The sequence below is a fragment of the Carassius carassius genome, chromosome 1, assembly GCF_963082965.1.
Source record: "Carassius carassius chromosome 1, fCarCar2.1, whole genome shotgun sequence".
Classification (NCBI taxonomy): Eukaryota; Metazoa; Chordata; class Actinopteri; order Cypriniformes; family Cyprinidae; genus Carassius; species Carassius carassius.
This window is the reverse complement of record NC_081755.1, coordinates 42,004,939-42,266,437: the sequence shown is the minus strand read 5'-3', so window position 1 is coordinate 42,266,437 and position 261,499 is coordinate 42,004,939. Positions and strand designations below refer to the sequence as shown.

The 261,499-nt window shown below is 37.0% G+C and overlaps 3 protein-coding genes and 3 long non-coding RNA genes across 17 annotated transcripts; 5 read left to right on the top strand and 1 right to left on the bottom strand.

The window, feature by feature from the left end:
- Positions 1 to 43,229: 43,229 nt before the first annotated feature.
- LOC132151543 (uncharacterized) lies at positions 43,230 to 48,161 on the top strand. 2 transcript variants are annotated; one of them, XR_009436423.1, is made up of 5 exons: positions 43,230 to 43,639; positions 44,002 to 44,601; positions 44,705 to 44,789; positions 45,337 to 45,577; positions 46,794 to 48,161. It is a non-coding gene; the product is annotated as an uncharacterized LOC132151543 (long non-coding RNA). The 2 variants fall into 2 exon arrangements; XR_009436420.1 differs by having other exon boundaries at positions 44,002 to 44,789.
- A 36,092-nt stretch (positions 48,162 to 84,253) lies between these two features.
- ttyh2l (tweety homolog 2, like) lies at positions 84,254 to 119,655 on the top strand. 2 transcript variants are annotated; one of them, XM_059559720.1, is made up of 15 exons: positions 84,255 to 84,676; positions 87,032 to 87,204; positions 99,402 to 99,513; positions 102,637 to 102,857; positions 106,523 to 106,618; positions 110,004 to 110,076; positions 112,146 to 112,215; positions 112,969 to 113,024; positions 113,604 to 113,696; positions 113,783 to 113,875; positions 114,854 to 114,996; positions 115,082 to 115,258; positions 115,381 to 115,459; positions 116,991 to 117,015; positions 118,521 to 119,655. In XM_059559720.1, exons 1-15 carry the CDS (start codon positions 84,548 to 84,550, stop codon positions 118,559 to 118,561), a joined length of 1,581 nt encoding a protein of 526 aa, XP_059415703.1. In that variant the 5' UTR covers positions 84,255 to 84,547; the 3' UTR covers positions 118,562 to 119,655. The 2 variants fall into 2 exon arrangements, with proteins under 2 accessions (XP_059415694.1, XP_059415703.1); XM_059559711.1 differs by lacking the exon at positions 116,991 to 117,015 and having other exon boundaries at positions 84,254 to 84,676.
- Positions 119,656 to 120,477: 822 nt separating this feature from the next.
- Positions 120,478 to 123,461, top strand: LOC132123849 (uncharacterized). The gene is made up of 3 exons (XR_009426696.1): positions 120,478 to 120,614; positions 120,690 to 120,742; positions 123,354 to 123,461. It is a non-coding gene; the product is annotated as an uncharacterized LOC132123849 (long non-coding RNA).
- Positions 123,462 to 123,608: 147 nt separating this feature from the next.
- Positions 123,609 to 125,373, top strand: LOC132123805 (uncharacterized). Its single transcript, XR_009426690.1, has 3 exons — positions 123,609 to 124,244; positions 124,966 to 125,031; positions 125,164 to 125,373. It is a non-coding gene; the product is annotated as an uncharacterized LOC132123805 (long non-coding RNA).
- A 4,547-nt stretch (positions 125,374 to 129,920) lies between these two features.
- LOC132151500 (brain-specific angiogenesis inhibitor 1-associated protein 2-like) lies at positions 129,921 to 213,805 on the top strand. Of its 9 annotated transcripts, XR_009436416.1 has the most exons (15): positions 129,932 to 130,182; positions 149,981 to 150,056; positions 156,542 to 156,628; positions 182,127 to 182,188; positions 183,125 to 183,196; positions 186,306 to 186,443; positions 199,825 to 199,977; positions 202,597 to 202,842; positions 204,102 to 204,318; positions 204,473 to 204,674; positions 205,442 to 205,510; positions 206,144 to 206,297; positions 206,829 to 206,866; positions 208,700 to 209,772; positions 209,897 to 209,963. XR_009436416.1 is itself a non-coding variant. In XM_059559650.1 (14 exons), exons 1-14 carry the CDS (start codon positions 130,111 to 130,113, stop codon positions 213,477 to 213,479), a joined length of 1,656 nt encoding a protein of 551 aa, XP_059415633.1. In that variant the 5' UTR covers positions 129,930 to 130,110; the 3' UTR covers positions 213,480 to 213,805. The 9 variants fall into 9 exon arrangements, 7 of the variants coding, with proteins under 7 accessions (XP_059415624.1, XP_059415633.1, XP_059415653.1 ...); XR_009436414.1 differs by lacking the exon at positions 206,829 to 206,866 and having other exon boundaries at positions 129,921 to 130,182; positions 208,496 to 209,772; XM_059559650.1 differs by lacking the exons at positions 208,700 to 209,772; positions 209,897 to 209,963 and adding an exon at positions 213,410 to 213,805 and having other exon boundaries at positions 129,930 to 130,182.
- Positions 213,806 to 214,966: 1,161 nt separating this feature from the next.
- Positions 214,967 to 259,495, bottom strand: LOC132151488 (serine/threonine-protein kinase LMTK1-like). 2 transcript variants are annotated; one of them, XM_059559615.1, is made up of 14 exons: positions 259,001 to 259,495; positions 238,714 to 238,847; positions 231,545 to 231,701; positions 226,697 to 226,776; positions 226,312 to 226,430; positions 225,994 to 226,081; positions 224,839 to 224,972; positions 224,444 to 224,528; positions 224,207 to 224,328; positions 223,484 to 223,633; positions 219,009 to 222,318; positions 218,732 to 218,876; positions 218,457 to 218,657; positions 214,967 to 217,447 (listed from the first exon to the last, which is right to left on the bottom strand). In XM_059559615.1, the coding sequence occupies exons 1-14, from the start codon at positions 259,089 to 259,091 to the stop codon at positions 217,419 to 217,421; spliced, it is 4,845 nt and encodes a 1,614-aa protein (XP_059415598.1). In that variant the 5' UTR covers positions 259,092 to 259,495; the 3' UTR covers positions 214,967 to 217,418. The 2 variants fall into 2 exon arrangements, with proteins under 2 accessions (XP_059415598.1, XP_059415607.1); XM_059559624.1 differs by having other exon boundaries at positions 231,560 to 231,701.
- Between the last annotated feature and the right edge of the window lie 2,004 nt (positions 259,496 to 261,499).

Here is a 261,499-nt window from a genome sequence, read left to right as displayed (position 1 = left end):
GGTAAACATGACAGTGTTGATGATGTTGGTGTGATAACGATGTTATTGTTGGTGCTGATAATAGTTATGTTGGTTATGATATTATTGGTGGTGATGATGATGATGATGATGGTGGGGTGGTAATGATGATAGTGACTGAATATGTTGATGGTAGTAGTGATAGTATTGGTGATGATGGCAATGACGATATGTTGATTGTGAAAATGATAATGGTGGTGATTATGGTGGTAAACATGACAGTGTTGATGATGTTAGTGTGGTAATGATGTTATTGTTGGTGCTGATAATAGTTATGTTGGTTATGATAGTATTGGTGATGATGATGATGATGATGATGATGATGGTGGGGTGGTAATGATGATAGTGACTGAATATGTTGATGGTGGTAGTGATAGTATTGGTGATGATGATGGTAATGATGATATGTTGGTTATGATAGTATTGGTGGTGATGATGATGATGATGATGGTGGGGTGGTAATGATGATAGTGACTGAATATGTTGATGGTAGTAGTGATAGTATTGGTGATGATGATGGCAATGATGATATGTTGATTGTGAAAATGATAATGGTGGTGATTATGGTGGTAAACATGACAGTGTTGATGATGTTAGTGTGGTAATGATGTTATTGTTGGTGCTGATAATAGTTATGTTGGTTATGATAGGATTGGTGGTGATGATGATTATGGTGGGGTGGTAATGATGATAGTGACTGAATATGTTGATGGTGGTAGTGATAGTATTGGTGATGATGATGATGGTAATGATGATATGTTGATTGTGAAAATGATGGTGGTGATTATGGTGGTAAACATGACAGTGTTGATGATGTTAGTGTGGTAATGATGTTATTGTTGGTGCTGATAATAGTTATTTTGGTTATGATAGTATTGGTGGTGATGATGATGATGGTGGGTGGTAATGATGGTAGCGACTGAATATGTTGATGGTGGTAGTGATAGTATTGGTGGTAATGAAGATACTGCCGGTTATTATACATGTGATGGTTGTAATCATGAGATTGTTGATGATGCTGATGTGGTAATGATAGTGGTAAAGACAATCCTGATGGTTATGATAGTAGCTGTACTGATTATTGTAGCATTAACAATGATGATGATGATGATGGCAATACAGATAGTGACTGATTATGTTGATGGTGATAATTATAGTGGTTGTGGCAATGAAGATACTGCCAGTGATGATAGATGTGATGGTAAACATTACAGTGTTGATGTTGTATTTATAGTGATCATGACAGTACTGTTGGTTATGATATTTACTGTGTTGATTATGATAGCATTGGTGGTGATGGTGATGATGATAGTAGTGGTGGTATGAAGATACTGCTGGTGATGATAGATATGATAGTGGTAATGGAGATAGTAATGGAGATACTGTTGGTGTTGATGATAGTTGTGATGATGTTGATGGTAATGATAGTACAGATGCAAATGATGGTTGTGTTAGTGACAGGGCTTAAAAACTATTTTGAATATTGGCGAGCAAGCCTGGAGGTGTGTCATTTACATATTTTATTAAACATTTTTAAACACTGTTTTTGTAGTTGCAACATAAAGTTTTACTTTTGTGAGGATGGTAGGGTGGCAGAGAGAGCTCAAAACGCTGCAACTTAAGAAAACACGTGCAAATAAAAAATAAAATAACACCAGCAAATGAAGAAAACATCTTCATCAGTTTGATAACACAAGTGTTGCAAATCCTCACAACACATGCAAATTAAGAAATGTGCTGCAAATCCTCACAACACAAGCAAATTATGAAACAATTAATTATGCATTGCAAATTTATTTTCATTAACCTTAAAATTATAGTTAGTTGAGGATATTAAAGTTAGCCATCTTATATAGTAACGTTTCATAGTTAATCGTGTAATTATTCAGCTTATTTAGGCTAAAAATATCCAAAAGACAAAGGAAACATCCAAAAAGGGTGTTAAAAAAACTACCTTTCAGTTTACCAACAACTCCACTGACCAGTAGCCACTGCACAATAAGCAAATCCCAGCTGGGTCCGACACTTTTTTGGTTACCCTTAAAACATTTCTATTGTGGTCAGCGCTATTCGCAGCGCATTTCTTATTTTGCATGTGTTGTGAGGATTTGCAGCGGGCTTATTAATTTGCATGCGTTGTGAAGATTTGCAGTGCGTTTCTTAATTTGCATGTGTTGTGAGGATTTGCAACACTAGTTTTGATGAAGATGTTTCTTCATTTGCTGGTGTTTTTTAAATTTGCATGAGTTTTCTTAAGTTATAACGTGTTGAGCTCTCTCAGTCATCGCAGGATGGTGATGACAGTGAAGACTGAGATGAGGGCGGTAGTGACTATGATGGTCATGATGCATGTTGATTATCTAGTACAGAGAATAACTGGCCCCCCGACTGAGCCTTGTTTCTCCCAAGGTTTTTTCTCCATTCTGTCACAAAAGGAGTTTTGGTTCCTTGCCGCTGTCACTTCTGGCTTGCTTAGTTGGGTACACTTAATTTCCAGCGATACCATCGACTTGATTGCACAGATACTATTTAAACTGAACTGAGCTTGATGATGACATCACTGAATTCCATGATGAACTGCCTTTAACCAAAAAATGAGTGTTTACTGTTGTCATTTTGCATTATTGACACACTATTTTCCTAATTAATGATGTACAGTTGCTTTGACACAATCTGTATTGTTAAAAGTGCTATAGAAATAAAGGTTACTTGCCTTGACTTGACTATTCTAATGAATAAAGCTGATTGTGATCCATTAAAACATGGAATATAAATTTATTCTTCAGCCCTCAGGGGATCCACCTCTGAGTAAACGTTTTTATGTTCAACAGATTGCCTATGGTTTTTAATTAAGCAACATTCACTGCTTAATATGATTAACATATGGGCTGGGCAGAAGGAGAACAGTAACCAAATAAACCTCATGAGTGATACTGTCTGGGCCTTGAACTGTTGACTGCGAAGGTGGATGAGGCAGAAGTGAACCATATTGATTAACACACACAATGCTGCTCTGCAGCTTTCAAGAAAGCATTTCTCCATTAATGAAGCAACAGAGAGCTCACGGCATGTGGGACTGCTCCGCACACCATGCTGTCGTGCTCTCCTGACGTCTCGTCAGAACCGCATCGCCTCAGCAGCAGGGTTCCCATGCTTGCTGGAGCCACGTCGAGCTGCGTTTCTCATGGCTGTTTTAATGATGCTCAGATGATGAGACTCGCAGGCTGGGTGGCAGCTTTCTGCTCCCAGTCTGATGCAGACGCAAATTGCGCCTGTCTTGCCGTTATTATCCCGCTGTGCACTGCACCCAGGTAGACATGGCAGGTGGAAAGAAACACTAGTTAACTGGTGAGGGAATAGGTCCTGCACCATGTCTTACTGTTTGTGTTCTGTTTGACTTAAAATAGTACAGATTTAAAATGGATGAATAAATTCCTACAGTAATGGGGTAGGTGCTATGACCAAAATCTTACATCATTGCTATGAGTCATCTTACATCACTGCCTTTTTTTTCCGGACATTCAACGAAAAATGGTGTGTATATGGAAAAACAGTGTATATGTAATAAGCATTTTGGCCTTTGTTCTTCTATTCTGGATAAACTCTTCAATTAAACATATCATGAATGAAAGATACATCCTTTCATTTTGATTATTCTCCAAATAATATTGTCAACCATTATGTTCACTACTATGAATGGGAGACTATTATGTTCATTACTATAAATGGTAATTAATGCAAAGTGCAATATGGCAATATGTAAGACTGGACTAACCTGCAGTATAAGCCTTTTAACACTATTAAAGCACAACAAACAACTTTAATGGGACATTTAACATAGTTTAACTGAATTAGACAAAGACGCAGAGAACCCAAGCACAATTTAATTACAACAGTGATGATCCAAAAACATAAATAATGAACTTAATCCAAATAAAACAAAATACTGTATAACCATGAACTATGCTTGACTTGACAATGAACAATGACCTGGAACATGGACCAGTGTAAAGGACTTAAGTACAAAACTAGGAAAGATGGCAAACAATACAACTTAAATACAAGACTTTGGTTTCAAAAAAGAACTACTAAACAAGACATCAAGACAATGACTGTTAACTAATGAGAAGTTAGAATAAATAAAAAGATAATACAATGTACCAATGAGAACATGACAAGAAAAATTTCTAAGGTACATTTAGACAACAACAAGTTTTTCCATTTTACAATTTAAAATGTAGTATTATGCATGTCAGGCCAGTAGTTGGTGATGTCACTTTGTAAAGAAACATGTAAGAAAAAGAAAGAAACATCAAGTGAACATGTAATGCGCATGATCCCTCTGGACGGCGCCATGCTTATGAATGACTCTCATTTTACTTTGTTGTCATACAACGATCAATCAGAGTAACACAAACAACCAAATGCCTGGTTATTTTAGGCAATTTTAGGCATAAACCATAGTTATGTATAGGTAGATTCCTTATTAGCATCTGTTTTTATGGGCCACAATTCGTAAGCCTATTTCTCCAAAAATTTAAATGTAGTTTTTTCCGGTGACGACACATGACCGTTCCAAGATGACAGGAGCAATCAACATGTCTGGGTGGGCTGTCTAATGTGGCATCTACTTATACATATCTATGGTGCAACTTAGAACCCTAAATGTGAAAAACTCCAGACAGACGTGACAGGACAATTCATGTCAGATTTTATGCTGAAATATGCTATTGAAATGTGTGTTTTTGAAAATTCTGTATTATTAGTTGGTCTGGCTGAAAAAGCTGCCCACAAGTATTTTTCCTTGAATATGACTTGAAACACACACACACGTTTGTTTTTGTGAAAAGTGGGGACATCCCATAGGTGTAATGGTTTTTATACTGTACAAACTGTATATTCTATCACCCTACACCAACACTAAATGTAGCCCTCACAGGAAACTTTGTCCTATTTCAGATTTTCAATACACTCCATTCTGTGTGATTAATATGTGTTTTGAAAAGTGGGGACATGGGGTAATGTCCTGAAAAGTCACCCTCTCCTTTGTCATGCCCTTTTCATTATACAAATATGTGTCCTGATATGTCACACACACACAAAAGCTAAATCTCTTCCATGTTGACACATTTCTGCCACTGCATGGAGTACAGTCATTGCATCCAGTCATAATCCATACTTTGTTTGGATGTTTACATTTAATTGTGGCTTGGTTCGATGTAGTCATAGTGCATCACACAACATTGCTCATTGTGTTTGGCCTAGTTCTCAGTTGATCACACACACTAGTCATTAATCACTAGGGATTATGTGTCACATGTGTCATAAGGTGCTTCAAATAAAGAAATATTCGAAATGGCGCGCAGGATCATTTTTCAACAATGCAGACTCTCTTTCGGTTTATCACTGGAACACATGTCACATTTTTCATTCTGAATTTGAGGCAGACCCTTCTCCCTGTTTAATATTTCCCATGGAACTAAAGCCTAGAGGAAAACGCATAGCCATGAGCCTGCGTCTAGTGACAGCTCTATACGGCACGTCAAGCAAAGTTTCAGGAATGCCAATCGGACCTGCCCATTAACCTCAGAGCGAGAATACAATTCAAGCCACATAATATAACCCACTTGCCTACATGCTATTTCTCAGCTTCGTCTCAATCTTTCGCCTGTCAAACCATAGCACTGTCATTCCATCCTGAGGAAAACCGCATTTCTTACACTCCTCCTCTGCACAAGATTGAACGAACAGAAATGGAATAGCTTAATTTCATTCATCTTTGAATCGCAGACTGGCTCAGTCTGGGAAATTGGGGATACAATACGGTGGCTTGTGCATTGAGTCTGATTGGCAGTGTTTGGTGTTCGACAGGATCCCATAGGCTTTTGTGATGCTTTGGATTGGAGGCTCATTAGAGCTGGGGCTCTGTGGTTTGACTCCCACCATGGCTACTATCCTAATTTGACATACGTTCCTTTTGATAAGCCCCTTCTCCTGAGAATGTCTTCACCACATGTCCACTGGCACACATACACACACACATGTACACAATTATATGATATCACAGCATTACTCTTACTAAGCTTCTGTTAAACAGGATGTCTAGCTGGGAAAATCTGATTTCCCCTTGGAGAGAAATCATCCTTCACAGACAAAGCCCCGTCCCTGAAATGCTTGTAAAGCCAAGCAGATTGAAACGTGAAAAATGCTACCTCTCTGGGATAAAACATCCTCAAGTGCAGCTCAGACCATGAAATATGCATCGTCCAGATACATATTTCTCCTTCTCAGTTGAGTCAACAACAGTGTCCGGTTCTGCCCTGGACTCATTCCCAAATCTGTATTAAATCTAAAATCTAGATACCATTTTCACCCCTGTACCTACAACACCTATCCTCAAAAGTTTTCTTCCTTTCTTCCATATTGTGATGTACATCAGTGCGAAAGGGTGTAGTAGAGTGGGGACTTTGGTGTGAATGTGATCTTTGTCTGAAGGAAGATTTGAATATGATCATAGCATAGCATGACAAACAGATTACATATCTCGATAGCTTAGTTTATACACCACGCATTTGCTCTTACCCTACATGTATTCACAGTATTATTTCATGTAATTACTTGTTAAATTAAGTTTAAGGGCCCTATCATACACCCGGCGCAATGCGACGCAAGGCGCAGCACAAGTGTGTTTGCTAGCTTCAGTCCGGCACCGTTTGCATTTTCCCATCCCGTTTTTACATTGTTAAAATAGCAAAATTGGATTTGGACACACCCTGAGTGCACCTGCGCTGTGCGCTTTACACTTAACGTTTAGATCGTTAAAATAGGGCACTAAATGTCCATGTATTTTAGTTATTATGAGATTCATGCAATGATTAATTGATATAATTTGTGTGTACTTGGTATACTGTAACTATTATTTGGATACTGTAAGTATTATTTGGAGACCTGAATTCGAGGGAGAAGCTGTGATTTGCCACAACTTCCGGAAGTCTGTGATTTCAACTAAAGTTTTCAGGTGTGAAAGTTTAACCTAAGAAATTTAACTTCTAAGTCTAAAATTGTGGATGTTTTGAAGTGCCATGATGACAGTACAGAAAATGATAAATTTTCTTATTTTTGGGGTGAACTATTCTTTGAAAAGTACATTACTGAAGCTTGTCACACTGTGCACATTTAGTATGTTAATTACAAGATCATTCCTCTACTTTTCTGTAAATACACCTCAAAAAAAAAAAAAGAACCTGTGAATAAAGCAAAGATTATTCAAGAACATTTTGAAAGAAAATACAATTTCAGTGTTTCTACTTCAAATTTTCACATTTAATTCAATGTCCATTTTTGAATGAAATCTGTTTCTACACCTGTATTTTACACTGTCCATTAAGACATAGAAATTCATTCCCATAAACTTGTGTACATATTAATGTGGGTGTTGATTTTTGATGATTTTTTCAAACAACAGCAGTCCTAGCATTTACCACTAGTTAAGCCTAGAATGGAAGAGAATCAACAACAGCATGGCTGGGATCTGAGGTTTTGGTGCTCAAAAGGGTGGCAAGCATCAGGCTTGTTGTGAGCATTTGGCTTTCAGAGCTGGAAAGGATCCTAGAAAGGGCATCTGATAGTTTGATGTCTAAAGAGTGGAGACAAATTATCAGTAAGACAGCAAGAAGGGTTCTTGTGCATCTGCCATCAGAGGGCATTCAGATAGATGTGGAAAACTAAAAAGGGCACATGTCAAGTCCTTGAATAAATTAACATTCAACTCAGAGATTTAAATGAACCACAACAACAATTTTGTATTATCCCATTCGGCGGTGCTGGAACACATTGTCACCCCGCAAGCAGCCTAACGTCTGGAAAAGCAACTTATTCACTAAGAGATACGAGAAAGCAAAGAGGGTTTGAATGTATGGTGATAAAACTGTCTCTCTGTGTTATGGTTGGATGGAGACCTTTAGTTTCAAATGCATTCTCTGAAATCTCATGTCTATAAATGGGACACTGGCTGGCATAGTTTGGCTATTTCATCATAAGTGTACCAGAATGTTCTTAAACTCAGCATGAAATCAAAATTGACCCTGTTTACTTTCCTTATGTGCATTTCTTGTCTTATCGTGCATGATTCATTGGTGCAAGTCATTCCAAAGAAAACATTAAAAAGGCTGTCTTTATAGTCTTTTATCAAAATGTAGCTTGCCAAGCCACTGAAATTACTTTGCTTTTTGGTTGATGTCACAAACCCCTTACTTTTTCAACCCCAAAAGCCTGACAGCATTCTGATATGTAACCATCATATTTCACCACCCAATCAGTTCACTATGGATAATATCAAGTTCTTCGTGACTTTTTTTTTTTGGAATGACCTGTTTCGCTTGGGAAGAAATTAGATTACGGAAATAAAATGTGTCATACTGACTGTGGATATATGTTTTTATGAAGAAGTGTATTGATTTATTTATTATTTATTAGCATATTTAACAGAAGTGTTTAAAATGACATACTTTAAATTGAGATGAAGACTTCAACCATATCAGAATACAGTTGTTGTTTTCTTCATTAAGATGGTTTCCCCTCATGGTGGCTGGTATTTTGAGATCACATGACCAGCTTAATCCTTCTCCCGTACTATTATCAAACAAATTCACTTGGGAAATAAATTATTATTAGTATTTCAATCATGACAACGGGTGGATGCACAGACATGCTGTGGTGAGCATGTAAGATATGCTGCTGCTGCATGAATAGACAGGTGAAGCTGGGGGAGGTGTTGGGTTTCAGAGGACTCTGAACTCTAAAAACTGAAAGCATCCCCTTGGTAAAACCACTTTCCCCCCTTACCATCCCCTTTAGATTAATAATGTGTATTATGTCAAATTTATCATGCAAATTAAAAGTTACAAATCTCTACTTATGATAATTCACGAACTAAATAGTGGCGATTGGCCAATCAGAACTCATGTGCTATTCATTTTATTCAACAGTGGATAGCAACACAGTGTTTCATTCCTTGAATGAATCAGATTTTGAATGAATCAAGTGAGCCAGTGCGTCCCAATGTGTACACTATCCATCCTAAATTCTTTGTGATATTATTAATTTTCAATACTAATTAGGGCAGATAGGGTGGATAGTATGCACATTGGGATGCAGGGACTTGTGATGAATCAGCCGTTTTGAATGAATAGTTTGATTTGAATGATTCAATAAATCATTTATTAAAACATGGACTTGTTTCCGCATACTAGCGATTTTATTGTCATCATTATCCATTACAGGCCTAAACAAGACAAGGTGCCAGCACTACACAAAAATAATTTAGCAAAATATTGACCAACATTCCAAAGTTTCTGGCACCAGAAGGAAAAATTCTTATAAATAATAGTTCATTTAATAAGGCTAATTTTTCATTAAATAAAAACCTTTTTAAAAATTAAAAAAAAAATTAATCATTATGCAAAATTAGCTATAGGAACACCAAACCACACCCTTTGCTGTATCAGCCAGAGAAATGTGCACCTTAAAAAAATGAACTATGCAGGAGTATGTTTAAAAAGTTATGAACGCCAAGTGTTCGTTTTTGCTTGAAACTTTCAGTAGAAACTGAAGTCAACAGCATGTTCAATCATGATGCTCTGCCTCTAAAGGAAGACACATCCCTGTAATGATGTCAGATATATCCCTTCTTTATATTTTATTACTTTCACTATTCTCCATTCAAGCCTCCCCCGTCATCTCTCCCTCATTTCACCAGAATCAGTTGCAGGTGTATTGCCAAACACAAAGTGTCGGCTAGCAGGTTCACTGAAGGATACTGCAGATACGCCCTCAAGGGAGTCATTTCATTACCTTCAGCTATTTTCCATCCAGGGAAAGTGGTACCCAATATACTTTTTTTTGTTTTTGTTTTTCATAATATCTGTTTTCTGTTCTCTGCCATGTCATCCTCTCTCTTTCTCTGGCTCTCTGAGCCTCAGCTGTCGGCAGTGTTGCTGTTTGAAGTTCCTCTATTCTTGGTTGTTGATGCTGAAAGTGGGTATCCAGTGGGAGATGGAAAGGAGAAAGAACACAGCCTCCTTTATAACTCTTGTAGCTTTTTTATGTGTCCCTTGTCAAGATAAACAGCAGAAAATTAGAGGCTAGAGCCTCACGTAGCTTTTCAAAACATGTGCACCCTGTTGGAGGAAATTCGGGCTTTCCATTCAGAGTCTTCTCAGAATCTGTGCCTGTTTTGTTTGATTGCAGGGGAGAAAGCCGGTGTGCTTTCTTCTGAAATGTCACCTGTTTTATATGCTGCTTTATATGTCAAACGATTTTAAACACCTTCTTAGTTATTTCTGAAGAAAAGGTCTATAATAATTTTATTGCAGATGCCCCTTGGTTTGATATTGAGTTACATTTAGAAATCGATGCCATGTCAAATTAGTCTCAAGTGCCCAAACACCTTTCAAGTCCGCTGTATGTGTGTTTATTTTATTATTTCAAAACTCATTAGCAGTCCTTTCCAGAAAGCACCACAGCAGGACTTGAAATGATGTAGCAAACTGTCATGGCTATTTTAAATCCTGTATAATTAGCGTTGCTCCGGCTAGAGAGATTGCCGCTCAAAGAACAGCTTTGGATTTGCTTTTTTGACATGGTCAGATAACAGGTGTTAAACGAACCTGAGCGCTCTGTCAAAAATGTGGCCTCTGTGAGAAATCGAGTTTCAGTGTGTGACACTGATTTTCTCAACTCTATTCAGCCATCAGGATTTCATCACGACCCTGAAGTGAATGGGAAAAACATTAATAGACGAAAGAATCTGACTTGAACATTTTGCTCTATACTCTGCAGTCAAAATTAATCTTATAATTACAGAACAGTACTGATATTAAACAATATTTCCTTTCTGTCACCGATGGAGTTTCGGTTCCTTTTTGGAATTTGTCGCCTCTGGTTTGCTTAGTTGGGGACACTTAATATACAGTGATAACATTGATTTCGCAGATACGATATTTAAATTGAACTGAGCTGGATGATAACATCACTGAATTCAATGATGAACTGCCTTTGACTGAAAATTGAGTGTTTACTATTGTCATTTTGCATTATTGACACACTATTTTCCTATTTAATACTGTAAAGTGCTTTGAAACAATCTTTATTGTTTAAAGCGCTAAATAATTAAAGGGGTGACTTGACTTGACGTAATGCATGACAAAGTTTTGAAAATGTGTGTAAGCGGTTGAAAAAAAACTGTTAAGTTGAAGTACAATACATATATATATATATATATATATATATATATATATATATATACATATATATATATATATATATATATATACATATATATACATATATATATATACATATATATATATATATATATATATATATATATATATATATATATATATATATATATATATATATATAACATATTGAGTACAATACACACGATCAAAAAATATTATTTTCACTTCACAAAATAAGTGTTTCATCTGTGGTGTGTTTCATCAACTGCCTTTCATAAAGCTATTACTATTAAACTTTTCAAAACATTAGGCCATGATGTTTTAATTGAGCTTTAAATGGAACTGCTGAATTATGACCCTGTAGAATTTAAAACATTATTACTGCAGTATTATTCTGTAAAGCTGCTTTGATATGTATAGTTCAGAAAAACAGGGTTAAACGCACCATTTTGGGCTTCTCCAACAAAACAGAGAACGAACAGTGCTTACAGTTGTCTCTACAAATTAAAATTACACACAGCAGCTTTAAAATGACAAAATAAGGTACGAGGCACCATTATTTTGCTACCTACTGTTTCGAAACAGGCTTTGTGTCTGTAATACAGCCATGATGCCGTAAAACACGATTTTGAAACAGAACTATTGTATTTATTTAGCTGGTCTTATTTGATTCAGTTTTATCAAGTGAAGTTCTATTTTCCATCTCAAAGCATTAGTTCTGAGGAAAGGCTCTCACATTTTAGCAAAAATCACTAAACTCTATCCTACCACATGCTAGCTACTAAAATTTTAAAACTGAAGCAGCAGCACAAGTACAAACAATCAATACCTGGTTCAATTTAATGTAATGTTAGTTCCCATGGTGAAGCCGGTTCTGGCAATCTCTGTGTTAATTAAAAGCTCCAGGCTGGAGCTTGGTGTATTATGCTGTCTGCAGCCGGCATCAGAGACCTGAGGGAAGCCATCATCTGAGAAAACACGAACAGGTAAATCGAAAGATTTATAGCCTCCACAAACCAATGGCGACTGGCTTACAAACAACATATATTTGACTCAAGCAATTATGGATAAACTACATGTACCGTTTCTCTTTTGTTCTGTTTTTGTTTCTCCTCTTCATATTTTAGATAATTCAAAAGGCTCCTAATGAGACATTTATTCAGAATCCATGCGTATCCAGAAGACGCAGTGGACCAAGTTACGGATTTGATGCAATACATTGTAAAAACGGAGCAAGCTCGCTTTTGCAGGTCCTTTCCAAAAGAGTTAATGAACTCTGTACTTGGGAGAAACAATCAGAAGTACAATGTGTTCTTGGCCTAATGAAGTGGAGAGGGTCTGTTCTTTTATGTCCCTGATGAGCAGAACACATAATTAGCAGCATGGCTAAGCAAATCGCTTAAAACATGTAGTCAAAGTGCAACTGTTTTTGGTCTCTTGGTGGCAACCTGATGAACCAAATAAAGTGTGTGTGTGTGTGTGTGTGTGTGTGTGTGTGTGTGTGTGTGTGTGTGTGCGTGTGCGTGCGTGTGTGTGTGTGTGTGTGTGTGTGTGTGTGTGTGTGTGTGTTCAAAAAGGTGCACTGTGTTTTCAGTCCTGTGATTGTTGCTTGTCAGACTATTTGATGTGACCCCAGTGTAAAAGAGTGGGTGAGTGACGTTGAAGTCCATTTATGTCTGATTTTTATTTAAATTATTCATGAAAACGTATGTTATGGGGTTTTTGATTTCATCAATAATTATAAACACACACACACACACACACACACACACACAAAACTTTTTAATTGGCACAAGCTGAACAATGCATTAGCAATGGTTTTTTTTTTTTTTTTTAGGAAGAATGTGATTGTTTCAATTAATCCATCCCTAGTCAATAATGCCAGGGATTGACATGCTTGAAAGGCGCTGAAGCTGAACAGTGATTGAACACCGGTAAACTTTAAAAGCTAGAGGGGGTAATTAACTCCCCCATCCTATACACAGATGAGATTCATTAGATATAAACACAACATAAACATTACTTTACAACTTGCATCTGCATAACATAAAAAATCATGGAATGTGTTAAATGAGATACTTGGCCGGAATACGAAGTCGTCTGTTACCCCAGACACCGCAGTATAGACCACAGTAAATAATATGTCAAAGAGCGTTGAGCTTCCAGATAAGTTCAATAGTTTCTTTGCATCTATTGGTAAAAATTTGTCTCAACATATAAATTCATCAGGGGCTGAAAATTATAGTTTCTTTCTTAAAAATAGTTATCCCAGCTCATGCTTTTTTAAACTTCCTGTAAAATAGAAGTAACCAATATCATAAATAAAATGAAATGTTCCTATACAGCCGGTGCTGATGGAATCTGCAGTAAGATTCTCAAAGCCATAGTAGATGTAATAGCTGAGCCACTTGCCTATATAATAAATAAATCTCTACAGTATGGCATTGTACCAAAATTGACTAAAGTCGCAAAAATAATACCAATATATAAGTCTGGGGATAAAAATAATGTTCAAAATTACCGACCTATATCGATTTTACCAACCTTGTCTAAAGTTCTTGAAAGAGTGGTCTGTTCAAGATTGATGGAATATCTGGAAAAGCACAATATTTTGGTACCTTCACAATATGGCTTTCGGAAAAACAGTAGTACATATATGGCCATTTTAGATCTGGTTGAAAAAATGTATGATGCTTTTGATAGAGGAGAATTTAGTATTGGAGTATTTCTTGATCTCTCAAAGGCTTTTGACACAATCGATCATAAAATTTTACTTGGTAAGTTATGTCATTATGGTGTCAGGGGCATAGCACTTCATTGGTTCAAGGACTATGTTTATGGTAGACAACAATATGTGAACATAAATGGGTCAAACTCTGGAATTACAAATATAGACTGTGGGGTCCCTCAGGGATCAATTTTGGGCCCTCTTTTGTTTCTTGTGTATATTAATGATTTTGTGAATTGTTCAAGTGACATTCATAAGATACTTTTTGCTGATGACACAAGTTTGTTTTTTTCACATAAACGTATGGATCAGCTTGAAAAGCATTTAAATGAACAACTATCTAAAGTCAATTCTTGGTTTATATGTAACAAATTGTCCTTGAATATTACCAAAACCTGCTATATTGTCTTCTGTACAAATAGACATTTATGCAATGACCGTAATATAAACATAACCATAGATGGCAGATCAATCAATAAAGTTGATTACACTAAATTCCTGGGAATCTACATTGATAAATCTATGAATTTTTAGGAAGCATATTGATGAGTTGACAAAAAAATTATCTAAACTAGTGGGTCTACTTTTTAAATTAAGACATGTGCTTCCACTAGAAGCATTGTTATCATTATATAGATCACTGTTTGAGCCTCATTTGTGCTACTGTAACATTATCTGGAATAATACATTCCCAACTTATACTGAAAAATTACTTACATTACAAAAGAAAGCTATAAGAGCGATTTCTTGGTCTAAGCAAATTTCTCCCTCAAATCCTCTCTTTCACAGATATGGTCTGCTAAAGCTCCCTGAATATAATATTTATCAAAATGCATGTGTTTTGAATCTGGTTGTTTACAAGTTAAATACCCACTTATGTGAACTCATTCCATTATATTCATCCTCTCACCAACAAAACACGAGGAATAAATTGCTTCTAAAAGGAAAGTACAGGAAATTAAAATGTACTAGTTTTAGCATAGGTTTTAGAGGACCACAAATATGGAATGAGTTGGAAAACAACATGAAACAATCTATTACGTTGTCTATATTTAAAAGAAATTTAAAGCACTATTTACTGGGGAGTTATGTGTCCGATGGTTTAGAGGTTTGACATTTAAGGTTGAAACTTTTTACCTTTATAAGAGGGAGATGATGGGTATATGTATTGTTTAAGATTATATTAAATGTTTGTATTGTATTGTATTTGCTGAATTGAAGGATTTATGAACTATGACTGAGAGACGGAATTTTTGTTTTGCGCATGTAAACAGGGTTTTCTCCTTGTTTATGGATTAGAGGGAGGTCATGAGTATATATATCATTGTATCAAATTTGTTATTGAAGGTTCTATGGACTGTGAATGTGAGATGGGATCTTACTTTAGGTTTGCATAAATATAGCATTGTGTTAAGTCATGCTTTATGACGTGTGGTGGTGTCTAGGATCCCTTTTTATAAGCTTGTAGCTTCATAGGGAGTCCTTTTTTCACAATGTATTATTGTTATTATTTTTGGTAAATGACTTCTCAGTCTGTATGTAAAATTGTGAAAATCAAAATCAAAATCAAAAAATCAAACATGATGCAAATGTATAAAGGTATTTCAGCCATCTTACATGGTAATCAAAATGTATGTCACATTTAAACAAAATGTAAAATAAACACTGAAAATGCACAAATAAAAGCTAATTCCAAATATTAATAAAAGTAGATAATGCTAAAATAATGCAGATTATTACGATGAGTCCACTGTTTTATTAAGTATTGTATTACTACTGTATTGTTATTTTCATTAATTTTTCAGTTATTATGTGATGTGTTTTTGTCATCTTTATTACTTTATTTTAAAATGTCTGTTTAGTTTAAATTTAATTTATTTGTGTTTTGGTTGTAATAATTTAGTACTCCAGTACAACCTTGCCATGTCCAATTCTAAGTCCTCAACCAACTGAGTTTGAGTGGAGATATGTATTAATGCCTTTTTATCTTTTTCTTTTTCTTTATATAAAGAATATATATTTATATTTATTTATTTATTTATTTTATCTTTCATGTTTGAAATGCAAATTTACAAAATGCCAGAGTCAGTGTCTGAGATCATCAGTTTCAGTCACCACTGTCACCTCAGTCACCACAGTCATCAGCCCCAGTGCACACCAGATCCCAATCACCAGAATATTGATTGCCCGCACCTGTCTCAGCTCATTAGACTCCCTTTACCTCTGCAGTCTTCTCACTGCCTCTTCATCCGGTCTACAGTTTGCATTACCGTATTTAGTCTGACTACTTATCTCATGACTTACCTGTGTTTACTCAACCTTAGATGCTCCTTCGCTCCACCACTCTTCCAGGTCACCTACCTGAGACAATCATCTGTTAATCAGCTAAGTGACCTAAAACCTTGCCGTCTTACTATTACTCACCTGCTGATCATTGCTTCTCATTGCCATTGCCCGTCTGTCAATAAAACTGCTGTTTTGAAAAACTTACTTCTGTGTCTCTGGCTCGTTTGCTGACAGAAGATCAGACCAAAAACATTCACTAGACTGTGATTTCTCCCTGGCACCCAACACCACCCACTGTTGGAGCTTGTCAGCGCCATTCATGCTTCCATCAATCCTATCACAACCCCAATGAGGCCGTGTACCATCAAGGGTTGGATCCGTGCACTCATGTGCAGATGGTGATTTATGATGACACTATGGGAATGGAATGTTTCATGCAATGGGCTACAAGGATTTCCCCGCAACTCTCAGCTTGCATGCCCGATGAAACTGCTCAACTTCCAGCCTCACCAGCAGCCGGTCCTCCAGTACCAGAACCTATGGTGGATTCAGTGTGCCTCTCACACACGGACTGTGCTCATTGCCTCGTGGCTGGACTCTGCCTGTAGTGTGTGTCTGCCTGACTACTTACCTTGCTACTTACCTGTATTTATTCACCCTTAGATGCTCCTTCACTCCCCCGCTACCATTCTCCTCCACTCCTTCACTCCTCTGGATCACCTGCCTGAGACAATCATCTGTTATCATCAGCTAAGAGACCTGAACCCTTTACGTCTGCCTATTACTCATCTTTTGATCATTGCTTCTCATTGCTATAGCCCATCTGTCAATAAAACTGCTGTTTTGAGAACTTACCTCTGTGTCTCTGGCTCGTTTGCTGAAAAGTTCATACCCTATCTCTATATTGAAGCTTTTCATCCAATATTTTTACTCAAGACCAATTGTAATATTTTTAGCTTTATTTTACAATAACGACACTGGTAATAATGTTCCATGAGTTCAGGTTTTCACGTTAGCAGCTTTTTGTTAAATGCTGATACATATTTCAATGTACATATGAAATATTTTAATATTTGGTATGAATTCTCATCAATAAATATTAGTAATACTGGCTAGTAAGTCAATTTAATGACTAATAAAATCTAACCAGTAAAACTGACTTAATAATTAACATGACATGATTAAATATTGTATTTAGTGCATAAAAGGAAGACTTTTTATAAAAAAATAAAATAAAAAAAAACACTAAAGCAATGTGAAAAACATTGTATTGCATTACTACATCCTGACATCCTTATTGGCAAGATCTTGCACTAATGATTCATTTGGAAGCAGAAAAAAAATAAGCCGGGTTGTTTGGAGACTGTCATATCTGGGCGACAGAAGGAGTTTATGGACTGCTCATTCTTCAAAATGAATGCCACATAATTTGATAGCATGATTGTAACTAAAATATTGCTTATTAGTGAGATATTTATGTTGCACACAGTATCACATAGATGAGTTAATTTTAGCATTTTTCACTGAATATTACATTTAAAAAATGGCTAAAATAGTACAGTGTGAGTAGAGCTCAAGTACAAGTTTTTGGCGGCCAAAGAAGCAGGTCAGGATCACACCACTGAAGAAGTACTGAGACACATTAGCCACATTTACTAGATCATTTAACATGGGCCATTTGTCTCTTGAGGTGTCTAGTGTTGTTTTGCTGGTGTAAGAATGATAACTTTAGAGGGTAAGTTGTAAGAGCTCTTGACCCTATTTATGGATTTTGGGTTTTATAGGCCTCCAGGGATTGAGTGCAGAGCTTTTTTTCTTCTCCTGTGTGTCTTTTTCTCTTAGTTCTCTGAATAAAACAGCAAAGAGAACTGAGCCTAAGTAGATTAGCCTAAAGGTGGGCTTCTTATTTGTGTTTTGAAGATTTCTCTGAATGGGTTAGAAAGAAACAGAGTAACGGGAGGGCTGACATAATAACGCCTATTTAATTGCCTTTTTTAATGTGAACATGTCATGTTTGTTCTCAAAAGAGACTTTTAATCTTCCCACTGAGTTGGTTGGACGACGTTGTGAATGGAGACAAACAGTGTGCTGTTGTGTGATTGCGTTGGTGTGGTCTTGCTAATGACGCTTGTGTCACATCCTCCATATCATTAAGCCGTCTGCATATTTTTATTGAGGCAAGTAATGACGCAGTATCAATAACAGTGTTTTCTAAGGGGAGGCAGTGCCTTTTCAAAAAAATTTAGATGAGAAAAAAATTAGTACAAAAATAAAACAAACAAATATTATGAAGAACATAAGGTGGTGTAATGAGTTTTGTCTTCAGGGGAGACTGTCATCTTGCACCCTGTCACAGCTAATTCAACATTGTTCGACATAGACACTAGCAGAAAAGGGTTCAGAGGGAGCCAGCTTCTCTTTTGCCCCCCTTGAGCTCATTTTGTTTCCATCATGATCATAAAATGTGGCATGAATTTGAAAAGGGTAATACAAACAGGAGAAAAGAGACAGTGAGATTATATAAAGATAAGAAATGTCTACTTAAGTGTGAAATGAATGGAATGTTTCCAGACATTTAAATTCTATGTTAACTGCAATTTATTAAAATATTTTACAGTTTAAATTTATATGGAATCTAATTAATCGATAGCTTTTTTGACACACTTAAGTAAGGCATATGTACATATTTATATGTTATTTTGGAAATATGGTTAAATTGTTTATTTATATTCATTTAAAGTCACATGTCTCATGAGTTTCTATTTCAAATCTGAAGAAGATACCATGAAAAATGAGATTCCTGCAACCATTTTTCTGATACTATGTCTATGAAATTTAGACATCATATAAGTTATTTATTTGAGCACTAGAAAAATACAATAATAATAATTTTAGAAAGAAAAATAAATAAGAAAAATAAAAAAGATTTAACTATGTATGCCAATTACAGTACCTTGCTAGAAATGCAGCATTTGCAATGATTTCTGCTCATATTATCATGCGCTGACGTGCTGATGGCCAGTTATAGAGATTTTAATCATACAGATGCACCACAAAGTCAATAATCACACTCTATTCATATAGACCGCGTTCAAATTGATAGCTGTGATTACCAGTGTTGGGGAGTAACTAGTTACATGTAACGGCGTTACGTAATTTAATTACAAAATTATTGTAACTGTAATTAGTTACAGTTACTACGAAAAAATGAGTAATTAAATTACAGTTACTTATGAAATTTTTAACGATTACAAAGGGGATTACATTTGAATATTTACACACATCCACATACAGATAACTGATTTCTTTCCCAAATTGCACTGACTATTCTGAGACATACCGCCCTAATCATTTCCGGGATGAGGAAATACAGTCTGGTTCGTAGAATCCAGTCATAAAAACTAAACGCGGACGAATATGCCACATTTTGGATGACTAAATCAAAAGTAGGTCAGTACACTTGAATCAAAACATGACATCGACTAGTGTCTGTGAATATGGAGCCCCAAAATGCAATATATGACTTGCACATTTGATAATTAAATCTCTAATAAGTCATGAATTGTTATAAGTCATGACTCGCGCGCTCTCCGCGCCTCCGCCAAACGGTTTGGATCAGACTCCGAGTAATCAATGCGAGAGAGAGAGAGAGAGAGAGAGAGAGAGAGAGAGAGAGAGAGAGAATAGAGTGGACTGCTGGAGCAGAGAAGCAGAACTACTGTTCAGGGTTTCAGGTCAGTTTCATCTGTAAAGATGCTTTTTTGTCTTTGTTTTTTTATTTATTTAATCAAGCAGCAGCACGTTGCTCATCAGTCATCACTCAAAATACTATATAAAGGACATCATTATTATCAGTTGTAATGTTACAGTAGTAATTTATCTGAAAAAAAATCCGATTTCTTTATAGGTTTAGGGGGAGCTACGGACAGACAACAACACAACCCTTACGAAAATTTACATTTTAATATTTAACTATAAATCCACTTGGTTACTATTGTTTAAATGTGGTAACCAAAAATGTAAAATTATTTTACAAATGTATTTATTTAAAAATAAATACAAATCCATTTGCAAAAAAACAAAAACAAAACAAGGTTATTTGACTTTTATATAGGCTAATAGAAGCATGGTTAATTTTTGTAAGGGAAAAACATGACTCGTGTACAGTATTAGGATTTTTCTATAAAGATATTGTAGTATTGTAGAGTATTGTATTGTAAAGTATAGTTTTGTTCAATCTTGAGTATTAAAGTCATGAGAGAGATGGATAACAGGGCAAAATAAAGAGACTGAAGAGAAAAATGGAAGTGAAGGTGCAGTTCAGGAGAGAACTTTTAATTATTTTGCATGTCCCCAAATTAAAGATTAAAACCTTTTTTTATGTCGGGTCCATACAAAAAAATAGTTTTGTCCATGAATTTGTTTGTATGAGTTTGAATTTTTCAGAATTTTTTTCCCAGTCCGCCCCTCCTTTAAATTAATGGCAAAGACATGTTTTCATTTTCTACACATAGGCCTACATTTTACATTTACATTTATTCATTTAGCTGACGCTTTTATCCAAAGCGACTTACAATTGCTATATATGTCAGAGGTCGCACGCCTCTGGAGCAACTAGGGGTTAAGAGTCTTGCTCAGGGACACATTGGTGTCTCACAGTGGATTCGAACCCGGGTCACTCACACCAAGTGCAACCAAAACCCTACTGAACCTCGCAGTGTTTTAGACCTCTGCCATCTCAATATAGGAGTACACGAGCACATAAACATAATTTCTAGAACTGCTCTGTCACTTCATGTGCATTTTACTTATTTTGAGAAAACTATCATCATATACAAAGAGACAGCAGTTTAAAAAAACACCAATGTTTCAGGAGTTTATTACACAGAACATGTCACATGCTTATTAGATAACTGTATTGAAGTTGATGCATATGCTTTCATTTATTATTCTTTAATTTTCACAAATTTAGAAAAGTAATCAAAAAGTACTCAAAAGTAATTAGTTACATTACTTTAATAAAGTAATTGAAAAAGTTACACTACTATTACATTTTAAACAGGGTAACTTGTAATCTGTAACCTATTACATTTCCAAAGTAACCTTCCCAACACTGGTGATTACACAGTAATAGTGTACTGATTTGCGCTCAAACAGAGGGTAAGCATGCAGATGCAGTCACATTCAACATAAAACACACTCACACATATATGAAAAATGTCGAAAAAATTACGAAAAAGCCGATCGCTAAGTTATGTCTCCATCAAATGACAGGTGCGTCACAGCGTGCATCACGAGCCATCACGAGAGAGCGCCAGAATTCAAATTAACAATCTTCCGCCTATCTTTCACTTTTTTTTCTGTTTGTGACACTGTACACTACAAAACCATTCTGTTTTTTTACTACCAAGACGCAGTTTTCTGAGCGTGAGTTATTCCATGATGGACACAAACAGTTCTATCCCTGAAGAACTGAAACGTAAACAAAGGAATTATCATCCATATTACAATGTTATTGCTGCGTTGGACTAAAAGTGCGCTATGAGATGTCATTCAGTGGACCCTTACCTTTCTAACTAAACTGCGATTTACAGCTGTGGATGTGTTTATGACTCGCTGTTACGGCGAGTCTGGTATGTAATGCGTTTTGATTCTTCATGTTTTGATGTGTACTACTTAAATTTAGCAAATACATTCTTTATAATCTTTCCATTGTAAAACAGAGATCTGTGGTTGATGCTTGAGGCTTAGATCTTTATAAAAATCTGTAGTTTGTCAAGATTCATTTTATCCTGTTTCATTTAATCTATTCATAAACATTGACACGTGTAAATAGAGAGAGTTCAGTACACCCGCATCCAGGTGTGGGTTAACAGGTTTTAAACAGTTTGATTCATAAACTCATGACTCATGCAAATCTCATGCAAATATGTCCTTGAATAACTCATCAAATTGAACATATGACTGAACTGTTAGGTCCATGTCAATGCATCATTACTAGAACTCATACATTTGCTCTTGCTTAATGATTATGCCTCTAGGTGGGTCATAGCATGAAAAAGTTTTGGAACCCCAACCTAGATGTCTTAATACAAAACAAAAAACAAAAACTCTTGACTGGCTGAGCAGAAAGGCAGCACTCTTGGTTTTAGACGCAATCTTCTGTGACAGAGCACTGCCGTTCATGACCAATTTCCAATTAGGAAACTTGTATTTCTGATAATTCTGATAGCAAATGAGGACAGCATAAATATGCAAGAACAAGTAACTAAACATCTAGAAACTATCAAAAGAGGCATCAGACAGCAACAATAAAAATACCTCAAAGCTAGACATGACAAAACTTCAAAATAAAAGATTAGACTCAGATGATTAAAGTCTACGGGAATTATTAATTGATCCAATTATTGAATGTTTAACCTTAAAAATATAGCATAGAAGCTTTATAGTATGGTGGTTTTAATCTATAGATTTATTTTTATATAAATATTTCAGGAAGAAATATAAAGAAAGTTATTTTTAGAGTCTACAGAGCTGCAACCAGAAAGAACAAACCTTGTCTGTGTTTGTTTCTTGACAAGTGTCTCCCTTGTAACCAGTCTTTTGTTTGTATTGTATTTCCAGAGAAATGATCTTGTGGCAAACACTTTCTTTTCATCTGCCCCAGGAGGTTTCACAAGTGCGTGTTTGTGCCTCTCAGAGTTGATTATGTCATAGCTGAAATTAACTAGTGTTTAATGAGCAAAATATGCAGAGATATGAGTGGGTCTGAAGCACTACCACATCATCTTGTAAAAAAAAGGCACAGTCATTAACTCAGCAGGTTTGGTGTGATTGTTCCTACACAGCACTATACAGTTACACACATGCCATTTTACAGTATTACTTCAGCGTTATGACTCAGTGTAATGTCAAAAGCTAGACCTCGACAATATTATCCTACTCATGCAGACATTTTTAGATCTCACTGAGTTCCAAGGTAAAGATGAATTACATGCACAGATATTAAATTGTAGCACCCTGAAAGTGTTTAAAGAGGCTAGCCTGGGGTTCTTTGCCAGCTTGTTAGTTTTCTGTTTCAATATTTTTACCAGCCTAATCTCAATTTTATATACACTTTTATCCTGATTGTCTCCCTACACTTCTTATCCTAGGACTATCAAGAATCTCAATACATTTTTACATGCTAAAGTTATTTTTGTATCTGCCTGCAGAACAGACTATCTTAGAACAACATAAATTATGTGCCCCTGCAAAAACTTACAGACAAACCTTGAAAAGAAACAGTAAACCCCAAAATGAAAACTTGCTGACAAATGTAGTGACCTCTAGGCCAAGCAATATTTTATTTCTTTATGCTAACAGATTTCAAGAAATTCTCTATTACATCACTTGCTCACCAGTGGATCCTCTGGAGTGAATGGGTGCCGTCAGAATAAGAGCCCAAACAGCTGATAAAAACATCAGAATAATTTGGTGATTCACAAAAGTCCATAAATTAATGTCTTGTGAAGTGAAAAGCTGTGTGTTTTCTATTTGAAGACCATTGCTTCTGGCCAAAATACCAGTCCTCTATCCATAATATTGATTTTGTCCAGTGAAAAAAAAATGCTGTCTCATCTGGAGATGAGAGATACCTGTATGTGCAGGTCTAGCACCATTTACAAGCCAAAACAATATATGTGTGTGAATATTGATATGAGAGGAAAAAGGGGATGAGCTTTTTCACTGAAGAAAGCTTTATTTTTGGATTGTGGCATTTTGGCTAAAATCAAAGGTTTCTGTTTTCTGCATTAGCAAAAGGATGTATAGATGTTAATATAATTAGTAACTACAGAAATAAATTACAGATGCAATTACAGGAAAATATTTCCAAATATATCTGCAATGTAAAACATGTATATACACAATAAGTGTATATAGCACTCAAATGTGAAACAAATCACACCCGAAAGGTCTATTCACACCAAGGCAAAAGTCACAAGTCCCAATAACATTGGACCTCTACAGCTGCCAAAATGAAAGCATTATCACTTGGTAAAAACATGTCTAGTGTCATTAACTATTTTACATAATTTGTTTAGTTTTATTCTCCTCTGTGTGCACTGCCTGTGTATTGTGTACATGCCAAACACAGCTGAAATTCATATCCTTGGCAGGATAATATATTACAAGGCAGAGTATTTTAAATGCACATTAAGTAACATACTAATAAAAATAGCACATACAAATTAGTGTAAACACCACAGGTTCACAGTCTTGACAGCTTCCACAGACTACAAGTACTCTTCAAGCGGTCATAAATGGGGATTGAGGGATTCACTTTATATTAGTATCATATGAGTTATCAGCTAATATCAGTGTTTAGTTACTCATTATTGAACGATATTATATACTTAATTATACATTTACTAGTCCCTTATTTTTACACCTAGATGACTTTTGCTGTCATCTAACACTAAGAACTCAACCTAAGTGTTCTAAATAATTTCTTAAAAACACTAATTTTATAACACGTTTAAATGTAATCTTCATCAAATCTCAAAATTAATATACATTTTACTTAATGTATGGCCTACATTATAATAGAATTAACTTGTGAGATTTAAAATTTGATTTTATGTATTTATTTTTTTAGTTTTTTGTTTAATATCTGCCATTTATCAGTTATTGTTAATAATGCAAACATATATCATACTGATAGTTAGAACTGTTAAATAATCTACTTATCTGTCCAGAAATAGACAGATAGACACCCACAGTATGGTTGATATCCTCTATCCACCAGGCCGATCCATTTCATATTTCAGATTGCAGAAAGAACACTCACCTTGCAACTCTCAGTCTTAGAGCATAAATCAAGAATGATTCTGCACTTCCTGTGCAAGTGCTGTAAATCCCCCACTAACGGTGCATTCTCCCCTTTGATGGATGAGGCCAGGGGGTCTGTTGATTGCCAATGTAACCAGAGCTCGGTGGGAGACTTTGGAGAGCCAGGCAGCTGAGAGAGAGAGAGATAGAGGCATAATTTTAGCCCTCTTTTGAGAAACCTTATTTGCACACAGAGTGAGACCAGGAGGTACAAAAGGTTGAAAAATTCAAGCATCAGACATACAGAGCTGCTCATGATGAATACTGGGTTGAGCTAAATATGTTGACAAAGGTTAATGATCAGAATGCACTTCTCTGACAAGGTGAAACTGTTGTATTGTCATCTAGACTATTGATCAAATGCATAAAGCCTCAGATAAATGACGACCTGTCTTGTAGTCTTTTATCTACATAAGTCTTATTTCCTAAAATCTTGGCTTATAACCAAAAAGGCTGCAGGTTCAAAACACATTACGGGGCTGGACTAACACCATGGTGCCCCTGAGCAAGGCACTTAACCTCAGGTTACTCCAGGAGGTCTGTTTCTTTAAAGAGGTGTTCATGCTGACAACGATTTCCAACAACAAAACAATCAGTAGTCATTCAGTTTATTCGTGAGTATTTTATCAGACTTTTAGACCATATAAACCATATTTTTAACCCTTTCCCTAAAAGCACCTGGCAACATTTTGATAAAATTTTTTTACATTGAATATCATTTTACTCAGAAAATGTAAGTGCATTATAGAAATGCATTACAAAAGTGCAATGGTTTGTGAAGAGTCCCTGATGGAGATGTAGAGTTTGTTTCTTCATTGAAACATATTTGGAAAATTTTAGCATTACATCACTTGCTCAGCAGTGGATCATCTGCTGTGAATGGGTGCCATCAGAATGAAAGTTCACACAGTTGATAAAAACATCACAATAATCCACAAGTAATTTACACAATTCCAGTCTATCGATTAACATCTTATGAAGCGAAAAGCTCAGATCCATCATTAAACGTTTTTAACTTTACACTGTTACTTCCCACAAAAATCCTTTATCCATAAAGTCATCTCATCTAAATCAGTAAAGAAATATGCGCGGATAAAGCACCATTTACAAGTGAAACAGTCAAACGTGGATTTTGAGCCAATCAGACCAAAATCAACCAAAAAGAAATATATTTAATTTTTTTTAAGAAAATCATTTTCCGATTGTTTAAACTGATTCATTTGGTGAGTTTCCACTGTATCTTGTTTTTGTACTGTATACCGTATCTTGTATATTGCTTGTTATATTAAAAGAGCATCACTGAAAATTTTTTAAACATATCTTGGTAAGGGTTATTAGAATCTTACTTATGATGCTGTGAAGATACACAAGAAAAAAAATATATATATATATAAATGTATATATATATATATATATATATATATATATATATATATATATATATATATATATATATATATATATATATATATATATATATATATAATTCATTACATTTATATAGCGCTTTTCTAGGCACTCAAAGCGCTTTACATAGTCTGGGGGTATCTCCTCATCCACCACCAGTGTGCAGCATCCACCTGGATCATGCGACGGCAGCCATAGTGCGCCAGAACGCCCACCACACACCAGCTTACTGGTGGAGAGGAGACAGAGTGATGAAGCCAATCAGCAGATATGGGGATTGTTAGGAGGCCATGATGGTCAGAGGCCAAAGGGCGAATTTAGCCAGTTTGCCGAGGTCACACCTCTACTCTTTTCGAAAGACATCCTGGGATTTTTTTAATGACCACAGAGAGTCAGGACCTCGGTTTAACGTCTCATACGAAGGACGGTGCTTGTTGACAGTATAGTGTCCCCATCACTACACTGGGGTGCTAGGACCCACACAGACCACAGGGTGAGCACCTCCTGCTGGCCTCACTAGCACCTCTTCCAGCAGCAACCTAGTTTTCTCAGGAGGTCTCCCATCCAGGTACTGACCAGGCTCAGCCCTGCTTAGCTTCAGTGGGAGACCGGTCTTGGGCTCCAGGGTGAAATGGCTGCCGAAATGAAATGAAATGAAATGACTTTCATTTCACATATTTATATATATTTATATATATTTATATATATATATATTTGTGGTTAGCATTTTTAAGACATAATGCAAGCCTCTAAGAGAAAGATATAGGAGATATGGAATTTTTCGGAGCTGTCTTGTTCTCCAGGCTATTTTCATATTATTACCATCTTTCTAGTTTCTGTAATCTAATGACACTCAGTGAGAAGATGCAAGGTTGCAACAGAATGACCTTTGTGTCAGATGATCTGTTCAAGATGTCATGCAGAATACGAAGCAGTAAAAATGCCCACTGCTTTTCTTTTCTTTTCTTTTCTTTTTTTTGCATCAGTAATTATGTGAGTCTGCTGAACTCCACAATGTACATATGTATCTTGTTGACATTCAAGGGGGGATATATTAGGCCAGCTGCTTCACTGGTTTATGTTGTTCTGTCAGTGTTTTGCATACTGGAATTGCAGAGATGTCAATGCTACATTTAACAGTTTAACAGTCCAAGGTGAAAACTGTATAGGACTAAGGATATACCCATGAGGTACACCATTATAAAAAATCTGTCACAATTGCTCTGATCTGCAGTTTGTTCATTTAGTAATGCAGTGTCAAGTCCCTGATGGATCTGATGTATCATGAACACTTTATATGTATTGAAGCAGAGCTTCATTCAGTAAATAAAGCCTTGACATGCAATCATCCACTGTAGGAGCTAAGAAGTAATAGTGCGACTGATGATACCATGTCAACCAATGATCTATTTGAGGCATGTGCAAATTGCACTTTGAATCAAGTGGTGTGGGCACATTAAGTGAGTACTTAAAATATGAGCATGGTTTTGCACAGGTTTTGAGTGTTTGAGGTTGATATCATACAGTGCAGTTGTTATGCTATGACTGTACAAGTCAGGTGTGGTTTTAAAACAAACATTTTTGGCTGAGCTTTTATTCAAATGGCTGTACCAGAATAATTAAATTACAAAAGGCTTTAAGACATGTTCTAACCAACAGCCAATTATTTTGTTCCAGCTTTGAAGTAGCTTCCTCTTTTATTATGTAGGTTTTTGAACGTCTTATTCATATACTGTAAAAGTATAGATCACATACAAATTATGTCACACTGCATGAGAGCTGGTAGTTGATGGCACAATTTAGATTTGTTTTGTTTTAGTTTTTTTGTGTTTTTTTTTTTTTTGGGGGGGGGGGTCAACTAGTGTTTCAAATAAAAGCACATTAAATTATACAGAGTGCTTTTCTAATATCATGATTAATTTTGAACATGTGGAGTAGCTTTAATCTTCCTGACAGACTTTTAGAGCTTCACTGCCTTAATAGGATCTGAGGATCTGATCCATATATAAAATTCTTCTAAATAAAAACTTTCACTTACCTATTTTCTGCTTCTATTTTTAAATCTATATTTGTGAGTGTGCACTATTAAGATGAAAGTACTCAGAACACCACAATTTTTGTAGGACCCTCATGCTATAAAATGCACACATACACACCCACCAATTACCTACTACTTTTTGCTCTTTTGACAGATGTGAAGGAAAGACATTGAGTTCTGGAGCACAACCTGTGAGAACAGTGTAGTAAAATATGAGCATCTTGACAGCTTGTTGACAATCCAAATGAAATGCTAGAGCGGCTGGTTACACAGGACTCTCTGCAGTATTTCACCTCACGTTGTCATCCAACTGCTGGCAGCAGCATTAAATCTAACACACTTTTTTTACTAGATAAACTTTTACTCATAACCCGAGCACATTATGCATCCTGAATGTGGAATTACAGACTAGCTGAGAAAAAACAACTGAAATCTATTGTTTGTTTGGTTTTTTATCGACATAATACTTTTTAAATTCATGTGCTTCATTCCAGTCAGCTTTGATGTTATAGTTTGTACATGAACATGAATGCAGCTGTGTGTCATTTGAATAGGGAGACAAGTTGTCTCAATGCCCAAACAAAAAAACTAGCAATAAAAAAAATATATATATATGTCACGCTGTCTAGTCTCTGTTTCCCTGGGTGTCCACTAGTGGGCTCACTTCCCCTTAGGCACTTCACCGTAGGCACTAGAATTCCACTAGTCTCGTCCTTTCATCACAGTAATTGCACTCCTGCTAATTGCACCAGGTGCCTTAACCTAATTGTCATTAGCCTCCCTATATTTACTAGTCTTTTCATTTTGTCTGTATGGAGTCCTTACCTTTCATGATCCCAGTCTTCTTGTCCTCCGAGATTCCTCGTCTTCCTGTTCCCTTCCTGTTCTCTCCCTTTGTCTTACTGGATCGCGGTCGTCACAGAAGGACTCCATCATTAAAGATCCAGCGGTATGTCGTTTGATGTTTCCCGTTCCCCAGCCAATATGGTGGAGCGGAGAACTAAATATTTAAAATTAACCACCCTCCGCCAAGAGGGTGATGAGGTGGGTGCCATGGCACAGGTGTTCTGGTCCCTGGCCGAGGGCCTGGGATATAATAATGCAGCCCTAAAGGACTATTTTAATAGCGGGCTGGATGACCCGGTTCCTCAAAAGGAAATGGCTCATTTGGACACATTTGGGTTCTGGGAATTCGTGTGCTATTTGCAGCATCGGCTTCCGTGGGATGCCCCAGCCACTCCTGTCTCTTCCGGTGGGATGGCCGCCAGCCCAGCGCCACTGCACAAGAAGTCTGCCAGCCCAGCGTCACAGCACAAGGTGGTCGTCAGCCCAGCGCCACTGCCCAAGATGGCCGCCAGCCCAGTGCCACAGCACAAGGTGGTCGCCAGCCTAGTGCCACGATGCAAGATGGCCACTGGTTCAACGCCACTGCCCATGATGGCCGCAAGTCCAGCGCCACTGCACAAGATGGCCGCCAGCCCAGCGCCATGAGGCAAGATGGACGCCAGCCCAGCACCACAGCACAAGATGGCCGCTAGCCCAGCGCCAATGCCCAAGATGGCCACCGGTCCAGCGCCACGGCCCAAGATGGCCGCCGGTCCAGAGTCATGGCACAAGATGGCTGCTTGTCCAGCGCTGTTTCCTGTTGACCTTCCAGAGTTGAGTCAGGTTCCAGTTGACCCTCCAGAGTCGAGTCAGGTTCCGGTTGACCCTCCAGAGTCGAGTCAGGTTCCCGTTGACCCTCCAGAGTCGAGTCAGGTGCTCAGTGACCCTCCAGAGTCGAGTCAGGTGCTCAATGACCCTCCAGAGTCAGGGCTAGTCACCGTGGACCTTCCAGAGTCAGGGCTAGTCACCGTGGACCTTCCAGAGTCAGGGCTAGTCACCGTTGAACTTCCAGAGTCAGGGCTAGTCACCGTTGACCTTCCAGAGTCAGGGCTAGTCACCGCTGACCCTCCAGAGTCAGGGCTAGTCACCGTTGACCCTCCAGAGTCAGGGCCCAGAGTCAGGGCTAGTCACCATTGACCCTCCAGAGTCAGGGCTAGTCACCGTTGACCCTCCAGAGTCGAGTCAAGTCACTGGTGATCTTCAAAGACAGAGTCAAGTCACTGGTGATCTTCAAGGACAGAGTCAAGTCACCGGTGATCTTCAAGGACAGAGTCAAGTCACCGGTGTTCTTCATGGGAGAATTCAAGTCACCAGTGATCTTCATGAACAGAGGCAAGTCACCATTGATCTTCATGAACAAATACAAGTCACCAATGATCTTCATGAACAAATGCAAGTCACCAATGATCTTCATGAACAAAAACAAGTCACCAATAATTTTCATGAGCAGAGTCAAGTCAGCATTGATCTTCTGAAATCCAGTATAAACACCATGGGATTACCAGAGTCTCGTCACGTCTTCTGCTCCGCCGTGGGGGGTTTCCGTCCCAATCACATGGTTTTGGTGGTCTTCTGCTCCGCCCTGGGGGGTTGCTGCCTCGACCACATGGATGTGGTGGTCTTCTGCTCCGCCCTGGTGGGCGTCACGTTATGTCCTCCTGGACTTGTGTTTTTGTGGTTGTTTTGTTCTTTTGTCTGTTCTTCCATCTATGGACCTGGCCCTCCGTCCCTCCCCCTGATCCTCCGCCGGTCCACCTCCCTCCTGGGTTTCTTGTCTGTGTCTTTCTTTCTGTTTCCCTCTAAGGACCTGGCCCTCCGTCCCTCCCCTTGATCCTCCGCCAGTCCACCTCCCTCCTGGACTCCTTGTTTTGTGTTGCACTTCTTTTGTCTCTGTTTTCCCCATTTTAACTGGTCCTCTTGTCTCTGTTTCCCCATTTTACCTGGTCCTCTTGTCTCTGTTTTCCCCATTTGACCTGGCCCTCCGTCCCTCCCCCTGGTCCTCCGCTGCTCCACCTCCCTCCTGGTCTCTTTGTGTCTTTGGTCTTCCCTTGGGTTCGGGTGGAGCATCTGGCAGCTGCTCCGTGGAGGAGGGGGTAATGTCACGCTGTCTAGTTTCTGTTTCCCTGGGTGTCCACTAGTGGGCTCACTTCCCCTTAGGCACTTCACCGTAGGCACTAGAATTCCACTAGTCTTGTCCTTTCATCACAGTAATTGCACTCCTGCTAATTGCACCAGGTGCCTTCACTTAATTGTCATTAGCCTCCCTATATTTACCAGTCTTTTCATGTTGTCTGTATGGAGTCCTTACCTTTCGTGATCCCAGTCTTCTCGTCCTCCGAGATTCCTCGTCTTCCTGTTCCCTTCCTGTTCTCTCCCTGTGTCTTACTGGATCGCGGTCGTCACAATATATATATGACCGTGTCCCTTGTGAGCTGTGTGAGCACTGTGTGAGCTGTTAGACTGATGTCAAATAACTTGTCCTCAGTGTATTTCTAGCCACTGTCTCTGGTTTCTGTTTTTTTTTACATTGCAAGAAAAGAAAGCTAGGACGTCTTTCTTTTCCTCACATCAATAACCACACTAACTTGTTCCACAGAGAAACTGATGTAGCAAGTGAAAAGGAAACGAGGGGAAATGAATAAATTTTCCATTACTCATATTAATGGAATTAATGGTACACATCCATTCCATAATAATTATAATTTTCAAAGTTTTAAGTAATTATACTTAAGTAGTCTAAACCACAAAATAACCCAATCATGTATTTTTGACCTAATTTGTTAATAATACATATATTTCCATTCTCTGTATAAATTACTTAGTATGCAGTCATACAACATGTGGACTATTTTCAGAAAGTGGTACTTCAAAAAACACCATGGTATTGCCATGATGGATTTTCAGTTTTATTAATTAATTCATTTGTTTGTTTGTTTGTTTGTTTCAATTCCAATTAGCAAAGTCCCTTTAAGGCAATTCAGTTCTCTGAAATATTTCGTAATATTTCATATTAATTCTTTTCGTTACCAGATGGTTTACTAAACCTTTGTGACCTTTACAAATTAGTTTCACTAAAAGAAATTATACAGTACATAGTCATAATTTGTTTCTGTCTACAAAGCTAACTTCAAACCTAATCATAAGTTCATGAGAAAAGTAAATTCAACATAGCCTAAGTGTGTGCAAACATTTGATAGTTTAGAAGTCCAAACTTGTTATTTATTCCATGCGAGACTTTAAGAAATCTGGACGCTCCACATTTAAAGTCAACTGATGATGGCTGTGGACGGCGAGACTCCGCGGTAATTGTGAGCGCCGAAACAGCATCTTTAATCTCATCTCAATCTCAATGGAGAGCTGAAATAAATTGTTATCTACCCCTCTTCTCTCTCTCTCTCTTCCCTGTTTCACGCTCTGTGTCTCCTCTGTTTTTATTTCTGAGAAAGCGAATGGCTGGAGAAGTGTAATTATCAGCGCAGAAATCCATTCACTCCTCAGAGGTGGAGCAGGGCAGAGCGAAAGAGTGCATTACATAACTTTAATCACACCTGTGTCTCATGCAGGGCCGTCGCTAGTGGGGTGAAAGGTGGTGATGACTATAGGTGCCCACGGCTGGGGGGGGGGGGGGGGGGGCGATCTCAACCGGCTCAGCCAGCCTAAAAAGATGCTCAGGACAGTTGACCGGCCACTGCTGCGCGTCGTCACAAAGCTTATCATTTTCACGTGTTTTTAAATTACCACTTGTGCAGTGCTTTAAGTGGCCCAAAAGTATGGACGCATATGGGTAGCAATATTCAATTTGGGATGTAATATGCAAAATGACAATGCAATATGTAAAATGACAATGCATTTCTGTATTTACATTTACATTTTCCAATACATTTGTGCAACGTTTGGTGCAAAATGAAAATTAAATTACATAATTTTCATTTGCCATTTCATACACCAGTTTTAATATGTAAAATGAATACTAATTGTAACGCTTTATAAGTTGCAAAATTAAAATGAAAATGTATTACAGAAATGATTAGATATGTATAACATGTTCAAGCAAAAACTGTGGCAAAATGATCATTTAAATGCTATTTTTCTTAAATGCATTAACACTCACAGTCAAGACACTTACGATTGCATTTTCATTCAATGTCCCGCAATGAATGTAGCAAAATTCAATGTGCACATTGAAAATGCATTCCGAGCCGCCCCCTCCCGCCATGTCAATCACTGCGTGAACAAGGCGGGGCTTTCAGAAGGTCAAGACACTCAAATCTCAAGAAGAGGATTCAAGTGAGAGAACATGGACAAGACAGTTGGCCCGTGTACGTTTTGATCATTTCGGTTTATGGCTTCAATATTTCATTCGCACTTGTGGGCGGAGCTGAAATGCTGCTTTCATCTGATTGGTCGAATCGCTCCACCGTGCTGCTGAGACCTGCAAATTATTTCTAGGTTGTAGTATTGTAGGAATATTGTCCCACTGATAAATACAGTGCAAATAGTTCTCTCTCTTTGGATAAAAGTGAAGTGGAAATAAAAATCAATAATAGACTGAACAGTTCCATGTCTGTAACATTTACCACTCTCATATTTTAAGTCATAAGGCACTAGGTATGTGTGTGTGACATTAATAAATAATTTTAAAAATTTATATAGTTACATTTCTAAATAAAAATAGTAAAATTAGCTCTGTGCTGCTCAGTGCTCCTGTAGCCTACCTCAGAGCGCTTTCTCGCGGCTGTAGACGGTAATGTTTTCTCTTGGTTCTGAATAAATGCGACTTATAGTCCAGACTTATATATGTTTTTTTCCGCGTCATGACGTATTTTTGGACTGATGCAACTTATACCGAAAAATACGGGTAACATTATTATTATTATTTATTATGAGAGTAATTGACAAAGACTAGAACTTTAATGTTTCACCAATTTCAGCTCAGATCTTCAGACGGATTTTACATGGTTTATAAATTTAAGCGAACTGTGACATATTATACCCAAAGAATCTTCATACAGTGAACTACTAGTGAAATAGACAGATATACATTTTTCATCTCTCTATCTATATATAAAATTGGGACCAAAAATTATTCAGCACCTTATAAAGCACCATGCATTGTTAATGTGTTTTTTTTTTCTTCTGAATTGCTAATGCAACCTTTTCACACCACAGTCTGAACAAAATGAAGCATTGCTTGGTAATTGGTCAACAAAGTATTGATAGTTGTATGAATATTGTCATAATAACAGTTGTCTGTAGTTTTGGTTGATTGTAATCCATTAAATACATTTCTATCAAAGTTATGACATTATCAAGAAAAATTTGTTCTGACACAGTTTAACTATAAGTATTTGTCATAGTTTATAACCATTTTAGAAGCAATAGCAAATAAACTGTAATAATGTGAGAAATGTTGAAGATGTCTGAATAAATTGTGGTTTGATTGTATATTTCATTTTTACATTGAAGACTATCCAGTGCTATTTCACATTTAATTATTCGGTTTCTGTACCTGGACACCTACAAACTTGAAAAAAATTAAACATTGTGTAACATTGTAAACATTGTGTAAATAGCACAAATAAATAAAAATGAACAAACATACAAATTAAACAATTTCAAACAGGGCCCACTGGTACAACCTTCAGTGGGGCCCCGCAAACCCCAGCTATGGCCCTGGTCTCATGATTGATTATCCTTAAATACATTTCAGCTCCAGACAATGCAACATTAGCATAGGTTCACTGAGACATGCAGGCCTGCTCCTTAATTTTATATTCAGATTGTTTCACAACATTACCACGACAATAAAACCTTTGGACTCTGTTTGATCAATGGCCATCGGAGACCTGATTGGCTAGGTTACCATGTGTCCCAGGGAGACCGCAGAGAGTGTGATACTATGTATGCACCGGACGTAAGTGGTGTGACGCATCAAAACAAAATCATTTTCATTACAATCAATAAAGTAGTCTACACTGAAAGTGTCTAGTGCAGTGTGTCACATTTTCAGTTGATGGAAGCCTGGCTTCTATTTGTGACTCTCTGCAGGCTACTTTATTTTCTCTATCTGTCTGTAAAAAAAGATATGTATTTGTTATGTAATTTAATAACCTTGAGTCGTTGCATCAAATTCAGTTCATAATGTTCCTGTTCTCTGACTTAACCGATATCATCAGTGCATATAACTGTTTCTGTCTATAAAGAAATGAAGTTGCAGCGATTGTAATATATTATGGCTGAAAGGTCCTACACGGTATCCAGCTGTATTCTGGTAACTCCCCTTGTGAAAAAGAAGTGTTCGTAAAAAAAAAAAAAAAAACTTTTCTTAAGTGTAACTTCAAGAGACTGTTATTTAACAACTTAAGTACAATTTTGTAATAATGCCAAATTAAAAGTTCTATGTTAAATTTACATTGAATTAGGTTTTAATAGTATTTTGTCTTTATTCCATATTATAAATTAAAACACATTTAAATAGCTACATTTCACCTTTATCGTTACAAATGTGTAAAAATATATTTAATAAATAAAATATATTTACCCGACATACAAGGTTATATAGAAATGGCATTAAAGTATATTTTAATTTACTATAAATTCTTGACAGTACATTCAGCAGTACATCTTAACCATATTTCAAAGACAATAAAAGTAATCATGAAACGACATTGAAAAATTTACTTAAAGGCCGTGTTGCAGGGTTAATTTTTTAACGAATTTGTGCAATTTGCATGTTGGTAATAAACATTTAAACTGTTATCCATTGTATTTTATGTTGTTGGGTATCACAAGACGGAATATAATACGAAAAAGTAGGTACTATCTTACAGCGGTCTCCTTTCCCCCACAATGCATTGCATCACGTCACGTTGGGGAGAGAATCTACCAAAGCCCGCCTTGAGAGCATTGAGAGTGACTAGAGAGACGAGTAGTAGACGAGAGTATTCAGATAGCGCAGATTATAGATAAATAGATAAATACATAGATATAGATAGATAGATAGACTACATATATAGATAGATAGACAGACAGACAGACAGATAGATAGATAGATAGATAGATATCGACCAACAGCGACCCAAATGCACTCACTTCCCTACAGCACAAGCTTTTCAGCGCAGTTTCCATGGGACAGCACCGCCCACACAAGCACCTGCCAAACACAGCGACACACACGCGGCTACGTTTGCAACAACATTTTCACCGGAGGAAGAGATAAACGCTTAAAAATGCCCATATAGCTAGCATGATGCCTTCTATTTCTAGATGACAAAGACAACGTTTACCAGTTCTATGACACTATGACAAAGGTTACCGGTACTTATCTGAACTAACGTCATGATCACTGCCACTAGATATAAAGAAAACGTTGATTTTTCACTCGGTGCTACTCAATGACAGTAAAAAAAGTTAAAAAAAATAAAAATAATATATATGTGTGTGTGTGTGTGTGTGTCGTTATTGCGCACTGCTGCTCGTAGACTAGCTCCAGTGCTCATTGCTGAGATGCTAAATGATAGCAACTCACCAGGACACTTCACCAACTCTCCACTCATTCTCCTCGGACCATGCATTTAATTAGCTTGGAAGGACATCAGTTCTTGGCAATTCCTCATTTGCCCTCTCACGTCTGGCAGGTTCGAAATTACACAGCTGCAGGTCATCATACATGTTGGCTCTTGCCTCCTCTTCCTCATCCCAGTCAGTCGCTATAACGTTAGTTCTGATGCTGCGTTCCAGGCAGGTTTTTGAGCTCGTAATCACTATTTCATACCACGACTAACGACTTTGTATCGTTCCAGGCAAGATACGCCAAACTTTCTGAGCGCAAGGAATTGTAACTAGATTATTTATTTTATTGCAATGTTACATTGACCTAAAATCGTTTTTTCAATGTGTACCACTTGCATAAACACTGCATCCGTAGGCAGTATTATCTGTAGGGGCTGTCATTGTTGTTTCGCGTGCTGTGTGACCTCGGAACTCGGAGTACATCGATCTAGTACGAGACACGAGTTCACGGGTGGGAAGTCACAAGTTTGATTGCCGTTCCAGTGCACTTTCACGTGTTTAAGGTTGGAAAAACATGGGTTACGGGTTGCCTGGAACGCGGCATCATACTAGACTGAGGCTACCTTTCCTCGACTTCTCCCCAACGTGACGTCATCGCCGAGTTGCGTAAAAAAACCGTTAATACCAAAAACTTAAAAAATAGGTCTTTAAGACCATTTTTGAGACATTTTAAAAATGATATACATATCTTGAGTGATTTATGTACCCATTAATCGAAAGTGGTGGTTAACCTGCAACATGGCCTTTAAGTGGGTCAAAAAACACTTAAGTTCAACTAACTGCCTTTCATTTAAATGTAAAACTATATAAACTATTTCAACTATTTAACCAGGATTGAGTGTTAAAAACATTACATTCAGTATACTATATACAGTCGTGGCCAAAAGTTTTGAGAATTACATAAGTATTAGTTTTCAAAAAGTTTGCTGATAAACTGCTTTTAGATCTTTGTTTCAGTTGTTTCTGGGATGTACTGAAATATAACTACAAGCACTTCATATGTTTCAAAGGCTTTTATCAACAATTACATGACATTTATGCAAAGAGTCAGTATTTGCAGTGTTGGCCCTTCTTTTTCAGGACCTCTGCAATTCGACTGGGCATGTTCTCAATCATCTTCTGGGCCAAATCCTGACTGATAGCAACCCATTCTTTCATAATCACTTCTTGGAGTTTGTCAGAATTAGTGGGTTTTTGTTTGTCCACCCGCCTCTTGAGGATTGACCACAAGTTCTCAATGGGATTAAGATCTGGGGAGTTTCCAGGCCATGGACCCAAAATTTCAACATTCTGGTCCCCGAGCCACTTAGTTATCACTTTTGCCTTATGGAACGGTGCTCCATCTTGCTGGAAAATGTATTGTTCTTCACCAAACTGTTGTTGGATTGTTGGAAGAAGTTGCTGTTGGAGGGTGTTTTGGTACTATTCTTTATTCATGGCTGTGTTTTTGGGCAGAATTGTGAGTGAGCCCACTCCCTTGGATGAGAAGTAACCCCACACATGAATGGTGTCAGGATGCTTTTCCATTGGCATGACACAGGACTGATGGTAGCGCTCACCTTTTCTTCTCCGGACAAGCCTTTTTCCAGATGCCCCAAACAATCGGAAAGGGGCTTCATTGAAGAATATGACTTTGCCCCAGTCCTCAGCAGTCCGTTCACTATACTTTCTGCAGAAGATCAATCTGTCCTTGATGTTTTTTTTGGAGAGAAGTGGCTTCTTTGCTGCCCTTCTTGACACCAGGCCATCTTCCAAAAGTCTTCGCCTCACTGTGCGTGCAGATGCGCTCACACCTGCCTGCTGTCATTCCTGAGCAAGCTCTGCACTGGTGGCACTCCTATCCCGCAGCTGAATCCTCTTTAGGAGATGATCCTGGCGCTTGCTGGACTTTCTTGGACGCCCTGAAGCTGTTACATTAATGAACTTTTGTTTCCTTATTTGGTCATCTTCCTTTTCTTGTTTTGGTAATTGATTGATCCCCACCTGTCTCCTGTTCCCTGATTACCTCCTGTGTGTTTAAATACCCGTTCTGTTCAGTTCTTCCTGGTCCGTGATTGTCTATGTTAATGCTGTTATTTTTATGTTAACCAGATATTGTATTGTAAGTGTAGTATATTGTCTGTATTCTCCTTCTATTGTCAGTAAACTCCTCGTTTGATCCCGTTCCTCCTCAAGCTCTTTGTCTTTCGTTTAGCATACACACCCCACTTGTAACAGAAGCATTCTTTACAAGAATTGAACCTCTTTCCTTGAAGTTCTTGATGATCCTATAAATTGTTGATTTAGGTGCAATCTTAGTAGCCATAATATCCTTGCCTGTGAAGCCATTCTTATGCAATGCAATGATGGCTGCACGCGTTTCTTTGCTGGTCACCATGGTTAACAATGGAAGAACAATGATTTCAAGCATCACCCTCCTTTTAACATGTCAAGTCTGCCATTCTAACCCAATCAGCCTGACAGAATGATCTCCAGCCTTGTGCTCGTCAACATTCTCACCTGAGTTAACAAGACGATTACTGAAATGATCTCAGCAGGTCCTTTAATGACAGCAATGAAATGCAGTGGAAAGGTTTTTTTGGGATTAAGTTAATTTTCATGGCAAAGAAGGACTATGCAATTCATCTGAACACTCTTCATAACATTCTGGAGTATATGCAAATTGCTATTATAAAAACTTAAGCAGCAACTTTTCCAATTTCCAATATTTATGTAATTCTCAAAACTTTTGGCCATGACTGTATATGTGTGTGTGTGTTTAAATATAAGTAATTTTTTTAAAGATCATGCAAAATTCACTTTTACCTGTTGTTTGAACATAAATATTTGTTGGCAGTGTGTGTATACAACCACCGTATAATGAAAAACACCTGCCCGCTCCTTTATTTTTATCCCCATAAATCATTCAGTATCTCAGAACAAGCAGTTGGCAGAATCTTTGCACAGGCCCCACCCACGACTGTTGATTGACAGTCATATTTGTAGAGAGTGACTGCCCTGAGTGAGCCATACACAATCCACCATGTTTATCTTCATGCTAGAGCATTTAAAAACAGCTTTCAATTAAGAAATATCTTCTTATTGAAGCTATAGATGTTTTCAGGCCCCCAAAAACTGTTGTTGTGTAAAATAATGCCCAAAACATATGCAATTTTTTATTATTATTTTTAGATTAAAACGCTGTGGAATCACCCTAACTCCTTGTACCGAAATGGTATTTTTATTTTATTTTTCTTCTGTGGAACGCAAAATAAGGTATGGACCAAAACAGCTGAATCCTTCTTCAGTGTAAATCAATGGTGTCCAAACAGCACACTTACAGAGTCCTGCATCTAATGAACAAAAATAGAGCCTCTGGTATGTACATCCATCTAGGATGATCCGATCACAATTTGACGGCACTAATACAGCGGTCTATAACAATTGGAGAAGACCATCTTATCCAAAATGTAATGTTTGCCTTCAAACTAAATTAATTTGTATTAATTAATAAATGCCAAAAAATTTCAGAAGAGCACAAGACTCCGGAGAACTTTCCTGACTTCAATATGTAGTACTTGAGTACATCCAAAGTTTCGGGTGAAATAACAGTGAACACACTGCTGTAATAAATTAGGAATCAACAGGGTGTTGACCTTATGCATTTTGTCTCATGTACAACATGATGTATGTAGCCATGGAATCAGAGATCCGCCCCTTGGCACGTCGTTGTCCGTGTAGACACAGTGTAACGCTGTGAGAGAGCTGGATAAATGAGAGTCACCACTGGGTGCAGTTCCCTACAGCATGAATACGGTAATGAGACAAAGCCATGATTTATTCCCATGTCTGAGGCACAGTCATTTGTACAGGTGAGTCCACCGTAAATGCGAGGCTGCTATGCTGAGACCTGTCAGCTGGTCTCCATCATCTCCTGCATGCCCTCGTATCTCACAGATGTGTCATGTCATTCACTAATGGAAGCCCGGGGGCCCACAATAGCATACTACAGGCTTTTACAGCTCGCAATATGCTACCGGGGAAGTCAAGGTCACTTCGGCTTTATAGTGATTCACTTGTCATGTTCTTGTGTGTTGATTTGTGAACTGTGTGGAAAGACGGTTTGTGTATGTGTGTCTAAGACTGAGGTGTGTGGGAACGGTCACCTTTTGCTTTTCATGATGACTACCTAATTTTACACACGATTTTAAAGATTAAAAGGCTTTTAACATTCTCTGATTCTGTTTATCTTGTCATCACTGATTCACAGTATCAGTGCAGTTACAGATATCAAAGAAGCTAAACAGAGGACACCACACACAAAATGGCTATCATGGTAATGTCAGCACTCCACTAAAAGTCTTATCACCTGAGCTGGAGTCTTGATCTTGGGGTCACTGATGTCAAAATGTTATTGGATATGGTATGTGTCGTCACTAGACACAACTCAACAGTTTAAATAGTCTAGGTCTGGATTTGATCTTCTATGGTTATAATCTTTTAAAAATATATTAATGTTTTTGATTTAATAAAGCCAAAATCCATGAGATGACATGAGAAAACTACCCCTTCAGAGAGAGGGAAAAAAAAACAGTTCACTTAATTGTATGGAAAATACACTTATAGTAGTGTATTTCAGACCATAAAAAACTACTTACAACACTATAGAACATAAAAAGTGTTTGATTATGACTTTATGGAGTGTTATTTAATATTACATTGGTTGCACTTTATTTTACAGTACGTGTACTAACATGTACTTACAGTGTATTTATCTAAGAAGTTCTGGTAATACAAGGTAACTACATGGGTTAGGGTTAGGTTTAGGGGTAGGTTCAGGGTTAGTACCTAGTTATTACATAGTTATTGTAATTACTAGAATAAGTACATAGTATGTACATGAGGAACAGGACTGTAAAATAAAGTGCTACCATTACATTTGAAGTATATGTACAGTATATGTACAGTACTAAACTGAAACTTCATTATTACAAATGTGTAATTACACATATTCATGGCATACGTTTGAATAGAAATGATCATAAATTCATTCAGCAGTTCACATTAATCATATTTCAAAAACTGTAAAATAATTTTTGAAAGACTCAGTTAAGTAGGTCAAAAATAAACTCTTTTTATTTAATACCGATTTAAACTATAATACATTTTCATTTAATTAAGTGTGTGCCTGAAAACATGACATTCAGTTCACATTTTTTAAAATTATTTCCATAATAAATACAGTTTTTAAAAAGGTATGCTAAAAGTGTAGTTCTTTCTCAAGAGGCTATAGTTCTGATCTTGATGTTTCACAGTTATTATATTGTGTCAAAATACATTTATGTCTTTGATTTTATAGAACCAGAATCTACTGATGTGGGGCTGACGTGAGAATAACTGACTATATATATTCTAGCAAAGTCAACATCAAGGCATTGATTCTCAGTGGAAAGCATGAACTGACAAACATATATAAATTGAATGCAACGTAAAGCATCCTTCATCCTTTAATTAATTATTTGTTTATCATCTTTTACGAGTAGTAGATACTTGATTTTCAGTGTAAAATATTCTCCATATTTCTGTTCTAAATGTGCCAGCTGAATTTTTTATATGATAATTAAAAAAAAGTCAGACCTTCAGTCTGTAAGGAATGTGAATTAATTTAATAATTTAGAACCCGAATGAATGTATTTAGAAAGCTGGTCATTCAAAACCTTGGCAGACACAGAAAATTGTAGTACTTGAGGTTTTATTGTTATTTCAAAACAATGATTAACCCCAACCTAAAATGTATAAATGTGCAGTCAGGACTAGAAAATGTGTCCCGTTTGTTCTGTGCTTAAGGTGAATAAACGTCCCACAAGTTGTCATTGTCTCGGGCTTGCTTGTGATAAGATAAAGCGGCCCGTATTGACTGGTTCAAATGTGACGTCTCTTGTGGGTTATTATGCAAAATTTGCTAAAAGTTGGACATTTAGCGAAAGTATTTATGCGAGCACACATAACAGTTCCCAAGTGACTGTTTTGCAAGCCAATCCACAGTGGTCCTGAGGGGAAACAGACTCAACACTGTTCTCTGTTGAGCTGCTAATCATGGGACACTGTCTAATAATTGACTCAGCACAGAAGGAGGGGTGGCCCGGGCCACCCTGAGGCTTATAAGCTCACTGCTAACAAACACAGCCTGTCATCTCTTTCTTCAACGCATGTACAGTTAAAATGAGCAGAAAAATTGGCGTTTTCACGCAGTCCCTTAATGACGCACTCATGAACGCACTTATTATGTCACATTTGGGATTCTCTTTGGTCGGAGGGCTGCTGTGATCAGCAGAGACAGTTTAACTCAAGCAGATATGGGACAGAGCTGCAATGGAATGTCTGGCCCTCATCCTGAATGCAAGGAAAGCTGTGGGGACAACTGTCACCGGGACGAGCCCTGTGTGGACCGCTGCTGTAACCTGTGCTGTCAGTTCTGTCTGGACGGCTGCTGTCTCATCTGCCCAGATGACTGCAGCTACACACTGTGTTTCACATGCACCACGATTGCTGACTCCTGCGCTGCCATCCTGACCACTGAGCAGCCCAGATCTACACAGAAACCAAGAGAAGGTAGGTGGAGTATTAAATGAGTAGTGCACACGTGTTAGGTCCACCGTGAGTATATTAACTAGTACATTGCTGTGGCTCCAATGTTAGGCCTATTCCAGGCTATTAGTAAAACTTTACATTATTTGTATTTACGTTATTTATTTACATTATCACCTGTGTGTGAAGAAAAAATGCACTTTATTGTATTGAATGTGTACTTGAGCAAAAGTGACAGTAAACTTTTGTGTTACCAAAAGAGAGTGAGAGAGAGATGCCAAATAAATGTAGATCTCCACCAAAGAGTTGATTTTAAAAAAGCACAATGAGTAACTATATATAAGACTTATTCCGATTTTTTCTTTCTTCTATTTCTTTGCCTATAGGGTCTCATTTGGAAGAAGGGCAGGTGATTTAGATCATCTGATCAATGAAATGTTAACTAATGGACTGGATGAAGACCTGATTCCTACTTCATGATGCCATTCTCTGAATTGCAAGAGACTGAAAAACATGGAGGAAGTTCAATGAACGTGCATTTGTAGATCATTTGCAACCTCTGTAATGGAGCACATGCTATATTGTGTATACACTGTATTGTACACTACTGTATATATTTAAGTTCTAAATACAACTGATTCTGTGAACTACACAAGTGTCATCTGTGAAATGTATCTAGAGGATCTATTTAAAAGTAAAACCCCTTGTGCAATCATGCAAAATAACAAAAGCTTTGCTTGACGTGGTATGTGCCAGAATGACTGACTCTCAGAGGATTAGCAGGAAAAACTTGATTTGCACACCCTGTGGAACGTGCCGTCACAGAGGCACAGTATTTATATTTAGGAGTCCACCCAGGCGTGCGTCAGATCAGCCCTGTCAACATCACGAGAAAGACAACTTGGACACATTTGAAAGAACTTACAGAAATTGACTTTTTATGGTGACTTTTAAAAGGTGAAAAGAGGACAGGAGATACAAAAGAGGTAAACAAGATCATCTGAGAAGCAGAGAATGTCGTTTCTATGCTCTTTTCTCCTTTTGTGGCAGTGTAGTGATTGAGGATTTTAATTTCTTCTCAATTTCAAGAAAAAAAAACAGAAGTGGGACTGAAGAAGAGAGGAATATTAAAGAAAAAAAGAAGACTCGAAACGTCTGAAGGCACTTGACAAAGGTACATTGAATTGGAATGGAAGTTATCTGGTAATTTGAGTAATCTGAGACATATCCATTGCCTGCAGCCTTGTCATTGGGTAAATTATTTGATTGGAACTGATTTTTTGGTGTGAAAAGTTTAGTTCAGTAAAAGCGTCCTCTGTTCTACTTCTTTAGGAGCTTTAAGCTGTGAGTCTGTTAGAGAGGAAGAGATGACTATGAAGAACTCATTGTTTGTTTTGAATGGTTTTGCATTTCGCCCTTGAGCTCTACTAAAAAAGGGTTGAGCCTTATACCAACACATTCATTTCACAACTATGTTACTTGTTGCACCCATTTAAGTCATCATCATGCTAAAAACAATCGAGCACCATCATATTTTTAGCTAATTGTTCAGAACAACATTCTGGCTTTTGCATTCTCCATGTCAACAGAATTCAGATAAAGCTTATGCGATCCATCAGTTAATGACAATGAAAGGCTGTTCTCAGTTACTGGAGCATAATTACAATCGATTGATTCTCCGCAGTCGTGATTGACGGCATGGCTGTCTTGTCCTCCCTCAGGCCTGCAGAAGACCAGCCATGGAGGAAGATTTCAAGAGACCACCGCCATCCTATGACGACGTTATTACCGAGCAGCACACGAGCAACACTAGTCAGAGCCGCTCCGCAGATAACAAGCAGGGCTGCTGCTGCAGATGCTGCATTAGCACCAAGAACTGTCTGATGAGTCCGGAGTGTGGTCGAGCTCTTAACATCGCCAGCGTGGTTGCCATGTGTGGCATGTGTATTCGGATGTTTGTCTGTAAGTACTCAGAATGACTCATTTATATGTCTTTGCACTACCATTTAAAAGTTTGGGATTTTTGGGGGGGGCAATTATTCAGCAAGGGGCACATTAAAATGATTAAAAGTGACAGCAATGACATTTCCAAATTATCTGGATAACATCATTATTTTAAGGCATCCTTGTTACATATGTACTTACTATTATAATAATAAATTATGCATAATTACTTGCAACCATAAGCAAAACCATAATCCTAACACTAACCATACAGTAAGTACATGTAGTTAATCAATATTACTCATTTCTTAAATGTAGAATTAAACAAGGACACCTTAAAATAAAGCGTAACCCAGATTTTTTTGAATTCATTAAATAATCTTGTATAACATAATACAAATAATCTTGCATATTAATAAAAAGAAAGGTTTCTTGAGCAGCAAATGAGCATTTTAGAATGATTTCTGAAAGATCATGTGATGAGTAATGATGCTGAGAATATTACAGCATATTTTTGCTGTAATTTTGATCAAACAAATGTCTCAGTCAACAGAAAATACTTTTTTATTTCAAATAATTAAATAAATACAACCCCCTTTTGCATGATAAAGGCATTTGGCTGAAAAGACAAGACAGACAGTGGGTCCTCAAAATTAATCAAATAATAATAATTGAGTAAAAAAGTAAGTAAAAAGAAATGTTAGATGAGTCAAATCGGTACAAATTCTAATTACAAGGTTAAAAAAACTTTACTTTGGTGCTATCCTAATTAAAGTGAACTTCAAATGAATGTTTATCTTTATACTAAAAAATAAATGTGAGTTAGTGAGCCATCTGTCTGAATATATGGTAAACTATTATACAGATAATAACAGGAGAACTTAGACTTTGAATAAATAGTATCATTAAATAGTATGTTTATGTCTCAAGTGTAAGCTTGTGTGTGTGTGTGTGTGTGTGTGTGTGTGTGTGTGTGTGTGTGTGTGTGTGTGTGTGTGTGTGTGTGTGTGTGTACATAATTAACATAATTAAAGACAGAAGTGCAACAGGAATTTTTATTAGACTAAAAGTCTATTTCAAAAGCCCACCACGTATATCTTGTTAACATAGCAAACAGAGCACTTCTGTGCTCTGCTGTATTATTATTATTATACAGCTTCACTGTTATTTGAGATTACGTGAAGGTGACTTGCTGGAATTTGTCATCCACTTACTGTTTTTCTTTCTTTTTCAGAACGCAGTCTCCTCGTGGACCATCTATTCCAGATCTCTCATCCAGTGGTGGCCTTCTCACATTAAAAAGGAAACAAAGACACTTGCTCTGTTCCAAAACCTAGTGATCTGCAACATTTATAAGCTTTCCCCCAATACGAATCCCAAAGCTGTTCCAAATAGGATGCAGCACTGCATTTATCATTCACAGATAAGGTAATCCCAGAACAAACTGACTAAAATTTCCATTTCAAAAAGGAAACGTCATTTGCAAAGTATAACTTATAAACACAAAGTATATTTAATTCAGTACTGACAAATATCATTGAAAAACACTGCCATGTCATACAATCTAGTCTCTTATGTGATTTATGGGCCTCATTCATGAAAAAAGTAGCACAATAAATTCATAAATCTTTTGTAAAATCATTAAGTGTGGCATTTAATTAAATTGGCATGAGTGACCACTTAAGGTGCGGTCACATTTATCATTGTTATATGAACTAGACAAGTCATTTCAATAGGGATCCAAGTTGTAAGGAATTGTCTTGAGAGCAGATTTCCCCAGGCAGATTTCAGTTAAAGTTGGTAACGCAAATTCATCATGTTGACCAACAGAAAGCTGTTTGGTTTGAAAATTAATTCTGCATGAGCTGACAACAGGCAATGACAATTTTGTCTGCAAAATGTTGCTAATGTGACTGTACCTTCCCAGTATCTAATTCCATTTTGAAAGACAATAGTGTTAATATATTTGTACTAATATGTTCTCTACAATCCAAGACACCTTTGTTTATGTAGATCTTTAATACTAAACAGAAAAAAAAACAGAATCAGTGATGCAAACTTCAAAAAACATGAGGCAATCCAAATTTTGCTGTAAAGCATCTCTAACAAGACACTCCAGAACCTAAAATAGTTGCAGTCATTTGGAAATGTTAATTAAGCTCATCATTTTTTTTTTCTTTCATAAATTGGTGCCAGTCATGTAATTGGATGTGGCATCCACCTTAATTATTCATCAGGCTATCAAAACTTTGCATTTATCATTAACATTTCTGCTAAGACTTCTTGTGTGAAAATCTAATTTATAATACTTTATAATGTTTTAAATGATGTGCACTAGACAGACAAGCTAATAAATCACAATGCTTGATTATTTTCAGAATTGTGGTGAATTGTTTTGCTTTAAGACTATAAAATATTAAACCTGTTGACTGCTAATGTGTAAATAAGGATCTTCTGTGGATATAAAGCCATCTGTCTTATTGCGGTACATAAACAAAACCCCTTACAGCTGGAGCATTTTACCCTTAGGAGTAAATATTCATCCAGCTAACTCTGCACTCAAACATGTAAAATAATAAAGATATCTGACATTAGCAAATAATGATGAATAGGGAGTCTTAATTTTTTTTAATAGCATTTCCAGCATAATCAGATGATAATTGTCTCAGAGAGAGAAAAAGGTGTTTTTAATATTTTTTAATAATTGAGAGAGAATAATTTATGACGGCCATTTGGGATTAAGATGACATGCTTGCTGCACTGAAAATGTTTTATCGCCTAATTATACCCTGAATATTTGGTGTCTCAAGAATCAAAGGTCAAGCATTTCTCTGGGGCTTATAATTGTTTCGGTTTTCTCTGACTGCTCTCGCTCACTGTCCCATTTTTCAACGTTTGGGCAACAACACAAGATGTAATCAGTCTGAAGGATCCAAGTACAGTGTTTTAGTCCATGTTCCAAATCACAAACATAATACTGGAATCAGAATCCATCAGAGTAATGAAGGTAATCCAATACCATAATCAAAACACACAGGGAGATATTCAGTGAACAACGGAACAAATCACAGATACAAACCACTCCGAATGAAATACACATGAGTGCCTTGAACAAAAAGAGCAAGAACAAAACGAACAGATGGTTTTCTATATGCTGAACAAAGCAAGGCACATCTGTAGCAACACAATGGAGTGAAACACTAGCTTTTGCAGTGCTACTGACTGTAATATTTATAGGATCAGAAACATTTTAAACACTCATTACATGGCATGTTATGATAACAGCCAACAATGAAGCAGAGCAACATGTGTGAAACACCAATCTTTAAACACAAAGATTACAGTTTCTTAGCTTTATACGCTTATAAGAGAAGCAATGTTGGTAAATACATTTTATATTGTTTTGGATTTGTTATTTTCCAAGTCAGATATTGTCTAAGTTCTTTAAGGAATTCTTTAAATTCCCTCTCGGTGTGTGATTTTTGATTTTCTCTGTCCGGCAGAGGTGAGCGGAAGGTGATTCTTCTGCTGTTCAACACATTGTCATGAGCTGTCAATCACTGCATCTATTCACTATCAGGCAGCATTGGGCAACACTCTTGAGCTCTTTGGAAAGTGGAAGAAGTGCACACACAAGATTATTTTCTAAAAGTTGCTAATATATTATTACTCAGTTCCACAGCCGGTGGTGGGTATTGATTTCAAGATTGTGTCTCGGCAGATCAGTGCATATGAATGAAGTGTGACTACTGCTGAAGGTTGGATTGATAGTCTTCTATAAGCAGGGTCATGTTCATGAAGCCCTGGATGACACATCAAACAACTGCCCTTGTGATACATGCCCTCAAAAAGTATTTGGAAATTAAACTTAAGATGTATGAATGGCACTGATTTAAAACAGGGGCACGACTAGACCTGCCAACATTTCCAGGTTTATTTTACTGTGACCCAGCTAAATCATTCCATATAAATTAATAAAATCTGTTCTATTTGCTCAAAATAGGCTGGTACATTTGACTTTTTTTTTATTTTAATCATTATTTACCATTATGTATAGCAGATGCTCTTTTGGAGTTAATAAAGCATAAATACATTTTGTTTTATTAACTAATATTGGTGAAAAACAAAGGAAACATCAGAAACATTTACACTATATTATATGTTTTTGAAAGAAAGAAAGAAAGAAAGAAAGAAAAAGTCAAGTCAAGTCAAATCAAGTCACCTTTATTTATATAGCGCTTTAAACAAAACAGATTGTGTCAAAGCAACTGAACAACATTCATTAGGAAAACAGTGTGTCAATAATGCAAAATGATAGTTAAAGGCAGTTCATCATTGAATTCAGTGATGTCATCTCTGTTTAGTTAAAAAGAAAGAAAGCAAGAAAGAAAGAAAGAAAGACTCGCTGATCTTAGCTGTGAACATTAACAGGAAAGTTCTAGACAAAACAAAACAAAAATATTATAATGACCCATTTGAATTATAGAACTGCTTATCAGTTGCACTCATTAAATGCCTGTCTGTGTATAGCAATAGTTTTTAATGCATTTTTTTATTCCTTTTTGTCATAAATTGGCAGTAGTTAATGTGATCACTGTCTTTTTTTATTAACTAAATGAATGTACCTAATTATAACAGTTCTTCTGGTATGTGTGATTTCTAAAATGTTGCTATCCTCAGGACGAACTGAATGCAGTAAAGGATAGTTCACACGAAACTGTCATCATTTACTCATTCACTTTGTTCCCAAACTGTATGACTGTCTTTCATCTGCTGAACACAAACAAAGACGTTTGAAAAAATGTTGGTAACTAAACAGTTTTGGTTACCAGTGGCTTCCATTGTAGGCAAAAAAAAAAAAAGAACTTAAATTATTTCTATTTGCGCTCTACAGATGAAATAATGTTATATTTGTAATGTTACTGTTTGAGCATAAAAAATATCTACAATGTCGCAGCTCTGAAGGTTCAATGCAAACTGAGATATGATCTTTTACAATTCTGGCAGTTTAATGCCTACAAAAACGGCTGGTAAGGGGCTACAACGAGCTTCTTCTCGGGTCCGTAGGTCACAAACCCAGATAAACCCCGCCCCTGGGAACATGCAACGAAGTGGGTTATGCAATGCTGTGCTGCTTTAGAGAAGAAAAAGAGAAAACTAGGGGTGCATGTAAAAATCTCGAGGAGGTTTAGCGAATCACAACACACTGAGCCAGATGACCAATCTCAGCCCATCGTGTATTTCTGAGGGAAGGTCTTCATAATAAAAGGAAATAACCGAGGCATCTGTGAGAGAAGGGACAGATCGGTGTGGAATAAAGGTAAGTTATGTGAAAAATAATGCCCTTTTTTCAAAAACGAAGCATGAACACATGTTAGACTGCACCCCATAAACACATTCAAGCCTAGAAAAAACCCAGTAAACCACCCCTTTAAGACTGAACTTTTGAAAGGAAATAAATATTAAGGCTATAAAGAGCTGTTCAATTTATAGTCCTAAAACCTGAAAGAGAATTAGCATTTTCAAGCCATGGGTTCGGTCGGTGTACTTTTGCATCCATTCGTTTTTCCTTTTTTAACTCGTAATGGAAAAACGAATAACATGCTTTCTTCTTTATTCGTTTTTAGACTGGTGAAAAAAATATTCACATACAAACTTATTTCCCATAGCATATAAGCTAAAATGCTTATTTAATTGAGAAATCAAATAATTTAAACAACTTTTTTTTTTCCGTTCTACAAAAATATGAAATTTGATTTCTGCATTTTATTTGCGTTGACCCGCAACATTTAGATAATATGGAGCCCGCGAAGTGAAAAGCAAAAACAAATTAAAAAAAAACAATCCGTGGACGGTTTTGCATCCGTCCACTCAGTTTATAAACCGTAGGCTAGGCCTACTCACGAATTCTTAAACTGTTCCCACGATCGGTTTAACAAATCGTGCCCACACGGATTAATAAGACTAGCCACGATATTCTAATCCGCACTCTCAGATTTGTAAACCGTGCCTTCAGTTTTAGCAATTTGTAGCCCCCCCACAATTTCATAAACCGTGCCCACGCTTTCGCAATCCAGTCCCACGGGTTTGTAAACTGTAGTGTAGGCTATTCACGGATTTGTGGCCCCTACCCCAGTATGTGCCCTCTGATTCAACGAGACCACCTGTTTAGAAGCGTGATGCATTGCATTTTGTTTAAACTTACTTTTTTTAAAATGGATAATTTCTTGAATTTTCTAAAGAAACAACATTTAGCCCAGGCTACTTTTATCTTTAAAGTCATTTTTTTTTCGGAGGAAAAAGCTCAGTATAATAGAATAAGCAAATATTTCAATTACGGGTTAAAAAAGGAAAAACGAATGGACACAAAAACACACGGACCTTGTAGAATGGAAAAAAAGTTGTTTAAATTATTTGCTTTTCAATTAAATACGCATTTTAGCTTATATGCTATGGGAAATAAGTTTGTATGTGAATATTTTTTTTCACCAGTCTAAAAACGAATATAGAAGAAAGCATGTTATTCGTTTTTCCATTACGAGTTAAAAAAGGAAAAACGAATGGACGCAAAAGTACACGGACCGACCGGGTTCCCTCCGGAATTTTGTTTTGGGATTTTAAGCATATTGTTATTTCTTGATTTAGAACTAAAATACAGTCTGTGGTTACCATGACTTTGAGCCTATCATGGTTTGTTCTATGACAGACGTTACCCACAGTCATGCCTCAAACATACATTTTGAAGCAATTGCATGTTAAAAAAAAAAAAGAAAAAAGAAAAGAAGTTGTCAACAAATTGCTAAATAAGGATTGTGAACAGGAAAGATACAACTAATAACTAAAGCGTATTCAGTATGGTAACAGCCCACTTAAAGTGTAAGCTAAGTTTAGGGCTTCTATTCTATATATATATATATATGCCTTGTTAATGCAATTGGCAGTGTGATTTGAATTACTGCAATGCACACATAAAGAAGAAAAAAAAGAAGGAAGAAAAAGATCCCACAGATTTTTAAAAAATGCTAAAAATAAGATTGCTCTGGGGAAAAACATTGAGGTAGGGCCTAGCGACACTCCTGCATTATACAACAAAACATTAGACCAAGTAGCAATCATTTTAAAGACAGATGTTTTTAGGCACCATATTCCTGCAAATAATTTTAAGGGAATACAAATGATTTTGAATTATAAACCAGTGTATATATTGTTGAAAACTTATTGCGCTTTGGCCATTTACATGCTTCAGCTATATTTAGTTGTCAGTTTTAGAGCTTAAACCTGTTTTCTACACACAATTTACAGAAATTAAAAGCACATTCTTATTAAGTCGACAACCGCATTTACAATAATTCTACCTAGAGCATATGGAATTGAATTGAACCTGTAAACGAGTATCAGAGATCCTGCGCTCTTCTGTACGGGCAGTGCAAGAAAAACAGTGAACGAGTCACATAGCTTGAGTCATTCATTTGTGTTGGCGTAATTGCTAGAAAAAGGAAAATAAAATCCAAACAAACAAGGCAACAATAATCCTGAATAAATCAAATTTCTTTATATTGGAAACAGGACCAGAATATCATTATTATCCTCCAAAAATACCTATCCCTTTTAATTCCTGTCCCTATTAATCCATACACTGCATCGCTTTATGAGCCAAGCCAAAACAACAAGCCCAAAGACGTTTATAATGAGTGGACATGGCAACAAATCAAACAGCGCTCTGCTGCAGCAGCCGTCCAAGCATATAAACAAAGCAAGACGCCTCTGTCGACAGTGGCTTAGTTAAAATATAACAATCATCAACACACCAGTTGCTCTGAAAGTCTTGCAAAACATGGGTTATAACATTTAAGATTTTTCTAAGAAAATTGTAGAAGGCATATGTTTGCAGATGCCACTTGGTTTAATATTTTGCTATATTTAAGTAAATGTCATTCATACATTTTAAGCGTGGCTCAAGAACTTTTTTGGGCCGCCGTGGTACTCTTTCCTCATGATACACCGTGGTATTTACACAGTTCTTCAAAGAACACCATGATATTACCGTGATGGTTTTCCCATGTCATATTATATGGCAAACCCATGGTACTTTTCTGTAAAAAGGTCTTCTGCGGATATCAGAGGGCAGTTTTTAAGCCAGTTGTCGAGTTGCAGTGAGGCTCGGGGTGTGATTACATTCCCCTCGGATGAGCCGTGTGTGATTAGAGCTCATACCTGACAGCGTCGCAGTAATTTGCTGTCATTTGAGGGGATGATAGGTCTGATTCACTGATAGGTAATGTCATCTGACCAGGATGGACAGAGCACTCTTAATCCATCCTTTCTATACACATCAGACAGGCTTCACATGTTGGATATTACAAAGCTAATCGAGTAGCAACTCCATGCAGAAAAAAGAAACCCAGAGGGGGAAATTAACAGAAAATTAAAGGAATGCTCCAGGTTTAGTACAAGTTTAACTCTCATTTTTGACTCATCCCCTCTTTTCTTTAAAAAGGGTTACAATACAACACTTAAAATGGAAATGAGTGAGGCCAGAATAAATAACAGAAAACAAAAATACTGTCTCAATAGTAAAACCACAATATTTAAACTGTGTGTGTGTGTGTGTGTGTGTGTGTGTGTGTGTGTGTGTGTGTGTGTGTGTGTGTGTGTGTGTGTGTGTGTGTTAAAAACAAGATTTAGGGTAGATTTTAACATAGTTCTTATCGATTCTCTGTTTTGATTCCAATGTGGTTAAAAAAAATCTAACTTATTTATTCAGTCTCTCTTTTTGCAAAACATTTAGTTGCAGCTGAATAAAATGAATAAATAAATAATAAACAAGTTGTATGTAAAATGATATTCAAGTTGCTATGACAGCTGACTAAAATGACCATAAGACTGACAAGAATAATGTTACAGCTCAAATAATCCACAACTTTTAACAGAAGAAAAACAAATAAAATGTAAGTGACTTCTTAAAATGACAAGCCTCATAAATTATACGCTTAACATGGAAATGAATGGGCTAGTCCATAAATGTCAAAAAAAGAAGAATAATTGTTTCAATTATAAAATCCACAATACGTAACCAAGATGTGCGTTAACATGGTTTTAGTGTGGCAAAAATAAAAGAAATAATAAAAGTTTACCAGCATTAGAGTTGTATTTTAGACTTCCTTTTATAACAATTTTTCCTTAAATGACCATAAAACTGAAAAAATACAGCTGAAATAATACACATCTTTGAAATAATTATAATAATGTAAGTGATTTTATAAAATTAGCTTCACATTTATGCATTTAAACTTTCTAAAAAACAGCCAAATTCATTTCCCTTGTAAGCACCAGCTTCACTGTAGCCTCTAAAAAAAGAAAAAGGAGAAAAAAAGAAGAAGAAAAAGAGGGACAAAATTATTGGTTAGTGACAGCAGGTTTCAGGTGGTTAGTGAATAAGACTTTTTTTTTGTACAACTGAAATACGGCTTGAAAAAATGCCACAACTGTTTAGTTGCCCCAGTCATTGTTTCCTTGCCTTAATGTTCAAGGACACCTGTGAAAAATAAAACTCCCTACAGCGGCAGACACAATTCCTGGACTTGCTGATGGTGCGCTGGTTCATCCTCCTGTAGACACAGAGGCAGGGGTTTGAGCTATTGTTGAAATTGGGTTTTATTTTTGTCTTCTCTCAGCCACTTCCATCTTATCCAGCTCCTCAGCCCTCCCACTCCATTTCCATCGTGCTGGGTGAAAATTGGAATGAAATAAAGATGTGAGCAACGGATGGAGACAAACCATTGAGTGAAGAAAGAGAGAGAGAAAGAGGAAAGGGAATGAGACGGAGATGAAAGAGAGGGCATGAAAGCAATATGTAGATTCAAAATACAGATCTTTACTCAACTGTTTCACTCCACTCATAAAAAGCAATAAGATGTCAGGAAGGCCATTATAGGCAGCTTTTTATACCACACTTTGTAAATGTATTACATTTACGACAAAATGACCTTGTGTTAACTGTGTCTGTGAAAAACTGCCATTAGTATTGAAGCTAAAACACTACATGATTAAAATCATTTAAATGCAAATGTAATACACAAGCATGAACCCATTTTTTTATTTGTATTTTTTTGCTGGAGGTCATCCAGTTCTATATTATTGGCTAGTGGACGTTCACACCACTTGTGCGTAATGTTATATGAGGACTGCACAATTGTCTATCAAAGGGCTGAGAATGGAAATACAAATCGACGTCCGAAATTGCCAACTCTTGTTGAAAATAAATTACTTCTGGTCACGCAAATCAATTAAAAGGATTCAACATTGACACCTCTGTGATTTTGAGGGCTGCTCTTAACTCTAAAACTGCATGCTTGAAACTAAAACGATCAACCATGCGGTGTTATCCTACTTTGCATTACAGTCTTCCCATGAACATGTCTTTAGAGAAGCATCTGTCTTAACAACAGATTATGAAAATCAAGTGCATGCATTAGCATGCATATTCAGTGCGACGAAATCAGTGCGGCGGGAAAAAGAGAAGACAAAATCAATGCGAGAAAAATACCCCAATAGCTGGCAAAGGAGGTTTGCACTCAATGTGTCGCATTAAAAATGCATCTCAAGACAGCCCATTAGACTGTGTTGAAAAGAAAGCACACCCTGGCCTTCCTCCAAACCCATTAACTCAGAGGTCTGGTCCACAAGACAGTGTAGTAATTGACTAATAGTTAGAGGAAAATAGCAGGTAAATCATGGGATCTAGGGATTAGAAATGATGATGGCGTGCTTCGTTCCAGCAGGCTGAGGAGGTTTACTAATAAAACTATATTTCTGTGAGTGGTCCCAGTAGGAGGTAGCGAGTAATTAATTTTCATCCTCTTCAAATTAATCATCTAAGTCATTACATTTATCAAGCCTTGTTCATTCGATTTTTTTTTTTTTTTCCCCAGCTGAAAATATTATGGAGTCTGTGCTATATCCATACAGGGACTGTGAAAATGTGGAACAGTGTATAATTTGAATGACTTGTTTGTTCCAGCTAGAAACCATGTAAAACCATTGCTACATAGGCTACCCTATGCATCTCATGTCTGTGCTATGGTACAGCTACTGTAATTCAACCTTCAGAAACAAAAATTCAAGCTCTAACAGTTATATGACATGGTTTATGCAAAATTAGCTCATATTAGTATGATGATTAATGATCATAATCCATCAAACTTCCCCTGAAACTACTGTAGCGCTTTTTATAACATGTTAAGGTAAAGAGGGACAGTGATGAAAACGATTTTTTATTGAAAAACATTTTTTTTCTTACCATCCAATCATCATTTAAAAACACTCTATATTCTTTATATAGTGTCTTGTTTAATAGGAGCAGTCTCATTAGTCTTGTTTCCATGTATACGCTGAGATCACCTGGATGTTGAAACTTGATCACGTCCACTAGGATGAGCTCAGGAAAATGAATACATATTCAAAATGGCAACTACAAAAGACTGGAAATGATTCATGATTGTTACATTTGATGGTTTCCTGATAGTTCAAGGGCAAGGCTGGTCAATAATAAAATATATTTCCCTAGTTTTTCTTAATAACCAACAAATAATTAAAAAAAATTTTTTTTAGGAAATCCTGCATATACTCAGTGGTTAGTTATCTGCCCCTCCATTAAGTACAGAACCTTAAAACAATTTAGGATATACATTTGTGATTATGGATATCTAGCTACGTTTCTGATAAATGTTTCAAAACAAATCTCAAGAAAAAAGACATCCAAAGGCAAATTCACTGATTAATGGAATGCATCAAACCAGCACTCTGTAAACATGTCTTTATTTCCAGGCAGACAAATATATATATATATATATATATATATATATATATATATATATATATATTATATATATATATATATATATAAAGAGCATTTACTCCCAGAAGAAAATCAGTCAATCAGATTGAGTCATTGCTATGAGACAATGGATAAGGCTGGACGAATTACCGAGGTCCGCCTAAGTGAAGCTATTCAAATGGGCTCATTGATGATGTGTTACTCGGCCAGAGGAATAATACATCTCCAAATTACATATTGATCATGTGTCAGTGCAAATTTGATTGCTGATTTCTAATGTAATAATGCATTTAATGTCAATATGTTTGGCAGGGTGAGTAAAAGATGCATGTAATCTGCCAGATGTTCTCAGTAGATGTGCAGATTAACATAATGAGCTTTTTCACAATGCGACAGTATCAGAGCCAAACAGTCTTGAGGACAGCCATTGCATATTGGCACAAACAGACTCATTTTGTTGTACGCTCTGTGAAAACGATTATTGGTGAAGTAGGTTGCAGCACAACCCAAACCTAGTGTGTTGGGAAGCACATTACGCTAATGGCTGTTGCATCATGTAGACATTTGCATTTTGGTATTCTGAAACAAAGTGTGGACCTCCACGTTCGCCAGTGCAGATGAAAGCAGGAGGCTTGATTATTAGCCCACACCGCAGCCAGAGAGCAAATCCAAGAGGCTGCCGAGTTATTCCTCAAGGGAAACCTTATCTACTCTGCTTTCCACTCCACTAAACTCCCCTCTTCCTCCTCAGCCAGGCACCGCTCTTCTTTTGGCTTGAACCGGTGGGGTGGTGGTGTAAGGAGGCAGTGCTGCTGGTTGGGTACAGTTGCGCAGCACAGGCTGTGTCGCTTTTATGTTACAGTGATGAACGAGTGTGCTGATCCTCTGATAATTGCTCACTCAGGGGTACAGAGAGGTCCATTAATCAAAATGAGAGTGTTGCTCCAGGCCTAACCTTTCCATGGCACACTTTCACCTGACCATAACGACCCTTGGCAGTTCTGACGGGGCCGCCACAAAGATCCTGACAGCGGCATATCAGGCATGACATCAAATCGACAGACAGCTGTCAAATAGTCACTCCCAAGGTGAGAAAAAAATGATACGTACAGTGTTCACACAGCATGGACAGGCTTGTTTTTCAGTTCTGTAAAGGCTAAGAGGTGGGTTGTTGTGACGTGTGAGCGAAAGCCGGTGGTCCAGGAGCGATGAATGGGCCTTTCGTGTGTGTACCGAGGCCCTGATCGATTATTGCAATAATGCACTGGAGCTGTCCGTCTGAAGAGGCTGTGAAATGTTACCATTAGCTGTAAACAAGACAACCGGTGCAGAGATTGCTTTGTCTCGGGAGCGTAGTCTACGGGAGTAATCTCATTAAAGTGGCATTCGCTTTGTCCGATAATGAATGCTCTCAGAGCTTGGGCTTTATTCCAACTCAACCCTGAATATGTTTGTTTGTATGCCTTACCTTATGTCTAAGTGCAAAACTTGCCAAGGCCTCTCTAGTTTATTGTCCTGCTTCACTCCTGCAGGGCTATTTCCTGCAGAGCTTAGCTCCAACACTAATTAAACACACCTGAACAAGCTCATCAAGGTCGCCAGGATTACTAGAAACCTCCAGGCAGGTGTGCTGGAGCAGGTTGGCATTTAGCTCTGCAGGACATTGATCCTTTAGGAGCAGGATTGGACACCCCTGACCTATACTGAAAGGCCAATGCAATTTCGGAGTGCTGGTTGAACACCTTCACCAGTAAAAATGTTTAGACTAGCACCGCACCTCAACTAGTCTCAAAGCCAGATATTTTTTCCCTTGTCTCCAACGTATTTTAACTTGTTTGTTACTAAAGCCCAATTCGAACATTATTTGTTTCTCGGGGTGGGTGGGGGTAATATTTTACAAAAAAATCAAAGTATAAAAAGTTAAATATGCTACTACAACCAAGTGCTTCAAAACTTTGCCACTAACCATTGCAGATTAAGAATATTTCTATCTCAGAAGTGTTTATTTAATGACCCATTTTCTTTTAAAAATCTTTAACAAGTTGCAGTGTATTGATGTACTCCCTGTTGAAAGAGGAATCTTAGATGAATATAAAACTTTAACACTCCTCTCCTAAAACCAGTTACAGTTACTACAATGAGACTTTGAGAAATTTCATTAATATTCATTTACTCAGTGCTGATTGAGTTCTGGTTCTTGGAAGAGATTTTTGTATGCATTGTGCATTGGTCAGTGAATGGACTGTGGGTGGTGTGCCATCTGAAACTGAGACTACACCAGACCAAACCAGCTAGGAACAACTCTGCTTTCATCAGAAACACTCATGCAGTTCTCTCTTTTTCTTGAAGCTGTAACTGAACTTGTGAAACACAAGGTTGCGGATGCTCTGAGGGATGGTACTACACCTCCTGCGCTTCCTGTCCCTGCCAGCTGTATTTGCATAAAATCGAAAGTTCTACATCAACGGAAGTCAGATCTAATTAAGCTGTGGAGATCATTCACTGCAAGTAAACGATGCCCTTAATGAACAAGCGTAAAGATGGGGAAAAACGGTAGTGGGTGGACAGGGGGATGAGAATTAAAATTTAATAGTAGTCCCACAACCTTGACAGAACACAACGTGTTTTTAAGTGAGTCCCGGCAATTAGACAAGACTCGTATAATTAATAAGGAACTTCAGAATTATGCATTATACCAGCGGTTGTCAACTGGTTTTGCTTCAGGATGCACAAGAACCAAAACTGCCTGTGCACATCAGTGAGACACTTGTGGCTACACTTCTGTGTGTCAAAGTTTTTTATCATTCACATTTGATTTGTATATTATTTATTTGAATTATTAGCATGTAGCACTGTTTATCACTGTTGTTGTTATCACAACCCACCAGTTGAGATTGAAAGCTTAGACTATTGCCTCCCACCAACTGAGGCCTCGCTCTACACCATCCACTACCGTCCATAGTTTGCTTTTCATCTGGATTAATCGGACAATCTGCGATTGGCAGCTACTATGCCTGTTATCAGCACTCCACATACGCTCAAACCCAAAGTGCCCTGCCAAAAAGTGTATCAGCTACGTTGCAGTTCACACATTGGCATTCAAGACCAAATGCGTGCCTACTTCTCATTGTAATAAAGTCTTGCTAAGTTTAGACAACTTTAGAAGAAATCACTGCTGCCCATACTGGTATTGGTAGGGGGCAGTCTGGGTTCTATCAATTTTCTTGGCTGAGATAAGTTACCCTCAGAGTCTTTAGGGGGAAAACATTACCTTCTGCTCTCCCAAGCTCAAATTTGGTAGTTTCACTCTGTCTGGATTTCATACTCTGCAGAGCTTTGTATTCACTCTATCTGCTGTATGATTGGAAAAAAAGGTAGACACCTCAGACACTCATCTTTCTACTGTCACACCACGCTGCACTCACAAATGCAATGACACGGAGCGTGCGAAGTTGACGCAATTGCCGTGGTAAGGGACACGCTCTGGATATCTGCTTTGTCCTGTCATTCCGTCAGCCAGCCTGAGTTTGTGACTTCTGCCACAAAGCAGAGAGGATTTCCCTTTAAGCACACTTCCTCCCTGCCTCCCCTGCTCTCAAACTGATAGAATAAAGAATAGAAAAGTGAGAGAAAAAGAACAAATTCAAGAGACCACCAGAGATGGACTGCAGAAAACCATTTTCAGTCCCTCTGGAATACCAATGATGGTTTCAGGCGGTATTTCAGGTGTCGTACAGTCGCCATGAATGATTTGACTATGTCCATTCCCGTCTAGGCTTTATCTCTTCTTGTTGAATGCAGATTCAAAGAAGATGAAGTAGCAAATTGAACAGAAGTTGAAGCATGTGAGGAGAAATGCACGTTTTTTTCTCAGTGTGAATGTGTGAGGTTGGAGGCATGGCCTAGTAGTCTGTGCACATTTCATGCACGTTAAGCCTTGGTTCTCATGTAAATAAATGCGTTTTAATCCAGCTCACTGACCAAACATAATAAACACATGAATCCTTACTGGGTTCAATTTACCATTTACCATATTTAAGACTAGTTTCTGCAGATTTTTATTTTTATTCTTGCATATAACAACTGTGAAGTTGAATTAATTAATTAATTTATTTTTCCGCTGAATTTAATATTGAATTTCACTGTAAACATTATATGGTAATACATACTTTTTAGTTTTTAAAACATACTGTTTTGCAGTATTATGCAGTAAAATCAGTATTGAATTGTAGTATTTCAGGTGTCGTACAGTCGCCATGAATGATTTGACTATGTCCATTCCCGTCTAGGCTTTATCTCTTCTTGTTGAATGCAGATTCAAAGAAGATGAAGTAGCAAATTGAACAGAAGTTGAAGCATGTGAGGAGAAATGCACGTTTTTTTCTCAGTGTGAATGTGTGAGGTTGGAGGCATGGCCTAGTAGTCTGTGCACATTTCATGCACGTTAAGCCTTGGTTCTCATGTAAATAAATGCGTTTTAATCCAGCTCACTGACCAAACATAATAAACACATGAATCCTTACTGGGTTCAATTTACCATTTACCATATTTAAGACTAGTTTCTGCAGATTTTTATTTTTATTCTTGCATATAACAACTGTGAAGTTGAATTAATTAATTAATTTATTTTTCCGCTGAATTTAATATTGAATTTCACTGTAAACATTATATGGTAATACATACTTTTTAGTTTTTAAAACATACTGTTTTGCAGTATTATGCAGTAAAATCAGTATTGAATTGTAGTATTGTAAAAAAAATCTTTTGTGTTTTTTTTCCTAATACACTTTTTCCACCATATAAGGTAACTTACAATTAACCATTTAACTATTTATATTTTAAGTGTATCCCAGCACACAAACAGCATCCAAACAGCTGCAATATATTATAAAAGGTCAAATGCTCTGACAGGCAATGGCAACCATGTGGGGAACCTACGTTCGAATCCAACTTGCATCTTTTCCCGGTCATTTAAAGCCAAAAACAAACGGCATGATTTTCGGCTGTCCCAGATGAAAGATTGGCATCATAAAAGGTTTTTTTTTTTTTTTTTTTTTTTTTAATCAGTGTGTCCCTCTTCCACCCCAACTCATCACTCCTAACTATTGTATCCCAGGTTGGGCATATTGGGGAGGTCTCTTGGTGCAGGGCTATATATTCCAAGCTTAGAGCCCTCTCTTTGGACAGAACACATACTATTCACTCCATCTGATTATGTGTAAGTGGGAACTCATTAAACAAAATCAGAACAAAACAGAATTTGTTTGGAGTTTGCTTCGGTAGTTCTAAACATCTTGCCAAAACAATCTGGATAAGTTGGCTCCAACTGGAAAACACTTTCATAGGTCTGCAGCAATTACATAGTAGTATAGACTTAAGTTATATAAAGATACTGCACTCGTGTGTATGAATGGGAGAAAATAAATCTCACAATATGGCGGAGGAAGTCCTGCCTTTTAAATAAAACAACCAATGGCTCATTGAAGACATAACATCACCGCAGTAGCTGTTAGAAGCTCCATGAAAATGGTTGTAAAAGAAGCACATGGTATCATAGTTGCATCACTTTACAGTGTCACAATGACCATCTATTTGCAGTAACTTACCTGACATAATGAGTGGCTAGATGACATGAAGTGACCTGAGGTTCAAACTTTATTTCTATAGCCCTTTACAGCAGCCACAAGGTGTCCAAAGTGCTTCACATCAGATACAAATAACACATCATTCGAACACAATATTCAAATAAAATTATAAACAATAAGCTATATATATTTACTTAAAAACATCAATGGACAAAGGAAAAATAAAAAATGTTACAATGTTACACCGCTACTGCGTATTAAATGCCAATTTAAACAAATAAGTTTTAAGTTTGGTTTTAAAGAGTACAAAGTCTGTTTCAATACGCATGTCAGGGGGGAGCTTGTTCCAAAGCTTAGGGCCAGCAACAGCAAAGGCCCTATCACCCCACGGTTTATGCTTCGACTTAGGGACCTGTAAAGTGCATTGATCAGAAGACCGCAACCGCCGATTTTGTCCACCCAGAGTTAAAAGCTCAGACAGGTACTCAGGGGCTAGCCCATTTAGAGCTTTAAAAACAAACAATAAAATCTTAAAATCAATCCTAAAACGCAGTGGAAGCCAGTGGAGAGTAGCTAAAACCGGAGTAATGTGTGCTCTTCTAGGAGTACTGGTTAAAAAGTGAGCAGCAGCATTTTGTACAAGTTGCAGACGGGAAAGAGATGTTTGACTCAGACCGACATAAAGAGCATTGCAATAATCAAGCCTTGAACTAATAAAGGCATGTAAAGCTCTTTCCAAATCGTGCCTTGTAAGAAAAGGCTTAACTTTACTCAGCAGACTAAGTTGGAAGAAGCTCATTTTTACTACATTGCTAATCTGTGTATCAAATTTCATGCTGCAATCGAAAGTCATGCCCAAATTCCTGACAGTTTGTTTGGCACATGGAGTCAAAGCTCCCAAACTTAAATTTGAATTTACTGACATGCATCTTGTATTGAAAACAATGCATTCAGTTTTATCTTCGTTTAAAGTAAGGAAATTGCGAGAAAGCCACAGCTTAATTTGATTAATGCAATTTTGCAAGCGGTTTAATGCTACACTGTCATTTGATTTTAAAGGCAGGTAAATCTGCAGATCATCTGCATAACAGTGAAATGACAGATTATGCTTGTTTATTATAGCCCCTAGTGGCAACATATATAAAGAAAACAGGGTGGGGCCCAGAATTGAACCTTGGGGCACACCACAATAGAGGGGGGCAGACGATGAAGAGCAATCTCCCACTGTGACAGCGAAACTCCTATTTGTTAAATATGACCTGAACCATTTAAGTGCGGAGCCTTGAATGCCTACACAATGCTCAAGACGTGCAAGAAGAATTGAATGGTCCACTATATCAAATGCTGCCGTTAAATCCAGGAGCACTAATACAGTAGGGTCCCCTGAATCTACAGTGCTATATCGTTTTGAACCCTTAACAGTGCCGATTCGGTACTATGACGTGATCTAAAACCAGATTGAAACTTCTCAAACACAGAATTTTGTTGTAGAAAAGCTTGTAACTGATTAAAAACAAGCTTTTCAGGTTAGCAGGGGTTAGAGGTTAGCAGCATTGAAAACAGATGAGGTCACATATGATACATACAGCTCAAAGTTCAGGGGATTTTATCCACAAAATGATGAGCACACATTATTATATTATATAATCATATTATTTTACGATTTCACACACAATATGCTAAATTAGACACTGCAAGCCATGCTCGTTTTCTCTTGTTAGCATTTGACATAGAATGAAAGGACAGAACAGGACAAGGACCTGCTGTTGTGCAAAAGAAGTACTTTACAGGAACTCTTTAAGTTTATTGCTTACTGTGGCAGCCAACAATTGCACAGTTTAACCTTGCACACATTTTCTATTTAGTTACACTCAAAAAGTTTCAGTTTAATTAATTCAGTCAATCTTTTTTACGCCGTTTTAACATGGATTTCTATGGAGACCAGAGCATGACATCATCCAAATGGAAATTAGAATCCATTATAGAGGCACTCCACGGTTACTCAAGAAAAAGGTCAATTTTTGAGCATAAGAAGCAAAATTGATGTTGACAGATTTCATTGGTGAATTCAAATATGAAATTTAATTGAAATCTTGGTGAACAGCTTTGGAGAATCTAATGTTTCCCCATTCAAAGAGATAGGAGCTGTACTTGCATGACTGAAATAGCTGCCTGAAAGGCATTTCAAAGATGGCTGCCGAGTGAAATAACTTGACTTAAAGAGACTTTGATAATAGGTAAGTTTCCTCTGTAGGTACACCTTCTTTGATGTGGAAATCTTCTCTGGTTCATTTCTTCTGTAGAGTCCATCAAAGGTCAGAAGCCCAGAACTTGTAAACAATGCAAACACACGCGAGAGCTGCTTTATAGTAGAAATTGAAGTTGTAATACATCTTAGCAGCATGATGGTAATGAGATGTTTGCTAACAGTGTACCACTCTCAGGTTTTTCAAACTTTTTGGTTTTTTTAGGGGGGGTTGTATCAAGGCCTTTACTTCCTCTGTACAAGGCAAAAATAAAGGTACAATTGTTACTAAATTTGCCAGCCAACATTTTTGGATTTGTCAGTATAAAGCTGTTTGGAGATACAATTATGCACCCTCAGTGATGGCTGGGAGTCACTACGGGGGGGTGTAGGAGCAGGCAGAGGCCCGTTAAACTGATGACAGTTGATATATCCGTGGTTGACTCCTGACATATCCCGTGTCATTGAATGAGCGCCACCTGGCTCTTCCTGAGCAAAGTGGCACAGAGGATTAGTCAGGAAGAGTGATGAGAAGTTCAAGGTGAAAACCAACTCCTCAGTGGGCACCCATTCATCTTGCACTCTCTCATTCACACCGCTGTATTATTCACTGCTGACACGATCTTGTCGGTGGCATCATGTGGCCCACAAGAGCTGTGAGCGGAGGGCTGAGAAGGCCATGCCAATCTCATCTCATCTAGAGCAGAGCTATCCATGTTCCCAAAGCTCTTCTCATCAGCATAAACATCTGCTCATCAACAGTGGATACACACAGATTCACACGCCATATGTGACTCAGTTAACATGACAGTCCTTTACTTGTGTAATACTTATCCTGTAAATGGTGTGATTGGAAATCAATATGCTGCTGAATGTACAGCAACAAACACAAAAGCATATGTTGTTATGATCTGATTATACACATTTAATTGGCTATTCCAATAAACACGGTTTTAGTTAAAAACACATGCAATGTCCATTAGATTGCTTCGGCTCACATTGCATCTCAAGGGTACGATGAGTGGCTCTAAGATGCTTGTATGGGTAATGCATTTTTTGGAGGTTCATACAGTGCAAGAGCACTCAGAAATGGTTCACATGCACAACTCCACATTCTGAAGTGGGGCAGCACTGATTTCACATTATGGTTCTTGCGCGAAAAGCAGGCTTTTCTCTCCATGGCAGCATTCCAGTCCTTAGTAAATGGCAGAAATTGATTACTACCCCCAACTAATTGTGAGGCTTCCATCTGCTAAATCTTAATTGCAACTTCAGACCACAAAGCAGCCTGTGTTCTCAGAGAAAACTACATGAAGCTCAGAGACACTCCATCAAACTGCTAACATTACAGCACTTGAAAAATTGATTGTGTGTAATGCTCTAGACTGACGTTTGCTGTAAATCAAAAGGGTTAGCAAGAACAAACTAGTCTTCGACTAGTCACATGTTAAATTCCCCTTGAGGAATCCGCTCCAAGTAAAATAAAACAGCTTTTATTTGCTACTGATAAGGCTGTCTTCATGTCATCTTTAAAATTATGTTCCCTCACACATTTTTCAAATGTTCTATTCATTTCCGTGGGGACTTTTTAATGAGGAAAAAATTACATGCATCAAAAGTGTATCTTTAAAATCATTACAATAATGATAAGATGATGATTTTACGAGATGACTGTAGTTGCATATGCAAGCTTTTTTACTGACTCAAATTATACACCAAAAAACACACCAAAACATGTTTTCTTCCTGTTCAACAGATTTTTCTGCACTTTTTTTCTGAGACAATTGGACTTTATTCCACTAGGAAAACTGTTTAATTACCTACTGCCTTTCCAGCCCACTGATTTACATTCTAAGCTATTTTAATTATACAATTCATTGCATTTTAAATGTGGATAAACTACTTAAAATTCAGCGATTAAAAACTGTTGAATAATATCAGCAGATTTAAGAATGGCCATTGCTGCAGGAATCAAAATACGAAAAGCGTTAAAAAAAATGCTTACTTCTTTTGTTCCTCACGTTTATTGTGGCGGCCCATCCTTCACACACCTAACCAACGTATTTAATTTCAGTATGTAGGTCCCTGACATCATCTGTCATATTTCAATCACTTCTTCATGAATGGTAAAGTCATTACCTTTAATGGACGTCATCTAGAAGACAATGTGTTTCCACTGAGAAAGCAAGACTGTTTTACCTTCCTCAATTTGACTATAAAGTGTCTGAGATAGCACTGACCAAAATCTATAAAGCAACCGCTCTCTTATACACAGTCCACGAGAACATTGAAATGCAGTACTTGTTTGCTGGCACTTAACAGTCAGGGGACCTTGGCAGCAGTTCAATCTGCGAGTCTGCAAAGAGTCTAACACTGTAAATAGAATAATCAACAGGAGTTATACTCAGGAAGGACGAGTTAGGATTAAGATCATAATAGAACTGCAGCTGAGGCTTTGGTCTCTGAGGTATGGACTGAAATTTCCAACCTGTCCTCCAACCAAAATGCTCGTATAGGTCGTTTGTCCAAATCCCTGAAATACGACCCATCAGAGCATATACTACAATTGTGCCCCTATCGGCAAAAGGTCGTTTTCATATTAATGTTTTGTACTCTTTTATTTGCTCTCTGATTTGCATTTCGTGTAGCTCAGTCGGTAGAATATTGCGCTATACATTGATAGGTAATCATGCTATCATGGGTTCGATTCCAGAGAACGGACGTGCACGTAAAATGTATATGCTCAATAAATCATAATTTAGCATGATTTCTGTGAGGGGTAGGTTTAGGGGTGGGGTTAGGTGGGGTCATTCGAACGAATAAGCCACCTAGTAAAATATGTAGGAAATACTGTGAGATCGGTGTAAAAAGCCCACACATTGCATTTAAATAAACGTGCGTTTTGATTGGTAATGACGTTATACGTCATTTCATGACGACAGACGCAACGCGATACTGTCAGCTTAACTTTAAAACGTAAATATAGGTCGTAATAAGGTGCTTGCACAAACGACCTATATGGTCGTTTTTTGTTGGAGGACAGGTTCGAAATCTCATACAACATTCAATATTTGAAACATTACATTATCAGGGTATTTCACTTCACATCTTCAGAACTGTGTTCGTATTTCTCACTCCAAGAAGATAGCAATTTTAGATACTGTGCATTTTTTAATAAATGACTGATAAGTACTGATTATAACATGCATTCACAGTAGGGATGTGCACGGAAAGTCGAACATTCGAATATTCGTTCTGCTCTAATTATTCGATAAATAAAAATGATATTCGAATTTCGCAAAAAAAAAGTTCACAATAAAACCTAATTTGGTCACTTTCTGTGATTCTCCACGGCATATTTGAAGGTGTATGCAAGCAAAAAATAATTAATGAATGATTAAGGGGCCATTCACATATCGCGCCTAATAAGCCGTGGAAAAGGCTATGCGCGCCGCTTTCTCCTTCTTTCCAAAGCGCTCGGGCAGAAGCGCTCCTGAGGCGACGCGTACTCTCCATGAAGACGCGGAAATTTCAGCAAAGGATAAATGGATTTGCAGCACAAAAAAATCGCTTTCAGTAGCTCTGCTACTAAATTTATTTCAAAATTGCAATCCATATACAGCTATGATCAGCTGTTCATTCATCTTGGCTGAGCTTTCAACGTTGTTAAGGGAAAGGATGAAGCTGAATGTTTAGTTCTTGTCACATGACCTGCGGTGCTTGCGGCATTCTGAAAGTTGAGATGTTTTTAACTCGATGCTGTTCGGACGCACCTGGAAAAAATGGGACTGCGTCGCACCGCGTGCGCATCGCGACCGCGTCGCTTCCATTATGAGCACGCATACCGCGCGCCTACATTGGAAATAACGAACTTGAGCATGCAAAATACGCGATATGTGAACGCCCCCTAAAAGAACTGCCGTCTTCTACAGTACTTCAAATATGCCGTGGAGAATCACAGAAAGTGATCCAAGAACATTGTTGCGGCATCTCTCAAGCAACGAATAAACACCGCTAACTTAGAGAATGCAGTGAAAACTCCTCTTCTCGCGTCTGCCCTAGACCCTCGGCACAAACATCTCAGGTTTCTCGATGAAAACATGAGAGAAGTAAGAAAAAAAAACTTTTTTGAACATTATCAGAACATTTTCCTTGATGCGAGTGGTGCGGATGCAGTCGCCACGATGAAGATGCAATGCCCACTCGTTGGAAAAGGCTGAGCCAGTTCTCCAGCGATGATTACACAGAATCCAGCCGAGACGAGTGGGAACAGTTCTTGCTGGAGCCATGTATTCCACCAGATGAGGATCCCATTCAGTGGTGAAACGAAAACACGAAGCGCTTCACAAAACGTATTCGCTTAGCACACCGTTATTTGTGAGTCCCGCCAATGTCTGTGCCGTCAGAGCATGTTTTCTCCGTGGCCGGCCTTATTGTTAACAGGAGCCGACTTTCCCCCAATCATGTTTACATGCCCGTATTTCTTAACAAGAACATTTGAAACAATAGAAAAAAAGAAAAAAAAGATTTGCTGACAGTTTAAAAGTTAAGTGTAAGCTACATTCTGTACAATAGCCTAATTGCTGCAGGCTGCTTTACGTTTTTTCTTTGTTCACTTTTTTTTATTTGCTTTTAATCTGTACTTTTGTTTGTTTGCACGCATTGTTAAAGGTTTTCAGCTACAAAACACAATGTGTAATGTTCAAGCTTATTGTAAGCTTGTTCAAAATGACGAAAACAAATGTTGCTGAAAAATAACGTCTGACTCATTAAACTTAATTTAAATAAACGAATATTCGAATATTCGAATATTCGTTTTTTGTGAGCTCAAATATTCGAATGTGATATTTGTGGAAAACGCCCATCCCTAATTCACAGGTGATTCACAGTGCTGTGCACCATTAAGAATTTAGCGTCTTTATACTCCATACTATTCCATTTCTGAATTTAAAATAAGTTAAACTAAAAGCAAATTTTGAGCTCTATAAATATAAGTTCTGTTCAAAATAAATAAAATTCAAAGGAATTTAAAGGTTGTTTTTAATAGTACATTTATTGATTTGTTTTTAATATGTATCCCAGTATTAAAAACATCCCATACACAAAATATATGGGGAAATACAGTGTAGCATCCCTTCAACTTTGAATAAACAGGCTTGGGAGTGTTTCCATACGGGTGTACTTTAATTCAGACGAGTGTGCATAGCACCAACACCATGAAAACAAATGCACTTAAGCAAGCTAGAATCACATTTATAACAGCACAACAGGCAATAGCCATCATGTGAAATGAACCTCATTACCATTTACATGAACGTATGGAATGAATACATATGAAATGGTATATTACGATCAACCACATACCTCGTTCCGCATATCAAAGGGTGCTAGAGAGTGGTGATCCAGGGAAGGATGCCGCCATTAACTTAGCTTGAACGAGATAGCTAGCAACTTCATGAATTATTCTCAAGTTATTACTGCCAAAACAAATCAAGCACAGTGGTATAAAACTTCAAGGAACACTTTAGTTGAAGATTACAGTAATATTTTCCAATCTCTGACTTTAAACATACATCGTCTTACAACGTACCTTCTCGTGCCTTCCTGTGTTTCTTTTAATTTGAAGGAGTGTGAGCGGGGAGAAATTAGTCCCCCATGCAAATAGCATGATGTCAAAATAAAAGTCCCATGAAATAAAAGTATGAAACAGGATATTCATAATAAAACACTGCTAGTGGTCATCTACATACAGTATATACAGAAATTCATTTTAATGTATTGTTTCTGGAAATATATCAGAATGTGTATATATTTTGTATCAGTGATAACGTTTATTAATTCTGACTAATTATGTCTACGAATAAGGAAATATTGAATTAGTACATAATTAGTCCGAATGAAAGAGACAATTATTTATGCTTTGTCAACAAAGTTATATTAAAATTCTTTGAATTATACAGTAATTTAGCACATATCAACTCTACATCCAATTCAACTCACATTCTAAAAGCATGTCACACCATGAACATTAAAATATATAGAAACTTAACTATAACCATAACTAGTCTATTAGCGTCCACACCAACCAATGAAAACATTCTCATATAATTAGAATGATTATTAAAACTTTATAGTTTCTGTTATAGTTAACTCATAAACTGAATAGAAGCCCATGGTTAAATTCTGAATTTCATGCAACACTCACTAACAGACTCGTACTATAAAACTGCTATGCTATAAAATGACTTTTTGCCGGTCATGGGCCCTAGTTGTGGAATAAGCTTTTATCTTGAGCTGCTAACAGAAACCATAATCATTCTTTAAGCTGCAGTGTTCTTTGGTCTCTTCCCTCGCGTCTTTGGTAGGTGTGCAGCTCACACTGCGATCAGTGTAAGAATCTCCTCTCAAACCAGGCAATAAGCCCAAAGCGTGTGCTTTATCTCTGCTCTCTGTTCAGATCGTCTCTGTGTCCTCAGAAATACAAGTGATACATAAAAGAAAACAGTTATTGTGCAAAGATGTCTTTGGAGTGTTCCTCCAAACCTGCTTTGTCTAGCTTTCTCTCTTCATCATTCCAACAGATCGATACAGTGCTATTATCACTGTAAACCACAGATTGCAATGATACGTTTTTGCAGGCACATATTTTGCCCAATTCAGTTCAACCTGCTGCTGTAATCTTGTTTCAGACAACCATACACATTTTCAGTCACAAAAAAAAAAAGAAATAAATCCAGACCAAGCTGATGAACACTGTTCCCATTTACTCACTCCACAACATTAGTCAGTTTAACAGACCATTCAAAGGAATCACGGCTGTTATTGTTCAGTCCCCAGGCTTTTGAGAGTTCACACTGTCGTCCATATATGTTGAATTTCATCACCAGTTTATTTGTTCTGTTATTCTTTTTCTCAAGGTCTAAGGGTTGCCTAACAAAGGAACCCCAGGATTTCTTTTTTTCCCTCCTGCAGTGCACAAACTAGACAATCACCTTGTTCCACTAAGCAAATGGATTATCCTAAAATAAAAGATCAATAGTTTAGTGACACGCATTATAGGTAAAAATCAATTGAGGAAAAGTAAAAGAGTTTCCAATGCAAGAACACATTTAAAATTGCAGAAGGTCAAAGAAATGCTGGGAGGGGTTTACCACGATGAGGGTGTGTTTACATAGCAATAATGTACTAAAAAAAGGAAAAGTTTGTTTTTTATATTTTTATATTCACTGTTCTAGAACCTTTGACATATTTAGCCATGGATATGTACTGTACATAACTAACTCATTAGCAGTTGTTTCTATGGGCAGTTCCTGAACACTTGAAAAAAAGTGACTGTTAGTTTGCAAACATAATTAAATACATGAATGAATACCTATCTGCAATAGACTTCAGCAAATGATTTTGCTAGAGTAACTGTATACAACAAGACGAAGGTGTTAACTAACACAACATTTAAAATTTACCACAGTTTAAAAACCTATAATATTGAGTTAATGCATAAAAACACAAACCAACACATTGGTTTTTACTATGAGTAACCATGTCAAGATGGCAGACCTATACATCTATAATATTTAGACCTCATGTGGTATTGACCTCCTGAAAATACACCTTATTCTTCAACAAGGAAGTAAGCCTATGGGGAAGAATTCCGGTTTAGCTGTTATAGGGAAATAACAAGAAGAATAACAATGTGCGATAAACAGTAGGACTTTTTTGAAGCAGCAAAACCAGCTCTTTTGTATAGCTAAAAATAGCTGGACGCGGATGAGACCGGAAGCCAGACAAATAACATTTACAAATGGTCGTGCCCATTCTTACAAGAAAAATAAGTTGGCAACAATAGGTAAAAAACTGTATGTGAGAAGTAACCCTGATAACCTACTACTTCAGGCAAGATTCTTAAGTGTTCACCGAACGGACACTTTTCTATCCCGTGAGGCCACGGGAAAGGAAATGTGAATGGTAGTGAAGTCTACAAGGTTAAGAAAAAAAGGCAACTAGAGGCCGATATTTATAAATGTATGTCAGAGGAGGAGAAGGAGGATTTCTCATGACACTGTAAAACAAAAATTAAACAAAAATAAACCGATGCTAACATTATCCAATGTCCAACACCATTATCTCTGTAAAAAAAAATTTGGTAACACTTTAGAATAGGTAACACCTATTAGTTGCTTATTAGCATGCATATTACTAGAATATTAGCCATGTATAAGTGCTAATTAAGAACATATTAATACCTTATTCTACTTGACCTTATTCTACATCCCTAATCTTACCCAAAACCTAAACCTAACAACTACCTTACTAACTATTAATAAGCAGCAAATTAAGAATTTATTGAGAGAAATGTCGTAGTTAAAGGTACAGGTTGTAGGACGTGCCACGAGAGGGCGCACTACCAAAACAATAACAATCACGTGGTTTGATGACGCTAAGAAGGAGCGTGGAATGATGGGATTTGTTGTCTTCTACCCAACCGCTGACGGCCATCAATCAGACGCAAAGATAAATCATGGATTTAACGCGACTTCAAAGATTTGTGCGAGTAGATTGCATACAAAGTCAATGCAAAGATGCGATCAGACTATGGATCAGACGCGTCCTCACTCGGGTCTAGAGACGCGATGCCCTGCGTTTGGCACCCCATAATACTAATCTTGTTGATCGTCATAATAGCATACGTTTTCTGTAAAGATACGAATCAAAACAACTCACCTGTCGAGTAAAACACAAGCGAGATCGGCATCTCTTTCTAGTTGAAGTTTGTCGCGAAGCTACTTCCGCATTTGTCCACGACACTGTTGTCATGTGGTTTCTACGTCAGTAAATGCGGTAACAAAGGGGAACTAATGTCATCGACAGGCGACTGCACTGCCCCGTGTCACTGTTTAGAATGGGAATTTTCTCATGATTTACAAGTAGTTGAAAACATTAGAGTTATTGTTAGTAATCAGCTGGACAAAATATATAACACTAGCCTAGTGTGTTTTGGATATTTTACTGCAAAAATCTTACAAATTGTACCTTTAATAGTTAACAAGTGTTACCTATTCTAAAGTGTTATCAAATATTTTTTATGTATTTTAGCGTTCCATGACCCTCTGACATGCCCTCTCCTTCTACAAGCCAAAACTTTGGCATATGCATGGTGATAAAGCAATGATTTACCTTTCAGACAGAAGAAAACAAACTCGGAATCTGTTAGCAAGTGCAGAAGCTCTCAGCTTCCTCCATCAACGAAATGCTTTATGACTCACTGTCTTTTTCAGTCCTGACGCTTTTGATCTCTTTATGTTCTTCTGTGTTCCTGTATTCATTTTAGGACACATGGCTATGAAAGCCTCTCTATTTTGCACTCCCCAAACTCCTATAAACTGCTCCGTGCTTTCAGCTTCCGTCTTCCCTGATATGCCCCAAATGGTTGAAACACAGAAATAGCTCCTCATAAGCCTAAAATAAAAACTTTTTACGTATAATGACTGTTGAAAATAAAGCAAAAATGAAAAGTGTATAATGTGGCTTCATATTTCTTTTCATGCGTTTTTACAGTGTTGAGTATAACCAATCACACACAATTCTGTTGAGCTATGAATGTATTGGCCAATCAGAGTCATTCAGATGAGTCATCGCTGAAATTCCAGAGTTGAATTCAGTGCGCACGCTTGATTTCTGCTCTCTCATGGAATTCTGCCGTAATTGTAAAGAGCAAAGTGCAGCTGAACTTACGATTTAGGTAAGAGTTTAATTTCATTCGTTTCACTGATTATAACAGGAGTTTTCCTTTTCTTTAGCTCTTAAACTCGCACTTGACTGAAGTCAGTGATAATGTTCTTCGATAATACATTCTTCAAAATGTTCTTTGCTTGCTTTTTGTATTCACAGTTTGAATAACCATGGAAATGAAAGCTTAATTAGTAACTTGAACTTACAATGATTTTATTTTCATCGTCATTAAATAAATTAAATGATCAAATTAAATTTAAATTAAGTTGTATTCAAAATATTTTGTGACTTGATGCCCATAGCGGGCCTAAAAAGATGAGTTTATGATGTGTGTAGTTAAAAGATGAACTAGGCTACTTTCAACCTAACCCCCGGAGTTTGTACACTCTCTGTCTATGCTTCTAGAGATTGTAGATTGATACAAGACAGTGAAAAAAGACGAAAAAATCCTAAAAGTACGTAAATGTTAAAGTGCACCCCCTAAAAGCACAATAATTGGCCCCAAGTGCCAACTTAGTTTGTAGCATCCAGACAAGAAATTTGAACTGATATGGTCTATATATCCACTGTTGCTTTATTTAGAATTGTTCTACAGTCTATACAGTATTTAACACAATTACATCAGGAGTAACTGTCATTCAATTACAGAAAGAGTAATGCCTTACTTTTTCAAGGGAAAAGTAATAAAATTGCAGTGATTAATTACTTAGTTGTGCATTACACTCAACACTGCTTTCCAGGTACACTTTAAGATAAAACAATTTTTTACCTTTGAATAGTACTTTTTTGAAGAACTCTGGTACTAGTAATAGGGTAAAATATTTACCTTTTAGATTTTGTGCTGTTTTGTTTGCTAAGGAGTTCTTAGAGGACTGGGTCCAGTAATAGAACACTTTACTCATTCCTAATTAAACATTTTAGCAGAAGTACTCAAAAATAGCCATGATTAAAGACATGTGCTAGCTTTTCCATGACTCATGATGGCACAGATGAGTTAGTCAATGATTTTCAGACAGACAAATGTCTCAGTGGATGAAAGCAGATGAGAATAATACAAAGTCTGAGGGTAGTAAAAGTACAATCTCCCTGCTCTGAATGTGGGATATTGCTCCTCAGCTCAACCCTTGGAGCTATAGTGAGCAGTGGCGTCTGATTGAACGCAAGCTCTGTGAGCCTGATGTGTAAATCTTCATTCATATGTATAGGCCTTAGTCACTCAGTGCACCACAGAGGGATTTAGGATTCCAAATCCCAAAAAGCAATAACCAAAGAGGAAAGACTCCTTAATATCACTATACGTTGTTTTGAACATCAAAAGCAAACCATCACCGCTGGCTCAGGAATTGGAGGATTAATGTGTAATAACGGTAAGTGATGGGGAGAAAATTTCTCTCAGAGTCATTGTGATGATGTCAGCTACAACATTTATGAAAATGTTTATTATGCAAATTCTTCCTGCGGTGTCTTGGGACATTGTCATAATTTTATAATGTCAATTGAGGGAGCAATTGAGAACGAAAAATGACGCAAATGAGATTTGAAAGCTCGTTTGAATCCCAAAACTGCCATAGCGTATGTGTTGACAAACTCGGTTTTATGTAGCAAAAGGTTGTGGGTCATAATAATTAGTTATATTTAGTTACAGCATATTTACAGCTTCTGAAGCTTGTCGGTACAGTCAGTGCCTGATATTTGAATTGTTGTGCAGGAAGGTCATCGCAGTCAGATGAGTAATTGAAATTAAAATCATTCAAACCTGTACTCAAAAATAACTGCATGGCAGGTTTTCACGTTTGACCTTGAAACCCAACGTGCCGAATATGATAAATATGCAATATACAGCTAATAGCGCAACACATTTCTTACATTATTCACAATGTCTGCATTGCTGGACTCATACAGACACAGCACACTTGAGATTCTATGATTTATAGCATGCACATACAGTATAATAACAGATTGTCATTTTATGGATGTGTCCTTTAATAAAAAAAGAAGTAAATGTTAATTTTTCAGTGCACCATCTTTTCATGGTCATTCACTCTACTTGTCTTATCTTTATTCTCTTTGACTTGTAATGTGCTACTGCCACCTCTCGGTATGTGATCACAGCCTCAACAAATAATTTACCACCCACATCTATACTGTATCCCAGAATTTTACAACATATGGAGTGTGTAGAAAGAGATATCATTAGGTTTATTTTTATTTATTTATATATATATTTATTTATTTTTAAATGTGCTCAACATGCATAATTAAAATAGTTTATATATGTTCTTAATAACCTCAGTTCATTAAAACTGGCCTATTTCATACATAGTTTCTATACATTTAAAAACTTTCCAAGACAAAGGTACAAGACTGTGAACTTGGCTTCTTTTATATTGCATTAGGCTATCCATTAAGAACTGTGAAGAAGCGCTGTAATTGATAAAGAACTGATATTTTGGCCTTGCTCCCTCCTGAAGTATTTTGTGTTTCCATTATGTTCTCTTTTTTTCCCAATAAACTAGACATCAATTAATTTAAGGTGAACGTTTTGTTAAGAATCCTGTGTATAGACCTTAGTCAGGCTAGACACCATATTTGATTTAAAAAACATTAAAAAAAAAAAAACAAGGCTGTGAGAGATAGACTTAAAGTCTTGACGTTAGCATACACTGTATGAATGTTTTTTTATTTATTTATTTTTTTTTTTTTTACTAAAGTATCTAAAGTATCCTAAATACAATATATTAGAAATTTATTAAATATTCAAAACCTGAACGGTCTCGTTTCCACAATAATAGAAACTTTTTTGATTGGTGGATTTTGTTTGAGGATTGTGGGTAATGTGGTATTATCCTGACTATGGTTTATTCTCTCAACTTTTTTTGTGCGTGTGTGTCTTTAACAATCATTATCTGTAAGTCAAATTAATACATAATATTATAAATATATTAAATATTCAAACACAAAACTGGTTTCAAACCATTCATGTTTCCACAGTAACAGTAACTTCTCTAATTGGTGGATTTTGTTTCAGAATTGTGGGTAGTGTGGTACTTTACATCCAAAAGTGATTAAAAATAAATCTGCCAGCGGTCCCTTATGGGGTTAGAATTGTTGCTTTATTCCAAATAAATAGATTATGATCCACAAATAAATGTAACAAGATTCACAAAAATATATCAAATTCACAAATAAATGTACAGAGTTTCACAAAAAAATATAAAACTCACAAATAAATAAAATGAGATTTGCAAATAAAAAAAAATATATTTACAAATGTGTTTAATGTCACAAACACAACTCTACCTGGTATTTATTTGTGAACCGCTGTCTGTGCATTTGTAAATCACTGCACGCATTTGTGGATCGGTTCCTGTGCATTTGTGGATTTGAAACACTTCTAGCGTCGACGTGCAGATAAATCCACAAATAAGTGGACTCCACCCACCGTTTACTCAAGCCAATCAAATAACGGCCACATTGAGCTGACCAATCGTAGCACGTTATCGCTTCAACCAATCACGTTTTGGCTTAAATCCGGGGGGGCGTCTTGCCTGATCGGCCATGTTGTGCGTACTTGTCTGTAACGTTACTTGTGGACTTGTGAAATGTCATCAGTCGCTGCCCAAGTACTGTTTCCCTTTTCAAAGTTCACATCTAGCCAAGTCCAGTTCAAATCCCCGGATGTGTTCTTGCTCCGCTCCTTTTACCGAGGATGCATGGAGAGGTGACTTGTGCGGACTTGATACGGGCCATAACCCAGAATTCAGCTCGAACCAGGTTAGCATCAATGGCGGAGGAGAAAACTCACAACTGTAAGTTATACATTTCGAAATACTATTGTTGTTTTATCACAAAATGTAACGTAGTTCTAAGAGCTTTGATGCCAGAATGTTGTTTAAACTTCAAAGCTACCGTCGAATTTTAAGGAACTATTTGAAAATTTGCTCAGACGATTTCGTTACGAGTTGAAAAGTAGCCTAACCCTCGGCAAGTCCTCCTAAAAAGTAGCTAGGCCCTGTAACATTTTGTAAAATATGGGGCTGCCTGTGTTGATTCTGTAGTGGATAAACATTTGATATATTTTGCTTTGGGTATATCTAATGGGCAATTGTTTTGCCTGAGGGAAAAGTTTCCTAACTAACGTTTGCCTAACGATACTTATATCAAATGCAAACCTTATTTTAGAGTGCTCTTGTCATTTTAACCAAATAGTTTGCTTGTCTTTATTTACATTTTTTTTACAAATTCTTTTATAATTGTATTATTTTTCATCAACTTAAATTAAGCATTATTTTTTATCAAGGGACTGCTGAGGAAACTCGGGCCTTGATAGAGTGGCGGGCGGCCAACGAAAGGCTTTTCACCGGGAGGCGCAATTCCTCCAAAAGTTGATGGGAGTGAGTATTCATTTTGAGTGCTTGTATAATTCCCTGCATGTCTGAAGGTTTGGAGCTAGATTTGGACAGTCTTCATCCATAAGAATGAATACGTTATTGAAGTGGAATCATGTAAATCTTTATGGGTTTGTTTTGCCTATAGGCATTTTGTTCCACTTCTGGTTTGGCCATAACTGCCAAACAGGCAAAGAAAAAATTGAATAACCTAAAAGATAAATACAAGGTAATCTGCCTGTTTCTCTACTTTCTGTTACTGAAAGAGGCTTACCAAGATGTGTGTAAAGACTTTCCGGTCATATTTGAAACCTAACATAGATGCATTGGCCCTTACATTTTATTTTGTAAAATGTAGTTTACTCCGTTTACATTGTTTACTCTGAGACTGTAAAAAGAATAGTTCACCCCAAAATGAACATTCTGCCATTCACCTACAATTTTAAGTTGTTTCACACCTGTATACACTATTTATTTAATCTTTTTTTTTTTTTTTTTTTTTTGCTTTACACAAAGGAAGAATATTTGTAACCTAAGAGTTCTGGGGCACCACTGACATGTGTAATTTTTTGGTGCCTCAAACTGTTAGGTTACAAAAATTCTTAAGAATATCTTTCTCTGTGTAGAGCAAAAATAAAAAATGTCTAAAAGTGTGGAACAACGTGAGGTGAGAACATGACAGCATTTTGCTTTATTTCAGGAGCTTAGGGACCCACCCACAGGAAAAGGGGTAGAGGCCGGTAGTGTGACTGCTGCCACCTGGCAGTGGTACACTGCAATGGATGCTGCACTCCAGGGGCAGCACTCGAGTTGTTGCATCAAACCCACTGCCACTACAGGTGGCTCAGTCAGCACACCAGGTTCAGCCCCTTCTGTGGAAGCCAGGAGTAGCCAGCAGTCAAGAAAGAGGCGACGGGACAGCCAGGCTCTTCTTTAGTTTCTAAAAGAACAGGCAGAGAGGGAAGAGGAGAGGGAGAGAGAAGCATTGGCGAGAGAAGAGGAGAGAGAGAGGGCAGCAACAGCCAGAGCAGAGACATATTTCTCTTTTAGAAAAACTTAATAAATTCTAAATTAATGTTGTATTTAATGATAAATGATTTTATATAGATTATTTGAATAAAAAAAAATAAAAATGAATGTTTCAATTTCAACCCTGGCAAATCATTGTTATAGCAACAGTGTATTCTTTATATTTACAACAAAAACACAAATAATATAAAATAATGTAATATCCAATGTCTATAGTGGTATACAATTATTTACAATCATGCAGTTAAATCTCAAGAAGAACATACCAACATTAAGAAAACGTATAAATGTATCTATACCCATCTACTTGCACATTTATTCATACCTATCTTTCTAATTAATGTCATAGCTATTTCAACTGTTTATGTTGCTCTTTTAATGAACATGACAACATCTGGAAAGGTTTACTGTCTAGATGTAGTACTGTTCAGTTAGACACCCAGGCAGTTCCACGGGAGAAGAAAGCTGAGCAGCCAGACGTCCTCGGAGATGGTTCCCTGATAGGTCCCTCTCACCCACTGCTGCATTCTCACCATCCTCGCTGTCTTCTTGTCCTTGGCTTTCCTCCTCCTCCTCCAAGAGATCACCTCCCATCACACAGATGTTGTGGAGGATACAACAGGCACCAATCACCTTTGGGGCGAACAGTGGCCTGATCTCTAGGGCCCGCAAGAAAATTGCACGCCAGTGAGTTTTTAACATCCCAAAAGTGCGCTCGATGATGTTCCGTGCTTGTGCATAATGCCTGTTGTATCGGGCTTCAACTTGGCCTGTTAATCAAAAATCGTGTAGAAAATGTGTAGTGTATTGCAAATTCATAACAGTAAAAATTTGGTTTATCGTGTGTGTGTGTCTGTCTGTCTGACATAAAAAAGTGTTCTTACTTGCGACAGGCTGGCGGTATGGGGTCATGATTGCAATAGGATGCTGCAAGCAAGGGTATCCCCCATCTCCCAAAAGATAGTATCCAGCTGGTGAATACAAAGCCTGCTGGTACATTGGTGATCTGCGCAGCACAAGGGCATCCTGTACAGAGCCTGGATTGCCAATATACACATCTATAAATATGCCTTTAGCATCACAGGTGCCCTGTAGAATGATGGAAGGGAAGATCTTTCTATTTATGTAGCATCTTTTTTGTGGCATTGCAGGAGGAACAATCCTGATGTGGCACCAGCAGCACAGCGGAATGCCTCATGGCCAGCAAGGCCCCCCACCTCATCCATTTCCTCTGCTTTTGGAAAATGAATAATTTTGTGGAGGATGGTCATCATCTCCTCCACAACATTGTGAACAGTCCTACAAACTGTTGAAAGTGGCATGCTGAAGTCATCTGATGTGACCCTGTAGGATGCTCAACAGGCAAGCCAATAAACCGTAACAAGTACTTCAATTTCACGGCTCCATCCATGGGCTTTTTGACGGGGCAGCATCTGTACCAGCATGTTGATGCTGTTCCTGGAGAGCCTGAAAGCTGGCTTTAAATCCTCTCCAGAAAAAAACTTGACCAGGATTGGTACCTGGTCATTGATCTGTGAATACCTGCGAGTGGGACTTTGTTCCTGTTAAAATATATAGATAATATATTAAGAATGTTTTTACTTTTGTTGTATTATGTATTTGTTATATGTATTGCTTTTAAAAAGTTGTTACTATATGTACTGTCGTTGCATTGTATTTATTATATTTTTGGATTTAATATAAGCTATATACTCAGTTGTTTTAAGGATTTTGTCTAAAATTTACTAAAATCTGCCATAATTAAATCTCCCTCTAACATTTGCTCTTTTCGTGAAGTATTTCTTTATACTCTATTTCGGTTTCATTCATTTATTGATAAGCTCTAGCACAACATTCATCCCAGAGTCTAAAAGTTGTAGCCTATATGATTATTATAGATATTAAATTGTCCTGTTTGTGTTAATGCAGTAATATGATGTGCACCTAGCTATATAAAGATGATAAACTATAAACTTATTTGAGCACCACAAAGACAAATAAAAGGTGTGTGAAGTGTAAGCTAGTTAATTTAAATGTTATCAACTGTCAAACCTATTGTACTTGTCAGTTTATTTGGTATACTGAAAAATCTAATGTTGTCTCATTACATCCCTGCAATAGTTTACATAACTTTTTGTGAGATCGTACTTTGTAGTCTGTTGATAGGGTGCCTATATGATACATTATAATAAATTTTTATTATGACTTTTCATTTGGATATACCTAACTAAGTCCACATAAGTATATGGGCAGTTTATGAAGAAAGAATAATTAGAAAAACGTACAATGCTAGAGAGACATGCTAATATGGCACGTCTCTTCGCCATCCTCCGCTGCATCCTGGCTTTTCTTTGAAGGATTCGTCTCCTCCGTTCGGCAGCCTCCTCTTCAGCATCTTGATAAATAGCAATTGCAATGGCAATCCTAAGCTGTTCCATTTTGATTTACACTTATTTACAATTGATTTACACTTTTCAACCGTATTATTTAAATTGTAGCTGAGTGGGTTTATTGCTAGATTGTTCTTAATGAAAAGAGGCAGTTGTTTCCACATATTTTATTTATTTTGAACGACGTAAATATAATCACAGTATTAATGTTACCTGAACCACATATTAATGTTTAATAGTTTTTAAAATAAAAAAGAGACAGTCGTTTAATATTATATTCAATTTCATTATAAATATAAAGTGAAAATAATCAGAGTAGGTAAATATTAGTTTTTTAATACTAATATATTTAATATATTGAAAATAAAAAAGAAGTTAATTCAAGTAAAACATGCATGCTGAGTGAAGCTATCAAGTACGCTGCCGTTCCATTTGTAGAATGACTGGACTCGCGTCCTCCCGTCCTCGAGAGTTCGTTCTTCTGAGTCCAACTTGGCATGTCCAAACTCGGAAGGACGGAAGTCCAGACTCTGCGAACTTGGTATTGAGAAATGCCCTGACTGTCTGTTGTTGGTCTCAAGTTCGGTGTCTATTCCCGCAGTTCCCCTGGCTGTAAGCCAAAACGTGATTGGTTGAAGCGATAACGTGCTACGATTGGTCAGCTCAATGTGGCCGTTATTTGATTGGCTTGAGTAAACGGTGGGTGGAGTCCACTTATTTGTGGATTTATCTGCACGTCGACGCTAGAAGTGTTTCAAATCCACAAATGCACAGGAACCGATCCACAAATGCGTGCAGTGATTTACAAATGCACAGACAGCGGTTCACAAATAAATACCAGGTAGAGTTGTGTTTGTGACATTAAACACATTTGTAAATATATTTTTTTTTATTTGCAAATCTCATTTTATTTATTTGTGAGTTTTAATTTTTTTTGTGAAACTCTTTATATTCATTTGTGAATTTGATATATTTTTGTGAATCTCGTTACATTTATTTGTGGATCATAATCTATTTATTTGGAATAATGCAACAATTCTAACCCCATAGTCCCTGGTTTGGAACGGCTTGAAAACCCTGGAGGAGTGCCCTTTCTGTCCACCAGATGTCAATATTGAACAGGACTGAAAGAGCTAATGACACTCACTGTCTGAATACATGAAATATATGTTGTCTAAAAATGTCTCAGATGCTTTTCTCTGAATTAGGCATTAATATTTTATAAACTCCATGAATTAACTTATTTAACGAATACATCTCAAGAGAAAAAAATGACTGCAGTCTTTTTCTGTGTAGCTATACAGACACACTGGTTGCTTATATTATATTGTGTGTTAGATTTATTTCACAACAGTGTGTACCTGTAAGCTTTTAGTAGCACATTTTATAGCACTTTTTTCCATTGTGAATTTACAGACATTTTGTGCCGTTTACACATCGAGCTTAAGTTAGTTCACAACTTATCTTGACTGTTGAACGGTAATGTAGACGCGCGCGCGCGGCGCGCAGCCGCAGGAGAGGCGCGCTTGGAGTCAGTCAGTGTCAGGAGCTTTGAGGGGTCACAGCTGACCACTCTGCCTGCACTTACACACTCAACTCTTGTGTTATGCATCATTTTAAGAAAATAGAACCAGGGAAAATACTTTTACGCAGTGTTTCCCTCTCTGGTCATCGTGTCTCGTCCGCGGGTGCAGGATCTTTGTTGTGTTTGGTGTTTTAGAGTGAATGGTGAGGATTACCGGAGCGCTCCAGAAATCAGCGGCGTTTTTTGAGTTTCACGTCCGGGATGGCCTCATCGCGCCAGGACTACATTGCACCATGGTGGACCTACTGGCTGCACAATTTCCCGCATCTTAATTTTAATTTCCAGACGGTTGATAGCACGTTTAAACCGGATGACACTAGCTATCAGCAGGTGAGAGTTCTCTGGATTTGTAGTTTATTGAGGGGAGACAAAGGGAAAACTAAAAGTAAATATTATCATTTTCTGCCATTGCTGCTGGGTAAACAACTGACACCAATTCATATCTCAGTCAACTATAAAAAAGGTAGATTTTAACTTAAAGTTGGAGCGGTTTATACTTTTTAGTAAAATTTTTGAAGGTGAGTTTGTGCGTTGACACCGGTTGACAAATAATTGACAGCATCAACAAAAAGAATCCGTTGAACATTTACACTGTTATTATAATTTAGTAAATTGTGTGACAACTTGCCCCGGCCTCTCCTGCCCAGCAGTGGCCTGTTCTTGTAGTGGAACATGCTGAATGAAATGAGTTTGAAATTTGGTAATGGATCAAAGGTTCTTCTCTCAACTCGATTGTGTAGAACTATTTCAAACAGGAGCTGACGTCTATGACTTGTACTCTATATGCACACTCTGATTATTTAACATATTTTGTACCTTAAGCATTTCGGGACTTTGAGCTGAGATAAAATGTGAGATAAATGTCTGTCACTGAACTCTGCTAATGTGCAGTATCTGGTAAACACAGATGTATTTGGTGGTGTGTCAGATCTCCATTAAAGAGACTCTGTTTCTACTGTGATTTGTACCTTAGCACACAATACTGTCTCCAGAGGAACATTTTGGTCATTGATTCAGTCGATATTTCCGCCTGGGTTTTTTATCAAAAAGGATATTATGTGCCTTGTTCAAGGTCACATTTCTCTGGGTTACTTGAGGAAATCAATGGAGTGACAACACAAATTAATTTCATCTCATATTCTAAAATAAACTGCTTCTCAAATCTTTCTCTCGGTTAAATTCCCTTGCTAGTGCTTATTTGAAAGCAATCTCAGGAATTGTTCTTCTGAACATATTTCCAAAACCATCTTTGGGGTGTGTGATATTATCGAGAGATGTGTTGACATTGCACAGATTTAAAATTCCCATCACATGAAAAACACCAGCGCGCAATTATTATATGTGGCTTTAGTTTTGGTGGCATAACATTTTCAAAAGCATTGACACAAATTCTCACAATCTTTTAGGTGCCTTGGTGTGCTCTTTTAAATATGTACCTTTAAAAGTATGAAACATGCAGTGTTAGTAGTGTCATCATGATTTTCTTTAAATTATGTTTGATGAATATAGTAATCAAATGCTATCGCTGTACCATAGAACTATCACAATGCTTTTTTTTTTAAGGAAGGGTAAATATGTATTTCCTGCGTATGTATATTTATAGGCCTCCATCTCTCCTCTGCATGTTTTCATTAGCCCCGGCATGAAGTTTGGTTTAATGTAGTTAAACCTCCTCTGTTAACAATGCATAGGACAAATACAAATCTTTTTTTTTTTTGCTCTTTTAGTGTTTATTGTTACTCAGCTATTCTATATTTTGGTTTTGACTATAAATCCTCAAGTTCTTGTGTGGTTTGAGCATTAAAAATAATTACACGCCACCCTTTAGTGATTTTAGCAATTTTGCTCAGAATTTCCCAAGAGCATGTTGTGATTATTTATTATGAAATTTTTGCTATTGGTTTATCCACTTTTTTGGCTTTTGATGTGACTTTTAAAATTTGAAAGTGTGGAGCGGTATTTGTTTTGCATTAAAATGAGCAATAGTCATTTTCAGTGTTTTCTTAAGCTAATAATAGATCTAATATCCGGCTGTCTTTCTGTAACCCCTGCATCACAAGACTCCAGAGCTGTTGTGCTTTACTTTCATCACATGATGATCCAGCTCTAAGACTGAATGTTTCTGTTTAGCCCCAGTCCATGTGGGTAGCCATGGTGATGAACATGGGGGCCCAGCTTGCCCTCATGACAACCATCATGCGATTCATCCACCCACAGCTGCCATGAACACAAGCACAACATCAAGATACATCTTCTTTGAGAGATGCAGTCATCCCTGTTTTTCATTTTCTACATATAGACTATTCAGGAAAACACATAATGTTTTTCCCCATAGGTAACATAACATAATAAACCAATGACTATGTACCACATTCAAGTGTAGATCAGAACGTTTGCATTAGTTTGAAACTAAATGTGTATTTTTGTCTTGTTTTCCAGTACTATTGAAACATTTTATTTAAAAAGACCACATTTAATTCAAGATTTTTTTATTATTATAATTATTATCAAGTGTTTTATTTTATTTTTTTCCTGATGATCTTGTGGAAATAAAGACAAAACAGGCTGATTGAGATCATTTAATTAAAACTTTTTCTTTAATTGCAACACTGACGACAGATAAATCGGTCTACTTCCTGTTTGATTTGACCATATGCCCCATGTTTGCCTGACTCTGTTTGGCAGTCTCTGATCTTCCTGGCCTGTGTGTCTGCCGTGGGTCTTGGTTTGAGTCTGCTGGTGCTGTCCGTATATCTGTCCTGCCTGTTTTGCTGTCGAAGGGAAGAGGATGAGGAAGTCAAAAGACCCGACACCTGCTGTGTCACATGGGCTGCTGTTATTACCGGTCTGGTCATATGGTGAGTTCATTCATTTTGTTTTACACCCACCAGGAAACGGGGACTGATTTCATTTATAGTTTTGATCTTGCTTTAAATACATTATTTGCCAATGTCAATAAATGCAGATGAAATGGAAATGAATACTTACATTTCACAAGGATGCATTACATTAAGCAAAAGTGACAGTATAGATGTTTATAATACTAAAAATCATTTCATTTTTTTAATTAATGTTTTTTTTTTACTTTCTTTTCATCAAAAGAATCCTGAAAATTCAGTTTTGCCGTAAAAGCAATAAATTATATATTCAAATATTACATATTGATCAAATAAACGCAGACTTGCTAAACATTAGTATTTTTTATATTTAAACTTTTATTATTATTTCTTAGCGGAATTTCTTTTAACAAAATTGCTTGATAGTGTATTAATATTCAAAAACATTCGCTACCAAATCTAGGGCTGTGCTTTCTACAGTGTTGGGTAGGTTACTCAAAAAAGCAATCTACTATAGATTACTAATTACTTCTTTAAAATTGAGATTTGATTACATTTACTGATTACTGCATTCAAAAAGTAATCAGATTACTAACTACTTTGCTTTCAAGTTATCAAACCTAAAAAATTGCCTACAAAGTTAAACTTAAAGTTTTTCCTGATAACAGCAGAAAATAACTTAAAAACTTAAGCAAAAAGAACTTAAATAAACTGTCATTTTTGAAAATGTAGATAAGAGTAATACATTTGAAACCAAAAAATGTCTACTTTTATTTGTATACACTCACAATATCAACAAAACGCTGTGCTTTTGTAAAATAAAAAAAAATCACACAGGGGGCCCTTTTTGCCGTCTCAGTTTCCTTTCTGAAACATGCCAAAAAATGAATGAAAACTCAGTGAATAATTGATACACAAGTATTTCTACCTTTAAATGAAGTAAGTCTTATCAAAAACAAATGAACTCTGTTAAAGGAGCTATGTGGAGGTTTTTACTTAAGAAAAATCTTTAAGATAGAGTTTTCATTTGTACATGTATAAGCCAACCATGTAAAAAAAAGAATGACACCTCGACTGTCCACCACGGTTGCCTCTATCAGCCTGTAGGCTCAATTGTGTGTGGAGGAGTGACGTCATGATAACAAAATGTGACGTCATGCGCGTTCTCGTCTACTTGGGCTTACAACCGTACGGCACGCCAGCCATTATAGTAAGCAATGGCAATAGTGTTTTCAAATGGACTCTGCGGATGGAAAGAAGCGGCCAGCCTCCAGCACAATTCAGACACCCACGTACACTCCTCGTAAGTAAAAAAAAAAAAAAGAGCGTGCGCACTGAGAATGAGACTGGCTGCAGTTCCTCTAACTGCCACTGGTGTCAGTAACGGTTAGAAATTTCAGAACCTAAGCAATGCTCCTTTAAAGAAATCCTCATGAAACCAGTGCAAGGTATGTCTTTCCTGACTGAGCTTATTATCTGTAATGCGGTCAAACCCACGCATGCACACACTAGGGCTGGGTAAAAAATATTGATATCTCGATATTAATTGATTCTCTTTTTTATGGAACGATATCGATTCGTAAATTCCAAGAATCGATTAGTCTAGCCTGTTTTCAGTTAATGGACGGAACGTTGAAAGGCACTTCCCATCTAATAAATTGCAATAAGCATTGTGCTTTGGTGCTTTTAATATGTATTGGAGAATTCAAACAATAAATGCCGTTTTGGTGCTGTTTAATCTGGAGTAACAGATCGCTGTAGCGCCTCAGTTCAACAGACGCTACAGCGCGAGATGCATTTGTGAACTAATCATCTTCTCCACATTAATACCAGTTTCAGCACAAAATAATCATGAGTCATGACTAAACATAAGAAGGTAAGTTAAAAGAAAGGGTACGCTTTACAATCTGTATTAGTGTTGTCAAAAGACCCGGTACTTCGGTACCAAGTCGGTACTAAAAAAATTTTAATGTGACGGTACCAGGTTTCTTTATGTACCGGTAGTACCAAGGTCCCGTTCAAACCCGGTTCAGCGCTATGATTTCCGCGAAGCAGAAAACGAGGACGGAATCTCAAAATCCAGTCATGAAAATGAAACTTACATTTTAATATGGACAGTCATGGAATTTGTCAAAGTTAGCATAAATTAATCAAATCAAATCTCCATATGGACCAGTATCTGTAAATGTTAAGCCGCAAAAGTTGTTTGAAATATGAATCCGTGTTCTGCGCGTCTCTGTGTGAATTAATGAATGGCAGACGTGCGGGTTTGTTTACTACATAGACTGAAGCGCATGACGCTTGCATTAATTTCAGCATCTGAGCTTCAGAGTTCTCTCTCCATCAAGCGATCTGAACTTTTCAGTTCATCTCAATGGAAGGCGCACGACTCACCGTCGCTTTACTGATAGCGCTGTTTCTCACACATGCAAAGAGAGAGAGAGCGAGAGTCTTACCACACTGAATCAACACGCTATATGTAAACTATTCTTTGTTGTCTTCTCCTGTCAAAATAATGGAGTTCATTTAGAATTATTCATATTCATTTTCGAACAAGCAGAAGGCATACCGGTTTCTCCGGTAATGGGCGGAGCTAATGCGCAAATGGCAATTTCATTGGCTCATTTCATCTAGTACCGTCCCTGTTTTGATTTCAGCATATCAGTTTGACCAAACGCAGACAACATGATTAATATTCATGAACCCAGTAGCTCATCAATTCATAGTGCATTGTATATACATTAGTATGATAGTAGAATTAGTAGTAGTATTATCTTTTAATAATAATTAATATGATCTATTACTATTTTTTTTTTTTACAGAAAACCCTCAATGACCAAAAATATCTTAAGCATCACCACCAGTCTTAAGTTCAGTTAAAATGACAAATATGCATTCATTAGGCCTAAAAGTTAATTTTTACATAAAGGCATTGTGCTAGAAATATTACTATTATTTAGTCAAATGTATGTGATACTGCTACTACTGTTGAAAAAATTTATAAAAATTTATTTTTTAAAGAAATAAATCAAAAAATTTCTTCCATGATTTAATTTTAATAGCAAAAATGTATTTAAATTTCATAAATTAAAAGACAAATGACATTTGGGTGAAACTTGTTTACTGTTTTTCATAATTATATAACTTGTAGAAAAACTTTAAACACAATTGTAAGTAAGTATAAAGAATGGCATTGGTTTTATTTTTAGTGCTAAAAAGTTATTTTTTTAAAATTAGCATATTTTTGTGTTTTGCTTTGGTACCGAAATTGGTACCGAGAACTGTGGATTTTCACTGGTATCGGTACCGAATACTGAAATTTTGGTACCGTGACAACACTACTCTGTATCCTGTCTCATGTAATGACTCAATCAGTTTTTTTTCAGCCGCGCAAAGACGTCAATATAACAGCTTGTAAACAATGTCACATAACGTCACATTTACCTCAGAAACAAACCTATTTAGTGATCATAAACTTGTTACTTGTTAGAAAAATAAACTTTATAGATGGGTATTTTGGCAAATATATTCACCATAACATATTCATTATAATTTATTTTTTTATGTTTGAATAAATCATAATTTTTTATGAAAATTATAAATTATATTATTTAAATTTGTATATTTAAAAAAATACTAATAGAAGTAGAAATATTATAATGTAATTAACTTTATTATTTAAAAAAACTTCATTGTGTAATTCTAACAGGTGTATGCTATAGCTTCAATATTATAGTATTGTAGTACCTAATGACTTATATTTTACAGCATTATTTTTTTACCTTAAGAAAATTTGGCAAGTACTGTGCCTGATATATATCCAAAATAACCTATATTGAATCGAGTCGAATTGGTAATCGAATCAAATCGAAAGCTTGTGAATGAGAATCGAATCGAATTGTTACATTCGTGTCAAAACCCAGTCCTAGTGCATACTATTCATAAGATAATCATCCACATGAGATACGCAAACCTAGAAACTCCCACATCACCTCTGTAAACAAAGCAGCACGATTCATTAAGTCTAGGCTACTTCTGGTTTTCTGGTTTCACGGACACACTGTGAGGAATAAGCTTTCTATTTACCTCAGAGAAAGAACACAATCTGAACATTTTAAAATATGATTTCATGCATCTAAACATTGTACGAGCCATCTGCATTTTAGCTCTCAATCTCTGGTGATTTATAAAAGGGCATATTGATGCACAAAACATGATTAAAAAATGCATTTTACTTCATTTTCTTAACACTGCATTTGTAACTTAAGTGATGTAATTTGTATTGACACTAGTAACCCTAATCATATTAAATACATTTAAAATGTAACACATTACATTAATGTGCTCTCTGGAAAAGTAATTAGAATACTGTAATATCCAACTCTGGTTCTCAATTCCGATTTATTGATCAGATCAGTTTTTTAGTGTGGCTGTTTACATTTCTTTTTTTTTTTAAGAAATGCATTTTTTAATGTGTTTAACAAGAAGTAAACACGGAAGTAAACGCCAACGCCACTGAAGTAAGCGTTTACAAATTCATTTGTAAGCTGATGTGCCACAGAAGCCAGTGAATTCATGAGCATTATGATTAGCAATTATGATGATCATTCGATATCGAGGATGAATATGAAATAAAAGTTAAATGTTTATGATACGGCCTCGTAAGTTTAGCTTGTATAGAGCTGTCGCTGGCTAATACTTTTAAATTCAACACCTCTCTGTCTCTCCGTTGACTATCTCCAAAACTAAAATTTTTGGATTATGGAAAGATTTTTGGTTTTCTTAATCATGGACATGCATAATGCATGAGATGCTGCAAAAGACACAAGATGAGAGTGCAGCGGTCAAACATGACCATCAAATGCATGTTCCCATAGAAAAACAATGGAAAAGCAACATAGTGAAATGCAAAAAATGTACCTTGCAGGAGCAAAAGGGGTAGGAAAAGAAGATGAGTCATGCAAGACATGCACATTTCATTCAGAACGGCTGAGTAGAAAAAAGTTCAGAGGGCATTTAGAGTTAGAATTAAATTTTCTTTAACCTTTAACATCTCATTTAGGATGTCAGCGGTATTTTGCCGGGGAATAATGGTGTATTTGGATTGGATTTGTTATGCGATGGGTTCATGGGCAAGATGTGAGCTGTGGAAGAGATATTTTTAGTATTTAAGCCAGATATGCTGTGACCTCGCACACAGTCCCTTGATCTCCCAAACGGTGGAACAAATCAGAGCTCCGATTGGCAGGAAATAAAAAGGAAACTCAATTCTAATTTTGTGAAAATTAATCCTCCTTCACTTCTGCTCTCCGGGCCGGATATGTTGCTTGAATTTATTCTTTGCTAACCAGCACACACCTGTCACAGGATTCATTATGTCCAGTGAATGAATATACAAGAAAACACGTGAGAATCTCTTGCACACAAAGTCTGTTGGTGGTTCATGTTTGCAGTGAGATAAAAACAAGTTTCAGGATCCATCTAGTCTGGACAATAAGTGTGTGTAAGGCCGGCGACACACTGGATGCATGGCGCAAGCGTCTCAGACGCGTGGCGTGTCTGTTTTTAATTCGGCTCCCATGTTAACAGGTTAGAGCTTGCAGACTGCCTGCGTGAGACGCGCGTGTCAGGCGCGGCTTTAGCCGCGTGGAAAACATGTGCATGCTAGAAATAGAACTGACGCCTATTTTTCACGCGACACGCGAGCATGTTGGAAGCGTTTCCAGGCAAAATATAATAGGAAAATATGTTTATATGTCATTTTGTACACAAATACATATTAATTCATGACATTTTGATGTTTGAAAGTCTATAGGTTGACATAAATTCAGATATAAATGTAATTAAAAAAAATAAAAACATCGATTTTCAAATATTGCACCTGTCAAACATAGTCTATTTTGCCGTCAATACTGTTGACGATGTCCTTTATCAGTAGGCTTTATATTTATGCTCAACATATTGTTGTCATGAAGACAAGAGCCTGGTCTGTCGGCGGCCTCCCTCTATGTCACCTACAGTAGCAGCAGCGCGCCAGCGCCGCATCAGACACGATTCTGGTGTGTAAAGACACAGAAAATGCGAGGCAGCCGCCACGCTCCTGACACGCAGCAGAAACGCCACACTCACGCCACGCAGCCAGTGTGTCACCGGCCTAAGTGTGTGTAAGTGTGTGTGTGTGTGTGTGTGTGTGTGTGTGTGTGTGTGTATGTGTTTGCGCATGTGAAAACAGTGTCATCTCTGTAGGTGTCCTGACCTGAAGCTCACTTCTTACTGCTAAACCGATTTCAAACCTCCAGAGCATTGGGAGTTAGCACACTGCTAACACTGTTTGCTTTTAATTATGTCAATAAAAGAGAACAAATGTTTTTGCTAATATGCTAAATTGAATTAGCAGAGGGTTCTGCTAAAACTTGTGACAGTCATGAAAGTTTGAGCATTGAATAAGTTAACATTCCAGATCTAGACACAGGGCTGGTTGTCGTACTAAGTGCTGCTGCGTGATGCAGCTAAAGCCCCGTTTAACCCTTTGCTTGGGAATGTGCATCTATTGTAAGTAATGGGATTTTTTTAAAAAGACCTATATAAAACCCAAACTGAAGTTGTGTGGCTTTTAGTCAATGCCTGTTAACATCACATTCATTACAGTTCTCTTAGAGAGCCCCTGGCAATTGTAGTTGACTGTAAAAACTATAAAACTGCTGAAAAAATTGTATACTGATAATATTATTTAAAATATGATTTAAGTTTGAAGTATTTACATACAGATGTGTTTAGGGAGACTGACTCGAAACTGCCATTTTTCATGTGAGTGGGCTGATTAGCTCTCTTGCCACAATTTACAGTCTCATGTTAAGCTACTTTTCTTATTAATGGATCTTTGTCCAAGATTAATTATGTACAATATGGAGTTTTTTACTGAACATTTTGCCGTTTTCTCTGGAGAAGCAGTACTGTAATCTCTCTGAGTACATGGTGTTTAAGTTAAAAGTGTACTTTTGGCCCCTAATTCAGTATTGTCCTTCTTATGGAATATAAATAGAGTCTGAATAAGAGATGCATAATGGAATCAATTTGCAGGCTTAGTTTTCTCATTTCCTCCACTTACTAAATGACATCATCACCTTCTGCCCACAGTTTCCTTTCTTTTGCTGAGAAACATCACTGATGCTTGGGTTAATTCTTTGGTTAACTAATGGCGTCATTATCATCTTTTACACTTGACACATAACTTGTAACCACATATATACATAAAGGAATCTTTGACTGATTTGACTGATACTGAAAACAGAGGTGCACTGCAGCACAATGCTTGTAAGCAAAGATGCTCTTTTAATGAGATCTTAACTCAGTAATGTGACTGTTTATCTCATTCATGTTTTTGTCGGGTGGCCCGTGGTCCTTATTGGATTATCCTATCAGCTCAAGTCGCTTTTTAATTTCATTATATTACCTTTGTCCATGTTTAATCTAATAAAAGAGGACCAGAATAGTTTTCATCCAGTCACACTGGTTCAGTTCCCAATAAAACAATTGACACTAGAGTGCTCTGCCTGCATCCGTGTATATTAGAAGCCAGTTCTCTCATTTACAGAATAACATTAGCCTTTTCCACCCCATTCTCCACAGTTTTTCAGTTTATCTCAATTCTTGGTAATCCTAAATGAACGTTTGTTTCAGTTAGCCGTGGTCTGAGCTCTAATGACAGCTCTGACCCCATTAAAGCCCTGCAGAGATGGCTGATGGGTGAAGATTCAGCTGCAGTGGGACGTTTCAGCAGGAACTGACCCTGTAATTCATATCCAGCTTCAGAAAAGCATCTGACAGTACGGCTTAGGGAGATATGCACATTTGAGCATATTAGGTGTTAAAATGTCAGTTTTATCCTGAGTCACTCTGTCAGTGCTCAGTGGGAGCGCATAAGTGTTTTTCTGAAGCATTGAATGAGTACTTCAGCGGTTTAAAGACAGATCACCAGTCTCTAGCATTGATATCAGTCCTCACTCTTATTTTCATTTGTGGAAGACAAATGGAGAAGATTTCAAGAATCTGTATGCAAAACTTTCCATACAGTGACATTTTGTAGTGACCAAGGTTTTACTGTGAATGAGAGATACGAATGTCCATGATAAATAAAAGGATTAATATTTAGAAATCTCATATGTGACAAGTTCTTAGACATGTACAGTTTGTATTCATTGTGGTTTCATATGGTTTTGAAAAACTTTTGTAACATTTCAAACAAAAATTTGTGTTTATTTCTCTAAAAATGTCAATTGGTGTGACCATTAAAGGAAAAGTTTACCCAAAAATGAAAATTTGCTGAAAATTGGCTCACTTTATGTTAGATCTATATAAGTTTGTTTACATCAAGACAGATTTGGAGAAATATTGCATTACATCACTTGCTCATCAATGGATCCCCTGGAGTGAATGGGTGCCGTCAGAATGAGAGTCCAAACAGCTGATAAAAACATCACAATGATCCACAAGTAATCCACACAACTCCAGGCCATCAGTTAATGTCTTGTGAAGCAAAAAGTTGTGTTTGTAAGAAAGAAAAAAATTATATATTTTTTAGTTTAACTTTAAATGCTTTTAAAAATATTCCTTTAAGTAAGAAGCAAAAAAGGGGAAAAAAAATTCCCAGCATATGTGCATGCACACTTTAATCAATTTCAAATGTTTTTGAATATTTTTTTCAATGTGTTTTTTTTTCTTTCTTCAAATATTGTGAATTATGAATGAAGTTTTTTGGCAGTTGCACCACTTACAGTTTGAACTAACCTTGCTTGTCATAAAAATGTAAAATTGATTTGGTGGTTTTGTAGATTTTAAAGTTGTTTTTTTAGTTTTTTTTTCTTCCACATTTTAATAAACTGTCAAGCAGTTTTGGACATGCAGTCATAACAGAGGTCATTAACATTTAAATTCTGGAAGCTACAGCAGCAAAAACAGGCTGTTGTTAATGTAAAAATGTGTAAATGTGTTTTATTTGCAGATGGCATCTACATGCATGTACTGGATTGATTAATATGAACATGTTAAAAACACCACAGTGTTCTTATGATCCACCTTGATCCATCCCTTTAAGAACTATTTAAATCTTTACACTTTTTTTAGGCTTAATCATTCTGGGTTTGAGATCTGGCTAATTTACTCATCTCACAGACACTGTGCCCAATCATTTCCTTCAAATTTGCACCTTATCTGCTTTTGGAACTTTAATAAATGGAGAGGTGCAGGTTGTAAGTGAGATGTAACCAGATGAGCAGTGATTTCAGCAGTGTGCTGAAAGCTGAGGGCGAGAGCTGGGCTCGCACACTCACCGGCTAATGGGAGCAGAAATGCTGCCGGCCTGAGGGAGTTCTAGTAATGATATAAGGAAAGAGCCTGGAATCCATCATGCTTAGGGGAAATCAGAGACAGGATTCTCAGTCAGGCCACCTGCCCCCACACCAACACACACACACACACACACACATCATGTTGAGGAGTTATTATAACAGGACAATTTATGCCATCTGCTTACTCTCCATCACTGTCCTTTGGGTTTCTTATATTTGCATCGAAAGCATTTTTACACTGTTTTTGTTCACAACTCTGTGATATCTGACAACAAGTAGTGCAGTCTGAGAATAGTCCAGTGGGTGTTTGTGGTTGAACAAAGTAGAGGTTAGAAGAGGGTGTCAAAGGGGAGTCCGATCTGGAGTTTGAGATGCTTTGAGAAAAAACAAAGTTGAATATGCTAAATGGAAATAATGACATGGACATAGATATATAAATCTTATTTATAACCCAAGTGTGGGTTTTTATTTATTTATTGTAACAGTCTGTAAATTAGCCTTTCTACTGAAGCCATCAAAGAAATGGACGCATGGACTATTTTATCAATGTCCTTACTAGGGGTCAACCGTTTATCAGCCTGGCCAATTATCGGTGCCAGTATTAATTATTTTTATGGTTATAGGTCAATTTAAAAGCTGATTTGCCGCTTTGATAATTTAAAGGCATTTAAAGAATGTTTTTGTCAGAGCCCTTCACTGTAAAACCAAACAGTGAAAAATGTATTAAAAAATGTAAGTTAATTTCACTCAAATAATCATGAAGTTCATTGAACTTAATTTAAATATGTTGTTCACTCAAAATGCTGTTGTAGTAAGGTGAACTTAAAATTATTGCATTTTCTATATATATATACTGCATGATGTTTGAATATTTATATGCAAGTATTGTGAGTCTTTTTGATAAGTATGTTAGTACATACCAGTGTGCTGTTGCTAACTGGCACTGAACTATAAAGATCTAAATGAAAATGCTGTTAATGGAAGTAAGTTGTATATGATTATCTTTGTGATGAGTGGGGTGGGGTGGGATCAAGTTGAGAAATATCAGTATTTATAAGATAACATTGAGATTTAAGGCAACTGGAAATGTAATTTTTATTTTATGTAAACGTAAAACATTGAAAAACATCACTTAAATGTTTTTGTGTAATCTGTTATAATATTTGAGTTCTGTGAACTTATTAGGGTTTACAGTGTTGTTATTCTTAATTTTGACATTAATTAAAATTTTTACACCAGACACACACACATACACATATATCTGAGTTTAAAATATTGGTTATGTGTTTACTTGATCTGTAATTGATATCGCCTCTGAAAAACACATATCGGTTAACCCTAGTCCTTACTACCTTTCCGGGCCTTGAATCTTGTTTTCAGATTCAGTAGTGACTACCTGTATACAATATATCAATATAGCAAAAACAGAAGAGGTTTTCCATAAGCAGAGGAAATATCAAGCCTGGACTTATGTCTCATATAGCGGCTCTAACATAAGGAGTGAGAGTTAGATCCCTTGCTAACTGAGATGGACTGAGCGGCCCTAATGCTTGACAGTCTGCACACATGGTTCTGATGAGGTTGCTTAATGATCTGATCTGATGCTGTCTGGAGAAGAAAGCAAGCAGACTGGTTGCTTGGCTGTTATATGGCATGACACAACAATCTAATTAGGTAGACTACAATTCTGGAGGCTGCTTTGAAATATTTACTCCGATTTCACATTAGAATCTACCATGAGACCAATTGAGTCAAAATGATGAATTTTATAGCCAAACTGATACCAGTGAGCACACTTTTCATGTTTATTGCAGTAGTTGTGTGTTTTTTAGATGACTTACTTTACTCTTCGTTTTATGCCAATATTACAACTGTGATTTGTGAAACAAGGGCATTTCAGTATACAAGATAACAATAATACTTTCAGTGAATCTCACAAAACCTGTCGACACAAAATAAGTTTATAATTTTTAATTTATTTTATTATTTATTAATGCTGTTTATTTAAAAAAAAAATTGTACTTTCTATTAATCAAAGAATCCTGAAAAAAAAAATTAACCTGGTTTCCACAAAAATATTAATCAACACACATTAATAAGAAATGTTACAGCAAATCAGCATATTAGAATGATTTCTGAAAGGATCTTGTGACACTGACGACTGGAGTTATGATGCTGAAAATTCAGCTTTGCCAAAACAGGAATAAATGACCGTTTAAAATATGTCAAAATAGATAATTAAAATAATATTGTAATAATATTACACAATAATACTGTTTACTCTATTTCTGATCCAGATAAGCATTCAAAAACAAAAAAAGATTTTGTACAGTATATTGTGTATATTTTTTTTGAGGAAAAATTAATTACCATGATTTAAAATTTGTTTAATTGCTGTAATGGGGAAAAACAATTATTATTATTGGTTATTTATTTTATATTATATTATTATACAGTAGTTTACTATGACATTTTGGAAAATCATACAATCACTATTGAGACAAATCGGAATAATAATTTGAGGAAAAATGTGCTTGATGGTTAAAAAAATAGACAAATATCCCCACAACTTTAAATCTTAAATCAATCCATGATATTTCATCACATTTTACTCTTATTGTTAATTCTTCTGCTGATTTCAACGGGTGGACCGAGACCAAAGCTTCACTGAACTGTGAATGTACATTCAACAAAATCCTTTATCTCATACGATGAATTTGGGTGGGAATTTGGGAATTACGATGGTCAAATATACCTGTAAATGTTTCAAATCTTCAACAAGCAGTCAGAAGCAACGTGACAGAATTTTATTGATATGAACTCTGTTTGTAACATAAACTGTTGTTCTGCCTTGATTTGTGTTTCTCACAGTTCAGCGGTGGGCGTGGGTTTCTATGGAAACAGCGAAACCAACGATGGCGTTTACCAGTTGACTTACTCCATTTACAATGCCAATCACACACTGGGTAGCATTGGCAGTCTGGTAAGAGTTTCCCATTTCATTAGAATAGCCCGAGGAACACTGTGATTAAAACTAAATCTGAATTTTGCCTGTTACATTCTGCATGCTGAAGAACTTAGAGCCGGAGCCTCAGGGGCTTTTCACTGCTGCTGGAGTATGAGTGTATCATGTGATGAGTGGCACCACACACACACACACACACACAGAAACGCATAGATGCAGCACTGCTGCAGACTTCTTCTCTGCAAGTTGAGAGCTGTAGTCATATTGTGCCTGTCCCCATTTTAACCACTAGTTAGAGTTGTAGATAGACTCTAGAAGCCTATCCTGATGCAAACACATCCAGCTGGTGTGTGTTTTCATGTGTGTAGGCAAAGGAAAACCGTATGCGCAAAGAGAAGACTGGGATTATCTGTTCATCTGCATTAAAGGGGATTAAAATCTATCTGTATATCCACTCATGCGTCCACAATCACTGGTCTGCTTTATATGTCTGTCAGCATCCTGCTGATCAAATGATTGAGGATTTATTGAGAATTTATTTATGTTTTTAATTTAATTTAAAATTGTATGTAATTTAACATTTCATTTTTACATGCAAATGAATGATGTAATATAAAATGTAATTTATTTAAAATGAGACAACACAAAAGTTATGTTCATAACAGATAGTATGCCATCTTATAATGCCTTACTCATAAAGTAAAACGCCTTAAAGATGCACTGATTATTATACAGTGTGTTGTTTTATTGTTGCATATTGATAAAAATGATTAAATGTTTTGAAGGAAACGATGTGGAAAAATCTGACTTAAACACTTTTTAATTGTATTTTACTCATTAGTTTTAAACATTTTGGGGTTTTCTAGGCTGCCAGTGCTATTTGGTTGAAAAGATAGTTCCCTGAATTAAAAACATGCACCTTCTATTTAAAAGCAAGTATGTAAATATTGCTATATTTCTTGATTATTGATGACTGTATGCTGTGGTTTTTTTTCTGCAAATAGTCAGCAGTTTATTCTGAACATAGTGTTTGAAACATTTATCAATGCCTATTTCCACTTGTTTCAAGTCAGTGGTTCAAGCATACTAAGCAGTAAAAAGTATAGACTGCATGTAATGTAGAAGGATGCTAGTACTGCACAGACTTCACATTTTTATTAACAAAAAAGCAGTGATTTTTTTTTATTGTAATCTCAGTCTTTGTTATAATTGATATGGATTAAGTGACAGGCTTACAAGATCTTTCATTTCCTGTTCAAATGTCTGAACATCACCATCTATGCACTGACCGTAGTTATATTTAACACAACCCATAAACAATGTTTCCAGCAGTATGTCTTGGATTTGATGGCGATGTAATTCAGCATATGGCAGGTTGAGTGTGACAAACGGAGCATTTGGCTGGCTGGCAGAACATTTCTCCTCATTCAGCCCTGATGTTCATTACCTGCTGGCAATGTGGTGACAACCTCTGTTCTTCTAATACACTGCCTCCCAGAGCTTCCTGCTGTCACTCTCACTCTCTGCCAGTGTATCTTTGGCTCACTGGTCCATAATGCATTGCCTCACGGCCGAGTGAACATATCTAAATATGCTGTCTAAAACAGCCTTTTCACTGTTTGCTGTAGCTAAAACAACATTCAGAATGTGAGAACAATAAACAGCCATTGGCTGCACTACAACTGAATAAATCCAATTTCAGCTTCAGTGGAAGTTTCTCTCTTAAGATTGAAAGGCAAAGAGGACCGCGTTTGAAGGCCAAGCTTGATTGCACAACTGAATTCATGAATGTTGAAGTGATTGGGAGAGTGTGGAGCAAGTTTTTGAGCTTCCAGGCTTTTTAAACGCCTCCTGCCTGTATTTGCGTGCCAGAAAATAGTTGTTGCAACTTTGAGTAAACGGGTGTAGTGATTGCCATTTCGCATGCTTTTAACTCTATTTCATGCAGTATCCACACTTTCCAGAAGGGAAGTGGAACTAATGTAAGAATGTTTTGAATCTTCATCTTTATTAGTCTTAATTATGCTTCCACCATTTAGAAATTACGAGTTATAGAGCAATTATTCAAAAGAGCCTCTTATTGCAATTCTCTGAAATTAAAGCAGAACGAGAAATATTTGCCAAGTATGAGATCAGTTTACCAGAAATTCCACATGATGGCCTTTAAAAAGAGAGAAAGAAGAGGTCAAATGGCTGGACTCAAGCAGATATTAATTTTATTTTTTTCAGCTGATGTACAGTGCTGATTAATTATAACTATGCACCTAGGCAGGCGGACAACAGTAATATTAAGTGGTGACCTGACAAAATCCTCCTGAAAGCATTATTGATTCTCTGCCAGCTTCAGTGAATCTGTCAAAACAGAGATCAGGGACTAATGAAGCTCACTGAAAACTGATTTGTTACTTTCTGGACAGGTTTTGAGCCTAGAAAAGTCCATCTTAACATTAACTATGGATGGTCTGCCAAAACAAAACAGCTTCCTTCCTGCCATATATCAAAGTTTCTTAACAATTTTATAACAAGTTTATAATCTACATTTTATTTTGAGAAAATTGTTTAGCTTTAATCATAATCATAACATAAAAAAATAAACATTCACATTTTCCTTTGAGCAAATTCTGGCAGGTGAAAAAAAATCCTCATGCAGATTTTGCGACTGGTTCAAGTTGCTCACATGAATTTCACCATATTGAAAAAAAAGCTTGTCTTGAACTGATTTCTGTGTAAGATATGCTTTATACATTGCAACATTATTGACAAAGTACCCTTATAGCCTGTGAATCCGCACCGACATTTCACTGTTACCACATCTTAAGTCACAAAATTTCACGTAATCATAATCCTCTCACCTTCATATACATTCCTGACCTGTGTGACTTTGTTTTTTTTTTTTTTTTTTTTCTGTGGAAGACAAAAGAAGATATCTTGAGAAGTGTTTTTTTCCTTAAATAATTTCTCCTCTTTCTGTCACTCTTGCCACTTATTTTACTCCTCTGGCAATCCTATGGTCCCCTGTGCATGCCTCCTGCTCCCATAGAGAATTAATTGGAAACAGCCATTCGTCTCCGTGCCAGCGGGCCCGATTGCCATTATTAACCTTCTAATGGTGATCAGCATTTTTCTTGTCTCTATTCTCAGGTGGGAAACTCACTGGGTAGTATGCAGGTCGGGCTGAAAGAACACCTGGAGCGGTTGGATGAGATATTTTCTCCACGGGGAGACTACACCCAAAACTTGCGCTACATGCAGCAGATGGCCAACAACATTATCCAGCAGATGACAGCCATGCCAGACACAGGGAAGGTGCAAGTGGATTTGGCAGCCATCGCAGAGAAAACTTCATTCATAGAGTACTACAGGTAGCTGCCTTGGGCTGGTGGGCTAATAATGGCTTATTTACTGCACTCCGTGCTCTTGAAAACTTTTGCAACCACATGTAGTATGTCTCATCAGAGGTCAGAGATAGGACGGCTCCATGCACTTTAGAGACTGCTGATGTAGCCGTGGGTCAGAAATGTTTCTGAATGTTTCAGAAGCCCGTTCCTTAATCACGTGATCCTAATTTCAGACTTCTGACCCTAATTTTTTTACTTCTGACTCTACTACTCAAACATGTTACCCAATTATCTAAAAATCTAGCTCTACTCCTCAAGCACGTGACCTTGTATTCCAAACTTCTGCCCCTACTCCTCAAACACATGACCCTATTTTCCAAATTTCAGACCCTATTTTCCAAACATCTTGCTCTACTTCTCAAACATTTGAACATATTTCACAAATTTCTGTCCCTACTCCTCAAACACATGACCCTATTTTTCAAATTTCAGACCCTTCTTCTCAAACATATGACCTTATTTTACAAAATTCTGGCCCTACTCCTCAAACTCGTGACCCACAGAAGACCACGTTTCCCAAATATCTGACCCTTCTCCTAAAAAAACATCTAATCTTATTTTTCAAACATTTCACCCTATTTTTCAGATGTCTGACCTTACTTCTTAATCAAGTCAAGTCAAGTCACCTTTATTTATATAGCGCTTTAAACAAAATACATTGCGTCAAAGCAACTGAACAACATTCATTAGGAAAACAGTGTGCCAATAATGCAAAATGATAGTTAAAGGCAGTTCATCATTGAATACATTGATGTCATCTCTGTTCAGTTTAAATAGTGTCTGTGCATTTATTTGCAATCAAGTCAATGATATCGCTGTAGATGAAGTGACCCCAACTACGCAAGCCAGAGGCGACAGCGGCAAGGAACCGAAACTCCATCGGTGACAGAATGGAGAAAAAAACCTTGGGAGAAACCAGGCTCAGTTGGGGGGCCAGTTCTCCTCTGACCAGACAAAACCAGCAGTTTAATTCCAGGCTGCAGCAAAGTCAGATTGTGCAGAAGAATCATCTGTTTCCTGTGGTCTTGTCCTGGTGGTCCTCTGAGACAAGGTCTTTACAGGGGATCTGTATCTGGGGCTCTAGTTGTCCTGGTCTCCGCTGTCTTTGGGATGTAGAGGCCCTTTCTAGGTGCTGATCCACCATCTGGTCTGGATACGTACTGGATCCGGGTGACTGCAGTGACCCTCTGATCTGGATACAGACTGGATCTGGTGGCTACGGTGACTTCTGAATAAGAGAGAAACAGACAAATATTAGCGTAGATGCCATTCTTCTAATGATGTAGCAAGTACATAGCGTGTTATGGGAAGTGTTCCCGGTTCCGGTTTACCAAATTAATGTAGCCTAAAAATCCTTTAACGGATTTGGATATTAAAAACCTATTAGTATGCTATGTGTAAGCCAGGTTAAAAAGATGGGTCTTTAATCTAGATTTAAACTGCAAGAGTGTGTCTGCCTCCCGAACAATGTTAGGTAGGTTATTCCAGAGTTTAGGCGCCAAATAGGAAAAGGATCTGCCGCCCGCAGTTGATTTTGATATTCTAGGTATTATCAAATTGCCAGAGTTTTGAGAACGTAGCGGACGTAGAGGATTATAATGTAAAAGGAGCTCATTCAAATAATGAGGTGCAAAACCATTCAGGGCTTTATAAGTAATAAGCAATATTTTAAAATCTATACGATGTTTGATAGGGAGCCAGTGCAGTGTTGACAGGACCGGGCTAATATGGTCATACTTCCTGGTTCTAGTAAGAACTCTTGCTGCTGCATTTTGGACTAGCTGGAGTTTGTTTACCAACCGTGCAGAACAACCACCCAATAAAGCATTACAATAATCTAACCTTGAGGTCATAAATGCATGGATTAACATTTCTGCATTTGACATTGAGCAGTCATAGGCCGTAATTTAGATATATTTTTGAGATGGAAAAATGCAGTTTTACAAATGCTAGAAACGTGGCTTTCTAAGGAAAGATTGCGATCAAATCAACATATGACTGTATTTTCCAAATGTCTAGCTCTATTCCTCAAACATTTGACTCTATTTTTCAAACATATGACCCTGCTTTCTAAATTTCTGATCCTTCTCCTCAAATCTTCACCCTATTTTTAAAACTTCTGGCCCTACTCCTCAGACATGCAAGCTAGTTATTTGCGCTACACTTTAAACATGTGACCTTAGTTTTTTTTTTTACTTTTAGTCCTACTCCTCAAAACATGTAACCCTTTTTCTTTTATTTATTTTTTTATTTTTTTCAAACTTGTGGTCCTATTCCTCAAATATATGTCCCCATTAATTGCTCTACATCTCATAATTATGGCCCTACTTCTCAAACATGTTGCCCTGCCCCCCCTCACCCTTCTACCCCTACTAAAATCAAGATGTTTTTAATGGGGCACTGCCTTAAAGGTGCAAGCTTTGGCTTACTTGTTTAACTTTACTGGCACTACTGGATCTCATGTGGACTACTGTAGGCTACTTGTGCCCTTTTGGAGCTGTTAGTCTTGTTGAATTGATTTGTATGCCCTCCAAGAAGATTACGTTTCCATTTTGTAGACCGGCATGTTATGAACTTGCAGTGCATGTATTGACGAGTAGCTAGTGTTTCAAGCAGCTAAAGGACTGTGCTATTGAGCAGCAATGGTCAAACTTCTCTTCCTCCATTAATCATGGGCAAATCTAATCGCCCAAGCTCTGGACTCTCTCCCTTGATTTATCATACACCTTAGTGTCCATATATTTATTTTCCTCCCTCTCTCTCTCTCGATGTCTCAAGATGTGTGGGCATTTTTAAGTCCTCATGGTGTAGGATTACTGATCAGATTGTGGCTTGCCAGGCATTCCAGTAGCACACCAAACCAGAGACCTTAAATCAATACAATACAGAAAATACAGTAAAACCCTACTACTACTTAGGTCATTTTGTGAATCTTTTATTGAAATTGTATGTGTTCATACTACATAAAACATTTTTTATGGGATCAAATGGTATGCGTGATTACAAGAAATAACACCTTCTCAGATTGCACTGCTTGGCAGATTGTACGTTCCCACATACTAGGCTGGAGCTCATGAAATTCTTATGTGTATTTGGTCTGTTCAATTATTAATTGGATGGGAAACGTACAACGGAAGATAGAAGAATAATCTGAGTGCTATAAACACCCACTTTTAAAGTACTTAGAGACCTACTGTCAGTGTGCTCCCACACATCTAAATCACACAGTAGATGAATATTAAAATCAGCACTGTCAACTGATTTAAAAGAAATTGAATGAGATGACAAAGTTTAATTAATCAAATTCTGTGAAAATAATAGCATAACATTATTTGCTTAGAACAGCATACATATGTTGTTTGTTTGTTTTTATATTATTGAACATAACGTTCCTACAGTTGACGTGAATCTATATTGATTAAGAGTAATATTATTTACCATATTCTTTAGACTAGATTAGATCAACATCCTCTATTTAGTAATTACAGTACAAAACTATACAATAAGTAGCTAATAAATAAGAATACTATAGTAGAAATACAAAATAAAATATATATGTGCCTTTTTATATTATCTGAACACTTATTTCTGCTTTCATCTTTCATCATATTTTGTTTGCTTTATTTCAGATGGTTAACATACCTGCTTCTTCTGATTTTGGACCTAGTCATCTGTCTCATAGCATGTCTGGGATTGGCAAAGCAGTCTCGATGGATGCTCACAGTGTAAGTGTGCTCTAAATATCTATGGTTAGACCTCTGGCTTTGGGCATTCCCTTTACAGAAGGGAAATTTAACCCATTTTCGTAATCATAAAGAAGTTGGAGGTTGGAGGAACATGGAGGAAGGAGGCAATATATGCTTTTAATTTTACCTGTATTTCATCTTACATATAATCCTTTGCCATTGTTAATTGTTTGTATAGTGTTGTGAAGTTGTTTATTTCTGACAGCTTAAATGCTCTGTAAAATAATGCAGACTCTGACATAAACAGACTTCTGTGTAATGACTCTGAGTGCATGGAGTGCTGTGGTTAGCCAGTCGCCAGCAAGCCCTACATTTCCTATCATCTCAAATCTTCTGTCTCTCTCCCCGTTAGCCTTATTGGAAGCTCCTTTAGGTCCATCCCCACTTACCCCACTAATGCTTATTGATCTCTTTGCCCAGGCAAGCATGTGCTCATCATTAACTAATTATTATGTGCTTTCAATCCGCTCTATTGGTGCTTTTAAGACCATCCTCAGACGAGAAAGGCTGTTTGAGAAAACCTCGGCTCCATTTTCCATGGCCACCAGGGAGCCGTTTACCCCATTCATCTCTGTCTCCTTTTGACTTCCTATTTGCTCATGTGATCACTCACATGCTCATTTTTTTTATCACTTTCTCACTGTTTTACATCCGCATTCATGTGCTTCCTACTAAAGTGTAAACAGAACGGTTAATTTCTCCAACAAATAATACTTATGAGAAAGTTATTTCAATGAATCGGTCAAAAGATTTGTTTTGAATGATTTAGTAAGTAATGATTTACTTAATGAATTACCTACTGAATCTATCAGAGCAGCTATTTGTAATTAACATTGGATTTACATACTAAGTGAAAGTATATTTGATATTAATTTAGTTGATATTAAAACATTTTTATAATAAATGTTTTAATAGAAAAAAGCATAGGTTGGTAGTATTATAGTAGAATTCTGTGATGTAAAATTTCTTTTTTAAAGATGTATATCATATATGCAATCATATTTAAAACAGAATGCTCTATCACAATCCTATTGGCAATGAATGTTTTTTTATGGGGTATAATCGTCAAAATATGAGTCAAACTACATATACCGATAAAAAACTGCATTATACTACTTTAGGTTTGGGGTCACTATATGTGTGTGTGTGTGTGTATACATTTCTTTTTCTTTTTTTAAATTAATATTATTGTAATAGTATTCAACAGTTTAAATACAAAGTTCTGGCATGCAACTCTAGATGACGCAGTCCAATAGATCTAACTCAGTATTACATATTGACATCATCATCACATCACAGCTGATTGGTTCTCTCCTGAATCGTTAGCTATTGAACTCACTGCTCAACATTTAAATATTTGGCTAATGTTTGTGGTAGCAGTTTGCAGCACACTCTAGAAACCCTCCACCTTCCCCAGCTCCACCTGTAGGGAACTGCTACGAGGTGATTCGTGTATACTATATTGGGGTTGTTCATGTTATATGTGAAGCAGCAGTATTTCTTACATGCTCACAGATGCATGTTGTGGATGTATCGGCAGTAGCCAGTCTCAGTACTTGCTCTACCATAGCAGCATATCAAATATATTCCGCCAAGACCAAACACAATAACCTTGTCTTGTACATTAGTTTAACCCTCTGAAGTCGATTAACGCGTATACGCGTAATGAGGCATTTTCTCCTAAATAACCCCGAAAAGAACTTAAATTACACTTTCAGTTTTGATCGTACAGATAAGAGCAATACATCAATCGAATCTGTAAAGGGTCTACTTTTTTTGTATACAGACATAATAACAACAAAACGTTGTGCACTTAAATGAAGATAACAAACAAGGTGTGCTGTCTGCAGCCTTTGTCTGCGCTGATCTTCATTTAGACATGCGTCATTAAAATGAACTGTGACTCCGTGAATACTCAACGAAGAGACATAAGAGATATATCTATAGAAAGCTTGACATGTTTACTTTTAAACTAAACAAGTGCTGCTGAAAACAAATATTCTGTGATAAAGTAATCCATATGAAAACAACGCAATGTCCGTTTTTCCCGTCTCCCTTCATTATCTTCTAATGTGACCATGCCCCATCACTGAACGCTCTATTCAGATTCTAATGTTTTACTGAAGTGCGCGGCTTGAATACGCCCACACAACAGAAGACAACGCAGAGAGACTGTTCTTCAAGTTTTTTTATTTTACTGTTTGCTTAGCGATGAGAGGAATAAGACATAATTCATCCCAAAAAGATGTGATGTGGTTGAGGATTTGAGATTTGGATTTCCTCAGAAAAAAACGATGAATCACTTTATTCAGCAGAGATCATAAACATGAGTAAGTCTCTTTTAATTTATTTATAAACTATAATACTAGTTTTCACATAACGTGTAAACATTTTACTAGTTAGACTTTTTCCAAAGACTTTTTGCAAACTATAAGTCCTGACTTAATGTATAATCAAGTGAAATATGATGAAGTTTCAATAACAATATACACTACCTTTCAAAAGCTTGATGTAAATAATATAAATGTAACAAATAAATGTAAATGTAACAAATTTAACACAATGCTGTTCTTTCAATTTATCCCCACAAAAAAAACCTGAAAAAAATATTCTCAGATCTTTTCAACATTAATAATAATAATAATCATAATAACAATAAATGTTTTTTTGTAGAAAATAAGATTGTTAAATGGATTTCTGAAGGATTGTGTGACTGGAGTATTGATGCAAAAAAAATCAGTTTGAAAGTCATCTTTGATTGTTCCTGATAAACTGTTTAACTGCACTCCCAAGTGGATATTAAATTATGTTGTGGGATAATTAAATATATTCTAAATAAACTACAAACATAAAATTATATATATATATATATATATTATTTTGTCCTCACATTCTTTCTTGTAACTCCTCCCTCTGAGTGATACAGCTGACTGAAAGGCTCATTATGCAGCTCATTATGCAGGCCTTTGTCTTCTCAGGTGTAAATCACAATGATATTCATGATAGTTGATGCCTACTCGAATATGTCTTTTACCAAGCTCCAGTTCTCAAAAGTCCCGGGAACCAATGTTCTGTATGTGTTTTATTGCCTTCAAGTGATTTAACATTTTTAGTTTTTCACTAACCATGCATAAAAAAAATTGTCTCAAAAACACAATCATGTACATACATTCTGCTCACATATTATTATAGCCCAGTTTGTGCTGATTACAGTGAGACTAGACTTTAGCCATTTAGATGTGTATAAGAAACTGAAAATAGCACAAATGTCAGGGCATGACAAAACTTCTCCAGGCCCCAAAAATACCCTCCAGTGGTTTAACCTCCCATCTCACTGTTATGTCCTCTCTTTCTCTCATTTCAGTATTATGGTGTGTGGTGTACTGACCCTGATCATGAGTTGGGCATCATTAGGAGTGGGCACAGCAACAGCTGTGGTAAGTTACTGTGTTTTCACATGACTGCTTACTTTAAACCCACTTTGATCAGTGTCCAGTGACTATGAGTCACTTCATTCACTAACACTGTCCTAGTTTTTTTTTTTTTTTTAAAGTGAATGTTTGTAAGGGTAGAGTTTGCGTGAGCAGTGTTAAACTCTTAGGAGATTATCAGGGTTCAGTGACTGCGTTTCTGCATCTCGTGGTGCATGCCAGTTTGAAAAGCTGATTATAAAGCTCTGGTCATTTAAATTAGACAGTCCACTGGCTCAACGGATGTAAACAGCCATTCTCTCTATCACTTAGCAGGCCAATTTATCTCATGTCTCGCCTCGCTCTTCATCTCTGCATCTCTCAGGCTGCATGCATAATAAAGATAGCAAACTGTATTTAACATTCTGAAGATGCCTTTTATGTAGTCTTGACTTGTAATACAGTAATTAGGTGTGTAGTACCCTACACCTATGAGCTAAGTGCCTTGTTCATGATGTCACTGGGGTATTGAAGGGGAATCTCATGTACTTTACACTTCCTGTGACGCACTTACCTGACATCAAACATGCCACTTTTCATTAGCAGTCCAAATCTTCAACTATGAATCCGCAACCTTGCTTAAACGTGTTTATAACTAACAAAATGCTGTGAAAGAAATAGTAAATGCTACTTGCATTTAGACAAGAAACATACGTTGTTATAAAATACAATGTAATATGATAAATATATATAGTGAATATAATATATTAATTATAGTAATTCTGTATTTATGCTTAATCAAATCAAAAATGGTGTTTTTATTTTTTTTTATCTATAAGCTTCACTAATATTTTGACTAATATAATGATTGAGTGATATTGCCCGTATACAGTTCAATAAACAAGACATCGATATCGAGTAACTTACATTTTAGAATCAACATCGACCAAAAAAAAGCTACAAAATGACATTATGATTCTGAACAAACGTGTGAGTTTAAACAAATCAATGGGAATCATTTAGTGACTTACTAATAAAGATAGTTGCTTTATTCCTGAATCCTTATTTTATGAATCAACTAAATTACCTGAATCTTTCCATCTATTAATTAGACTAGCTTTTCCATGCATCCATATCAAACTCAGCACTGAAGAAACTCAACAAAATACATGAAATTATTTTTATCCTTTCTTTTAAAAGTTGACAAATCTGTTTATTTTGTCATTCTAGCTAGAGTTAGAATCTTTACTCTCTAAATAATATGTCTAATTTCAATTAAGAAATGAATTAAAGTATCAGTGTATTGGCTTACTTGATTTAGCTCTAGTCTTTTAGGAGCTACACATTAAGAGGCAAACGGTGAGCATGACAGTGATTAGAGTAAGAGGCGACGCTTCAGTCAGGTTGTCTGTGGGGAACAGAACTTAAGACTGCTCAATGAGGGGTCAGAGCAGAGGTCAGGCCCAGCAGTAAAGTGGATTACTCCAGCAGTGCCTGACTACATCGATTCCCTCCTGTTACTGATAATAAGAGAGAGTGCAAACAAGCCTTGAAGGAACGTGTGACACTCACACCTTTTTTTTATTTATTTCAGAGAGAATTTACCATTGGGACCCCATGTGAACCACTCTGTTGTGGTTTTGAAACTATAACTTTCTGGTCCAACAATCCACCATCGTCCTAACCTTACCTAACTAGGAAATGATTGGTAATAATGTCATAGAGAGAAGATTATCAGTGATCAACAACTTTAATTAGAAAAAGTATTTGAGCCTTTTTTGATATCTGAGGTAACGCTTCACAGTCTGTTCTTGCCGCTGATGCCCACTAATAATAATGACCAGTAAGGGGTCAAGACAGGCCATCCACAGATCTCTTCAATAGGATTAGCTTGTTTGATCACCTTGTATAGTTCTGACTTTCAGCAAAGGTCTTAGAAACCCTGTCACATTTTGATAAAAAACACCCACAACCCAATATGTGTGAACACTGCAACAGCATCCACCAAATATAATTTGGACTTTCAGTTTCTTTCTCTTGTTTAAAACCAGTTTTGCAGAATTGTACCTGTGAGCTTGTTGTTTGATCTGTCCTAGGGCACCAGTGACTTTTGTGTCTCCCCTGACAAGTTCATTGTCAATCAAACCAAAGACTCCTTAAGTGCGGGTAAGTATTATTGCCCCATATGACTGTGTTCTTTGTATGAACCAGATGTTTTTAAAACAGCTGTTCAAAGGCATATCCTGTAGTCATTGTTTATCATGTAGTTTCACGCAATCATTTTCCAAATTATCTGACATTTAGAATTAAACAGTTTTTGCTACCTTACCTTTAAATGATCTCTATTGTGATTGGTGGCTTACTACTGAATAGCTGATATGTGGGCGGTCACATGTTAAGGGAATAGTTTACCCAAAAATGAAAACCTGTACTTGTAAAATGTACTCACTCTCGGGTCGTCAAAGATGTAGACAAGTTCGGAACAGATTAGTGAAATTTTGCATCACGTCACTTGCTCACCAATGTATCCTCTGCAGTGAATGGGTGCCGTCAGAATGAGAGTCCAAGCAGCTGATAAAAAACATCACAATAATCCACAAGTAATCCACACCACTCCAATCCATAAATTATCTTGTGAATTGTAAAGCTGTTTGTTTGTAAGAAACGAATCCATTATTAACGCCTTTTAACTTTAAACCATGTGGATTACTTGTGGATTATTGTGATGTTTTTATCAGCTGTTTGGACTCTCATTCTGACGGCACCCATTCACTGCAGAGGATCCATAGTTGAAACTGAGGCCTAAGAGTGATTACGCTTCTTCCATTAATATGCTAATGGTTAATGATGGTTCAGTTTCATTTAATGGCACAGACTGTAAGCAATTGAATCTTCACTTTGTTTCTGTGTCCTCTGCAGATATAGTGCACTATTACCTATACTGCAGCCAGAGTCTTCCCAATCCGTTCCAGCAGGTAAACGATTCCCCGGCACGTCAGCATTCAATTCCTCCCTGAACTCCTGACACAAGCAATTAACAGAGTTTACAGATTCATTTGACTCCTAATTGAGGCAAATACCCATGTTAAAGCCATTATAATGTTTCTGTAAAAAAAACGCCGTGGCTAATTAAATTATGAATAGGCGATATGAAAATAAACTTTGATCAAAGGGGGTCTCTTTTGTCTGTAGTTTTGGGATAATTAGATTTGTCTGGCTCTCTCGCATTGCCTGTGGGAATCTTGTGAAAGCTTTTCCACTGATTTAGACTGTATTCTCTGCTGGTTAAGCTGCTGTTTTGGAGGATCTATAAAAGTAAATGTTCTGGAGGAATGTCATAAAGCAGATGTATAAGACAGATGGAACCATTAACCAAATTTAAAACCTTAATAACCGTTAATCCAGATGTAAATACATATCCTCAGCATGGATTAATGACCTTTTACTAGTCATTGCATTAACATAAGGCAGAACCTATAGCATGTCTATGTAGAAATTGTTTAGTTCAGTGGATCGACTGCTTTAGGTCACATGTTTGTTTTTTTGTTTTGCAGTCTTTGACCATCTTCCAGAGGTCTCTGACCACCATGCAGATACAGGTGCAAGGTTTGCTGCAGTTTTCTGTCGCTGTGTTTCCCACCGCAGAGGTGAGAGCACTGTCAAAGTGGGTTCTACTTCACATTCTGTACGTCCTTTTTTCCAAACATCCATTTTCCAATTTGAATCATTTTAGAAAGATCTTCTAGGAATTCAGCGGATCTTGAACTCTTCAGAGTTCAGTTTGACCCAACTGACCGCCTTGCTGGACTGCCGTAGTCTGCATAAAGTGAGTCACCTTTCTACTTCAAAGTGTATTTTAACAGTTTGTCAGGGTTAAATAGTCAGACTTCTATCTATTGTTTTTACCCAAAACTGCCCGCATTGACATATAATAGTGTTCATGAAAAAAGAACAGGAGGATTCTTTTTTTTTTTTTTTTTATGCCATTTTCAACATTTCAAAATGTAATGTCTCTAAAAATGTCATGTAGTGTGACCATCAAAAAAAAGTTCTTTACACCTTCAATTCATGTCACAGTTCACAATTATTTTTTTTTTATAAATAGTTTTTTGTTCACTTATTTATTTAATATACAAATATCATATTTCTAATTCATACATAATATCTGTGGGGGAGTTGCACCACATGACATTTTATAACCTGAATTAACCTTGTTTTTTCATTAAAAAGGTTGAATTATCTATTGAAGAGATTTCTGATGACCTTGGCCCTAGGGGATTTTTTCTCTGCTTTTATGTTGGATGCAACATTTGACTTAGATTTTGCGAACAAAACTTTTTCAAATATTTTTACTGTTTGTATTTGTTCATTTGTTCATTTCATGTGGTTGTGAAAAACTTTTTTTTTTTTTTTACCATTTCCAACCAAATATTAAATTTAATGTCTGTAAAAATGTCATGTGGTGTAACCATCGAGTATAAAGTAACAACATTTTCCTTAACATCTTTAACACAAGCAATCGTAATTATTATCTTCGAAAAGGTAAACCATATTATTATTTTGCGATTGAGTTGATATTGATTGTTGACACTGAGTGACCTTGCTATAGAGGTCTATATTTTTCTGCATGTCGGTTGCACTGCTTAAATTCAATTTTGCAAACAAAAGTTTTTCAAATGTTAACACACAGTGAAGCAGTTTTTTTTCCTCTAATGAATAATAATAAATGATCTCAAACTACTTAAAATCAAATAAGAAACATGGTTAGGTCCTGTGTTGATCTATCAGCGCTCTGGTCCTGCAGGACTATCTGGAGGCTCTGCTGGGCGTTTGCTATGACGGTGTGGAGGGGCTCCTGTATCTGTGCCTGTTCTCTCTGCTGGCAGCCTGTGCCTTTTGTGCGCTGCTGTGTGCCGTCCCACGAGCCTGGACCCTTATCACAATCAGGTACCATCCACCTTCCTGCCGTGTCATTGTAGAGCATGGCACCTGAGACCATCTGTGTGGCTGACGTGTGATTGGTTGCCCTCAGGGACAGGGATTATGATGATATCGATGAGGAAGACCCCTTTAACCCTTCAAGACGCATCACGCCATATAACCCCAGCCGAGCTCAAGTTCACAGTTTCTGCAGCTACAGCAGCAGCATGGGCAGCCAGACGAGTCTGCATCCTCCACTGCCAGCCACGTCCAGCACACCAGAGTACATGTGAGTGTGTGTGAGTGTGTGTGTGTGTGTGTGTGTGTGTGTGTGTGTGTGTGTGTGTGAGAGAGAGAGAGCTGGTGTTTACTCTCATGCTTGACACACTTATCTTTCTTCCTCTCCTGCAGGAACCAGTCCATGCTATTTGAAAGGAGTCCACGCTATGAAAACGTCCCGTTGATTGGGAGCGGTTCACCACCACCATCGGTATTTTAATTTCAATCTTCCATTTACTGACAGTTTTATTCAATTTTTGTATATTTGATGGTTTCTATATAACCAACCATTGGTCTGTTAATGTGCTGCAAAATTTAAATGATGTATATCCAACCATTATGCCATTCCACAATAGGGCTCTGCTGATACAATAATAAATCATAATATTAATATTTAATTTATTTATTTTGTATGTAAATTCTCTTAAAATCTATGAAGAGGTAGGTCATCTAATTGAGTATAAACTGGTTTAAACTGGTAAAAAATTCTCAACTCCATACCGAGTCTTTCTTGACAAAAAATAAAGCAAAGTTAAAATTGCAATCCAATACTTGTAATGTAATAAATTATGATGTGTATCATATATTTAGGTAGTTGCGAATTTTTAGCTCTGTTACAAACCTGTATGACTTGTTTTCTTCTGGAGACCATAGAGCTATTTCATTTTTGGCCAGTTATTCTTTCAGTTACCACGTACACTCAACTATTCAAAAGTTTTGGGTCAGTAAGATTTAAAAGAAGCAGAAATTAAAACTTTATTCAGCAAGCATCTATTAAATTGAACAGTAAATACATCTATAATGCTATATATATATATATATATATATATATATATATATATATATATATATATATATATACTTATCAGTTCTGTGGAAACTATATATATATATATATATATATATATATATATATATATATATATATGATCTTTTTGTACATTTTTATTCACAAAAAAATACAGTTTTCATCACAGGAATAAATGACATTATAAAATATATGCAAATTGTAAAATAATTTTTAAGAGTGTAATAATATCTCACAATTTTCTGTTTTTATTGGATTTTTCATCAAATAAATGCAGCCTTGCTGAGCATAATTCTTTCAAAAACCTTACCAATCTTACCAACCCCAAAACTTTGAAAGGTATAGTGTATAGAATTATGGTGAATGTTATATTAGACCCAGTATGATTTCATGAATGTAACCTGTGTCTAAGGTTGCTTTGTGTGATTGTGGTTTTGGAGAGCATGAGAACTGAAGCTGAAAGCAGACATGGAGCATTACTGCCCCCTGATGTTTCCTTTATATATATATATATATATATATATATATATATATATATATATATATATATATATATATATATATATATATATATATATCCTTTCAGTTATAAAGGGAAAAAGGAGAAATTGCTATTAATTATTAATACTAAATTATTAATGAAAATTAATTAAAAACAGCCCTCTTTTGATTTAATTCGAAGCCAAATTGTCCATCAGGTTTGTGCAGATTGTGAGCTGTAAGATGAATCATAAGTGAAAGGGTATAATTGAGAGGATCATCTAGTGAGTCGTGTTGGTTGAAGCATTGCAGGAGGCGTAAAACCCATCACAGGACAGTCTTCTGGCTAATGAACCGATTCCCAGCTTCATTTTTAACTGTCAAGACTCTGTATTCACACAATGATATTTCACAGCTAATTGAGTTCTTTTCCTGTCTTTTATCACATGTGAAGTTATATCCTCAGACATTTAGAAACAGTAAGTGCGCCCCTGTCCCCCCCTCAACATGCCTTTGTCCTCTTTGTCCACGTTTCCTTCCTTTGGGGATATCATCACCCACTTCATAAACATTCTGTACATCCCTTTAAAATGTAAGAGCACTGAGCAGTTTTCCAGCTGTTGTGTTCATCAGTGTTTTCCAACTCACCTTTTTCCTAACTTGAAGTCCTGTTCACACATACAGTGATTTCATTTCTGGAGATTTCCACACATTACTTTATTATTATTATTTATTATTATTATTTTTCCAGTAGATGAGAAGAAACTTGTGACATAAAGCAGTGAAATTGCTCATAGTAACTCCTCCATCTTGCCCACACCCACAGTGCTTGCAAGTGCTCCTGGCAAGTTATTATTTTCATGTTCAAAACTCTTTGCATATAGAAAGGTGTGTGTGTGTGTGTGTGTGTGTCTATATACCCATACATTTATACATTTTTATATATGCATATATAGAAATCCATATACACTGCAGTTCAAAAGTTTGGGGTCAGTTTTTTTTAAGAAATCAATACTTTTATTCAGCAAGGATGTCTAAAGTTGATAAAAAGTTGTTATTAAAATACTTCTTAGAATATATTTCTATTTTAAATTAATACTTTTAAACGTTTTAATCATCACAGAATCCTGAAAAAGTATCAGGTTCCAAAAAAAAAAAAAAAAAGATAATTTAATTGAATTTTAATTGATGATAACGTTTCCAACATTGATATTAAATCAGCATATTAGAATGATTTTAAGGGTCATGTGACACTGAAGATTGGAGTAGATGCTGAAAATTCAGCTTTGCATCTGAAATCAATTATACGTTAAAGTATATTCTGCATATTTATTATATTTTTTTCTGTTTACAGTGTATGATTAAATAAATGCAGCCTTGATAAGCATAAGATACTTGTTTAAAAACAAAAATCTTACTGAGCTTTACTATACTATAGCTTTACTTACTCTGCACTTTTATGTATATAAAACACTATATTCTTGCACTTCTGGTTAGACGCTAACTGCATTTCATTAGCTCTGTACAGTACTTATACTCTACATAATGACAATAAAGTTGAATCTAATCTAATATATATATATATATATATATATATATATATATACACACACACACACACACACACATATATATATATATATATATATATATATATATATATATATATATATATTTGTAAAGTTGAGAAACTTGTAAAGTGTCTGACAGAAAGTTTAGGTGTTACACTAGTAGTGATTATATCGTTTCTCATTTGCATAAAGGCACTGGCCATGCCCACACCGCATAAAAAATTATCGCTCCACCTTATTTCACATCAAAACATCAACTCTCATTGAAAATGAGTGTTTTTTTCTCTGTGCAGATTTCTGTATGTGTTTGTGAACGGGGCTTGAGGGTCTTTTGACTGTTTTTCACACATGCTCGTATCTAATAACAAACATCTTTAACAGCTGTTTCTTCATCCTTTCTTTAACAACCGCAGTATTCGCCCAGCATGAAGACCACCTACCTGTCTATGACTGATGCCCAAATCAGACACTTCGGCACAGACTTCCAGATTTAGCTCTCCTGGTTCCTCGTCCTCAAGAGGTCTCTCGTCTCATCTCAAAGGAGGACACCTGTGGATGTTAAAGTACAAATATTTAATGCATCAAAGGGACTTCTCAAAGACAGCATGCTATCCGAGTCTCATCTAGAGAGGCAAAGGATACCTCAGAGGTTTATGGGTGAGCTCTGATCATGTAAAAATATTCACTTATTCTCCTCAGGGGCTCGCCAGATCATTAATAAATTGTTTTCTGTGATAGCAGCAGACTGGATAAGCCTGGTGTTCGAGATTCAGGTTTTGATTAGCACTTCAGCTTCGGGCATATAAATGGTGATTAATGGCTAAAGTAAAAATAATGGTTTCATTTTACCACACAAAGGCCTTGAGCTTGATTATGAGCCTTTAATTAATATACACTGACTTTTGTACTGGTTAAATAGACACCAAATGATCCAGAATGAGAGAAATGATCAATTGAACGGGCTTCTGTGATGGTCTGCTGTGATGAACATGTTTTGCATGAGGAACAAGGTGTTTTGTTGGTGCCTCTCTTTAAATATAAATGTCTGTAGACAAATATGTCTGCTATTCATTTCAGACTACATTTATGAGCCTCACGGCATAGAACAAAGATAAATATGAATCATATTCTGCAATGGCAGATCCGGGGATGAACCATTTGGAAATAACAGACAGATTAGTTGTTTGTTTGGTTCAAGCTTCTTAAAGTATCTTTGTCTGTTTATTCAAACTAGATCAAAGCTGACAAAGCCTATTTTTCTAGTTTAAGCGCTTTTGTGTGTTTCCACTGACGTACTGCATAGACCTGGCCATTTCTAAAGAAATGATTGTTATTGAGGTTCACGGTGCAGCTGTTCGGACAGGCAGCTGTTTATTATCCCAGTGAATGAAAAAGAATCAAATTAGATCAGATTATACATGTTGAATTCTACCACTATTATCATCTTTATTTGTCATAACATTTCAAAAGTGCTGTTTTTTTTTTATTATTATTATTGTTAATGTAATACGTTTTTGTGACATTTGATTCAATAAATAATTTTTACTGGAGGTTACGTTTTATTATTCTTAATTTGTGCTGTAATGGAAGGCTGCTTCTATTGTGGAATTCAAAAAAGTCGCAATTCTGTCTTTTTTCTTTAAATTGTGAGTTTATAAATCGCATTTCGATTTTTTTTTCTCTGAATTGCGAGTACTGGATTTTTAAGTAAACACTGTAATTGCAACTTTTTATATTGCAAATCAGACTTTTCCCACAATTCTGCATTCATATCTTGCAATTCTCAGACTTCAAAAGGCAATTTCATTGTGAGATATAAACTCAGAATTGTAAGAGAAAATTTTAAAATTAGCTTTTTTTATCCAATGGCTAAAACAATCTTCCGTAACAGTAATTTCTATTTTCAGTTCTTGCTGTGTGAACATGTTCGGTGTGAAGAAGAAAAAAAGAAACATTATTTTAACCAAATTATATTTTATAGATGTCAAAAGTGTTAAATAATAATAATAATAATAATAATATTGATAAATCAATAATTAGTGTTGGGCTCCAAAGTGTGCAGCACTATTGCTAATGCACATACTTAATTTTTATCAAATAATAATTAAAAATAAATATGAAGAAAAATTTAACTATGGCACATGCCTTGATACATCAAATCATCCAGCTTTTCAAAGAGAGATGTACTATTATATTTTTAAGCAATTGGAATTGCTAAAACTAAATATTCAGATCAAGCAATCTTTAACAGACATCTTACAGATGGACGTGTGCTGTTTTTCCTGTGTTCTGTTTGTGTGAAGATGTCAGTTCATTTGGAAGCAGGTAATGTTTTTTAGACACGTGCACATAAAGAACGCCAGGCGGCGGCAAACAGTGACATTATGACTGCATTCTCACTGCATCAGCTTCATCTACAGACGCTGAGGAAAACACGCCATCCTGCGCTCTAATCTTGACATAGTGGAACACATCTTTTCTCTGTGTCATAAAGTAAAGAGCAGCTGGTATGGTATATGAGATGTGATATTAGCAGTAAGGTGGAAATGTGGTTTATTCACAATGGGAAATGTTTTCGGCAGACAGGGACGAGTCACCAGTCGAGTGACAGACAGATCAGGACAGGCCGATGTTGGTAAGAAGACTCAATCAATCAATGAGCATCTCTCCCTCATACACACACACACACACACACGTGTGTTGGGTTTGTGTCATTAACATACACGTGTATGAATATGGAGCAACATACTGCGTCTGAAATCAATTCAGCCATACTGACGAACAGATTAGATCAGCTGTCCTACTTTACACACCACAGAATAGAAACCAGTGTAGAACACGACAGCAGAATACAACAGAACTGAGAAGAATATGTAAAGATAATGTACAGTAAAGTATAATAACAATGATAGCATAAAGAGAACCCATATGATAATTCGAAAAACAACATTATATTCCATCCTTGCGCCCCCTGCTCTGCACGTTTTGTTTGTTTCTCTTATGGCTTCAGATGTTTGTTCGATCGTAAGTGCCCTGCGAAGTGGACATCACAGGGTATACTATATATATGTGTGCCTCAATCCTGAGCGAGTAATTGTTAGTTTTGAGCACAGAGAACTATATTTTGCAAGCACATTACATTATATTTTGAACAGAAATTAACTGTATTAATTTATTAATGAACTCCTCCACACTGTATTATGTTCCGTTCAAAGTGCATTGAAGTGTGAGAGACGTGAATATGGTATATGATGTCACACTTGTCCATATATGAAGACGTTGCGCAGCACAAATCACAGTGAGGTAAACATCAACAGATTTCCCCTGGTAAAGGAGTAGGGAGCAATGAACACTGTGTAGGGACTGTGTCAATGTGTACACGGTTCATCCACGGAGCTCACTTCTAATGAGCTGATTATCGAATCAGGCATGTTAACAGAGAGATGTGCAAAATATGTAGAGCTGGGGGTCACGAGGACTGGAATTGAGAACCGCTGCTAGACCAATGGTTCTTAAACAGGCCTCAACAAGTTTACCTGGGGATCGAATTAGGAATTAGTGATTAACTAATTTAGTAGCCTTATTAAACGCCTGATTAGATATGATGTATAATATCCTATACTAATATGGAAGTAATTTAGTTAAAATAAAATGCAAGAAAATCTAAATAAAATATAAAATAATGAAATAAGTATTTTAAAGGTTTTTTACAGTAGGCCTATATATAATGTCTAATAAATTATCTGATAATTTCTTTTACAGTGTATATCATGTCTAATAAATTCTCTAAATTAAAATGCTAAAAAAAAAAAAAATTAAAAAGAAATCTAGATGAAACAAAATACTAAAATATTTCCTATAAAAAGCTTACCTTAATTAAATTATTTACAGTAATAGTAATTTGTGACCCTGGAGCACAAAACCAGTCTTAAGTCGCTGTGGTATATTTGTAGCAATAGCCAAACATTCATTGTATCGGTCAACATTATTTATTGTTTCTTTTATGCCCACAAATCATTAGGATATTAAGTAAAGATCATGTTCCATGAAGATATTTAGTAAATTTCCTACCGTAAATATATCAAAACTTAATTTTTGATTAGTGATATACATTTCTAGGAATTCATTTGGACAACTTCAAAGGCGATTTTCTCAGTATTTTGATTTTCTTTTGCACCCTCAGATTCCAGATTTTCAGATAGTTGTATCTCAGCCAAATGTTGTCCTATCTTAACAAACCATACATCTATGGAAAGCTTATTTATAAATATTACAAAAAATGCATCATCTACAGTAAATACCTTTACAATAAATACATAATTTGCAGTAATAGTAAGTTAACTAAATTAAATTACAACGTAAAAAAATCGAAATCAAGATGAAACAAAACACATATATATATATATATATATATATATATATATATATATATATATATAAACAGCAGTAAACAAATTATTTACTGTAATAGTAATTTAACTCTAAATTAAATAAAAACACTTAAACACAAAATCAAGATGAAATCCCCTGTTTAATAACTATTGTTTTGACTGAAGAACCATTCTGGAATCACAAAATGATCTGTGGTTAATTTAATATGTTTATACTCCATTTCTGTCATTGACAAAATGACAGAAAAAAAACTGTAGAAGTATCTTATGGTGGGGGGGGGGGGGTCTTCGAATATTGTTGCACAATGGGGGGGGGGGGTGTTCAATTCACACAGAATAGACTATTCTGTCTCTTTGAGCGGAGTCTGCTGTCTTACTTATCAGAACACAGGAACAGGGTTTCAGGAGATCCATGTCTGGACTGTGATATCATGTTTTGACAGCTGTTTGTTCATCTTAGTCAAGAACTGACGCTTTTATGAATAAGAAGTGTTTCCATAAGTGAACTGTCATGTTTCTGCATTGCTTCCTGTCACTGGATCACAGCAGCTGAAGCAGCAGAGAGATAAACTGAAACAATATCAGAAGAAAATTGCATTACAGCTGGAGAAAGAGAGACATCTGGCCAAACAGCCCCTGAAGGATGGCAAAAAGGAGTAAGACATTTCAGATTACACCGATACAAGTGCACTCATTATGCAACGCTAACATTCATGATAGCTGTCACCCAGAATCAGCCATCATGCAGTGCACAGTGCCTTTATTGTGCTGACGTGGTGCCATCTGCATCGTAGATGGAAAAAGTGCTTTCGGTTTAACAGATTCATTAACACATGTGATTCATGCATTTCACAGACCAGCTCTTCTGCTGCTCAAAAAGAAATGCTACCAAGATCAGCTGCTAGACAAGAACGATATCCAGATATCCATCAGTCAACCTGGAGCACATGGTGGGTTTAGATGATATGATTTGGTTTTATTTAAAGGTATTAAATGATACACACTACTATACATAGTTTGCAATAATTCGATTTATTGGTGTAGGAGACTCTAATGCTTACCTATACTCTTAAACTGCATTTATTTGGTCAAAAATATAGTAAAATTAGAATTTATTTTTGAGAATAATTTCAAATGTAATTTATTTATGTGATGACAAAGCTGGATTTTCAGTAACATTACCCAAGTTTTCAGTGTCACATGATCCTTCAGAAATTATTCTAATATGCTAATCTAATGGCCAAGAAACACGTATTATTATTATTATTATTATTATTATTATTATTAATGTTAAAAAACATTGTGATACACAACCATTCAGTCGTTTGGGGTAAGAAACCATTCAAATAAATAATAACGATAATATTTTATTAATCAAGGATTCATTAAATTGTCCATAAACATGTTTATAATGTTACTGTATCAAACAATCTGGAAAAAAAGTATCACGATTTCCACACAAAAATATTAAGCAGCAAAAACAACACTGATGAGATAAGGACCATTATTAATAATTGAGCACCAAATCAGCACATTAGAAAAATATAAAGTATTATGTGACACTAAAGAAACTTACTGTTTGTTGATTTGTTTAATCATATTGTGGTATTACAAAAAGCACAAGCAATATAAATTATATTTTGATTATGACTCATTCATGTTCAAGATATTGAATCTGCTCAGATTGAAATAAAGGTCATTGAGGGTTGAAAGGCTGGAAATGACTGTCTCAAGCAAATGCACGAGGTAAGTCTATAGACTGTAGACAGAAACTAGTTCAAATCACAGATTTGCTGTATTGTAACAAGTGTATGCACCTGCAACAGTTTATTAATCAATTATCAGTGGTGTTAAATGCTGTTATTAGGAGCCAAGATGATTCATATGGTCTGTTTGGTGTCGTGCGGTGGGCGGTTTAGTTAGTAGCAGCATGTTTTGGGAACTGTTGGACATTGTTGTAGGATTAAAGGCTTAAACATAAAACTCTTAGATTACAGCAGCAGACCCGTCTTTGTCTTGGTATCTCCAGAACCCCTCGAAATCCCCTGCCCCTTCTCTAAATCCCACCTTCAAATTCCAACTATACATTATCAGACAAGCTTTTACTGCTTTTTTAATATAAGGTGTTTGAAAGATCTGTGCATTTGATTTCCAAATAATATACATAGTAAGAACACTAACATTCACAGTGTCATATGTTGTAGGAACATTAAAAACAGTTCCAGCCCATATAACAGTAACATCTTTCCCATTTCCACAGTTTTATATGAGCACGTTTCACTGAAACCTGTTCACTGATTCATTTCTGTGGGACGGTCTGTAGGGCTTGTCTTAGTGAGCAACAGTAACCAAATGGAGTTGGAGGTTAGCGAAGGGTCAGCAACGTTATGAATATATAAAAATAAATTTATTGGACTGTTGTGAGAATTTGGCTTGAGAAATGTTTTGATCTTTGTTTATTCATCAGGTCATGTCTATTGAGGAGGTGGAGAGAATACTGGAGGAGACGCAGGAGAACATTGAGTATCAGAAAGTATTGAGAGTCTAACTCAGTCCACTTAACATTCAGAGGAATGCTAACTTTGAAATGTATAAAAGTCATTGCATTACATAATGATGAAAAATCAGCATCAAATTACATTTAAAAATATATTTATCTACTTAGGGTTACAATGCTTTTGGGAAACACACCATTGGCCATATTGCTCTTTCTACAGACTCCTGAAGATGCGGAGCGCTGCCTTCAGAGCTGGAGATGAGGTAGGCCTGAGAACAGCCAGGGCCAACCTATCCCGCGGCATCAGAGAGGCTAAGAGACAGCACTCCAGGAGGATAGCCCATCAATTCAGTGACAGCAGAGACACTAGGAACCTGTGGCAGGGGATACAGACCATTACGGACTACAAGCCCCCACCACGGACCTGTGACAGCAACATCTCTCTGCTGAACGAGCTGAACACCTTCTTCGCTCGCTTTGAGAAACAAAACAGCCCCACTGCACAGAAGACTCCACCTCCTCCGGTGACCAGGTGATGACGCTGACCCCAGACAGCGTGAGGAGATCCTTCAGCAAGATCAGTGCACGCAAAGCTCCGGGTCCTGACAACATCCCTGGCCGTGTACTGAGAGACTGTGCAGCAGAACTCACTGATGTCTTCACAGACATTTTCAACATCTCACTGAGTCAGGCTGTTGTTCCCACATGTTTCAAACCTACTCACTCAGCACTCACACATCTGGACAAAAAGGACTCATATGTCAGAATGCTGTTCATAGACTTCAGTTCAGCATTCAACACAATCATCCCTCAACAGCTCATTTACAAACTGGTCCAGCTGGGGCTCAACACTTCGCTGTGCAACTGGCTGTTGGACTTTCTGACTGGAAGACCTCAGGCAGTACGGGTCGGCAGCAACACATCCAGCACCAACACACTGAACACTGGGGCCCCCCAAGGATGTGTGTTGAGCCCCCTCCTCTTCACTCTACTGACCCATGACTGCACACCGTCACACAACTCCAACCTCTTCATTAAGTTTGCGGATGACACGACTGTGGTGGGTCTCATTAGCAACAAAGATGAGACAAACTACAGGAGCGAGGTGAGCCACCTGGCCGGATGGTGCAGTGACAACAATCTCTCTCTGAAGGTGGAGAAGACGAAGGAGATTGTTGTTGACTTCAGGAGAGCGCACACTCAGCATGCTCCTCTCAACATCAACGGTGCGAATGTAGAGAGAGTGAGCAGCACCAAGTTCCTGGGTGTGCACATCACAGAGGACCTCTCCTGGACTGAAAACACAGCAGCACTGGCCAAGAAATCACAACAGCGTCTCTACTTCCTCCGCAAACTAAGAAGAGCCAGAGCCCCGCCCCCATAATGTACACCTTCTACAGAGGCACCATCGGGAGCATCCTGTCGAGCTGCATCACTGTGTGGTATGGCGCCTGCAACGTGTCCTGCCGAAAGACTCTGCAACGCATAGTGAGAGCAGCTGAGAAGATCATTGGTGTCTCTCTCCCCTCCCTCCAGCACATTTACGGAACCCGTCTCACCCGCAAAGCCCTCTGCATCGCAGGTGATCCCACCCACCCATCACACAGCTTCTTCAGACTGCTGCCATCAGGGAGGAGACTGCGGAGTCTCCAGGCCAGGACCAGCAGACCGTAGGACAGTTTCATCCACCAGGCTGTCAGGAAGCTGAACTCGCTCTCGAACTTACCCCCCCCCCCTCCCCTCTTCTGCCCCAGGCACCACCGAACTATGACCCCCCCCTCTTCATCCTGGGCAGGGAGAAGACATAACCCTTCCAGAATCACCCACAGAATCATTGCCAGCGGTGCCTATGGGGGAGACAGGTGTTGTTTTACCACTGTCAAACACAGCACTGTGTGAAAGAATGACATGGCTGTCTTATTTGGCTTTTTGATTGCTTTCTGTCACTCGCTTTGTGCTCTGTGTCTTTGCAGAAAGAAAAGAGGCACAAATGAAGCCGGAGCGAAAGATGTTGGCAGCGTAGTGTTTGATCCTGCAACCTGGCTCATTACTTTGTGTTGAATGAAAAGAAGAGCTAGGGGAATTTAATTGGCAGAAAAGAAGGCTTTCAGAGGATATTTAATAGGCACGCATCAGAATCAGTGTCTCCATTGTCATAAAAAGCTTGGAAATATCAGGAAATTTTAAATTTTTCATTTTTCAGACTTAAAATCATGGAAAGCAGTGAAATGTCAATAAAAAAATAATGGAAATTTCTTGTTATTCTTATTTATGTATTGTAATTGGCTACAACGTGTTTTTATTGCTATATATATATATATATATATATATATATATATATATATATATATATAATATTATATTTAAAACATTTACTTTTAAAAGTAATTATGTACCACTTGAAATGTCATGAACAATAAAAGTTTGGCAAACCATGTAGCTTGAAATGCTGAGTTTACAGTATTTTTTTAAGTGTTCTACTAAAATCGACCTTTGTTAGTTTAGGTAAGTTTGCTTTAAGCATAATTTGCAGTTCAGAATCAATTCATATTTAGTTTTGTTAAAAAATAAATGAACAAGCTATGAATGGTGAGCTCTTTTATGTGGAATTAGTAAACGGTTTTTATTTTCATTTGCGAATGCAAAAAGTGAATCCAATTGCTACTAGATTTAGCCTATTATCTTTTTCATTGCAACCTATCACAGCAACAAATAGCAATAAGCTATTTAAAAGCAGTGTTAGCCTGTTTTGCTAACTTCGACTAGAATAGCTAGATCAGTCATACTACAGTCGTGGCCAAAAGTTTTGAGAATTACATAAATATTGGAAATTGGAAAAGTTGCTGCTTACGTTTTTATAATAGCTATTTGCATATACTCCAGAATGTTATGAAGAGTGATCAGATGAATTGCATAGTCCTTCTTTGCCATGAAAATTAACTTAATCCCAAAAAAACCTTTCCACTGCATTTCATTGCTGTCATTAAAGGACCTGCTGAGATCATTTCAGTAATCGTCTTGTTAACTCAGGTGAGAATGTTGACGAGCACAAGGCTGGAGATCATTATGTCAGGCTGATTGGGTTAGAATGGCAGACTTGACATGTTAAAAGGAGGGTGATGCTTGAAATCATTGTTTTTCCATTGTTGACCATGGTGATCTGCAAAGAAACGTGTGCAGCCATCATTGCGTTGCATAAACATGGCTTCACAGAATCCTGAATCCTCTTTAGGAGACGATCCTGGCGCTTGCTGGACTTTCTTGGACGCCCTGAAGCCTTCTTTACAAGAATTGAACCTCTTTCCTTGAAGTTCTTGATGATCCTATAAATTGTTGATTTAGGTGCAATCTTAGTAGCCACCATATCCTTGCCTGTGAAGCCATTTTTATGCAACGCAATGATGGCTGCACGCGTTTCTTTGCAGGTCACCATGGTTAACAATGGAAGAACAATGATTTCTTCTTCTAGTTTTCCTGGCGGTTGACAACTTGCTGTTGTATTACCGCCACCTCTGGACTGGAGTATACCCACAACTTATACTATCTCTATACTTTTAAATTCTTTTTAAAAGCCCTGTATTCTTTAAAAAAGAAAACAAAATTTGACACATCTTATCAGAACTTCTATGTAAAATATTTCTATAATTAAATATAATTTCATTGGCTTCTACTTGCTCAATAAACCTTTCCCTCTCATTCTTATATTTCTGACAATAAAACAATACATGCTCTACAGTTTCTGAGTTATTTCCAATACAATACTCACAGATACCATCACCATGCTTTTTCATTAAAAATAATGTACTGTTAAGTCTGGTGGGCCCAATCCTCAACCTGGACAACACCACTTCTTCATGTCTAGTTCTACCTGAACCTGCATTCTTATTTAGGCCTACTTTAGACTGTAAGTTAAAAAGATGTCTCCCACTTGATTCATTTAGAACGATGATTTCAAGCACCACCCTCCTTTTAACATGTCAAGTCTGCCATTCTAACCCAATCAGCCTGACATAATGATCTCCAGCCTTGTGCTCGTCAACATTCTCACCTGAGTTAACAAGACGATTACTGAAATGATCTCAGCAGGTCCTTTAATGACAGCAATGAAATGCAGTGGAAAGGTTCAACTTTTCCAATTTCCAATATTTATGTAATTCTCAAAACTTTTGGCCACGACTGTAGGTCGATTATAAACGATTCATTCATTTTGAATGAATCTTATTGAGAGAACCAATTACTCCCAAAAGGATTCATCGCACTTTTACAGATGTGTCTTAAAAAATGTGCTTTTTAAGCCTGTTCATGTACGCAAACCCTAAAAGAGTGTGGCTATAAATCTGTGCATCTGACTGTAGGAAGATTACGTTTATTTCGTAGTCATGGCTCGTGCAGATGTGTGTTAGCATGTCATGACCAGCAGGGGGCTCTTAATATCACTAATTGAGAGGAATTGAATCTGTGGTGCTGACAGATGCACAACTGCCAATCCTCTTCCGATGGCTCAGTTTGTGATTCATGTAAACATTCTGTTCATGTATGGATGCATTTATATCAATATATGTATCTACGTTTATCATTAATACTGTAATTATAAAGGATTTTATATGGCTGTCACAGCCGTGAAAAACCTTGATTGAATTTTAATGGAGTTTAATATCTATGTTATCTATATATATATATATATATGGAATTAATAGTTTTATTCAGCAATAATGCATTATATTGATCAACAGTGACAGTCCATTTTCTGAATGTGTAAGGGTAATTTGATACAAAGATGACACTGAAGACTGGAGTAATGATGCTGAAAAAAAATCAGCTTTACCATCACAAGAATAAATTACATTCTAAAATATATTCGAATAGAAAATGTTTGGTGTTAGACAATTTATATCCGGGAGGAGGCGGGAGCAGGTGAAGCGAAGCCACGCCTCCAGGTCGCGAGTTAGCACATCGGGCGGGGCTATTGTAAGCCCCTCCTCCATCCCATTGCCCCCGCACGGTACTGTTGAGCAGAGATCAGACTCCTGTGGATCGGAGCGCGGATCCGCAGCTAAACCTCATCCCACAGACACACTGTTCGGATAACACATCACGTTCAGCAAAACACCGTTTATGGTTTTATCTGAAGATTTCACAATGTCTCGCACCGACGAGGTCCACCGCATTACGGAAAATGTCTATAAGGTAAAGTGCATTGATCCAACTGATGGGACAACTAACTGATCACAGGTGGTGATCTAATGAGACTTGTGTAACGAAAGTGCATGCTTTAGATGTGAGTTATCGTCGTTGTTTATTGTATTGCATAAGATGATTCTCTTAAGTGGCTTTACGTTTAGATTTATCATCCTTAATAAACTTGATGAGAGATCAAGTTTGTTGCTCGTGTTGCTCATTTCATTTAAATGAATTGCATCATGAGAACAGAAGTGATTTGCATTGTTTTTTACTTATCTGACACGACAAGAACATAACCCTTCCCTCTCTCTCTCTCACGCACACACCCACACCTAACTATCTATCTATCTATCTATCTATCTATCTATCTATCTATCTATCTATCTATCCACATTGTTACTTTTAACGACTACTATAGCCTAATACATATTTTGTGTAAATGTGATAACCGATATGCAGAGCTGGTTTCAATTAGTTTTGTTTCTATTTTTGACTAAGAAACACAAAATAATTGAACTAAAATAAAAGCATATTTCATATGAATTATTTTGAGTATTTGCTATATAATTTTAATGCAGTTATATTTAAGGCATGATTGTTAACTAAGTGATCACAAACGCATATACCTATGGCTGTTTGCAGGTATGTCTAGCTTAAAATATTATTTAAGTGCACTAGCTATTTTGCACAAAACATATTTAATGCAATACATAAATAGTACTTGCATATAAAATACAAGTAAATGCATATTATTGATTTAGAATACATGCAACAATAAAAACATATGAATATTTGAATTCATTTAATTGACTTTTAACACATATAATTTATTTATTTAGTTTGTGTAATTATATTTAAGCAGAATTTTGGTTTGTTTGTTTATTTATCTTTATATATATATATGACCTGCATTATATTTTGAGGCTTGTTTCCCATAGACCTGTATCGGTTGCTTCTTGCTACAGGTATGTTTATTGACATGTGCTCAGTCAGACATTCCAGCATAGGTGGTTAAGGGAGGAGGGGACCTGCCGGTTTGTGTTGCAACAGGTTTAGTCAATGTGTCTCTCGTCAATGTTTCAATAGATTTCCAAAGGACTCCTGCTGCAGTTTTTGGTCTGTAACTTTAAAAACAAAAGTTAATACTTCCCACACCAGTAGGATTACGGCTCTCATCAGATACTTAAGCCTGTTAAATAGGCCACCTGAAGTCCAACACCTAAAAACGAGGACAAAGAAACTATTCTGGTTGATCAAGGGCAAGCGGATGTCTCCGTATCTGGGGTGTTATCTTAAAGCAATGGAAAACTGAATACGAGGACTAGCATACGACACGATTCGCATACTGTTTTCAATCGTTGTGACAGATATTTCAATTCTAGTTTACTGTAGTCAGTCTGTGGATTTACATTTCATAAACCTAAAGTGGGTTAGACCTCACAGGAGGGGTTTGAATTAGTTTGCCTGTCGTTTAACACAGAATTGCTATGTGCCAGTTCTTCGAGGGCTGGATCATTCGTCCAAATCCACCCGCTATTCAGATAGCTTGTTAAATCAACCAGCGAAAAAACATTGATTGAGTTTAGAAGGAGAGCAGTATTGATAAGTGTTCTGTATGAGAGAGAAAGAGATAAGAGGGGTAAACATCAGTGGTGGGATGTTAAACATCTACTGAAGTGTCACAGGAAAGCCAGAACATGCTCTGTGACTCAACGCATGGGTGTACCAGGGCGTATGTGTGCACAAGTGTGTGTGTGTTTGTGATCGGTTGTTACTCAACTGTGCACACAAAACACTCCCTACCTGCGAGCGATGGCTGTGATCCCACTGGAGTTACCATGGTTTTAAAACAAGCCTCACCTGTGAGTCACAGCCGGCCCTCAATCACTCAGCCTCCTGTCGTCAGACTCTCAGCTCCGGGGCCCACTCATCCAGACAGTGCCGGGCTCAGCCGGATCTCTCTAATCCCGTCAGCCTCCAGGCGAGCACTGCTGATGGGACCTTTGCCAGCTGGAGGGTGACATAACTGCTGTCCACTCACCTGTGCGTGTGGGCAAGCTCAGGTCAAGGCATTTAGGTGCAGTGTGAGGTCACACTCTTACTGTGAGCTAATGCACCTGCTAGGGCATCGTTAGCATGTGGTTTCGTTGAACTTAAAGCCCGTTCACACCAAGGAGGATAACTATAAAAATAACAATAAAGATATAGTTCAAAAAATTGTTCTCAATATTCAAGAATAGAGTCCACACACCTAAAACGTTAAAGGCACAGAGAAACAATACCGTTGGAATCACTTTTTTTCCAGCTGATGAACGATATTCAATCATTGACACCCAGTCAGAATTCATCCTTATTTACTGAGCTCAAGAATTTAAAGAACCAGACTGGCATGCACTTAGAATAAACAGTCGATATCGCTAATATCCATATCGTTATAGTTTTATAGTTATCGTTCTTGGTGTGAACGGGCCTTTACATGTGTTCGTGCGTCGCTGTGGTGCTCAGGGGTTTTCCTCAGGAGTTGGCTTTAAATATGTAGCCCAAAATTGTGGCTTTGATTCCCAGGCAAAACATGAATCTTGCACTTGAATTAAAGCGTCTGTTGAATACAGTGTACTTATACAAAATGTTCTTGTCTGTATTGGTTGCTAGCGGGATCACAGACATTGCTGTGGCTGTGCCGTTGAAGGTGATGGAAGTGCCATTTTACTAACTTTAACCACACACCCTCTTTCCAAAACTCCGCCCTCTAAAGATATACCAACATGATGTCAGCAATCCAAAATGGTCTTTCTGTATCTAAATGCTCTGTGATTGTCTGGCTGACTAGTAATATGGGGTCGAATACAAACACAGTTAAAGTTAAGGTGATGAGTAGACTGAAGTTGGGCTCAGGTTGTTGTGCTGTGGGATGCAACCCAGTGTTTCCCATACATTGATTTATTTGTGACGGCCCATAAACAAACAGGAGTAAACACAAATGAATAAACATGAGCGCTGCACGTTTCAAAATCAAAACGCGGCGCGGGTGTTTTTATATCACTGCACCTCTGAAGGAAACCAATTGTCTTCAGAAAATTTTCAATGTCATTTTATTTCATCTTGCTTGTAATGCTTGATAATGCAGGGTGTGTGAGCTCAGTGATGTTTTGTTAACAGCTGTTAGTGGGGAAACCTCTATTTCTGCCTCTTGAGAAGCGCCTCCTGCTGTCAGACAATGTAATTTACTTATTTATTTTGCTTGTAATCCAAAAACAATCTACTCTAGGAGGACTTTGTTGTTATTGATACTTTGCAGAAATCTATCAGAAGATAAGTTTTTGCCATAAAACCATGCACACACAGTAAAGTTAATGTTGCTGCTGTTGAAACCATTTGTCTGTCGCACGATTAATCGCATGCAATTGTCATGTGTGTCTCGTCACTAAAGCTGGTTCTGTCATTAGCAGTAAGTGTCCATCTCCTGCTTTCAAATGGAGCGGCACTTACTACACAGAGCCATAGTTCAATGATAAGCTACGCAATATTGCATGCATAACCAAATGTGATTCATCTGCAATTATGAAGTGATATTGTGCAGCTTGTGATTGTGCTTAATCGTGCAACCCTAGTAGATAAATATGCAATATGATATGATATGCGTGATTTGCAATGCTAAGGTAACATTTTATAGAAATACAAAAATTTGCGGAAGCATTTGGCATCATGCGTATAGGCGCCATAATTTCCGCAATGAATGAATGTTTTGTTTACACAAGCGCCCCTGTCGTCTCACTGTGATGATATGAATACACAAATTTAATCTCCAGTCACAAACACAGCAGCTGCAAGTTCCTCACTGTAACCCATCAAAATAAAGTTTTAGTTTAACATAAAGAAACTCAAAAATATATTAGTATTTAGCAGTCTTAAAACTGTTGTGCAACAACATTGCTACTGCTACTACTGCTACTACTAATAAATATTAATAAATCTTTATTTTTAAAGGAATAACCACATTGGTTTTCTTTTTCATTTTAACAGTAGACCTCTATTGTGCAGCACTTTGTTGGCCAAAAAATAAAAGGGTTTTTGATTTGATTAGGATAAATTACCAGAAAAATTTTGCACATTTTATATGACCCTATTTTTGTTTGAAAAAGGACCCTATACAAAAAGAAATGGTTTAAAATACAGGCCTGTGGCTCTTAATTTGTTTTTATAAATTCACCATTTGTAAACTGAGGTTAACTGTAAATTCTTTAGAAATATCAATAGCATTTATATTAAAACTATATTCATTGAATGTATTAAAAAATTGAATTGAGAATTGAATCGAATCGAGAGTTTGTGAATCGAAATTGAATCAAATCGGGACCTGAATCGATGCCCAGCCCTATTGTCTGTCTGCCTGTCTGTCTGTCTGTCTTTTTATCATTTCAATATAGTGCCCCTTGTGGCAACATTTAGAAATTCAGTGCATACTTGTATGTACTTATAGTTATAAGTTGTATTTTACATTATTCTGGAGCATAGCCACTCTTGGTGATATTACGATTTCTTGACAAAGCATTTTTGTTCACAGATTGCTGTAGGGTAAAGTTGACTAATTATGCATACTGCATATTTGATTGGTGTTATCCAGCAGGACATCTTTCATCTCGTCTTCAGGTGGAACAATGCCATAGGAGTGTCTGTAACAACTCTCCCAAATAGTCAACTTCGAGTGAAGTAAACATGGTTACCACAAAGTTCCAGGGGAAACTTATAGGTGTGTGTGTCTGTTTTTTTGCTACATGCCATGACTGATATTGGAGAACGGAAATAACAAGCAAAGGTCTCGGTTACAATATGCATATTACCTTCCCTTAAATCTGTTTGATGAAAGCATTATCATACCCAACAGGCATGAAATTTCACTTGTTCAGGGACTCATTTCATCAGAGATCACCAGGAGCAAACTATAATTTCTTCTTTTTCTTTCTTTTCTTTTTTTTCATTTAAAAAAAGTGAGAGGACATATTTTTCATGTAGAAAATCTGGACCGGTGGTTTCTTAGCAACAACGTGCAACAAAATGTTTCTGTCATATAACTCTGTGAGATGCTCAGACCACTGATAGAAATGGACACTGAGGGCATGTATTTGGTTATATTCATCAATAACACATAAAGTTCTTGTTATGGGGCTAATGTGCTAATAGACGAGCCACTTTAGATGAGTTTTTAAAGGGATAGTTCACCTAAAATAAAAAAGTCTATCATTTACTCCTCATGTCATTTTAAACCAATTTGACATTCTTCTGTCTTAGGCAGCATGTAAGGCAGCATGTTCAAACTTCTTCATAGCTCATAAAGGCAAAAATGTTTCATGAAAGTAGTCTGTTAGCTAAATTCGAAGTCTTCTAAATGTTAAAAAAATAGTTTTGAGGAACAGTAAGATACCATAATGCTAAAGGCACACTTGTGAAAGAATTTTGCTATTCACTGCATCTAAAATGTATAATTGAAGGAAAAAAAAATATACTTGTGTATATATATATATATATATATATATATATATATATAAGTTTAAGTTCATTCTTGTTCAAAACAATCACTTTAGCAAAGTTTGTGCTATTTTTTCATATTGAAAATTAAAGAAAATAATAATTTGTTCAATAAATATACTGTCATTAAAATGTTAATATAAAAAAAATATTTTAAAATACAGAAACAAAATCATTTTAATAAGTAAAGATTCTAAAAGCATTGAAGGAGATCTAATAATAATTGAATATATATTTACAGTAGTAACAACAAATGATATTTTATCATATTATATGATTAATATCATGTTTTTAATGATGGTTTCATTCTAAATGAAATGGTGATTATCTCTAATATGGACACCCAACATAATATATGATATTTACCATCTGAATCGAACCATGTCATGTCAACAAATGGAAAAGTCAGTCATATATTAATTACAGTATTTTCTGGACTATAAGTCGCACTTTTTTTCATAGTTTGGCTGGTCCTGCGACTTATAGTCAGGTGCGACTTATTTATCAAAATTAAGTTGACATGAACCAAGAGAAAGCATTACCGTCTCCAGCCACGGTAATGTTTTCTCTTGGTACTAAATAAATGCGACTTATAGTCCAGTGCAACTTATATATGTTTTTTCCTCATCATGACGTATTTTTGGACTGATGCGACTTATACTCAAAAAATACGGTATGTTAATTATTGTTCCTTTTAGCCCAACAGCAGGGGTGCTTTTAAAAACCGTACTTTTACATATTATTTCGTTATTAAAAACTGTTGCTTTAATTATATTAAACAAAACTGAAAATTGTTAAAAAGACATTTGTCTTAAAATATATGTATTAATTTTAGCGATTTTAATGCATATATTGTACTCATCTGCTACTTAAATCTACAAAATAAAAATAAAATAAATAATATTAGATCAAGTAAGCACAGAATCAGCTTTGTGCTGCTGTGCGTGATTGCGTCAAGGATCAGACAGATATATACATGCATCTTGAAAAGCGTAATATCAAAGGCACCTTTAGCCCCGTTGTACCCTATATTATTTACAACTTTTTGACAAGAAGTTATAGGTATTATAAGTTTCTATAATTTTCACATATTTGTCATTATGTATCCACAAATATATGCTGTTTTCACAATATGCTGAATATGGTTGAATCATTTCGGCTATATTATGGTGCTTTCTTGTCATTTGTAGAACTTGACAGTTGGTCATTACACACTGTTGTATATAATAAGATAATTTTTAAGAACCTTTAACCAATACTTTTATGTTCCATTGAAAAATAACAGCTTGTGAGTTTGGAACAACATGCGGATGAGTAAATAATAACAGAAATGTATTTTATTTGTGTCATAAAATTACAGTTCTATCTGCAGTATTGTAACCAAATATAAACCTATAAGAAAGAGAGCGAGATTTTTTTCCCCTTGTAATTAAGTAAACAAGAGATGTGCTTTTGTAGTGTAAAATATGGCAGATGTTTACGCCCTCTGAGGCTTTTAAGGAATACAAGTACACACTCCAGTCCTATGAAATTCCCACGGCCTTTTGACACTTAAACAATCGATACGTTTGCAGTTACTTCTCTGACAAGTTAACTGATCCTTTGACCTTACAATCACTCGCAATATATTTAACAAGTGTAAAACAATTTTTTTTCACCAGTCGCCTTTGTGTTCTAGACAAAGAAATGGCTTTTGTCTGAGAAAAGAAATGGCCTCAAGAGATTGCATCTGTCATAGGTTTCCCGAGAGTCATTTGAAAGGGAATGGGTTTTATAAGAGATGGATTCAATCCGCACACCCACTCTCCTCTCGGTCCGGGGGTGGATGGCTCTGAGCCGTTGCCACATCTTGTCTGAGCTCTCTCTTCAAAGAGCTCTCTATCTCTAATACTCCGAGCTCACAAGTAATGTTGCAGAGCGCCAACAAAATGCACACCTTTTTTACCATTAGTAACAATGCGCTTTGGATTTATTGCATAATGAGTCAACACATTAACCCTGATGATGTTAGCCAAGGCAAACGCTTCATGCATATGGAACGTGGGATAGCTTGGTTTAGCATATTCATTAATTGAGTGTTTCTGTAACTTCTAGCCCTTTGGATTTTTTTGAAATTGCATTCTTTAACAAGCCGTATATCATATATATATATATAGTATTTATATTAGTGGTGGGCATAGATTAATTTTTTTAATCTAGATTAATCTCACTGTGATCTTGAAATTAATCTAGATTTAAAATGGCTCATTCGAATTCTGCCGAAGGCATTCAGAATATGTGTGTTACCCAAATAAAATTGACAAACAGTAGTCTTTGAGAAGGGGTTTATCAAGCTAGGTGGTGCATTAGAAAAGGGGCTAATCTCCTGTTTCCAAAATGCATCACAAAGTGCTTGAAAAAGCTGTAAATTAATTCCACATTGCACAAGTCACACATACTCCGCCTGCAGTGCGTATGCGTTGCATATTTTTTTACTCACCCATGTTAACGGATTCCAGTTGCGTTCCAGGAGCGTTGCGTCTGCAGCAGTGCAGCGATCGTTTACGTACCGAGTAGCGGACTGCAAACGCGTCCTGTGTGAAAGCATATCGAGTCCGTGCTGCACCACATACGTAACGCACACGGACTGAGTACGCACTGCAGACGGAGTATGTGTGAAACAGGCGTGAGAAGGGCCATAGCTGGGGTCAGCGGGGACCCGGTGAAGGTTGTACCAGTGGGCCCGGTTTAATTTGTATGTTCATTTATTTTTATTTATTTGTGCTATTTACACAATGTTTAATTTTTTTTCAAGTTTGTAGGTGTCAAGGTACAGAAACCAAATAATTAAATGTAAAATAGCACTGGATAGTCTTCAATGTAAAAATGAAGACTATCCAGTGAAGACAACGTGCTTGCGGCTAAGGTGCTGGAGCAAATTGCTCGTGTTGCCGCCTTTGTATATATATATATATATATATATATATATATATATATATATATATAATTTTTTTTTTTACATGATATGAAATCAAAACAATGAACAAATGTTGTGTTTGTGGACTAAACCGACGCGGATCAGTAGCGGACTGAAAACACATCCTGTGTGAAAGCACAATGAGTCTGCATAGACTCAGACTGCATATGCACTGCAGGCAGATTATGCATATATAATATCCATTTTATGCAAGTGCTTTATGCACGAGCAATTTGCTCCAGTACCTTAGCCGCAAGCACGTCTTGGAATATCAACCAGCAGAAAATGCATTGTACACCTGATTATGCATGAAAAAAAAAAACGTCATAAACCGGAAAACGGGCATAATTTTGAAAAAAAACGGTATATACATTTTTGGTCAAACCGCCCAGCACTAGGTTAAATGCACCAATTCTGAGTATGGGTCACCATACTTGACTGTATGTCACATCACTTTCACTTTCACAAACTTATCAGAACGTAGTGATAGAGACATGGCAAAAAATAAATAAATAAAGGGAACCCTGTTAGTTTAAATAAAATCAACCCTCAAGTCATATAAGTTCCCATAGCTCAATAAAGTCCCAAACATGTGGAAAGTTTATAAAAATGATTTTTGGAAAGGTCAGAATGGCTTAGTGTCTGTAGTATCTATTAAAATTGAGAAGGGAATGAGAACTCAAGACTGGCCTTTGAAAGAACAGATGAATGTGGGAGCAAGATTTGGGAGGATAAGTGTGGGTGAGAGAAAGAGAGCTTCCCGATCCTTGTGGAGATGGTCTGTAATTGCTGTGTTGAGATGTGGGCCTGTAATTATTCAGGAGGAGGTGCAGGCAGCAGGTCACGGAATCGGCCGAAAGGAACCTCCTCTGCTTTTGAGTCCAGCACTAATTTACCAGCTGCTAGTCAGAGGCACGTAGGCATACGAAATGGGATTAGCACGGAGTAATGCTACATTTATTCCTAACAGTTTTACTGCTTGACCATAATGGAGCAAATGGTCCTCAAATGACTCTTTTCCTGAAGGAGCATGTTTTCATTATGTCTGGGTCACAGGGGCCAGTCCAGCTGTGACAAATGGGGCAAACTGTATTAGATCTCTCTGAAGAGGTCAACTTTAACCTCGGGGACTCAAGGAGGACTCCCTTGTGAACAATCTGCTCTTGTTTTGTGCAGATGAGAGTGGAGGTTGTCTTCCTGTTTCTGAAGGTTGAGGGGAAGAGGACAGTGTTGGTCACTTATAGTGTGGAGTGTGTAAACGCAATTATACCTCCATGTTCACCTTTTGGATATAAATGGTTTTATGCTGTATTCACTCAAATAAATTCAGTTTGCCTTGTATGAATGTTCTTCTTTTTATTATTGCTGTTGCTTCTAGTAATTATTTATTTGATTTTTAATTTCCAGCCCACTTTAAGACAGCAATAGAATCATTTTAAACAATAGTTGACTTAAATAAAACAACCCAGCATACTGAGTAAAAACCTTAACCCACTCAAAATAACCCAGCATGTGTTCTGTCCAATATTTACCCAGTGCCGGGTTACCAAATAACCCAAGTAGGGTTTGCTTTTAAGCCAGCATTTTTTAGAGTGCAGATATATTGCAGTTGAGTTTTTTTTTTAGTCTAAACAGGAAAAAAAACAAAAAAACACATGAAATCATATTTTTTCAAAAAATGTGACTATATATCATAAAATTTTCACCCAGCACCATAAAAAAACTCTTGTGGTATGTATCCTGTAAAATAAATAAATAATCTTCACAATTTCTGTAACCCGCTCATGTTTTCCAATCCAGTGTTGTTTAATGGGATGTTGTCCTCCCATAGAACATGAAAGGAGTTTATGTGGTCGAATCTCCAGACTGTTATGCTGAAGGTATGCTGCTTATTGAATGGAGTAGTTTAATGATCAGGGGACGCCGAGTCCACTTCTAATTAAGTTCTCAAAAATAAATCAATCAGCCTGTAACCTGCACAGGAAGACACACTCGCAGATGCTTCCATGGAAACCATCAGTGAGCTGCAGGAATATGAAGTGTTATCACAGGGTCAGGAGGTTATGTGTTGAAAGCGCTGTCTAACAGCATCACCTACGTTCTGAAGCAAAGACACATCTGTCCAGCTCAGATGCCTCTGCCTCTCTCAGACCTGCTTCATTTAATTGGGCTAATTGAATCTAGATGCACAGTTATCTCAGCCAGTGACACACTATCGATCGCCCGAGCTGTTTGTTGTGGTCTGCCATGACAGGCTTTCTTTCGCTCTTCTTACATAATGTTATATTCACTGTATTAGTCATGCAGGATGTGTTGTTCGTCTCATTCCATATCTAAATTCTGATTGAATGAGCCTGTTTGAAGGTGTTATAATTTAGGTACACAAGCATTAGTGCTGTGACCTCTGAGAAAGAGAAAACATGACACCTCGACCTAAACTCAGAACCACTGACAGATTGAAATGCCATCAACAAACAGGGAAATTTCTCAGTGGACTAAGCATACAGTTACTCGGTATTGGGCTAAATATCATTGCGATTGAAGCACTGCTGGAAAATTTAAAAATTAAAGTGAATTAAAAACAGTAACAAATACCATATATTATACAAAATAGTATATGAATAATACAGAAAGAACACAAAATGAGCTCAAACCAAATAACTAACTTGAGATGTGGTAATATTTGTAAAGTAGCAGTTTAAAAAAAAAGTGAAGAAATCCAAAGTATTTGATGCCATCATCTTCTGTCGTCAGGCTGTGCAAATTGTTTCAATCGTGAAGCCACACAAGGTTGTCTTTTATAGTGTTTGTCACATGCTCTGCATCATGTCTAGCTCACTTACCCATGGTAAAAGGAAAACCATTGAGGTTTGATAGTCACATGTTTTCTGTAGTGAAAAAGTTTTGTTTTTACATCTATTACAATTGCTCAGACAGTCAGATGTTTGTTTTACATTGAATATAATGCAGAATTAAAGTTTCTTGTCGTCTCATGTGTGTCTAAACACTGGCCTTGGCTTGACTCCAGCAGCTCTGTAGTGTGGCCGGACCAGTGGTGCTTCTCATTAAGTGCATTCTGGGAATTCCTAAACATAATGGGAGGATCTTTAAGAATCCTTCATCCACTCAAGGGTTTAGCATGATAGTGTGTTTCATAAGAAAGTTCAAGCCTAGTTTGAGCACAAGACAGCACGAGAAACTTGTATGGATTTTCTGTGGTTGTTCTTTAACTAGTGATGAGTGACTAGTGCTTTGCACACACTCTCATTTGGTGTCTTCTTCTCTCATTAAATAGGTTGATGTGCGTTTTTTAACCATGTCAAATAGTTCTCCATTGGGTCTCTTTAAAGGATAACATGCAGATAAACTTGCAGTGCTTGTATCATCACAGTTATCTCAACTCATGGGTCATGACCCAAAATGGGTCAGAGGTCTGTTTTGATGCAGTGCTTTGTCTCAAATTCATTTTGCTTAGCTAATGAGTAATTGGCTCAGTGTTTGTTCCATGTGTTACACACGTAAATCACATTGTTGTTTATGCATTTAAAAAATGATAATTTTTGTGTTTTGAGACTGAACTTTGAGGCTATTTGGAAAAAAAGAAAAAAAAAAAAAAAAAACACCACCGCACTTGTTAAGTGATTTTCTTGATAATTAATAATTTGACCTATGGTTGAGCAGTTCATGGTAATATAAATGATTGTTTTTTAGAATGTATATTTGAAATCAAGCAGCGATTTGAAATCAATCACAAACTTAGTTGTGAAGTAAATGCAGTTGGGAACCACATTGGCAGGCTTGTGTTTAGGAGGATTTGCCATTGTTGAGCCTTAATTGGGGATCGAAACTGAGATGAGATTTGTATTGCATATTGAAAATAAGCCTGCATGCAGCCTGCCCAGAAACACAGAGGGAGATAGAAAGAGATGATCCTGCTCTTTTTGGCCCCTTGATGTGATTAAGACAGGGGTCTGATGGAGGGGGGAGGAACAGTACGCTAGTCATTAGACTGATACAGTCGCTATCCTCCACGCATTCCTCTCTAATAGCACACAACATGTGCTCCGTCTGCCAAGGGCCCATGCACAGACCTCTGCCGCATTAGATTAGCACTGCCAGCATGTTGTCAAGCGCAAGGCCAGCTGTTGTTGCTTCTGAACATTTGTGGTGTCAATCATTTATTAAGCCTAAAAAAAAACACACACATTGCTGGTGTTTAAAGAGTCACATACCAACAATTTTTGATGTTAGAAAAATTATCCCTAATGTAAAGCACAGTTTGATAAGTTTACAATTTTAAATTGCACAAATGGAAGGCAGGAACATTTCCTGTGTAAACAGCCCCTTAGTGAATTTAAACTCATCCTAAATCTGTTTTCAATAACTTGATACCAAAACTGGTTTTGCTTCAAACTAAGTAGATTTATGTTAGGGATAATGTATGATTAGGTGGTCATAACCATAAAATACACCTAGACCTCGTGATCCGTCTGCAAGAAGAAGATAATTCAAATTTTCAATAATGTCTTTTCACTCTTCCCAGCCCTGTTTCCTCTTTAAATCTTCTTGTAGTGTGTTTTGGTAACATTTTTCCCTTAGCCTTTTATCGCTAACACTTTATTTCTTTTATTTCTTGCCTGTCAGTGCTAATGTCAGGTATTAAAGTCAACATTGGGTTCCCAACAGCATCATAAATGCTGGGTGGCTGAGCAATGGTTGCCTTGGTAGGCAAACAAAAGTTGCAGGATTGAATCTGGAAGAAGTGTATGATGTGCTTTGTTCAGAAATAAATGAAGGCACTTATGGGTGCAGCATCATATTTTTTCCATTTCCTAATGATGACAGGAAGGTTCTCTGGGAATATTGCAACAAAATGATGGGCCTAGGATTCACAGTAATTGAGGTTTCATCAGTGGATTTCATCATATGAGCCAAAATTGTTTTTCTTTGATTGTACACATTTTGTGTATCAATCAAGGTTAAAGTATTCTTTAATCTCCTCAGAAATATAATGCTCAAAGGCAGCTCAAACAGCCAACTGTTGTAGATGTTTTGACTCAGCCTAAATTGAACAACCTAGGTTCACTGGAAGAACGTAAAGATGAAAGTGAATGTGGGAACATTTTATTATGTTTCTTGTATGTAAAGGACAATTTGGAAATCAAATGCCTGGTGAGTAACACTCTAAGCGGCGCTTCAATGGCATTTCAATATACCCTACCCTAAATCTAACAGATAGTGTTAACAAAAGAAATAAACTTGAGATAAAATGCTTTTGTTGAAGCAACCATGACATTTTAGTTTGTTTTCTTCAAGTTTTTGATCTCTATAAGTGACGTGACGCATATTTCACAGAACTTGTACCAGAACGCACCACCAGGTGAGCTACTGAGCAAGTTTACTTAGACAGAAAAGCTAATTATGTGATGCTAATTTATTTAGAAGTCATGCACTATGGTAAAAGTATTTTGAGGTCATAACATTATTGTTGAATCAGTTTGAAAAAATAATTTTAAAGGAACAAATGTTTTCAGTGTTTTACTGAAAACTGCAGTAAATTGTATCAATAGGGACATTTTCATAGTTTAACAAAAATGTAGTCAGAGACACTTGGTTTCAATGAGCCTGTGTTGCAGCTAAATACTGCAATCATGGTCTCTTGGTTATTTATAAAATGTGAAGGCTTAATTTTTTTCAAAGAAGTGGTTGGACTGCTCGCATTGTGGGGAAATGAAATATCTAGTTTACATGCTTGGTTGAACTTAATAAAACATCACACAATATAAAGCTTAACATCAACTTTAATTGTGTTCATTTGCAGTGTTAACCATATTTATCTAGTATTCACTCACTGTTTTTACCATGGCTTTCTTGCCTTTTCACTAAAGTGAAGGAGTTGCACACGTTCCCCTTACAGAGAGTCAGGAATAACCAAGCTCTCAGACAAAGTGTATGCTGGCCTCATATTCCAATTAGCTCTTGCAATTAGGTTGGCAGATGTAGCACATGAGGACTGGGATGATAAAATTAGCAACACTGACAGAATTAAGAAAAGCAACCACTTAAGCCCCGCCCACTCCCTCTGACCTCACTTGTGATTCACGAGTTCAAGGTGCTAGCATTACACCAAGCTAATTACACCTAGCTTACGTGACACTGACATACACTGACAGTAAATTGCAGATTTTCAGTGTTGAATGGTGTTTTGTGTTTGTGTGAGAGTTACACGGTCTAATTTTTGTAGGCACTGGAGTGCTGACTACAGCTCCGCTCCTGTGAGCTGTCTTGCCGTCTGCTGTTTGCATAGACAGATGTCTTCATGTCTTCAGAGCAGACAGAACTAATTTGAGTAGTATTATATGGTAACGTTGCTAAGTTAAATGTAAATGTAATGTATTTTTCGCTCATTTTCATTATTCCGAATATATACAATCTGATTTTAGGTTCTTAATGTTCTGTTTACAGGAAACCCTAAATCTTGCAAACTGATTTACATATCTGTTTACATGTATTTTGAACCAAACTTCAGTGCGTCAACAAGCTCAGGTGTTGACATCAAGGATTTTTAGTTCTTCTGTTGAGCATGAAAGCAATTGTTCGGGTGCATGTTAATTAACGCAGGTAGAGTGCATTCTGGGATTGCCTTCTCTGAGAAAGATACATGCAATGCTTCCAGTTTTGGCCAAAACGAGGCACCTTTGAAGCCAATAGAAGATTGTTTCCTATGTTTTTGGACAGATTTCGCATCTGGAACTCATACTTGATTCCTTAAAATGCTAGGCAGCTTGCTAGGTTTGGAACATGCCCACTTCATTACCCTTCTATCATTCCCACTTCAGCGTCAGTTTTGCTCTTGGTTGCTGGAGTGCCGTATGAGTCCAGACCTGGTCTCACCTAACAGTTATGTAAACCACCCACATGTAGCACCAAGCTCTTCACATCTCTACCTCTCTTCATTGTATCTTATATCTCTATTCCTCTCTTTCTTGCCCTCACATGTTATGAGGATGTTGTTGACAGGGTCTTTTTAATGAGGTATGCTGACAGGTTATTATAAAGGAGTCGCCGGGGGAAAAGGGAAAGAGAGGGAAAGTCAGAGGGTAGGTAAAGAAAGATATTCTGAAAAATCCCTTGAAATGGAGAGAGGTCTTTCATCCTTCAGAGAAGAGAGCTGTACTCCTCAGTGTCAGTGTGTGCTCTCCACATATCATCTCGTTCCTGAACATTTCATACCGTGTATTGCTGTTGTGCCAAAGTCTGCAGGCTGGCATTGAGACACATGAAGCCCAAACAAAAAACCCTTGCTAATATTTTGATCAATGAATATGTATTTTTTCCTTCGCTTGCTGTGCGTCTCTTTTTTTTCTTTCCATCTAATGGTGCTCCTGGGGTGACTGATTTTGCTGAGGCGCTGCTGCTATTCTCCATCTTTCTCTCCGTCAGGTGCAGACCCACTTTTAGAGCTGCCCAGAGAGTGTGGCTAGAGCGGGAAGGTGACCTGTGACGTCAAGCTAATGAAGCCTAGGGAACAGGTCTTGTCGCTCTACTAGAGATTCCCTAACTAACAGCGCTCGTTTTGCTCTAACACTTAATTTATTATGGAAAACATTGACGTTTTTGAAGGATTGATGAAATATTGAGTGAAACATTTGTCAGACTAGTCCTTAAGTAGTTTGATGGCTATTAATACCTGACCCAAATCTGCTACATAAAGTCTGCCCAAAAATGCCTTCTAGTCCAGGCAACTAACAGAGTTTTGACCTGGTATTTCTCTGTCTGTTGACATGTTCCAGCCTGTATTTGGCTCCTCTATGTATCTTGACTGATTGAACGACATCTACCCTGCCTAAAACTCTTAAAAATGTTCAATCCTGGGTAGCACCAGTTGTTCCTGATGTCTTTTTTAATTGGGACAAAGATAGCGATAGATCTGGTACTGATTACACCATATTGGCTGGACCAACTCTAATGTAAATTGAAATATAAATTGCTTTAATGCTACTACAGTATAACAGAAAACTCTTTATTGAGACATTTAAATTGTTACTGACACAAAATATTCTTTTAAATGTGAGATTGGCAAGCAGCTTTCTGAGATTTAGGTATTTACCATTCAAACATATAGGAGTCTTGCATGCTCAAAAATAGCTGTCAGGATGCATTGCAAATAATAGACTGGGGGACTTTGCTTGCTTCCAGAATCACATACTTCCCTCCCTACTATATTGTAAGAGGAAAAAACTGTACATGTACAGTACATTTACAATGCACATACGAGAAACACTTCGAAAACAATGCAGCTGACATCACATGACAATAACAAGACAAATCTAGGAGCCTACTTATGGATTACGTTCATATAACACACACTTTTATACTATAAAGAATTTACTTTTGAAAGGGGTCATATGACATTGCTAAAAAGAACATTCTGTTGTGTATTTGGTGTAATGCAATGAGTTTATGTGATTTGATTATTTTCCACATAATGTACATTATTGTTGCTCCTCTATCCCCCGCCCTTTCTGAAACACGTTGATTGTTACAAAGCTCATCGTTCTGAAAAGTGGAGTCGCTGATTGGCCAGCTATCCATTGCATTGTGATTGGCTGTATAACTCAAGGGTTTGACGGAAATGTTATGCTACTGTTAACATACTGTGATGCCGTCTCCCGGCACGACCAGACAAAACCAATAAATCCCATTACAAACAAGGCATTTGTTGCATCTAGTAGGGACAAAATTACTTATTATAATGGCTTACTTATTATAATGACGTTATAATTGCGTTGAGTATCGCACCACAAAACCTAAATCCATGTTGGCATTTGTGATTGGAGAAACAGCAACCAAGTGCTACTCTACACTGCTTAAAACTTGTGTTTAAATCATCAGTGCCAAATTCTTTAAATATAAAACATGTACTTACAGGCTATGGATCAGAAGCGAAAGACTGTCCTTGCAAAGTTGGAACTGCCTCACTTTATAGAACCATTGATCACAGACCCATTGTAGGCTAGTCTGCAGGTTTAGGAAACAGTCCTGCATAAAATGAGTCACACACTGTGAGCTTGAGTGAGGAATGGCCGGTGGATTTGACGAAGGACACATGCGCAGACGAAGTTGCCGTAGCCATTTTTAAATGTATGAGAGTAAAAGTTAATTGGTGCTGGATTTTAATGTTGTGGATTTAGCTAGATGCTAATGCTACAAACAAACTGACACGCTACATGATAAGAGGGTTTATGGTATCAAGTAATTTTATGACATGGTAATATGTGCCAGAAAAAGGATTGGGATTGAGGGTTAAGCCTTTGTTATATTCTGGATGTTACATTCCGGAGCATTCTGGATGTGTACACGGACAACATTGACACAGACTACTTGTGTATATATACGTTGATGGTCTGCTCCGCAACAAACATGTGAACAAACAATTGCCCACAATTATTGCACATCTGGATGTCTTTATATTGTTTTATCGAAGGATTGTACAGGTTTGGGTAGAAACGGGCTTCTTCACACAGCCTGCGCATGTGCAGTTGGTGCTTTTAAAACCCACCCAAGAAGAAGGTGGCACGCGGATGTCTGCACAGAGCCTCCATGCACACTCTCTGATTTTTGTCACGCATACCATACTGGACACTAGCGGAATCACACATGCGGAAAGTAAAACGCAGGCTTTAGAGACTGGTCTGTAGTGATGTTTACTGTAAAAAAAAAAAAAAAAAAAAAAATACAGCCTTGATTTGGACTGTTTTCGAGTTGTTCATGGAGGGATGGTCGAAAGGTTCCTGTGAGGTGTTAAAGGTTGCTGTATAGGATATAGCTATTCCTGGTGAATTTTGGAGGAAGAAAGCAGGGTTCGGTGGTGTTGTGCTGTCAGCTTCAGGCCTTTGTTAACCCTTAGGCCCTGGCAGACTGTGGCTGCTCTAATTGGAGGAAGCCCTGAAGGAGAAGTGGATGGTGCTCAGGGTGCTATGACAGATGCCCGCTCGAGTGAGCATCGTTGAAGGATTACAGCATGGCGAGACGGTAAAGTGTTTATTTTGGTTGCACTAGGAACAGAACTTGGAGACAATTTGCCCTCCCTGCATATGTGTGCTCTCAGAAACACCAGACATTCCAGCCCTTCCTTAAAACACACTGTATACACATCCTGCCAGTTTAACAAGCCCACAAACTAGCACTTCAGAGCAAAATATGTTCATTAACTCCTAACATATGCTCACTTTCTATCTCTTTTACTTCCTCACATCCTCTAAAACACAGCCTCAAAGCCCTACACAAAATGTCAAAGCTCTTTGCTCACCCCCAGAATGAGTGTCTGCTTCTCTCCCACAAGAATAATCACACTCTGTTTAACACAACGTGGAATGATGAGTGGTGTGAATGAGGGATGATGCTGTGGACAGTTTTTGCCGTTTTTGTTTGGGTGTACAGATGCACAGGCCCTGCTGCCTCATATGTTATTTTTCAGATGTTTTGTGCTGGAGCTCCTTGGTAATGTAGCTCAACTGGAAGGCACTAACCAGGCTAAAACTTCATGGAAATTTGTGCATAATCTAGTCTTTTTAGCAGGCAATAAATGCTATCAGTTGCCTTTAACCAACCCCAGGTTGTATCTGCTGATGTTGTTTGTATTTTTCAAAATGTTTTATTTATTGATTTATTTTTTGGTATACAAACTAGATAATACTATAATCTAATTTGTAGCTGACAGTATTATTAAATTTGCCAACTATTTAGGAAAAAATTTATGGATGGGAGAGGTTGATTAATGAATTTACTTATTTCTGTATTTGTGAATACATATGTGGCCAATAATTCTTATTATGAATGGTTAAATGTTTTTTTAAAATGTTTTGTTTTTGAATATCTGTCCTTGTTTCAATTTCTGAATGTCTTAGTTTCGCTCTGTGCTCTTTTTGAAATAGTAAAAACTTGTCAATGGCAGGGAAGCCTTGTCTTCTAAATGATGATATAACTCGTCAGTGATGGGTAAAGAGTTAATGTGTGTGTGTGTAGAGTGTGTGAATATATCAACCGGTTTACATACTAAATGACCTTTTGGCATTTAAAAATTATGTTTTTATTTTTTAGGCTTTTATTTTATTTTTATTTAGACAAAATATTATGGAATTTTAATATTAGCTTTCTGGCCTTAATGACAATTAACAGTTTCTCTGTAATGGTTAGTCTTTTAAAGTTGGTGCATCCTTAGTGTGATGATTTTATATAGGCCTGTCAATAACTCATGCACACTTAACATGTTGCAATTCTGCCAAATTGTATTTAAACAAATATTTCCCTCTCTTGCAGAACATCATGGAACAGTTCAATCCCTGTTTGCGGAATTTCATCGCCATGGGAAAGAACTACGAGAAGGCTCTCTCCAGTAAGTACCCTCACATCACATCTCCAGATATCCGTTGTTTCATCAATGCTCAGGCAGCTGTCCAAACCTTCCACGCCTTCCCATCCGCCTTTAATGCCACTTCATTTGAAGATGATGACAATATTTGTCATCCTGTCATTCAGATGGCCACACAGCCTTATCAACTCTCACACAGCCTGAGACACCTCCTGAGCTCAGATGGGCTGAACACAAGCGCTCCGCTGATGAGGGCATTCACAGAGGAGATAATGTGCCCAGCATCACTGATGATTTGATATTTAGCCATTAGACAGAGGAACAATCAGACGACTTTGAAGGCTTTGTTCGGTAGGTGACTGATGAAAGCCAGACAATTGCCCATTGATGTCTGCGTACACATTGGCAAATGTAATCTTGCTCTGGCAGCCTCGGGCTGACAGTGGCCATAAAACCTTTAGGGTGATGTGCAGGAATACATCATAAAGGAATATCCCAGGTTTAGTTCAAGCACAGTTGAACATCTATTTTGAGAAATATTTTGACTTCTTTTTTTGGGGGGTTACTCTGAGGTGTTTACAATAGAAGTGAAGGGAGACAATCTATAAATGTTAAAATCAGTGTTATTTTAGTATCACTGAGATACTGTTATAGTTTATTCATAATGATATTTTGAATCAGTTTTTGGTTTTATACTTTTATTTTTCTAATTTAGTAGTTTTATTGTGTATTTGTAATTTTTTAGTATTTTTGGTTTTAGTAAAAAAAAAAAAAAGAATAGTCACAAGATATAAATAAAATGTGTATTAACATGCTTTTTGTGTGAATTTTGCAACATTGTTGCCATAATACTATACTAAATGACAGTAAAAAATTATTGAACCCATTTTGAGGCTCAGATAATTAGAGGTTGACCGATATTGATTTTTGTTGACTGCCGATGCCGATATCTTGGAAAGAGGGATGAGAAGCATAGCCAATATAAAGTCGATATAATATGTATATATATTAAATTAATATTTAAGAAATTTTAAATCATTTGACAATGAATAAAAAAAATACATGTGTATAATAAACATACTTATACTTTAGATAACAAAGTATATTTCACAAATAAATAAACATTATATATAAAATATTATAAAAATATATATAAAAGAAAGGAAGTAAACACTGTATCCAACAGGGCACTCAGTATTCTGGGAAGTATGTGTGCATTGGGAATAGTATTTTTCAAATGAAGCCAGGGTAACACTCATTTTACATACAGCACAAAAAGAAAATGACATAGGGCAAATGAAGAAAGTGCAGCATAATTTGAAATCACGAGTTTAAAGTTTAAAGCATTCCATTCACACCGACTGTCCATCACACAGAGAACATTTTATCATGCTGGATAAAAATGCACACAGCACAAGATCTCACAGCTGGAAGTTTGCAAGGTTTGTGAAATTAAATGTTCATTTGTCATTCAAAGATTTTTTTTTTATTATATAAATGCATATTTGCACAATGTTGACGGTAAATGAGACCGTATTATGATGTTTGACTTTCTATTACTAATAATATATAAGCAATCGTTATAATACTTTCTGTATATATTTATCTCTTTTGTTTATCCATTCAATCGGATTATTAGACAGACTTCTATCCATATGGGCTAGTTGCATATCTCCGCCATCTTGGATTTCCGGTCTTGCGAGTGTGTGCAAAGATATTTCTGGTTGTGCTAAACATCAGTGCAGAGAACCGGAGAAATCCAAATATTAACTTCTATATGTTTGCAGGATTTATAATATCAATTCAAATGCAAATAAGATATACAGTGCTATTATGACTATACTATAAATGTTAACTGAGCCAGTGGATTTGAAACGTGTGTATGTTTGGGTTCGGTGAATGAATTAAATACACTAATGTTCACTACTGTTCACGAAATGAAAGTTGAACTCATGGTGTGTATACACAGCTACATAATGTATTTTTATCTTACCAATTGTGTAAATGTACAAATTACTTATTTCTCGAAAATGTTTGCATTACATTGATTTTTTTAAATGAAATATTTACCTCGAGAGACGTGGGCTGCGATTTATCTTCATAAGTATCCATTTCTCAATTGTGCACAATACATCAGTTTGTTTCATCATTATTTTCACAACATATTTTATTATTTTACACGGTTAATTTATACATGACTAATTTTTAATATCTGTTTTATCTGATAATTAATGCAAAAGAATAACAATATACATGCGCTGATTATAGACATGATTTATGCTGCAGATCTTTCACAAAACAAATAAACATTGATAAAAACACACATGAAAGCAAACAGCGATCTTTTAATTAATGCAACCCTACCATAATTACATTACGTTTAATTGTACAGTTATAAATTGTTATCAAATAAAGTTAATAAAACATGCTTTATCAGAAATCTCTGTGCGTCTCGTTTGACAGTCAGAAACCTTGATCTTACATAACAGTCAGAACAAAATCAGCTCTCCGAAAATGTAAAGTATTGAGTGGTTTGTGTTTGAATGAAGAGATCCCTGTGGACTGATTAACTACTGACGCTGATCCGCATAATCAACAGAAGAATAAAGCAAGTATCTTGATGAATTTCCACACACAGGTACGCAAAAATGTAGGGAGGATGTTTCCCCGTCTTTGATATACCACTATCCTCTGTTAAATTTGAAAATCATTAATTATATACATCTAGCCAAGTTTCGTATGTAAGTTTCCCTTACAGTAAATGCATGCGTCGCAAGACCGGAAGTAAGTATGCACACACTCGCGTCGCTGAAGGTCACCGGCACCATCTTGTGCACCGAGCCCATTCTATTTTCTATCTTGAACACATCGGCCAAGCAGAAAAACTGATTGGACGATGCCGATATTTGAAAAAATGCCAAATATATTAATATATTTGTAACCACTACAAATAATGCACTTTTATTTAATTATTAATTTATTCATTTATTTTAACCTAATTTATATTTTAAATAAAAACAATGGATAAGTTTTGGTGATGATCAACATTATTCTATGCACTGTAAAAATTGTATAAAACATAAATGTAAAAACCTATTTTGGCTCACCATCTTAATCTGTTGTTTTAATGGAGTTACGATCGGCTGATGCTGCAATCACGCCATGGTCTGCCTGAAATACATTTGAGCTCCATTCGTAGCTCAAACTCTACTTGAACCACAACTTAACTAAATAATATAAAGTCTAACAAAAAATACTGTAATGTTGACAAAAGTCTGAAAAGAAAAAAAGATTTTTAAAAGATATAATCATATGTGATGTGTCACATAGAACTTCTGGGAATGTCTTAATTGTAAATTGTGTTAATTTTTTTAAGTTTACTTCTAAAAAACATACATTTGGCAGTATCTTACAGTAAAGTTACCTATAATGTGGCAATTTAAACATTTTCACTGTGTATGGCAAGATAACTTAGTTAACCAATTAACAGGTTTTTACTGTTGCATTTTTACAGTCTTTCTTTTCAGTAAAAATTCCACAAAAAAAAATTAAATGTGCAAATGCTGTCAACTGAGCTTACCCTTATTGAATTCACTATATTCCTTTTGAGAGTCAGAAAGGAAACAGGGGCTACCCATAAATCCCAGCGCCCAACCTACTTGGGGATTTATGTAAAATCTGTGAGACAGCCTGCCCTTCAGACTCTTGAGCATTAAAGGCAGATTGGCTGAGGTGGTTGAAAGACTCTTATCCTCAAAAAGGGGCTGACTACACACAGGGGTCCATATGCTGTCAGACTGCTGTCCACAGGTAGCTAGTTGGGTAGAGTAGTAGCGCAGATTACGCAGCAGTGGCATAGAGAATGTAATGGTTTTTACCACAGAAACATTGCTGAAAGGACGTAAAGGCAAGACACAGAGTTGAAAAAGAGATTTATTCCATAATTGACTACCCCGTACTGATGGAAACTGGGGTCTGGTGGGAGGTCCTAGGCCACTAAGCCCACCAGAATGAATCGTAATCCTCTTTTGCTCTCAGGCCATGTCTTTACCACCCTACCCCGTGTTTTAGGAAATTAAATCACTCAGACACAAATTCAGCAGAGCTTTCTACCCCCATTTATTATTTCTGACTGGTATTGTTCTTGCTGATTTGTTTTAGAGCCTCTGGCACAGCATGATGAATGAGTGCAGTAGGAGGAGTGTGTTATGACATGGTTCTTTCTCAGTAAAAGAGAGAATTTCAAAGCGGGAGACCTACATATATGGATGAGAATTGTGGAGATTCCAGTTCCACTTTTATTAAACATAAGTTCTACAAACTCAAATTAACAATGTTTTTTATTTATTTATTCAACTTCTTTAAGCTTACATTTTGTGAAGCTGAGCATTAACAAGTAATGTAGAACTAACTTAGTCTAACTTGTGTATCAGTTTGTTGAGCAAAGTGAAAGTTTTTTAAACTCACAAACAGGTTTTGTAACCTTGTAAACTTTTAAAACTGAAGAGAACTAATCACAGTAGTGGTGACTTGAAACGTATAACTTTTACAACAGAATATAATCAGAAACATTGAATATAACTGAAACATCTATTACTTCTCAGTGACATTTAATTTGTTGGTTGTAAGTTCTTTATTTTTTATTTTTTTTAAATATTTTAAATTTAAATACTACATTGCTTAGTCAACTTTTGTCACGTATTTTCTATGTTTTATAGTTCCATCAACCTTTAAAATATAATTTGTGTGACAAAATAAAAGTTGGATTTTTTTTTTTAGCCTCTTTTTTAGCCTCTGTACAACTTAGAATATTATAGTAAGAAAGAAGCAAAGAAACAGAAACAGAGTTGATGGTCCCATCTGTCAGGCACATTTTTGCATAATTTCCTTAAATAAGCCCTGAACACTATCCACATAGTGGCTCACCTAGTGCAACAGTCTGCTTTGTCTTACTTAATCAGAGCCACAGCTGGTCAGCTTGATGAGTTGTTTGCTCAACTGATTTTTTTGTGGCCTTTCTGCCCAAGTCTGCCCAAGTGGTTTTCCATAGGCTCTCAGTAGATTCAGACGAAGGTCCAAATTGATTGATTGTTCTCCATATAAAAAAGCTGACTTATATTTTATTGATAATAGCTGACCGTTTTCTCCATGCCTGTTTTCTACATTCTCGTTCTGAGGGAGGTGAAAAGGCAATGTTTCAGCTGTGGTGCAGTGTGGGACATGCTTAGAGGAAGCATTGTTGCATAACAATACCTGAGCTGCTCTTGGAGGTTTTTGGGGAAGACCAGTGTCTTGGCTACTAGGTCTTACTTTGCAGTTATAGTTTCTGGCAGTGGTTTTGTAACTCCTTGGTACTGTATTCACAGGTGAAGAGTGACAGTCATGAAGCAAGTCTGAGCAGCTGATTCCAATAAACATCTGTGAGGCAGGAGATACAGGTGAGCCCTGTATGAGTGGGCCACCTTTACCTCTTTACTGCTCTAGTTAAGTTGATAATGCTATTACCCTTGGATACAGTATAGGGAGCTATTTTGACACACTTTCTAAACTGGACACATGGCTACAACTGAATTACTTCATTATGATCAACTTAGCTGTCTACTTTGTAAGCACCTGTTTTATTTACTTACTTCAGTAAACAAATGCCCTATTTCTATTTTTTGGCGTGTTATACAGCTATTCCATTTTATTCCATTTTATCTTTTTGTCAAACATATAGAATAAAAACATGTTATTTTTCTTTTAAAAAACTAAAACCATTTTTGGTAACCACAATATCGGATTTGACCTCGTCTGACCGATACCCAGTATACTAGCAGAAAATGCCAGTATCAGAGCCGATACCGATCCTGAGTATCAGATTGATGCATCACTAATCAGAACACAGTTTAGAGATATTTTGTCTGAGCCACAAGAAGCAAAACTATAGTTCATTAAGTCTCCGAAAAGGTCATTGTAACAGTCGGGTTTTATTACTGAATAGCCTAGCATTACTAGCCCACCAGTTAGAACAACACCAAAACAGCCAAGGCTAGACCACTTCTTAGTTGGAAAATCGTACACATCCTCTCTCGCTTCCTCACACATGTGGGAATCTAGGGAGAGTTTTTGGAGATAATGATATTCTGTTTATTCTTTTTCTCCGAAGTTGACATTTTAAAACAACAATGAGGCATGGGATTGGGAAACGGTGTGCGTGTGTGTGTCAGGGACAGCTGGGCTGGTCTGGTAAAGAAAAAAGGGCCAAATTTCCATAGTCACAGGAGGGCTATGTTTACTCATTCTAAATGTGTTTCCTGTATTACTGATTGTGTTTCCTGTTGTGCAACAGACTCATCTACTCCTATAGCTTTTCTTGCCACTCATTACCGAGCTGTACTGACACCAACTTGCGCAGCTGAGAGTCGTCCTATCCTCGTCATGGATGCTTTGATCGTCAAATATACTGCTGTAATGAGAGATGAAAATGTTTGTGACATATTTTTCCACTTGCCTCTATATTTTTGCAGGTGTGACGTTTGCAGCAAAGGGCTATTTTGATGCTCTGGTGAGAATGGGAGAGTTGGCCAGTGAAAGCCAAGGATCTAAAGACTTGGGTGAGTCTCACTGTGCTGTTTTAGCTTCAAGGGAGTAGGCAAACTGTGTGGCTTGATCTGAAATTACACCATAAAACACGCACTAATGGAACCACATGCTCCGCAAAGTGCCGATGCTGTCTTCATTAGGCCCGACTGTCAGAATTTGTAGCTGAAAAAGTTTTTTATATTGAACCTTTCTAAATCAGAAGTATTTCAGACGTAGTTTATGTACTGGCTTGAATTATTCCTTGTTTTACTTGCTCAGTTTCTCCAGTTTGCGTAGAAAATGAAGTCGAAGGGCTGACAGCAATGGATGGGAAATCATCTGCCATGCTGCAGGGAAACTCACCGATGCATCATTTATGATCCGTTTAAAAAGCAGTTCGAGGGCTATAACATCTTGAAATAGCATTTCACTTTCTGCTACAGGAGGCTGTCAGAATTGTTGGTCGTTTCTTTGTTCTGCCAAGGATGTGAGAGTGGGTGTATGCGTGACCCTCAAGATGCTTATTGCTTATAGGGATTGGCTAGAGGTACGGCAGCAAAATCTACTTTGTATGCGTGATATGATATCCATCGTCTATTGAATTTTCAAGTCCTTTTGGGCATGGCCTAAATCTTCTTTTACCTCATAATCAAGAGCCCCAAGTGAATTTAGACCCTAGTAAGACTTTTGTTTGAGATATTTGGAGATTTTCTACTAATACGACAGTATATTAGTAGTTATTGAGTACTGATATAGGAGTCATTGAATCATTCAGTCAACTGTTTTGTTCAAATTATTGATCCATTTAGGAGCTAAACAAGTGAGTTACTGCATACAAAATTGCTTACTAATTGGGCTGTATATTTCAAAAGTAGGGTTGGGAACCGAGAACCGGTTCTTATTCAGAAACGGTTCCGGTTCTGTTCTTTGAAAAGAACCAGAACCGTGAGCAATTTCTAAGTGTCGGTTCTGAAAACGTTTCTGGTGTGACACGTGTCCAAGCGCTGTGAGCAGCCTTCCACCGGTGTTCTGACAATTCGGCATTTCTCATAAAGGATGTCACAAACCGAATAACAGAAATATCGCTCTGCCTCTTTAATTACTGTGCACATTTTTTCCAATTATGGACTTTCCACAGACACGCTGCGCCACGTCACGTTGCGTCTTTAACCACCGAACACATTGTTTCCCTCGACTGTACAAGCACTCGCGACTTTGATAACTGAAAATTGGAGTCCGTCATTCGGATGCATATACAGCGTTACTTATTATACAGTAACTATTATTCTATATTCTTTGCACTCTGACATTACTGACTAGGGATTGTTAATTTTGGTTATTTTTCCTAACCGACGCTCCTTAACCGATTATTAACCATTTACCGACAAGATTCTTTTAAATAATAATAACTGAAAGTACAAACACTATATAATAACATTTTAGCATCCAAATACGTCGGGAACATGGAAACATTTGGATTCGTGCCGAATGAGAGAGGTAGGCATCAGCTTCACCTTGGATTAATTTTGTTTTGTATTGACGTTTTCATAGCCTAAACTTTAGAGGATTTGTTTTGGAGAGAAACTAATAACTTATTTGGCCAAAATCTAGAGAAGATGATGCTGTTTGGCTGTGACTAAGCGTTAGATCTCTATTTTTTCTTTTTGAGTAAAGAAACGCTGTACTTTATTATTATTATCATTATTATTATCATTATTATTAGGCAAATTATAGGCAAAAAATATTGTTTAAAAAAATAACGTTATTAACCGGTATTTCTTCCACCTGAACCGTTTCGGAACGGTAATAATATCAGAGGAATGCAGAACAGAAACATTAACATATCTATTCTGCTTGGAGTGAACCAATTGATTTTTATTTATTTTTTTCAAGCCCTGCTTATTTCCTTCCAGCAACACTATATTCAATGAAGTTAAAATAGTAATAACATAATATAAACATAATAATAGTTCATTTAAATGGAACCAGAAACGGAAAATTTCTAACAATACCCAACCTTACTTATGAAGATACTTATACTGTAATATATGTTGAATTTTGACATTTCCAACCTTTAAATTAAGTTGACAGTAAGTAATATTCAGTATTGAGTAGTTGACTATTGTGCATTTTTCCTTACCACAATTTTTTAACAGTTGTTTAATGATTTTAATGGAATCGAAATTAGAATCATTAGGTGGAACCGGAAAATTTCTAATGATTCCCAACCCTGTTCATAAGGAACAAACTTGGCAACCATTGTAAAAATGTTCTATATAGTTATGAATGTTTGTAGTATGAATGATGTCCAGACGAATTACATCCATCATGATGGCATGCATGTATCAGTTGCATTAATTACCTGAGATGTCCTCATGGGATGGTAAAGTGTCCATTGAATACACACATCAAAATCTCAATAGAACTCCTGTTTTTCGAATGTATTCGGACATACTACTTGTTTGTAATACTGCTGCATGCTATATATTAGGGAAGTAGACATATTTAGATGCAGCAGTTGTCTTTATGAACGAGTCATTGTATTATTCACTCAACCAATTGGGATATTAAAGTGTTAATCGGTTAGTAAACATGAGAATATCACCAAATCTAAAATGTTATCTTGGTACTTTTATTTTCGGAATACTACTGAAGACATACTCTTTACACTGATTTACATCGCTATATTATGCAGCTACAGTTCTTATGAGTAAGACAATGAATCATTCGCTCAACTGATTCATTCAAACATACTTATTCATTCAGAATCTATACAGCTGACTGGATTTATGAGTGAGTCATTGAATTTATTACAAAAAAATTACACAGTCAATTTATTTGTTTAAACACACTGATTCATTCAGGAACAAAACACCACTACTGTGTTAAACAAAGAAGCTGCATATGATTCTGTTTTGACTTTGTTTGGAACTGTTTCATTGGCTGTGCAAAAACAAACACAGTATTGCGTCTGAAATTTAAAGGGCTGGTTGATTTCACTTTTTTAACGTTAGTGTGTAATGTTGCTGTTTGAGCATAAACAATATCTGCAAAGTTACAAAGCTAAAAGTTCAATGCAATGCAATGTAGGAATTGTCTTTTAAAATGCTGGCATTTTAATGCCTACAAAAATGGCTGATTGGGACTACAAGTAGTTACTTGCCGGGTTTGTGACATGACATAAACCCAGATAAACCCCGCCCTCGGGACAAGGGAGCAAAGGGGGCAAGACCATGCTGCGCTACTTTAGAGAAGAGGAAGAGAGAACTAGAGGTGCACGTAGGAAATCTATTCATATATGAATCGTGATTATGTCTTCTTACGATTCTAATGTATTCACAAGTTTCAAACTCAGTGTTCTAAATCAATGGTTCTTAATACTGTTCCTAGCGTCCCCCTGCTCTTCATACGCTCTGCATCTCCCTTTTGTCTCTCCCTTCCAGCTCAGCTCCAACAGTTAACCGTTCCAATTATACACTTATTTTCACAAAGCTATGAGAAGCATTAAACATGGACACGTGTGCATTTGCCGTACTGTATTAAAGCTTTAATCAGGATAAAACCATATATTAAAAGCTAACATACCCAGTAGCAGTAACAAATAACAGCGTATCTAAAAGTATGAGACAACAACAATCAAAAAACATTGGCCTACAATAAAAAGCTGTGCTTGCACAGGTTCTGCACGATTCCCTTCAATAATATCCTCTGCCTCTCAATCTGGCTCAAACTAATAAGAGATATTAATGATGCCGTTGTTTACAATAAAACCGTAGCACATGCGCTGAGGTGAGGGGCGGGACGTTTAGATGTGCACTTTAGGCGATTTAGCGAATCACAACACACTGGGCTAGCTAACCAATCAGAGCCCATCGCCTATTGCTGAGGGAGGGGCTTCATAAAAGCAGGAAATGATCAGCGCATTTCTCAGAGAAGGGACAGAGTGGTGTGGAATAAAGGTAAATTATGTGAAAAATAATGTTTTTTTTTTTTTTTTTACGAAGCATTAACACATGTTAGACTGCACCCCATAAACACAATCAAGCTTAGGAAAAAAAAACAGTGAACCATCCCTTCAAGTTACTCAGTTATAGCGTCTGTCATGATTTCATGATGTCATTCTAAACCTATAAGACTTCCATTCATCTTTGAAATACGAATTAAGACATTTTTTATGAAAACTGACACTTCTATCCCTCTATTGAAATCCCATTACACCAAAATTTCATAAAGAATGTAAAAAGACATGCCTATGAATCAAGCTATTTGAAAGGACATAAATCTCTCAGGTTTCATTAAAAAATACTTTCATTTGTGTTTAGAAGATGATCAAAAGTCGAAGGGCGATTAAATTAAACAGAATTTTCATGTTTGGGTGAACTATGCTTTTAATTACGCCACACTTCAAAATGTCTGCATAAGCTGTCCTTTTTGTGGTATAAATGCTGTTTGAAATGGGAATGCAGTGTATGCAGTGAATGTAATTGGCTCATAACTATCGCACTGGGTCAGGAGTGTCACATAAGCTAGAGCTGTTGCTCAGGACATGAAAGGCACATCTACGTTATTTCATTTCCACAGGGAGCTTCCTGGACTGAGGCAGAGTAAACTCCCCCTCTTGTATAACGCAATCAACAGTGTGCTTCACCTCTCATTTGAACTTGCAAAAGGTATTAGCACTTGAATCCTACTCTCTCACTCCGACTGAGAGTGAATCACAGAGAGCGTCTCATCTTCAGTCACAGACCCCCTGGACATACAACACAATGCGGCCCTATCTAGTTACACTTCATATACACGCAACAAATCATCTATGATGTGTGAAAGACACTCCCATACAAGAATGTGCTATGGTAACTATACATTTTCAGCACAATAGCATATTACTTAAAAGATTTGTGTAAAAAGAATATTTTTCCCACAATATTCCATTCATACCTTCTATCTTTTAGTTTAAATTTCATATTTGATGACTCTGGTGGTGATTAATGCCAACCCTTGCTAAAAAAAAATCCAGGGTAACCATAGTTACTGCCAAGATACCACAAATAGTTACTACTGTTCCTGTAAAATATTAATAAATTAAGACGCGATCACATTCAGTACAGTAGAAGACACTTGAGATTTTTATTTATTTATTTATTTTTACTTGACAACAGATGCTGGAATCAAGTTAGCACAGTTTGAAGCTTTGGCTGAAACTGCAGCTGCCATGGTAAATTCAAAAAGTCTGTATCATTTATTCACCCTCATGTTGTTCCAAGCCTGTACGAGTTTCTTTCTTCTGCTGAACACAAAATAAGATATTTTGAAAAATGCTGGTAACAAAACAGTTAATGTTAGCCATTGATTTGCATAGTATTTTTTTCCCATACTATGGAAGTCAATGGCTACCGTCAGCTGTTTGGTAGCCAACATTCTTCACAATATCATCTTTTGTGATCAGCAGCTGACAGGAATTATACAGGTTTGTAATAACTTGTGGGTGAGGAAATGATGACTAAATGTTCATTTTTAAGTGAAATATCCTTTTAACTTAAATCCAGACATTCATTGTTTAAATACAAGATAAGTTAAGATGTTGTGTGTGGGTGACAAAACTAAAAACTTATTTGACTGATGGCTGTTTTGCACAGCAATTTTCAAATGCTGTTACATGTAGATAATGGGCAGATGTGGTTTGTGAGAACCTGTGCCATTGTTCGTCAGCAGTGTCACAACGAGTCATTCTGCTTTGATTAAGTGATGTGAGTGTGTGCATGCATGCATTCATTACTCCAGAACAAAAGCGCCTGCATTATGCATGAGAGCAGGAGAGCTCAAGCCTGAAGATCTACAGTAGCTGCTTTCTGTCTGCTAACACACCTGACTATAATTTTCTAGTGAACCCAAAAACCTTGATTAGCTGTTTCAGGTGTGTGATTAGAGTAGCAGCTGAACTCTGCAGGAAGGTTATATCCAGGAGCGATGTTAAGCTAGCCTATGGACACACTAGGCTTCAAGCACCAAAATTACTTTGGACCCTGCAACAAATATGGGCAACAGGATGTGATGTCATGCTCTAGAGCTTAATGGTTTTATTGTTAACGTCATCCGCTGGAACAGAATTATATTGCAAAAGTGAGAGATTACCGTTTATAAAATGTTAAAAGGTTAATTCACCAAAAAAATAAAATTTTTATTAATTACTCACCCTTGTGTCGCTCCAAACCCTGAAGACCTTTGTTCATCTTCGGAACACAAGTTAAGATATTTTTTGATGAAATCTGAGAGCTCTCTGACTCTCCATAGACAGTAACGCAACTGCAATATTCCCAGGTCCAGAAATGTAGCAAGGACAAAGGTAAAATAGTCCATGTGACATCAGTGGTTCAGTCGTAATCTTACAAAGCTATGAGAATGCTTTTTTGTGTACAAAGAAAACAATAACATAATTCATTCAATAATTCTTGTCTCATTAAATAAGTTACTGTCTTCCACTGTTTTGGAATGTACCCCAGAGCATTATAAGCGTTGTTTGGTTCAGCATGCACACGCTTTATCCTGAACGTGACCAACAACCAACCAAACCAACCTTTATTCAACTCCCAAAGCCATGTGAGGCACTTTTTATTATAGATGGATGTGCTTTATTGGACTTCTTTTGGACTCCCATTCACTGCCATTATAAATCTTGGAAGAGTCTAGATGTTTTTAAATGAAGAGGTAATTTGCAAAATCTGATAACTTTAATTTGTATTTTTTTAACTAATACAGGTAATGTACAAATTAATGGTTGTGGAAAATGGTTTTTTTTTTTGTTTTTTACATAGTAAAAGCTTTTTTTATAGCAAAAGTATACAACTTCAAATTTCATGTTTGTGAGTTAAAAAAAACACTTGTTTAAACTTTTTAATCTCCTCAGATACCTGACAAACGTTGTTGTTGTTGTTGTTATCATAGACTGTATGGATGTGATTACACGCAATACAAAGATCTTTTCTCTCACCAATGTAACATGCTGCTTTTGCAAGTTTCCGTGAAAAATGTTTCAGCTTTTTTTTTCTTTCTTTTTAGCCCTGAAAAAGATCACAGGTTCGTCGAAATTATCCATCCTCGATTACTTTTAGTCACCTTTGAAGAAACTCCTCTCGGCTAGCATGTCATTTCCAAAGTGAAAGTAGCCTTGTCACCTGACCTGAATACAGCACGCTGATTCACTAAAATGGACTCAAAAACAACAAAGGAGCTTGTTGGCTTTTGCAGTAAAACATGAACTCGTGATGCCTTTAAAGTGAAAAGAAAAACTACTTTTTAAAAAAATATATATATGTTTACGGTTCAGATTGCACTAAATGTGGAGAATAATGTAGGACAATCACAGTTTTTTCAAATATAACTCTGATTGTATTTGTCTGAAAGAAGAAAGTCATGTACACCTAGGATCCCTTGAGGGTGAGTAAATCAGGGTAAATCTTAATTTACATTTTTGTGTGAACTATCCCTTTAACCTAAACTAAAATTAAAGAATAGTTTTTGTTGATTGAAATAAAGCAGTATTAAAATCGAAATGTACGTTTAAAGACTTTAAAGAATTTAAATATGAGAAATGTTGCCATGGCAACTAACTGAAATATAAGTTTAAGTTAAAGAACTAATTTTATTTATATATAAGAAAATAAATAAATACAAAAAAAATTACTAAAACTTAAAGTAAAATAATCTGGAAAAAAGCTAATAATAGCATATATATACTAAAATAACACTAGTTCGAAAATTTCAAAATAGGGCTGAATACTAGTGAAATTTCACAATTATCTACACCAATTTATTATACCACATCAAAAAAAAAAAGTTTAAATTAATTTATAGATTAGATTAATTTATAAAATGTTCAATTTTACTGTACTGTAACATTAATTTAAACATTAACATGTTTAATCAAAATGGCCTTATAATAGATGATTAGATATAAAACTAATAATACAATATTGTTGGTGTCAGAGATTGACTGAGAAGCAGATCCTTAATTAAACTGAGCTGTAAATTAATTAACTTTAAGACTAATTTTAGTTGTACACTAAAATAATCCAGCCACAAACAAGAAGTTATCATTGAGATGATACATTTTATTACGAAAAATACATGAACACTGGTATCATTTCCTTTTTGTATATTTTTAGTTTTTAATTTTTTTTATTTTTATTTAGCATTTAATTGGTACCAAAACACTACTTCTTTTGAAATCCCTAATGCAAACCATTGATGTTTATATTCTTTATGTTGAGCCAAGAGGTCAATCTGTGACATTTAGTTCCTCTTCTGGTCAAATGTCACAGGTGTGCATTTATCAGCATTGTCGGCAGCTTCAAACGCAGCTCATCCAATCAGAAATAAGAGTGGGAACTAATCTTTTTTTGCCTCATGGCCCATACCCAATCCTCATTTGAGTTTTTTTGTCGAGTCTCTCCCAGAGGAATCTCCCAAGGTTATATCCTCTCCCGTGTCAACAACAGGACTCCACCTGCTCGTGAGAACAGGCCAACCTCAAACACACATATCAGAGTGTCACGTCACACTTTATGAAATGATAAACTGGCCATTACAGGCGCAGATACACTACAGCACCGCTGTGACCGCCAACCCCCGGGGATAATGATGGGGTTCCTTTACCCTGCCGAACGCTGAGCTGAAATGCAAGATGTATCATTTAGTGACAAACGGCTTCATCTCTGTTTTGGGTAGGAGATGTCCCACGTCGTGAGGTAGAACACTAAATTCTTTTGGGCATTTTGCAGTCCTGTGTGTCTGTCTTTCTCGGTGAGAGAGCCATGGGGGTTCGCTTTGAGACAGACTGTAAATGGTTTCCGCCTACACGCGCTCCTGCTTTTCTCTCTCTCACTTCATTCCTTGCTGTTTTTCTGATATTTCTTGCATTAAACGCCACACATTCTCTCGCACACGCACACACTTGCATAAACATGATCATGCACTCATAGTCTGGGCAAATATCGTGCCTTCATATATGGTGTCCTTGGATGCAAAAAGCACTTGCAGTGGAGAGCGCTGAATCTCATCTGAAAGTGAGGCATGAGGGAGTGTGTGTACACACACACACACACACACACACTATTCCTCCCCCTCTTGCATACACTCCCACGCTCACTGGTTTGTTTAGGATAATGATGCCCCTGTCACCACCTCCCACTCATATCCTCCAACCACCACATCTCTTTCTCTGTTTACTGCCTTCATTACATCTCTGTGGCATACTCTCTTACCCTTACACAAGCAGACAGTGGTTGGACTGCACTTAGACGACACATCACAATACGCCGTACGCTTACCAAGGTTACATTGCATTTTTTCACCACTGTTTTGGTGTTTCGTCACGTTTAAAGGAATGTTTTGGTGTTGAGAAAAAGGAATAGTTTGCCAAAACATGACAAATTACTCTCCCTTAAGCTGTGCAAGAAGAAGATGAGTTTGTTTCTTCATGGTAACAGATTTGGAGAAATGTATCATTACATCACTTGATCACCAATGGATCCTCTGCAGTGAATGGGTGCCGTCAGAATGAGAGTCCAAACAGATGATAAAAACATCACAATAATCCAAGTAATCCACACAAACCCAGTCCATCGATTAATATGTTGTGGGGTGAAAAGCTGCATGTTTGTAAGAAACAAATCTATCAGTAAGATGTTTTTAACATAAGGTTGTTTCTGTTAGGTCCTCTAATTATGATATTGCTTTTTTATACAGTGATAAAAGTCTACGAATCAGGAGAGAAATGTGCACAGATCAATCACCAAGCAAGAGCAGTCCAAAACTGTATTAAACAAATATGTAATTGGATTCTGATGTGAGAGGACAACTTTTTCACTGGAGGAAATATTATTATGAATTCTGTATTTTGGTCAGAATTTAAAGATGGATTGAAGTTAAAACGTCTTGATTGATTTGTTTTTCAAACATGCAACTTTTCACTTAAAAGGATTTTAATTAATGGACTGTTATCATGTGGATTACTGTGATGTTTTTATCAGCTGTTTAGACTCTCAGGCTGACGGCACCCATTCACTGTAGAGAGTCCATTGGTGAGCAAGTGATGTAATGCTGCATTCCTCCAAATCTGTTCCAACAAAATCATCTACATCTTGGATGGCCTGAGGTTTCACCAGGTTTCTTTTTTGGGTGAACTATATATTGAAAACTGCATTTATGGCACAGTGTTGATTGCCACAGAAAATAATTTGGCAAATTTGCATGAAAAAGTGTAATTTTACTCAATTTTTTCAGTAAAGTACAGTGCAGTAGTGTACATTCAGTGTGTATTTTAATGTGTACTGTCTAGACCTGTGTACTTCCTCTGTGTACTTCATGTAAAAACTGAGGGATGAGTTAAAATCATTTTCTGTGGTGATCTGACTTTTTATTGCGCAGATGTTGTTGAAAGAGCTACACTTTTATTGAACCAAGAATGTTCCCAAAAATGAGTTTAATATTTGTCTTATTGGATTTTATTATGGATGTTTGCCATGGACTGTACTGTTCCTTCTTCAGTAAGTCAGCAAAGTGAAAAAAAGTCTCAAATACTGCAAATAAAGCAGCATCCTTCACTGCTTTAGTAAAGTTGCTAGTGAAACAGTTACTATAAAGAACAAAGTGTGCTGAAATTTGCCTCTCGCTCTTTTATTCAGATCTAGATGTTGTTTTGATGTTAGGCTTCTGTTTGATGTGATAAATGAAATAATTATTGTTTGTGTCTATTCTTTTTAAATATTCAGTTTCAGTTACCAGATAAATTATAACTGACTGATTTAATCAAATTTGCATTACATTCTGTCTTGCACCGTGCCTACAAAAGAGCCTGATGACAGTGTGCACTACAGTTATACATCTCTTAATATTTACTTGCATAAACCTTCCAGCTGTATGCCTGAGGACAAACTCTGGACCCTACCTTATTTTCAGTAGAACAAAGTACATTTGCATTAACTGTTAATAATTTAACACTAAATCTCAGTATTTGATAATTTAGTATCAGTTAGAAACCAAACATGACTTATATTAGTAAGCCTTAGACATCTCAAACTGGCATTGATGTAGTCAGATGTAGTCAGATACATAAACCAATGACCAACCAGAAGCCATTCTGTTGATTCTTCAATGGACTGATCAGTTACAAACCTTTAAGCCAATCAGAATGTCAGAATGCCTTAATATTCTTGAGAACTGACTCTTGCGTCTGACATAAAGAAACTTCCTGAGGAGAGAACACATGACTAAGAGAAGAAGAGTCGCCTTTAACAATGCTGTGCAAACTTTTTAAAATGGAACTTTTATGTAGAGTGACTGACATTTGTGGAAAAGTTTCATTTTTGAGCTTTTGAATGGTTTCTCATATGAATGTTTCTATGGCAACTAGATTTTTAAAACCGTAAAGTACCAGAGACTGAATGAAAGTCCCACCTTTCATTTAAAAGAGTTTTAATAAAGACGCTGCTTTATTGCTGTCAAAGGTTTTAGCCATAGTTTCAGCTAAAGAAGCTACATGTATTATACCATTTTTATAGATGATTTGAAGTACGATATTGAAAATTGCTGTGTAAAGATGGCTGGCCGAGTGAACTTGCCTCAGAGGGATTTTGATCATTTTAATGTGAAAAGAGGCTGCTGAGATGTTTTTTTTCAGATCGTTTCTGCACCCATTCCTACTGTATAATGGGCAAAACTGTTACATAATTAGGACTCATCAGCATTTGCGCCCCTCTGAGTGGCAAATGATGTGATGATATGCCGAATTAATTTCCTGTCAGGTCTGAAGCATTTCCCCCAGTGGTTTAGGTCGAGTGGCCAGAGAATTAGTTCAGAGAAATTGATCCAGAAAGAACTCAATGACACGTTTTGCTCCCCAGAGATCCACGAACGGTGCCTGCGAGTACTTTGAGAAGATTGAGAATGCATTTAATATTAGTTGCTAAGGCTAGCATCTGTGAGATCAGAACACCTTGGCATCCACCACCAAAGTCCCTTTCAAGGCAAGTACTGTAAATCTTGGCATTAATTAATTGTGTTTATTACTAAATAATTAAAAAGTTTAACCTACAATGACTTCTGATTCTGAGAACCCCGGAAATGTGAGAAGGGTCCATTAGCGATAGGCTCTTTTTATTTAGAAGTTGAGAGCCGCCATATTAAGTGTTCCAGTGTTTCCCTTTCATTGTAATATCAGTGGTCAATACACTTCTTTAGTGGCATCAGTTGTTCCATGAAGAACCTTTAATATCCTATGAATTTTCATTCCACAAAGGTTTTTTAAGATTATTAAAATCATCTTCACACTAATAAAAATGGTCCTTTGAAGAACTGTTCTCTGAAAGGTTCTTTGTGAAACTGGGGCTCCGCTGCAAAATAACTACTTTGTAACCTTCATTTGTAAGACCGAAGCACTGCAAAAGCGATTAAGCACTGGTAATTATTGGTATTTTATATTTTTGATGTTTCACATACAGTATATCAGAGAGGAAGCAGGTTAATGGTACTCGTAAATGCTAGCAAGCCTAGAAGGGTTGTGGTTTATTTAAGAGGGAAAGTCTTTTGCTCAGTCACTTCTTTTAATGGAACATAGACAGAGTGCTATGATAACTTCTGACAGCCTCTCTCTCTCTCTCTCTCTCTCTCTCTCTCTCTCTCTCTCTCTCTCTCTCTCTCTCTCTCTCTCTCTCTCTCTCTCTCTCTCTCTCTCTCTCTCTCTCTCTCTCTCTCTCTCTCTCTCTCTTTTTCACCTGGGCCTGTCGGAATGAGAGCAGTTGAGCTCTTATATTAGCCCTGTGCCTTGGTCCCAGGAGCCCTGCATTCTCCTGCTCTATTTCTGAGAGCTGCACTGCATGCTGGGAGAAAGAGGGCCCACACGCACTCCCTCACCTTGCCCTTGATTTGCTGTCTTGACATATGTGCCGGGTGTCTTGAGCCATGCTGTATATATGCTGCGTCTGGCGTGACTTTCATAGAGCTCCGAGCTGGAATCGTTAATAAGCTTCTGTAGCCCCGTGAAATTAAAGGCTTTCTGCTTTTCATCCTGCAGTACTTTATTACAGAGATGGCTTCCTCTCAATTGCTGTTATTATAATAACACCTTTCTTTTTGTGTTTGCCTTAGTTGGCTTTTTTTTTTCTTCTTTCATGGAAGACAGAAGGTTTTTCTTACTTTTGAGAAAATAAGAGGTCAGTGTGGTCATCAGTGGTAAAAGTGATTTAATTTATATAGTTAGATTTTATTTTTGATCCTTCAGAATTCATTCTGATGTGCTAATTTATTATCAATTTTGAAAATAGAACCTACAATACTTTTTCAGGATTCTTTAATAAATAAAAAGTTAAAAGGTACAGTGTTTAGGCCCATTTAAAATGGAAACCTTTTCTAACAATAAAATTATATACTATCACTTTTTATCAAGTTACCAAATCTTAGTTTAATAAAAGTATTAATCAGAAAAAAATGACTGACTCCGAACTTTGTTTTTTGAAATAAATGCTGATAATTTAAATAAATTCTGTTTTTTTTTTTGTTTTTTGTTTTTTGCGCCAAAGAATCATGAAAAAAAAAGTATATCTTTTCAATATTGATAATAAATCAGCATATTACTATTTCTGAAGGATCATGTGATCAAGTAATGGACTAATGGCTGCTGAAAATTCAGCTTTGCATCACAGGAATAAAATACATTTTAAAGTATTACAATATAGAAAACAGTTATTTTAAATTGCAATAATATTTCAGAATATTACAGTTTTCTTCTGTATTTTCTTCAGAAGAGTTATCAAATAAATACAGTGTTTATGAACATAAACTTCTTTAACATTTTACATCTCTAAAATGTGTTAATAGTGACTTTTTATACACTACATTAGTAGAAACAGACTGTTCAAGGGTCTGAGGTTTGACAATATAAACTAAAGTAAAGCTAAATTATTATGAGTGGACTTTAGAGAGAAAACAATAAAATGCCACAGCCCCTGGCCTTTAAACTGCGCTGTGTTGGTGTATTCTTGTCAAGACAGACCTGAGGTCATCTGGATCAGTCAGTGTTCTGCATCAAACACATCACAACAAGGCAGGCAGAAGGTTCTGCAAAGAACAGGCTGATTCAGAGAAAGAGTGTGAAGCCGCTGGATTTCATTGGTGTAATTCAGTTCTATTCTCATGTCTCAGGCTCATTCCAGCAGCTGTATGTGCTTTTGCCTTGGTACCTCACATTAGCCCTATCATAGCGTTTCCACCTCCCATCAGCTGAGGAGCACAGGCTGTGCCGAGAGGATCCCTCACACTTGCCCTTCACTGCCAAATCTGCCAAAAAATTGCAGATTGATGTGTAAGCAGCATCTCTGTCAGCTCTAATGGCTACATTCACACACTTGTGTTGTCTGTCAGGATTACACACTCTCTGATCTCCACCGCTTTCTTTTCCCTCTTTTCACCATCCTCAAATCCTGAAGCTTCTTATGGTGAACAAAGCCTAAACAAACACAAAGATGTGCTCACGATCACAAAAGCCTTGAAAAACCACAGGTTTGCATTTCTGTTTTGGTTGGAATTATATTGTATGTAGTACTTTGTTTTCAAGCCATGGTATTGAATTATTATTTGATTGATTTACTATGGTACTACTTGCATATTTGTGCCATTAAGTATATCTTTCATAAATCCCAAAGTATTATATAAGAGTATATTAATGATTACAGAAAAACACTGTAGTGTTTTTTTTCCCTAAAGCTGTGCAAGAGGCAGTTTTTCTGCCTTTAGATTGGGTTTTTGCTCTCCTCCTAGTTTGCTGGCTTCAGCTGAACTGAGTTCAGTGATCTGTGTCTCTGAACAGCACTGAAACTGTCCTACATGCTGAGGTGAAAAAGTCACGGCAGATTTTACTGGGTCAGTAGGACAGGATCCCTGACCTGACATGGCTGATCTCCAGCAATTTTATCATTAAACAACTCTTCTTCACACACACACACACACACACACACACACACACACACACACACACACACACACACACACACACACACATACACACACACATACGTTGGCTTCCAAGTGTTATGGGGATATTCCCAATACAAAATAATTGTTATATTATATTTTCTAACTGTATTTTCTGTCCCCTTAGCCCTGAAGCTACCCCTCACAGAAAACGTTTTTTCAATTTTTAAAAAACTTAATTCTGTATGATTTAGAAGCTGTTTTCATCATGAGAACCAAAAACGTTCTCCACAAGGTCAAACTTTGGTCCCCATATTGTAGGGAATACCTGTACACAAACAAACACATACATGTAGGCATCTTTTTGAAAACAGCTCAGAAGTGCTTAAATATTCTTTGTCGTATCTTGTAATGATCACAATGTTATGCGTGCCATGGTCCAAGGAATATGACAGTGTTTCCATACTATAGTATATACACAGTATAAGAACTAAGATATGAACTGTGCTACTGCTATGAAATGACAGCTCTTTTATGCACATGTATGTATTTATATTTACCCGTTTTGCTACTAACAAATAATAGCTAAGTATATTTGAAACTAGTTAAGACAGGCAAATAATAAAACATGATAAATGATAAATCACATGATTTGCGATTCAGGAGCACTCTTTATCTAGTACAAAAAAATGATTCCTTCAAACTTGAATACATAAATGTATAAATTTAAAACAAAATAATGCTTGTATAACTGCAGGCAAAATAGTAAAAGAACTGTTATGTAACTAAATGTGTTTTCTTTTCACTACAACAAGTCTTCTGTTAACAATGGTAATGATGACTGTGATTCAGTGAATCTATTTTTTTATTTTTTATTAATTAATTCAAATGAATCATCCAAACAAACAGACAGTCTCATTCAGATGAATCAGACTTCCCTACAATAGCCAGAGGATGTTCTAGAGAGCATGTTTGATTGTTGTTGGCTGGTTTCATACATCTACGTCCCTGCTACTGCAAAGGGCACTTTCCTAAACATATACCTTCAAAACACCTGCCTGGAAGTTTCTGGTGATCCTGAAAACCTTGATTAGCTGGTTCAGGTGTGTTTAATTGGTGCTGGAGCGAGACTGCAGGCTGATTGGCCTTCAGGAGCAGGATTGAACACTCCTGGTGTGATCTTAGCAGCAGGCTCGTGTTGTGCTTTCATTCTGTTGCTGCATGAAAGAGCCGCAGCTGTGTGCAGAAAATAATGGGATTTTTGTGTTGGGCTTCATAAATATCTGCATCGCAAGAGATTGTTCTGATAAGCAGCTTTACCGTGCATTTTTACCATATATTTCTCATGCCCATCCTGTTCTTGGTACAGTATGATCAATCATGAACTTTCCGGTGCATAATATACATTTTAATCCGCAAGAAAACTGTTCACTTCATTAAAATATAATGCCATCTTATTTCAATAATGCATCTGATTTGTGTTCAGATTTTCCATTTAGATGCATTGCACCAGTAGTATTAGAGCATCCAGCATTATGAAAATACAAAAATACAGCCACTTGATGACCTCCAGTGATTAAAATTATTGCATGTGTGAATGAGTACTGCACACGCAATACAGTGTGACACAGCTAAGAGCTGTTTGATGTAGTGGATGCACCAGTGCACTATGGGATGCATGTTTTTTGTCAGGTGCTGCACAGTGGGGAATGATGTAATCTGCTCGCTGTACAAATAGATAAAGGAGTTGACGCATCTATGTTAAGCTGATACACAGAATCCTCCATTTTGTTCTTCAGAATCAGGTTTTGGCTGGCAGCCTGAGCGTTTCGACTGTTTCCATGACACCCTGCAGCGCTCCACACTTGACCGTTGTCAGTGCTTCACTCTGCTCTCCTCCTCCCAGACTGGTCCGGCCTGTCAGGTTTGCCTGCGGCTCTCTGTTAGTGATGACACTCCTGCTCTTCAGATGTTCTGACAAATGTTTGCATACGAAGCCGGCGAGGTGAGCTTGTGGCAAGAAGTACAGGGCAACTTATTTGACTAGATGGACTTGATCCAAATGCACACGCATTTTTTCTGTCCAAGTAGAGACATGCAAGACGCAGGCGCAGATTATCCCAAGAGAACCTGCCCTCTGACACGGATCTATTACTCACCCCTCGTTGCGGATTGTGACAGAGGATAGAGATAGTTTTTCATTTTTGAATAAAGGTTTCTGGAGGTTGGGAGTTTGTTTGTTTATTGATTTATCTGCATACTTATAATGTCCGCATAATAAAACTGTTATATAAAAAAAGTACTTATGAAGTTTCAGAAATGTATCATTATCATTATTATTATATTAATAATTGTAAATTAATAAGTTTAAGAAATGTATTATTATTATTATTATTATTATTATTAATAATTATATTAATAATTGTAAATTAATCATATTTAGTATTATTTTAATAACATGATTAATTTAACTATTTTTTGTGTGTCTCAAATTTTAGGATGATAAAGCTATCCTAATAAAAGTACTTAATAATAATAAACTTTCAATAATCATCATTGATTACTATTAATTGATATAAAAAATTATTTTGCGTGTGTCTCAAAAATGTCAGGATGATAAAGCTGTCCTAATAAAAATGCCTTCATAATATTTGCATAATAATAATAATAATAAATATTAATTAAATATTATTCATATTACATTTTGTGTTTCTACTATTATTAATAAATATATATATAGATAGATAGATAGATAGATAGATAGATAGATAGATATATATATATATATATATATATATATATATATATATATATAGATAGATAGATAGATAGATAGATAGATAGATATATATATATATATATATATATATATATATATATATATATATAGATATATATAGATATATATAGATATATATAGATATATATAGATATATATAGATATATATAGATATATAGATATATAGATATATATAGATTAGGGATGCACCGAAATGAAAATTCTTGGCCGAAACCGAAAACCGAAAAAGAGAAAACCAAGGCCGAAAACCGAAACCGAAACACCGAAAGAAATTATCCCAATTATTAGTACCATTGCATTTATTGCTATGACCGTGTACTAACTTTACTAAAATTAAAACATTGCAATTGCATAAATTAATATTAAAGTTTCAAAGATAATTACAATTACATAAATTATAAAAAAACATAAAAATGCATAATTACAAATTATGCAAATATTTATTAAGCACATTGCAACAATGCACAGTATAAAATAAAATTCAAACTAAAATTTAATCCCACTCATCTGTATATTAAATAATAATGTACAGGCCTACTGGCCTGCAGAAAGGTTTTAAAATTAACTGTTCTCTCATAAAAAGTGCATTTAGGTGAAGAGCATTTGAAATTTTTCTCTGTAGTACTAGAAAGTGCATTACTTCTCCAGTAGGCAAGACTGTTATCACTTCTGGGGATGGGGACTTCAGACAGATAACCATCTAGCTGTTGAGCAGTTGAGCTTGTCATCTGCCTGACATTTGAGAAATATTTGAGAGAGTGTATTTAAATAGGGCCAGGGCATAAATAAACATTTTTATCAAATTAAAGCAGAAATCTAGCAAAAAATCTAGCAGAAATATGGCTACAATCTGATATTATGCATGTATATGTATATGTGTGTGTATTATATATGCAGAGACGAGTCTTTTTTTTTTTTGCGCTCTGATCTCAGTCTCCTGCGCTTGGCGCTTCTCCGTCTCCACGCGGGTTCTCCGCATCCAGCGTGGCCTGGAGCATTTCTCGTGTGCTCTGCCATATTTCCGCGTCCAAGTAATGGTCTTTATAACGCGGATCAAGCACATTCGCGATGAAGTGCGGAGGATCCGAAAAGATCTCAGTGAGACGTGTGCTAACAGACTCTATAAGACTGTACTTTTCTTTGTTTTCACTTCGTGGTCCGTCTCAATCTCTTTGTTAGGAGACGCTTTAGTGCTGCGAATAAAGGAATAAGAATAGAGAGAATGTTCTCTATTAAGACCCACTGGTGTGAAGTGAATGACGCGGGGAGCTCGTGGTCTGCGCTATGCAGGTGCACGTGCAGGTCGCGGTTTCTGTTTGCGTCATCATAACATTTCGGCCGTGTTGTTTCGGTTATAAAAGTGTTTCGGCCGAAAACCGAAAATGCACTTTTTGGCCATTTTCGGCCGAAAATTTTCGGTGGCCGAATATTCGGTGCATCCCTAATATAGATATATATATATATATATAGATAGATAGATATATATATATATATATATATATATATATATATATATAGATATATATATTAGGGGTGTAACGATATGCGTACTCGTATTGAACCGTTTGGTACGAGGCTTTCGGTTCGGTACGCGGTACGCATTATGGACCGAACGGTTCGTTGGACTAATTAATTATATTTGGAAAATAAAAAAAATGTTGTGAAATATAATGATATGCGTTCAACAAGGTAGCCCAATAACCCAAACGACGTAACAGGCAACGCCCCTGACACCCCCGAGGAAGAAAAAAACACCAACTTATATGTTTATGTTAGGCTACTCAGTCAGGCGCTCGCTCACTCAGTACGCGCTGAAGGCTCGGTGCAAAATGGCTAATGCGTTTAACAGACCAGAAATAGAAGATCCTCCAATAACCAACAGGTCTGGTGTTTGGGTGCACTTTGGATTCCCTGTTACAGGATTCCAGGATTCCCTGGATTGAGCCCCGTTACAATATTCCTTCACGAGCCCATTTCAGACAGACCGTAATTCCTGCTATGTTCCAAAAAACATAAGCCCTATAGAGAACCAATTGAGTAAAAACACACTCAATATAAAGAGTTATAGAGTTCCATATAAAAAGTTACATCTTTGTATTTGTTCATAACTACTACAATAATATAACATTTTCCTTTTTTTTTTATAAGGAGCTGTTTTTGTTTTATACAGTATGCTGCTAAGAAAACACCATAGAAGATGGGTAAAGAATAGCTCCATCATTGTTCAATGTAAAAAAAAAATACTTTGTTAGTTTTAATAAATAAAACATTTTTTAAAAATCAAGGAAATTTATCTGCCAATTTTTTTCTTTTTGCTGTATCTTAAAACGTACCGAACCGCACCGTACTGAACCGAACCGTGACACCAGTGTATTGTATCGAACCGAACCGTGAATTTTGTGAACCGTTTAACCCCTAATATATATATATATATATATATATATATATATATATATATATACAGTACAGACCAAAAGTTTGGACACACCTTCTCATTCAAAGAATTCTTTATTTTCATGACTATGAAAATTGTAGATTCACATTGAAGGCATCAAAACTATGAATTAACTCATGTGGAATTATATATGGAATTATATACATAACAAAAAAGTGTGAAACAACTGAAAAAATGTCATATTCTAGGTTCTTCAAAGTAGCCACCTTTTGCTTTGATTACTGCTTTGCACACTCTTGGCATTGTCTTGATGAGCTTCAAGAGGTAGTCACCTGAAATGGTCTTCCAACAGTCTTGAAGGAGTTCCCCAAGAGATGCTTAGCACTTGTTGGCCCTTTTGCCTTCTGTCTGCGGTCCAGCTCACCCCTAAACCATCTCGATTGGGTTCAGGTCCAGTGACTGTGGAGGCCAGGTCATCTGGCGCAGCACCCCATCACTCTCCTTCTTGGTCAAATAGCCCTTGATGCCTTCAGTGTGACTCTACAATTTACATAGTCATGAAAATAAAGAAAACTCTTTGAATGAGAAGGTGTGTCCAAACTCTCGGTCTGTACTGTGTATATATATATATATATATATGTATATATATATATATATATATGTATATATATATATATATGTATATATATATGTATGTCTCAAAATTGTCAAGGTGATAAATCTTTCTTAATAAAAAAAAAATGTATAACTAATAATTATTAATATTAATTAAATAAATTTAATATATATTTTTTACTATTATTAACTTATTTAAAATCGTTCTTTTTTTGTCTCCAAAAATTTTAGGGTGATAAAGCTGCCATATTAAAATGTCTTAATAATAAGAATAATAATAATAGTTCCTTTTATTTCTGTATGCTTTATTTTTTGGATTGTTTTAACAAACCTGCCTCACTATCCATTGTTCTCGCTGGTTGAGGATTGTGAGGGAGAAAGGGAGACGGCCCTGACAGGCCCTGAGATATTGTGTGTGTGCGCGTGTGTGTGTGTGTGTGTGTGTGTGTGTGTGTGTGTGTGTGTGTGTTCTGGCTTTCCATGTCGAGCTCTCTGCAGTGACCGTGACTCCTCTCTGGCCTGTTGCTGTCTGTCAGTCAGGAAGGCAGCTGCGCTCAAAGCAAAGAGAATGCGGATGTCACAAGTCCATTATAAAGAGCTTAAAGTACCTGCATACAAAGAGCTCCTGTCAGACACTTCAAAGCTGAGGCTCTTTTTCTCAAAGGCTTTTGCTTTGTGGTTTTGCTGTTAAAACTCGCTGCACATCTTTAACTACATATCAGATCAAAGATCTTCTATGTAAGGTCTGATATCAGCATTTTTATATAGACAATATTTCGCTGATTTATTTTTATTTGGTAACTGCCTCGGACCTCATTTCCTTTGACTTCTTTAACTCGAGCCAAACAAAATCAGGCTTTCAAATCTGCTTGCAAAGTGAATAAATGATCTAAAGGTGGATCGCGGAAGAAGCTTTTCCAGAATGTATCAGGAAGGAAGGTTTGGGTGTGTCTGTGTTTCTGTGTAAGGAAGCTCCACTCTGTCACATGTACACTGGAGGGTTTCTTGGAAGTGACGTTTAAATGTTAACAATGAACTGTTTTAATTATACACTTATTTTCACACAGATATGAGAAGAGTTAACCATAGATGCCCATGCAGTTTCCGTATTGTACTCAGAAATACTTTAACAAACCTTTTTCACTGCTTAATTAGTTTTTTTTTATTTATGAGTGAAAGTTTTCTGGATTTCTGGATTACTTTTTGTGTATTTGCCTCAAAAATGCCAGGGTGATAAACCCTGTCCTAAAAAAAACAACAACAAAAAAATACATTTTTTAATAATAATAATTAAAGTCACAAACAGAAAAAAAAAACACGAAAAAAAAACAAAAAACAAATTTGAGCTGTGTGTAGAGAATCAGATTAAGGACTAGAAGAGGAGTGACCTGTGTGTATCTGTGTGTTTGAGTACCAAGTCAAAAGACCTCTTTAGATTGTAAGCCTGAGCACGGCTGATTCTCTTTAATCGCTTTAGGTGCCATGCTTTGAGACTTATGAGAGATGCCACTGTTTGTCCTGGAGATGAGATGACATAACGTCATCACTACGTATGCACCATGTACCTGTGTGATTTGCATGTTTCAATCACTAGATTAATTGCAGTCAAGCCACTGAAATCATTTGGATTATTATTTCGAATATCAGTGTCAGAATAACTTTAATAGAACAACTTTTTTTTTTGTCATTAAAGTGTCGTGTTTACTAGCCAGGACAGATAAAAAGCATTACATATCAGCCAGTTTCACTCTTGTGAATTGAGGTTTCTCTGATTTGTAATGTTTCAGATAAGCTTAAGATGATGGGAGTGTGTGAATTGTTTAGCAATTTCTTGCATTTGAGGAATGGATTGAAAATGGAAATGAATAAACGAGAGAACAAAATGTGCAGTTGTCTCTGTCTCTCTATAGTGCCGTGTTCCCTCTGTTCTGAGTCTTTTTCGTTCCTGTTCTGTAAAGCTTTCTCAAACGATGTCTGCTTGATTGAATGATTTTAGACTGCAAAGCTCATTTGTATGTGTTTTTCTTTACCTTTAACATGCACATAGAGATCATAATTAAGAATAGAGTGTGAAACTCAAGATTGTGATCTGTAACAGTTGTGTGACCCTTAAAGGAATGGGTTCACCCATTTACCATTTATATTTAGAAAATCTGTTATGGCTTCCATGGACTACAAAAGGAGAGATTTTGAAGAATCTTCACGCTGCTCTTTTACTCAAAAACAAAACCGCCTCAATAAAATCTTTGCTCAGTGCAATGTAATTTTTGTGGTCATACAACAACTTTGTCACGTATGAAGTGTTCAAGCATGCGCAAAAATTCTAAACATTCTAAAAGTAATTTTAGAATGAAGTTCACTTCATTGCTATAACAGAGAGTAAGATTTTCATTAAAATGACTTTTTTTGTTCTGTTGCTCTCATAAGCTAGCAAATGACTCTTGAATACTGGGAATATGAGAATATAATCTTTTGTGGGACTTTCTAGTAGTCAAAAGCCAGTATTTGGCATTTTTTTGGCATTTGCCTTTCATGCCATCCATGCCATATTCACTGTTTACTGTATATAAAAATTGTATTTCCTGGTTTTATGAGATTAATGAGTGTATAATTGGTTACAGTTTCCTTTTAAATCATGTTATTAACTATTTTATTATTATTATTTGTGAAAAATGCTGCGATAAGAATTTTTGATTCTTATCTAATATAATTTAAGTTCCTATCTAAAATATAAATCTCTTGGAAGGATTGGCGTGGTAATGTACATGACAAAGTTAATGTGTTTGGCCTTGGCCGAATAGATCTGCTACGCTGCCTTGGCAGAGCAAGAACCGAGATTTGCTACTGCCAATACATCCGCTGTGACAATGTAAGAAATATTGCTGCTGTAAATATAACATACTTGAAGTAACCCCTATATAGTATACATGAATCACCTCGTAGCAGATCTATACAGGTGGAGCTGGGGAAGGTGGAGGGTTTCTGAAGCAAGCTGCACTGCTATGGTAAGCCCTAGACATAGATTTGAACGCTGAGCAGCTAGCTTATTGGTTACCGATACAGGAGAGAACCAATCAGCTGTGCCGTGTGATAATAATGTCATTAGGTCAGACTGAGTTAGACCTATCGGACTGTGCCATCTAGAGTTTCATGCCAGAACTCTGTATTTATTTTACAGGTTTAATTTTTAAATATTTTAAATGTTTTTATATTGTTTATATTATTTAAAATAAAATATTTAAATAAATAAATGATTTTAGCAGCTTATTATTTTTTTATTAAATATCAGAAATATCATAAAAGCCTTCCATCTGCCATCAAACACCCTGCTCTCTAAAACATTGTCACTGGCCATAAAAAAAATAATAATAATAATTTGGTTGACTATTTTCCATCTTTTTTTTTTGTTTGAAAGCTACTGACCACTGTCTGCTTTTGTCGTATGGAAAAGAGCAGCATGGACATTCGCCTAAATATCTCCTTTTTCTCTTTCATGGAAGATAGAACATATATTGGTTCAGAACATGATGAGGATGAATGAACATCGACAGAACTTTCATTTTTGGTCAAACTAGTCATCATTGATCTCTCCAGAAGCCTCTCTCAGAGGAATCAACAGACTATAATTCTGAACCCAGTGCTTCTGCTCTTCAGCGAGAGCTTTTCTATCACGCGTCTGTGGTGTAAACAAGCGTGCAGGGGTGCGATGTGTGTTGTTATACTGGACTGACTGTTAAATTGTCACGTATGAAGTGTTCAAGCATGCGCAAACATGAGATCTGCTTTGCACCATGCTTGGAGAGGTTCTGTACACCTAACTTTAGGTTGCCATGCTGAGATGAGAGGAGGTCAAGGCGGCTCGCTGTTGTCTTCCATTGCTGTGTGTTCTTTTCACAGTGTCTCCTCTGTGCTCTGCTCACTGTCTGTTCCTTTCTTCACAATGCATTGCATATTCAGAAGCAGCAGCATGTAGGTATATGAAAAACAACACAACTTCCACCAGCTGCATGGCCTCTTTTTGTTTGGTCCTTTTCTTCCTGTTTTAGTTTACTTTACTTTTTTGCAAAGAGTTTCACAACATTCTGACAGCCATCCTTGCAGGAAAAGCACTTGACAACACAAAAACGAAACTGATTTGTAATTTACAGTCATGTTAGGCGAGTTTGTTTGGTTCTGTTTAAAAGAGTAGTTCACTCAAAAATGTAAATTCTTTCAGTATTTACATGGCTTTCCAAACCCATATGCTGTTGTTTTTATTTCTGCGGGATGCAAGAAGATCATTTTTGAGGAATCCTTAATATAAAAATGCAGTTCAAAGTGACCATGTCTGTCAAGCTTCATATGAAAGCCTTCAGAAGTTACATGATATCTTTCCACAGAAAAACAACAGCATATGGTGAGTAAAAAGGACAGTTTTTCAGTGAAATGTTGCTTTAATACATTGAAATTTTGAAACCCTGTTTTGACATGCTTTATATTTTGAGTTTCTGTCTTTGTTCTCCACCCTGTTGTCTCCGTGTCATTGTCCCTGTGTTTGCCCGTCTGTGGTGTGTGTATGATGGCATGATTGTAATGCACGTTGGGATTTATCTTGCCTCTCTCCCTCTTTCTATCTTTCTTTCTGGCCTACTCCACCCTAACTCGATCTAACTGTCTCTTTAACCTCTCTGCATTTGTTCTCACTTGAATCACATGATTTTGAGTCAATTTCCTGTTGTTCTCTCTCTTAACTAACATCTGTCCCTCTTCTCTGCAGGGGATGTGCTTTTCCAGATGGCAGAGGTCCACCGACAGATTCAAATGCAGTTAGAGGAAATGGTCTGTACTTTAGTTGACTGCCATCCATTTTGCATCTTTTTGAAAGTATCTATTTTGCATAGATTAGATTAGAAATTTTACCATCTTGTCATGTTCAATATAAATTAAATCCAGTGGATTTTAATGTAAATCACAGTATACATGGAGCAAACTCAAAAAGGATTTACACAAGTTTGTAATTCAAATAACCAAACATGTTATCCCTGAATAATTAAAGGTGCTGTATGTTATTTTTTTTATGTATGAAAGCATAAAAATACTATATATTTGCAGATATTTAGGAAATGAGTTTGTGTGAAAAACAATGCTACAGCCAGTTATTATAACGTGTTTTTTGTTTGGTTTTGTTTGATTCCGCCCTCTGCCATTTTACCCATTAGTATTTTAACACCCATGGTTGCCAGGTGGTGGAAAATACAGCGTAATGCAGCCATGGAAGCGGGAAAACAGACTGGGTCAGACATTGCAGATTCTACCTGACTAGAGGCATTCTAAAATTGTATAAATCAAAATTGCCACCTTCCATTGTCAATTGCGCTGTGTGTCTTCAATCTGGCAACCCGCGTGAATGTCAAAGAGGAGGGGTGGGAGAAACAACTCTCTCCAATTTCAATTTGGACTGCAGTACCCAATTCACCTGATAGCTGGCATCATTACATACTGCTCCCGATGTAACCGCGAAACAAATATACAACCTTGACGTTTCTGATATAAAACCTTCTGGAATGCTCAGTTGTGGTTTTTAATGTAACCAAAACATTGAGGGATGACTAATTTTCTGTGCTTATCAACATTATTCTAAAAATGTTATTGATAGTGTACTGAACATGTAACATTTCTAGGTATGTTTGAACAATCTGCACAAATCTGTGTTTTAAGGATCTTAAAAGCCCATTTTTAACAAACTTACGCAATTTTTTCTCCATTTTGATACAGTTGAAATGCTTCCACAACGAGCTGCTGTCGGAGCTGGAGAAGAAGGTGGATTTGGACGCAAGATACCTGACTGTGAGTCCACAGCACATCCCACTCCTTCTGATAACCTAACAGACTGACAGAAGTGCTTCTCCTCTACTTTAGTAATACACATTCCTCTATCGGAGCAACCGACACACACACTCTCTGCACACACACTTTTCAGAATAAGAATAACACCATTCTACGTTTTCTATTTCACTTGAAAATGCATGAGATTATGAAAGTAAAACGGGTTGTGCAAGGCATTTTAAACTGACAATTGTTAAATCACAGTAGGAATGAAATTACCCATAGGTCTCTTATGTTCAGTACAAAATGTAATATATTTTTACAATTTAAAATTACTATTTTCTGTTTGAATATATTTCGAAATGTAATTTATTCCTGTGAAGCAAAGCAGAATTTTCAGCATCATTACTCCAGTGTCTCACAATCCTTCAAAAATCATTCTGATATGATGATTTGTTGCTCAAGAAATATTTCTTATTATTATCATTGTATTTACTGTCACTTTTGAGCAATTAAATGTGTCCGTGCTGAATAACAATATTTATTTCTTTAAAACAATTCAAAATAAAATGTTACTAATGCCAAACTTTTGTAGTGGCAGTATGGATGTTTAGCAGTGTTTCTGAGTAAAATTTTGTCTTTCCTTTTGGCAGTCTGATGAAATATTGAGCCAAGAATAAAAAAAATAAAAAAACTGGATGACATTGCTGACTCTGCTTTGGTTACATGCTTCACATTTTGCCAAATGTAGCGGACTATTTGCAAACAAATTACATTTATGCATTTGGCATATTATTTTATGCAAAGCAACTTATCAGCACACGTTTCTTGATTCAAACACACAGCTAGTGGAGCTACAGAAACGAAAGAAAAATTGTGTGACTTCTTTTTAGTAGTTAGTTTGCCATTCCAAACACACCCATAGATCATGTAGAAATACGTCTTGTTTTCTTGTATAGCAACGACCCTGTTTTCACTTCACTCCTATTTCCACTATTTTCAACAAATGAAAATACACAATTTGTGGCAGATTATTGTATGTTTGGAGCAGTGCTGAGGGAGATATCTTTAGACTGTGAGTGGGTTGGAGAGGAGCTGTGTAGAGCAGTTCATTGGGGGGGGGGGGGAGGGGGGGGGGGCGGCAGTTGGGCGTCGCTTGTCATCACATTGTATTCAGATAAAATTAAAGCCTTGCTGTCTTGCCTTATTCAGCGCAGGAGAGAGCGGTCTGCGGTCGTTCCCCTTGGAAACCAAACAATTATTTCTTTCAGTCTACAGATTCTGTGCAACACATCGCATCTCTGCTCTGGAGTCCATTGTGAGATCTCTGTGTAGGTCTGGATGACTCTTATGATATCCATTTTGTGCCATAGGAGCACCATTTTATAAAGATTTACAGTGATATAACAGGTTGAGAAAATGTTTCAAATGTATATTCTGTTCTGCCCACAACAAATCAAGCTTGACAAGAAAGCGAATCAAGTGAACTGAAGTTAACCAGCCGCACGCTCCATCTCTTGAATTCCGGGAGAAATCATGATCCATCAGGTCTGGTTTTTATTCATTCCTCTAATGCCTTGTAAATCATTCATATGGTGAGAAACGGGGATCGTGGCTGTCGAAGCAGAATCTTCTTTTCTCCTGCCGAAGATTGAGCGATTGCTCCATCACTCACATGTAACTCTGTCTTTGTAGACACTTTCCTGCTGCGCAAGAATCTGGTCGAGCTGCCAAACTATTTATAAGCGTGTAGTCTAGAGATCATTCTCTCAGCGTACCTTGTGTAGGATGTGTGAAGATTCATATATCTAGAAATTCTCAGCTAAGTGTATCAGCCTCCAGAACTTGGAGGTTGGAAGTGGAGAGCTTCTCTACTTTCTTCTGCAGACATCAGAAGTGCTGCCCTGAAACACCCCAGACCTTCAGCTCTGCTCCAGACCCCGGTGAACCACAGGGCCAGACCGCGTTTGAAGGCCTCATGAAGGGATCCTGACTTGAAGGCTGTTCTTAAAAGTTGCAGGCAGAGCTATGCTGCCTTTTCAGATGTTCTGGACAAATTGTAAGGCAGCATCGTCTATCTTTGAGAAGACAATCCCAGGACTGGCAATGTGCACTTTAGTCACTTTACTTGATGATTACTCAACAGATGAATCAGATGATGTGTGAGACTGGGGTTTGATGCTCAGTTAATATACATTATGTTCCAGACAGACCTTTTCCCAGCATCTCAAACCATGAGCATTGTGTCATTAAGGTGCCATGTCAAGTTAATTCTATAAACATTTTTGTGTATTGATTGTGACAGGTAAAATGGTGAAACGTTTATTGTAAAGATACTTGTACAGTATTTGATAAAAATTAGAAATTAGTTGTGGAATCATTAGCTTAGCAACATGCTAAAGTCTGATCGAGTTGAGCAGGTCTGTATTACTGCGCTGATAACGTCACAATTTCACGATTATAATATTTTGATTTATAATTCATATCCTAATAACAATAATTTAAATTATAACATTTACGTACTTAAATAATGATGATTTATGTTATTATTATTTGTATAAATATACAATGTATTATATAATGTATGTAAATGTATAATGTAATAATTTTCAGATTCATTTGTGATTGAAAAAGTGTGTGTATATGTATATATATATATATATATATATATATATACACACACACAATAATAATAATAATAGCTGTTATCAACTATATTGATACATTTTTATATTTTGATCATATAATTATTATTGTTATTATTATTAATATTTGTAATGGTTGTCATCTTTATAGTAACTATATTGTTATATTTATATATTAATTATCATATTATTATCAATATTATTATTAATGATAGTTGTTGTTATTGTTGTTGTTTGTTATATTATGTGAATTCTGTCGGGAGCATTATCTGTGTACTGTACACTAGGGACCACTAAGAAAGTTCCTGTCTGTGTAGGCTATTTTTCTCCAGACTGTGTCTCAGAGGAGGGCAGTAGACAGCGAGTGTTTTGGATCATGACTTTTGACTAGTGGGCTTTGACCCCCGTGTCTTTCTTAACGCAGTAGCTACAGTCAGATGATTTCTGCATTTACCAACAATCTTCCTGTGTTTTTCCTCCTGAAGGCGGCTCTTAAGAAGTACCAGGTGGAGCACAAAAGCAAAGGAGAGAGTCTGGAGAAATGCCAGGGTGAGCTGAAGAAACTGCGGAGGAAGAGCCAGGGCAGCAAGAACCCCTCCAAGTACGGCGAGAAGGAGTTGCAGGTGAGCCCCCACACTGCCGCCACGGGTCGTGAACAGAGCTAGCGTGTCACTGTGGGCTCCGTCGAGGCCTTTGAAAGGGATGGAGGTGGACGGATAGGCACAGGCTCAGTGAGACCACCTACATCATGTTAATGCTGGGATGATTTTAACGGCGTCTGAATGTAAGAAGTGTTGCGAGCCTCTCACGGCAGAGAGAACACAATGGGTGGGTGAAAGCTGTAGGTGTGTATACAAACAGCGCTGCAGCATATCAGCTAAACGCACACACACAAACATCACAGCGGTTTTTTACTGACTTTCTTCCCTGTTTAAACTGAGCGAGTGGACCCTTACCTGGCGTATTAATTGCTGGCCTGCTGAGAGGACTCTTACGCTGTGACAGCGGGGTTGTGGAGACCTGGCATAGATCAATAAGCAAAGTGCATGTGCTCTCTGGCCCAGATCTCTAAGAAAGCTTACTCGCTCTGCCAGGTGTGAAAGAACGGCCCTCCTGACCCCATGACAGAGTCATGGTATCCCCGATCGGATCACACTTCCTTAAAATTGTTTTTAGTTCATTTTATTTAGATTTTCCATTTCCATTTAATTTTAATTTAATCTAAAAATTGTAGTTTTATCATAATTGTTATTTATTCTCAGTTTAGTAGCTGTCCTCTTTTTCAGTTGCCGTAGTCCTGGATTATTTTTCCCGTAGGAATTTTTTTAAAAGAGCTTCAATAAAAAGTTATAAGACATGAACAAACCAAGCAGCAACGAGGTGAATCACAACATTACGAGCTTTGAATTTGAAGCGAGAATATATATGTAAATCAGAAAAAACAGACAAATGTAAGACTTTATTTAGTGGCTTTTAATGAGGGAAAGGACCACAATCCACTGAAACATATATAATCAAATTAAATGGATGAGTATTGATTTAAAGATGTTGATAATGTATACGGAAGCAATGTATCTTATGTTTATTGCTAAATATGGCAAGGCAAGTCTTTTATTCTTGGCAAAATATGACAAAAGGAAAAGGTTTTTTTATAATTTGTATAGTGCATACACTGATAATTTAAAAACTTTATTTACATAAAGATTTTAAAATAATCATAACAGATGCACAAGACTTACATTTAATTTAGAATATAATAAAAATGAATTAAAATCACATTAAAATAAAATAATGCATAAATAATATGATACAGTGCAATCAGTTTGATGCAGCTTAGTGTTCATTCAGTAAATGATCCATTAAACAGATGTATTGAGCTGCATATATATGTACAAACATTTCAGTAGTTTTTGAGAAAACTGTAACATTTGCAGTTCTTACACATTTAATCAGAGTGCTTCATGGGAGTTTCACGATTCGCTGATTGGTGGAGGTTTCTTTGAAGAATAGTGGGGGTTTTTTTTGTTTTTTTTTTGCTCGGAATTGTGCTGTTGAACATAATTTTTAAAAAGGCATTAAAATAATGCATGTTACCTTGTCAGAAAATATGGGAAGTGAACATGTGGTTGGTTCACCTGTCAATCAGTTCTTGCCTCATTGACTGATTATGTCTGACACAATGCATAGTTCAATTACATCATCGAACAACAAAAGCTAAAATATTCTCACTTTTTTCTTCTTCAGTTTTCATTCTTTTCTAAGCTTACATTTTATATAAATTCGTTTTTACTGTCATAACAGGTGGTGTTATTCAACTGTATACTGTATACAAAAGTCTTCACAGTAGGTCATTTTTTATATTACTAGCTAAAGATAATAATGATAACCCTGAGTGTGCGGCTGAAATCCCCCCTGAGGCTGTGAGCATGTAGGAGCAGGTATCTGTCAGTGACTGCGCTTTGTTGGTTTGAGATGCAGCACTGCTGGAAGTTTATACAGTAAATGTGTCCGTCTACTGCCAGATACCCTGCAGATAGTTAGCTCATGTTGAGCCAAGCTTCACTTGCCTAAGAGATCCACAAATATTTTGAGTGTTGTGATTTTGTAAGGCCATGATTTGCAGTGATTTGAAGTGAAGGGTGGATGTTAAGGGATGTTTTACATGATACAGACTTATTTATAAATGGTCCCAAAAATTGTTATACTTACAATATAAACTACCATTCAAAACTTTAAGGTACATAGGATTTTAATTTTATTTTATTATTGAATTTATAGAAATTTTTTGTATTCAAATAAAAAGATTTTTAATAATATTTCACAATAATACTGTTTTTACTGTATTTCTGATCAAATAAATGCCGCCTTCTTGCTGAGCATTAAGACACATATTACCGACCTCACACTTTTGAATGGTAGTGTAGAATTCAACTCATTTACAGTCTATCAGCTGTTTTACATTATTTAATTTACTTAGCCTACCTAATGGATCTCATCCAATCTTATCTGTTTTATAAATATGACAAGAAATAAGCTTAAGCTTAAGCTTAAGAACACGTTTACCCTTAAAAAAATCACTGTAACACACTACGGATTAGCTTTAATAAAAGAAAGCAGACACAGATGTTCAATTAATAGTTTGATGTATTTAGTATTAATGCTTGTTCAGAGTAGTTTCAGACTTTACAGTTGCCAAGCAACAAAGTCCCTCACCAGATTAATATATGATGTTTGGTCATGGGTGTGTGTGCATTCAATGACTATGAACACAGCCCATTCAATCAAATGCTGTACATTTCCACATTGAAGGCCTTTCCACACTGAGCGCGATGCGAAAATTGCTAATTCACGCTTGCATGCTAGGTGGCGCCAACCAACAATGTATTTTTCCTCAGATGTATATCGGATATGGTCCACTGCTCAATATACAGCATTAAATTAAGATAAATTAAGTTTGGTTCTACACCAGAAACACAAATATCTTTAATGCTTAGAAGAATGTCCCATAATATAATTAGAGGTACAATCAGCATCAAGCTACACTTAAAAACTTATGTAATTATTAATTTATTTGTTTAAAAGTCACTTTAAATCATCATCGAGTGCTTGTAATAATTTCCGATTGTGATCTATAGACCCCTTAAAAGTGTGTAAACATTGCAGCGTCTCCGGGTGGGCGGGGCTTAGCTAGAGGCAAAAAGAGGCGCGGACGCAATGTTGACAAGCGTAAGCTAGCAAGTTTAAGAAGGGATTTATTAAACATGGATGCAGAAGAAGGTTCGTAACTGTCCGAATATGTACAGTCCCTGACTCTGCAGGACCGTGACCGCTGCTTTTTTTTTTAAATTAACTCTCACGGATGGAAGCAGGCTACCTGACCCGTATGCCATATACGGCCATATGAATTACTTATGGGTGGTTTGGGGAATTTTGTCAAGGCTTATTTTCTAATGTAACCTATCACTGGGCTAACTATGATTAACAATGTGTATTATTTTAAGAGACCATTCAAAGGATGGGCACGTATATCTATCGCTGTCTGTTTGTTTAACATTTAAACTAGCTAGTGCGCTGAAGGTTGGCGACTTTTCACCTATAAAACAGAAACTTGCTGGTTTACTATAGATAAAACCAACACACCAGTTCATATGCATAGATTATTTTACCTAATATGAAATGTGCACTGCAAACACGAGCATTATTTATAATCATCTCCGTCCAGTCTGTACGCCGTATTGCATTCAACCACAATTGTCTTCTTGATTTCTGTGAAGGAATGTCTGCCGGGATCCGGTAAAACTTTAGTTTTGAAATAAAAGTGCTGTTCCTTCTATTCTGGCAGCCAAAAACACAACAAGAAGACATTTTAAAGTCAAAACCTCAAACTTTTAGTGCACCTGCTATGAGTTCTGCCTTATGTTTTGCCTCCAGCGATGACGTCACAGTGACGTATGCGATTAAGGGGTCTATAGTATAATTTAGATTATAATTGGCAGACTCTTTGTATGTCATCAACATCTTTTATTGTTGAGCTGCATACATAACATAGAGAAAATGTATCATTATAATCATGTCTATTTGCTTTCATATGTCATGTGTAGATAAATGTTTCACTTGATTTTTTAAACACTCAAAAAAATGCTCTATGTTCAGACACCAACGACAACAACATATTCTTTGTATGTTGGTTGAAAGTATTCTCCTTCTGTGTTTTTATGCTCGTGCTCAATGCAGTCTTCTGAGCTTTTTGCAACACCGAGTCATGCTCCGGTCACGTGATCCTAGCTCAAATCTTATTGGACCGTGTTTTCACTTTTCGACAATGAAAAGATTTGTCAAAAAAAAAAACATTTGCATTTTCGGTGCACGAATGTTCGCAGTCTATGTGGAATCATCGATAAGAATCTGTTGTTTTATTCCAGCGCGTCATCGCATCCAATATTTACTTTGCTTTTTTCGTGCTCAGTGTGGAAAGGACTTTAGATGATAAACGTTACAAGTAGAGTTGTTCCAATTCCGATTCTAGTATCGGAAATAACACCGATACCACAAAAAATTCTGGTATCGGCGAGTACATGAACCCATATACTGATCTGATACCATTTTCTTAAACAAGACCTATTTATGACCGTTAGCTTTGCCTTACCGCTGCTCGGTTCTTCTTCGCTGCTCAGAATGCATTGCAAACACAGGAAGTTGTGCTGTGTTGCCACAAGCAACCCCTGTTTAGAGCAGGGAAGAAGAAATGAAAACGCGTTAGCAGCACTGATCTATATATGACTGGATCGCTCATCGCGTTCTAAACTGCCAACAAACAGTGAAGCCGCTTCTATATTATAGATCAGTGCTTAGCAGTATGTCCGCTGTTTAGCAGTATTTCAGACTGGACCAACCAGACAGTAAAACGGCGACTAGGGATGCCACAAGTACTGCCACTTCACTACCAAGTTGGTGCTGAAAATGTAAAAATGTGATGATACCAGCGTATCTGTAGTACCGGTATTAAGTTCGAGTATATTTGTTACCTGCATCTGCGTTCAGTCGCTTCCATGTTAGTTTAAGCGCAGGGCTCCAGACTGTAGCCGAATATATTTACTAGTGTCTGTTAATATTAAACTGCAAAATATTATTTAAATATTACTCCTGCAAATTCTACATCTCTGTGGGTGACGGGCGCAGATGCGCGGGAGCTCGCTGTTTTGTAGTCTCTGCCGTGTGTCACTATATGAGGAGACGAACGCATAAAACGTCACTTCATGATAATTACCCGTTTCATTTGAGAAAACTGTTCGGTTTAACGTGAGTAAATTGACAATATATTAAGCTACTGTTGTAGCCTACAGTAGATTTAGCTATGTCTCTATGTGGTAATAATACGTCTCTATTAATAATAATAATTATGCCTAGACGGTTGCTTGTTTTTTTACTTGTTTCGTTGTAAAGAGAATATCTGATTAATATATAATTTTTTATATTCCTAGACTTATCTGTTAGAGTTTTTTATGCAGTTATATTGTAAAACTAAAATACCTTTTTTAGTTTGCATTGTTAGATTTTTGGCTGCATTTGAAGTTCTTTTTCGCTTAAGAAAATAAATAATATTACTGTAAAAATCCATGTCAGATAATAAAAATACTGTAATAAATACAGTAGTTCACCATGTATTTGTTCATGTTTTATTAAGGGATAAGTCTGAAGCACACCATAAAATAATTCTAGCAATTTACACAGGGCTAGTAGTATATACAGCTGTATATACAGATACACACCCAGGTATCGGGTCAGTACTCGGTATCGGGCCAAGACCCTGAGCCCAGGTATCGGAATCGGTATCGGGACGAGAAAAAGGGTATCGGAACATCTCTAGTTACAAGTATTGTTTCTGATCTTCTAAAAGATCGATTCTCAATTGGCCTACCTGCTTCAGTCTAAATAACAGAGCATCTTTCATTTCCTCCCTCAGAGCTTTTACATGTAAATGTGGCCTTGAGAAAGAGCAAGAAAAGTCAACTGATTTAGTCGCGAGCCCTAGGGGCCCATAAAGCAATGTCTCAGTGTGCACACACTCAAATTCATATACTTCATCTACATATTACCATAAATCACACCGTTATCGCTGAGAGTGAAAGGTGGTTTGGAGGTTTACAGATTGCGATTCATGGAAAAAAGCTCCACGAACATGCATGAATTGACTATTTTGTCTGAGCATGTTCAGATGACAGTTTATACACTGCATTTATTGCTCTCGTCTCTGTTGTACTTTTTCCTTCTTCCTGTTGCTGCTGAAATAATTAGTTGCTGAAGTCCCTCTGAAGATGCTAATTAGCTAATTATTCAGTAGAGTGGTCTGAGGTGCAGCGGGAGGGATATGAGATTCGGTGGCGGTCTACGGTGTCGGTGCTCGCAGTAATATCGCACGTTAACAGACATGTCATGTTTCTGAATGGTGTGGACTCCTCAGCGAGTTCAGGGAAAGCAATTAGAGTATCTACAGAAGAACACTTGCACGCACTGTTAGCGCACACAACTCTGGCGTGAGACTTATCCTAGGAGAGCCGGGACTGGAGAGAAAGCGGCTGTGCCACGGGATGAAGGACTGCTGATGTCAGAGGAACAAGCGGAGCTGTGGCTATATCAGGCTAACGCAGCGGGAGACGCAGCACGAAGCGTTTAAGTTTGAGAGGGCTTTGTGCTTTATACATAGAGGGATTCCACTTCCCATTCCACGCACAGCCAGTGTCCAAACACCACTGCGAGCGCTGGGTAATTTAAGAAAAATGACTGCCTGTTAAAAATATAACATTATTTGTAGTGCTGTCAAACAATTAATTGCGATTAATTACATCCAAATTAAAAATGTTGTGTACAAAATATATATGAGTATACTGTTTATATTTATTATGTATATAAATACACACACATTCATGTATATATTTAAGAAAAAAAGTGTTATGCTTACATATTTAAAAAATATTTTTATATAAATATATACAGTACAGACCAAAAGTTTGGACACACCTTCTCATTCAAAGAGTTTTCTTTATCTTCATGACTATGAAAATTGTAGAGTCACACTGAAGGCATCAAGGGCTATTTGACCAAGAAGGAGAGTGATGGGGTGCTGCGCCAGATGACCTGGCCTCCACAGTCACCGGACCTGAACCCAATCGAGATGGTTTAGGGGTGAGCTGGACCGCAGACAGAAGGCAAAAGGGCCAACAAGTGCTAAGCATCTCTCGAGGAACTCCTTCAAGACTGTTGGAAGACCATTTCAGGTGACTACCTCTTGAAGCTCATCAAGACAATGCCAAGAGTGTGCAAAGCAGTAATCAAAGCAAAAGGTGGCTACTTTGAAGAACCTAGAATATGACATATTTTCAGTTTGTTTCACACTTTTTTGTTATGTATATAATTCCATATATAATTCAACATGTGTTAATTCATAGTTTTGATGCCTTCAGTGTGAATCTACAATTTTCATAGTCATGAAAATAAAGAAAACTCTTTGAATGAGAAGGTGTGTCCAAACTTTTGGTCTGTACTGTACATGTAAATATTTTCAAAATATATACTGTATGTGTGTGTATTTATGTACACTTATTACATGGCTTTATGGAATGCTTGATTCTGATTGGTCAATTGCGCCATCCAGCAGTAGCCTATGTTATTCCCAGATAACAACTGCCAAATTGAATAACACACTGCTCATCTGGGTACTACAAGTGATCTCGACTGGTACTACATGCTTTAACGAGTCACTCCGCTATCGTTGACTGTCGGGCGCCATATTGTTACTCAAAACATTTAAAAACCATGCGTTACAGTGGAAGACTTCAGCATTCATTTCAGTATGTATAGTAAAAACAAATCTTTTTAGCCATGTAATAAGCAGGATAATGTACATACAACCAGCTGGATGTACATTATCCTTTACATAATAAATATACACCGTACACACACACATATATTATGTAAACAAAAACTTTTATTTTGGATGCGATTAATTGTGATTAATCATTTGATGGCACTAAACATTTATTTCATTCCTAAATAAAGAAATGATTCAGGTGATTTTGATAATATTTGCCACTTCTCACAAAATCGACACATGAAAATGTCAAATCACAACAAATAATTTTGTTCATTGTAAATGTTTACGTTTCAGTGGTATAACACAGTTGATCTGTTGACATAATATTGCAATGCATAATGATTTTGACTCCAAAACCCCCTTTTATCAAACTCCAAGACATTATTTGGAGGCCTTTCTATCCTTCCAGGCTGATTTTATGGCTCATAGAAATAGGAAAATATGAAACACCCCAGTTTTATTCAAAGGCCCGAACTTAAATGAAAATTTTCATGCAGTTGCTGATATTTATATATAATTAAAACATATATTGCACTGCAATACATTGAAATGTTACTCCAAAAGCCAGTTTAATCATATTTGATACACATTAAAGCTTATTATTCTATTGAAACATTTGCTTCAGTCCAGTAGGTGTTCATCTTGAAATATTACTAATAATACAGAAGTTATTCTTATATGTAGTTTATTCAATTCAGATTTCACTGCAAAAAGACACTGTGACATTTTTAAAATTATACTAAAATTAGTGCTGTCAATCTATTTTTAAAAAACACACTTTTTTTCTGAAATCACAAATAATTGCACCTAACATAAAACTATATATTGCAATAAATTCACCTTCAATCTTTAAATTAATGTAGAAATGAAATAAAGATAGAATATTTGTAATATTTGTTTAATGGCATCTTTTTTATGACTGAAGGCGAGTATCACTGATACCAATACTGTTGTCTCTAGGAATTTTTTTTAATTTCCCTTAATATTTAACCATTAACTACAGCCGTTCAGCATTACAGTATAATTGAGCTACCAATTTTAACATTTATTAGACTTTAAAAAAAAGTAACAACAACTGATTTAGGTGAAAACAATCCTTACCTAAACCAATAACAATAAATGTCATATTTAGACAGTTTTGAAAACCAGCATATTTCAGTGATGGAGAGTTCTTAATTGTGACTCGTATATAACAAATAAATACATTTTACTTACAAGTAATGGTTATGTTGATTTAGAGGCCTTAGAATTTTGCATATCAAATATGATACATAGGGCTTTTATAGGGTTAAAAAAGCTATTTGAATTTTTTTTAATTCATTGCATGGGTGTTACTTTATATAATTAGTTACTAATTAGACCATGCTTGAAAATATAGCTTTTCCTAGCATGATTACAGCAATACAAAATCATTTTATAATGCATTTGATATAAATATGTTATTGGCAATAAGTAGAAAACCATACATACCAAAAATTTGCAGTAAGCATACAGTATATTTAATGCAACAAATATTGTGCAAGCTGTGCATGGATTTTTTTCCTTTTAAATGTCATCTTAGCAAACACTTTGGAGGTTTCAGTCTTTCCCTGTTCAATTAGATCCTGCGGAAAAAAAAAAAAAAAAAAAAAAAAAAAAAAAAAAAAAAAATATATATATATATATATATATATATATATATATATATATATATATATATATATTTTAAGTTTTCAATAACTGTAACTACGTTATTTGATCGGAAACCATGCCCTTTTGAAAGCATTCTTTCTGTGGTAATACCATGGTACTTTGATATACGTCATGACACTGAATGATAAAGAATGTGTTTGAATGGAACTGCTGCTTGAGTAGCATAGTACTGTTCAAAACCACAGTATTGTAGAATTGTGTTTGTGTCGTTTTGTAGGAATATACCTTTTAAATGAGCAGTTCACTGGAATAGCTGGGGAGGAATTCAAGATAGCGTTAACAGTAACGTAAACATAACAATACCTGTCTGGAATTTCCCTGTGGTACATGTGTCTTCGGTTTCACTTTGTTAGAGAAATGTGCCTCGTGTCATAAAAAACATTGGGCTGGGCTGGTTTAATGTTTCCCAGAATGCAACACTGCTGTTTTTAGTTTCGTCCACATGTTGTGTCCCTTCGGTGAGAGAGATGAGACAAGCTCATAATTGGTCTGCATTATGTGCTGATACCATTTATCTTATTTCCAATCACGTACACGACCAATCCAAAATTTGATTTTGGTAAAAAGTTGTATGCTTTTGAAAAAAGTTTCATATGTTCACCAAGGCTGAATTTATTTGATCAGAAATACAGTAATATTATTAAAAATTATTAGAATTTAAATAATATGGTTTCTATTTGAATATATTTTTAAATTACATTTATTTCTGTGTTGGCAAAGTTGCATTTTCAGCATCAAAACTCAATACAATAGTCTTCACATGATCCTTTATCCTTTTGGGGGGTTTTTTAACAGAAAATTCAAAGGAATTTTTTAAAAATAGAAATCTTTTGTAACTTTTCTGATCAATTTAATGCATCCCTGCTAAATGAAAATACTTGTTTCGTTCAGGAAAAGAAAATGTATTATTAAAATTTGATTATTCAATGAAATAATAAATAATTATGTCATTGTTGCTATAATGTAACACCAGTATAACCTTCCAGCCCTTCTTTCCACGGTCTCCATTAATAACTAGAGTGTATGTATTTAAGCCACATGACCTGTGTAACATCTTTCACAGCGGCTGATTGAGCAGGTCTGACAGCTTCCATATCTGAAACGAAGGGTCCTGGCTTCTCCATCCATCACTCCATCAGCACGCCTGTCCACACGGCCGTCTGCTGTCATGACCTCTAATGCATCTTTTCATCAAACACTCATTGCCCATGTTCTAGACTTCTGTTGTGCTTTTCCTCATTTCACTCCTGTGCTGTCGTACCTCACCGTGTCTCTTTCTCACTGCTGTACTCTATGACTCATAGTGGAGTTGTATCTGTGTTTTTATTCTGGAGGGGAAATGAAAACACTCAGCTTCATCTATGCTGTAAAGCAAGTTTGTATCTCTGATAGATGTATTATTCTGTGAGGCAAAATCTTACTTTAAAGTCCAAAAATTTTTTTTGCTTTTGTGAGCTTGTTTCACTGGAAAGTATGTTATATTATTTAGGTATGAAGGGCCCTCTGAAGTGTGGGGGTCATTAACCGGGTCCAAACTACTTTTAATGTATTTTTTTTGACGCATGCATCCATATTAATTATCCAAAAAGAAAAAAAAATGTTTCATTTTTTTATATATATATATAGAGAGAGAGAGAGAGAGAGAAAGCAGATTGGAATGCAAAATAAATATTGATGAAACGTTCAGAGTGAGATCAATGACGTAATAGATTTCATGCTGAATTTAGTATTAATAATATTTTAATAATGATTAATTTTAATGACTGGCAATATAAGCCAGTGTTATTTAAAATGCTATTTTGATGTTATGTATATTATCGTTTTTTGTTAATATTTTAAATTAGGTTTTATTTTTTATATTTTCTGTTTTATTACAATTTTGGTTAAATATTTAATCATTAAAAAAAGATTTTTTTATATAATGCCGCTTTAGTTTTTTTTTACACATACACCTTAACTAAACAGTAAATGCTGCCCTGGCAAGTGTGTGTGTGTATATATATATATATGTTATTTTTTATTTTATTTCAAATGAAAAGGTTTTATATGTTATTTGTTTGTTTGTTTATTTTGTTTTAATTTTGTTTGGTTAATGACAATAACTGATGACTAACTATATATTATGACTATTATTCTACTAAACACATATATACAGTAACACTTCCTACTTCATCTATTAAGACTTTATTCAAAAGACCCTGTGAAGTTTAGGAATTTAGGAATAATGGCTTCTGGTTTTTGTTACATAGCAAATAGCATTTAGCTTTCAGCTCACAGTTTGAACCAACATGATTTGCTAGTGACATATGGTATTTATAATGTTTATAATTTAGCAGTAGTCATGGTACAGATCTGAACAGACATCTAACAAGAAGATGATGTCTTAAATAGTTTTTCTGGAAGAGGAGGACAGTTTTTTTTTTTAAATGTGTAACAGTTGCTTTTGTCAACTTTTTGGATTACATTAGCATATAGATGAAAGAAATGAACTAAAATCCTCAAAACCTGCATGTCGTCTGTAATTCAATCTTCTGCTGTTACTCAATAAATGCAAGCCAGTTGCCATCGGTGTAAAACTAGCGCCAACCTGTGGTTAAAACTATAAAATGCATGCACTCAATTCAATCAGGTCCTTGTATTTTGTTGATGAGTCGTGAACAAGGGTTATGTTTTATCTTGCGGATTCTCAATCTGTTGAATACTCTCTTCAGCAAGCTCTTGTTTGAGATAGTTCAGTATACAGGACCCAAAGTAGATAAAAGTCCATCAAATCTCTCTATAAAACTGGCTTTACAGCCCATTAATTTTACATCCAAATCTTCATTTCAAAGCAGTCGAGCTTTCGCCGTGTGACTGTAGGAGATTTTCTGCTCCATTAGATTTCTGACTCTGACTTATTCTTCTGCCTTCACTCCCACTAGAAATCCACGTTTTTATTTGAAGTAGTTTCCATCATTGATTCTTGACAGTGTTTGAAGTGCTTTCCTCATTACAATGCTTTTCTCATCACTTGTCTCATTCAGGCCACTATAACAGAAATGCATGATAATACCAGTGGGCAATGGGGAGTCCCCCCTCGTCCCGTTGTGGGTAAATTGGAATAGAGCACTAAAACACCTGGATGTGTTGAGATAATGAGTTCTGTAATGGTTGTGACATTTCCGGGAGTTTAGAGTCCCCACTAGAGATATGAGAGAGGGAGATGGCGAGGTGATTATGGGCCAATCAGCAGAGAGCTGCTAGAGAAAAGATCCTTTTAGTATTCATAAGAAAAACTATCACGCAGACATCTAAAACGCATTCATATATTCATAGCACTCCTACTCAGGTATTAATCTGGAGTACAGTCACAGACAAAACAACGCTAAAAAGCACCCATTTTGTAGTGCCATAATGCATGAACACGAAAATCGTTCAGTACCATGGTGCGTAAAACTTTTTGTAAGGCTTTAAAAGAGGACAGGTGTACTACCGCAACCAATTATTTACAAAAGTCTCTACATTCTCTATGTTTCCTGTCAGTACCAAGTTTAACCACCTAAGTGAGGACATTTTTGACCCACAAATGAACATTCTATCATCATTTAGCCTACTCGTATCATTGCAAACTTTTTTAGTTTCTGTTAAGCATAAAAAGGGAAGTTTTGAAGAAAATACTTGCTGCTCTTTTTTTTTATAATTAACCCCAATGCATGTTTGTTTTCTATTAATTCATATTAGAAAACATATTCAATATTACTGTTTTTATTGTATGTTTTAAATGTTTAATAAATTAACCATAACCATATAGCCTAGCCAAACTAAGAACCTTACATAGCAAAAATGGTTCTAAAGAAAGGTTAAAAATTCAAGAACCTTTATGCATGTATTTACAAGCTTTTTGCGTGAGTTAACCATGAGTTTTGTATGTAACTGACTGCTTTTCCTTTTATCTTCCTCAGTATGTTGAGACTATCAGCAGCAAACAGAGTGAGCTGGATAGCTTCATTGCAGAGGGCTACAAAACAGCACTTTCAGAGGAACGTAGGAGATACTGTTTCCTGGTGGACCGCCAGTGCGCCGTGGCCAAGAACAGCAGCGCCTACCATGGCAAGGTGAGACCCAGATGCTTTTTCCTTTGCTGTACAAGATAGTCAGCATCACCACCGATGTACTTTCACAGTCTCTGATATGGCTGAAGACAGCAGCAGTTGCCATGGCAATCCCCAAAGATCAACCCTAGCAACCATCTCTGTTGGGCACAGTTGTTTTGGGCTTATTGCAAAGATGAGATTTATTCTCCCCTGCAATTGTCTGTGTTCCAGGTGTGCCTGTGAAGTAATGCACGCCGTTTCTGACATATCAATTATCCGTAATAACGGAGCCACTTCCCCATGGTAAAACCACATCATTGTAACTCCAGTCTGCGTGCAGAGCAGTTATTAACTTCAGCAGGTGTTCCCAACCCATATGCAATCTGCTTAAATGCACCGTTTTACATCTGTATGTGTACTTGTGTGTGTATGTGCTGAAGGGATGTGTGCACATGGCTATATTCTGTAATATGTCATTGTAATACTTGCTCAGACTAAACCGTAAACCCTGAACATGAGCAAGAAGTGAGCTTATGTCTTCTGGGAATGTGTTTGAGGCTGTAGGGAGGGACGGAGAGAAGCCTTTCGTTTTCAAGAACATCCTGTCCAGTGGCTAATCAGTACGGAGGTGTGTGTGGGAAGAGTTCAGAAAGGGCGCACTGAAGAGGGAGAGAGAGCGAGTGTGATAGAATCAGAAGCCGTGAGTGTGTTGTGTGCGTGAGTCACCAGGAGTGGGCGGTAGGATGTAGACGAAGGCCCCTCACCCACACTGCAGTGTGGTACTGTAAGTGGTCCGAGATGCGAGAGACCTATCAGCAGTTGCTCAGAATCACCAACAGTTATTTGCAATTAATATAAGTAAGGAGAATTATATGTTGAAAGGATTGTGCTACGTTAAAAAAAAAAAAAGCAAAAGACAGAGGTCAAGAAGCTGAGGAACAGATAGACGGATCCCTGCAGGGTTAGGGCATTTTCAAAACTCTTAATGATGTTTTATTAACAAGGTTAGGGAGGAGCGCGTCAAATACTTAGCCTAATCAACACAGGTGGACCATAATCAAGTAATCAATCCCATAGTATAAATATCGCTGACTTACCTCTATCCATTGACGGTTTATCAGCACCCCTCCTCCACCCCATCTCCTCACTTTGAGTTCACTTTATAAATAGACAGCACGCCAAATATTCATACCATACCTCAGCTAATTATATGTAAGCGTGAACTCGTGAAACACCGTTAACTTGAGAACATCCTTCCCCCCACTGTTTGTGCTATGGATAACAATAAAACCTCTGATCATGCAATAAGGATATGTGGTCATGCTTGACACAGCAGCCACGATAGCACTGCATAACTGATATACTGTAGGTTTTTTTATTTTTTATTTAAAACAATTCCAAATGTGCTAATTATATCAGGAAATATCTTGATTCTCAAATATGTGGAAGTAAATGCGTTGTGCACCTTTATAGATTGATCATTTAATGATAATGAGTGTCATGTCATCAAATATTTGTAAGTCTTTCATTTTATAGAGAGCAGAGAACATTTACATTATCAAAGAACATTTTCATTTAGTCTAGCCAAATTTCAGGCACTCTCAAAAACTCCTATCTGCAATTTGTTGTTTCTGATGAGAGAATTCACCAGAGAATTCAGTCAGCGAGCGAGTTAACAAAACACCATGTGGTACAGCGATGACTCATTTGAACACCTCTGATTGGCCATTGCATTCATAAGCTCAACAGAATCGTGTAATTGGTTATCATGCAGCGCTGTACGAAAATGTCTGTCTCTGGCTCAGCGCCAACCAGCGAATGCTTTTAATTTAGCAGCTGATGCTGTGCCGCACTGAACAATCTAACTACAGTACAACAGTGTGATTGTATCAAATATATAAAAAAATATATTATTGAGCTAGCAGTAAAGTGCCCGACGTCATTCACATTTTTTTTTCCATTGTCCAATCTAAGGAATGAAGAGGTGGGCCTTCTGTTGTGGGGACAAAAGTTTACCATTGCTTATAAAGTCTGGTTACTACATTAACCGAGGAGAAACCTTTGGTGTCTGTCACAGGTTTCCCGGAGCTGTACTTCTTAAGGTTTTTGATAATATGACAGTTTACTTAAAACACTAGGAACATCTTTGCAACACACACACACACACACACACACACACACACACACACACAACATCTAGAACACCATAGCAACAAATTCAAAACACCTTAGCAATTCACTAAAAAAGACACTCAGAACACTTTAACTACACACTATAAACCACACTGTAATGCCCTACCAACAAGCCAGGACAACAACCTACTGTGAACCACTCATATTGAACATACCCTACTGAAACACTTTGGCATCCACTCAGATTGTGTTCTGAAACTGTAAAAATCTAGTCACGATTTTGAAGTAGTAACAATAACTGTAGTAACTCTGGTGTTTTGGCAGAAACTACAGTTACCATGGTAATATTTTTAGTGAGCAAGTGTAGTGGTGTAAAATGCACAGAGGACATCTGCCATCTCTATCTCCCTCATTCACTCAATCAGATACATTTTAGCACGCCATGTATGATCATACTTTTCTACTTTCATCCTAGACTATCTGTGGTGCTTTTGTCCTTGTTTGTAGGGTAAGGACTTGTTAACCCAGAAGATCCCGGTGTGGCAGCAGGCCTGTTCAGACCCCAACAAGCTGCCCGACAGGGCCATGCTGCTAGCCCAGCAGATGAGCTCTGGATCCGGCACCCTCCTCTCCAGCCCTCTGCACTCCTCCAAGGGCAACCTGGTCATCTCAGATCCCATCCCTGGAGCACAACCGCTGCCTGTGCCCCCCGAACTAGCTGCCTTCATGGGAAGTGGCCTGGGCCATCAGGGGGTTAGTAGGGATCATTTGCCTTATGTTTTACAAGGATTTATTGTTGATCAGAATATACAAAACAGCATTTCAAGCGTCTCATGTCTTAATGTGAAAAAGTAAACTTTCATTTGCATACTGTAGCTTTAGCTGAGCGTAGGATGATTCAACCTCTTTAAAACTCATTTCTGCAGGCAGTGCTTTAGTTGAGTGGCCCCTCGCTAGAGCAGAACGCTCACACAATGTTAATACAATAACTGAGCCTCCATAGCCATAATGCACTCTCTCTCCACTGGCGGTGTTGCTGGAGTGATGCTGTTATACCACAGAGCTTGTTTAGAAGTCTGGCCTCGTCTGCTGGTTTAAAGGGGTCATGACATGATTTTTTTTTATTATTTTAATATGTTCCCTTAGGTTCATTTGTAATGTTAATAAGGTTTTTGCACATATCAACCCTCAATCTGGCCCTTTGTTCAAAAGATCTAGGGAGAAGCAGTTCTCCTAAAACTGAAAATTTGCTGAAAATTGCTCACCCCTCAGGTCATCCAAAATGTAGATTATGTTGAGTCAGATTTGGAGAAATTTAGCAGTAATATCACTTGCTCACCAGTGGATCCTCTGCAGTGAATGGGTGCCGTCAGAATAAGAGTCCAAACAGCTAATAAAAACAGCTAATAAAAACAACAAGAGTCCAATCCATCAGTTAACATCTTGGGAAATGCAAAGCTGCGTGTGTTTGTAAGAAACAAATCCATCATTAAGACATTGTAAAACTGTGGATGGACTTTTTCACTGGAGAAAGCAATATAATGGATCATGAATTTTGTGTGACACTTTAAAGTTAAAATGCCTTGATGATGAATTTTTTCATTAAAAACTTAGCTTTTTCACGTAACAAGCCATTAATTGGTGTACTGACTGGTTGTTGTGTGGATTACTTGTGGTTTATTGTAATGTTTTTATCAGCTGTTCGGACTCTTATTCTGACGGCACCCATTCACTGCAGAGTGTTCATTGGTGAGCAAGTGATGTAAGGCTACATTTATTTAAATCAGTTCTGATGAAGAAACAAACTCTTTGACACCTTGGATGGCCTGAGAGTGAGTGCCAAATTTTTCTTCTGTCAAAGTGAATGTTCTTCTACTCTTCCATTTGTCCTGTTGTCAGGAGTAGCTCACTCGCATACACCATGTCAGTAATTAAACGAAATTCCCGGGCTAAAAAAAATCCAGAATTTTGTGTGTGTGGCATCGCTTACTTGGTGATCTGTATGCTTGCAGCGGCTAATGGGTCCTGATGGCATGTCTCTGGTGAACGGGACAACGGGGGTCCATGGAGACGACTACTGGACTGATGGCGGGGTCTCTCAGGGAAGACCACCCTCTCCACAGAATCAGACTCAACCACAGAGCCAGCCCCAGAGACAGGTCAGCGACGTCTATTCCAACACCCTTCCCGTCCGCAGGCCTCAGCCTGCTAAAAACAAGACCACTGTGGGTAAGAGAAACCAACTCTTTTGCATATTACCTTTGGGCAAATAGGGGTCTTTGAGCCATAAATTGCTTTTTGATCTTCTGGGCTTTCATTTTTCATTTATTATTTACACCCTGGCTATTATTATTATTATTATTATTATTTGAATCTTCTCCAGGAGAGACACGGACTCTGCCCAGGTCAAGTTCTATGGCGGCTGGTCTGGAGAAGAACGGACGTTCTCGTGTACAGGCCATCTTCTCCCACGCCGCTGGAGACAATAGCACCCTTCTGAGCTTCACTGAGGGCGACATCATCACCCTGCTGGTGCCAGAGGCTCGGGACGGCTGGCACTACGGGGAGAATGAGAAAAACAAGATGTAAGCATTCAATGATGTGTACATTAACAACAGAACTTAATGGGAGTAAAGATAGAATTAGTAATGCAAAATATTTTGAAAATCAGAGGAAAACGAATGAGAACTGAACGCATTTTAATGAATCCATGCCATTGCTAGGATTTCTGGGTCCCTTGTCCTGTCCATTTCAGATTATTCTGCAGAGATAAAATCTCCCATGTGACTCCTCTAGAGTTTCAAAAGAGATCCAAACTGTGTATATATTTGCTAAGATGCCATGATGCAATTTTTTTTCATGTCTCTTGAAGAAAACAATCTGGAACTAAATTCATTTTTGATGGAAACAAGCTGATAATACCCCATTGAGTCTTAGACTACATTACCCATAATCCTAGAGAAGCTGCCTTATTGGATCAGTCACTGTTTCCATGGAAATGAGAACTGCACCAAAAAAGCTTAGTAGCATCTGCCAGCTCCCATGAGACATATTTCCCTACACCCTCTAACTACTTATATATTTGCATACATTTAAATATTTTGCAGTAAACAAAGACTTACAGTACAGTTTATGTGTGCACAGTGAGTTCTCTCCAGACAGCGATTTCAACAGAGATCAATTTGATTACGAGAGTGTCTGAGAGGAATAATACTCTGTTCACTACCCATTTAATCTATTTTCTGTTTAGAATAGTATTTCTAAACAAACTGAGATATTAAACGTGTGTGTATGCGTATTTTAACCATTGTCATAGATGTGGAGTTTCTTAAGAAAAGCTTTTTCATTTCAGGCGTGGCTGGTTTCCTTTTTCCTACACTCGAGTGCTGCCTGACAGTGACAGCGAGAAGTTAAGAGTCAAGTGAGTACCCTGAAACACTCTTTACACCTGGCATTAACTTGCATTTTTAATGATTGGATCACAAATGGATCACTCATGGACCGATTTTGACCACATTTGATGAAGGTGAAAATGCAAATACATTTTAGTCACAGCCATGTAGGAATATATGAGGAGGTTATACTGGAAGTGATCATATACATCTCTTTGCCTAATTGTGGGCCCCAGGTTCTGGGCTTTTCTTTTTCTTCTCTGGTGATTTGAAAGACAACAGATATTGTGTTCTTGCGCTTGGATTAAATCTCTTGATTTAATCAACAGTATCTGATTCTTAATCAAATTATTTCACTGGATTATGGTTGGAATGCTCATTTCTTTTCTTCCCATTTCTTCCCTTCTAACATCCTTTATTGAGGAACTGAATAACATAAAGGAAACACATGAAATGACTGAAACATGTTGTTAACACAATCTCAGCACAACCTCAAATGTAAAACACAAATGTTAAAAGTAGATCTTTGCATTTGCATCTCTCATCTGATCACACTGGAGATGCATTGGAATAAATTCAATACAGCGAAAAACTAGCCAGATAGAAAACACATGTTAATGGCAGGTGTAAAGATGACTGATTGACTGAGCTTCATCCTGTAGTCTTCATCATGGGAAGAGCAGCAGCACAGGAAACCTACTGGAGAGAGAGGACATGTCCTTGCCCATGCCTGACTATGGTCTGACTGCCCGACTGTTGGCACAGAGCCTAACACAGACTCGACCACGTCCCTACAGCATGGCAGGCTTCGTACAGGTACACACACACACACACACACACACACATACATATTAGCATTAGACAGGAATCTCTTTCTAATGTCTCCTTTCTTGAGATTTAAAAAGAAAAAAATATTTCTACTGCTCAACCTTAATCTATGCGTCAGCTCTTCTTTAATCTGCTCTGTAAAGATTACAGCACGGGGGTTTCTCTTAACATGCATGATTTTCATATTAAATGGATAGTTCACCCTGCTATTATTTGAGTAAAAAGGTAAAGGCAGTAAAGTATACAACCTACTTTTACAGTGCTCTTTTATTCATTTTAAAAGCATATTAGCTCCTGATTGCATTCTGTTTTCACTGTAGGACAATAGAATTGAAACATTACAAACAAAATTATTCCATTTGGAGCGATATGAAAGTGAGTAAATGATGACAGTGTTAGTGTTTTTTTGGGTGAACTGTCCCTTTAATAAACTGTGTTGGTGCACTCTTGGATATTTTCCCTCTTAAGCTGGAAATAAGCTTCTAAGCCGCACTGAAATGTTGTTTTTACGAATTCCAGCCAGCGCTAGAGGATTATGACAGTCAGTTTGCCACAAGGTAAGATCGGCTCTTAATGAACAGAAATGACAACACTTAATAATTAATCCGTTTTATGAATTTATACCAAAATGCCAAACCTGTACTGCTAATTATATCTCTGTTAGTGAATAGTAGTTAATATCTGTGTTTTTTCCCTTTCTTAGCTCTTGCTTGCTTATGCTAAATGTGCAATATAGTGCTGATATTTGTTGGGAGAGCAACCCTGTTTTATCAGAGAATTGTAAATGGTTTGACCAGAGAAGGTTGTGTGTCTGTCTGTTTTTGTGAGTGGAGCGAATGAGCTGTTGGATTGTGAAATGCATTGTTGTTGACCACACTGTAAGCTCATTGTGTGTAATCCATTAAGGTCAGGATCAGAGCTGCTCATAGTCTGTGTACCCTGTTCTCATCGTCTCTAGAAGCCTCTAGTTGAGATTCAGTTCACTTACAATAAAGTTTCCGGTTCAACACATTTGAAAGTATACGAAAGCAGACAATAGCTTCATTTCAACCCGTCAGTTTATAAAAACTGTGTACAGTAATGCACTTACAATGCAAATGTGTTCATTACTTAGATTTAAATATAAACGTGGTGCTTGTACTTCCTTTCAAGCAGATAAATTAAACTAAAGCAAAATCCTGTGCATCTTCATTTTTGCAGTGAGAGTACTATTTTAATCGCATTATCAGTGTTACTCCTGTTGACATATTTGTCTCTATTCAACAACCCTTTCAGAAAGCAGAATTGACTTTTAATTTACTTTTATTTATTTATTTAGTTATTTTTTGAAGGAATTAATACTTTCATTCAGCAGGTACTCATAAAATTAATCAAAAGTGGCTGAAATGAGATTCATAATTTTACCAAGATTTATATTTCAGACTTCTTTTGAAACTTTGTTGAAAGATGCTAAAATATATATTATCGTTTTCATAAAAAATATGTGACACAATACTGGAATAATGGCTGCTGAAAATTCAGCTTTCTAAAAAAAGGAATAAATTATATTCTGAAATATATTTAAACAGAAAACAACTATTTAAAAGTTTAATACTATTTCACAATATTCCTGTTTTTAATGTGTTTTTGCTTATATAAATGCAGCCCTGGTGAGCATAAGAGACCTTTCGAAAACATTTAAAAAATCAAAACAGACCCCAAATTTTTAAACAGCAGTGTATTACTATAATTTTCCATGGACAAGATTAATATGAGATTGTATTATGTAATGTTTCTATATTTTTATGAAAGTATGTGTGAACTGTAATGAATGTCCTGCCTCGTAAATGTCAATTGTAAGTGCATTACTCTGAACCTGATTTAATGAACAACTCAAATGATTTGTGTTGTAGATTGTAAATTGTATTTAAGACGGATTATTTCTAGATAGCTTTGATACATCTTGACCTTTTACCAGTTTTGATCCTTTGTCTTTTCAATTTGATCATTGTCAATTGAAAATGGCACTTTAATGTGCACTTTAACATGGCACATTCAGTAGCTGTGTAGTTTGATGTTAGACAGGATGAGGAATAAGCCCTCACTACAGCCTTCACTCCTGCCCATTTGTGGCTGTCTTTGTCTTTTCTTCGTTTCTCTCTGAATGTGTCCGACCTGGCAAGCTTCCTTCTCTCTTTGTTCCACAGTTCCGATGGCAAATTGATTTCGACAGTGTGAACACAGACAGACTATCAGACACAGATCCGGATAGCACAGGGGCCACGCCCCTACTTTCCTTAGCCCCTCCCCTTTTAAGCTCTGCCTCCACGCACTCCTCCTCCAATGGAAGGGGCCAGTCTCATCCCTCCTTTCTGTCCTCTCTTCCTCCCTGCGTCTTGCTGGGGCGATAGTGATGGTCGCGTGTGGTGGGTCGGGGGGGAACTCTGAGAAGAACGACCGGAACGCAGTCCAACTGCTCGCCTCGCTGCTTTACGGACTCTGATTCGCCTGTAGTGACGCCGCTATGACATCGCTGTGGACTCCAAAGAGACTGCTTACCACTTCCCGTCTTTCATGCATGAGCAGAAGTTTTGCTATGTGGTTGTTTTTTTTTTTCAAATGACATCCTCATGTAAAAGTGCCAAAAGAAAAGCAAATTTGGTCTTTTGGAGCAGCTCTCCTCATACCGAAGCTCTTGCTGAGTGTTTTTCTAAGCAGATGTAATGGGAGCCTCATGCCAAATGAGGAATGTTTTTGTTTTTTTTATTCTTCTTTGTGGTTTAGTTGTGCAGAGTGTACTCTCTCTCTGTGTGTGTTTTTGAAGAGCATTTGCATTTTGTGAATCCCTCATGTATTACCTGGTGCTCCTCTGGTCCAGAGGCTGTGTCACTTTGTGCCGCAACAAGCTTAGATTTTCCTCCAATTCACCCACGAAATTGGAAGGAAAATTGAAAATTTCCCTCATTAAACTAGTGCCAAATGAGAGTGGACCTATGAAACTGGAGCGAAGGTTGCATGAGCTTCAAAATCCTCAGGTGGGACTGTGCTGTTCGTCCAGACCAGCACGTGTCTGTTCACCCTACATGCATGAAAGAAAAGTGCTTTGAGCAGAAACCTTTCCCCGAAAAAAATATCCCATTATCCTGTCTCAGACACCTGGAAGTATGGGATCGGAATAGTATCAAAAATAATACTTTATCAGTATGATTCACAAATGTGTGACCTAATTCACAAAATTTGTTTCTCAAATATTCCTATGAACGTTGTTCACAAATTTTTGAACTTTTGAACAAACTCATGAACGGATGGATAACTTTGAATTTATTATTTTTTGAGAGGTTTTTAGTTAAGATACATTTAGCCAAAAATACCAAAATTCTGGTAAACATTTTGGTAAAATAATGTTTGAGAGGTTTTTATTCAAAAATACATTTTGCCAACAATACCATAACCCAATATTTTGGTAAAATAGTGATTGAGAGAGGTTTTGATCCAAAAATACCAAAATTCACTTTTTGGTAAAATAGTAATTGAGATATCTATATTCAAAAATACATTTTACCAAAAATACCATAAGCTAATTTTTGGTAAAATATTGATTGAGTTAGGTTTTGATCTAAAAATAAATGTTGCCAAAAATACCAAAATTCACTTTTGGGTAAAATAATGATTTAAATGGCAACATATATTATGAATATATTTGAATAGATTTTGTATTTATTTATTTGTTTTTCATCAGGTACATCCTCTTCAGCCAATCAAGCGAGAGTTGGAGATCAATGCATTGTACAACACTGAAATTAAATGCTATGTGAAAGGGCCTTAGGCACCATTCACTCAAAAATAAAATGACTGTCATCATTAACTCACCCTCACGTTGTTCCAAATCCTTTGCTTTGGTTTCCATTTGAAACACACATTAAGATCATTTCAGTGAATCCTGAGAGGTTTCTGTCACAAAAAACCCAAAGTCTTATAGGTTTGAACAACATGAAGGTGAGTAAACAATAGGTGCATTTACATGGACACTTTTTGCTTCCATCGGAATAAATTCATTCTGATTGATGAATCCAAACGTAGTGTTTACATGAACGCTAAATAAAGTGATCGGGGTGATATGCCCGTTTATATGTCAGAAGCTTCTGATCGGATTTACTTTTGACATGCACACATTGCATGAATATACAGGGTTTCCCGCTGTTGTCACATACTGTTTTAAAAAGCACACGTGATATTTATCTGTTTAAGGTTCTAATTAGGCGACGACCAGCACATGAACTGTTGTGCAGTACTGCTTACTTATTAAAAATGCCCCTTCCCACACCCAAAACTAGTCGTTTGTTGATAAGAGTCTTAAACAAGGACTCTGGTTGAATGTTTTCCTGCTCCTTTTCACAGATGCTGAGTGAAAAGGCAGTTTTATAATGATGGTATACTGATACAGTATATGAGACTTTATTAGTCAGGAAGAACGGCTCATTCTGCGAGTCATACGTCATGGCACTATTTCTACATCACTGCGCATGCACAGTACTTTCTAGTTTCGGTTTTCAATCCGATCAAGTGTTTACATGTCCTCGCACTTGGATTAGAAAAGGAATAAACCACCCTTTACGGATCTGGCCAATTTAATCTGATTGACGTGTTTACATTGGACTTTTTTTATTCTGATTGTGCATCTAGTCCTATTACGATCGGATTAGTAGGGTCCATGTAAACGCAGCTATTGACAGAATTTTCGTGTTTGAGTGAACTATCTCTTTAAATTTATTGCCTTTGTGAATATATTCAGCATCGCGTTACGTCAGTCAAGCTCGCATCAGCCGACATTCAGCTGTTCCTGATGTGTACCAATCCAGTGTTGACACCTATCACATGTGGTCTATTGAAATAGACCATAATCCCATTCTTCAGCATCTCTTCCATCACATCGCTGCTTGCAATTAACTCCCTCCTCCGACCCCAACTCCACCTAACTGAACCTGTAATCCGATCTGACTCTTGTTTCACTTCATTGGAAGCATTCTCTATCACGGATTGTTTTACAACTCATTGTGAATTGTAATTATGTATGCATATAATGGTTCTGTTCTGTCCCCCGGGGGGTTTGTCTTGCTGCTCTACCTACTCTGTCCAAGCATGGCTGTCCAAGCAGTGTTGCCCAGAACATAACCATACCGCCAACACTAACTGTTTGCAATATAATTGTAATAAATATACTTGACGAAAGTGGTCCTGATTGAAATGAATTTTATTTTGTGAATCTCAATCAGGTTACACATTTCTGTATCATATCATGTGAATATATAAATTTTAGACTATTCTGAGCGCATCCAGAAGTGCCACCAGCCCATGTCTCTAAAACATTTCCATTGTAGTATGTTTCCATGCAGTTTTAGGATGTTGACTGACAGATCCTCTGGAGCTGTGGTGTAGTCCTCGCTGTGATGATGTTCTTTTGTTTCTTCTTTCTTTTTCTTTTCTTGCAAAATAGACAAACTAGGAAAAATGCACAAGAAATCAGTGTAACAATCACAATATGCATGCTGAGGAGGAACATAGTGAACAATGACCTTGAATGTATGGTGACTTTTTACGAAAGGAATAAATAAATATCTATATATTAATAAAACATTTGTTCATATGAGCTTCTAATGATTTTTAACGTTGTCATCTTGAATTTCCAAGTATTTGCATTGAGCTTCATTGGGTGCTGCGCAACTAACTCAGCAGAAAAGTCCTTTATTGCGATATCCACCATATTTCATGTTGTTATTTACTGATGTATTATTTTATAAAATCTAAACATTTAAAATAAACCAAATATATATGGCATGAGCAATTTTGGGCCATTAATGGTTAATATTATTCAGGGTTTTTTGGGGGGCTTTTTACTTGCACCCACATACCAACAAGACACGCTCAACTGTGTCGTCTTTTTAAAACCAACTATTAACCAACATTTCACGAACCTGAAGAGCACACAGTTCTAATCTAGCATAACGTTTGTGTACTTGTGCATCATGACGTCATGTCTGTATGAATTTGTGACCGTGTGTTTTTCTGTGTCTGTGCTTGCCTGCTCGCCTTTTTTCTTCTTCTTATCTTCTAAGATCTGTTCTATTGTAGATGTATAAGACATGTCAGTTTTTTTTATAAGCATGCATCTTGTATAAAGAACTGTGAAAGTTTTTTTATATATATATTGAAATGTGCTCTTCAAGAGTTCACTGTTTTCCATACACATCTCTTTACTAATTGGACCTCCTAACCAAACTGCTTTGGGCAGACCTTTAATTTTGCACTATATTTTGAACCCATGTCATTTCTAGAAGTGTGTTATTGACTCATCTACAAACATAAGACTGTGACCTCATCCATGAGCAAAAAAAGCGCTACTGTATGTCACAGAGCAAGTAACCTACTGTACGGCCATTGAACGCAACACTAACAGTCATTTGAATGCGGTGGAAATGTTGCCATACATAGTCTCCGTCTGAGCTGAGCTCTCAGGTTCAAACCCCTGGACTCTGTTTACTTTCCAGTTTGGGTCCTGAATTGTCCCGGTTCTGAGTGTTGCAGGACCTCCGTAAGTCACCTGCCTCCATAGCTGCTCAGCCAAACCAATCATACCCTTTCTTTTAATTTTGGTTTTGTTTTCGACTCTCATTCGCTGTGCGGGTTAAACGGGCAGTAAGGCTTCACAACTGCTTCGTCTCATGCCGCCACCTGCCTCTCTGGTTGGTCCTTGGCTTTTTGTGTGTGAGCTGTAGTTCGTACTAGCCAGAGAGGTCATAGGTTGCCAGGAAATGGTGTTGGCGCTGGAGGTAACCCCGAATCTAACTCTTGCATGCATCTATCAATGCTGACAGAAGTAACTACAGTATGTCTTGTTCCATTTGCATGCCTGATCCAAACACCCTTCATAGACTCTTCTCCAGATACTTGTTCATAAGTATATGTCAAATGAATCACCGTATGCCTTTCAGCAGTACCTTTCTTCTGTTCCCCAAATCAAAGTGCAGTAGAGCTGTTTGTGTCGTAAAGTTCAGTGGGTCACTAGCGTGGGCCGTGTTGTGGGCATACTGACCGTGTTTGTTCTCCACCCCCTCTCCATCTAGTGACCGTTCCCTGGAGGTCTACTACAGGCCAAGCATCATGGATGACCGATCCGCTCCTCTCTACTACTAGAGGGGCCATGCAGTGGCCTGTGCACTATGTCGCCCTCTTCTGTTCTGTCTGTGTCATTGCAACAGCATGTGGAGGCAGAGCACATGCATTTACCCACAGGGCACAGAGGATAGAGTTGGTTGTGTTCTTAAAGGATTAGAGTAATGATCTTAACTCTGTAGCTTTACAATTAATGGTATTTGTATCCACCAATTCACGTATTTTAAAAGTTAACAGTTTTTCTGAATGGTTTTCTTCATCAAACAAATCAGGCACAACTGAAATGACAGTGCTTTTTTTTTGGGGGGAGGGAAAGTGTAAGCCTGCTCATTTAAACATGAGATCTTTTATTTCTAAAGGGGAGCCTTTCTTTTTCTGTCAGTTATGTATGTTTTGTTTCAAATGCCTCTATCACATCATTTCAGAAAGCTGATGGAACCTCTTCGCAGGGATCTTGATGCTGTGGTCACTCTGTATTAAACAGACCACTGTGCTTTGCTAAAGTTTTAGTGATGCCTCTGTGAATTCTCTGTCTTTGTAGAGATCTGTACAGTATATTAGATGCAATATATAGTGCAATTTTTCATACAAGTGGCACCGACACAGGAACTGTGCCTTTTATTGCTGTTTTGTGCTCTATGCGGTTTTGAATATCTGTAACTCCACTGGTGTAAGTAAAGGGAATTGCTTTATGTGATATTTTGTTGTTCCATCTGATTTTTGTATTATTATTTGCTTCTACTGTACCTTTTTTTATTTACCTAGAAATTCCAATGACTGTTATAGATATATAAGAAGGTTTATTTGTTTTCACCTGCTGCTTTTGCTTTTCTACGTACTGAGCAATACTGCTTATTAAATATCAAAAATAGACTTAGAATAAAATATTTACAGGTTCTGTAAATATATCTTTTGGTTTGTTTCTGCTTGAGGGACTGAACATTACTAGCAATTTAACCACTGATTTTTGAAATGATATGGAAAATACAGTATCAACTACTTTAGATCCTGCTATGAATTGCATGTTTTCTATATTAGGGCATCTTCTGTGGATCGTGTGAGAAAGGTGGGATCGATGTGTGATTCTTCCATGGACTGGAAGATTTTGTCTGATCAGCTTTGAAACCAATTTTATAATGTTTTATTTTTGTTTTGGCTCTTCTGTTTATTCATATTTATGGACAACTGCAAATGTATGTGAACATTCTTTTCTTTTCTGAAATAAAAAAGGCACATTTAAACTGCCACTCTTTCAGATTGTATAGGTTCAAATGGCTGAGATATCATGTTTTAACCTAGAAATTATTTTCTCAAGCTGTTCTTTGGATCATCTCAAAACATGCTGGAGAACATCAACAACAGGTTTCTCCCAAACTACAAAAAATGCAAAACAATCATTTTCATTAGTGGTGTTTAAGTGCATACTGGATATGTGTATGCATGAGTGTGTGTGTGTGTATATATATATATATATGAGGAATCTTTAATAACTGTCACAGGCACAAGGGCAAACTATAGTTTGGTTTATTTTTAGAATGGTACAGTAGGCATGAGTCGTGAGGGCATACGGTTCGACAGCTATGAGGCAGTAACAACAGACTTTTCCCTTCAATGCAACATTCAACATTTAGTTCACTTTCATTTGACTTTTTTTTGGCAACCACAACCAGCCGAATGAAGCACTGATGTTCTGAATGAGAAAAAGTACCTACTGCCGCAAGGTTTATTAGCACAGTATAAAACTCTTGAAAGGCATACAGCGAGAAAGCGAGGGTACAAGAGCAGTGATTGTGACTTACAGCATTGGCACAAATGTGTATGGGCTCCAGTGATTCAAGGTAGAACATGACCGGTACAGCTGTACGTTACATTTAAACAGATCATCGTGTAAAACAGGTCATAACTTTTCTCTGTGTTACACCTCAGACCATATAGGGACAAAAGACCAAATATATTGAGAGAAACTTGTAGAAACACATGAAGCCCACATGCAGTCTGGACCATCTGAATTGTTTTGTAGTATAATTTTTGAACATCTATTTGTTATTGGATTTAACAAAAATAACACTTCTGAGACAAGGCATCATCACAGACGGAGGATCAGATCTGCAGGAGCTGCCGTTGTTGTTTGTAACACATTTTGTTCACAGACGATATGGTCCCTCTTCTCTCTTTAGCTTGTTTATGCGTCTTTGAGTACCACAATTGTGAAGTATACACCTGTGACCCACCGGTTTATTCTGAAATGTAGCTCTCGGACTCAAAGCAAAAGATATTCATGCCCGAGACTGATTGCTGTGATGGACTTGCTTAAGTTCTGATCCTGACAAGCACCAATAAACTTATCATCATCAGTACCACCAGGGTCATTCCTCTTATACCTCCTCTTATTTTCATGCCCCTATCATATACTGGATGATATATTAAATTCAAGTTTTGGAACACAAAGAACTGAATGTCTGAGCTACCGCTCCAAATATGGCAAGCACCATAGATGTTATCATAAATGTAGCTTATTTAAATCCATCAGAAGTCATACAGTAGCTTTATGTGAAGAACAGATTGAATTTTTAATTTGTTATTATAATGGCTTGATAATTATAAACTTAACAGTGAAACCTTGCACTCGTGTAAACATTCAGTAGTTGCAGTCAAAAGGCATTATGACTGTGCCATGCCAAAGTTTGGATGTATCTTTTTAAATAACAACTTAAATTCTTATATTTCTCACATAAAGCTACTGACCTCAGAGCACACAGAATGTAGCACGTGAACTATTTTTAAAGTGTTAAAGTGCCTTATATTTCTGAAAGTTTGAATTGCTGCATAACAGGAATGACCCATATGTGAGCTATCATATATATGCATGCTACCATAATAGTTAAAAGCAAAAATAGTTGGTCTGTTATCTGTTCTCTTGCAATACTGTTATTGCTTCTCAGCAAAAAAAAAAAAAAAAAACAAGTACTGTAATATATCACTGTCATCCATAAAATATGTTGGATATTTTGATCTAGGGGTTTAAAAATCTAACCAGAGAAGAAGTGTTAAGAGTTAGTGATTAAACTGCACTTTTAATAAGATATAAATTAGATCTTGATTTTGATTAAGTACTTGATTATGGGATAAGAGATGTATAAAGATATCCTAAGTCATTAATGAAAGTGCAGGTAGTTGTAAAAGTTCTTCGGCATTAAAAATAAAGCAAAACACTGTTTAAGACTCTATGAGGAATTTAAGTGTGATGGTTTATATTGTTAATATATCTATTTTTGTACCATACCCTTAACACCCCTGAGCTAAAGTTTAGTTAAAAGTGGTCAAATATAGAAAACATCACATTTGAGCAGCTTGTAGTGAGGGGTTCAATGTATATATTTCTTTGCACCCTCAATAATAAATGTGGGTCTTTCTTTTATGAGGGCCGAACATCTTGAAACTATTTTATGCAGCTCATTGGGTCAAACTGAAAAATGTAAAGCACTATGACAGATCTTTCAGACTGTAAACCACATATTGACGATATGAGGCATGACAAGCAAATGAGGAGAACAGCCTTGCATCTATATTGTATGTGTAAAATGAAATAAAAGAGATGATTTCAGCATGATACTGATACTGAATTGTGCAAATAAGTTATAATCTTCTCACCTCATGTTCTAATACATAGATAATAAATATGTTGTTATACAGATCATTCCTTCTGTTTTTAAAACTGTTGTCCTCAAAAAACTGTCACTTAACCAACATCTGTCTAGAAACACAAGGGAAGGGCTGGCTAATCCACTACAATATGAGGCACTGTGTCCAAACAGCATATCAGGTTGACAGGACCCTTTTGTCCAGCACATTTAAAAGAACAAAAATATATAGCGATACAGGAAAGCCCACAGTCTGATGAGACCAAATCAAACCATATGGGTTCTAAACACCTCTTCAATTAAATGGGTATTGACCCTTTCACTCCTGGACCCCATTCTCATTGTTACCTGTGTGACAAAAAGAGAAAGCTAGTTAACTTTCAATGTCAACCCTGCATACAGCAACAAACTCAAATGCAAAAGCATTATATCTAGCACCTAATGTTTCTAAACTCTATCAACCATGTCTTTATGGCGAGCTTTAGTGCTCAATTCCAATTTTTGCTCAGATCCATTTTTTTTTGTGTGTTTGTGTGTGTAGCTATTCACGCCGTTTTAAATGTGGAAAATATCCAATATCCAGTGTGAACAGTTCACTGTTCTGAACTGACCTGCATGCACAAAAGAACAATGTGAACAGGGTTTTCAGATTTTCACAACAAAATTTGGCCGATAGCTTCTCAAAACTAATTCAAACAACCCGTGGCAACAGTGGAAAAATGTAGCCTAATTCTTCAGTAAAACTATAGATTTGGCAACACTTGCGCAGCGCACTGTTATACAAAAGTAAACATGGAGGACATCATTTAATCAATTATGCATTTTAGTTATAGTGTGATCTGCTGCAAAAGCCAGCAAAATTTTGTGCAGGCAATATGAAAAATAAAGACAAGGACGGGACAAAAAAAAGAGCAGAGTTTTTAAACTTTTATGACATGAGCACTCATGTTTTGCTGGTATACAGCAAAGTTGTCATTGTAATACTTGTGAGTTCTGACACATCAAACTTCATGGATTACCTTTCACAATTGTCTTAACTTTAGGTATGTAAAATCATTGAAGTGTCGCCAATCAGCGCGGAATTATGACAAATTTTGATCTAGAGTGATGTAAAAGTCAAATGAATTCCGACATGACTATTCACACTGTGGTCGCATTGCAAATCATCTGACCTGTATCGGATTTAGTACCATGTAAGGAAGTGGCACAAATCGGAATTGAAAAGATCAGATTCCATGTGGCTTGTGCTGTTCACACTGTCATGACAAAAACAGATCTGAGTCACATGTGAGCAAAAATTCTGATTTGGGTCGTATTTGATTGCAGTGTGAACGTAGCCTGTGTTAGCAGAACTGACCTCCAATGGAGTCCATGTCAGAGTCAGACACATGCGTAATGGAAAAACGAGAGACACTAAATCGGGAAATCGGTGGTGCTGGTTTTTCATCTGGAGACGTGACGGGAGAGTTGGGTGGTGTAGCGATCTCTTCAGAACCAGTTTCTGATGTTGAAGGGCTTTGAATCAATGGAAAATCATCTTGCCACTGAAATGACCCACCTGTTTAGAGTGAGAGGCTTGTGAATTGTTACTAAACGAGAGGAAATATCCAGGAATTGTAATTGAACACTCACTTTCTTCTGAGACATTCTGTCCTGGTGATTCCTCAGGGGTAGTGACCCTATTTTGGGGTTGTGGCAGCTCCACCTCTGAAGCCTGGCCAGTGGGTTCTTCATCCACAGGAAAACTATAGTCCCCAAGCTCACCTGTGGGGCTCTCCTGAATCAATACACAGCAAGACACAGGCTGTGAGTCATTTAAGCACTGCGCAAATCAATGTATTTTTCTGAAATGAAAATAACATGCTTCTAAATGCACTGCCTCAAAACTACAAGAGATAATTCTACAAACCTGATCAAACAGAAACACAGTGACATCATCAAAGAATGACACTGCTTTTTTCTTGCTCTCCAGCTCATCGCAGAAGGACTGTGTTAGTAAGGAGGGCATTTTGAGGAGGCTGCGTAGATGGCGTGCACTGCTACGATCGCTAACAACGACTGGCACCACAGGGAACTCTTCATCGCTCTCATCACTCTGCTCCTGTATGTTGTAGCTAAAAAGTACTTCATCAGACTCATCACTATCCTCTGAATCCTCTTCATCTGCTTCCTCTCCATTCCCTAGTGGAGCTGGAACATCTAGGTCTTCTGGCAAGGCTGGAAGAATATTCTCCAAAGATTCATCACGCTTTGGTTTTGAAAGTCCTGAACCTATGGCACCTTTCTCTACTGAATCTTCCATTTCCACATTGTTTTCTTCCCTTGGAAGCTCCGGATTGTCCACTTTGTTACTGGCCTCTTGCTCCTCTGCTTGGATTATCTCCCCACTGAATTCTATTATGGTAGAGTCTGAGCCTAATGACTCTGCTGAGGAAAAGTCTCTGGTGTCTCCATTAAACTGCTCCTCCAGACCTGAGGCCTCCTGTGTTGAGGAAGAGCCTTCAGACACTGTGGATGAGTAGCATTCAGAGTTTGGTTCCTCTCCAGAGTGATCAGATTCCAGCCCAATACCATCATCTGGAGTTGACTCCTTGGTCAAGCAACCCCCCATCTCTGGAGGAATGGGTGAAAGCATAGATATCATTGGAACTGATGCAGGTGATGGACAGAGATTTGGGTTTGACTTTTTAAGACACAACTGTTTAGCATTAAGGGCAGCACTGTTGTCCTTTGGCACAGATATGCCATTTCCCTTCTCACTCTCCATGCTACAACCTTCTCTCCCAAATGTCTTTTCTGAGCCCTCTTTTTCTGCTTTGAGATCAAAGGCATCATCCTCATCTTGGCGATTGAAGAACATTTGGACCCCTTCACTGGGGCTCTTGTCATTCTCCATGTCATAGTCAGAAAAATAAGCAGAGTCTCTGTACTGATTCCTCTCACCAAGGCTGATCAGCGGAAGATGACTGCTAGATGGATGCAGGAGCATTACATTAACATCTTCATCTAGGTCCATATTGAGCAACATGTCACACTCATCTGATTCTACACTAGTGCTAAGGGCTGGATTCCCTTCAAAGTCTTTCAAGATAAACTCTGGGGATTCATTATTCTCTGTGTCATAGCCACTGTCTAAGGATTTCGGCTGAATGGACGTGTGGTAACTATCAGGGCTGAAGGCCTCACATGGGCTGCTGCTAGAGGCAAGATTAATTGTGTCCTCACAGTGTCTGGACCCAGTCTCACTCCGCATTGTTCTATGAGTTAGGTCAATATTGCCCACCTCTGCATACTCCAAGGTATAATCTGCTAAAACTCCAGAGGGGATGTCCATGCGGTCATCGCTGCAGTCATTAATTTCCACTAGACTGATACTGGAGTTGTTGGGCACCATTCTACAGTCTGTCAAATGGCTGCACTCTAAAACTGTTTTAGATAGATCCATAGGGCATGACATGATTTTTACACAAACTTCAGCAGAACCATCTGTCCCAAGTTTTAGTTTCTGTGCAGGGGATATCCTTGTCTCAAGCAACACGTTTTCTTTAGTCAATACAAGCTCTGATGGAAGAGTTGATGGATTCATTCTGCAACAAGCTCCTACATGAAAGTCTGATGTGTTGTTTTTGATATGTTTATGAACAATGTTCTTCTGCTGTGTATGAATAGGCTGACTTTCTGTGACAGAATGACATTTGGAAGATGATTCAACATCCTGAGTACTTTCAGGGCTTAAATGTAGGTATTCACCACCCTCTGAGTCAGCATGAGGTTTACTAGCAGTGGGCATACTATCCATAGTTTCCATGTATGAGTGGTCTTTGAGAGAATCGATGGAATTATATGTGCAACTGTTGCTTGTCTCCAACGCTCTTGATTTCAAATTCCCAACTTGAGAAGAGGGTGTTGGGTGACGTAAATCAAGGTATGCATCTCGAAAACCCACAGCTTGAGTACGATCACTTAAACTGTTGTTGTTTGCTGAGTGGTTGGAGTTCCAATTAGTTAACATGTTCTGAGAAAACAGATCTTCATCATCTTCCGAATCAGCACTCCCCCTGCCCAAAAGAAGGCCATCACCGGCATCAATATCAATGCTCATGTAGTGGGGTTTTGGCACACTCTTTTCTAAGGGGCCCATCATGTCATAATAGGCCTTATTGGCCATACTTCTTTCTACAGTTCTCTGGTTGGACTCAAGGTATGGGTCACAATGTGCCAAGCTGGGACTGCTAAGAGAGACTGAAACTCCGAGTGGGCTTTCCTTTACGTCATCGAGTCTATGGCAGAGGCTTCCTGACCCTCTTCTCTGCTGATAAGAGTCTGAACCATGTCCTCTTATCAAATGAACAACTGGCCCTGCTTGAGGTGATTGTTCACACTGTAAATTGTGCCTGTCACTTGAAGAAAAACATACTTCTGATTGGTTTATCTCTACCGAGGTTGGAATTCTTCTTTGGAGTGGCTCAATGGTTAGGCTACTATCTGAATCATAATCATTACTGTTGGGTTCGTTAGCTGCTGACCAGTAGGTGTTTGGCTGAGACCCAATGGGGCTCCTCCTGCCTGCAGAGGACAAGCTATTGTTGCTGGCTTCAAGTGTTGGGCTGTAATCAAGATTGGTGTCTTCTAAGTTGATGTTGCACTCAACTGGCTCTTCGATGCGGATGTAGTACTCACTACTTACTGAGGGGCTGTGTGCACTTAGCACTGGAACCACACCTGGATGGTCTGACTCATAGTAGGATGGAGAAACCCCAAGAGGGAGGCTCTCACCCTTGCAGCTACCCATGGAATTGCTAAGAGGGTAATACACATCCTGGTAATGGGGATTATTCTTTCCCAGTGGTCCACTAGCTGAAGAGGAGCAGTAGGGCTGCTCAGCTCGTGCCTGCTCCCATTTATACTCAAAGTTGAACCCCTGGCTGGTCTCAGTTACTGTCAATATATCATCCCCATTCTCAGACTGGAAGCTGTCTGCCATAGAGAAGTGTTCAAGTAGAGGAAATGAAGAAGAAGTAGAAGAGGTTACTTCAGGTGCAGGAGTCCTGTGAGAGCTGCTGGAGCCCAGACTTGGCCTGAGAGAGTTCCAGCGTTTCTCAAAGTCCTCCTCAGCATCAGTTGCACCCTTAGCACACAGGTAGCTTAGCAGGAGATGGACTTCCTCCACAACAGGCCTCTGCTCAGGTTGCAGCCAACAGAACTGCAATATCTCATACCTACTCACACACACAACAGAAAAGCAAATATTTTAGGCTAAAAACTAAAATTTATGAGAAACTCTACTGGTTTACTGTAACGATTAGAATGCAATCGGGGAAAAAACTATGTTGTTGTATAATTTGCTAATGCCTTATTAGTGTGGTCTCCCACCCTGCTCCTGGAGAGCTACCATCCTATAGATTTCAGCTCCATCCACACCTGAACCAGCTAATAAAGGTGTTCAGGGTTACATGATAATTACAGGCAGGTGTATTTGAGCAGGGTTGGAAATGAAGTCTGCAGGACAGTAGCTCTAAAGGAGCAAGCCCCGTTGAAAATCCAGCATATGCTGGTTAGGTATGTTTTGAAGCATGGATGCTGCTTTGAGCTGTTTTAAGATGGTCCTTTGCTGCTCATGAACTGGTTTAAGGTGGTCCTTAGCTGGTCATGTGCTGGTCCTAAGCAACTAGCTCCTGTTCAGGACCAGGTTAGTGCCAGCACATGACCAGCTTAATCCAGTTCATGACCAGCTTAAACCAGCTCAAACCAGTAGCCATGCTTCAAAACATACTTAACCAGCATGTGCTGTTTTTATTTTATTTTTTATTTTCAACAGGGTGGTTGCAGACCCTTGCTCTATTATCAATGCTTTATTATCTTATTGTAATATGGGTACTGGATTCTAGTATGGATGATATCCAGAAACTATTTTTGATGTTTTGAAATATGGACAGTTTAGCATGATAGTAGCCTTGCGGTCTTAAAGTAGGGTCATTGATTGTTTAGTATCCTGTTGGGAATGGAGTGGTATACTTGTATGCATGACTGCTCTTGATTAAATGGACAATGATTGGAGAGTATAAGGGTAAAATTAATTGCTGTGTGCTTCCGGGACTGCAATAATGTATGACTGATGGCCTTACAGAGGGGGAAATTAATGATTGACTACACAGGATTTGAGGAGTATTGATTTGTTGGTCCTGCCAAAGGAAATGGCAGTGACTGGTGGAGGCACCTGTGGTTGGAAGATATTGATTGTTTTACATGTATTTAAAAGCAAAGTGATTGGTCGGTTTGTCTTTGGAGAGGCACACTGATTGGTTTGGATGTGGTCATTGCTATTGGTAGACGTAAGGGGATGGGTGGCTCATAATGATTATTTGGACTTGTGAGACGACTCACCAGCGTTCACACAGAGGCACTTTCAGCAGAGGCTTTGGCAGTTTGAGCTGCTGTTCCTTTACAGCATATGTTAAAACCTGCCTATCAGTATAGTGCCTGTAAGGTTGGTTACCCAGTTCAAACAACTCCCATATCGTCACACCAAGTGACCTGCAGAGTACAAAAAATTTAATAAAATTTAGAACACAGAAACATAAGAAACAGCAAAATGTCTGTTGGTCTGAAATGTATTTAAAGTGCAAAAAGTCTGGAGCTTTATTTTCTCCTTATAGCCTATAGCATGTCACAGGGCAGAGCTTTTTTTGTTGATTATGCCTTTTAATTCCAAAGTTTGTAGGAATTTTCACAGAAGTAAGAAATATACTTCAGGATATAGTATGCTGCAAATTTTTATTATAATTGTCACCTTTATGAAAGGTGCTGAGCTGTGTTTTGTGCTTAAGCTTGTCAAATTCTTGAAAAGCATGTCTGTCTCCACTTGAATAAGTTATGCATGCTAGTTTTGCGTTCATCATTTGCAAAATTGGTAACATCCTGATTGTAATACTGTGTTCATCTTTGCACTCAGGTTATGTTTTAGTGCAAATATCATGGCATATTTTATATATACGTTTATCCTCCTGTAAAAATTATACAAAAAAAAATGTAATACAATAGAGACTGCAATTTAATACGAAGTTTGATAACCCCTGCCATAGTGATTTTCTCTGATTTATTTCTCACCAGACGTTGCTGGACTTGGTTTGGTCCACTACTAAGAGATTGCCATGGACTTCATCAATAAGTTCTGGGGCAATCCAGCGTAGAGGAACCCATATTTGATCTGCTGTCACATAATAGTCATCCTAACAAAGGGAAAGGATGCACTGATATTCAGTAAAAAGAAATACTGAGACAACATCAAAATAATAGTGTGAGCATGGCTTCTAATGCTAAAAATAAAAGCCTTCATAGACTCACCTTGTATTTGCTGTGGCTGAGGCCATAGTCTCCAATTTTAACTGCCATCTCTGAAGTCAACAGGCAGTTCCTTAGGGCCAGGTCACTGAGAACAGAACAGAGTGGAGCAATGTTTGCATCATTTATAGTTCCTGTCATTGGCAAACTTTCATTACAAGGGAAGTCACCTCACATTTTCTTCATTGGTGACACAAATAATTGATGATGTGTGTTGAGCAAGGGGTTTTCCCCCAGCAACAAAATCACTGATGCTGGAGTCTGTGACATGTACTCAGGCAGCACCAGGATATTGTTGCCAGGAGACACCAGAGCTGGACGTCCAGTGAGCGGTGGGGTGAAAAATAACAGAGACAATAAGTATGCAAAGAAAAGGCCAAAGGTAACTGTATCCTCACCTGTGAATGTAATTGTGTTTGTGAAGATACAGAAGACCAGAAGCAATCTCGCATGCCATCCGCTGAAGAATCAAAGGGTCAGGGGTCATTGAGTCTGCTGCCCGACAGCTACGGAGGTATCCTTTAACATCTCCCTGTATTGAGTAAACAGCATTCTTAAGTACAGCACGAATGCTAATTTTTGTTATAGTGATCAACTGTAATTCTGGTACCACTTTACAGTTTGTAACTGTGCAAATGCACAATTTCTAATATGACCAGCAGAGGGAGCATTAAGCTGTTCAATTAACCCTATGCTAAGCTCCATCCCCCTAGGATGCTCAGATCAGCTTTACAGAAATGAATAGGAAATGTCAGTGAACAGCACGTTTTTAAGTTAAATGTGCTCATAAATTCAATGTTATTCTTTTCTGTCTTGGAATGAAACAAAGCAATGCTGTTTTTCTTAATTACATGTTGAATGATGCCATATAGTGATTAAACTACTCAAACTGTGAAATCAGAATCAAGATCCTCATTTGATGAGCAGTTTTTAACGTTATGACAACATCCTCCTTATGGTACTGTGAGAAACTTGGAGAAAATGTAAATGTTCTTATAGATGTTGCATGTTCTTTTGTGAATGAGGGTGAGCGTCTAATACACCGCATGAACAGCATGAAAGTGGTAAAATACTACATGCATTCTCTCTGTGCTCCTTGTGTCACTATTATACTGAAGGTGACCTGGCACTAAAGTTTAACTTTCATTTTGTAATATTTTGGATTTAAAAACTACCCAAAGGCACAGATTCTCCATAGACTTACATTAGAAAAGAACAAAAGTCTGATTATACTCTATGGCAATATAGTTGCTAAGCTCAGATTGGTCAACATTTTTAAGGGCGTGGCTTAAAGAAGGGTCAATTGAACACCACAGCACAGCCACTTGGACTCAAAAACTCATGCAGTTTGTAGTTTCTTGCTCTCAAAACTATACTTAGTAAATAAAGAGGATGCTACGTCAATACATTGTGTAATAATGGATATAGTGTAAAAATGGCACTTCATGTCAAGAGGATTGCTGACTGCTAGTATAGACTCTAAAGGGTCATTAGACCAACTCAGAGTATGTACTGAAGATGGTGAGCGAAGCGGCTGGTATTCAGTGGCTTACCAGCGGGCAGTGCTCCATAACCAGCAGGTAGGGTGTGACTTCTGAACACTGGGACAGACACTGCAGGAGGGCTGGATGCTGGAGCACCCTGTGGGATTCACACACTCAGACATCAAAACACTGCTCACATGAGAAACCGTTTAGTTACACATTCTAAATAAGAGCTATCGTTAATGTTGCTTCACTTTGTGTCTCCAAATTAGATGTACTGACAAAAAAATCATGTATTTTAGCATACAGCATAAGATGAGTAAAAAAATGAGGGAGTAAAAAGAATTGTAAAAAATGGGTAAGAGAGATAAGAGGAAAGGTGTGTACCAGTAAGGCTGGACCTCTTCCAGGAAGTGCATCTGCTCCTGTACACTGGCACTGGCCTTAAGCTCCTTAACCACCACCTGTGTGGTACTGAGTCCAGCATTCACCTCCCCCAGCAAAACCTGAAAGCCAGCCCAAACCGCACATTAACATGGCTCACACCTGCCTCCTGTGAAACTGGCAGCCCCTGTTTAAAAAGAGTGAATACTTGGTGTGCAATTAAAATTAAACTGTTTGTTTAACGGTAGCTCATAATGAGATTACGGCAACATAATGCGTACACTGTACTGTGTATAAATTCAACCTCAAGAGTAGGGTACTCAAAAAAACTTTGCTATTTTCTCAGCACCAAATTACGGTATATTTTCGGAGTTATAAAAGGCCTCACCTTGCCAAACCAGCCCTGTCCTATTTCTTTGATGTAGAGGAGGCTGTGGCGTCCAAGATCTGTAGACTTCAGCTGCTGAACTGAGGGAAACAGAGAGACAATATACCTTCAGAATTGGCTTATAAATGAATGAGCAATATCCAGGGAGGCACACCCACAAGAACCATGGTTATCTCAAACTACCGCATGGAGGATTTAAAATTAAAGAAATTTGACACAAAAATTTAGACAACTTTAGTCCCACCTTCAACCATCATAATTCAGCAGATTAGCTCGGATGTTGAATATACAGACGGAGAGTGGCTTTCTTTGTCTGGCAAGAAACCATAGAATGAAGGTGCCGTTCTTCTCCGGTTCTCCATGTTTCCATTCACACGCCAGGGGTTTAACCCTCCAAGCCCTCGGACAGCTGAGAAAGCAGCCCTGTCTGTCTACCTTCCCAGAGACAGAGCTCATCTCCTCGCGCTGAGATACTGCACCCCACAACATTCCCATAATACACACCGCTGGAGCTCACAGCTGGAGCCAACTCAAATTGAAGCTAGGGGCTTCTGCTGAGATCGGTGTTTAAAGTGCCAAGTGTCCCAACAGGATCTGGACGTATGTCCGCAGCACAGCTCGGCACATGCCAAATGCATCTGCTCACTCAAGCAATGCCATGAGCACATAATAACCCTTGCTCCTCTGCCCCCTTCCCTCTGTCTGTTTCAGCAAGACTATGGGGCAATTGTAAACAAATAAAGCACTGTGAGCAGCAGAAAGACCTCTGTCATTAACACAAGCCCCCCACACACCTCCTCCTGCGCTACGCTACCAGCAGGTCTCACAGTCTGCGTGTGTGTGCCTCACAGACCCATCCCTGTATTAATGCACTAAACTGTTCTCCTCCTCTGCAGCGTTCCAGAAGCTTCTCATTCCAGCCCCTCACACTCCCCGCCACAGTTACATTGTGGCTTTTGTCCACAGAGTAGCAGCGCCTGGTACACCAGTACCAGCCAAAGACACACAGCCCATTCTCTGCCGCTCAAAGCCAGGATTGTCACAGCATTGACCCCTCCATTCCTGACACAACTGTCTCTCTTTTCTTCAGCAGACTTGAACTGGCCTTTTATATGATTTCTGTGGAATCTGTGAGTTGTGCATTCCTGTCCCACTCCTGGCATTCCCAGAGCAGCTCTGGGCCATGTTAAAAATGCATTAAAATGCAGCATATTTGCATGAGAAAGTCCAGGCTGGTCTACGATTGCACACTGACTAGAAGAGAAATTCTACTTAATACTGTATGTCGACAAAAGACTTCATACAGAGTAAAATTGCCAACTTAAATGGATAAGGGGATTTCACATGTGTTAAGATGAATTATATTATGTGAACTTCCAATATGGAAGAGAAAATACTGTACATCAAATTTAGTGATTTGGTGATATAAGTATGATTCTGGTGTTGATTCATGTATAGAACTGTAGCATGGTACTTAAACAGGGTTGCGTAATGACAGTATTTACTAGTTTATTTTTTTTTTGAGGCCGATACGGATACGATATTAGGGAGTAAAAAATATCGATAACGATATATCGGCCAATATTCTCTGTGCATAATATACTTGTCCAGTGGTCACGGTTGATCTCACTGTTCGAATTATATTACAGTTTTTGACCCACGGATCAGATACTTTTTTGGATCAGCAAGAAAAGAAAAATTATTCAGTTTAACTTGCTTTCCATTTATTACTTAAAGCGAAGAACAGTACTTCTTTGATACCACAGCAAATACTACTAGATTAAGAAACTAAGAAAGTTTAAAATAATTAAAGAGACAAGAGAACTGTTTTGTTGTTTGATGGTCATTAATGAAAGCAGCAGTATTTATAGGCCACTGTCCCTTTAAGACCTGATGCACGGATCTGATATAATGATACACATCACATTTCACATTTCTTTCTCCGCTATTTTCACTTACTTGAGACATAACTGACTGTGTTTACCTGAATAATTGTCTAGATCGGTATTTTGACATAATTTTATGTGTATGTATCTGTTCAGAGGATTCAGTTCGTTGTTCGCGCGCTGTCTGACACACGTGCGCGTGCTTCATGTGTATGCAGCTGTGCGCCTAGAGAACTGTGCGCGAGTAACAAAGTTCCCTTTTCTCTCTGGAATTGTTTAAAATTTACTTGCATGTGTAAATACGAACAAATTATAAACTTATACTCTATTATGGTTAAACTTTGCAATTAATTTGTGGATTGCATGGTTGACATTTATTAATCTTTAATTCAATTTAATTAATTTTAAACTTTATTCTGTTGAAGTTTATTTCACTTCGGAACATTCATTCACGGATCTGCGCTCCTTTGTCTTCACTCAAGTGTGAAGTATGTCAGAAAATGTCTTTAAATTAAAATTAAAGTATCTATGGAATAATCTACTGTATAATGGAAAAAGTTACTAATATTTAATTTAAAGAAAACAGATTAGAAAGCAGTCCTATCAATTCCCAAAGGACAAAATTAAATCCCGCATTGAGAAACGATTTCACACAGATGTATATCGCAACAGGGAGGAACAGAAGATCACAATTTCCATTTCATGTCGACTTTATATTGGGATGTATGCATTTACTATTATATAAAGTGACAAAGAGTGATATACTGTAGGATTTGTTCCCATAGCTCAACAACTGGTCAAGCATAGTGCTAGTAATGACAAGATTGTGGGATCAGTTCCTATGGTTTCTGAACTCTGTTCCTCGAGGTCTACTGTCCTGCAGAGTTTGGCTTCAACCCTAAACAACCAGCAAATCAAGGTTATTATAGACAGGTGAGTTTGATGAAGGTTAACTCTGCAGGACAGTTGACCTTGAGGGCCGGAGCTGAGAAATCTGCATTAAACGCTCTGTAAGCTGCTTTGAATAAAAGTCACAGCTACATGAATAAGCACAATGAAAATGTCTGCAGTAGGCATTTTAGGGCCATATATGTGATCCCCTCTTTCTCTGATTCTCCCTGCTCAACCTCTTCCAGACTGAAGCTTATGTCGCAGTCAATGAAAACCTGTAAATGTAGTTTGGGAGTGAAAAAACACCAGGAACCAGTCAAGTGTTCATTTCTGTCTCTTTGCAATAATACAACAAGAGGGGGAGGATGGAAAGGGAGCGTTTTAACCATGACCTAGACCTTCTCAACGAGGGACTCAGTGCTACCCTCTCCCTCTGCAACACCTGGACCAATCACATGGCTGTAACCACGGGCGACGAACAGTCCAGAGGCTATTGGCTGGCTCCTAAAACTCTTTTGTCCAATCCGTGCCTGTATTTCAAGCCAGCATCCCGCTGTCTCCCCCACCCTCCCCTGATGCGCTAAGCAGACAAGAGAGCGTGAGTCATAGAGAGAAAACCTGACTTGCACGGCTTCTTCCACCTCCAGATTCCACACAGTCACCCACCGAGTGAGTGGATTTGACTTGATGCAAAATCAACTGTAGTACATTCAGTAGATTTTTATCAATCCTGAAGAACCTGTTAGTGTTGTCAGCCTGTGTAAAACTTGCTGATATTGTGGCCAGGCATTTTGAGCGGTTGCCAGGGTGTTCCTATGTAGCTGGTAAGGTTTTCTGCATTGGTTTGCAGTTTCTCGGGTGTCCTAAGTGGTTACTAGGTGGTAATAGAGGTCATTCTGCTTCTATATAGACATATATTTTGTTAGGATATTTTTTAGGATATATTTAGAATGTGTGTGATATATATGCTTTTAACCATTCTAATATGTTGATTTGCTACTCAAGAAACATTTTTGATTATTATTATCATTGTTGAAACTGTAATAATTTTTATTAGGATTTTTTTTATGAAAGTAAAGTTCAAAAGAAGAGCTATTTTTGGCTTTTTTTGCCTGTATTATAACAGGACAGTACTTATACAGGAAGGGAAAGATCCACAAGCTGGGACTCGATCTCTAGATGCCCGAATATATTGGGGCTATTGGGGCTGACATAGAAATCTTTTATAACCTTACTGTCTTTACTGTCAATATAATGCTTGCTGAATAAATTTCTTTCAAAAAACCCAAACTTTTCTAGATAGGTAATGTGTTTTACAAAACTTTCAACCTAAAATATGTGCAGAAGCCCTTGTTGGTTGCCTTGGTAAGCACTACTAAGAAATCTCTTCTAAAGAGATGAAAATGTACAGCTGATTTGGTTTTCTGACACATCTGTTTCATATCTGTTAAAATATTGCTGTTAAAAACATCTTAATTTCCATCTGTACTCTCCAGTGCTTCCATGCATTGATAACTTCCTTTCCTTTCTGCAGTCCAGTTCACATGCATCCATCATGCCAGGAGTCCTCTGGGCCTGTCTCACACGCATTATGCAACTGACAGACATGTGTTCTGTTTCCAGAGACGGTTCGCTCTCCTCCACCCCTCTTTGCACTGTGAGAACATAAACAAGGCCACTGCTCTTTTTCCAGAACCATCCGTTCACAATGGGCATAGTCCTGTTATGTACCCTTCCTGTCACAAGGCCATTAGGAATGTGCGGGACAAATATCAGCATAGTGTGGCACTTCACTTCCACTATTGTTTATTAATGAAACAATGCAACCAGCATCGCAATGTGTTACAGTGATGTACTATAAACACCACAGTTAACACAGGCAGTGTTAAATCAGCATCTAAATCATGTTTTCCATTAAAAACATGCCTCCTAATGATTGCCACCATGAATCACATGACCAGCACGCATTCAATATCCCTTTCATTGCTTTGCATTTTCAAAACATGGAAAAAAAATCTTTGCATTATTCAAAACACCTCCTTTTGTGAATAATAAATAAATAATGACAAACCGTGCAGATTCTTACATGACTTGCTAGGCTGTTTGGACACAGGTAGTGAAACCTCCGTGAGGGGCAGGATATAAACCTCGGGGTCATTCTGAGAGCTGGGGGAGGCTAAAGTGGAAAGGTCAGCTTGGCCTTCCTCCCCCTCTGTATTTTCAAACTCCTGCAGGGAACAAAAGCACACAGAGACTTCAGATAAATGCTTTCTATTGTAATATATTTTGAAAATGCAATTTATTCCTGTGATGCAAAGCAGAATTTTCAGCATCGTTACTTGCAGTCTGCATTCTTATATCAGTTCTATTACTTTATGCATACTGTGAAATTAATATGAAATTTGAATGGTCTCTTTTGTCACAGTGTGATGGCTGATGAAAGCCTCTAATGTGGGATTTTCTTTGTTGTGAATGCTGGATGCCACATTTCGGAAATTAGGCAATCATATGCTTGGACCCAATAACCTATCCAGCTCCCACAGCTCCACATGTTGGCTCATATTCACACATTATGACTATTTCTGAGCATCTGTGTTGGGGAATTGTAGTACTGAATCTGTGCCATAACCAGCATGAATTAAATTCCTGTATTTGATCCGAATTTGGATTTGGGTAGTAAACAGGGTGCAGAACTACTTTGCATTTGAAGTAAGTAATATTATATATTAATAACCAGTAGTCTTAATATTTAGCATGTGTTAAGTTGTTGAGCACTAAAGCACTAAATGAAAGCTTCTAGGAAAGGCCTTTTACCGTTTCTTAGTAATTCATAGTTTTTACATGCAAAAACCATACATTTGACAACATTTTACTTAAAATTACATAAATTGCAGGGTTAAAACATTACATTTTTATTCACTGTACATGTTAACGTGAAAAAACACTATAAGGCCTGCTGTATCATATTCAAAGCACAAATAACATGATCAAAGCTTTGCAGTACAGGATCCACATCTGTTTGATAGTTTATACTTTTTAGCAAGTGAAAGGCCTTTTATTGTCATTGTAAAAAATGCCCTCCTTCAGGTTGTGGCTTTTGAGAAACATTTATTAGTTAATCTCTCAATCATCATTGCATTGCATTAAACTACACCCGCAATAAAAACCACAGAGCTTTGATCATAAAACAAGCATTTAAATTTAATCTTGCTAAGATCTATTATAGGGAGATATAAAGTGACATCTGATATTTGTATGCATTTTATGCAAGTAGCCTGTTATACTCATAAAATCTCTTTGATTTACATTACCTTTACAAACTGAAATCATAATTGCATACTTAAATATCAGCAACTGCACCAAATGTTTTAGAAGAGTACATATGCAAAACCCTTTAAGTGCCTTTTGATATTGAACATTTTTGTTTTCTGTATGTTATTTCACTTCAATGTCAATACAAATAACCATTAAAGTGAACTTACTAAAACCTACAAATAGGAACCTGATAAAAAAGCTAATTTTAGAGGAAAATCTTTTAAATTAATTTAGATTGAATTTTTCAGGATTTAGAGGGGTTAACAAGTTTTGAACACATTAGAAGTTTGTGGTAGTTAGTTAGTAGGTAACCAGTACTGTTGTTGACAGAGAGTTGTGGAAGCAGTTGTGAGCATCTGTTGTGTGACTGTAATCAAACTAATGTAATCAAATTCCAAATTGCCATTAGCTTTGGCCAATACAATTTACCTTCCTGCAAGCCAGTTCTTCACTTATGAATATTGTCCATGACTAGAAGCCCTGTCTTTACTTATAAAAGAGCATTCTCTCTGCCTGCATATCCTCATAAGCTTGGTGGGCCAATTTTTTTTTTTTTTTTTTTATTTTTTTTTTTTTTGCAATGGACAACATCTCTTATCTGCTGGATTTATTGAGGAAGGAAAATTCCATTTCTCTATTTTTCAGGAATGGGACTAACTACCTCCATTTCCTGTATAATACAGTGGCATGCGAAAGTTTGTTAACCCCATGCAGAATCTGTGAAAATGTGAATAATTTTAACAAAATAAGAGAGATCATACAAAATGCATGTTATTTTTTATTTAGTACTGTCCTGAGTAAGATATTTATAAAATGTAGTCTTCCCTCTCCACTTTGAATGTAAAACAGCTGTAAGAGCAGATCTAGACTGAACCGTATCTGCTAATGTGGTGTATATCATCGGGAGTGGGATGTGGCTCGGAGGCAAATTGATGCAATATCATTAAGAACCACTTGAGGGTGCAAAGTAATTTACTTAATTCACACAGTCCATCTAAATATTTCATACTTCAATGTGTTATTCGTGCATTATGTGTGCATTACTAAAGTGCTAACAGGACATATTTGAATTGGAGGCAGCAGTTTATCTTTATTCAACAGCAGTTGATAAAAACTTTAACTTGAAGTGAGCTATTGGTTTTCTTGCTTTATGTGCATGCTGGGATAAAGAGGATAAGATGAGAGGCTGGGAAATGCTGACCTGCTTCTCTCTACTGTACCATTTGTGCTTACAGATATTCATTATATTTCCTCTGAAACATAGTGAGAGACATGGCAGCATCTATCATTACTTATAAAGTTTTCACATTGGTTTTTAAGAAAATAATACTTTTGTTCAGGACAGATGCATTAATTTGATGCATGTCTGTTTCAAATAAATGGTGTTCTTTTTAACTTTATACAAAATGATTTTTCAAAATTGCAAATAAAACAAAGATTATTGGTGTACATTTTAGAAGATAATATCCCTACTTCCATTTGCATGATACATCCGATGTATTACTTACATTTCTTTGTAATTAATGGTGAAATTTACTACTGATTTCTAAGTAAAAAATTGGTAACACTTTATTTTAAGTTGTGTTTGTTACATATGTTAAATGTACTTACTATTATAATAACAATAAATTATATGTTATTACCTGCAAGTAAACCTAAAATAAATCCTAGCCCTAACCATATAGTAAGTACAGAACACGTAGTTCATTAATATTTCTCAAATCTTAAATATATAATTACACTGTAAAAAGGACACCCTTAAAATAAAGTGTAAGTAAAAATTGTTTCTTAACAAATTTTTTTCCTCAGTGTATTAATCCTGGAAAAAAACACATTCATGGTTTACACAAAAATATGTTTTCAATATTTTAATTGTAATAATATTTCACAGTGTTATGCTATTTATTATGTTACAATAATATGTTGTTATGTTATAAATAAATTCAGCCTTGGTGAGTTTAAAATATATATTTTTTCTTGTTATGGTACCTGTATTAGGTATTTATAATTAATTTTTTTTGTCTCGTTTCTCATTTCAGCTTGTCTCTTTAACAGTACAGTAAGTAAATAATCTCATATAGTACATTTTAATACAATCTGTTTTAATACATGCCAATACAATTTTGATGAGTCTGACTCTGAGAGAAGTACAGTCTGTTCAATCATACATCTTAAGAAGACAGCATGACAGATTGATCATAATGAACTCTTCTACTCCACCTCATCTAATAAGAGACTATTTACAGTGTAGTTATGGCATCTATCAGCAGGGTCTAACTCTTTAAGGGATCTAGTCAAATCTACTCTGGCAAATGTACTGACATACAGATAGTAGAGAGTATTCAGTTTGATTTTGGCACGGGATGTTCGACCACCATGGACTGCAGCCATACAGTCAGACTCTTCTCAACAAATGCACAATAAGAAGCCCAAGCATCTTGATGAAAAGTACGCCAGTGTAAAGCAGCCAACTCATTTCAATTAGACTCCAGCAATGGTTGTAGCTCACTCACTGCACTGCGCTGGGGAGCGAGGGCTGTTTTCCATTCAGGAAGAGCAGCTGTCTCACTCCATCAGCAGCGTGTGTGTGAGCGGGGCTGGGGCTCGTTCACAATACACACAATCTCTAAAGAGGCTTTAGTCACATTTAATACCAACACGACTGTGTGTTACAGAGACGCATGTGAAATCTGGATGGAGAGATGTGGTCTGGCCCCACATGCTGCAGCAAGTGCCATGCACTCTTTGGTAATGTCAGTTAAATCTGCACTTTTTTGTTTCTGTTCAGTTACTGAGCATTATTTAAGAGATTTAGTCAACTAATATATGCTATGGTTCTGCCATGGTATGGGTTATGTGGTACATGCACCATTTAAAATTAAATTGCCTTTTAAATGTCAATTCAGGTCCTGAATATATATTAAATGTTGTCCTTATTTTGATATATACAGTTAATCTCAGAATAAATCTAATCTGATCTAATATTATTACTTTATAAAGTATATATATATATATATATATATAAAGTAATAATATAAGATCAGATTAGATTTATTCATTATATTAGCAGCTGAGATCAAACTGTATTAACAATATATATATTTTGATTCATTAATTAGTTCAAATTAGGCACAACAGTAATGAGTGCAAATATGTTGTCCATTATATTATATTATATTATATTATATTATATTATATTATATTATATTATATTATATTATATTATATTATATTATATTATATTATATTATATTATATTATATTATATTATATTATATTATATTATTCAGGAGCTATAGTATTGCACATTTTATTCAGAAAAATTCTATTCTACAAGTCTAAATATTATTTATATAAACATTTAAATTAATTCATTAGTCAAAATCAATGGTGCATTTTATTTTGTTTGCAATTCTTGGACTTATGAAAGTCCCCTGTTGTGGGAAGTATCTTGCTACAATTGTGTTAAGGTTTACTATATAGGCACATTCAGGCCTTTAGTACACTCTCACTATCACTTTTGTTTGGTTGTCACATTTAGGCTTAGAATGAACTAATGTACATTCTTCATGCAGGCTGTTACAGGCTTATAATAGGCCTTATTGAGTTAGAGCAAGTAAGGCTAGAAAATCCTACACAACAATGAATATCACAGCAATCTCGACCATGTTTTCCATTGCCTTCCTCCAGGTCAGTCTATATGGGTCAGCTTGTTTTCTCTCTGAACAGCCATACAAACATGGACAGACTTTCCACAGGGTGGCATCCCTGTGATTTCCGCAGAACACCAAATGCCATGCTAATTATCTGTGCCACTGTGACTTCCTGGACTAGAAGCACTTTCACAGTCTGCCACAGACAGCCCAGTGTGGGACAGACATGGACCAACCATCCACCCACTCACAGTCACTTAGAGCAGACGATCCTATTAAAAACAGGCAGTCCAGGAACACGGCTTTACAGGCAGCTTATTAACGGCCTGTATCTGTGCTGCGATGCTTCCTATGATGTGCAAATTCTCCCACTGCTGCAGTGCATGTGCACATAAACAGCTCGCTTATTCTGATCCATTAATCCTCAACTGTGTGTGCCAAACTAAATCTGATAACTTATCCCTCTGTCCCCGTCTGTTCATATCTCTGTCAAACATCCATGTTCCCTTGTCCCCTAATTTTTGTTCTTGCTGAGCAAAACCTATTTCTATTAGGTAGAGTCTTCAGCCACCTGAGCTGAATCGACCCATGCATCAGAGCCGTGCTGGGTTTACATGTGCCATACTTCACAAAGAAATGCTGTGGCTCTGTTCCTAAACCCTTTGAGCTGCAGTGCTGCCTAAATGGGCAGCTATCTTATAATGCAGCATCCTGACTGAAATGAATGCCATGCATTTGTTGTTGTTGTTGTTGTTTATTTATTTGTATCCATATACTGGATAAACAATACAGTTTGGGAGATTGGTATCAGTGAGATTTGTAAATGTTTGCAAGGCTGCATTTATTTCATCACAAATACAGTAAAACGGTAATAGTGTGAAATATTATTACAATTAAAAATAACTGTTTTTTATTTTTATTTTAATACATTTTGTTAACAAAAAGCTGAATTTTCTGCATCATTACTCCAGTCTTCAGTGTCACATGATCTTTGAGAAATCATTTTAATATGCTGATTTGCTGCCCATGAGACATTTGTTATAATGGTGCTGCCTAAAAATTTTGTGGAAACTATAATACATTTTCAGACGTTTAAAAGTGTTTGTTTGAAATATAAGCATTTTTTGACCTTTTAAGTGTCTTTACTGTAACTTTTGAATGATTGAATGTATCCATGCTGTATATAAGTATTAATTTCTTTAAAATAAAAATCTTACTGGCCTCAAACTTTTTATTGTAGTGTACACTGGCTGATTTTTTATTCTACATACTTTGAAAACATTCAAATGAATAACACTTTTAAAGGTAATCTTTAGAAAATCCCAATATGAATCCATTTTCATACTGTACACATTATAGTGTTGTGATGCCTAAATTCAATCGTACCATTTAAAATGAGTTATTGTAGTTTTTACTGTTTTACTGTTTTTTCTGTATCCAACCAAAGAGTTAAGAGTTTTCATTTCTCTCATAGCATCAAAGTAATTATTGGCTTGTTATCAGAATTTTGATAACCAGTGCATCTGCAGTCTCTACAGTATTTTAATCAGTGAATTTGTGTTGCATGACTTAGAACTACATTTATAATGATTTATCTTGCTTTGTCCACCAACTTCACTGAGACTGCCATCTCCACAAATGATACACGCAATACTGCTTGAGATTTTGACTCCAGCGAGAAATCTTGAGAGACAAGATCCTGCCAACTTTCAAACAGCTTTGGATCAAGAAATGCTGCCTAAGGAAGAATCTGACAAGGTTTTGGACACAGTCTATAAAAAAAACAGTCACTAGTCAGACTAATTGTGCTATGATGCTTCAGTCTAACAGATTGTTTCATTTGTCTTCAGGTTAGCATGGGTTTGAAGAATGCACAGTTCAGAAGTAGATAAAACATAAAATGGGCAGAAGAAAATGGAGGCTTTAAACCTTGAAGTAAAATGGAACGCTGTAAAGTCATTTGTGTTTTGCAGAAGAAAAAAAAAGTGCTGAAGATTGACATTTTCTTTGTGAGGCTCTGTTGGTACATGTGTACATGACTAGAAAGACAAATCCAAACTAACAGGCTGAATGACATGGTGAAAAAAAACAAGGTGAAATCAAACAAAAATGATAATACTCTAGGTTGTTGTAAAAATTTCTATGTGAACTGAGTGAGGAGCCTATAAAAAAAATAGAATGAGGTGCTGGAGAAGACGTTAATTTCTCATCTTCCTTTAATTTGGAGGGCCATTTTGATGGATGAAATGACTAATGAGAACTGAGATCTCACCTTGAAGCTGATGTCCCCTTTCTTGCAGCACAGGCAGGTGAGCATGAGGAAGACAAACGTGAAGAGGCCGGAGAAGGAGACAGCAACCACCGCCAGAGAGGACGGCCATGACAGCTCACTCAACGGGGAGCCACCTGGGGTGCACAAACAGTCATTTAGCATCAAACTCTGCTCTCCAAACCTCGGACATCAGTGCATAAACAGTCAGTGACAAAGTTTTAAGGTCAAATGTGTCACTTATGAAACAGATCCAAAGCAAAAAACTATCTTTTTTTTTTCATTTATGCATGGATGAAATCAAAATTTACTTTGTACTGTACTAGTCTTGAGGCAAAACAAATATAATTTGTGCAAGTTAAACTACAGAAAATCAGAAAAATTTGCCAACTTCATGAATAAAAACTTTAAAACACCTTATAAAAAAACATGACAACCATTACAGAGAAAATGACATATCATCATCTCTTTGTCTTTATGAATGAAGAGACTATCCTGAGCTATTAAAAGTTGATAAGAGAATAACGCAGGTAATCTAAATGATTAGCATCTGAAGAAGCATGCGGTTGCTGTCAGTCATTTGATTTGGTGGGCATCACATTTGAACAGATCACTTGTCCCTGAAGGAAGATAATTAAACCAGGGATAATTTAAGCTAAATCTGCTTTTCTTGTTGCGGTGTATCACTGAGATGCAGTCTGCGTGATGATACAGTAAAGGGTTAAAAAACCTAGATATGAGATGATGACTCACTTGTCATTCAGAATGAAACGCAAATTGCACCATTTATCAGTTAATGAAGAGAGAGACAGTGTCATGGATGTCAAAGCAAATTCAGGAAATATGTAGGTGTGCAAAGGAGCTGTATATTCATGAATATCGCTGAAAATATAACTAAAGTATATTGAGAAAATATAATGCGATCTTTAAGGGATATTCCATATAAACGCAATATTATTTTTCACACTCCTTTGGCAATCAAAATACAGGATGCCAAAAATACTGCTTATTTTCTCAAACTGAAATGAATGGTGATTCACACTGCCAAACTACAAAGATTACAAAAAAGTGCCCAAAGAAATTCCATGAAAGTCAATACAACAACTCAATACAACATGTGCCCTGTCTCACAAGTCTTCTAAAGACATACAATAGACAGCTGAAGTGATGGCGTATTTTTGTAGGCCAATCTAGAAGTTTGCATCACAGATTCCCTTAACAATAAGATTTTCCATCTGCTTTTAAATTAATGTAGAAAATAAGCTCTGTGACCAAAAAACACGTATTATTCTAACATGTTTATCAAAATAATCTTCAGACATAAAAACAACGTATTCATTTTAAATACTTAACACAATTGTCCAAAGTAAAAATGTAAAGTTAGGTTATAAATGAGCTACACCCCAGTTGCATGACTTTACTTTTTACTTTACTTTTATACATTTTTTAGTAAAACATGAAAATATTTGAGCTTGTGTTAATAAAAGCTAAACCATTTCAAGGTTTTAAGACTCATTCATAAAGCACTCTAGCATTATATGAACAAAAATTCATGAAATTTAAATTGAAAAGATTATTCATGAACATAATAATTCCGAGGCATAGGAACGACCTGGGAGAACACATAAACCTGTTAGCTTGAATAAGAATTACACTGACATGTACCCACTAGATAGAGCAGAGATTGGCAAAATGGCACCAGATAATGATTATCTTCCAAAAAGTAGGGGGTGAAATCTGAATTGTTGCGTTGATGTAAAATTGAGGCTGTTTAAACATGCCTCCCAGCTGCCCAGTTTGATTACTTGTATGCAAATAAAAAAAGTGATGGGACTCTGGCCAAAAGCATTTAGGCCTTTTCACACTCTGTCATTACAAGGACACTGCAGGGGCAGGTGTCACATTTTGGACCAGTGAGATGTAATCTGACTTTCACTGTAATCCTGCTGTCAGCAGGGGACACACAAAGACACATGCATGTGTTCTCTCTCAGTTGAAAAAAGACATGAACACCCTGATCTGCAAAACTTTGCACCACACTGGCCATGTGTCCTGAAATGGAGGAAGTGGTTGTTTTGCTGATATGCTGACACATGTCGCTGTGGACACCGTGCTCCCAACATGACGTCTGTTAGGGGTCATGTGGGTTGGAAGGCCAGTGCCTCGAAATGAAAATAGACGTGGGATGAAAGGTATAGACACAAATACAAGAAAACAGAACTCAGATGGGCTCTGTTTTTCGAAACCTAGTAATCTTCCCTGCTGTATACTAATTACAAAGGCAGCTGTCTTTAAAGGGAGCATCCTATTTCTAACTTAAATAGATTGTCATCCAATACCATTTTAAAGGTTGTGATTAGAATATGTTTTTTTTATGCTCGGGCTGTTATGATCACCAATTTTTTGAAACTGAAATATTTTGTAACATTATAATTGGCTTCACTGTCACCTTTGATCAATTGAATGAGTCCTTGCTGAATAAAAGTAAAAAAAATCTTTCCAAACTCCAAACTTTTGAGCGGCAATGCAACTCTTAATCAAACAAATTGCACTCCTCATACGAACCGCACCGTTGACTCGACTCACGATAGATTTCAGTAGAGCTTGGTGTTAGCATGTTGCTAAGCTAATGGTGCAGTAAGCACAACAGTAAACATAGATTGGGTCAATAATCAATTTTAATTGCTCTGAACTATTTTTATCAATACTTTTAACTATTAAACAAATTATACACAATTTATAAGGTTTTTTTTATTATTTCACTGGATTTACCACAATGCACTATGGATTGACTTTACAAATGATACATGCATTGCTGTAAAAGAATTAGCCAAAAAGCTAAAAAAAAAAAAAAACCATAATATTTCTTCCTAAACAGTTTTCACATTGGGAGAACAGCTGTGATGCCTTAATAAAGCTGTCCATGTAGGTTTTGGAACAGAGGCAATGTGACCAAGGAGCAGCAGAGCATGTGTGTATACACAACACCACATGCAGAGACACGGTCAGCAACGTGTTTGGTGTACGAAAGCATTTCTCCCACCCTCTCCTGTGTCTCTATGGTAACAGTCTGGCTGACCTATCATGTTGTATTGCACTTCGCTTTTAGTCAAATCTCTCCTCAGCCCCCACCTTTCATAATGATGACACATTTCTGCTGATGCATTAACAGCTGCTCTTTCTATAATTTTCCTCTCCTTCTTTCATCAGGTTTCCCTATTGGACCCAACATTCTCGCAGTGTCCTAAACACATACATTTTGGCTCACCTGGGCCCTGTGATACAACATCTCCCTGTCGTTTTGAAATAAGAGAAGGATATCGCATGTGGAGACACAGGTGTTCAGAATCGCATACTACTTCTGCAAAATGCGGTATGCATAGCATCTGCATGTTTGCAGAAACACTAAAGCCACTTGTCTAAATAAATATTAATTGGTATATTAATAAACATTAATTTGCATTGCAGAAAATAAGCTCTACATTTAGTATGACAAGGCAATCTTCACAAATGAACACAACTTTTTATCAATTTTGAAACCTAATTACAAATGCGAAAAGTACAAAGCTGACATGAATGCATACTATATACAGTAATAACCAAAAGGCAGTATGTTTAAAGCAAAGTTCACCCAAAAATGAAAATTCTTACTTACTTCAACTTTATTGTCCTTAAAAGGCAATTATTTGTGTAGACAGCAGTACAGATGCACTTACAGTTGCAACACAACAGACATATAAAACACATACATTTATAATAAATCGTTTAAAATCATAATTACAGCAGGTACAAAGGAATTTTTATATCTGTTTGATTTGCACAAAGGGAGTTTAAATCTCCAGCCAGAAGGAAGCAGTTGAAATTCATTACACAATGGATGAGTGACATCAGAAAGGACTAACTGGCCCTTCTTACCATTAATAAATTTGTGTGGTAGCCCTTAAAACAGTCCCCACTATCTTACTGCACATTTTAATTATACTTTTCAATTTACCCCTGTTCCCTACATTCAAATTGCCATTCCAACAAACAATAAAAAAACTCAAGATAGATTCAATAAAACAAGTATAAAACATCTTCATAAAAGAAAAATCCACAGTTCAAAGTTTCCTTAGAAAATATATACGTTGAAGAGCTTTGCTTCTAATCATATCAGTGTTTTCCTCAAATTTTAATTTGTCATCCAACACAGTGCCTAAATATTTGTACTCTTTGACAACTTCTACCTGATGTCCTTTAATAACTACAGGCAACACAGGTACAAAGTTCTTCTTATGGAAATCAATGAACATCTCTTTTGTTTTCAAACGCAATAATGTTTAAAAACGAAGCATCACACCATTGAATAAAATGATCTACTCCCATCTAACTCAGTGAGGAGAGTCACTGAGTCACAGAATCATCTGCAAATTTAATAATGTGTCCCCACTCAAAAACACTCTGACAATCATCAGTATATAAAGAAAACGAGAGGGTACAAAACACAAACCTGTGGTGTACCAGCAGAAGACAACAATGCATTTGACAACACCCCATTAACACGTACTCTTTGGGATCTGCTAGTTAAAAAATCCAACAACTAACACACAAAAGTCTAAATTTATATTTTCTACAATTTTCTTGGCCAAAATATGAGGCTGAATGCAATTAAAAGCAGAAGAAAAATCAATAAAGAGCAATCATACATAATTATTTTTACCTTCCAAATGTTTAAGAATCAAATTTAGTAAGGTAAGTGGCATCTTCCACTCCTCTACAAAATCTGTACGCAAACTGCATAGGATCAAGTGCTGACTGTGTTAAGGTTAAAATCCCCTTCCTAACTTTTTTTTTTTTTTTTTTTTAAGATTTCATAACCAGGGAAGTAAGTGCAACAGGCCTGTAATCATTAAAAGAAATAGGATTTCTTTTTTTCACAATTGGCACTACTATGAAAACTTTCCAGAGACGAGGGACTTTAGAAAGTTGTATTGCTTTATTAAAAATAAATGAATAAATCCCTGAAAGCTGCTCTGCACAATTTCTCAACAGTTGTCCACAAATAAGATCAGGGCCTGGACTCTTCCTTACTTTAACCAGACCAAAACAGCTACGTACACTCTTGCACAATCAAAACTTTATCTTCTCTTCTTTGGCCTCCTCCCCCTCCTCCTTTATCAACTTTTACAGCTGATGACTTTGCAGTTTTCTTCACAAATAAAACAAGAACCATCAGTGACCAATTCTCCACACCGCAGACTGATGATAACTTCATAACGACTAATACACACTCTCTCTCCTCCTTCTCTCCACTCTCAGAGGCGGACGTTTCCAAACTTATCCTTTCCAATCATCCTCCTACATGTCCACTTGATCTTATCCCCACTCACCTCCCTCACGACATTTCTTCTTCAGTCATACTTTCACTAACTCACATTATCAAAACCTCTCTTCACTCTGGTACATTTCCCTCAGCATTTAAGCAGGCTCGGGTAAGCCCACTGCTTAAGAAACCATCTCTAAATCTAGCACTTTTAGAAAGCTACAGACTGGTATCACTTCTTCCATTCATTGCAAAGACACTTGAGCGAGTTGTGTTCAACCAACTCTCTATGTTTCTTGTACAGAACAACCTCCTGGACAGCAACCAATCTGGCTTCCAAAGCTGCCATTCAACTGAGACTGCCCTGCTCTGGGTTACTGAAGCCCTGCGACTGGCAAGAGCAGCTTCAAAATCCTCAGTACTCATCTTGCTGGATCTGTCTGCTGCACTCCTGTGGTTTAAGTCCTATCTCTCAGGTAGATCCTTCAGGGTGTCTTGGAGGGTAGAGGTTTCTAAGTCACAAATCCTTGCTACTGGGGTTCCTCAAGGCTCAGTGCTTGGACCACTTCTCTTCTCCATCTACATGATGTCATTAGGATCTGTCATTCATAAGCATGGTTTTTCCTATCACTGCTATGCTGATGACACTCAGCTCTACTTCTCATTCCAACCAAATGATCTGATGGTAGCTGCACACATTGCACCTTCACCATCACCTTCAGTTCAACCTTACTAAGACAGAACTGCTTGTGGTTCCAGCTAACCCATTGTTCCATCACAACTACTCTATACTGCTGGTTCGTCAACCATAACTACTTCCAGGACAAGAAACCTAGGAGTTGTGATCGATCATCAGATTCACAGACCATAATGCAGCAATGACCCGGTCCTGCAGATTTGCCTTATACAACATTAGGAAGATTAGACCCTTCATGTCAGAGCAAGCCACATAACTTCTTGTCCAAGCTCTTGTTCTCACCAGACTGGACTATTGTAATGCTCTCCTGGTGGGCCTTCCTGCATGTACTATCAAGCCTCTGCAACTTATCCAGAATTCAGCAGTGAGAGTTGTCTTAAATGAGCCAAAAAAAAAAGCTCATGTTACTCCTCTCCTCATCAGGTTACACTGGCCAGTAGCCATCACATCAAATTCAAGGTACTGATGCAAGACGACCACTGGCAAGCCACCAATATACCTCAACTCACTAGTTCAAACTTATGCGCCCCTCAGAAGATTCCATTCTGCAAGTGAATGGTGTCTTGTGGTGCCATCCCAAGGAGGTTCAAAATCACTCTCACAGACCTTTTCCTGGACTGTACCCAGCTGGTGGAATGACCTCCCAATCTCAATTCAAATAGCTCAGTCTTTACTCATTTTCAAAAAAACATCTAAAACACATCTTTTTACCCAGCACTTGACCAACTAATACTAGCACTTACCTTTTCTTTTCTATTCTATACTATTCTATTCTTGGAGAAAAAAAAAACATAGCTATGTGTTCTGTGCTAGACTTACTGAGACTTGTCATGGCACTTGTATACTGTTGTTGTTCTCTTGGTGGTCTGATTGCCGCTTTGGATAAAAGTGTCAGCTAAATGATTAAATGTAAATCAGCTTCACTAATTTGAAATTCAACAGAAGTGTCCAGAGTGACAACATTCCCACCACACTTCAACAATTCGGATGTAAAATCCTGAGAATCAAAATGTGTGTAAAATAAATTACAATTATCAGCTAATTCATGATCAGATTTCCCACCTAAAAAAATACTTTTAGCCTTCTGTTTAGTTCCAATTATAGACTTCACTCCATCCCAAGCTAAATTAGATTTCCTATTTATAAACATGGTTTCTACCTTTTTTCTTATACCGCAATTTGGCTAATCTCACCTCATTACTCACTGATTTATGGGCCTCTCTGTACCGAATACTTCACCTTGTTTATAATAAATATTCCTCGGACTAATCAAACTTTTAACATGTTTAGTAATCCAAGGTTTGTTATTCGGAAATACTAAACAAGTTTCTAGATAAACCAAACTCAAATGTATTCACATTAACGCTAGTTCCAACTAATTCCTTTCTACATTTAAAGACAAGTAGACAACAGCTGATAAACCTGGAGTTGTGGCGTGTATAGAGAAAAATAATAAGTAGATACTTGAGGGTGAGTGAATAGATGGAAGGAAGTAGGGGGCAGTGGTCACTGGGGAGTTGAAACATCCTGTTCACTGCAAACAGACAGGGTTTCCTCCAAACCTAATTCTCTTACTAGTTTATCCGTTTTTGTGGGTCCTGCAGCTGAACCCAAAAAAACACTTTTTTTGCTGCTGTTTTCATTCAGGTTTCCAAAGCAAACCCGACTTCACAAAAAGTATGGGGAAATTAACTGGAAATAGTATATATTAAACCAGTATTTTTACACATATTTTATTGTACAGTAACTGTGGAACCTGGCAGTGTTTCCCGTCCACTAATATTTGATGATCATACCCATCCTAAGACATCTGGCTCCCACATTTAAAACACAGGAATGTCACCATAAATGATTGAAACGTACCCAAAATGTTGAAGACTTGCACTTATAACCAGGATTGGTCTTGGATGTCAACAGGTTCAGGTTCAGCCACCTGGTGTTAGTTAGCTTTAGACCAACATAATATTAGCAACCAAAGACTTATAATACATTTTTTGTACATTAAGTTCTCTGGACAGTAACGGACCAAGACATATTCTTCACAAGTACTTGTAAAAGATTCTGCCTACGCAAGCTTGATATATCTGTTTTCTGTGACAGACATGGTTTGAAGAAAAAGAATATGAAGCAAATGGACTGCAATATTGCATCCTGACCCTTATAGCTAACACAAACAACAAACTGGAATTCTTGAATTTCCAATAAAGAGAAGTGCAAAAGCTATGTGGAGGTCCAACAATATTTATATGTAGTATTTCCAGACCTGTTTTGAGCTTCAGGTGCACTGAATTATTTGATCCTTTTATTTTATTATAATTATTTATTCTATTTTTTATTTTATTTTTTTGGCTAAGCTGTATAAGACCAACAGACCGGATATGATGTTTTAATGAAATCAGTAAACTCAAGGTAAGAATTAGCAATATTTGTATTGATACCAATAAATAAAATGTCAAATGGGTGGTCATAGTATGTCCAAAATAACTATTTAAATTAAATATTACTGCAGTACTTTTTTTTAAAAAAAAATTAGTATTTGTATTTATCTTAAAAAAATGTATGTTTAATTCAGTGATACTTGCAATTTCCTTCTAACTATTTGTGAAATTTCCTAGTAATGTCTAGAAGAAAAAAATCATGTTGTCAATCTGAATTTTTGGGAGTAAATACAACTGCAAAATGCAGCTGTTGTAAACAAAGCATTAAGAGTGACAAGTGTATTTAACTGTAATGAGTACGTGACTTACAGCACTTGGTTTTATTGTCACCAAGATCCTCTTTATTACAAAGCTGTCCAAAGATGGACACTTGAGCTGGATACTCAAGGTTGCAGTTTCAGCACTCTCTGCTATTGAAAACGGGCAACAGAAGAAACGAGAGAAAAAACAGATAAGATATCAAGAGAAAAAGCTCTAAATCTTCAGCTGTCATAACAAACCCATGTCACTGCCTCGATTGTGAGCTCATGACTTCACAAGAGAGGTTCATGACTAGACACATTGCGGCGATATAGCCTTTGTGGTGTTTGTGGTGCACTGCTGTATTCTGATGAAAGACAATGCAAGAGGTGCTAATAACACACAGTGACTGCAGAGAGCCTCAGGTGCAGCACCGCTCAGCTTAACCTGTGCTGTGTGAACGTCCTCAAACCGCACAGGACACTCACCGTGGTGCAGTGTGGCTGATTTCCATTTAATCATCACAGATGGGGGGTTACTCTAAAAAGCTTTTATATTACTAAAATCAGTAGCTTAATATTTTAATATGATGATAATTACATAATCTAATTTCTTTAAGTTAGTTTTGGATTACCCCAATGTCACAAATGTATGAGCCTATTTTCCCCTAAAAGGTAACTTGTATATTACCGTTTAAAGCTTTGGGGTTGGTAAGAATCTTTCATGCTTACCAAGACTTGAAATATTATAACAATTTAAAAATTTCTATTTGAATATATTTTAAAAAGTAATTTATGTCTGTGTTGCTAATTTGAATTATCAGCATCATTACTCCAGTCGTCAGTGTCACATGATCCTTCAGAAATCATTCTGATTTGCTGATTTGATATTTCTTTTAATGATCAATGTTTTGACTGATCCCCAATTTATTTGTTTGTTTGTTTGTTCAGAGGCATAACTGCAATTGTAACATTATTTTATTGTGGCTATGTTTATACATGATTACAAGTTTATATCTACCAATTAATTACAACCTCATACTGTATTTTCTAAATGTGATTACAAATCTCACAATATGACTTTTATTCTCACATCTACATAAGTGGGAAACAGGCTTTTATACTTATGTATTTTTTTTTTTAAAAAAAGGAAAGCAACATCTACATTGACTTTTGCTTACATTTCCTGTATGTAACCACCAAAACAATGTCACTATTACTTGGCCATATTTTATCTTAGAAAAAAGTTGCATTTTTAGAGTAGGAAGCAAAGCGAGGCAAAGTCAATTGAGATGGGAAAAGGGGAAATAAGCAAGTCAAGCTGATTTACTGAAATAGGGATTGAAGAGGCAAGTGACTTTAACTTACAGAGAACAAAACCACACATCAAAAATATGAAGAAAGAGTAGACTGTCATCAATTTTCCATAACATTATCAAACAAGAGGTTAACTAGATGAAGCAGAGAGAATATAATGGGTAAATGTGAATAAAAAAGAAAGCTGATGGAGCAGTTCCCTCTAGGTTATTTCTGCAAAGTGCTGTTGTTATATTCAACAAGGCATACAAAAGCATTGAGATTTGTCTTTTCATGACACATACTGTTTAACTTTAAAATACAATGCCCCACCAGGACTTTATTTTCAAGTACTGCTTTTTTAAGTACGTCATTCAAGCATCTCTTTTGTATTTCTTTTATACACTCTGACTCTCTGCAGATTAATGTTTAAAAAGAAACTACCAAAAAACAACCTTGAATTCAGTAGTAGGTGTTGTCCAAAAGACATATGATTCCCCACAGAGCTCCGGACATGGACATTAATTCCAAAACTCATCAGACAGGAGGCCTTCGGGACGAGAGATGGGCTTTATGAAGCCGTGGCACAACATTGTTGTAGCATCTAAAAGTTATCGCCTCGTCCTCTACTAGGAGTGGGCAGTGTCTGCAAGAGAGCGTATTTTAACAATCGCGTTGATGTCTGATAGGAAGGAAGCACAGAGGGGAGGGAGGGCCACCTGTGTCCCTATTTTTAGCCTCCATTTCTCTCTTCCTCCTCCTGTTTAAGCACAGCCTAAGTTTCCAGCTGAGCTGTTTTTTTCCTCATGTTTGTACACTTTAAAGGCACGCATACATAGTCACACATACCCACAATGCCTTTCACTTCTGTGACAGCTTTGCAGAGTTGGTGTTGTGCCAATCTTGACACTACTGCAATAAAAATCTAGTAAGTGAGGTTAGCATTCTTCCAGAACAGCATTACTTTACTGTTATTTAATAAACTATTACAGTGAATGTTTTGAACTAGTTTTTTTTATTTTTGTTACTTATTAATTTTGTCATTTTAGCACTTCTCGTTTTTTAGATTTAGTTGTCAAGTCAACATTTTGAGATTTTTGAGATTCTTTTTTTTTCTTCATCTAATAATTTATTTTATTTAAGCTTTATTTCAATTACTAAAAACTATTTTCATAGTTTTAGTTTTTTAACCACAGCAACCGAACCAGTTCAGGCAGGGAACATTATTCATCAGACAATGTTGCTTGGGGTCATCTGGATGGGCAGCACATTTTTTCCCCTCTCTCGCACTAAAAAACAAGACCAAGCTCCATTCGCTTCAGTGGATAAGCCTGTATAAGTGGGAATCAGAGAATAAACTAGGTACTCGTTCAGCTCCACGACAGTATTGACCTTTACACACTGATATAGAGCAGAGTGCACCAGACTCTAGCTGAGACAACGGGAAAACAGGACAAGTGACATTTAGCGGAGAATATTGGGCCTACATGGGGTGGGAAGGGGGGAGTGATTCACATTTGTCCCAGTTTGGCCTTTTTTGAGTTAAGGGGATATCAAGAGGGAAAAGTCTGGCTCGGTTATAAAACATGGTAAACTGCCTACCAAAAATAATAGCTTTTAAACAATTTTTACATAGAAATTGCTAGCAAACTTCAAAAATAATGATTTTTAAGAATTAAATATTACATTTTAATATAAAATTTTACATATACATTTTAATATACATTTTAGTGTACGTGGGCACAATAGGATGAAAAAACATACACTGAAAAAATTATCCTGTTTGTCTTTTATAGTTAATCTTTATAAATCACTGATAATTTGATAACAGTTGTAAATTGAATCTAGCAGAATTAAATTAATGAACTTTTCATTTTAATATTGTTAATTTATCAGTCTTCAGCCTTAAAAGGGCAATACATGAAACTACAAGAATTGTCATGCATTAATCACTTTTTTATTGCCAATGACATTTACATACACTCCCAAGAGCCTCACTTCTGTTCTTTGATACATTAAACAAATGCTTATGTTTAGGTTAATTCCAAAAGTACTATTTGCACTATAAGTACTAAAGAAAAGGGACTAATGCAATCTATAATTAATCTATTGTATTTCAAATAAACTTCAGAATCAAACTATCATAACTGTAATTTTAATCACTTCATCTGTCGACATGATGCTGGTGAACTGCAGAACTGGGGCAAACATATCCACATTGCTTTGTTGCTCCATCAGATGCCTTCTTAGTCTCATGTAGCTATAGACCTTCAGACTGACGGTTGGAATTCATGGCAGCTTTCATTGGCCAAGGCCCGCCCATGAGGCCGCTTGATTGACATGTCAAACAACCAATCACAGTTACAATAACAGACCGATGTGTAAAGCTCTTGGACGTATTTTAAAGATTCTATGCCGCGAACTTTAATTATTTCACATACTTTTGAAACTCCAGTGTTTAGTTGATCCAAATAAGCGCTCATAGTCACAGTTGTACACACAGTGGTATTCTTCTTTCAAGAAAGGTTTGGTGCCACGGCGTCTTTGTTTCCATGTGGAACATTAAAGACACAAGTCTCCCAGTAATCCACCAAAGTGTTTCCTAGGTAGGAGTCTAAAGCTTTCTTAACTGCTGCTTTCTCACTGCTGTCATTTTTGTTGTGTGTTTATTTTGAGAGGAAACTGCATAGCACACATTTATATATTTATCGCTTATGTGTGCTGTACTTTCATATATTTCTCACATAGTTAGCTTAGCAACATGCTCTTTGCAAGCGCTAATGGAAGCTAATGAGTTTCCGATACAGTGCTATTTGTGACACAGATTCGGTAATGCATTCAGTTATCATTAATGTTTTTAGCTACACTCCGTTTAACACATTTGTTCATATTTGCACAGATTTCTCGCCACAGTCAAAGCAGAACATGTGAAAAAGTTTAGAGATCTCAAGAAAGCCTTATCATGGCCTATGCAGTAATACACACAAGCACACAGGAGTAAACAAAAAACATCCTTTCATTAAACAATCAATGCTGAATCAGTTGAAAAGTACTGTGGTCTGTTCACTGCCCTAGAGAAGAATTGATGCTGACAGCTGCCTTCTGTCAACCACTGAGTGAGTGAAACGACAAAACCACCAAGAGAGTGAGAGAGCAATATATTTTGCCAAATTACTATTGGGTGTTGAAGCGCCTGAAAGAATGAAGACATTGAACCATGTGGTGATTCGGAGAAGGAATGTTTCTTGATGAAGTTTGAATGAGGGTTGAGGGTAAATAGCAAGTGGCTCTTTTCATTGCACAGAACCACTAGTTCAGCACAGATGGCAACCAATAGTTCTCGTAACCACAGTAATCAGTGGTGCTTGACGGGTGATGGGGAGCAAGCAATCTTAGCAATCTTCTCAAAAGCTTTACTACTGGAGCTGTTTACATCTGCTGGTGGTGAATTAATTTTTGTAAATAAGGCAAACAAAATTTTTAGAATAAGTACTATGCAAGTCAATGTCTACCATCAACTATGGTTACCAATGTTCTTCAAAATATCTCCTTTTGTGTTTAGGATAAGAAACGAACTCGACTCAAACTGATTTCAACGGCAGCCATATTTGCAATGCCTCTAGGGCAGCTATTTCCGACATGCAAGACCAGCTCCTTTCTACTTGAATATGGAAATATTCAAATCTCAAAAACTATTTGCCAAACTCATATTTAAATAACATATTTGGAATCTGATCTCATAAATTTTTTTTCTTAAGCATTAAAAAAAGCATGACTTTACTAATTGGTAAAGTCCGATTGGCTTAGTAGAAAGCAGGACTTATTACAGAATACTGCGCATTGCACTTTCCTCTTTTCAAATTAATATCAATGAACTGTTTGTATATACAGCCTTTGAGCATAAACCTGCAAAGAAAATGAAAACAAATACTGGATTAAAAAAAATGTTTTTAATTAATTAGATTTAGTAATTTTAGCAATAAGCTTTGGTATTATGTTAATTGTAAACATACATTTTTTCTAATTTCGAATGGATTTCCTTCACTGAGTTCACTGAATTGCATTACCTTCTCCATGGATGATATATGCCAAGGTGATTTATAATTTTGCTTATCATTTGAAACTGACTCTGTGTCAGGAACGCATCTATGAGGCCTTACAATGCTGTTTATGTTCCAGCTCACTAGGTTTTGGAATAGATCCTTTGACCAGAACACCAGCTTTGTTGAGTTGTTTCCGTCCCTAGATAATTCATAATTAATTACTCAAAGTCGTTTATTTTTAGTGCTGTATCTTTGCATTGCTGTTCATTTCATGTCCCTACAGAAACACTTATGAGAACACTAATTTGTTTCTGTGTGTGTGTGTTTGTGTGTGTGTTGAGACGCATTCAGGAAGGAGGTAGGCGAAGTGTTCTTCTGTGACCATTCCCTCTCAGGAACAACATGTGTGACACAGATAAGAAAACAAAACCCAATGACAAAACACACACGCACACATAATAAGAAACAAATTTAAATTTGTTTAAAAACAAATGAATTCTTTTTTCATAGAATTATGAGATATAAACTCGCAATTGTAAGTTATAAAGTCAGAATTACAACATATAAAGTCAGATTTGCGAGATATAAACACAATTCTGACTTTTTTTCTCCGAATTGCGTGATATAAACTCACAATTGTGTTATACAGTCAGAATTGCGACATAAAAATATCAAAATTCTGCCTTTTTTTCTTGAAATTGTGTTTATATCTCACAATTCTGAATTTATAACATGCATTTGCGAGTTTATATCATGCAATATTGACTTTATTTATCAGAATTGCATGATTATATCTCCCAATTATGACTTTTTAATTCGCAATTGCGAGTTTATATCATGCAATTGAGAAAAAAAAGTTCTTGAGATAAAAAGTCGCAATTTTTATTTTTTATTCAGTGGTGGAAAAGGGCTTCCATAGATATGACTGATATATAGCATTGAATAAAAACATAAGGATCTCTTTCATCTAGCTGCCTGTTTACACAATTTCCTGTGTAGTTCCTTATTTTGATGAATTACAGTTCTTCTCTCATGCACTACAACATACACATATGCTCAGTGCACACTACAAGACTTAAGCTGGAATTGACTGAAAGGCAGATTCTGTTTCTTCCAAAGTACTTGAACAAATTTACCTTGCCTAACCTTGACTGTTATTAAATTTTACACCTACACTGTACCTGATCATACAGTAGATGTTTCATTTGTTCTTGTTCTGAATGCTCTTCATAAATCTCCCCACATCCTCTTAAAGACATAAACTCACTGCAGTCTTCTTCCAGGCCACCTCACATGGCATGCAGCATTCACCCAGACGAGGTCAGGATAAGGTGGTGCAATAAATACTGCAGAACTTATCTGTCAGTAAGAGGCAGTCAAATGAATTGGACTATAAGTGTGTGTTTGGGAAGGGAGACACGGCAGTATTTACAAAATCCAATCTTCTTATTAAGGCAGACCAGTTTAAAAAGTATATCCAAGTGGAATCCACTGGGAATATTGCTCTCTTCTTTTATAATAGAAATTACTTAGTGGACTAAGCCAAATCTTAACAGAAATACAATCTGAGAATGGTGTCTGGGCCGGATTAAAGTATTGTGGTGCCCACTGACGCTTCGCTCCAAGTTTTATTGTTTGACTAGCGCCTCAGAGGATTGTGTTACTTGGCTTAAAGTTTGATTTATGAAATCTGTTCAGCACTGTCAGGAAACAATATCAGCATAAGCCAGAAAGACAGTAAAGGCAGCATCCTTTCTTCCTGAACTACTGCTTAAGGGTGCTATATATGTTTTTCTCCAGATAATATCACATTTCTACTGCACATGAACTCCATAAAGGTTCAGAAAATAGATCTGTGGCCTGATATCATAGAAGAACTTCAAAAGATGGTGTTGGAGACCTCTTTTAAGCTCTGTGTTTCTTTAGATATCTATATATGTGCCTGTGCTTAAAAAAAAATAAAAAAAATAAAAATACTGCAAGATGCATCTCTAATCCAGTGAATGTACAGATTTAATAAAACATTCTAGATATTGTCGAAGTGGATTAAAATGAAAATTGAAATCATTTAAACTGTTCCTGGTGAGTTTAGGCAACACAACATTATAATGTACAGCAGTGTTGTCAAAAGTACCTTCAGTACCAATCACTTTTTAGCCTTTTAGATTAGGGAACATATGTTCACTATTAACTATTAAGGGTTTTAATTCAATAAACTCCTAGTCTGTATCTTATTAGTAGTAATATTACTAACATTACTAATAGTAGTTTTTAGGTATAGTGTAAGTATTTTATAAACAGTCAATATGCTAGTAATATGCATGCTAATAAACAACTGGTTAATGGTGAGATTGGTCTTTAAAATAAAGTATTACCTAATTTTCCATGGTCTTTTATATGTGTGTGTGTGTGTGTGTGTGTGTGTGTGTGTGTGTAAAAACAACAGCTACTCGAATAAAAAAAAAGGAAAAGTGGGATGAGTGGGACTTGATTTTGTCCATCAGAAATTGATTGCCTCGATTGTTGTCATTTGCTATTGACAGGCCGTCCCAGTGAACAAGACATCAGAGAAAAGAGGGAGGGGGACAAGAATTGTCCATTTGGATTTTTGGTGACTTTAACAAACCTTCATTTTTACAGGTGTGGAAAGAAGTAGCTCATGTACTTCAGGCCCTTTTAATTGCATTCTGTTTACTTTCTTAACTTCAGCAAATCACCATGATTTTCAATAAAATCTTGAATCCAGACACGACCCTGTCCATGGTACTGATTCTGAGCAGGTAAAAAAGCCAGCCACCTTCTGTCGCCATGTTACTGAAGCTTGCATAAGTAATTCATCCGCAAAGCAACAGAAGATGTAGACTGCGGTCTAATTGATCTGCGGTCATTGATCTGTCAGCAAAAGCAGCATGTTCGTAACAGGGTACACTCAAACCTAAATATCATCAGACAAAAGAGAACAAAAATACAGAAGAAATCCACAGCATTTCCAAAATAGCATCCATCTTAAAAATAAAAATTATGAATGAGCACCAGTTGAAGTCCTTGACTGCTTTGACTACACATTCTATATTAATGCACTTGCATATGTAAGTCGCTCTACAAACACGCAGCTTTTCATTAAAAATAAACCTTTCATTGATGGCCTGGACTTGTGTGGATTACTTGTGGATCATATTTTTATCAGCTGTTTGGACTCTCATTCTGACAACACACATTCACTGCACAGGATCCATCGGTGAGCAAGTGATGTTATGCTCAATTTCTCCAAATGTGTTCTGATAAAGAAACAAACTCACCTATATCTGGGATGCCCTGAGGCTGTGTCTCAGCTAATCTTATTTTTATCTCAATTAATTCTTATGAGACCTTCATCAGACACTTCACATAAGTGCTGTTTGTCCTACACAAACACTTATAACCATTCATGTGTGCAAGGGGTATTTATTTGCTAATCATCTTAAAAAGCAAAACTTCAAAGCGAACTGGAATCAGAGAGAGTCTGGGATTAAACAAAACCCTCATAAACTTACAGAAAACTGTAGTAAAAAGTCAAAACCACAGGCAGGCCTTGAAGTATTGTGCAATCATCCTCTAACAGTGTCTGAGGATTGTGTTGTTGTGGCCAGGGAACAGTAAAGCCCAGTTCACAGACAGTTCCAGGCCAACCACATCCGTGATGCATGTGACTTTATAGGACACATGAATAGAGCCTGGCCTTGAGAGATCCGCATTGTAAATAACCATCACTATGCAGCATAGCTACAAAATCTGACAAAAGCAAGAAGTCTTAACCTAACAGACCCCTTTTGAATGCTTTGATGTGGTTCTTTCCTAGTCATCCATAAACCATCTTAGCACAACAACCCAAAAACAAAGGGATGGGTATAGTAAGGAATGTACAAGCTCTGGTTCTGATTTCAATTCAACATAACAATTATGCTTCTATAATCTTTTTTTGATTTAAATAAACAACAATTTACTATAACAAACTCAGTTGTGACTAACTGTAATATAATTGGACTGATTCTATACTACCATTCAAAAGTCTCTAATGCTCACTAAGGCTGCATTTATTTGCTAAAAACAGTACAACAGCAACATTGTGAAATATTATATTCACAAATTGAAAACATGTTTTTAGAATATTCAGAAGGTTCAGAGAACAAATCACTTCAATTCAGTGAGGGAGTCAATCATTACAGTGAATCAAACTGAAGACTAAAGATTGATTTAGTTGAATCTTTTTGACTAATTCTTAAAAATCTGCTTATAGTTAGCCTAATTTGCAAATGAATCAGATAAGAGCCTTTCCATCTTTTTAATAAATTCCAGAACACAGTGATTTAGATTTGTTACTGTTTTACATCTTTTTTTTAAAGATGGAAGCAGTTCTTATCCGATTCCCAACCCCATACATTACACTAATACAGTCCTAACCTTAAAACAGCACTTGACATTCAAACTGCTGTAATGTGATGAAGCAGACTGCCCTGTGCCATTATAATCCAAATGACTTTGCTACTTCCTTGTGTACGTCCAAGATTCTGAGGGTGGGAGTCTGATTAGTCTCCTGTCACACGCCACACCATCCATTGCCACTGAAACATTGATTCTCAATCCCATTACTTGGCCGGTCAGAGTAACAGATTGCTGCTGACTTCAGCCCGTTATAGGGCATGTATATCACCCAGGCAGCCTACAGTCAGTCACCCTAAATATGTCCTCATAAAGTGAGAGGGCATTTTTACAGGTTTAGGCAATGCCCTTCCTGCACTACTATCATCTCAAACCAGGGAATGTTCTGAATAACATAATAAGGAAACTCATACCCTCATTTCACCTTTATTCTATAAAGGTTTCTTTATTTACATCAATGTTTCAATCCATTGCACAAAAGGCTCTTTAGAGTGGAAAAACGTTTCTTAAATCATTCCAATGTTCTTTAAAGAACTGTCCACTGAAATGTTCTTTGAGGAACCTAAAATGCTTTTAAGCCTTCATTTTAAGACTATTCAGCTTGATCTGATTTTCTGTCATTGCACACACAAGAGAAATGAGGGAAGTTATGGCTAGTGGAAGTTCCCTTGGAAAGCAGGAATGCAAGAGTACAATTGAATCAACCACAGGACTGTGCACCGGTCAAGACATCTTTTCAGCTATAATTCCTTGGTCGTGATTGGGAGTGTCCATGGCCCTCATATTACTCAATCTAATTACAGCAGTTGGTTTTACATAATAGTTTGTTACGGCTTCCTAATCAGTGAGCCATTCAAACGCTGATCTACATGCGAAGGGCATATCTAGAGTGCCTGGTAAAAACACAGACAGATAAAACCAAGAGCGATGGAGAAGAAGCTGACCCCCTCCGCACCCCAGATTCAGAGGCAGCTGAAAAATAGCTGATTCATTAGTATGCTACTCGTCACCTCGGCTAGGGATCCTTTTGGCTCTGTTTAAAGCACTACCTCTTTCTTTCTTCACCTATGTCACTGTAATTAATGCCGCTCAGCTTTCTAAGGTCTATGCATGCATGCTGGTGCATCACATGCTGTATACTTTGCTCTTAATGAAATGTGTGAGAGAATGCAGACATGCAGCCCCTCTTACCGGGCTGCAGGGCATGCATGAAGAGTGAGCTTGATGCCACAAGAGAGGGAGTGTATGTGAATCTCAGTGTCAAAAATCGGCCTCCAACCACAAAGCATGGTCTGCCCTCACGGTCACTGACTGAGACACCACAGGCTGCTGACTTCTCGAGGAAGTAAACAGCAGTGCTCAGATATGTCAAACACACAGACGTTGTGCAACGAAACTGCCTTGGGAACACAGGACACACAAAAAGAGGAACACAACAGTTCTGGCTGACTAATGCCAAGTCAGCTCCGTTTGACTGCAAATGTGCAAAACACTCTCTCGCTCTGTAATGCATAATGCACGCATATGGGAGTGAACAGACATGTAGGATGCCTTTTGATAAATGCATTATTCACAAACAAATGAATACATATGTTATTATATTTTTCTACATTTATTTGCATTACAATGTTTAAAAATACTGATCGAAGCCATACACAAATATGTATCAATGTCAACACATCATTAACAATAATTACATGTTTGCAAAACATACATTTAGGCCTTTGTTGTGTATTTTAAAATGTTTTAACCAAAACATTTAAGTGGCTGTTTCAAAATGACAAATATAACGTCTAAATTGTTTCATCTCATTCGTAGCATGTACATCAGCAACAGAATTTCATGTTTTTACTCACCTGGGTCGAAATGCGAACTGAAGGCGAAACTGGGATTAAATAAAACCGAGGACATGACCGCGACAAATACCAACGCTTTCATCCTTCTCATAAGGCTTCTGATTTACTGAAGGACACAGCGATTGTACATTAAACAAAGAAAAAAAATCGCTTCATAAAAGAAAATTAGGCATGAGGGTGCTCCGATGCATCATGAAACAACAGCAGCGCGCGCGTCGCGTCATCTCTGCCTCACATTAAATGCGTCGGATTAAGAAACAGATGCTGGGAAACATTTCCGCTCGTCTCTGTGCTGTGTCTGACGCGTTTCAGTGTAAACAGCACGGCGTCTCCTCGTCCATGGGGCTGTTTACTGAAGGCTCCTCGGGGTAGACCACCTATCAGCGTCGCTTTTTCTCCATGTGAAAGCTATGCACCAAGATTTTGGGGTCTGGCAGTTGTCCAGTATCATTCCTGCAAATGTTGTGCTCTGCCTGCAGCTGTGCCCTTCGGACACGCAGTACTAAGATCTCATGGGCAGTTTATTTCGGCGTGTATGATGGAGTGTGTAGAGAGGATTATTAATGCTGCAGCGTTAAAAAAAAACAGTTGGTGCTTAAATTCTGATCCGTCGGAAGTGACTCTTGCCTGTCTGATGGAATGTCTACACTACAGCATAGGTCTTCCCTTTTGAAAATAACACCTTGATCCATCTGATTTGCAGGTCTTAGCTGGTTGAAGATAGTCTCCCTGCCTGACCAACTGAAAAACTGAAATCCTTCTACCACCACAACATATCAGACTGGGAATAAACAAATCATCAAGAAATATATTTGAGAATATAACCATCAAACTGTTTTTGAGTTGGAAAAAAATATAACCCTAAATGTCACATAAGCCAAAACATGACCCAGTTTATACCCTTATTCAGATTTGTGAAAGGAAATAACAATACACTATGAGATTTCTCTTATTAATGATGTGAACTAATTGTTATTCATTGAAAGGTTAAAGGATGTGAAGGGCATACAGAAATGTCTAGGGTCTTACAGTGCCCCCATCAGGAAACAGCCTGTAAGGCAGGATTAAAAAAAACCCTGAAGGCCCATCTACTGTAAGAATGCAAAATATTTTTTCTCCTCACAAGTTATTTTGGGGGGTACTTGATTAATAAGCAACTGCTCATTATGCAACAAAAATGTGCAACTGTTTAGCCGCTTAGACTGGTGATGTGGCACAAGTTAACTGGACAAATAACCTCTGCCTGAGAACAACACGCGTACATCGGATTGAAAGGTTAGATTTACAAAACTCTTCTCTTATCTAAGCAGTGGATACTCACAGTCTTTTTAATCAAGTGAATCTACAACCCGAATTCCGGAAAAGTTGGGACGTTTTTTAAATTTGAATAAAATGAAAACTAAAAGACTTTCAAATCACATGAGCCAATATTTTATTCACAATAGAACATAGATAACATAGCAAATGTTTAAACTGAGAAAGTTTACAATTTTATGCACAAAATGAGCTCATTTCTATTTTGATTTCTGCTACAGGTCTCAAAATAGTTGGGACGGGGCATGTTTACCATGGTGTAGCATCTTCTTTTCTTTTCAAAACAGTTTGAAGACGTCTGGGCATTGAGGCTATGAGTTGCTGGAGTTTTGCTGTTGGAATTTGGTCCCATTCTTGCCTTATATAGATTTCCAGCTGCTGAAGAGTTCGTGGTCGTCTTTGACGTATTTTTCGTTTAATGATGCGCCAAATGTTCTCTATAGGTGAAAGATCTGGACTGCAGGCAGGCCAGGTTAGCACCCGGACTCTTCTACGACGAAGCCATGCTGTTGTTATAGCTGCAGTATGTGGTTTTGCATTGTCCTGCTGAAATAAACAAGGCCTTCCCTGAAATAGCCGTTGTTTGGAGGGAAGCATATGTTGCTCTAAAACCTTTATATACCTTTCAGCATTCACAGAGCCTTCCAAAACATGCAAGCTGCCCATACCGTATGCACTTATGCACCCCCATACCATCAGAGATGCTGGCTTTTGAACTGAACGCTGATAACATGCTGGAAGGTCTCCCTCCTCTTTAGCCCGGAGGACACGGCGTCCGTGATTTCCAACAAGAATGTCAAATTTGGACTCGTCTGACCATAAAACACTATTCCACTTTAAAATAGTCCATTTTAAATGAGCCTTGGCCCACAGGACACGACGGCGCTTCTGGACCATGTTCACATATGGCTTCCTTTTTGCATGATAGAGCTTTAGTTGGCATCTGCTGATGGCACGGCGGATTGTGTTTACCGACAGTGGTTTCTGAAAGTATTCCTGGGCCCATTTAGTAATGTCATTGACACAATCATGCCGATGAGTGATGCAGTGTCGTCTGAGAGCCCGAAGACCACGGGCATCCAATAAAGGTCTCCGGCCTTGTCCCTTAGGCACAGAGATTTCTCCAGTTTCTCTGAATCTTTTGATGATGTTATGCACTGTAGATGATGAGATTTGCAAAGCCTT

What these genes read in the sequence shown, in the direction of transcription:
- ttyh2l (XM_059559711.1), top strand. Translation starts at nt 84,548, where the DNA reads ATGGCCTCATCGCGCCAGGACTACATTGCACCATGGTGGACCTACTGG. An exon ending in TCTCGATGGATGCTCACAGT is followed by an intron (nt 106,619 to 110,003) that starts GTAAGTGTGCTC and finishes CTCTCATTTCAG; the next exon opens with TATTATGGTGTGTGGTGTAC. An exon ending in ACTGCCGTAGTCTGCATAAA is followed by an intron (nt 113,876 to 114,853) that starts GTGAGTCACCTT and finishes CTGGTCCTGCAG; the next exon opens with GACTATCTGGAGGCTCTGCT.
- LOC132151500 (XM_059559641.1), top strand. Translation starts at nt 130,111, where the DNA reads ATGGTTTTATCTGAAGATTTCACAATGTCTCGCACCGACGAGGTCCAC. An exon ending in AAATGCAGTTAGAGGAAATG is followed by an intron (nt 182,189 to 183,124) that starts GTCTGTACTTTA and finishes ATTTTGATACAG; the next exon opens with TTGAAATGCTTCCACAACGA. An exon ending in ACGGCGAGAAGGAGTTGCAG is followed by an intron (nt 186,444 to 199,824) that starts GTGAGCCCCCAC and finishes TATCTTCCTCAG; the next exon opens with TATGTTGAGACTATCAGCAG.
- LOC132151488 (XM_059559615.1), bottom strand. Translation starts at nt 259,091, where the DNA reads ATGAGAAGGATGAAAGCGTTGGTATTTGTCGCGGTCATGTCCTCGGTT. An exon ending in TTATGGAGCACTGCCCGCTG is followed by an intron (nt 224,973 to 225,993) that starts GTAAGCCACTGA and finishes TACTCAATACAG; the next exon opens with GGAGATGTTAAAGGATACCT. An exon ending in CTGTGTTTCTGTTTGATCAG is followed by an intron (nt 218,877 to 219,008) that starts GTTTGTAGAATT and finishes GTATTGATTCAG; the next exon opens with GAGAGCCCCACAGGTGAGCT.